This window comes from Pinus tabuliformis, chromosome 5_2, assembly GCF_031772625.1.
Source record: "Pinus tabuliformis cultivar Carrire ecotype Pingquan chromosome 5_2, CPIR1, whole genome shotgun sequence".
Lineage (NCBI taxonomy): Eukaryota > Viridiplantae > Streptophyta > Pinopsida > Pinales > Pinaceae > Pinus > Pinus tabuliformis.
The window spans coordinates 223,236,927-223,525,284 of record NC_142306.1 but is presented as its reverse complement, the minus strand read 5'-3'; positions in this window follow the sequence as shown (position 1 = coordinate 223,525,284).

Below are 288,358 nucleotides of genomic sequence, written 5' to 3'. Positions count from 1 at the left end.
GGATTGAAGTAGTTAATGAGGTAAATAACCTCCTAGAATCTCTCCATACCTTCTACTCCAAGATTTTGCATTGAAATTATCTCAAAATTATCCCAATTCCTACATTTAAACCATGTTAGGCCACATGACATAGCAACAAATCTTTTATCCTCCTCACTAAGCATAATATAACAAAAATTGTAAATAAATGTGAGAAAGAGATAATTATAAAGGTGGAGGATGGAGTTATGACCCTTTTGATATATCTGTTGATGAACCTCATCATAAGTATCATATAGATCGGTGATAAAAATAGGAATTAGTTAGATTGGTTGATAGTTATCAACATTTTCGTTTTATTTGGTATTGTATAAATGAACACACAAGTGAAACTTGAGGCGTTCAAGTAGAATTAAGTTTTAAATTTTGTTTAGTTGCTCATATTTTGAAGGATTTTTCATTAAATTTTTGTACTAGGTTTCCTTTTATCAATAAACGAAAAATCCTTGATTTTACTGAACTGACAAAGTTCTTTAGTGTACAAGTTGAGGCTTGCAAGGACCTAATTCCTTGACCTATGTATCATTCATTTTCCTATGAAGTTTTCCTAGAGGGTTTGGAGGTTAGTGATGTTGCAATAAAGTGATGACAAGCTGGATGAATGTTGTGGTGGGTGGATGGAAGGTGACCAACACCCTTAGCCAAGCTCAGCACTTCAAGAAGACCAGCTTTGGACTAAGAGGGCTGCTCACGGTGACATAAAAAATAAAGATCAAGGCAATGGTTGGGATTCATCAAAATGGAGTGGAGAATTCCTAGATGGAGATGGTGAAAACGTCCCTTGCCTGTAGGTCCAACCATCCTGCAACATCACATGAACCTGTTCTTCTTTTCATTTGCAAAATATTATAACCAATGGTGGAAAAGATGAGTTGAATTTGGAAACTATCTAACTGATGATAAAAACTATGATGTATGAAATGAATTAACTTCTAAGATACAATAATCATATGTGAAACAAGATAAATAATGTAGATGTCTTCCCAAGAAAGCATAAGCAAGAAATCTTCACATAATGTTTTTAGGTTGTGATTGTGGATTCTTCTAGTTAGGATCCCATGAGAGAGATGAGATAGGGGCACAGTCACGGGTTTCTTAAGGAATTATATTCTACTAAAATGCAACAACTAATAAAAATTATAAGTTAAATAGGAATATCAATAGCCCAAACCCAAGAGCCTCAGCACTATAAACTAACTTACTGATGGATTAATAAAAACCATCTCATTATCATTGCATAATTGTCGAATATATCACATAATAAGTCAAAAATAGAAATCACAAGTGCTTGAGCTCAATAGCTTCTTAGCTGCGAACAAAATTTGAATCATAATGAGGTCCTTTGCATGTTTATTTATACAAAAGAGTAAATACCAACAACTCCCTAGAAAATAGAGATGTTTGTCTCACAAAACTTGGTTGCCAATCACTTCGAGTTGGTGAGAGACAAAGTGGTGATCTTGGCTGATTGAAGGAATTAAGGAGGCAGACAACCTCCTAGAATCTCTCCTTATTGTCTATTCTGAGCTCCTGCATTGAAATTATCTCAAAATTGTCACAATTCCTGAATTTAAACCATGTTAGGCCACATGACATAGCAACACATCTTTTTTCCTCCTCACTAAGAATAATATAACAAAAATTGTAACTAAATGTGAGAAAGAGATAATTCTAAAGCTGGAGGATGGAATTATGACCCTTTTGATATACCTATTGATGAGCCTAATCACAAGTATCATATAGATGGGTGATAAAAATGGGAAACAGTTGGATGGGTTGATAGTCATCAACATTTTAGTTTTATTTTGTATTGTATAAATGCACATACAAGTGAAACTTGAAGGGTTCAAGTAGAAATAAGTTTTAATTTTTTTTTAGTTGCTCATATTCAGATGAAGTTTTCATTAAAGGTTTGTAATAGGTTTCCTTTTATAAATGAACGAAAGAACCTTCATTTTACTCAACTGATAGAGTTGTTTAGTGTACAAGTTGAGGCTTTCAGGGCCCTAATTCCTTGACCTATGCATCATTCTTTTTCCTATGAATATTGTGGATTATCTTATTTATATTTTCTCATAAATAATTCTATGGTTTTTATTTTATTTTTATATTTATATATGCAATATGATCATTGTTTAGATTCATTATTAATTTCTTTGTTTTTACTATATCTATTGCACTTTCCATTTGGTACTATGTTTATTATTTATCTGCAAGTTTAGTGTTTTTTCATGGTATTTTAATTGTTGTAGTGTTGATGAAACTTATATTCCTATAAATAGAAGTGATATTCCTTTCAAAATTTTAATGTTGCTTGATTAAGTTTCAGGTTGAGGAGCCTACATAGTATAGTTGCTAGTCTTTAAGCCACTTGAAGGAGTGAGATAGAGATTACACCTGCAACTCCTACTAGCAAGTACCATAATGTATGCCTTATAAACCAATTAAACATGACTAATTTATTTTTTTCATGTTGTAGAGTAGCTTTTCATTCCTTGCATGTGTGCTTAGAATTTGACTTACCTAAGTGAAAGGATCATTGTTTCTTAGGCATTTATGAAGGATTAGATTCTCAGACTATTATCTTTCTTTAAAATTACAATTTAAAGTTTGAATCATTCCAATACAGTGAATTAACTTTCATTTATTTTTTCATGTGATATTACTATATATCTCATTTTCAAATTGAATCTTTATTTAAATAATAATATCTACAACTTTGTATTTCTTTAGCATATAGTATAAACAATTTCATCCTTTAAACACTAATTCAAAGTGAAGTAAATCTAAGTTTAATTCTTTATATATACTATTATGCTCCTAAGTATATGGACTCTTGGGTTGATATTTTAATGTCCTAATTTATGAAAATTAATTTAACCAACATTTTGGTGCCATTATAGGAGATGTGAAACATGAGTTAGATTTAGATATAAAATATCTCTTGAATTTATACATTTAATATACACACTTAATATAATGAGTGAAGGAAATCAACAAGAAGTAAAAAGCCACATATTCACTTTAGTAAGTCTCAGACTCTTGGGTTGATATTTTAATGTCCTAATTTATGAAAATTAATTTAACCAACATTTTGGTGCCATTATAGGAGATGTGAAACATGAGTTAGATTTAGATATAAAATATTTCTTGAATTTATACATTTAATATACACACTTAATATAATGAGTGAAGGAAATACGACAAGAAGTAAAAAGCCGCATATTCACTTTAGTAAGTCTGCACAATCCTTTGCTATGTTTGTACCATCTACCTATGTTAATAAAAATGTAGGAGTAGGTTTATTAAAAGTATAAAATGAGTAGTTTCAACTTATCCAATTGTTTCAATTAGAGGTGTTGTAAGAACCCCGAACCAGTGATCCATTTGAAGGTAGTGACTCTTGATCAAAACAAAAAAAAATTGAAGATGCTAAAGAATGTATTTAATAAATTAGGGCATGCCACCATAAGGATATGCTCAAATCCTTGTCGACAATTAAAAAATGTCACCAAGGATGAGTCTATATTTTAAAAGATAGTATAGTAGCAAGGGATCCATGAAAATAATATACAAGAGGAGGATCTAGATATTTAAGAATTTTTTACTTGTTTATTATAAGATCTATTGTGCATTTAGGAATGTGATGGCCAACTTTCAAAATAAATTTATGGTATGACAATTAAAAAGAGCTAAGGAGACAACTATAACATTGATACTTGGTTCTAAATAATGATCTGGCCACAATAACACTACATTTTTTGACATTTCTCAACATCAATCTGTATGAGAAGTTAATTTCTCATGGATTAGCATTCATTGAGGTATATTTATCAAATTTGAATATGAGACTACTTATTATTTTGTTATGAAAATGGGTGAATTCCAATTTCTTCTATAGTTAACGTAATCGATTGTTTTATCAAATAGAGTAGGATAGTGTGAATAAATGAATAAATAAAATAGTAAAGAAAAATAAGTTTAACTATGAAAACTATTATTTAGTGCTCATTTGGGTGGATTTTTATGTTATCTAGATCACTAAACTTATCTTAAAATGTAGTTGAATGGTCCTATTTTGGGACCATATAAGCTCATTTTCAAAAATTGTTTTTTATACAAGGTATACCCTAAAATATAGTTTCTAACTATGACACCTCCTTTTCATTTACCCAAAATTTGTGATATAATTAAATACTTGTAATGTGGGTTCAACCTCATTTATATTATGCATTAAAATTTATTATTCAACTCATTACTCTATTTTATTAATAAAAGGTCTAGAGCTTAACGAAGGGAGCAACCAACATATCATGATGCCTTGAGGAGGGCGAAAATTTTGACTAGCAAGGACAAGATGCAAAGGGTTTGGGAGAAATCCTAGGCTTGCGTGAATAAATATTGTTTTTTGTTGATGTCATGGTTGGCATTCCAAAGAATCTTCTAGAAATATATTACAAAGATGAAATTTCAAGGTTTGATTATGAAAATAAGCAAGAGAAACCATCAAGAGGTTGTTGGTTCTTACTTTTCCCTTATCTTTTCTCTTATACTCTCTCCCTCAGACAATTGGTTTGGCAAGATAAATGGTGGTAGGACCCAAAGAGACTTAGACTTTTTAACTATTTAAGAGCTGTGAGTGGCATCCTATGTGATAGAGACTGATTTTTTCCTATGTAGGAAGGAGAGTAGCCTTCACTTTTTGTGTTAAAAATGGTTTGAATATTGTGTTAAATCCTGAGTTTAGTTTTCCATAAAGGGATGAATATCTAGCATGGGGTTGGACAATTGTAAGAAAAGTTCCAACATAACTGAGCCTAAGGTGGGGTGGAACATGGCTAACCCTACTTTAGTGTTATATTTTTTTTTTTACAATAGATATATGTTTATTTATATGTTATTGGTATTTCTTGTATGAATCATTTAGTGATATGCAAGAATAATCATTGTTGTTATATTGTTTTATTTATGATCATTTTGCTAGTTATGTTAGTAAAGTCTAAAGAAGTGGGTTAGAATTCACTTGGCTGTGGAATTTAAATGAATTGGGATGCATGGTAAATGCATGACGATTTTTGGTAATTGCAAGATTTTCATAGTAACTACATGCTTAATTTTCTTTGATTTATTCTATAGGATAAACATGATTTCATGGAATTTAATGGTGGAAGCCAAAATTGTTAATTATGGGTTAGGTAGGTCATTTGAGAAATTTCAATGTACTTTTTATTTTGGGAGGTTCTAGAGGTTGATTCTTGGATCATAGTGAGTTGAAATCCTGTCAATTATCTCATTCAATATTTAGATTTTGTTTCACTATGTTTTTGCATATATGATCTGAGTAAGTTAGACTTTTGAAATTCTCCTTGAAACAGATCATCTTGGAACTTTCATTATAACTTTTCTTCTAGGAGGTTGCAGATTATGAAAAATGGACCATAGTAAGGGGAAATCTAATTCAATTTTAGATATTTATTAGCTATATTTTGTAGTTAAGCTCTAAGGAATTCATGCTTCCTGAATTCACTTACTTTTTTCTGCATGGTGTCAGAGGCTAAAACTTGGACCATATTTGGTGGAAATCTTAATGAATAATTCGTAGATATTTTAGATCTCGGTTTGCTATATTTTTGGAGATATGTTGTGAGGAAATTTGTCTCTTGGATGCTCCGAAAATCATACCTCAAAACATTTCAGCTTGGAATTCTTAACATAACTTTCTTTCTAAGTTGTTCTCAACTTTTGAAACTTGGAGGAGATAGAGAAAATATATCAAAGTACCTATGGTAGAAATTTCATATTTTGGTCTTATACAATATTATATCTATATATATATATATATATATATATATATATATATATATATATATATATACATACTTTGTTGAAGATTAGATTTTGGAGAGAAATAAATACTACACAGAAACTGTTCGATGAATTTTCGTAATAAGATGTGGTTTTGTGTATAGTGATTAGACAATGTGTGTGAATTTTGCGATAAAACTATTTAGATATAATGTGATTCCTGACAACCATAATGAGGATTAGGGACTTAGGTGTGTTAAAAAGTGGTATAAGAGCTGATTGCTGAGTTCATGACGAAAAAAAAATTGATACCTCATATCCTTAATCAAGCACTAAGGAACCAGGTATGCTACAAGTGGTATCATTGCTTATTATTGAGCTCATGAGGAAGAATAAAAAATTACACCCCATATCCTTCATTGAGTATCAAGGCACCGAGTATTTTATATAGTGGTATCAGAGAATGGTTCAATGTTATACCTAGGTGAGCTCAAGAATAAATGAAATGGAACCTCTGATACTATGTTATGAGTGGCATAAAAGCTAAGGTTCATTGTTGAGTCTAGGTGGGATTGAGGATAAGAAATAATTTGTGTCTTAAATTAATATTTATGCATGCATATATACTTATGTGATTTCTTTTTTCATATATATGAATACATTGATGTTACTAGTTAAGTAATGTGATCTTGATTGATTAACATAATAACAACCCAAATTGTTTATATTTTAGCTCTTCCATAATAAATTAAGTTGTCTTTTATCTCTTCCACAATAAACTAAGTGATGTGAGGTTGATGGCTTAAATAAATTCCTTTAATTAGGTAGAAATTATAGTCATTTTCTATGAACTATAGTGATTGTCTGAAGTAACTTTGAAATTTCTACCAACACTACAATCAATGAGAATGATATAGAAATAAATATGAGAGGAGTTGAACCTTATATCTCATGATTTAATTAACACTACACATGACGACCACCAAATCCACTGCCCTCATGAATAATAAATATTCTTAAATTAATTAAATTTAACATAAATGTTTTTCCATACTCCTTAAATTTAATTAGAAAATTTATATCTTAGCACATGCCTTTATTTTTTAATAAAATTTTATCACAAATGTATTCAAGCACTCAAAATTGTATCATGACATTGCTATCTAGTGAATTTAATTTTTTATATGATGGTGGCATGTGAAAACTTAAATTTAACATAGGTATCTAGGTTATATAACATTTTCATAAATATGTGGACACTTAGATAGTAAAAATGTAGCAACTCTATATCATATTAAATTAATTAAATAAACAGTAAACAAAGAAATCTAATAACATCTCCTCTACGAAGATTTTTAAAAATGGATATGTAATATAAATGTGTCTTTATTTATTTTAATTTTGTGCCTTACATTGAAGATCTCATTAAGAGATTATTTGTTGGATTTATATTCAAACCTATGATTAAAATACTATTTATGAACTTGAGAGGAAACTCATGATTAAGAGATTATTTATCATCTTCTCACGAACTAGATCTATATAGATTGAGAAATAATTTGAAATATTTTATTTTTATCACATTAAAATTATATGGAAAATATTTAGATATTAAAGTTATGATAAATGAAAATATGACAAAATCTATATCACGGTGATCAATATAGTCAATTAAGTTTTTGGAAGTCATACACCACCTCGCTGCCTCCCAATGTTATTAATGGAGAGCGGGTGACATGGCGTTCCACCTAGGATGTTTACATGTAGATTCTTCATTCATATGAGTTTGTTGACTAGCATGTTCCAAATCCCTTGTATGTGGATTTAAATGGAGTATTTCATTTTTTAATTCTGAGTGTTAATATTGATCTAGTGACTTTGGAAATATTCATATCCTCAGCTAGATTTGCAACACAAGATGTTCAACTAGGAAAGGGGCGCATTTGGGTTGAGTATGGCGCTCTTCTGATACGATTTTTAAAGGGTCGTCTAGCTCTATTATCAGTTTCTCCATAGTTTCAAGTGGACACAACACCTCAGATCGACTCTCTAGCTACTGATTGTGATGGTTTAACACATTAGAGGTATTTCTCTAGTTCAAAATTTTTAGTTGCTATATAGGGAAGAACCATTTTGTGTGTATGGTGAGACTCAAAATCTCTTGTTTCGACTGTTCTGAGATATATTCATCTTTGTATTTGTATTCCTCAAATCAATATTTTTCATGTTATCAAAGGGTTTTTGCTACTAAATTTAGAATTTCTCGATGTTTTTGGTGTCACCTATCATATCATGTACATCCTTGGTAGTTTCTTTCTCTAAAGACTTGTTATATGTTTTTTGTCGACTCCCTTAGTGCGTTCTCCAGTTTTTAAGGGGTTATCTATTATTTCTTTAGAAATTGTGGTGTAATTGGTCCTTCTTGGAGGGGGATCTGTCTCAATCTCTTAAATATAATCCCATGGCTTCTCGCATTAAGAAAGGTACAATTTGAATATAGGTGTTGGCTCAAGTTATGGTGTTGATGTCCAGAAGTTGGTTATATAGAATGTGGTGGAGTCCCCCTTGTGGTGTTCTATCTAGAGGCCTGGCCATTCTCTCGTTGGTGTCTTGCCTCTTAGAATCTCTTTACCTTATTATGGTTTTGGTTTGCCAAAAGTCTATTGTTCTTTCCTGGGATTTTATCTCCCTTCTAGCTTTGGAATATGGGCCTTTGTTTCTCATTGCAGGGTGTAGGGTCGATGTGCTCTCTTTGGTTCAATGTACATCATGTACATATTAGGATTATGGTGGTGGTTTTGCAGTGTAGAGATATCGTTTGTCCCATTTGGTTGGGTTGATTCCTGGTGGTTCGATTACATTGTTGTAGGAAAAAGGGCCATTCGTGTTTCTTGTAGGAGTGTGGGGGGGCTAGTTTTAGACCACCTCAATTAATATGGCTAGAAAATGTCAGAGGTGTCATTGTGCCCTGATTGGGTGGAGTGGATGCCATTTTATGGGTAGGCTCCATGAAAAATCCCAGGCATGAGAAGAAACTTCTCGTTATCATGCTTCAACCTCCCCTGATAGTAGAGAAAACAATCATCAATTGGAGTCTCAAGTGGAACGCGAGAACTTGGCTTTCTCAAATTCAAAGCTCACTATAGATATTTCTAGTTGGCTTCATAACCCTAGGAAAACCAAGAGATAAAGGAACCAATAATTGCATTCAGCCATATTGCATGGGGAGATGAAGGCTCTTCGTGGATAAGTGTTGAAGGAAAAAAGAGAGGACATGAACGAAATAATTTCATTTCTCAATAATATTTGGAGAATCTAGAGCCACTAGAAATATTGTTTGGAATAGTTGGATTTTTGTATTGCCCGTTTAGAGAGTCATCTCTAATGTGAAGGAAAGCTTTATGGCCTAGTAGGTACCAGTGCTCAGGACTTGAAACTGGTGACTTCGTTAGGTTCTTTATATTTTTTTATGCTTCTTCTTTTTTCATGTTGTCAGTCTTTATAATGGTTTTGTAGGGGTGAATAATAGTCCATTTTGATCATTTTAATGGTTGTGTTATAGGCATTTTTGGGCATTACAACCCCAAGCATAAAATGTCCATAAATCAAGGGCTCCTAAGTCCCTAAAAGTGTTGTTCCAACCCCTAAAGGAACAAGGTCAACTGATTACAGCTTCTCCCAGAAGTTCTCCATGAAAAACTACTCAGAACTGGTCAAAACTGGATCATTTCACCTGCTCCATAGGCAAAGTGTGTTGCATCTCACCTAAGTACACATAGTAGGTGTGTTGCATTTCAAAAATCCCTTCTATGGGGTGCGATGGGTGAGAAGAGACAAATGGCAGTGTCAATCCGCGAGGTGGAGAAGCATGGAATCTTCTAGAAACTTCTCCTGTGACACTTGCCTCTCTGAATTCGACCAAGGATGAGTAAGAGATCATCAATCTCCAAGTGGAAGCAAGAACTATTAGAGGGAAGACACTAATCAAATTACAAGCTGACTCATCTCCCTTGCCGGCATCTATATATGGATCCCTCATCCCAGAGATCCAGAGGCTAGAATTTTGCATCTTGTAAGGAATTGTTGTTGGTTTCTTGAGGCAACATCATAGCGTTGGGTGATCTAAGCTTTTCATGAGGTGAAGAAGGGCTTGCTTGCTGAGAGGATGATGCTGGGTCAGAACAACTGGTTGTAACTCTCTTGGTTCTTTCTTGATTATCAATAAAGCTATTCATGTTTTCTTCCATACCCTTGTGTAATTTATGTTTTGTGCATTTGTATGGTCAATTTACATCTTATCCTAGATTGTTTATGATAATAGATCCATGTTCTCATATAGTGTTATGCTGCTTTGATTCTACAGGTACTCTGTGAAGTTGGGTATACAAGAAAGCAAGTAGCAAAGGACTATCACAAGAGAGAGGAATTGAGTAAGGAACCAAGCGCAAGACAGAGGTTGGTCTCCTTTATTCTTATCTCATCTATCTTTTATAAAGGAAAACGAAAGTAGTATTACTTTGTTTGTTTCTAAGGTAGCTACCCGCCTTAGTGGGATTAGCAGTTCTGCATAGACACTTTTCCCTGTAACAAAATGGCGACTCTGCTGGGGAGTGACTAGGTTGTTTGTTTATCTACATTTGTTTACTTTATAAACTTACAGACGGAGCCTGAAGTTGAGCCAGGTAGCTTTCGAACTGCATTTGCTATGCAAATGCAAAGTAGATAAATGCCACTTCAGTCAATATCTGGGTTTTGTTTATGAATTAAACAACTGATTTACAAACTCTCTAATTGCCCTTGTGGTGGCTCTAGTAACCTCCTTAGATCTACCCCTGTGATTGATTTACTGATTACCACTTGCTCGGCCAAAATCCCTGAACTGAACTGCAAACTGTGATCCGGAACCCAAGTAAGGTCTCGTCCCTGGCCCAGCGCACTGTCTGTTCTGTGAATCTAAAATTCAGCACACTTCCCGAGTGTAGTAGGTGTGCTGCATTTCAAATTCACTGTATTACAGGTGCGCTGATCAGACTAGGCATTGTTCCTAAATTTTGGTCTCTGTGTTCACTCTTTTCAGATCTATTCAAGAGTTTTGCTGCCTGTAGTCAGTACACCTCTATTTGAAACCCCTTTCCTTGCTGTTATTCCACCTCCATTGTGCAAAGAAATGTAAATGTTTTTATGTATTTGTTGAGTCATTTTCAGTTCTCCTTTACAAAAAAGTAACGTAATTGTACTGTCATTTCTTGATTTAAAAGTGTCGCAAGTGACGTTTTCAGTCATAGAAGAGAATCTGATTGTTCTCGATAGTCGATTAACCTGTTACTATTGTATTTGATCTGAATTAGTAGTTTTTCTAGTGTCGAAAGCAAGTCTTCATTTCCAAATTGCAAAGTGTTGTCATTGTCTTCATTTTGATTTTGAAAAGAAACTTGTTAGTAATTGTCTCTTTGAAAAATAATTCAGATTTGCGCATTAGCTTCCTTTTTATCATTCACATATTAAGAAGGCTCAAAACAAATACATGCATGTGCATTTGCATTTAGACTATTTGATTGGTTTGATTTAGGACAGTGCATATAGTGTGTGCTCTATGCTCTTTGTTGAAAGAATATTGTCTCTCTTTCCTTAGTAGCTAGGATTTTCATTGCACAAAGAAGATAAAACGACTGTTTATCTTCTTAGATTGCATTTTAGGAATTGTATATCTACATCACGCAGTGAACCTGAAAGGAAAATTTCTTAAGCAAGATCAACTATAAATTAAATTTAATGAATCTAACAACGCTTTGGAACCTAACGCACAACATCTAGAAGTCTAGGCTAGAGACGTATTCCGGCGTCGTAAAGCCTGGTAACTATTGCTCTCACTGTTGGTTGGGTGATTCCACCACTTTGAGATGATAAGTGCCAGTACTGACTTGTGCTCCCACGTACCGTCGAGTATATTTTGGGATACCACAATAGGCTTAATCCTTTATCCATAGGAAGTCGTGTCTGTCGCCCTATCGATCGCAATGCACTGAACACAGCATTCGGGAAGATTGACTGTCGTACCGTAAAAAGTATTCTACAATTTTGCGATTGGTTTGGTAATCCCTCTACCTAGATTTCCAAAGCAGCCCCTTTCATTCCTTTTCAGACTCCTTAACAGAAAAGGTCCATCTGAGCACTTGTCACTTCAGGCTCATTAAAAATCGAAGGAGACTAGAGTCATCTTTTGTTTTTTCTGGACTCTTAAAAATTGAAAAAACAAGTTGTGTCAAAGCGTCTAAAATTCATCTAATTCGGAAACATACTTCCCCTTGATTTTTAGTTGATCGAGTAATCCGCAATCGTGGAAGAAAGTCAATTGAAACCTCGTCATTCGCGGAGGCTTACGAGTCAACCGTCTTTGTCTCCGGAATCAAAACTATTACGGACAAAGCAAACTCGCTTAACCAGTTCCAAATCTCCTGGTAAAGTTAGAACAAGTATTCCAACAACATCAGAGACTCCGGTTACTCCAAACATTTCTGGTATCCCTGCCTTTACAGAAGAAGTTCATCAGCCACTGAGGGACAGTAGCTCTGATCCTAGTTTGAAGGTAAAGACTTGTGTTACTGAACCAGTTTCATCCACAACCGGTTCAGAGAGTGTTATTCCCCAAACATCTGTCGTTGCAGATTCCATATCTTCTTCGGCACCAAAAATATTTTACAGACCTGATGGTCTACCTCTTCCACCTGGTCTGATTGCTATAGAAGAGATTGTGGAGGATCCTCCATCTAGTACTTCATCGCAATTTGGAGTCGGGATCACTCTATATCCTTCTTCATCAGAAATTAGTCTACCGCCATCGGAATCTCCTGTAGAATCACTAGGTAATCTTTTGGATAGACTAGAAATGTCTGAACAACTGTCGACATCTAGGACTATGTCATCCGACACAACGACGACAGAACTTCCTGCTGTCACTCTGACAATGTTCGCCGGTATACCATTTGTCCCGACTAGCTCTCAATCGCTAGAAAGGGCCCACTGAGGGGTTATTTCGATAGTATGGTCCGCTCCTGTTTGTTCATCCAGATTAGTATCCAGAAACTCTTACGTTGGGGCTCAACAAATCGGTCCTTCAGGATGTCAATTTTGGCAGTCCGGTCCTCAAGGGAAAACCATTCCTTTAAGTACCAGATTACCACCATATGGGGGGCAGTATACCCTTTCATTGTCTCCTCTGGGAGGACTGCCATACGGGAGTTCACAACAAAATTCAGGTTATGCTGGAATTACATCTAGCGGTTGGGTGCCGATACTGCCTCAACAACCAAGAGTTGTATATTCAATGCAACAATGTTTACCTATGTCAAACATACTAACTACACCAGCTATTGTGACGGTGTCGCAAGTACAAGAGCTGCTTGTTGTATGCCAACCTCAGGTTTCTTAGGTTGTAATGCAACAACCTCTTGACCCTGCAACTCAACCACAATCGCCGACTGGTGGAATGACACAGGCCCAAATGGGTACAATTACCCCTCATCTTGGTCAAACAGTTAGTATCAGGCAACAACACATGGCTTCATAACCATGGCTGGTGCAATACCAACAACCACAATTCCAACAAGTATACCAAGGATCTGAGCAACAAATCTTTGCAAATAGTGCGCAGCCGTATATTCAAAACAGTCAAAATCAACCATTATACAATGGTTATGCCCACCAACCTTACCAAAATTACCAGCATCAAATGCATTATGCTGGTATGCAAAGACCAACTTCTCAGGCGATTCCATCTTATCCTGGTATGCTTCGCCTAACCTGAATCAATAGTTACCCTTCGTGGCGACTTTAGAGTTACCAGACCTAAATCAGTTAACAAACGATCCAATCGCTTACGCCCCTTAGTGGCCAGCGATTCTGCATAAACTTCCATAAGATATTCCTAAATTTAATGGAAATCCGGGTGAAGATCCGTCGAATCATGTGATGACCTTTCATTTGTGGTGTTCATCAAACGCCCTAAATGATGATTCGATTAGGCTTCGCTTTTTTCAGAGGACGTTAACTAGTCCGACAACAAAATGGTATATCGAATTGCCCAGAGCTTCATTTGACAACTTCAGTACCCTAGCCACAACCCTTTTAACCCATTTTCAGTTACCAGGTAAGAAACGGGAATGAAACTTCTTACCAATTTATAACAAACAACGCCACTCACATATCTAATCATATACATGAGTGGTGACGTCGTCGTAGAATGGTAAAAACGTATGTTCCTGATCAGCTTTTAGCTGAATGGTTTATTAAGTCTTTGTTACCTTCCATCACGGAAGATGTGGTAAAAGGGGGAGTCGTCACCGAAGAGAAAGTTATCGCTCGTGCATAATATTTAGACTTGATTTACACTCAGTCTGGCACGCTCTACGATAAAATACCTGATGCTCCTAGACTGGAATTCTCGGTCCCTCCTCCTCCTAAATCAAACAATGACTCTCATGCCGGCGATAGCGTGATTGGTGCAACAGACGCGAAATCGACAAAGGCTACATCTAAAAAGGCCTGTAATATTTCCGGTCAAAATGAAAAAGAAGAACTTCTTGCCTCGGAAGTAAATGTCTTCTCGACAGATAAAGGCAAAGAAACCAAGCAACGAAGAGGCAAGAAGAAAAACAAGGGGAAGAAGAAGAAACAGGAGGAATCATCACCTAAAAAATAATTTACAAACCCTCCTGGAAATAGGAAACAAAAAAATCCATGCTTTATATGCAATGAGGATCATTGGACAGCAGATTGTCCACATAGAGCTGAGCTTAGAAAATTCTTCAATAATTCAAAAACCTCGGCAGTATTAACTGATCCGTTTCCGAATCCAGGAACAAATCTGGTTGACAGTGGAAATGCTTCCTCGTCTCAAGTGTTGATGTTGTCGGTTTCCAAACAGCAAAATGATGCTTTGATATCGACAAGGAACAAAGATTACGGGAATGCACAGCTATCGAACAACAAGGATAAAGATCAACCTAGTAGTCCGACAACAACTTCGACAGAAGTTACGTCGCCCATCATTCCTGAACTGACAATAAAACTGCTGAAGGGAGTTGTACACAAGTCGACATTTAATCCTCCTACTAGAGCAGCAAAACATTATAATATAGTCGAAGATCTGGCCTAATCGCCATCGGCTATGTCGACACTTGAGGTACTGCAAAATTGCCCATCCCAAAAGCAAGCTTTATTATCAGCCATCGGTGGGATAGACCCAAAGGATTCTAATCTTGTGTCTTTTAATCATAAAGGATACGATCCTCAGTTACCAGCTCAACTAGCTTTCCTCGTTTAAGTGAAAGCCCTCAACAAAACCGTTCACAGAACAATTATTGATGAGGGGGAATATACATGTATTATGTCGATGAGTTGCTGGAAAACTTTAGGATCTCCAACCTTGTCGCGATCTTCGACGACATTAAAAGCATTCGACGGATGAACATATACCCCATATGGTATTCTAAGTAACTTGCAAGTTCAACTAGGGGGAAAAACAGTAGAAATAGATGTTGAAGTAATCGACGGAAACCTCGATTACAACATCCTACTAGGAAGACCATGGATATATGCTATGGCTGTTGTTGTGTGGACCTATTTTAGGAAGATTGCATTCCCCTTTCAAGGAGGGATTACAATCGTCAATCAACAAACTTTCCTCCCCAATGGTTCTCAAGTTACGGGAAGCATTCCAATGATCCATGGAAGCCCCATTCGCTTCAAAATATCATAGTAGGCCTACTAAAAGACCCTATATTAATTCGAACTTTTGCCCTTCCACCTCTAATAATTTGGCAGAAGTAGCATCTGTAGGAACCTGCAATATGATATCCTCGATTGAAAAGATCTCAGAAAACGATATAAATATGGATCATACGCAGGTATTGCCTCCAAGCCCAATGGAAATATTGTAGCAATCAATGTTCCTAGCATGGGAGGTAGACCCAAATCAACGCTCATCGAGCGTTTGGATAGATAGCTCTAAGGAATATGGCACCCCTTTAGATCCTTCGTCGCGAGTGCATTACACTGATGAAGGAATTGTTCAATCAATGGTAGTTCAAGGGGCGCCATGGGAAGATTACCACCATCGTTCCCTTCTTCCGGATTGTGAAGAAAATACGCCTGATGACCTTCATCATCCTTCAATTTTTGATTTCCTATCAAATACTGTAAACACGGTGGATTCCGAGCGAAACTTGTCCAACATTGAAGAGACTATTGCCATAAATATCTCGACCAAAACAGATGTTGTAGAGAATATTTATGTTGGCAAATGTTGTTCTCCTTTAGAACTGGAAATATATAATGAAATGTCAGGCATTGACTCGAGTATCGTTGAACACGAAATCAAGATGTATCCAGATGTGAAACCAGTACGACAACGGCTATGGCAGGTGCACCCCAAGAAAGCCGCTGCCATCAAGGCGGAAGTTGAAAAGCTCCTCCATGCTGGTTTCATTTACCCGGTTCCTCTAACTGATTGGGTATCGAACATTGTTCCTGTTATGAAAAAACAAGGAACGATTAGAGTGTGCGTCGATTATAGGGATGTGAATCAAGCTTGTCCAAAAGACAACTACCCTACACCCTTCATTGACCAGATAATTGATGAGTGCGCTGGATGAAAAATATTTTCATTTATGGATGGATTCTCCAGGTATAATCAAATAAATATCTGCCCACAGGACCAGTCAAAGACTACATTTATTTGTCCGTGGGGCACATTCGCATATCGAAAATTACCCTTTGGTTTAAAGAACGTAGGGGCAACATTTCAGAGGGAAATGAATTATGCCTTCCATGACATCAAAAACATCAGTCAACCATATCTCGACAACCTTCTGGCTCATTCGCGAAAGCAGAATGATCATCCGCAGCATTTAAGAGCGATATTTCTACGTTGACGACACTACAAGATACGACTCAATCCACACAAATGTGTGTTCTGTGTCAGTTCTGGTCATTTACTTGGCTTTGTAGTCTCAAAGGATGGGATTCATCTCGACCCATGTAAGGTTCAGGTAATCATAAATTTTCCTCCACCTTCGAATTTGCTTCAGATTCAGAAACTCCAAGGGAAAGCAAACTTTCTGAGGAGGTTCATTCCAAATTACGCTGAACTTGCTAAAGGTTATACACGTCTATTGAAAAAGGAAGTGCCCTTTGTCCGGGATCAGGTTGCGCAAGCTTCCTTTGATGCTTTAAAAGAATCCCTAATGAAAGCATCATTAATGTGTGCTCCCGATTATCAAAAAGACTTTAACCTGTATCTGGCTGCAGCGGATACAACCATCGTAATGGTTTTAGTTCAAGAAGAAAACGGAATTGAACATCCTATATGTTATTTGAGTAAGAACTTAAATGATACAGAAAGCAAATATTGTTATGTTGAAAAGCTAGCGCTCGCAGCTATTCAAGCGATACAGAGATTTCGACACTATGTCCTCTTTCGAAAAACTACCATTCTGTCAGATTGCAACCCCATGACTTATATATTGTCCTGACAGTTGCTGGGGGGAAAATATTCAAAATGGATAGCAATTCTACAAGAGTTTGATCTGGAATTTGTAAAATCCAAGTCAAAGAAAGCCCTGGTTTTCACAGAATTATTATGCGATCTCCCATCATCATCCAACGATGAAACATCCGAAGAAACTATCGTGGATGAATCTTTGTTTCTGATATCTTCAAGCAATCTGTGGTATGGAGATATAATCATCTATATCCAAACCTAAAAATATAGGCCTAATACCTCCCGCTCTGAACAAAAACGTGTTCGATACCAATCAAAAGACTACATGATCATCGGTGATACACTTTACCGTCGCAGGGTCGATACAGTTCTACGGAGGTGCCTCACCCATGAGGAGGCCGAAAAAGTCCTGACTGATTTCCATTCAGGCGTGTGTGGGGGGCATCAATCTAGTTATGCTATGGTGCAAAAAAATTTACGAGCAGGATACTTCTGGCCAACAATGTTCAAAGGTTGCATAACCGCAGTCAGAAGTTGCCATGCCTCTCAAATTTTCGATAGCAAAACTAGAAGACCACCTGCACCTCTGCAGCCAATAGTTGCTGTTGGGCCATTCACCAAATGGGGCATCGATTTCATGACATGTAACCCCACCTTGACTGGGGGGCATGGGTATATCATAGTCGCAGTTGACTATTTTACCAAATGGGCTGAGGCGATGCCTACATTAGATAACACTGGTGAAACAGCTGCACTCTTCTTTTTCAATCATGTAGTCACCAGATTCGGCCCACAGGCTATAGTCACAGAGCATGGATCGCATTTTCGCAATCACATGATGGTCAAATTAGCTGCCAAATTAGGGTTGTCGCATGACAGCTCTACTCCATATTACCCGCAAGCCAACGAACAAGTTGAAGCAATCAACAAGGTCCTGAAGCGCATGCTGCAAAGGATGATTGAAGTTCACAAAAAGAGTTGGCACCTGATCCTGTACTCAGCCTTGTGGGCATACCGAACATCGGTAAGGAATGCAACCAGGCTTACACCTTTCCAACTGGTGTATGGCCTAGAAGCAATTTTACCTGTTTAGTGTGAAATCTCGTCCCTCAAACTAGCAATCGACCTTCTCCCTGAAACTTCAGAAGAGGAGGCTCATTTCTTGGAACTAATCCAATTGGATGAAACCCGTTGTGATGCCGCTTGGGCTAATGAAGCCCATAAGAAACAAGTCAAGGAACCGTTCGACAAGAATGTCAAACCCCGTGTCTTCTCAGAAGGTGACTTGGTCTTGCTTTATGACCAAGAATCCGATAAATTGGGAGTAGGTAAATTCAAGTCTTTATGGATGGGCCCCTATATTGTTAAGCGAGTGTTAGCAAAAGGAGCCTATGAGTTAATGGATTATGACGGGATTCCACTGGCACAACCTTGTAATGGGTTGTACCTTAAGCATTACTATGCATGATTCAGTATGGTAACCTATATGCTTTTATTACATTTTTTTTTTTTGCTAAAGCATTTGTTTTGGTCAAGTAAATCCACTTTTTACATTTGTCACAGATGTCAAACCTATGGGAATCATTTGTTGGATATGCCGACAGAGAAAGTCGTAGTTCGCGAAACCTATCTTCTGCGGCCTGGGCCATTTTTGATCCAAGCGACGAGTTAGTAAGTTTCAAAGGGGTATGTATTGGTCAATCAACGAATAGCATCGCTGAATATAGCGCGTTGATAGAACTTCTCTCTGATGCCATCACACATGGCATACGCCGACTGGTCGTCAGGCTAGACTCACAGCTCGTCATACTACAGCTCACTGGTATCTACTCCGTCCGAAATCCAGCTATCTATCACATGTTCCTAAGGGTCAAAATTTTGGAAAGGCAATTTGATTTTATTCAATATCAGCATATTTCCAGAAGCTTAAACACATTAACTGACTCATTAGCAAATTATGTGTTAGATAGACATTTGCAACATTTATAAAAGGAAGCATCTCATCAATATTTGCATCAGGATCATGCAACTTAACCAAAATAAAACTTCGAAAATCAAAAATATATATATAACTGTTTATGGTTTACACATAATGTTATCTAACCAAGACAAAATTGGTCAAATGACCCGAAACTCAAAACGCTAGGGGGCACCCTAGTCTAATGATTCTGGTGATAACAAGTCATCACCTGTGCTATCATGTGTAAAATCCTAGTCCATCGACTTGGCACGCCAGTAGTATGTCGCTGCAACCTCAAAGGCAGCTCGTCAGTCCTCACATCTGGAATACCGAGAGTGAGGCCGTTGACCTGATCCTGTAATGCTGAAAGAGTCTCGGCCACATCAAGGTCGCGAAGGATAGCCCTTCCCACAGCCTCTCTTGCTGGAGCAGCAGCTGGCACTCGCAGGCGTACTACTGGCCGAACGGGACCAACATCTGCATGAGCACATGAGTTCTGATTAGTCTTGATAGAATAACACACAAGGACATTATAAAAGGAAAAACGATAAACAAAAATATGGTCAAGAATTTAGCAATGGCACCCCACTGTTCGCCAGCCTGCAGTACCAAATCCGGGTCACCCCGGAAGTCCATACCAGCATATGGATACTCGGAATAAACCATCTCCTGACGATCAAACCACCCGAAGAAGGTATCAGAAAAGGAAATCTGAGACTGACCAGCATGCCCTGACATATGGTCGACCCATCTCTACATACGTGGTTCACTCGGTGGAGGTAAACCAAGTGCAATATACTGCGGCTGCTTCAGTGGTATCTTCTCCAAGGCGAAGGCGGTCAAAATAGAACCATATCCAAAGTTCTTCAGTCTCTCACTTTTCACCTTGGTCAACTGTTCTTTCATAACAAGGAGTACTGCGTCACACCAGTTGAACACCTTTGGTTCGAGACATTCCAAGGCGTACTGCATATAAGATCGGTTGGCCACATGAAGGGCCGCACCACCAGCCATCCTACCAAAAGTGAACAGAATGGTCCTCAAATACCTTTCAGTGACATCTTGGATGATGATCTTTTTGTCTTTACTCGGTTGAGATCCCTCTCTGCAACACCTGCGAACATAATCTCTCACAGATTCACCTCCACGGGCCGAACCTGATAAAGAGATAGGGGCACCCCGCCTCGATAAGCCCGTCAAAAAATAGATGTCCACTATAGTCAAGGGGATGGATTTGCGCCTAATCTGGAACACCTGGCTGGTAGGATCCCAAGCATCAAGCAAATACTGCAACAAGTTGATTTGTTGTCTCATGCTAGATATGCGGAAAAACTTCAACAAGCCACAGTTCCGCAGTGCGTTTACTATAACCGGATCATGTAAAGCAAGCATGTCCTCTTATTCATGCTCACGTTCTCACCATGTAATAGTCATCTTACTCCAATAAATCTCTGAAAACAAACAAGAGAAGAGTTAGATCCTGATTTGGTGAGAAACAAGCAAAAATTTCCATTGAAAAACTGTGCATAAATTTCCTGCCTTGCCCTCATCGCACCTACAATAGTGTTCTGGGTGCGTTGCATGTCAATTGGCTAGTGGAAAGGCTAACATCCAACACACTTTTTGATGCATAGAGGGTGCAATGGAGCCAGGGTGAGCTTTTCAAACCCCAGAGGCTCAGAAAAACTAGAAATCAGGCTCAGAATACAAAATGGAAAGAATGAAATGAAAGAGCTCAGGTTTAGCTCCTACCTGGTCTAGATGGCATCGAAAATCGTCCACAAAATCTCTCGGAATCAGCTGGTAAAAAATCAAAGGGGGAAAGTACCTCCAAAGCTCCAACAAACCAAAGTTCAAATGAAATGGTAGAATGAGAGGTAAAAACAATTTTAAATTACTTTTACGTAATTCGAGTAAAATATTAGTGTCCTAACACATTTTTCAAGCATATATTGTTCATTTCTAACTAGTTTGATGAAGCAATTGAGCATGCAGTAAAATCTTTGAAGGAACAAAGCTATTTATGGTAAAGTCAAGAAATGACCATTATATCGAGCAGTTTTAACGCGGACTTCATGCTCGTTAAAAAATAAACATAAGCAATGAGCAAATGTTTCCCCCAGCGTTTAAGCTCAATAAAAAATGAACCAATTTCTAGTAAATAACTGTCGCGAATGTAATACTTCAGCCTTTAAAGCCTTGGTCGTGTTCTCATCATCACCTCCACTCTGTATTGGCCGATCATTCACCTCCATTTGATTGTTTACCCCTTTTGAAGAACAGCTGCGAAGAGTGATCATGTTAGCCATCCTTGTAACACTGCCGTGATTGGAAAATTCCAAACCTTACCTGGAATCAGCTGCTACCCAAATTTATCACTCGTTCCTCAAAGACGAGTCTCCTTTAAGCTATTTTCAATTGACTCATAAAAAATGAAAAGACTGCCGAGCTATTGGCCTCTCCAGCTTGTTAAAGGGACCGGAAGTGCTATCCCTCCTTTAGATTTTAATCTTTTTGGACCTGAGGGATTATTACACAAAAACGTCGAGCGCTTGTTTTGTTCAGCTCATTAAAAGTATCGAAAATTCATCCCTTCTGTATTGTTTTATACTTTTTCGGACTTAAGGGATTAGATGACGAAAAAGGATTTTTGGAGTTTCTTTGACATCCCTTTTCAGACTCTCTAAAATTGAAAAGGACCGAGTTATCTTTGTCGTTAAATTCGTTAAAACTTAATAACGACAAACTTGTCCATAGCAGACAAGAACGAGTTTCACTATCGCTAGGCTCGTTAAAACATAGCGATGGGTTTGCCCGAAGGGAAAATTTAGAACAAGCATATGTTATCCTCCTCAAGCTTGACAAAAATAAAGAGGTACTAGTCAGCAATGACTGGGGAAAAATTGGGAAGAAAACTTGAAGAAACTTTGTTGGTAGCAAGTCGCTCTTGAACATGATACTTTCACTCCGCATCCAAGTTGGGTTGGGTTGTTTCATTCACCGGTCACATCACCATGGTCACATCACACCATCCACATTTGGGGTTAATGCTACCAATCCATCATGTCAGTGTTGTCGATATGTTCAAGAGAAGTCACTCAGAGAATTCACCTGTGTCTCACCCGCTGCAATACATTTACGCTCCATTCTTTCATGACCGCCACCCTGAACCTTATATCAACAAATCGTTTTCACCTCCATTAAAATCATTTGCTCTGTTCTGTGTCATTGATGTGGGATTCATTAAGGCCCTTGTATGACGGATCGCTTCTTGTCGACATCAGCTCATTATCCAAGAAGTCGATCTAGGAACAACCATTTCAGTACTTTGAAGCTTGCATGCCTCAATGGCAAGTTTCTCACTTCCGGCGACAGGTTTACATCAATGACCTTCGATCGAAAGATTTTGCGTGGTGTTTGATGCCAAGTCCTTTATTCACACCACGTGAATTGTACTGTAGTACCTTGAGGATCATTATCATTATCGGTGATTCCTCTCGCGCCTGTTAACAGCTTACATCATTGGCTGGTAATCAAGCGATGTCTTTCCATGTTCGACTTCAGAACATCTCTCACATCGATCGACTTGTACTTTGAGTGAAGATCGAATGAGATTGAAGACCCCGGATCTAGTTTCATCCATCCGGGCTGCGATATATATTCATGAAAATAAAGACATCAAATGTACATCATTGCTGCACAGATAATCATCCAATCAAAGGGATGATGGCTCTACCAGAATCATCAGTCTACACTCAAACGATTGTCTGTCCTATGTACATGGAAATGAATTTATAAAGCTGAGCATGGGAATGCCCGCCTCAGCTAGATCATGAAAATATTAATAAGATAATGTATTGGATTGTATATTATTACAGGTCTCCTTCTAGCTTGAAAGAACTTCGGATCCCCATGACAAAGAATTTCACCCCGAAGGTTGTAGTCTAGAGGGGCATCAACCACCTCCACATCTAGACTAACGGTTTTTCCTTCAACCCCTATAGGCAAATCCTGTAGAATGCCAAATGGATGGAAGCCACAGCCATTAAAGGCCTTAATAATCATCGGGGATTGGTTCAGTGAAGGAGAACCAAGCGATCTCCAACACTGAATCGACATAATACACGTGGAAGCTCCCTCATTAATTACAGTGCGATGAATAGGCCTGTTTTTGACTATCACTGGAATCTTGAAAGCCATCTGATGAGGGAGACGCGGTGTACTATTTTCTAGATCAAATATTATTTCGGGTCTTGAACATCAACAACTCCTATAGCCGACAAAAGTAATTTTCTCTGTGCTGGGCATGATTGCAGCACTTCTAAAGCCGACATTGATGAGGGTGAAATAACTAAATCCTCAACAATGTTGTAATTCTGGGCCGCTCTCGCATGTGGATTGAAAGCAGACCTTCGAAGTACACCCTTGGCGGGCGGTTTTATTACTAAGTCAGGGTTAGGTTTCTCGATCTGTAGTGGATCGGAATCGGGAGCTGAGGTTGATGGATTTGAACGAGAAGATTCTGCTTCTTTCGATCCATCAACAAGACTTTTACTACCATAATCTTGTGATTGAGTCGCAATCCGTACATGAGACATCATCAATATGGGTTCTTCACTGGCACTCGAGGAAGAACCTATCATTTTACTCTCCTGCTTTGGAAATGGATCTTTCAAAACAGCAGGAGTTGGGGAACCTTTAACGATTTTCACAACCTCTGCCCGATGAGGGCAATCTCTTGTGAAATGATCTTCTTCACAAATTAAATAAGGATAGCGAGGCTTGTGCTTTTCGTCGTTAGATTCCAACTTCTCTTTTTCCTCCTTTGGAGCCTTTTCTCCTTTATCCTTCTTCTTGCCTTTCTTCTTACCACCGTTTTTTGATTTAGCCATAGATGACTCTACAGCGTGAATGTCGGCGGTAATTTCAGGAGAAGACTCTCCTGTCGGGGAGTCTGGTAAGGTTATTATTGGAGAAGAATTCTTTGAGGATTTCTTCTTACTTTTAGTATTCACCGTACCAATCATGCCATCAGCAGCATGAGACCCCGAAGGAGCAGCAGCAATTTGATTCGACTTAGCATGATCTGGGATCTTCTCGTGCAACGTACCCGACTGAGTGTAAACTGAGTCAAGGTACTGGGCTTGAGCAATGACTTGCTCCTCAGTAACTACTCTGGCCTTAGCTACGTCTTCAGTAATCTTCAGTAATAATGATTTTACAAACCATTCAGCTAAGATTTGGTCCAGGATAAAAACTTTCACTAAACGTCTTCGACGTCTCCATTCATGGATATGATCGGAAATATAAGTGGAGATCGACTGTTTTAATGAGGTTAATAGCTCCGTGCCGTTATCGTATCTGACCGGCAACTGAAAATGAGTTAGGAACGAGGTAGCCAACTGACTAAAATTGTAAAAAGAGGCCCGTGGTAACTCAATGTACCACTTGGCCGCGAGACCAATGAGCGTACGCTGAAAAAGACGTAAGTGGATTGAATCATCCGAGATGGAATTTAAAGCACACCAGCGGTGGTAAGTCATCATGTGATTGGACGGATCCTCTCCAGACTTACCTTCGAACTTGGGTATATCACTGGGCAACTTATTTGGCATTGGCGGCTAGAACGGAAGATATTGTATTGGATCGTTCGTTAGGCGCGTCAAGTCTGGTAAATCTAAAGTTGTGATAAACGGTAATTGCCGATTAGGATCCCTAAAACTTTGGGTCACAAGACCAGTCCCAGGAGGAGGATATCTAGGATAACTTGGAACAGGAATCGCATTTGGGATATTATATCCTCCTGGAAAACCAGGATTAACCGGACCGTACTGGGGTTGTTGAGGTTGTTGATAAGTGTACCCAGGATACGGTTGATACTGGTAAACCGGTTGTTGGACAGCAGGACCGAATTGGTAACGTCCCTGGTACTGTTGATAGGTAAATTGAGGTTGACTTGTTACAACAGTACTTAAACCAGGATGCCCTACAGGCATCTGGACCGTGGTTTGAATCGTAGATCCAGACAATGGTAAAGATGTCTGAGGAGTGGTTGCAGAGACAGTAGAAACCGGAGCTGTCGATACTCCAGAAGTAAGTGCGGCAGATGTTGTGGTAGTTGTAGCAGTTGTTTGAGATGGAGTACTAGGTGCAATTGGCGGCTGCGTAGCTACCGACGTTACAGAAGTTTGAATATTTGACTGGACAGGTTGCGGTTGCTGGGGTGAACCAGAAACTACGGGTTGTCCTGTTTGAGGTAACAACTGTATACTTGGCTGCAACACGTGTTGACCTTGTGAGGAATCCCACACTATCATTCCGGGGTATTGACCCGTAACAGGTTGAGGATACTGAGATCCATAACCAGATTGAGGATAGGATTGATAACTGAAAGGCACAGTTCCCATACCTTGAACATATGACTGACCTTGAGGTGGTTGATAACCTTGACTCGAGTATTGACCTTGAGGTTGATAACCTTGGGGTAAATACTGATAATGGGGTTGACCTTGACCTTGAGGTTGATAACCTTGAGGTAAATATTGATACTGAGGTTGACCCTGGGGTACATATTGAGGCTGGGGTTGACCTTGAGGCATGTATTGTACTATGGGTACATACTGTCCTTGAGGTTGCCCCCCAGACGCAATTTGTGTACCTTGAGGTTGCCCCCCAGGCGTTAATTGAGGCTGCCCCCCAGGCGGTAATTGGCCACCTTGAGGTGGGGAACCAGGAACTGAACCTGACATCATGTAAATGTCCCCTACACCCAACGGTTTATTACCATTGTTTCCAGCTAATAACTCATGATCAATGGGTTGAGGAGATGCCCCCGCAAAGGTACCAGAAAGTGACTGATACCCGGAGGGAACAGAAGGACCGCCGTACAAGAAAGATTTGGGAGATTGAGTGAACACGGATGACTGACCAGACATATTTACAGGAGTATAAATACCTCCAGGTGGAAAAGGAGTACGAGGTGGAGAAAAACTTATCCCTGAGTTGTCTAAATAATTGGTTAACGAAAGGTACCAAGTAGTACTTCTAGGAGGACTGTAAAAGATAGATTCACGCTCCCTTAGATCAATAGTAGGTTGATCTTCAAGGATAGATACGCCTAATTCTTCCTCTGGAGCAAGTTCTTCAATAGCTATCAAACCAGTAGGAAGATTTTCGGTGATGACTCTTTCTACCCTAGGTGAATCTGGTGCACTAGAAGTTGGAGTAACAGGTTCAGATACTTCAGGTTCTTCGCCTATATCACTAGTAGATGGAAAACTACCAGCAAGCTCAGAAACTGCAACATCCTCAAGATTATAACCTGTTTCTAGACCTTGGTAATCTGGATGGACTGCCAATGACGATTCTCCTTCTTCAGGTGAACCTACTTTACTGCCACTAGGAGTTACAAGGACCTTTAAACCTTCGTAATGACTTGGGACATCTTGAGGAGGTTCACCCCGAAGTCTACGGGATTTTCTCAACAATTCGGCCACAGAAACAACCTCAGGAGACTTGCCCCGCAATCGACGGGACTGTCTTGGTAATTCCGCCACAGTTAAAATCTTTTAACTACTGCACACGCAAACAAAGTAAAATATCAAAGCAAACCACCTAAAGTATCTAAAGAACCAAACAAATTTGAATCACACGCCTAAAGAATCTAGGGCGTCAAACCAAGCACAAACAGTAGCCTTCCGGACCGAAAGCGCTAGTTGGAGATGAAACCCAACATCGCCGGATTCAGTACAGAAGTGGCGGGTGGAATAGTTACCCCGGCAACCTACTTAATGAATAGACCGGCACAAGTTCCTCCACTTTAACCGTCTCGAGTGAAGTGAACCCCCCGGAAAATCCAAGTGAGTCTAGCCGACGTCTGCTCCAGGTACAGTGGGATCTTCCCTCCACCGTCACCTCGGTAGAATCCTAAAGATAATGGTCACTAAGGTTACCAACAGCAACAAATGCACCTGGGGGAACAGTCTACACTCCGACAGCACGCAAGGGCAGAGTATCAAGCTCAATCCGCTTGCCGGTTCCTTGACAATAATCCAAGGTTTACCGACAAGTGACCCCTGGCTCCTCGACAATGGTTAATCCGAGTTTTACTGTGTGTAATACGTGCATGTCTGGCGTTGTTCCCAACGAGGGAGGATTGATCCCCTCACTGGTTCGGACACGAGCTCGTGCTTCTCCTTTAAGAGGAGATTTCCCAGAGTACAAATGAAACAATTGGATTTATTCTATCACAAGATAAGCTACTTGTTTGGTTTTGTTGTCTTGGAGAGTTAATTACTCTCCTACTCCAAGACACTAGCCTGATCTAAATTGGTGTTTCAGAGCCCTAGTAAATAAAAGTTACTAAGTTGATTTTACTTTAAGCGTTAATTTTATGGTTTTTTTTAAAGACAAAAAGGTAGTGGAGATGAAACGGGTGGTGTGTAGACTCGACTCGCAACCACTACAAAGATGCACCTAAGATGATTTACACTACTTTTCTTTTTCAATGAATCTCCTAGCTAAGAGAGTTGGAAAATGCAAATTTTATAGAAAACAACTTTCTTGGCAAAGACAATCAAAGAAACAATTTCTTTATCTTTTCAAAACATATAACTCATGACAACTAATTACCTCACGAGATTTTCTTTTCTCTCCCAAAAGACTACAAATGCTACCAAAGCAAACTTTTTCCAAAAGAATTTTTGTGTTTTTTCTAAAACTATTTATCAAATCAAATTTAACAAATCTAAGACAATCAAATCAAATTCACTCAAAAGAAAATTAAAAGGAAATTTACCTAAAAGAAAAAAATAATGAGGACAAAAGCCTACAAGGATAATTCCCGGATGTTTTACTCAGTCAAAATGCAACTAAAGATCAGTTCATGTAGAATCATAAACTAATCAAAAAACAAAATCGAAATCTTTTTGTTCTTTTTTCTCAAGAATGAAATTCAAAGCTTTAACCAACAAACTTTTCGAGATTCGCAAAGAGAAGACACAATGGTAGGTCTCTCACAAGGGTGACTTCTATGACAGGCCCGACTCCTAAGAGGACTGATCAAAACCAGGGAGATCCAAAGTTTCACAACCTCTAACGCCAAAGTCACTACAGGACCAGTTAAAAATCAAACCCTAAGGCAAAATCCCTATGAATTCCACCAAAACCCTCGACACTAACGGGACAAGTTCAGGTGAAGATCTCTGACAGTAAACCAATGGATCTGGGCAGTAAAAACAATTTAAAAACAAAATCTAAAGAGCAAAAAGAGGAAAAATGAAATTTTCTCAAATTTGACAGGGGTACGCAGGTGATTTGTTGACACAGGCGCGGGGACGCCCCGTGCACAAAGACGCAGTGCGTACAAGTATGCACTGTGCCTAACGCAGAGACTATGTACTGCTGGAAAAGCTAAGAAAAATAAAAATCTAATTTGACTCTAAGCTAGCCCACCCAAATACACAGTTAGACAGCCAAAAATCAGAAAACAAGCGATTTTTCTCAGACCAAAATATCAAATCAAAAAGAACTCAAACACATTCATGGATTCCCCAGTGGAGTCACCATTTTGTCATATGGAAAGAGTCGTTAGTGCGGACACAACCGACCTCCCTATAAGCCTAAGACTTTCTAGTGACAAACAAGACAAATAAGAGCAATCCTTCACTAAATATGCCTTTACAATATGAGAAATCAAGTGTTTAGATCCTACCTGTAACCCAACGCTGTTGTAGTAGTCCAGCTTCGTTGATCCGGATGAGCTCCTCCTTCCCTTCGAAACCTGCATTCACTAACAATCAAATCATTAAATAGCACCTGAATATCACATAAAATAAAACATATTTAACATATAGACCAAGGAGTATATGAAACAACTCATAAATAACAAATTGTTGAGAAGAATGGACTTATTTGTATTAAAAAAAAACAAAAGGAACCATTACAACCTGAGCCTTGGTGTTGTGCAGGTCCTTCCCAGGGTCCACAAGAGTTCTCCTTTACTCTGATCAGCTCACCCACTTCCAAATGAAACAAGCAAAGATGGTAATCTCTCCTCACAAGCTTCTACAAGGAAGTCCTAATTCCAGCAGCATCTACCCTTAGGAATGTTCAGCTTTCAACCTCCCCTCCCTTTGGCACAATGCCTGTATTTATAGTGCTCTTAGAGGAAGTTATTCAGGTCCACCATCAATGGGATAAGCCCCTCTTTGGATGGGATAGCTCCCCTCTTGATGGGATAAGTTCCTCTTTGGTAGGGATACATGAACCATCTGGAGGCGCTTCATACACGTCAAACAAGCTTCTAGAAGACTCTAGAAATGACCACAAGTAACTGTTTTGGAGTGAAAATTGTGCCTTTTAACCTTTACAGGAGTACGCACCCACCCCTTTACATACAGAGCGTACAAGTACGCAGGTATTGTGAACTTGGGTTGCGTACACGCAGGTAAGGCTAAGAGAAACTGCGTACCCAGAGATATATAGATTTTTAATGACTTTCTCTCTTTCTTGAAGTTTGACATGGAGAGCAGAGGTATGAGGCTTGCCAAGGAGGATAGTATGACAGTTGATGGAGCCATACTAACTGCAAATAGTCATGGTGACAAATTTTAGTGTAACAAATAGACTGTGGGATCCCAAAGTGTACCCGCACTCATTCAAAGAAGAGTTTAGCAGTGGCTTCTGCTGTGATATTCTTCTTGCAGGTAGCCATAATGGCCATCTTTGAGAACCTGTCGACGACCACAAAAACACAATCATTTCCATGCTTAGTGGAAGGAAGGCCTGACATGTAATCCATGGAGATGGATTCCCAAGGTCGACTAGGGGTAGGCAGCAGGGTATAGAGACCTTGCTTCTTAATGGTCGGTTGGAAATGGCGTAGGTAGTGCATGATCTGATGTACTTCCCAACATCCTATCGAAGATTCGGCCAATAGAAATACTTCTGCAGTACTGCCACCATTTTCTTGACCCTGAAATGTCCAACAACCCAACTATAGTGTGCTTCCTAAATCATCTTGCCACGCTCGCTTGAAGGAAAAAAAAGGTGACCTAGGTGGCATAACAGGGCATCCTTGAGGTGAAAATCTGGAACATGCTGACGCTCCAAGAGTGTTTGGTATGTGTGGCTGAATTCTAGGTCGCTTTTGTAAAGAAGTCGCCAATCAGAAGTCTCGTGCCCACAAGAGTTGAGCACAATGGTTAATGCCATGATCGGTGGTCGACTGAGGCAATCTGCAACATTATTGGTGCTAGCCCTTATTATACTTGATATTCAAATGGAACTTTTACAGGTATGTGGACCACTTCTGATGGCGATCATTCTACAATTTATCTTGGGTCTATATGAACTGCAGGGGTCGGTGGTCTATGTGGATGATCGTTTCCTTCCCCAAAATGTAATGCTTCCATTGTCAGGAGGCCTGCATAATGGAATACCTCTCTTTGTCATAAGTGGGATACTTCGGGACTGTGTCTAAAAGTGTCTCACCGTGATATGCTACTAGATGGCCGTGTTGAGTAAGGACTGCCCCAATAGCATAGTCAGAGGCATGTGTCTCGACCTTAAATGGTTGTTGCAAGTCTAGCAGTGCGAGCACTGGTGCCATGCAGAGGCGATTTTTTAACTTTGTAAATGCCTTCTGTTGAGATTCAGACCAAAAGAATTTTGCTTTCACTCCTCCCTTGGTGACTTGACTCAAGGGCCAAGTGATATGAGAAAATCCCAACACGAACCTGCGGTAGAAGTTGACAAGACCTAGAAAGCTGCGGAGCTCTGTCAGAGTGGTTGGAGATGCCCAATATCGAATGACTTGGATCTTCGATGGATCCACATGCACCCCCTGTTCATCAATAATGTATCCTAGATACTGAACCTAGGTCATGCCAAAAGTGCATTTCTCCAAATTGGCACATAACTTGTGTTGCCGCAGTGTTTGGAGAACTTGTTGGATGTGGTGGAGGTTCTCTTCCCAAGTCTGGCTGAAGATCAGGATGTCATCCAATTATACCACTACAAGTGAGTTGGTGAATGGCCGCAAGATGTCATCCATTAGCCTCATGAAGGTTGCAGGAGCATTTGTCAATCCGAAAGGCATAACCAACCATTCGAAAAGGCCCTTCTTGGCTTTGAAGGTAGTCTTCCACACATCGGCCTGGTAATATCCTGACTTCAAATCGATCTTGTTGAAATATTTTGCCCCCTTCAGTTGGTCCAAGAGATCATCAATCCGTGGGATCGGGTACCTATTATGGACAATGATCTTGTTCAACTCCTCATAGTCAATACAGAGTCTCCAAGTCCCATCCTTCTTCTGTACCAACACAATCAGGCTTCCACAGGGTGATGAACTTGGACGAATGTGACCTTTCTGTAGCAGCTCTTGAATCTTCCTCTTGATTTCATCATTCTCCAGAATGGAGCGCCGATAGATTGGTGCATTGGGCAGAGGTGCACCTGGGGTGAGATCGATAGAGTGATTGACCTGACAGTGAAAAGGAACCCCTGCAGGGGAGGTGAAGATGTCCTCGTACTCCTCCACGACCTTTTCCATCTGTAGTTGTCATGCGGAGGGGCCCTCTCTGAAGGTCATGGCCACTGTCTTCTTCTTTCCTTGAGGGCGTATGATGAGGAAAACAAATTTCCCGGTTTTGGAAACGAGCTTACTACATTGTTTTGCAGTAATCAAAGAGATGGTGATAGGCAGTACTACCTCCGGTATCCTGTACAAATTATTTCCCAAAGTAACAATAACAGCACAGGGCCTTGATTCATACATAACATGTCGCTTCCACAAGTATGGTTGTCCTAATAATACATCACAAACTTCAAGGGGAGCAATGTCACACAATACCTCATCCGTGAAGGGCTTGATGTTGTATGGAAGGCAACACTGCTGGCTCACGCGAAGATCCCGTCCTTGGTGAAGCCACCTGATCGTGTATGATTGTGGATGTGCTATGGTTGGTAAGCCCAGCCGCTTCATGACCTCTGCCGAAATGAGATTCTTTTGGCTCCTGCTGTCAACAATGAACTGTAGCGGGGATCCCTTTACCTACATATGGGAGTGGAAGAGATGCTCCTCCTCCTCTAGATCTTCGGGTTCCTCCTTTTGGATCTTTGTGGTGACAACAGTGGCGTTGGGCTCCTCATCGATAATCTGCTTCCCTTTGTCATTCCCCTTGTTAGATTCTGATTCAGAGTCAGAACATGCATCTGATTCTGAAACCTTTAGCTCGGCCACCAGTGACTGCTTGGCCCGACACTCACTTGTGTTGTGAGTGGAGCTCTTATGGAACTCACACCACTTTCCTGTGTCCTTTTTCAACTTCACGACACTGTTCTTTGCTTGTAGCTTCAGCGGGTTGTCTTGGGTCACCCTGCCTTGGCATTGTCCTTTGTTCTACAGTTTGGGGGCACCTTTCCCTTGCTTCAGATTCACAGATCCAAAGTTTTGCTTCTTCTATTTAAACTTTTGCTCGACCTTGAAGGCATATCTTTATGCTATGCCGAGCGAGGGGATGTTCAAGAATTCTATTTCTTCCTGGATGTATTTGTGCAGGAAGCCACGGTATTTGAGTAACAAATGCTGCTCCAAATCCTTGATACCCAACTTTGTGCGAAGGGTATGGAAAATATTGGTAAACTCCGGCACATCTTGGTCCCTTCCCTGCCGCAACATGGTCCACTTTATGTATTTATCCTCATAGCTTCCGATAGGGTAGTACTAATCCTTGATGGTATCCCGGAATGAATCCCAAGTGGGCGCGGCTGAAAATAGTGAGCCTGTAGTTTCATCTTTCTGCTCCCAGTAGGTTTCCCACCAGTCCTTGACATGGGGGGCTTCTTTGAGAAGAGCGAAAATAATCTTTTCCCGACTGGAAAAATCATGAACAGAAAAATAACCCTCTAGCAAATTTAACCATTTATCGATGGCATTTGCGTCTATTTGATCCTTGAATATGGGGATTTCAAAATTAACATGTACCTTAAATGATGTGGCATTTCCAGAGTAGCTATTGGAAGCCGATGCATCGCCCTTGGGTAGCACTGAAGGATCTGGGCAAAGCTGTCCATCATCGCGTTCCTTTGTTGCTTCAGGGCTTCTTCAAGCAATATTTTGATAGGATCTCCTGCCCCCTCGTCTTTATTTTCATCTGCCATGGGAGGCCATTGAGATTTGCGAGGCTGGTCTTGCAAAGGTTCAACTAGTTCAAGCCCTAATTCCTTATATCCCGACCTTGTTGGGGACATGCAAAGAAAAACAAAGAAAAAAAAAATCAAACCGCTCTGATACCACGGATTTGGATTTAAACAGGAACACAACAAATTATAGTGATAACCATAAACACAAAGATGTGGTGGAAATAATACTTCATTTCATTAATGTAAAATACTGAAATATGCTTACAAACAACAATGGAAGTCAACCAACTAGGGCGATGGTAGCTTATCTCTGAGAAGAGATGTGGCAGCTACATGCCTCTGAATTGTGTTACAAAGAGGCTCGAAGGCCTATTTATTTGTTGAGAAAGAATGGTAAACCCTACACATCCAAAAACCTAACCGTAGTAGATGAAACACCAAACTGTGGGCCTTGTTTGGGTAAATTGGTACATCAACTTCGTGGGGTCGTAACTTTGGCATACGATCTCCGTTTGACGAGCACAATATCTCATTAGAAAGATTTATCCGAGAACTACAAATTTGGGAAGAGAAAAATTGGACCATGGACCCATGTTGCTCCCAATTTTCCCAAAAATCATCATTTAGGGCCTCAAAATGGCTTCGGAAGTTCAGGACCCGAAAAACTGCTAAAAATAGTAAACTATGCTACAATTAAGGAAACTGAAAAGCTGAAAGAAACAATGGTGGGGGTCCAAGTGGACTTGGCAGGTGGCCACCAATATCCACCTAGATAAGTTGTAGGCTTCTTTTCGGGGTTGGGGGTGTAATTTTTTCTCTAGTTCTATTTTTGGAGGTTCGGGGAGGAATGGAAAGTTCAGGCTAACTGAAAAGCTTGGGTGTTTTCTTAGGCTTGCACTCTGTGGTTTCCTACATGCCCTGATTTAGTGTTGATGTCATTGGAATGTTGTGATTCAATATTTCTTATTTGAAATTGTTAATATTGTTATGTTATTGCAATCTTAGTTTTATAATAGTCAACAGGTAAATAATATTTTTGATCAATTATTCTAGATCAAGGAGTCATGCATGCACATGTTGGTTAAAAGCAAGCTAGGAAAGAAGTAAGGAGTTTTGTGTCGATGCACATGTTAGTTAAAAGAAGGCTAGGAAAGAAGGATTGATGCCAACAATAAGGCTTAAGGATGCAAGGCAATAACAAAACCTATGATTAGAGAGTGCATAAAATATTTATTAAGAAATATAAAAATGATGGGAGCCCACCAAACATTGAGGATACTGGATTTGTCAAAACCATAAAAATTATCCAATTTAAGCTGGTATTTTTGTCAAACATTTAACACTATTTGCTTTCCATTGAAGAGCACATTTACAAATAGTTAGTAAAAGTGATATTTTTGAAAAATTAACTTGTGGTAGTGGAACTAGAAGCATGAATCTTCATCCAAAATGTTAGGATATTCCGACACATAGGAAATAGTTAAGTATAACTTGGTCTAGTATAGAGTTAGGTAAAGTGTGTTTCTTTACTATGTACATTTTGTAACTTACAATTCGACGGTCACGATATGTAGTGATCCGACGGTTCATTCTCTCCTTGGTATTACTGACACTTGATCCGTGGCTTAACACCCGATTGGTCCATGATCTCTATTTAAAGAGAATGGAGGGTCATTTGTAAGTTAACCGTTCATGAGAGAAGCTTATGTAAATTTTCATTCTTTTATTAATAAATTGCCTGAAGTGGCCGCATTGGCTCAGGCCGTGGACTGTTTCCCTCTTTGAGGGTTTTAACCACGTCAAAATACTGGTGTATTGATCTGTGATCTATGTGTGAGCGATGTCCTTTGGTGTTCTGTCTGAGGAACTTACCCTATAAATTCCTACATGGTATCAGAGATATTTGAGGGCCGCATCCATTGGTGATCCAAATCTGAAGCCGGTAGAACTGCATCTGACTACCGTTTCCTAGATCTACTATTTTTGACTGCTTTCGGGCCGATAGGACTGCTCTGTTGTGTTGGGAGAATCTGTTCCAGTGAGAAACCCCTTTCGTTTCACGCGAAAAGGTTTCCGGTAGCCCTAGCTGCGTCATTTTTAAGATCTGGAGGTATACAGTGTTTATTTGCAGTTTACAGTTATTTTCTCTCTGTTTATTTCGGTTTCGGTTTATTTAGCCTTTTTTATTACTGGATCTATACCTTTCATTTCTGCATATGTTCTTTGCCCCGCGACTCTGTGCGATCTGGGCAAATCAGAAATAGAAAGGAAAGGTTTTTCTCATGCGTATGCTCTTTTCCGCTACGCCTTAGTGTGATCTCGGAAAATCAGAAACATTGAGGAAAATATTTAGTTTCCGGCTAAAGCTAACTTCGAGCCACAACGTTCATTTTTTTTGTATGTCCATGTTGGGTTTTGTGTTTATTTGTTTTGTAGGGAAAAAGAGCCTTCTCAAAGCAAGCACGCAACCCAAAGCTTCAACCCCCCCTCTCTCTCTCTCTCTCAAACTTTTTGTATAGCTCACTTGGTCCAAAGCTAATTTATGAGAGTAGAGGTCTTGAGTTCAAGTCTCCTTTTTATGGGGCCAGATTTTTCATTTCCGCACATTCCCGCACTTCGTCGGCGACTTCATCAAATTTTCTTCAAAAAGCCATAACTTCTTCATCCAGAAGCCGTTTTCAGAACCGTTTTTTTTGAAACAGCCTAATTTTTCGAGATATTTCCATTGCAACACTTAGTTTCAGCATCTATAGCTTTAGTTTCTGTTAAAATGGAAATTCCATGCCAAGTTATTCTTGACAGCACCAACTACTTCCAATGGTGGTCCTACATTGTGGATTTACTTAGAAGTAAAGGTCTCTACAGAATAGCCTCAGGCCAAGAAACCAAACCGAAAGATGAAGATAAGGCAGCTAAATGGGAAAATAGGCACGATCAAGCACGTGGGTTGATAGGGATGTCTATTTCTCCAGATCTTAGATTCCATATTGCAGAACTTGATACTCCTGAGGAAGAAATGAAACAGATCACTAAAGTCTTTGGAATTAAAAATGAACTTAAATCCCATCAACTCGAAAATGAGTTGCTTACATTGGACCCCAATAATTTTTCTTGCATTGAAGATTTTTTGTCCAAGTTCAAGACCATTAGACTTCTCTTGGAAGGTGTTAAGGTTAAGAAAGAAGATAGTAGCCTTATCTATTCCGTTCTTACTAAGCTGGGACCAGCCTATTCTGTGTTTGTTTCCACCTTCCATTCTACAAGAGAAGCCTTCATTTCTCAAGGACAAGACTACAAGCCCCCTTCCTTTGATTCTTTTTGTGATTCTTTAACAAGAGAACAAGAAAAACTCTTACACCTTGGTCTTCTTAATCTTGGAAACTCTTCTAAGAAAGCGTTAGCCGCCCAACAGTAACCAAATCCAAAGAATCTTAAGAAGTTGTATCCTAAAAGGAATGGTCATAAACCAAACAAGGGTCCTAAGCAATTTCAGCCTCAAAATGAAAAATCATTTCAACAAAATGATAAGACAAATAAAAACAAAGGGAAGAAGACTGATAGACATTGCAACTTTTGTAATCGAGATGGCCACTTAGAATCCAAATGCTTTAAGAAGATGGAAGCCTTGGAAGCAGCAATGAAGAAGCATAACATCCATTTGGATCACTCTTCAACTTCAACTTCATCTTCTGGAATGGCACTTTCTTCATGTGGTTGTCAAGCATCTCGGTCTGGCTATGCACTAAATGTATCTTCTTCTTCTCATTCTCATGAGTGGCTCATTGATTCTGGAGCTTCTTATCACATGGCCAAAAACAAAGCCATGTTTTCTTCTTTAAATGATTGTAACACCAAAAATATATATGTTGGTGATGATAGATCTCTTAGTGTTGTAGGGACTGGAACTGTTCATATAGACAATGGTCAGTTTAATGATGTATTATGTGTTCCAACCTTATCTTGCAACCTTCTATCTATATATCAGATAACTCATTCAGGTGAAGGTAAAATCGTTGAATTTTCACCTCACAATGTTGTAATTAAGGACCTAAGAGATCCTAGACAGATTTTAGCTACTGGCATTGCTGATGATTCTACAAGGTTGTATAAGTTTCACAAATTTGGGTCATCAAATCTTCCCTCAGTATTTGTTGCTCATAATGATGAAGTGAGCAAACTTTGGCATGAGCGATTTGGTCACTTAAACTATCGCTTTCTTCAGAATCTATGTAAAGAAAATATGGTGACAGGTATTCCAATGGTATCTTGCAGAGATGGTGTTTGTTCCGGATGTGTACTCGGAAAACATCATCGCGACAGTTTTGAAAAACGTGCCTCTTGGCACGCCTCAGCCCCTTTACAACTCGTGCATAGTGATTTATGTGGTCCACTTCCAGTTGTTTCATTCTCTGGCTACAAGCATTTCTTAACTTTCATTGATGATTTCTCCAGACGCACTTGGGTATACTTCTTAAAACTCAAGAGTGAAGTATTTAACATGTTCTTGGCCTTTAAGGCCTTTGTTGAAAAACAATCTGGACATCAAATTCTTAAGCAAAGATCTGATAATGGCGGAGAATATGTTAACAACAAATTCATCAACTTTTGCACTAAGAATGGAATTCAAATGCAACATATTGTTCCATATACTCCACAACAAAATGGTGTAGCTGAAAGGAAGAATCACACCTTAAAGGAAATGGCTAATTGTATGCTTCAATCTAAAGGACTTAGTCTTAGTTATTGGGCAGAAGCAATTAACTGTGCAAATTACATAATAAATCACACTCCTATTAAGGTTTTAAAGAATATCACTCCAGAAGAAGCATGGAGCTCAATCAAACCAGATGTAAGTCACTTTCGTGTTTTTGGAAGTGAAGCATGGGCCCATATTCCAGATGAGAAACATAAAGCATTAGAACCTAAGAGTGAAAAATGTATTTTTGTTGGATATTCTGAAGATGTCAAAGGATATAGACTTACTCCACTTAAGTCCAAAAATGTTATCATTAGAAGAGATGTAAAGTTTGCTGAAAATATATCGGCCTGCGAGCCTAGTTCGGCGGATGTGCCACCTCTCCCTATCTCTTCTACTTTTGAAAATATTTCTTCTTCATATGATGAAAGTGAGGATGACAATCCTCCCCCACCTTCTCAGGATCCTCCTTCAGCTCCTCAGCTTCCAAAATGGGTCCGTGCTACTCGGGATGCAGCAGGTGATCTTGTCGGTGATCCTACAGATCAACGACGAACACATTCTCAGTTCGATAGAGCCTCTTCTTTACTAGCTCAAGCTTCAGTGAATTATGATCCTGACACCTTTGCAGAAGCTTCAGGCCATCCAGATTGGGAAGTAGCTATGAATGAAGAATATCATTCATTATTGGCAAATGATACATGGGATCTTGTTCCTCTACCAAAGGGATGAAAACTTGTTAGATGCAAATGGGTTTACAGAACCAAGTATGGACCAGATGGGAAAGTTGATAAACATAAAGCTCATCTTGTTGCTAAGGGTTTTTCACAAGTTGAAGGCATTGACTACACTGAAACCTTCTCCCCTGTTGCCAAAATGAACTCTATCCGCCTTGTTCTTTCCCTTGCTGCCTCTTTCAAATGGGAAGTCCATCAGATGGATGTTAAATCTGCCTTCTTGCATGGGGACTTGCGTGAAGAAATCTATATGGAACAACCTATTGGCTTTATACAAACAGACTCCAGCCTTGTATGTCGGCTTAAGAAATCCCTTTATGGTCTCAAGCAAGCTCCTCGGGCTTGGTATGCCAAAATGGATAGCTTTCTTTTAGAATCTAGCTTTTCTAGGTGTCATTCTGACAATACTGTCTACACCAAGAAAGTGGGCATGTCTCTTATCATTCTTGTTCTTTATGTTGATGATCTTATCCTCACTGGTAGTGATCCCAACCTTATCAACCATGTGAAGTCCAGCCTTAAAAAGAAGTTTGAAATGACAGACTTAGGACACTTACATTATTTTCTTGGTCTTCAAGTCTTGCAATCCAAGGAAGGTATTTCCCTTTCCCAGTCCAAGTATGCCTGTGATATTCTACGCCATTTTCACATGGACGAATGTAAGCCAGCCCCTTCTCCCTTTCAGTCTGGAGTCAAACTTTCAGTCACTTTTACTTCTCCTGAAGTTGATGCTACCTTATACCGTCAACTTGTAGGAAAACGTTTGTATCTAACCCATACTCGTCCTGACCTTTCCTTTGTCGTTGGCCTTGTTGCTCGGTTTATGCAAAACCCACATGAAAGTCATTGGAAAGCAGCTAAAAGAATACTTCGTTATGTTCGAGGTACAGTTCAGTTTGGGATTCATTACAGAGCCGAAGCAACTCCTCTATTGGTTGGTTTCACTGATTCCAATTGGGCTGGTGACCCTGATGATCGGAAGTCTACTGTAGGGTATGTGTTCACTCTTGGTTCAGGACCTATTACATGGGCTTGCAAGAAACAAGGTGCCATTTCTCTTTCTTCAGCAAAAGCAGAGTATCGTGGTGTTGTAGAAGCTAGTAAGGAAGCCTTGTGGCTTCGTCAGATCCTGTCAGAGTTTGGCTTTCAGCAGCAACATCCGACTACACTTTGGTGTGCTAATCAAAGTGCCATTCAACTATGCAAAGATCCAGTCCAACATCAGCGCAGCAAACACATTGAACTGCACATGCACTTCATCAGAAAGCTCATTCACGACCATGTTCTTGAAGTGCAATATTGTTCAACAGATGATCAAGTTGCAGACATCTTTACAAAGGCTCTCACAGAGGCGAAGTTCACTAAACTTCGATTTATGGTTGGAGTTCAGGAAGTTGTCACTAAGGGGGGATAGGCTCTAGTGCCTCCTTCCTTCTCCTATTGTGTCATATTTGTAAATCCTTCAATCCTATCCCAAGTTGTTCTAAGGGGGGATGTTAGGATATTTCGACACATAGGAAATAGTTAAGTATAACTTGGTCTAGTATAGAGTTAGGTAAAGTGTGTTTCTTTACTATGTACATTTTGTAACTTACAATCTGACGATCACAATATGTAGTGATCTGATGGTTCATTCTCTCCTCGGTATTACCGACACTTGATCTGTGGCTTAACACCCGATTGGTCCATGATCTCTATTTAAAGAGCATGGAGGGTCATTTGTAGGTTAACCTTTCATGAGAGAAGCTTATGTAAATTTTCATTCTTTTATTAATAAACTGCCTGAAGTGGCCACGTTGGCTCAGGCCGTGGACTGTTTCCCTCTTTGAGGGTTTTAACCACGTCAAAATACTGGTGTATTGATCTGTGATCTGTGTGTGAGCGGTGTTCTTTGGTGTTCTGTCTGAGGAACTTACCCTGTAAATTCCTACACAAAACATGTTCATGATTGTACTAGACCTTCATGTAACAAGGATCATATTTGATCTGAAGATTAGCAAGTGGGGTTCATCAATTTCTACATTTACTTGTGCAGAGTGAATTGACCATGAGATCCAAGCCTTCTAGTACATAGAAATTTTCTATGAGAATGTTTCATCAACTTTAATATGTAGCAAGCACCTAACTAACGAGTGAAACCTTAAGATTCCTTTCAATAGTTCATTTGTTCCTTCAAATTATCTACTATAATGAGTATGCATGTCACTAATGAGGTTTGTGAAGTCTATGTGAGTTGAAGAAAACTCGAATGCTAGGAACCAGGGTCTTGGGATTGATTTTTTTTCGTTGGATTGACCCAGGGGTTTTGAATGTTGAATTTTATTGTTTACATAATACTTCATAACATCTCAATGGCCAATATAGCTACCCCTATGAGTTGGGTCTTGTGATTAAATTTCCTTGAACAACAAGGATTGTTTTCTAGTTGCATGGCTTTGATTTCATGATTGTTCTGTGGTTAGATTAGACATTGTTTTAATATTTTTCATAATATTTTTTGGGTAAGTATGTATACCTTCATAAACTTTAATGATAAATTTTTTGTGGGGATGCTTTTCATGACTTGTGGAGGAACCATAGCCTCGTAGAGTTTTTGGAGGCAAAATGTTCACTTTGATGATGACATGGAGGTTGGAGCATACCTCTTGAAGCCCACTTGCCCACCTTGGATAGTACTTGTATGGTTGTGTGTGGTTGAAGAGGCTTTGGAAGCTCGACATTGCATGCTAAAGTTCCTTTATGCCCCTCATTTAATGAAAATGCATGGGGGCTTCACTCAATAAACCTTCGTCCTATCGCGTGCGTTCGTGGCATATTAAACAATAGCCTTAATTTGACTACATATTGGAAAATACCCCTAAAAATCACATTACCCCCTACCAATACGAACCCAATACACCTTCCCAATGTAAGATACCCCTATTTCCACTAGATATTGTAGGTATCCATATTTTCATTAACATTTTTTATACACCTTTATATTTTTTCATTAACTTTAAACTCCATTTTTAATCCATGCCAATATAAAAACCCTTTACCCCCTATATATCCCCCAATATATTATGTCATTTTTTCCTCAATATATATCCCCCAATATGAACCCACGTGGTATGGTATTCCTTGCCCAGTGAAGCCCCAGTGTGAAAACACTAATAAATATGGTAACAATATCATAATATTAGCCATATGACAAAGAAGAAAAAGTTTATATCCTGCCATCATACTTGACCATAATAAAAATATTAGATATTAGATTGAAATTGATATCGATTGGGAAGATTTTCTTGTATTTTTATTTAGAATTTCATTTCCCGATAATTAATACATTTTTTTAAGCTCTATTGTTGTGTACATAATGTACATTTTTCTTAAAATCATTATTGTTTAGCAATATTTTGTGTATTTATAAAAAAAAATTGATATTCACTCAATCTAGGCATATGATGATTACTGATATATAACCAATCTAGATCCATGTTAATTCTATTTATGTTGGAAGGATGTGTATAGATACCTTCGTTTAATGAGTGAAATGTGGACGTGTATAAATACCTCTGTTTAGTTAGTGAAATGAAACAATATGGAGTTGAAGTAGAAAGAGTTTAGAGATTATTTTAATTTTATTGACGTGGTTTGTGATAAAATTTATAGTTTATTGAAAGCTTATTAGATTTAAATTCTCTAAATGTTTTTTTTTTTGGTAAGTGTGTATTTTAAATGTTTTAAGTTTTATGTATTTTGGTAAGTTTTAAATTTGTTAAAATGATATTTATTAATTGTTTTAAGGGTTTTTCAAAGATTTAAATTCATTTATGTATTTAAAATACCTTTTCAAATAATTAAAAACAACAATATGGTAAAAATTTGTATTATCGAATTTTAGTGGAAAAGAAAAAAAACATAAGATTTCTCTCTAAATTTTATATTCTAAAATATAAATAACTTTAAATTTGTAATGAAAAAATTATATATAAAACATTTATATATAAAACATTTAATACTTTATAAATAAACAATTATTCGTCATATCTATTAGTACCTTTCAAATCATAAAATGTATTTTCATATGTGTGTGTGTGTAATTTAATCAAATAAATTTTACTGGATCTTAGACTTTTGTGATCCATAATGATAATGAGATTGTCTTTGGGATTAATCACATTATTAAGATTTGGTCAACGTTTCAAGCCATTTTAATGTGATTCATCCTCAAGGCAAAACGTGAACACATCAATCTATCCAAATGTTTGAGTAAATGTTTTTGTCAAGTTAATAATTAATATTATTAAATAAAAATATTTAAAATAATTATATAAATAATAATAATTATTTATAATATTATTATTAATAATATATATTAATAATAAAATTCTAAAAATTTATTAATAGTAATATTATTGATATTATTATTAATGATATATATTAATATTATTAATAAAATTATTATTAATACGATAATATTAATAATAATTAAATAAAAATTATATTATAATTATATATAGTAATTGTCAAGTCCCACTAGCACAACCAGTTGAGGATGAGCCTCGTTGGCAAGGTGACCTAGGATCAAACCTCATAGAGGTTGTGCTCATGCTAAGGGGAGGAGACATACTAAAATCTAGTTAGCTTAGGGATGGTGTGGCCAAGGCTCGGTGCGATCCCCAAGTGATTTTGATGGCTTAGATGTCCCTAGGTCACAGTTTCTCAAGCCACAAGTCAAGCCTAGATAAACACAGATCACTTGATAAACATATATATATATATATATATATATATATATATATATATATATATAATTAATTAAATTTATAATTTTCCAAAACATGAAATTTATTAAAAATTAAAAATAATATAATAATGGGATAAAATTAAAAGTGAAAAAAAAATCCACCCACCAAACTATACACTTTTCTCTCTCTTTTTAGATTAAAAAAACCATTGACATCTTATTAATTCAAGAAAAAACATTGATTTCTTATTAATCCGTTGAAATCATATTTTTTATTTATTTCTTATTTTTTTAGTAAATAAATGTGCCTAAAAGGGTCATACCTCACCTAACCAGTCCTCCAAGCATGGGCAATACCTCACTTTCCCAATGCTCGTAGCATGGGCATGTGTTGTCATTTGTAGAAGGAATGTTCATTGGTGCCTTCACATATAGTTAAATGTAAAACATAAACAACCACTTTGTACCTGCCCGCTACTTGTCATGGACATGTGTTGTCATTTAAAGAAGCATTGTTGTGCAGATAAATCTTGGTGAAGGGAACAACGACTCATGGATGTTGAAGAAAATTGTAGTTTAATTATTTTATATTTTGGAGTTTATAGGCATAATTTTCAAAAATTCCTATTGAAATTAATATATGTGTTAAAATTAAAAGTGTTATACAGTTGGAAGAATTTAGGTGCTCAAAAAGTTAAAAACCTCATTTTAAACAATCAAAAATCACAATTTCACTACACAAGATTGAGGGAAAATGTTGAAGCCCGCTGATATGGCATAGTCGCCCTGGGCATGATCTTGGAGTCGGGAAAGAAGGTGGCAACGTGTTGTAGATTCAATTTTTTGTCTAGCTCTTTGAAGTTGTCTCTGAGTTGTATTTACCCTATTGATAAAAGTGACCATGTGAAAACTGATCCATTTTGTCTTTGCAACTTCTTTGATTCTACCAAATATTATATTCCTTCTATGTACCTTTGCACCTTTAGAGGCAATTGCTAGTTAAAAATAGATTAACACAACAATCAACTGAATTTGTTCAATCTTAAAAATATATTAACACAACAATAAACTGAATTTGTTTGATCTTCTTCGCACTCGATGGATTCATGTTCTTTCTCAGTGGCTGGATTTGTGTGAGTTTTCAGTAGTTGGATTCGTGTAAGTGCTTAGTTTCAGCTCATGAAGTCAACTAACCATTGCATTTGCATAAGTATATGTCTTTTGTGGAAGGGTCACGTCCACCCAAGAGAGACATGGTTAATAATCCATGCCAGAGCATAAGATGAAGGTAAGTATCTTCTATTGGGTAAGGCAGGATTTCATTGGAACAAAATTGGCTACCATTAATTTATCCTCACACAAATCCATTAGAGTCAAATTTTATAAGATCTCTCGCATGTGTTAGGTCCCTATACTACTAGTGTAACCCCTTATTATTATTAGTACAACCCCGTTATTATATTTTTGTGCCCATGTAGTCCCCATATTGTTAATATTGTGCCCCATAGAAGCCCACTATTGTTATTATTATGCCCTTATATTATTATTGTTATGTCGGCTCTGATTATGTTATGACCCCTTAGACTCCTATATATAGAAAGGAGGTCTTGTCGTTTGTATTATCTAAGAATTGTTCATTTGTGTAATGTAAAGGAGGTTGCCCCCTTGAAGAGGCTTATTTTTTAGGTGTTGATCTATCTTTTCTATCTTTTTCTGAGCTGGTTTCATAACATTTGGTATCAAAGCTTTGGATTGTAGGGTTTCGTTGCTCCAACTAGGTCATCATGTAATTTTCGTTATAACTTGTTTTCGGTGACGTTTCAGAAGTGAAAAAAAACCCATTTGAGATGAACGCGTGCTAAACCTTGGGTTTGAATTTCAGAGATTGCCTTGCTATATTTTTGGAGATATGATCTGAGGAAGTTAGGGTTTTTGCAAGCTCCAAAATTTCAACTAAAATAGGTCATTGTGGGATTTTCGCTATAGCGGTTCAGGTATGAAGTTTTAGAAGCTAAACCAAAAATCAATTTGAGAAGCAATCGGTCTGAACCTCGGCTCCGAATTTTAGATCCTGTCTCACTATAGTTTGAGAGATATAGTCTGAGGAAGTTAGGGTTTTTGCAGACCCCCGAATTACATTCCAAATAGGTCACCTAGGGAAAATCATCATAGCTATCTCTCGGAGCATCATATTGAAATTTCATAAGAAGTTATAGAAAGAGGACGAACTGTAGTTTCTTGTGTATATTTTTTAGATCCAGAGGTCAAAAAGTGACACGTGGCACTTTATACAAGTTCACTCTTATGAAAAGGTATATAATCGAGTCATCTTGGGAGATTGTGCATAACTCTTTCTTGGAGAATCCAATTTTGATCAGACTGGAGGAATTGAAAAGAGGACGCATAGGGCTACTACAAGTCATGCTTTCAGAACTGGAAGATCCGCAATTATAGAGTTATAGACATTTCAAGATTGAGCTCCTAAAATCAAGAAAAGTCGATATCAGGAAGTTTGATGGCAAGGATCCGGTAAATTGGATACTACAGATGGAGCAATATTTTGATCTACATAAGGTGAAACTGTTACAAAAGGTATGTATTGCATCTTCTTATTTAGAACCAGATCAATTTTTATGGTATAAATGGCTTTGTTCTCGTAAACCACTTTTTACATGGTCAATTTTCACATAGGAAATGATAGCACATTATGAGGATACAAAGAGAAACACCTTCTTTAGCCAATTGATAAATCTCAAACAAAAGTGTTCAATGGTAGAGCACATTGAGGACTTTCAAAAATTGAATATAAGGGTAAATGATATTCAAGAGAAGCAAATGATTGGTTTCTTCATAGGTACTTTAAAGATAACATTCAACATGAGGTTCGTCTTTGGGAACCTGATCCATTGGAGAAGGCATTCAGCTGGGCCAGAAAAATTGAAAGCGAAGTTATGGAAACAAAGAATCCCACCACTCACGACTATAATTGTGGAAGTGTTTCTTCTCCTAGTCTTCCACAACCTACAAGGTTTACACCACAACAATTGGAAGAAAAAAGAGAAAAAGGGCTTTGTTACAATTGTGATAGCAAATGCACTAAAGGTCATAAGTGTGCTCAGAGGAAATGATTTTACATAGCGAATGAAGAGGAGGAAGAAAAGGATCAAGAAATATCAAAAGAAGAGGATATACAGCAGGACCCAACCCCAGAGAAAGAAGAAATGAATCTGACCATATCTTGTAAAGCATTGGCAAGAATTACCACACCTCAAACTCTCAAGATAGAAGGACATATCAAGAAGAAAAAGGGTCAAGAAGTGAATGATCACACCGAGAAAGAAGAAATGAATCTGACCATATCTTGTAATGCATTTGCTAGAATTACCGCCCCTCAAAATATCAAGATAGAAGAACATATCAAGAAGAAAAATATTCAAGAAGTGAAAGATCACATCGAGCATCAAGAAGTGAATCCGACCATATCTTGTAATGCATTGGCAGAAATTACCATTTCTCAAACTCTCAAGGTAGAAGGACGTATCAAGAAGAAAAAAGTTCAAAAAGTGAAAGATCACATTGAGCATCAAGAAATGTATTCGACCATATCTTGTAATGCATTGGAAGACATTACCACTCCTCAAACTCTCAAGATAGAAGGACATGTCAAGAAGAAAAATATTCAAGCAGCGAAATATCACATCGAGCATCAACAAAAAGTTCTCCAACTTCTAAAGGATAATGCCACTTTGGTTCGGAATCGAATGAAACAACACGTAGATCAATATCGCAATGAAAGAAGTTTTTATGTAGGCGATTGGGTATTTTTATGTTTACATCTCAAGCAAGCTATTTATGAGAAGGAAATGTTGGCAATACTACATGCACTTAAGAAATGGTGACCTTACCTAAGGGGAAGACACTTCAAGGTGAAAATGGATCATGATAGTCTTAAATACTTTTTAGAAAAAAGATTATCTTTATAAGAAGAGAAAATATGGGTCACAAATATGTTGGGTTATGACTTTGAAATCATCTACAAAAAAGGGAAGCAAAATGTGTTGCAGATGCACTCTCAAGAAAGGATGAGGATGTGGAAGCATTGTTTTGTGCTATTTCTATTATCCAACTAGATTGGATAAAAGAAGCAAGGGATGAATGGAAGAAGGACAAAGAAGTGTGGCCACTCATTCAAAAGTTGCAGAAGATCCCAGTTCAAACAATATTGCCAGAACTTGATGAGGAAGGAAAAATCATATTGGAACCTGGAGCAGTCATAGAAACAAGAACACGACAGCTACGAAATCGATCAATTCCAGAGTATCACATCAAGTGGAAGAACTTACCCGCTGAAGATTCCAGGTGGGAGGACAAGAATTTTATACAGAAACATCAAGAACTACTTAAGCGTTGAGGACAACACTTTTTTAAGGAGAGGGGCATGTTAGGTCCCTATACTACTAGTGTAATCGCTTATTATTATTAGTACAACCCCCTTATTATATTGTTGTGCCCATGTAGTGCCCATATTGTTAATATTATGCCCCATAGAAGCCCACTATTGTTATTATTGTGCCCTTACATTATTATTGTTATGTCGGCTCTGATTATGTTATGACCCCTTAGACTCCTATATATAGAAAGGAGGTCTTGTCATTTGTATAATATAAGAATTGTTCATTTGTGTAATGTAAAGGAGGTTGCGCCTTGAAGAGGCTTATTTCTAAGGCGTTGACCTATCTTTTCTATCTTTTTGTGAGATGGTTTCATAACAGTGTACCTCTCAAGTATTGCCCTAATACTTCACAACACACAACAATTCATGGACTTTGTTGGTGTACATGCACCTAGTTAGCCTTAAATAACTTCAGTTCAACTCTAGTTCTTGCATGTGATGTGCACTTGGCTTTAGTTAGTTAACTCGAGTGCTTACATGTGATGTGCACTTAGCTTTAGTTAGATAACTCGAGTGCTTACATGTGGTGTGCACTTGGCTTTAATTAGTTAGCTCTAGTGCTTGTATGTGGTGCATGTGCACATTAAGAACATAAAGCAAACTTATCTTTAGTTAGCTTTAATTATCCATAGTTATTGCATGTACAACTAAGTTTAACTTAGTTGCTTTATGTATTAATTCTCAAATTAATATTTAGTATTTGAATTCATTCTCAATCCTAATTTTCTTTTGAATTCTTGCAAGCTTGTGCCATTCTTCTTAAGCTAGATCCATATATATACTCTAATAATTTTATATGGTAGCAGAGCTATAAGGGTCTGGAGAAGGTGCATGAACAATATTTTCCAGGTTTGAAGATCAAGAATTGGAAATTCTTTAGAGATTTGATTTGGAGATTCGAATATTGGAGAACTGCCGCAATTATTGCTACAACTACAAGGTGAAAGAATGGAGTTCCCATATTCAGATATTATTACTCCGTATAACTATTTCCAATGGGAGCCAAATATTTTGCTTCACCTCAGAGGAAAAGGCTTGTATCAGACAATTATGAATATGGAATCTGAACCTAATTCTGTCATTGAAAAATCCAAGTACTTCAACAAGATGGACATGGCTTTTGGTCTTATATTGTTGACCATATCTCCAACATTGCATTTCCATATGGACACATGCACCACTCCCAATGAAGTTTGAAAAACCTTGGAGAACTTATTTGGAAAGCAGGATGAGATGCAGGCTCATATTCTCGAAAATGAGGTAAATTCCTTATATCTAAACAACTTTGAGAACATTCCGGATTTATTTATTAAATTCAAATCATTGCTTCTATAATTACGAGATTGCGAGATCGATAAATCCAAAAGGGAAGGTTAATTGATCCTTTCTATTTTGTCTAAATTAGGTCATGAATATGCTATTTTTGTTTCTACATTTCATACAGTTAGACTTGCAGATGGAGATAAATGGAAAATGTCGAAACTTGATGCATTTATTGAGCATCTCATTCACGAGCAACATAAGATCATCAAGATGGGTTCATCAAAGTCTTCAAATGCACATGCACTTTCCATGCATGAAAAAGGAAAGTCCAACTTGAAAGAAAATCAACAATCTAAAGGAAAATGAAAGGCAAGAGATCCAGTTCCAAGAAAGGGAGGAAATCCAAAACCTCTCGATGACGCTTACAACTCCAAGGGTAAGAAGGAAAAGAAAGGAAACTCCAAGTGTCGTTATTGTAATAGAGGCTATCATCATGAATCCTCTTGCATGCAGAAGACTATTGATCTGATGGAAAAGACTCTTCAGGAAAATAATCTTGGTCATCACATTCCAGAAAGTGCCAAGAAGAAGATAGAGGAAAAACCATCAAAAACAAGGGGTAATGGTCATCCTTTGATTTCCCTTTATTCTACACCACAATAATGGATCATCGATTTAGGAGCTTCACATCATATGGCTTCTTCATAGGAATCATTTTCTTCTCTGCAAGCATAATTGAGACCTCCTATTCTCATGGAGGACAATTCCTCACTTGAAGCAATTGGACAAGGAAGAGTGCAATCTGAAGATGGAATTTTTGAGAATGTATTGAATATTCTGAGGTTTTCTATGAATCTTATTTTAGTGTATCATATGACACACACTGGCACCAGAAGGAAAGTGGAATTTACCCTAGATTCTATGAGCATTTATGATATCCAAGCCAACATGAAGATTACATTTCCCAAGGTAAATGATCAATCTCATATGTATACATTTTTATTTATTTTGTTCCTAAATCAGATTGTACTTTAATACTTACGCATGAAAATGAAGAAAGTAGGATTTGGCACAAGAGCTTTGGGCACTTGAATTTCAGATATATGTAGCAAATTAGCAAGCAAGGGATGGTTAAAGGATTTTCGGCTATTGAATTTTCAAATGGTGTTTGTAATGGATGTGCTCCTTGAAAGCATACACAAGAGAAGTTTGAGAAGGGGCATGCATGGAGAGCCTCTTCACCTTTGGAGCTTATACACAGTGTTATCATGGATCCATTTCTAGTACCTTCAACGAGAAAATAAAGATATGTTTTTTCATTTATCGATGACTACATGAGTTTCACTTAGGTTTATTTCCTGAAACTCAAGTTTGAAGTTTTTCAACATCTAAATATTTTCAAAACGCATGTCAGTCTGGAAAACACATCAAGATCCTTAGCACATATCATGGGAAGGAATATGTCAACAAATATATCTAGAATCTATCCAGAATCTTTGTAATGAAGAAGGCATACAATTGGAGCACATAGTTCCTTACCTTCCGCAACAAAATGGGGTAGCCAAAAGGAAGAATAGATTTTTGAAAGGAATGTCCAATTTCATGTTGCATGCAAGATATATTCCATCAAAATTGTGGGTTGAAGCTATCAATTGTGCCTTGTACATCTAGAATATATCTCCTCGTAAATCTATTACTAGAAAAACAACTTTTGAGGTTTGGAATTGCATGCAAACTAAAGTTAGTCATTTATGCATTTTTGGATCTCAAGCATGGGTTCACATTTCTACAGAGAAGAGAAAGGCTTTGCAACATCAGAGAAATACTTGCGTGTTTGTTGGATATTCTGATGAAGTCAAAGGGTACATATTGCTTGATATCAATATTGAAGATCTCTTTATCGAAAGGAGCGTAAAGTTTGAAGAAGATGTTTTTCTTGCACCACCAGATGAACCTATTACAAATTTTCCCTCACCATTAATTGATGAGTATGCAAAGGATACTTCAGATCAGAATTATGATCTAGGTAAGCCTTTGCCTATGAAACTTGGGGGACCACTAGTTGTTGAGCATCGAGATAATACTTCCTCACACATTTAAGAACATTCTTAACCACCTTCAGTACATAAATGGCGTAGCATGAGTGATCTCCTAGATGATCCTGCCACTATACCTCAGTTTGAGGAAGATCCACAATCACTCTTAGCTATGGATCCATCCATGCCCTTGCACGCTTATATGATGCATTCATATGATCCAAAGACCTATGAAGAAGCAACTATGGATGAATAATACAACTTGTCATTAAGAACCAGACTTGCGATCTAGTTCCGCTACCTTCCAATCGTAAAAGTTTCAAGGGTAAGAGGGTTTACTGGACCAATAAAGTAGAAGATGTCCAAGTTCATTGATATAAGGCATGGTTGGTGGAAACCAGTTTTCAACAAGTACATGGTGTTGACTACGATGAGACTTTTTCTCCAGTGGAAAAAATGGATTCCATTCGGCTAGTTCTCTCCATTGCAACAACAAGAGGATGGGATGTGCATCATATGAATGTGAAGAATGCCTTTCTTCATGCTGATCTTGAGGAGGAAATCTACATGGAGCAACCATAGGTATACATCCAAAATTCATCTTTGGCATGTAAGGTAAAGAATTTTCTCTATGGCCTCAAGTAGGCACCTAGGGCATGGTATGCAAACATGGATACCTATTTGTTATGCAAAAAGTTTGTATGCTGCAAATATGATTCCAATGTTTATTTGTTGAAGAAAATTGACTCCTTTTTTATCATAGTACTCTACGTAGATGCTATTTTCAAAATGGGTTGTTCAACTTCTGCCATGGTTGAGATTAAAACTGCATTGCATAATCATTTTTCTATGATAGATATGGGCTTGCTAAATTTCTTCCTTGGACTAGAGATCAACCATAGTGGTTTTGGGATTACCATTCCTCAACCAAAGTATGCTAGAGGTCTTTTGGCATGATTTCACATGAGTTACTGTAAGCCAACAACCACACCTTTCTTATCATGGATAAAGCTTGACAATGGCAAAGACACACCATTAGTTGATTACATATTGTACCGTCAACTTGTGGGGAGTCTTATTTATCTCACTCAATCCCATCTTGATCTCTCATATGTCATAGGAGAAATTTCCAAATACATATAGGAGCCACATGAGTTATAGTGGAAATATGAAAAGCATATCCTTTGATATGTCCAGGGGAAAATCACTTATGGGATTCATTATGCAAAAAATTGTTCTTTGGATCTCATTGGGTTCACAAATTTAGATTGGGTTGGTGACAAACTTGATTTCAAGTCGAACTCAAGTTATGTACTTAGTTTAGGATCCAACCCAATTTGTTGGTCAAGAAAGGAGCAAGCTGCCATTGCTTTATCATCAACAGAGGCTGAGTATAGAGGAGAAATCAATGCCAATATTTAGGCCATTTGGCTACAACATTTTCTTTTTCATCTTGGTATTAGTGTCCATTGTCTACCTGTCATATGGTGTGATAATCAGAGTACGCTAAATTTTTGCAAAGATCCAGTGCAACGACAATGGACCAAACATATCAAGATCTGTATGCACTTCATTAGAGAACTGATTCATGATGGGATCATCAATCCACAATACTATCCTAGTTCTGAGAAGACTGCTAACATCTTCACTAAGAAATTCACTGAGAAGAAGTTTCAATTTCTATGAGATTGTCTCAGGGTGAAGGACACGATTTCCTAGTAGTTGTCTTTTCTCTACTTTTTTCATTATATTTCAAGGGGGGGGGGGGGGGGGGGGGGGTTCTTCCCATTGGGTTTTCCCTCTTTCCTCTTTTTCATGCATTGTACATGCTGTTATAGGCCATTTTGTCACATCTATTCAATAGGCCTACAAAATGGATCAATCAACATCCATGAACACCTTTTCATCATACCTACATGGATTCCTAAACATTACTGTCTCAAATCCCTAATTTTCTGAGCTTGAATGCTTCATTCTAGTTCTTTTCAAGCCCAGTGCACCATGAACATTTAGGTAGCTTCTTTGAGTGGAAGGTTGACCAGTTTTTCACTTGCTTTGATCAAAGCAGGTTCGCCCTTGCTAGGGGGTGCACAAATTCTAGAAATTCGAGAAAAATAAAAAGAATCCCTAAGCTTCCTGTTCTAGAAACTTCTATCAGTTGTTACAACCATTTACCTTGGATAAGAACTTTGAATCCTATCTCCCCTACCTTAAAGTTTTCACCTCTTATCCCTTGATCTCATCTTCCCATCAAGAGTGTATCTTAAACCTATATTGGTAAATGGATAAGAATTCCCAAACTACCATCCACAGGTTAGCGTTTGGATTTTGGAGACTAATCATACCCTTATACTGTTGCTTTGATCATAAGAGAGTTATCATTCCCGTGCATTAGGGTGGCTTTGAGGTGTACATTGTGGTAAGGAAGGATAAGTCAACTTGGGAGGATTTATACAAGAACAACTTCCACTTTTGGTTAACTCTCTCCCTTTCATATTAATATAAAGAGTATATCATTTTCATACATGTGTTATGTTATGCCTATATGCATGTGTTTCATTGCTTTGTCAATCCATTGAATAGAATGATTGGATAATGCTACATAGATGTTATAGATCTTTGGTTTGTGTTGTTTGTTTCTGGAGGTTATAATTATAGCAATCAGAGCTACAGTTGTAGCTGACAAGCCAAGAGGAGAGAAGAGCTTGCGACAGATCACAGGTAAGCATCTTTCCATTATCTAATTCTTCTAAGGAAAACCTTATAGTCTTTGATTTATGTTGTCTTAGACATGCCACTAGGTCTAGGGAAGACACTTTTGTCCGCACTCGTAGATTACGTAGAACAAATTGGTGATGATACCGATGATCGATTCATTCCCTTGGTGGTTTCCTTCACTTTTTCTATTGTTACACCTCTTGAAAAAACCTCCAATGTCTCAGTCAGCTTGAATTGACCCTAGGAAGACCTTTCATTGAGTTGCATTTGGTTTTTTGTGTCGGAAAATCCCTTTTCCCTGATCTGCACAACCACTGGTCTACTAACAGAGCATTTCAAAGCACCCTGGCCTCCTCTATACCCATGTTGCAAATCACTAATATCCTAATTGCACCAGCGTTGAACCCTGTTTCATGCAAAAAAATTCCTTTTGATGCATTTCTCTTTGATTGAGTTGATTCCAGTTTGTCCTCCTTGTGTCCCTGAGTGCGTTTAGCCCTTTGAGAAGACTTCATCTAGTTTTCTTTTGGTTTTGAGTGCCTTTGATAATAATTTTTTTAGGTTTTACTTTCTTCTTGTCATTAGGTCATTAGAAAATTGATTGGTTGATCATTGGATTGCTTGAAGGAATTGGTGTTTTAGTCATTGTTCTGAAATGTGTTTTTTATCAGTTATTGGGTGAATATCTTAATTTACATCTAAAAATTAAGTGGAATTGGAAAGAAAAATATTATGCATCATGCATTACATCTAGGGTTTTGTGAGTGAAAATTGTAATTAGAAAGAATTGCACTAGGAGAATTTCTTGACAATCTTGTTTTTTGCATCTTGTATGTTGCATATTCTTTGTTCTCTTCCCTTCCATATATAGATTTTCATTCAAATGAAAAGTTTCATTTTATCATGCTATTTTGAATTTTAGGATATTGAAGTGGAATTCATGGTGAGCCTTGAAAATTGAAGCTTAAATCAGTATAAACTCTAAATTTAATGAATCAACCTAAGGAGAATTTGTAACATTAATGCAAACATCTAGAGGTCTAGGCTAGAGACGTGTTTCAACATCTATAAACATAGGAGATGTCATTTTTTTCCAGCATTGCATTCCGGGGGTGATATCTCGTTCCACGTATGTAAGTGTATCAGACCATTCTCCACGTACCTCCGGGTATATTGGATGGTTCTCCACGCATGAAAAGTATATGGGAATGCTCGCATCATACGATTACACATTAGATAGCACTAACATAGAGTTCGCTTCCACGTACTATCAAGTATATTTTGGAAGTCCATGATAGGTTTCTATGCTCTCCATAGGTAACTGAGTCAGCCACCTTGGACATTGTGATACACCAATAACAACATTCAGGGAAATTGCCTTTCGATACGTAAAACATTAGTTCTCTAAGGTTGTATATTGTTGTTGATAGTTGCTTGGTAAAACTTTATGCCTAGTTTACCCTCTTTCATTTATTTTTTGTGTTAATTTTTAACATTTATTAATCCACCATGGAAGAAACAGATCCTTTACCCCATCATGCATGTAGAATGCAAAATAAGCCTCCTCTTCCACCAGAGGTAAATCCTGGATTTTGTTAGAAACATAAGAAAACACAGAATAATGAATCAAGTACTTCATAGGCTATTACTTTTAGTCCTCCATCTGAGATAGTTCTACCAGGATAATCATTTCCCATGAGTACGGAGCTCAATATTACCTCTCCATTGGCTGGTGACTTTGACACAGTTGAAACCAAGGCACCTGAAATCTCTTTACCTGAGGTTATTAAACCTGACTTTCCTTAGTCAGAGAAAACTCAAACTGAGGTTATACAGCCCGAGGTACCTCAACCATCTTCCTCTATTACTTAAGGAACTTCTCATTCTCTTCCACTATCTTAGACACAACCCCAAATTCTATATTTTAGACTTGACGATGAACACCTTCCACTTGGTCTTATGAGTATCAAAGATATTCCAAAGAAAGAGCCTCAACACTCCTCTCCCAGTTGAGAAGAGTCTCATTTTTATCAGGAACTTCCTTTTCCTTCTCCTCATACTCCATTTTAGGCTCCTTTATTTGATTCTTTTCCTTTCAGCTCACCTCTGAGTTTTCCTTGGAAATCATCTTCGAGATTGACCATGACTGAGTCTCCTTTCATTTCACATCTTGTATATGCTATTATGGTGGAGAAACAACAAGTTGAAACCTCATCCATCATTGTAATGACACTATAGACACATTTGTATGGTGGCCCCTCCATCCTGCCTAGTTACCAATCCTCATCTTGTATGTTCTCTAGTAAAACATCTAGTCCATGGACCTCTCCCATGACATCTACACTTGGAATTCCATCTAGAACTCTGCTAATGAGTGATACACAGTCTACTCCTATTCCTTCATCTACATGTATAGCTCAGCAACATACTAGCCCTTATGTTTGTGGACATGATTATTTACAACAACCCAATCCATCTCCTAGTGGGAACCCTCCTCTTGGGGGGAAGTTTCCTCCATATTACCCTCCTCTTCTGGCTAAAGGGAAAGTTGTTGTAGGTTCATTTCCATCTCCTCAAATTAGTGCTCAACCTCAAATGATTCCTCCTTATTCAGGAATGGTTGCTAGTGTTTGGAAAGCTACTTTACCTATTCAACTTGGTTCAATTGTGGTTTCATCTTTAGCCTCTCCACCTGCTCCATCTACCCCTCAATTTATGTTCAACAACCCATGTATCACCCTGTTCAAAATCAAATGAATGGGAGCCAAACTTTACAGGATGTACCTTTAACTCAACCCATTATGCCACCATTTGGTGCATCTCAATCCATGTATACCCAACATATTCATGGTAGCTTACAATGACAACTGTTTAGGTATGACATTCTTGAAACTCAAATGGGTCATAATGTGTATGGTATGGAATAGACACAACCAAAACTAAATCCACCTTATGTTGGGATGATGAAAAATCCCACAGGGAAACCATATCCACCGTGTCAGGCTATCCCTTAGATGCCTTATAGTCAAAAGGTCCAAACTCAGTCGTTTCATCCTTTGCAAGATCATCCTGGAGATGGAAAACATGGTTATGTATATACTAGCTATCAAAATCATTCTTATCCTAGGACAAAGATACCTATTGCTCAGGATGGCCCTTCTTATCTAGTATATCCTCCACTACACCTTAACAAGAAATTTCCATTCATTGCAACCCTCGAATTGATGGATTTGACCAGGCTCAGTGACAATCCCATCGCTTATTCTCCTTGGTGGTCAGTTATTCCTACCAAGTTTCGTTCTCATATTCCTGAATTCAGTGGAATCCTGGAGGAGACCCATCCATCCACATAATTAATTATCATTTGTGGTGTTCTTTGAACTCCCTCAATGATGATTTTTTTTTGTTCATGTCTTTTCCAACATACACTCACTCATACAAAAAATAAATGGTACATAGAATTACCTTGAGATTTTCTTGATAACTTTAGCGCCTTGGATACTACATTCCTAATAAATTTCTAGTTACCCATAAGATATGAGACTAGAGCATAATTCTTAGCCAATTTCAAACAGAATAAGGCCACTCACATCTTTGATCATATTCATGACTGATGACGCCATGGCCATTTGGTTAAAACTTTCCTTCCTGACCAATTGTGAGTTGAATGGTTCATTGTCTTTATTGCCATCTATCACAGAAGACATAGCTAAAGGCAGATTTGTAACTGAAGAACAGGTGATCGCTTATGAACAATACTTGGATCTTATTTATGCCCAATATGGCCTGATGTATGATAAAATACTAGATGCTCCGCGACCTACGAATACTATTTCTCAAACTCCAGGTAAATAATTACATGTTGTTGATGGAGTGATTGGTTCTACTAGCCAACAGTTGATGCATAAACCATCTGGTTCAAATCTTGTTGTCACTGCTCAATGCCCTCCTTACACCACTCCAACTTTTACTTATGAGATCAATGTCGTTCAATCATCTAAAGGAAAATATCCACAACGAGGAAGTAATAGAATGGTAAAGGCAAGAAGAAGAAAGACAATGATCCGTAGGATAAAGAAGACAATCACTTTCCTAAAGAGAGTAAGAAAAATCGTTACCCATGTTTGATCTATAATGAGGAGATTTTAACTCATTATTGTCCACATTGGGCTGAGGTGAATCGATTCCTTAAATCATATACTACACCCGCTGTGTTGACAGATCCGTTTCCAAATTAGGAGACCAATTTAGTTTCCTCGGACCCTACTTCCTCTAACTTGATTTTGATTCTTTCCTCTACTAAGCCTAAAAATGATATTTTGGTGGCTACCCGAAGTAAGGACTATGGTAATGTGAATCCTTTGAATGGCCAGGATACTGATCAACGTACCAGTTTGACCACATCTCCATCAGAGTCTACTCCAAATTTCATAATTACTGAATTAATGATGAAGCTGCCTAAGGGTGTTATTCATAGATGTAAATTCAATCCTCGTGGAAGAGCTTCCAAAAATTATAACATAGTTAAGGACTTGGCTCAGGCTCCATCAACTATTTCCACTATTGAGGTGTTGCAAAATTTCTCTGCCCAAAAGAAGGCTTTTCTCTCAGTAATTGTATGTATTGATCCTTCAGATTCCAACCTAATAGTCCTTAATCATGAGAACCATAAACCTCGACTTCTGGATCAGTTATATTGCATGATCCAGGTTTTTGTTCATGGTAAGAATATTCACTGTTCCATTGTGGATGAAGGTTGCCTCAACCTGTATTATGTATATGTCTTGCTAAAGTCTATTGGTTCTCCCCAATTAACCTAGTCATCAACCACTTTGAAAGATTTTGATGCAAAAAGTTATAAATTGTGTGGGATTTTTAATTCTATATAGGTAGAATTAGGTGGAGAGAATATATCAGTAGAATTCAAAGTTATCGACGGATCTCTCAATTATAATATTCTATTGGGCCATACATGGGTCTATGCCATGGCTTCGATCGTTTCCATATATTTTCGAATGATCACTTTTCCTCATAAAGGCGGTATCATAGCCATCGACCAACTCACTTTCTTTGTCACTGATTCTTTAGTTACTGGAAGTTTCCCTCTCATGGGAGAAACCCCTCACACATATCAACATGTTGGAGTTGGACTGCTTAAGGAGTACTCTCTTATGGGAACCTTTTCGCTTCCTGCTCGCCCACTACCAAAAAATCTACTTCAGTTTCCTATATTAATATGATATATTATTCTACTACTCCAGCTGATCCATGGGTAGTACCAGATCAATCTAATATCGATAGTTTTGGTGAACCTATGCTTCTCAGCCCCATTGAGTAAGATTATGAAGCCATCCATTTGGCTTGAATGACTTATTTTGATCCTTCCTCTTCAATCAATTAGGTTGATTGTTCTTTAGATTATGGTACATCGTCTAATCCTTTCTCTCTTGCATTTTCCACCGAAGAGAGCATCATGGAGATCATGATGCCAGATGATGCACCATGGGATTATCATCATCATCATTCCTACTTGCTAAATTCCTTGGACAAAAATCTTAATGAGCTTTATCGACCCAATATCATTGAGTTAAATATGAATTCCACACCTATTTACAATGTTGATTACGAGAAGAACTTGCCGAACATTCAAGAGACCATCCCTCTCGACATTTCAGTTAAACATGACATTGTCGAAAATCTACATATTCAAACGTCTTTCTCTCCTGATGATGTAACGACTTATAAAGCTCTATTCCGGGAATTTAGAGATGTTTTTTCTTGGTCTTATGAATAAATTCCTGGTTTCGATCCAAACATCGTTGTGCATAAAAATAAAACGTATCCTGATGCTAAACAAGTGTGGCAATGAATTCTCCCTATTCATCCTAAGAAGGTCGCTGCTATTAGAACAGAAGTTGAAAAAATTCTATCAGATAGTTTCATCTATCCCGTACCTTTAAATTAATTGGGTGTCTAATATTTTTCCTATTATGAAATAAAAGGGAACAATCCGCGTGTGCATCGATTATCAGAACATCAATCATTCTCATGTGGAGGACAACTATCTCACCCCATTCATCGACTAGATTGTTGATGATTGTGCTAGTTGTGAGATATTTTCATTTATGGACAATTTTTTCGGTTATAACCAAATCAACATTCTCACATAAGACAACATTCATTTTTCCCTTGGGGCACACTTGCGTATAAAAATATCCCTTTCATATTAAGTAATGCTGGGGCTACATTCTAGAGGGTGATGAATTACACCTTTCACAACATCAAACATATCACATAACCTTATTTGGACAATTTTCCTACTCATTATAAACATCGGGTTGATCACCTGATGCATCTTAGGACCATATTTTTATGATGTAGACATTATAACATTTGACTCAATCTGCAAAAATGTGTGTTTTGTCTTATCTCTGGTTGTCTTCTCAATTTTGTTGCATTGAAACAAGGAATTCACATTGATCCCCTAAAAGTTCAGGAAATCATTGATCTACCTACTCCTTCCCTCCTTCACATTCAATGACTCCAAGGGAATGATAACTTTCTTCATATATTTGTTTCCAATTATGCTAAACTAACCAAAATATTTACTCACTTGCTAAAGAAAGGCCCCCCTTCCATTGGAATGATGCTGCTCAAAATAAATTTGATGCCTTGAAAGATGTATTGATTACGGAATATTTGTTATACCCGCCCAATTACCAATGCGATTATTTCCTATAACTCACTGCTACAAGTACTTCCATTTCTATGGCATTGGTTCAGGAGGATTGTCATCCTACAAAGAGTTCAATTTGAAATTTGGCAAATCCAATTTGAAGAAAACCCTAGTTTTTGCTGAGTTAATTTTCGACCTTCCTAATTCTGAAACTAAAATGAAATCTAGTGATTCTATTCTAGATGAGTCATTGTTTCTAATCTTTTCATCTGACTCATGGTAAGGAGACATTATCATATATCTCCAAACCCATACTTTCTAGTCTGGTTCCTCTCACTCTTTCTAGCGATGTATCTGATATCAAGCCAAACATTATATTATAATCTATGAAATTATCTATTGTTGTGGTATCGATATAGTTTTACGAAGCTGCCACACCCATGAGGAGGCTAAGAAAGCATTAAATGAATTACATTCAGGGGCATGTGGCCATCATTTATTTGGATATGCCATCACACAGGAGATCTTACATGTTGGTTACTTCCGGTCCACCATATTTCGTGACTATATCCTCGCTGTCTAGATGTGCCATGCATGCCAAATTTATGATTGAAAGATTCATACTCCACCCACTCCTTTGCATCATGTTATCACCATTGGTCCTTTTGCAAAATGGGGCATTGATTTCATGATGTGTAACCCTCACTCGGTCGAGAGGCATGGCTATATCATCGTAACGGTTGATTATTTTACCAAATGGGCCGAGCCAGTGCCTACATATAATAATACCAGCGAAAAAATACATTTATTTTTCTTCAACTATGTCATTGTGTGGTTTTATGTTCCGCAAGCTATAGTTATGGACCATGGAAAACATTTTCACAATCACATGATGTCTGAAATGGATGTGAAGCTAAGACTTTCCCATCCATGGAAAATTTTAGGGGCTAATGTTCGCCCAGTGGGCTAATTTTCCATGATTTTTCCAAAAAACGATTCGCCAATTTCCAATTTTTATAAAAGATGATTCGCCCAAATTTTAGAATATAAAATTATTTTACCTTAAAAATCGCCAACATTATATAGAGACTATATATAAAATCATTATAAATTTGAATAATTTTGCAAATATATCATTAAAAAATTTATAGTTTGCATATTAGGGATTAGTGAGATTCGCCAATGTTTCTAAACTTCAAGAAAATTTTCCATCCTTAAAATTTTCCTCGTTCCCATCAAAGTTCCACATCCTACTACCCTCAAGCAAATGGGAAAGTTGAGGCAATTAATAAAGTTCTCAAAACATTGCTTCAACGTATGATAGGGCTCCGTAAATCAGACTGACATCTCATTCTTTATACGGCCTTGTGGGCTTACCAAATTTTTGTTAGGACTGCTACTAGATTTACACCATTCCAATTGGTCTATGGTATGGAAGAAATCCTTCCAATTGAATGTGAAATTCCATCCCTCAAACCCGTTGTCCAACTCATCCTTGTCACTTCCACGGAAAAGCAACGTCTCTTACATCTGACGCACTTAGATAAAACCCAGTGTGATGGCACCATGGATAACAAAGCTCGTAAGAAATGTATCAAGGTGCAATATGACTAGTGTTTCAAGTCTCATGTCTTCTCAGAAGGAGACCTTGTTTTGTTATACGATAAGGAGTCTGCTAAATTACGATCGGGGAAGCTTTAGCCAATGTGGCTGTAAGGACCAACATCCATACTATATATCTATATATATATATATATTTTAAATAAATCACAGCAAAATACAACCAAAAGAGAAACACATTGGGAATTCAAATTTATTCAGCACTGTCTAACACATTCCTAAAATTCATTTCAGGAAAAATATCATAACATTTACATACATTTAACTAAGACCATAAAGAAATCATACAAAATAATATTGCAACACATATCTACCGTTCACTAGAAGACGAGAATCCACTTGCTTTGCCGTTACTGGTATTCCCTTGCTGTCGGTCACTTCTGATAGTGAATGACGACATACTTGATCTGAATGTGATGACCCACCTGTTAACCTGCCAGCCTACTCCTTGGGTACTCTTCTTCCCTGCGAACCCCCGAGCTGCAATGGGGTTGTACAATGGAGGAATGCAATAGCTGGTAGAGGAGAGCACTCCTTGGCTCACAAGTCCCCTCTCTAAAATTCTCTACCTCACCAAGCTCACTATAGTTTCGTAATCACTGCTCTGACATAGTCTCATCCATCCAACAATAGGGTTCCCAAAAAGTCCCATCTTCCATGGCTTCCCCCTCCTTTTATAGGAGTCCTCATAGTTGACACTTGGCATGTCATGCATAATTAATTATTTTCTATAATTCAATAGCTTGATTATTCACCCACCCATGTGTCACTCTCTCATCAAGGGTCTCCCAAAATTATTTACTTAAATTTTAATTTAAAACTAATATTTTCCTCACCTCAACAAGATTCCTATTTCTTCTCCTAGTTGCCTCTTTATCACCCTTTTTATTCCTTAATTTGTGTTCATTACTAAAGTAAATTAATGAGTCAAGATTTGATCCCCTATCTACCCCCTAATTTAACTCAAGTTATATCTTAGATGGATATTCTTATGTTGGTTTTTGCCACATGGAGGTTCTCTACATTTCTCTAAATTTAATTTATTATTCTTATTTTAGTTCACCTTCCTCTTCTCTTAATTTGGTTTAATTAGTTTAGGATTAATCTTTATCCTTACAATTATGTCCCTCTTTCCCCTTTTACCTAATTAAACTACATAATCTACCTAATATTTTCCAACATGGGAAGGGTAGAGTTTTTAAGGTAATCTATTTTATTTCTTCCTATGATCCTCTTAACCCAAGTTTTATTTTTGATTTAATTACCTCGGTTTCTAACATCATTTACCCTTGATGTAAATTTACCTAGTTTTCATTTCTTGATTATATTTATCAATTAATTTATTTTTAATGATTCCAAGGGTGCCAAGTTTGGTCGTGCCCTTCAAGAATTTCCCTTGCAGTTCCAAGGGTGCCACACCTAATAGTTTTTTTGTGATGCCAAGGGTTCCAAGTTGGTCGTGCCCTACAAGAAATTCCCTTGAAGTTCCAATGGTGCCACACCACTTTCCCTTCAAGCATTTAGTGACTACAAGGGTAAAGTATAGGTGCAATGTTATAGACCACTATCATCTCTTATTTTTCCTACTATAGTGAGACTAATGGTGTTGTGCATCATGGAATCTGACTTGATGCGCGGCCCCTGGTAAAATCTTCATGAGCGACCCAACTTTGGGACCTGCCCTCATGGCATCGTGATATTCTAGGCGAAGGTGTTTCAACCTTTCCAGCCCAAGTCACAGCGGGAGTGCTAGTGGGTGAGATCAGCGACACTGTCCCACCCCTCCCATGTAGTTCCATCAACTTGTAAAACCCCATCACCCATATGTGAGTCATTCGTTCAAGAAACTAATATGTGCCTGCAACCATTAACATATCATCAGAAAATAGATAAACGTATATAGCAGGTTTCAAAATCGACTTAGAATTTCAAAGATAAAATAATATAAATTTTCATCAAACCAGGTGTCATCAACTCGTCATATGCGAGTGCCTCTAATGGTTTCTTGCCATACTCAATAATTATTAGTAACAAGGTTTCTCGGCATTAGTCATTGTCATGATAGCATCATTAACAACTCCTAGTCATTCACATCATTGTTCATTGTAAGCCTGAACTAATGAAAGTAGGTAACATAGGGGACATATCCATCATGGCTATCATCATCAAACATCAATGGAAACATACATATCCATTAAGCTATCAACATCGTAACATCAATAGAAATATACCTATCCATCAAATTTATCATCATCATGCTTTTAATAGAGAGCATACATATCCTTAACTGCCATCATCATCATAAATTCAAATAGAGACCAAACTTAACTATTTAATGTTACAATCATCATAATACTGATAGATAAGATACATAACCATTCATGCTATCATAATATCAATGGAAAGCATACATAAACATCACAACCATGAATATCTCAATCACTAATAATAGCATCATGTGGCTGGATCCTCAACCTGAGGTCCTCAAAGAATAATGTGTGAGCCTTAGGGTTAAATAAATGTTGGTGTCATATCACTATCAGTCATCTAGAGCGGGCACTACATACACCCCCTCTTAATAATAGACTTCATCTCGAAGTCCTTGGAATAGGTAAGGAAAACGATGACGCATCTCCTCGGCGTCCTCCCAAGTAGCTGAACTGGGACTATAATTGTCCCATTGGACCTTGACCTGGTCCACCAACCATCGTCTAGGCTGCAAAGTTCGCCGGTCCAGTATGCAAATTGGTTCAATCATCACTATTCCCTCGTTCGAAACCTGCAAATGACCAAAGTCAATAACATGCGAAGGATCTGAAATATAATGACGTAAAACAAAAACATGAAACACGTCATGCATATGTGCTAAAGATGGAGGTAAGGAAAACCTATATGCCACCGACCCTTTCTTTTCTAAGATTTGAAAAGGTCCCACAAATTGTGGAGACAATTTTTCTCCCTTTCCAAATTTTATAGAGTTTCTTTGGGGCCTTACTCTCAGGAACACCCTATCCCCCACTTCATAACTTCGGTCTACCTGATGAGCATCAACATAGCTCTTTTTTTGATCTTGTGCTTCTTTTAGCCTCCTCCTAATCATAGTCATTTTTTCTTCCATCTCTTGCACCACTTCTAGTCCTATTAATATTCGGTCCTCTAGTCGGTCCCAACTAAGAGGTGTTCTGCAAGGTCTTCCATATAAGAACTCAAACGGCACCATCTTGATGGAACTCTGATAACTATTATTGTAAGAAAAATCCACAAGTGGTCAAAAATCGTCCCATCTCTTTTGTTGGTCCATCACATACATCCGAAGCATGTCTTCAAGGATTTGATTAGTCCTCTCTGTCTGCCCATCTGTCTCTGGGTGATAAGCAGTGTTGAAGTTCAACTGGGTTCCTAAAGCTTCTTGGAAATTGGTCCAAAAATTCCTGCAAACACTGCTCCCCTATCAGATATGATCTTCCTAGGCACTCCATGCAATCTCATATTCTCATTAATAAAAACCCTGGCGATTTCTGGTGCCTTATATGTAGTCTTAACTGGTATGAAATGGGCACTCTTGGTCAAAGTGTCCACCACTACAAATATGGAATCATGTCTTCTTGAGGTCATTGGTAGTCCCACAATGAAGTCCATTGATATAACTTCCCATTTAGATTTTGGTATCTCATGGGGCTGCAATAAACCTACTGGATGCCTATGTTCAGCTTTTACTCGTTGACACTCTAAGCATCTTGCCACCAAGTTCACAATGTCGTTCTTCATCCCTTTCCAAAAGAAGAGTGGTTTCAGGTCCGCACTCATCTTCTTAACACCAGGGTGTGCCATGTATACTACGTGATGTGTTCATTTAATATTAATTGGCGTATATCTTCATTCGGTGGTACATATATCCTTCCCTGAAATCATAGTAGCCCATCATTATTAAGGTAGTATTCTTCATATTTTGGGACCCTCATTTCATCCTCCCTCAAACTTTTGCCAACCTCCTGATACCAGGTGTATTTAATTTGTAATTCAAGTAGTTTCTCCCTTAAATTTGTCCTTAAGGGAATCACTGAAAATATCCGCGGCCTCCCACTTAAAGCATCAGCCACCCTATTTACCGTTCCTTTGAGGTAAGTGATATCAAAATCATATTCACTAATTAGCTCAGACCATCATCTTTACCTTGCATTTAAGTGATCTTGAGTGAATATTTGTTGTAGCCCACAATGGTCAGTCCTAAGATCAAACTTCCTTGCTAGAAGGTAGTGTCTCCAAATCTTTAGTGCATAAACAATTGCTGCCATTTCTAGATCATGGGTTGTGTAGTTTTCTTCGCAGGTTCTGAGTATCCTTGATGCATAGGCTATTACTCTTCCTTATTGCATCAACACACAACCCAACCCTTCCTTGGAGGCATCAGTGCAAACCAAAAATTCTTGTTCCATATCCGGAACCTTCAAAATTGGTGTTGTCGTTAACAACACCTTTACCCTTTGGAATGCATCTTCACATTTTTCAGTCCAAATGAATTTCTTATTCTTTCTTTAGAGCTCGGTAATGGGGTTTGCTATTTTTGAAAACCCTTCGACAAATCTACGATAGTACCCTGCCATGCCCATGAAACTTCTTATTTCATGAACATTGGTTGGTGTTGGCCATTCCATGATGGCCTCGATATTTATTGGGTCTATTGCAATACCGTCACCAGAGATAATGTGTCCATGATAATGAATCTTGGTTTGGTAAAAAGAACACTTTGACAACTTTCCGTATAATTGGTTTTCTCTAAGACATTGTAGAACTATCCTCAAGTGTTCGTCATGCTCTTCTGGGGTCTTTGAGTAGATCAAAATGTCATCGATAAAGATTTGTACAAACTTGTCTAAGTAATCCCGAAATATTCCATTCATCAAACTCATGAAAACACCCGGGGCATTTGTCAATCCAAAGGGTAAAACTACAAATTCATAATGCCCAAATCTTGTTTTAAAGGTTGTCTTCGAGATATCTTCTTCTTTGATTCTCAACTGATGATATCCCGACCTTAGATCTATCTTTGAAACATAGTCACCCCCCTCATTTGATCAAATAAGTCATCTATCCTTGGCAAAGGGTATTGTTTTATTATCGTCACTTTATTCAACTGGCGGTAATTAATACATAGTTGCCAAGACCCATCCTTTTTCTTAACAAAAATCGCAGGGGCTCCCCATGGAGATATGCTAGGTCATATGAACCCCAAGTCCAATAATTCCTTTAATTGGATCTGTAATTCCTTTAGCTCTGGAGCTGACATACGATAGGGTGCCTTTGCAATAGGCTCAGTGCCCGGTTTAAGGTCGATGATGAAATCAATTTCCCTTTTTGGGAGTGGCCCGGGTAGTTCTTCAAGAAATACATCCTTAAATTCAATAAGGAATGGATGTTTATCAAGGTCTTCGGAGTCACTCTTATTGTTTAGAGCTACCACCGAGAATATTTGACATCCCTTTCACCTAAATTTCATTAGTTGTATGGAGGAGATGAACCTCAGGGACACCCCTTGGTTCTTTCCCCTTAATGATTTTCTTTGGCCGTCATCGCTGGTGAAATGTAGAATTTTGTCCTTGTAGTCTAGGAGTGCCTCATGTCGCTCCAACCAATCCATTCCTATAACTACATCATAAACTCCTAGAATTGTAGAGTACAAGGATACCTTGGTCTTACATACACCCAGGTCCACCTCACGATCCTTTACCATCCTTCCTACATTTCTTTTCATACCACATGCCATTTCTACATGTCTAAATTCATATTGTTCAGTTGTGTTATGTTTAATCTTTGATAATGCATTTATAGAAATAAATAAATCAGTAGCACCTGGATCTATTAAAATGACAAAACTCATACCATCAAAATTACCTGAGGTTTCCAACACAGTGGACTGGTGTTCGACCTGGTGATTGTTCACCACTGCATGGATGCGATGAGCCTTCCCCAGATCCCCCACTGTAGTTTCATTCTTAGTTGAGTTGGTATCACCTGTCTTTTGAGGGCAATCCCTCTCGTAGTGAGGACCTCCACAAGTCCACCACCCCCTCTTAGGGTCTTGGCTTCTACTACCAACTGAACCGGGAGTTGGTCTGGAATTCTACTAGAAAGAAGATCAGTGTTGAGGTGGTGTGACTTGGTGCTGTCGCATAGGCCGGTGCGGTTGTGGTTGACGAGTTTGTCGAGGTACCCTGGGTAGATGCTGAGTTGGATGCCTATATGGTGTTCTTTGATTTCTTCTTGACCACCTTTGATGATTGAGCGCAGAACCCCCTTGTAAATTTCTACGTTCCATATTGTTTCCACTTGGTACTCCTGATCCTGTGGACCTTGTTGACTTACTATGTTCACTGCTCATGATTTCCTCCTCTGCAATGATTTCCCGCTGAACTGCCTCATGCAAGGTGCGAGGCATTAAGATTCTAACCTTGGTCCGAATGTTAACATTTAATCCATACATAAATTTGTTCACCTTGAGCTTTTCTGTGTTTAATTGAGGGGCATAATGGAGTAATTCCATGAAACGTGCCTCATACTCTGGTAGTGAGCGACTCCCTTGCTTTAATGCATTGAATTCATTTAGTTGTCTCTCAAGGAACTCCTCTGACACGTAACGTTCTCTAAATTTTTCCTCAAATAGTTCCCAAGTTACTTCTGATATATCCATCCCCAATTGGGTTAATAATGTCTTCCACCAAAGTAGTGCATTTCCCTTTAGATGGAATATACCCATCTTGGCCTTCATGTTTGAGGTGTAATCTCTTAGAGTAAAACACGTAGACATGTTTTCTAACCATGCCTCTGCAGATTAACCATCTGTGGACCCCCAAAACTCTGGAAATTTTACCTTTTCCAAATCTTGACGTACATCATTTCTTGTAGTGTTTTGGGGTGCTTTGTTTTCTATGACAGGTTCTCCATGCTCCCGTTCCAAACGATTTATTACTGCCTCAGACATGTGTTGGAATGATCTCATTAAGTTCAACACTTTTCCAGTTGGTATCTGTTCTTGTGTTGAGATGTTTTCCCCATCATTAGGTGGGGTGGTAGGAGTTGGCTATTGTGGTGGCACCATGTTGTGCCCTTTAGTTTCCCCACTCCTTCTTGTACCTCTTCTAGCCATGGTTCACCTGCCACAATTTAATACGATTTCTTTTTTATAAGATAAAAATCACAACCAACGTGAGTGGTTCTATAACTTATTTGATGTACTTCCAAAGGAACAATTTATGCATTTATTAGTTCTTGACATTCCTATAAACTTTTATCAAAAGAGTACCAACCTCCATAAATTCTAAATTTTAAACACTTAACTTTCATGTTTAGCTTGTAGTATAAATATTATATTTTCTTTCATTTTTTTATTTTATTTTATTTATTTTATTTTTATTTTTTTTAAATAAATCACAACAAAATACAACCAGAAGAGAAACACATTGAACATCCATACTATATATATATATATATATATATATATATATATATATATATATATATATAAATCACAGCAAAATACAACCAGAAGAGAAACACATTGGGAATTCAAATTTATTCAGCACTATCTAACACATTCCTGAAATTCATTTCAGGAAACATATCATAACATTTACATACATTTAACTAAGACCATAAAACAATCATACAAAATATATTGCAACAAATATGCACCGTTCACCAGAAGACGAGACTCCACTTGCTTTCCTGTTACTGGTATTCCCTTGTTGTCGGACCCCTGCAAGAGTGAATGACGACGTAATTGATCTGAATGTGATGACCCACCGGTTAACCTCCCAGCCTACTCCTTGGGTACTCTTCTTCCCCGCGGACCCCCGAGCTGCAATGGGGTTGTACAATGGAGGAATGCAATAGCTGGTAGAGGAGAGCACTCCTTGGCTCAAGAGTCCCCTCTCTAAAATCCTCTACCTCACCAAACTCACTATAGTTTCATAATCACTACTCTGACATAGTCTCATCCATCCAACAATAGGGTTCCCAAAAAGTCCCTTCTCCCATGGTTTGCCCCTTCTTTTATAGGAGTCCTCATAGCTGACACTTTACATGTCATGCATAATTAATTATTTATTATAATTCAATAGCTTGATTATTCACCCACCCATGTGTCACTCTCTCATCAAGGGTCTCCCAAAATTATTTACTTAAATTTTAATTTAAAACTAATATTTTCCTCACGTCAACAAGATTCCTATTTCTTCTCCTAGTTGCTTCTTTATCCCCCTTTTTATTCCTTAATTTTTGTTCATTACTAAAGTCAATTAATGAGTCAAGATTTGATCCCCTATCTACCCCCTGATTTAACTCAAGTTATCTCTTAGATGGATATTCTTATGTTGGTTGTTGCCACATGGAGGTTCTCTACATTTCTCTAAATTTAATTTATTATTCTTATTTTAATTCACCTTCCTCTTCTCTTAATTAGGTTTAATTAGTTTAGGATTAATTTTTATCCTTACAATTACGTCCCTCTTTCCCATTTTACCTAATTAAACTACATAATCTACCTAATATTTTCCAACATGGGAAGGGTAGAGTTTTTAAGGTAATCTATTTTATTTCTTCCTATGATCCTCTTAACCCAAACATCATTTACCCTTGATGTAAATTTACCTAGTTTTCATTTCTTGATTATATTTATCAATTAATTTATTTTTAATGATTCCAAGGGTGCCACGCCTAATAGTTTATTTGTGATGCCAAGGGTGCCAAGTTGGTCGTTCCCTTCAAGAAATTCCCTTGAAGTTCCAATGGTGCCACACCACTTGCCCTTCAAGAATTCAGTGACTACGAGGGGAAAGTATAGGTGCAATTTTATAGACCACTATCATCTCTTATGTTGCCTGCTATAGTGAGACTAATGGTGTCGGGGATCAAGGAATCCACCTTGATGCGCGCCCCCCAGTAAAATCCTCATGAGCGACCAAACTTTGGGACCTGCCCTCATGGCATCGTGATCTTCAAGGCGAAGGTGTTTCAACCTTTCCAGCCCAAATCACAGCGGGAGTGCTAATGGGTGAGATCAGGGACACTGTCCTACCCCTCCCATGTATTTCCATCCACTTGTACAACCCCATCACCCACATGTGAGTCATTCGGTCAAGCAACTAATTTTTGCCTGTAGCCATTAACATATCATCAGAATATAGATAAACATATATAGCAAGTTTCAAAATCGGCTTAGAATTTCAAAGATAAAATAATATAAATTTTCATCAAACCAGGTGTCATCAACTCATCATATGAGAGTTCCTCTGATGGTTTCCTGCCATACTCCATAATTATCAGTAACAAGGTTTCTTAGTGTTAGTCATTATCATAATAGCATCATTAACAACTCGTAGTCATTCACATCATTGTTCATTGTAAGCCCGAACTAATGAAAGTAGATAACATAGGGGACACATCCATCATGGCTATCATCATCAAACATCAATGGAAACATACATATCCATTAAGCTATCAACATCATAACATCAATAGAAATATACCTATCCATCAAATTTATCATCATCATGCTTTTAATAGAGAGCATACATATCCTTTACTGCCATCATCATCATAAATTCAAATAGAGACCAAACTTAACTATTCAATGTTACAATCATCATAATACCGATAGATAAGATACATAACCATTCATGCTATCATAATATCAATGGAAAGCATACATAAACATCACAACCATGAATATCTCAATCACTAATAATAGCGTCATGTGGCCGGATCCTTAACCTGAGGTCCTCAAAGAATAATGTGTGAGCCTTAGGGCTAAATAAATGTTAGTCTCATATCACTGTCAGTCAACTAGAGCGGGCACTACAGTGGCCAAGTCCATATGTGTCAGGTCCCTATAATATTATTGATCCCCCCATTACTATTGTCGTTGTATCCCTTATTGTTATTATTATGCCCCTATTGTCCCCATATTGTTATTATTTTGCCCCATAAAATCCCTCTATTGTTATTTTTGTGCCTTTATATTATTATTGTTAGGTCGGCTTGGTTATATTGTGACCCCGTAGACTCCTATATATAGAAAGGAGCTTTTTTCATTTGAATAATCCAAGAATTGTTTATTTGTGTAATGTAAATGAGGTTTCCCCCTTGAAGAGGCTTATTTCTAAGGCATTGATCTATCTTTTCTATCTTTTTGTGAGATGTTTTCATAACATTTGGTATCAGAGCTGTGAATTCTAGGGTTTTGCTGCTCCAAACAGGTCATTGTGGAATTTTCGCTATAACTTTTTCGCTACCAAGTTTCAGAAGCTAAAAAAAACAAAATTGAGAAGAAATCAGTCTGAACCACACATCCAAATTTGAGATCTTGGCTTGCTATATTTGCAGAGATATGATCTGATGAAGTTAGGTTTTTTGCAAGCTTAAGAATTTCAACTAAAACAGGTCATCATGGGATTTTTGCTATAACGAATTCGCTACAAGGTTTCAGAAGCTAAAACAAAAACCCATTTGAGAAGGAATCAGTTTGAACCTTGGCTCCGAATTTTAGATCCTGTCTCACTATATTGTAGGAGATATAGTCTGAGGAATTTAGGGTTTTAGTAGACTCCCGAATTACATTCCAAACAGGCCACCTTGGAAAAATCATCATAACTATCTCTTTGTGCATTAGATTGCAATTTCATCAGAAGTTATAGAAAGAGGACGGACTGTAGTTTCCTGTGTACATCGTACAAGTTCTCTCTACTAAACTAGTCTATAATCAGGTCACCGTGGGAGATTTGGCATAACTCTTCCTTGGAGAATACAATTTCGATCAGACTAGTGGCATTGGAAATAGGACATAGAGGGCTACTACAGGTCACGATTTCAGAACTAGGAGATCCAAAATTATAGAGGTACATCAGATTCAATATCGAGCTCCTACAAAGTGAAAAAAGGTGTGTATTTTTTTTTAATTTTTGCATAAGCTTGGTTTGAAAAATTAGTTTGAAGGAATTCAAAGGGCATAGTGAAGCATTATTATCAGTAATTGATGCCCTGAAGAAAGAAAATGGAAACACCTAGTAAGCAACCTGAAAGTTATAGCATGACTCATGAAGAAGAGGAAGAAATGCAACATGATATATCATTATTACGAAACCAAGTGCAACAAATTTCACTTGCAAAAAAGGTAACAGAAAACAAGATGGATGGTTTAAAGAAAGACGTAGAAGCTAAGATGGATGGTTTAAAGAAAGGCGTAGAAGCCAAGATGGATGACTTGGAAGCTAATGTGGACGGTGTGGAGGCTAAGATGGATGGAATGGAAACTAAGATGGATGGCGTGGAAGCTAAGATGGATGGCATGGAAGTTCGTATGGATTTAAAGAAAGGCATGGAAGATTTGCAAACAAATTTGAAGACAGATTTGACAAAGTTTCTACAAGGAATGCTTACTAATGGCGAAAGGGCAGTAAAGGAAACTCATGATGAGAACAAAATAAATGTTAATCATGATTTCATAGACTCTAATGTTGGATCAAAGAACCACCATGTTCCAAAGATTGATATGAGGAAGTTTGATGGCAAGGATCCCGGAACATAGATACTACAGATGGAGCAATTTTTCGATCTCCATAATATGCAAAACACACTAAAGGTACGCATTGCAACTTTATATTTGGAACCAAATCAGTTTGTATGGTATCGATGTGTTTTCTCTCGTAAACAAATTGTCACTTCGGCTATTTTTACGGATGAAATGATAGCACATTATGAGGATACAAAAAGCAACACTTTTTTTAGCCAATTGATAAATCTCAAACAAAAGAGTTCAATGATGGAGCACATTGAGGACTTCCAAAAATTGAATATAAGGGTAAAAGATATTCCAGAGGAGCATAGGATTGATGTGTTCATAGGGACTTTAAAAGATAACATCCAACACGAGGTTCGCCTTTGGGAACTGGATTCATTGGAGAAGGCATTCAGGTTGGCAAGAAAAATGGAAAGCAAAATTATGGCAACAAGGAAGCCTACCACTCAAAATCATAAAGATGGAAGTGTTACTGCCCCTAGCCATCCACAGTCTACAAGGTTGACACCACAAAATTGGATGAAAAAAGAGAAAAAGGGCTTTGTTACAGTTGTGATAGCAAATACAATAAAGGACATAAGGGTGCCAAGAAGAAATTATTTTACATAGATTGTGAAGAGGAGGAAGAAAAGGAACAAGAAACGTCAAAAGAAGAGGATATACACTAGGAACAAACCCTAGAAAAAGAAGAAATTAATCTGACCATATCTTGTAATGCATTGGCTGGAATTACCACTCCTCAAACTATCAAGATAAAAGGGCATATCAAGAAGAAAAAGGTAATAGTGTTGATTGATTCGGGAAGTACCCATAATTTTATTCATTGTAAGATAGCCAAGGAATTAAATTGCTTCTTATATCCAGCACTAGAGTGTCAAGTGATGGTTGCAAGTGGAGGAACCATAAATTGCTCAGGAAAGTGCCATAATATAAAGCTATCCATTGGAGAATATGTATTGAATAGCCCAATGCTTTCTATTCCAATGGGTGGTGCTGAAGTTGTAATAGGAATCCAATGACTACAATCCTTGGGTACAATAGATTTTAATTTTCAATAAATTTTCATGAATTCTCTTCGGAAAGAAAGGAAGTTGAATTAAGGGGTATCGCAGGGAAACCAGGAAATATAATCAGCTCTAATGGAATGACAAAACATCTAAAGAAATAACAACAAGGCATAATTGCACAATTATGTTCACTATAGGTTACCACATCGAAATCATCCATTTCTCCAGATCTCCAAAAAGTCTTGGAAAATCATTCCAAGGTATTTGAGACTCTCAAGGGCCTTCCACCTATTCATGATCATGATCGTACTATTAATTTGATTCCATCAAGTGTTCCTCCAAACATTAGGCCTTACAGATATCCCTATGTCCAAAAGAGTGAAATTGAACGTATGGCTGCAGAAGTGCTAGAAGCTGGTATAATTCAACCTAGTCAAAGTTCTTTCTCTACTCCAGTAGCATCAGTTCACAAGAAGAATGGATCATGGCGCATGTGTCTAGATTATAGGGAGCTCAACAAGCTCACTATTAAAGATAAATTTCCCATTCCTGTCATTGATGAATTATTGGATGAATTGCATGGATCAATTTACTTCACCAAGTTGGATCTTCGTTCAGGATATCATCAAATCAGAATGAAGACTGGAGACATTCCAAAAACAACATTTAGAACTCATGAGGGTCATTATGAATTTTTGGTCATGCCTTTTGGCCTTACTAATGCACCTTCTACATTTCAAGGTTTGATGAATTCCATTTTCAAACCCTTCCTTAGAAAATTTGTGTTACTATTTTTTGATGATATACTAATCTACAAGAAGTCTTGGAAGGATCATGTCCAACATGTTGACATGGTGCTTAAACTATTGGAGGAGAAACAATTATATGCAAAAATCTCCAAATGTTTCTTTGTAGTACAAGAGGTGGAATATCAGGGTCATATTGTATCTCATGAAGGTGTTAAGGTAGACCCTAGAAAAATTAAAACCATTAAGGAATGGAAAATCCCCACATCCATAAAGCATCTACGAGGATTTCTCTGGTTGACAGGGTATTATCGCAAGTTTGTTAAGAATTATCGGAGAATAGCAGCACCTCGAACAACATTATTGAAGAAAGATGCATTTTCATGGAGTCCAGAAGCAACGAAGGCCTTTGAACATCTTAAAGAGGCAATGTGCCAAGCACCAATGTTAGCTACACCGGACTTCACAAAAACCTTTATTGTGGAATGTGATGCCTCAAGAAATGGAATTGGTGCTATTTTAATGCAAGAATAAAGACCCATTACTTTTTCAAGTCATCCAATCAAAGGAAAGTATTTACACAAAGCTATTTATGAGAAGGAAATGTTGGCAATACTACATGCACTTAAAAAATGGCGACCCTACCTAATGGGAAGACACTTCAAGGTAAAAAAAGATTAGGATAGTCTTAAATACTTTTTAGAACAAAGATTATCTTCAGAAGAGCAACAAAAATGGGTCACAAAGATGTTGGGTTATGACTTTGAAATCATCTACAAAAAAGGGAAGCAAAATGTTGTGGCAGATGCACTCTCAAGAAAGGATGAGGATGTGGAAGCATTTCTTTGCACCATTTCTATTATCAAACCAGATTGGATAAATGAAGCAAGGGATGAATGGAAAAATGATGAGGAAATGTGGGAACTCATTCAAAATATACAACAAGGTCCCAGTACATTTGGTACATTTATTTGGAAAAATGATTCGTTATGGTACAAGGATCGGTTATACCTATGTAAGAATTCCCAACACAAACAAAAGATTCTTAGGGAATTGCACACCTCTCCCTTAGGAGGGAACTCAGGATTTTTAAAAACTTACCACAGGGTTAAGAAGGAATTTTTGTGGGATGGACTTAAATCGGATATTCAAAAGTTTGTGGTGGAGTGTTTGGTTTGCCAACAAAATAAAGTTGAAACAATTAAGACTCCAGGACTATTACAACCTTTATCCATTCCAAGCCAAATTTGGGAGGAGGTTTCAATGGATTTTATCATAGGTTTACCCAAGTCCGAAGGAAAGAGTGAATTATCTCATCCATTTAAAGTGAGTACATTTTCTACTGCATTTATGGAAACAATTCAAAAGCTACATGGAAACCAAAAGATTATTGTAAGTGACAGAGATCCGATTTTCACAGGAAATATTTTGGACATAATTATTTTCTTGTCTTGGTACTCAGTTAGCTCATAGCTCATCTTATCATCCTCAATCTGATGGGAAAACTGAGATAGTAAACAAATGTTTGGGAGGATACCTTTGTTGCTTTGTATCTGGTAAACAGACACAGTGGGTCAAATGGTTGCCTCTCGCTAAATGGTGGTATAACACTTCCTTCCATACTGCAACAAAAATGACCCCATTTATGGCAGTTTATGGATATCATCCACCATCCATCACATCATATTTAAGAGAAAATTCTAAGGTTCAAGCAGTGGAAGATCACATCGAGCATCAGCAACAAGTTCTCCAACTCTTAAAGGATAACCTGACCTTGGCACAGAATAGAATGAAATAGCAGGCAGATCAACATCACAGCGAAAGAAGTTTTGATGTAGGTGGTTGGGTATTCCTACAACTACAACCATATAAACAAATTTCCCTCAAGAAAGCTAAGAAGGATAACAAATTATCACCAAAGCATTATGGTCCATACAAGGTGTTGCAAAATATAGGTACTATGGCATACAAATTGGAGCTTCGTGCAGCTTCTCGAGTGCACCTAGTTTTCCATGTTTCATGCTTAAAGAAGGTTATAGGTGACAAGCTTCCAGTTCAGACAATATTGCCAGAACTTGATTAGGAAGTAAAAATCATATTGGAACCTGAAGCAGTCAAAGAAACAAGAACTTGATAGCTACAAAATCCATCAATTTCAGATTATCTCATCAAGTGGAAGAACTTACCTGTTGAAGATTCCACATGGGAGGATGAGAATTTTATACAGAAGCATCTAGAACTACTCAAGCGTTGAGGACAACACTTTTTTGAAGGAGAGGGGCATGTTAGGTCCCTATAATATTAATGATCCCCCCATTACTATTGTCATTGTATCCCTTATTGTTATTATTGTGCCCCTATTGTCCCCATATTGTTATTATTGTGCTCCATAGAATCCCTCTATTGTTATTTTTGTGCCTTTATATTATTATTGTTAGGTCGACTTGGTTATATTGTGACCCTGTAGGCTCCTATATATAGAAAGGAGGTTTTGTCATTTGAATCATCCAAGAATTGTTCATTTGTGTAATGTAAAGGACGTTTCCCCCTCGAAGAGGCATATTTCTAAGGCCTTGATCTATCTTTTCTATCTTTTTGTGAGCTGGTTTCATAACAATATATTCCCAAACATGTTCTTGATAAAGGGGCCTATGGGCTAGTTGATTTTGATGGAGTTCCCTTGGTGCACCATAGAAATGGGTTGTACTTAAAGAAATAGTATGCTTTAGTTTTTGCGTAGTGCACTATGTACATACTATATATAGGCTTGATTGAGTGTATTCGTAGTGTGTTCCCTTCAGAGATTCCTAGGTTTCTATTAATCTTGTTTACATTTGGTTTGCATATGTCAGCATCCCTCGAACCACATGTTTGTTATGCTGATGGTTCTAGTCATAGTACTTGGAACCTCTCTTCCACATCTTGGGCTATATATGCTCCAAATGGCGAGTTAGTGAGTTTATAAGGCATTTGTATCAGTCACTCTACAAATAAAATCACTGAGTATGGCACAATGATTGAACTATTATACGATGACATTTCACATGGTATCTGCCATATAGTCATCAGAATGAACTCACAACTTGTAGTACTACAATTGAATAATGCATATTTGGTTGGAAGTCGAACTATGTTTCTCATGTTCATGAGGGTTTTCCTTCTAGAATTTTTTTTGATTTTATCCAGTATCAACATATTTCTAGAAATATAAATACAATGATAGATGCACTTGATAATCGTGTTTTAGATAGACATTTGTGACACATGTAAATTAATTTAATAACATATCACATCATATTTAAACACAATAATATAATCATAAACATTGAAGATATATATATATATAATATATATATATATATATATATATATATATATATATATATATATATATATATATATATATATATATACATATATCTATATATATAAATATATATATATATAACAAAGTTTTGGTTTTACAAAATTGGTTCCCGAGACACATGTGGCCACGTGACCTAAAATATATGTGCAATCAAAATATGGATATAAGCCTCCTAGTAGACTAATCATAGTGTTCATGATAGCACGCCACTGCGCGAGCCATCTTTCATAGTAGCGGATTGATACAACCAGGAACACCAATAGTATGTCACTGCAATCTCATAGGGAGCTTGTCGATTGTAGTCTTAGCTATGCCACGGGTCAACCCCTCCATATGATGCTCAAATTCTCCTAGGGTCTTAGCCACATTGAGATCCCGTAGTACCTCTCGTCCTATTGCAACAACTTGTACTACTACTATTGCCTATTGTGGGTCTCCTTCACGATGAAGATAAGAAGATCCCACTATTCAAATGGGTCCAATATCTACATGTGTACAATCCAGTAGTTTAGTCTCAGATAAACCAAAAATCACAAAAAATTGTAAAACTTTAAAATATAAAAATGGTGAAAATGTCTTACCTATGGCACCCCCTCACTCGTCATCAGGAAGTGTGAGCTTTAGGTCTCTACAAAAATCCATCCCTGCGTATGGATAGTCTTCTATTATAATGAGTTTCCTACACAACCAACTAAAGAATATAGGTGTGAAGCTCATCGACGAAGGGACTGCATGCCTAGACATGAGATCCACCCATATCCTCATTCGTGGGACTCTCAGATCAGCAGGCTTGAGCATGATATGTTCTGGCATGAGCATTGGAATCTACTCTAGAGCAAAAGAGATCAGAATTGAACCATAGCCAAAATGATTTAACTGTCCATCTTTTTCTTTAGTCAGGTACTTTTTCATCTTTTTGAATACCCCTTCACTCTAGTTGAATATTGTCAGCTCCAAACATTCTAGAGCGTACTGCATATGTGACTTATTCGTCACTTGGAGAGATGGAATGTTGACCAATCTGAAAATAATGAACAAGATCATTTTAAAAGGAAAACAGACTACATCCTTGATGTTGATTTTTCCATCCTTATTTGGTTTGGATAGTGGTTGACAATCTTCATTGACATAATCTTTGATTGTTTCTCCACCACTACTTGAACCGAAAAAAGACACTGGGGCACCTTTCCTTGGAAAATTAGTTAAGAAATATATGTCCTCTACCTATATTTCTAGTGTGTGTGAACCAAGTCCGAAATCTTGCACTTGAACATCCCATGCACAAACAGGATACCTAAATAAATCTATATGTTGCCTCATACCAAGAAGGCAGAACAATTTTAAGAGCCCACAATCTCTTAAAGTCTGGATTGTGATAGGATCATTACATACAGTCAAATATTTTTCTTCATGTTCTCTTTGCCTCCATATCTAGGACATTTTTTCCCAATAGACACCAACAACATCACAAGGAGAATAATTAGGATGAATTTTGATGCAAAAAACTAGTGAAATTTTGAGGAAAACAAGTAAAACCAAGTTGGGGATTGCGCCGAACACACCCTTCTAAGGGTAGAAAATGTGTTGCAGTGCTGGCCCTAGTGTAATTCCCTCTTGATCAAGACACCTTTTGAACTTGTAGGGGTGCGTTGGACCTAGGGTGAAGAATTAGACCCTAGCAGCCTCAAAACCTTGGGAAATGTGCATGAAATCACAAAATGGAACCATGAAAAGGAAGAGAATGGTTCTAGCTCCTACTTGAAAGTGAAAATTCTTGAAATGATCCACTGGATTGGCCACAATTAGGTGTAAATGATTGGGATAAAAAATACTCAAAACTCATTCTCCAAGAGGTAAATGAGAAATGGTAAAAACGAGTTACCTTTTGCCTATTTTATAGTCATTTTCATCATTAATTATTAGTGTTTTGACCTAAATATGACTCAATTTTATCATGAAACAGGTATTTTTAATCCTTTTGTGGTGTTTTGAGTAGGATGAAAACCATTTTAATGGATTTGATGATGTCGGGATTAAAACATGTCATTTGACCAAGGAGCATACTTTTATCACTTTTTTGGGCTCTGTAAACCTGTGAAAGAGGAACCCGTTGGACTCCTATTTCAACTCTTTTCAAACTCCCTAAACATGAAATTATTACCAAGCACTTGTCTTTTTGAACCCATTAAAGTAAATGAAAAGACATCCACTCAATATAATTTTAACCCTTTTCCAGACTGAGATAGACTAGATATGAAAAAGGAATATCTTAGTCGAACATGGCTAAGAGGTTGTCATGAGTATTGTTTTCTACTTTTTAGGACTCAAGTGACTATCTACGAAAAGGAACCTTTGGATTTTTCTTTTTTTCCTCTTTTTAAAATTCTGTAAACATGAAAAATATGTCGAGTTAGACCTTCATGAGACGTGTAAAAACATCAAACAATGATGGACTCGTCAAACATGATGGGATCGAGCCACTCCTTCTCAGGGTTCGTTAAACATAATCGGAGGGATTTGTTCAAAGGATGAACTTACAAGTCAAGCATATGTTATCATCCTCAAGCTTGTTAAAAAATAATGAGGTATTGACTAGCAATGGTTGGGGAAATTGGGAAAATGGGATATTCTACCAATTATGGCCACGAGTTGCTCTTGAAAACGGAACTCTTCCAATTCATCTCAATGGCTGTTGGGTTTGGAAATATTCTTTCCTTTTGGTTCACCATACCATTTCAAAGCCTTCATTTTTTATTTTGGGTCAATGCTGCAAACTCCATTGAATGTCGCCGATGTGTTCAAGAGAAGCCATTCAGTCAATATCTACTACGATACTCTTAAGCCTTCATTCCATGTCTAACGTTTTTGAACCAATTGCAAAACAAATTCATTTTGTCTTGAATCATAATACCAATTTTGTGTCATTGATGGGGAACACATCAATGCTCTCCTATTATGGGTCCCTTCCTATCGACATCAACTCATTATCCAGAAAGTTGACTTAGAAACTCTTCCTTCAGTGCCTTGGGGATTGCATATATCAATGGCAAGTTTCCTTGCTCTCAGCGACAGATTTTCTTCATTGCCCTTTGACCAACAGATTTTGTGTGGTGCTCGACTTTAATTCATTCATCCACACCATGTGGATTGTACTGCAGTACCTTGAGAGCCATTAACATCATCATTCATTTCTCTCATGCTTTTTAATGAATTACATTCTTGTTAGGTAATTAGATGTTGTCTGCCATGTTTGACTTCAGCTTCTTTATTCACATGGTTAGACTCATACGTTGGACGATCGAATAAATGAGATAGAAGATCCCAGATATAGTTCCAATCATCTAGGCCGTGATTTCAAGATTAATACAAGATCACAATGTATGATGGCTATGATAATACAGACAATCATTCAATCATGGGTCCACCCTTTGTCATGATTGGACGTCTCTTCTTGATCATTTCGCATGTAATGTTAGCTTATGTGCTGCACACGGATATGCCTCCCTTAGCAAAGATATCATCATGTATATGTATTATAACAGATGATGATCAGTCCAGTTGTTCTTGATCCGAACTTGTCACAAGGTAAAGCACTTCAGTAATCAACCACTGTTTCTAACTTTGAGCTTTATGAGGCAATCTGTTATAGGCCATTTTTTCACATCTATTCAATAGGCTGACAAACTAGATCAATCAACATCCATGAACACCTTGTCATCATCTCTACACAAATCCCTAAGCATGAGTCTCTCAAATCCCCGACTTTCTGACCTTGACTACTTCATTCTAATTCTTTTAAAGCCCAACGCACCTTGTCCCTTTAGGTACTTTTTTTGGATGGCAGGTTGCTCAATTCTCCACCTCCTTTTATTATAGAAGGTTTTTTTCTTGATATGGGTTCGTTGATTCTAGAAATTCAAGAAAAATAAAAATAATCTTGAAGCTTCTAGGAGTTGTTACAACCATTTAATTTGGATAAGAACTTCACATCCTATCTCCCCTACCTTCGATTTTTCACCTCTTATCCCTTGAGATCATCCTCCCATCAAGAGTGGATCTTAATCCTAGATTGGTAAATGGATAAGAATTCCCAAACTACCATCAACTCCTATATATTTATTGCCATCCATAAGATAGCGATTGGATTTTGGAGACTAATCAGACCGTTATGCTGCAACTTTGATCATAAGAGAGTTATCATTCCCATACATTATGGTGGCTTTGAGGTGTACATTGTGGCAAGGAAGGAAAAGTCAACTTGGGAGGATTTACACAAGATCAACTTCCAGTTTTGGTTGTAAAATCTCTCCCTTTTATATTAATATAAAGATTATATTTTTTTCCTACATGTCATATGTTATGTTTATATACATGTGTTTCATTTCTATTCTGATCCATTAAATAGAATGATTAGATAATGCCACATAGATATCATAGATCTTTGGGTTATGCTGTTTGTTTGTTCAGGTTCTAATTATAGTGATCGGAGCTACGGTTGGAGCTGACAAGCCAAGAGGAGAGAAGAGCTTGCGATGGACCACATGTCAACATCTTTCCATTTGCCAATTCTTCTAAGGAAAACCTTATAGTCTTTGATTTCTGTTGTTCTATACCATGCCACTGGGTGTAGGGAAGACACTTCTTTCCACAGTCACAGATTTTGTATAACACATGGGTACCTAAATTGGCCTTTTTGTTGGGACCCATTCATTTTACGTCACACTCACCTAAGTTATTCTTAAGGGGGGTGTTGGTATACATGCACCTAGTTAGCCTTACTTAGCATAAGTTGAACTCTAGTTATTGCCTGTGATGTGTACTTGTCTTTAGTGAGTTAACTCAAGTGCTTACATGTGGTGTGCACTTAGCTTTAGTTAATTAACTCGAGTGCTTACTTGTATTGTGCACTTGGCTTTAGTTAGTTAACTCTAGTGCTTGCATGTGGTGGATGTGCACATTAAAAACATAAAACACACTTAACTTTAGTTAGCTTTAATTATCCGTACAACTAAGATTAACTTAGTTTATTCTCAAACCAATATTAAGTAATCAAATTTATTCTTAATTCCAATTGTCTTTTCAATTCTTGCAAGTTTGTGCCATTATTATTTAACTAAATTTGTATCTGTGCTTTAATAATTTTATGGATTAACATTAAACCAAATTTTATTGACATCTTTTCATTAAGAAAACATAAGTAGTTTAATTTCGTGTGTTAAAGTTGTGCGTGCATGCCTTTCTACCTAATAAAAGCCATTAAATTCTTTGCACGTATTGATACGGGGCACTAATATTGACCAACACACTTACAAATCAAAATTTAAACTCGTCGTGCTAGCTCCACTTAAAATTAAAATAGTAGAAAACAAGTTGACTATGAATATAAAAACCAACGGGCAAGGTTTGAAATGCTCCAAAATTGTTTAATAAATTTGATTACTTATAAATCACTATTTTTTAGTTTTTCATTATTGATCAGTATTTTTCAAATATGAAAAAATATGAAAAAATAAATGGTACATAGAGTTACCTTGAGATTTTCGTGATAACTTTAGCACCTTGGATACTACATTCCTAACACATTTCTAGTTACCCATACGATATGAGACTGGAACGTAATTCTTAGCCAATTTCAAATAGAATAAGGCCACTCACATCTTTGATCATATTCATGAGTGACAACGCCATGGTTGTTTGGTTAAAACTTTCCTTCCTGACCAATTTTGAGTTGAATGGTTCATTATCTCTATTGCCATCTATCACAAAAGACATAGCTAAAGGCAGATTTGTAACTGAAGAACAGGTGATTTCTTATGACCAATACTTGGATCTCATTTATGCTCAATATGGCATGATGTATGATAAAATACCAGATGCTCTGTGACCTACGAATACTATTTCTTAAACTCCAGGTAAAGAATCACATGTTGTTGATGGAGTGATTGGTTCTACCAGCCAACAGTTGATGCGTAAACCATCTGGTCCAAATATTGTTGTCACTGCTCAATGCCCTCCTTACACTACTCCGACTTTTACTTCCGAGATCAATGTCGTTCAATCATCTAAAGGAAAATCTCCACAACGAGGAAGTAAGGGAATGGTAAAGGCAAGAAAAAGAAAGACATCTCACACAACCATAACCATATTTATCACTATTGTCTCTCCGGCTCACATACTTGACATCTCAAACAACCATAACCATATTTATCACTACTGTCTCTCTTCTTTGTAAATCAAGTCCTAATGATGAGTCTTGGTCTAGACTCGAAACGTTGGCAAAGTAAAGATGAAAACTGTGGAATATCTGAATTTAGATTCTAAAAAACCACACCACAGAAATCTACAATCCATTAAGAAGAAAGACAATGATCCGTAGGATAAAGAAGACAATCACTTTCCTGAAAAGAATAAGAAAAATAATTACCCATGTTTGATCTATTATGATGAGAATTTAACTCATTATTGTCCACACTGGGCTAAGGTGAATCGATTCCTTAAATCATCTACTACACCTGCTCTGTTGACAAATCCATTTCCAAATCAGGAGACCAATTTAGTTTCCTGGGACCCTACTTCCTCTAACTTGGTTTTCATTCTTTCCTCTACTAATCCTAAAAATGATATTTTGGTGGCTACCCGAAGTAAGGACTATGGTAATGTGAATCCTTTGAACGGCCAAGTTACTGATCAACCTACCAGTTTGACCACATCTCCATCAGAGTCTACTCCAAATGTCATAATTACTAAATTAATGATGAAGCTGCCTAAGGGTGTTATTCATAAATGTAAATTCAACCCTCGTGGAAGAGCTTCCAAAAATTATAACATAGTTAAGCACTTGGCTCAGGCTTCATCAACTATTTCCACTGTTGAGGTGTTGCAAAATTTCTTTGCCCAAAAGAAGGATTTTCTCTTGTTAATTGGATGTATTGATCCTTCAGATTCCAACCTAATATTCCTTAATCATGAGAACCATAAACCTCGGCTTCTGGATCAGTTATATTGCATGATCCAGATTGTTGTTCATGGTAAGAATATTCATTGTTCCATTGTGGATGAAGGTGCCTCAACCTGTATTATGTATATGTCTTGCTAGAAGTCTATTGGTTCTCCCCAATTAACCTAGTCATCAACCACTTTGAAAGATTTTGATGCAAGAACTTATAAATCGTGTGGGATTTTTAATTCTATATAGGTAGAATTAGGTGGAGAGAATATATAAATAGAATTCAAAGTTATCAACGGACCTCTCGATTATAATATTATATGGGTCGTACATGGGTCTATGCCATGGCTTCGATCATTTCCATATATTTTCGAATGATCACTTTTCCTCATAAAGGCGGTATCATAGCCATCGACCAACTCACTTTCTTTGTCACTGATTCTTTAGTTACTGGAAGTGTCCATCTCATGGGAGAAACCCCTCACACATATTAACATGTTGGAGTTGGACTGCTTAAGGAGTACTCTCTTATGAGAACCTTTCGCTTCCTGCTCCCCCACTACCGAAAAATCTACTTTAGTTTTGTATATTAACATGATATATTCTTCTACTACTCCAACTGATCCATGGGTAGTACCAGATCAATCTAATATCGATAGTTCTGGTGAGCATATGTCGCTCAGCCCCATTGAGTAAGATTATGAATCCATCCATTTGGCTTGAATGACTTATTCTGATCCTTCCTCTTCAATCAATTAGGTTGATTGTTCTTTAGATTATGGTACGTCGTCTGATCCTTTCTCTCTTACATTTTCCACCGAAGAGAGCATCATGGAGATCATGATGCCAGATGATGCACCATGGGATTATCATCATCATCATTCCTCCTTGCTAAATTCCTTGGAGGACAATATTAATGAGCTTTATCGACCCTATATTGTTGAGTTAAATATGAATTCCACACCTATTTACAATGTCGATTACGAGAAGAACTTGTCAAACATTCAAGAGACCATCCCTCTCGACATTTCAGTTAAACCTGACATTGTCGAAAATCTACATATTCGAACTTCTTGCTCTCCTGATGATGTAAAGACTTATAAAGCTCTATTCTAGGAATTTAGAGTGTTTTTTCGTGGTCTTATGAATAAATTCCTAGTATCGATCCAAACATCAGTGTGCATATAAATAAAACATATCCTAATGCTAAACAAGTGTGACAATGAATTCTCCCTATTCATCCCAAGAAGGTTGCTGCTATCAAAACAGAAGTTGAAAAAATTCTATCAAATAGTTTCATCTATCCCGTACCTTTAAATTGACTAGGTGTCTAATATTTTTCCTATTATGAAATAACAGGGAACAATCCGCGTGTGCATCGATTATCAGGACATCAATCATTCTCGTGTGGAGGACTACTACATGACCCCATTCATCGACCAGATCGTTGATGATTGTGCTAGTTGCGAGATATTTTCATTTATGGACAATTTCTTCGGCTATAACCAAATCAAAATTCTCGCATAAGACTGCATTCATTTTTCCCTTGGGGCACACTTGCATATAAAAATATCCCTTTCATATTAAGTAATGCTGGGGCTACATTCTAGAGGGTGATGAATTACACCTTTCACAACATCAAACATATCACGTAACATATTTGGACAATTTTCCTGCTCATTCTAGACATCGGGTTGATCACCTGATGCATCTTTGGACCATATTTTTATGATGTAGACATTATAACATTCGACTCAATCTGCAAAAATGTGTGTATTGTCTTAGCTCTAGTTGTCTTCTCAGTTTTGTTGTATCAAAACAAGGAATTCATATTGATCCCTTGAAAGTTCAGGAAATCATTGATCTACCTACTCCTTCTTCCCTCCTTCACATTCAATGACTCCAAGGGAAGGATAACTTTCTTCATATATTTGTTGCCAATTATGCTAAACTAAACAAAATATTTACTCACTTGCTAAAGAAAGGCCCCTCCTTCCATTGGAATGATGCTGCTCAAAAGAAATTTGATGCCTTGAAAGATGTATTGATTAGGGCATATTTGTTATACCCCCCTAATTACCAATGCGATTATTTCCTATACCTCACCGCTGCAAGTACTTCCATTTCTATGGTATTGGTTCAGGAGGATTGTCATCCTACAAAGAGTTCAATTTGAAATTTGGCAAATCCAATTTGAAGAAAACCCTAGTTTTTGCTGAGTTAATTTTCAACCTTCCTAATTCTAAACTAAAATGAAATATAGTGATTCTATTCTAGATGAGTCATTGTTTCTAATATTTTCATCTGACTCGTGGTAAGGAGACATTATCATATATCTCCAAACCCATACTTTCTAGTCTGGTTCCTCTCGCTCTTTTTAGCGATGTATCTGATATAAGGCCAAACATTATATTATAATTGGTGAAATTATCTATTGTATTGGTATCGATATAGTTTTACAAAGCTGCCACACCCATGATGAGGCTAAGAAAGTGTTAAATGAATTACATTTAGGGGCATGTGGCCATCATTTATTTGGATATGCCATCACACAGGGGATCTTACATGTTGGTTACTTCTGGTCCACCATATTTCATGACTATATCCTCGCTGTCTAGATGTGCCATGCATGCCAAATTTATGATTGAAAGATTCGTACTCCACCCACTCCTTTGCATCATGTTATCACCATTGGTCCTTTTGCGAAATGGGGTATTGATTTCATGATGTGTAACCCTCACTCGGTCAAGAGGCGTGGCTATATCATCATAAAGGTTGATTATTTTACCAAATGGGCCAAGCCAGTGCCTACATATAATAATACCAGTGAAAAAACACCTTTATTTTTCTTCAACTATGTCATTGTGTGGTTTTATGTTCTGCAAGCTATAGTTATGGACCATGGAAAACATTTTCACAATCACATGATGTCTGAACTGGATGTGAAGCTGGGACTTTCCCATCAAAGTTCCACATCCTACTACCCTCAAGCAAATGGGAAAGTTGAGGCAATTAATAAAGTTCTCAAGACATTGCTTCAAATTATGATAGGGCTCCATAAATTAGACTGACATCTCATTATTTATATGGCCTTGTGGGCTTACCAAATTTTTGTTAGGACTACTACTGGAATTACACCATTACAATTGGTCTATGGTATGGAAGAAATCCTTTCAATTAAATGTGAAATTCCATCCCTCAAACTCGTTGTCCAACTCCTCCTTGTCACTTCCACGGAAGAGCAACGTCTCTTACATCTGACGCACTTAGATAAAACCCAGTGTGATGCCACCATGGATAACAAAGCCCATAAGAAATGTATCAAGGTGCAATATGAATAGTGTGTCAAGCCTCATGTCTTCTCAGAAGGAGACCTTGTTTTGTTATACCATAAGGAGTCTGATAAATTACGATCGGGGAAGCTTCAGCCAATGTGGCTGTAAGGACCAACATCCATACTATATATATATATATATATATATATATATATATATATATATATATATATATATATATTTAAATAAATCACAGCAAAATACAACCAGAAGAGAAACACATTGAACATCCATACTATATATATATATATATATATATATATATATATATATATATCGATTTTAAATAAATCACAGCAAAATACAACTATAAGAGAAACACATTGGGAATTCAAATTTATTCAGCACTGTCTAACACATTCTTGAAATTCATTTCACAAAACATATCATAACATTTACATACATTTAACTAAGACCATAAAGAAATCATACAAAATAATATTGCAACACATATGTACCGTTCACCAAAAGACGAGAATCCACTTGCTTTGCTGTTACTGGTATTCCCTTGTTGTCGGTCACCTCCAAGAGTGAATGACGACGTACTTGATCCGAATGCGATGACCCACTGGTTAACCTCCCAGCCTACTCCTTGGGTAATCTTCTTCCCTGCGGACCCCCGAGCTGCAATGGAGTTGGAGGAATGCAATAGCTGGTAGAGGAGAACACTCCTTGGCCCAAGAGTCCCCTCTCTAAAATTCTCTACCTCACCAAACCCACTATAGTTTTGTAATCACTAATCTGACATAGTCTCATCCATCCAACAATAGGGTTCCCAAAAGTCCCTTCTCCCATGGCTTGCCCCTTCTTTTATAGGAGTGCTCATAGGTGACACTTGGCATGTCATACATAATTAATTATATTTATAATTCAATAGCTTGACTATTCACCCACCCATGTGTCACTCTCTCATCAAGGGTCTCCAAAAATTATTTACTTAAATTTTAATTTAAAAGTAATATTTTCCTCACCTCAACAAGATTCCTATTTCTTCTCCTAGTTGCCTCTTTATCCCCCTTTTTATTCCTTAATTTGTGTTCACTACTAAAGTCAATTAATGAGTCAAGATTTGATCCCCTATCTACCTCCTAATTTAACTCAAGTTATCTCTTAGATGGATATTCTTATGTTGGTTGTTGCCACATGGAGGTTCTCTACATTTCTCTAAATTTAATTTATTATTCTTATTTTAATTCAACTTCCTCTTCTCTTAATTAGGTTTAATTAGTTTAGGATTAATCTTTATCCTTACAATTATGTCCCTCTTTCACCTTTTACCTAATTAAACTACTTAATCTACCTAATATTTTCCAACGTGGGAAGGGTAGAGTTTTTAAGGTAATCTGTTTTATTTCTTCCTATGATCCTCTTAACTCAAGTTTTATTTTTGATTTAATTACCTTGGTTTCTAACATCATTTACCCTTGATGTAAATTTACCTAGTTTTCATTTCTTGATTATATTTATCAATTAATTTATTTTTAATGATTCGAAGGGTGCCAAGTTTGGTCGTGCCCTTTAAGAACTTCCCTTACAGTTCCAAGGGTGTCACACCTAATAGTTTATTTGTGATGCCAAGGATGCCAAGTTGGTCGTGCCCTTCAAGAAATTCCCTTGAAGTTCCAAGGGTGCCACACCACTTGCTCTTCAAGCATTCAGTGACTACGAGGGGAAAGTATAGGTGCAATGTTATAGACCACTATCATCTCTTATGTTGCCTACTATAGTGAGACTAATGGTGTCCGGGATCAAGGAATCTCCCTTGATGCGCACCCCCTGTAAAATCCTCATGAGCGACCCAACTTTGGGACCTGCCCTCATGGCATCATGATCTTCAAGGCGAAGGTGTTTCAACCTTTCCAGCCCAAGTCACGGCGGGAGTGCTAGTGGGTGAGATCAGGGACACTGTCCCACCCCTACCATGTAGTTCCATCCACTTGTACAACCCAATCACCCATGTGTGAGTCATTCGGTCAAGAAACTAATCTGTGCCTGCAACCATTAACATATCATCAGAATATAGATAAACATATATAACAGGTTTCAAAATTGACTTAGAATTTCAAAGATACAATAATATAAATTTTCATCAAACCAGGTGTCATCAACTCGTCATATGCGAGTGCCTCTTATGGTTTCTTGCCATACTCAATAATTATCAGTAACAAGGTTTCTCAGCATTAGTCATTGTCATAATAGCATCATTAACAACTCCTAGTCATTCACATCATTGTTCATTGTAAGCTCGAACTAATGAAAGTAGGTAACATAGGGGACACATCCATCATGGCTATCATCATCAAACATCAATGGAAACCTACATATCCATTAAGCTATCAACATTGTAACATCAATAGAAATATACCTATCCATCAAATTTATCATCATCATGCTTTTAATAGAGAGCATACATATCCTTTACTGCCATCATCATCATAAATTCAAATAGAGACCAAACTTAACTATTTAATGTTACAATAATCATAATACCGATAGATAAGATACATAACCATTCATGCTATCATAATATCAATGGAAAGCATACATAAACATCACAACCATGAATATCTCAATCACTAATAATAGCGTCATGTGCCTAGATCCTCAACCTGAGGTCCTCAAAGAATAATGTGTGAGCCTTAGGGCTAAATAAATGTTAGTGTCATATCATTGTCAGTCAACTAGAGCGAGCACTACATACACCCCCTCTTAATAATGGACTTCGTCTCGAAGTCCTTGGAATAGGTAAGGAAAACGATGATGCATCTCCTCGGCGTCCTCCCAAGTAGCTGAATTGGGACTATAATTGTCCCACTAGACCTTGACTTGGTCCACCAACCATCGTCTAAGCTGCAAAGTTCGCTAGTCTAGTATGAAAACTGGTTTGGTCATCACTGTTCCCTCATCCGAAAGCTGCAAATGACCAAAGTCAATAACATGCGAAGGATCTGAAATATAATGACGTAAAACAGAAACATGAAACATGTCATGCATATGTGCTAAAGGTGGAGGTAAGGAAAACCTATATGCCACCGACCCTTTCTTTTCTAAGATTTCAAAAGGTCCCACAAACCGTGGAGACAATTTTTTAAGTAATCCTGAAATATTCCGTTCATCAAACTCATGAAAACACCCGGGAATTTGTCAGTCCAAAGGGTAAAACTACAAATTCATAATGCCAAAATCTTGTTTTAAAGGTTGTCTTCGAGATATCTTCTTCTTTGATTCTCAATTGATGATATCTCGACCTCAAATCTATCTTTGAAAACATAGTCACCCCCCTCATTTGATTAAATAAGTCATATATCCTTGGCAAAGGGTATTGATTTTTTATCGTCACTTTATTCAACTGGCAGTAATCAATGCACAATTGCCAAGACCCATCCTTTTTCTTCACAAAAATCACAGGGGCTCCCCATGGAGATATGCTAGGTCGTATGAACCCCAAGTCCAATAATTCCTTTAATTGGATATGCAATTCCTTTAGATCTGGAGCTGACATATGATGGGGTGCCTTTGTAATAGGCTCAGTGCCTGGTTTAAGGTCGATGGTGAAATCAATTTCCCTTTTTGGGGGTAGCCCGGGTAGTTCTTTGGGAAATACATCCTTAAATTCAATAAGGAATGGATGTTTATCAAGGTCTTCGGAGTCACTCTTATCGTTTAGAGCTACCATTGAGAACATTTGACATCCCTTTTGCCTAAATTTCATTAGTTGCATGGAGGAGATGAACCTCAGGGACACCCCTTAGTTCTTTCCCCTTAATGATTTTCTTTGGTTGTCATCATCAGTGAAATGTAGAATTTTGTCCTTGCAGTCTAGGAGCACCTCATGTCGCTCCAACCAATCCATTCCTATAACTACGTCATAAACTCCTAGAATTCTAGCGTACAAGGATACCTTGGTCTTACATACACCCAGGTCCACCTCACAATCCTTTACCATCCTTCCCACATTTCTTTTCATACCACATGCCATTTATACATGTCTAAATTCATATTGTTTAGTTGCTTTATGTTTAATCTTTGATAATTCATTTAGAGAAATAAATTAATCAGTAGCTCCTTAATCTATTAAAATGACAAAACTCATACGATCAATGTTACCTGAAGTTTCCAACACAGTGGACTGGTGTTCGACCTGGTGATTGTTTACCGTTGCATGGATGCGATGAGCCTTCCCCAGATCCCCCACTGTAGTTGCATTCTTAGTTGAGTTGGTATTACCTGTCTTTTGAGGGCAATCCCTCTCGTAGTGAGGACATCCACAAGTCCAACACCCCCTCTTAGGGGCTCGGCTCCTACTACCAATGGAACCAGGAGTTGGTCTGGAATTCTGCTGGAAAGAAGATCAGTGTTTAGGTGGTGTGACTTGGTGCTATCACATATGCCAGTGCGGTTGTGGTTGACGAGTTTGTCGAGGTACCTTGGGCAGATGCTGAGCTAGATTCCTATATGGTGTTCTTTGATTTCTTCTTGACCACCTTTGATGATTGAGCATAGGAACCCCTTGTAAATTTCTACGTTCCATATTGTTTCCACTTGGTACTCCTGATCGTATGGACCTTGTTGACTTACTATGTTCACTACTCATGATTTCCTCCTCTGCAATGATTGCCTGTTGAACTGCCTCATGCAAGGTGCGAGGCATTAAGATTCTAACCTTAGTCCAAATGTTAACATTTAATCCATACACAAATTTGTTCACCTTGAGCTTTTCTGTGTTTAAGTGAGGGGCATAATGGAGTAATTCCATGAAACGTGCCTCATACTCTGGTAGTGAGCGACTCCCTTGCTTTAATGCATTGAATTCATTTAGCTGTCTCTCAAGGAACTCCTTTGACAGGTAACGTTCTCTAAATTTTTCTTCAAATAGTTCCCAAGTTACTTCTGATATATCCATCCCCAATTGGATTAATAATGTCTTCCACCAAAGTAGTACGTTTCCCTTTAGCTGGAATATACCCATCTTGGCCTTCATGTTTGAGGTGTAATCTCTTAGAGTAAAACACATAGCCATGTTTTCTAACCATGCCTCTATAGATTGACCATCTGTGGACCCCCAAAACTCTAGAAATTTTACCTTTTCCAAATCTCGAAGTACATCATTTCTTGTAGTGTTTCGGGGTGCTTCGTTTTGTATGATAGGTTCTCCATGCTCTCGTTCCAAACGGTTTATTAGTGCCTCAGACATGTGCTGGAATGATCTCATAAGTTCAACACTTCTCCAGCCGGTATCTGTTCTTGTGTTGAGATGTTTTCCCCATCATTAGGTGGGGCGGTAGGAGTTGGTTGTTTTGGTGGCACCATGTTGTGCCCTTTATTTGCCCCACTCCTTCTTGTACCTCTTCTAACCATGGTTCACGTGCCACAATTTAATACGATTTTTTTTTATAAGATAAAAATCACAACCAACGTGAGTGGTTCTATAACTTATTTGATGTACTTCCAAAGGAACAATTTATGCATTTATAAGTTCTTGAAATTCCTATAAACTTTTATCAAAAGAGCACCAACCTCCATAAATTCGAAATTTTAAACACTTAACTTTCATGTTTAACTTGTAGTTTAAATATTATATTTTTATATTTTTATTTATTTTTAAATAAATCACAACAAAATACAACCAGAAGAGAAACACATTGAACATCCATACTATATATATATATATATATATATATATATATATATATATATATATATATATATATATATATATATATATATATATATATATATATATATATATATCACAGCAAAATACAACCAGATGAGAAACACATTGGGAATTCAAATTTATTCAGCACTGTCTAACACATTCCTGAAATTCATTTCAGGAAACATATCATAACATTTACATACATTTAACTAAGACCATAAAAAAATCATACAAAATATATTTCAACACATATGTACCATTCACCAGAAGGCGAGACTCCGCTTGCTTTGCTGTTACTAGTATTCCCTTGTTGTCGGTCACCTCTGAGAGTGAATGACGACGAACTTGATTCGAATGCAATGACCCACTGGTTAACCTCCCAGCCTACTCCTTGGTTACTCTTCTTCCCAGCGGAACCCCGAGCTGCAATGGTTGTACAATGGAGGAATGCAATAGCTAGTAAAGGAGAGCACTCCTTGGCTCAAGAGTCCCCTCTCTAAAATCCTCTACCTCACCAAACTCACTATAGTTTCGTAATCACTAATCTGACATAGTCTCATCCATCCAACAATAGGGTTCCCAAAAATTCCCTTCTCCCATGTCTTGCCCCTTCTTTTATAGGAGTGCTCATAGGTGACACTTGGCATGTCATGTATAATTAATTATTTTTTATAATTCAATAGCTTGATTATTCACCCACCCATGTGTCACTCTCTCATCAAGGGTCTCCAAAAATTATTTACTTAAATTTTAATTTAAAAGTAATATTTTCCTCACCTCAACAAGATTCCTATTTCTTCTCCTAGTTGCCTCTTTATCCCCCTTTTTATTCCTTAATTTGTGTTCATTACTAAAGTCAATTAATGAGTCAAGATTTGATCCCCTATCTACCCCCTAATTTAACTCATGTTATCCCTTAGATGGATATTCTTATGTTGGTTGTTGCCACATGGAGGTTTTCTACATTTCTCTAAATTTAATTTATTAGTCTTATTTTAATTCACCTTCCTCTTCTCTTAATTAGGTTTAATTAGTTTAGGATTAATATTTATCCTTACAATTATGTCCCTCTTTCCCCTTTTACCTATTTAAACTACCTAATCTACCTAATATTTTCCAACATGGGAAGGGTAGAGTTTTTAAGGTAATCTATTTTATTTCTTCCTATGATCCTTTTAACCCAAGTTTTATTTTTGATTTAATTACCTCAGTTTCTAACATCATTTACCCTTGATGTAAATTTACCTAGTTTTCATTTCTTGATTATATTTAACAATTAATTTATTTTTAATGATTCCAAGGGTGCCAAGTTTGGTCGTCCCCTTCAAGAACTTCCCTTGCAGTTCCAAGGGTGCCACGCCTAATAGTTTATTTGTGATGCCAAGGGTGCCCAGTTGGTCGTGCCCTTCAAGAAATTCCCTTGAAGTTCCAAGGGTGCCACACCACTTGCCCTTCAAGCATTCAGTGACTACGAGGGGAAAGTATAGGTGCAATGTTATAGACCACTATCATCTCTTATGTTGCCTACTACAGTGAGACTAATGGTGTCGGGGATCAAGGAATCTGCCTTGATGCACGCCCCCCTGTAAAATCCTCATGAGCGACCCAACTTTGGGACCTGCCCTCATGGCATCGTGATCTTCAAGGCGAAGGTGTTTCAACCTTTCTAGCCCAAGTCACAGTGGGAGTGCTAGTGGATGAGATCAGGGACACTATCCCACCCGTCCCATGTAGTTCCATCGACTTGTACAAACCCATCACCCATATGTGAGTCATTCGGTCAAGCAACTAATCTATGCCTGCAACCATTAACATATCATCAGAATATAGATAAACATATATAGCAGGTTTCAAAATCAACTTAGAATTTCAAAGATAAATTAATATAAATTTTCATCAAACCAGGTGTCATCAACTCGTCATATGCGAGTGCCTCTGATGGTTTCCTGCCATACTCAATAATTATCAGTAACAAGGTTTCTCAGTGTTAGTCATTGTCATAATAGCATGATTAACAACTCCTAGGCATTCACATCATTGTTCATTGTAAGCCCAAACTAATGAAAGTAGGTAACATAGGGGACAAATCCATCATGGCTATCATCATCGAACATCAATGGAAAAATACATATCCATTAAGATATCAACATCGTAACATCAATAGAAATATACTTATCCATTAAATTTATCATCATCATGCTCTTAATAGAGAGCATACATATCCTTTCCTGCCATCATCATCATAAATTCAAATAGAGACCAAACTGAACTATTTAATGTTACAATCATCATAATACCAATAGATAAAATACATAACCATTCATGCTATCATAATATCAATGTAAAGCATACATGAACATCACAACCATGAATATCTCAATCACTAATAATAGCGTCATGTGCCCAGATCGTCAACCTGAGGTCCTCAAAGAATAATGTGTGAGCCTTAGGGCTAAATAAATGTTAGTGTCATATCACTGTCAGTCAACTAGAGCGGACACTACAGTGGCCGGGTCCATATATGTTAGGTCCCTATAATATTAGTGATCCCTCCATTACTATTGTTGTTGTATCCCTTATTTTTATTATTGTGCCCCTATTGTCCCAATATTGTTATTATTTTTCCCCATACAATCCCTCTATTGTTATTTTTGTGCCTTTATATTATTATTATTAGGTCAGCTTGGTTATATTGTGACCCCGTAGACTCCTATATATAGAAAGGATGTTTTGTCATTTGAATCATCCAAGAATTGTTCATTTGTGTAATGTAAATGAGGTTTCCCCCTTGAAGAGGCTTATTTCTAAGGAATTGATATATCTTTTCTATCTTTTTGTGAGCTGGTTTCATAACATTTGGTATTAGAGCTGTGGATTCTAGGGTTTCACTGCTCCAAACAGGTCATCGTGGAATTTTCGCTATAACTTTTTCACTACCAAGTTTCAGAAGCTAAAAAAAAATAATTTGAGAAGAAATTGGTCTGAACTATGCATCCAAATTTGAGATCTTGGCTTGCTATATTTGCAGAGATATGATCTGATGAAGTTAGGGTTTTTGCAAGCTTCATACTTTCAACTAAAAGAGGTCATTGTGGGATTTTTGCTACAACAAATTCGCTACAAAGTTTCAAAAGCTGAAAAAAAAACCCATTTGAGAAGGAATCAATCTGAACCTTGGCTCTGAAATTTAGATCCTGTCTCGCTATATTGTAGGAGATATAGTCTGAGGAAGTTAGGGTTTTAGTAGACTCCCGAATTACATTCCAAACAGGTCACCTTGGGAAAATCATCATAACTATTTCTCTGTGCATTATATTGCAATTTCATAAGAAGTTGTAGAAAGAGGACAGACTGTAGATTCCTATGTATATTTTTTAGATCCAAAGGTCAAAACAGTGACACGTGGCACATCGTACAAGTTCACTCTACTGAACTAGTCTATAATCAGGTCACCGTGGGAGATTTGACATAACGATTCCTTGGAGAATCCAATTTTGATCAGACTGGTGGCATTGGAAAGAGGACGCAGAGGGCTACTACAGGTCATGATTCCAAAACTAGGAGATCCAAAATTACAGAGTTACATTAGATTCAATATCGAGCTCCTACAAAGTGAAAAAAGGTGTGTATTTTTTTTTTAATTTTTGCATAAGCTTGGTTTGAAAAATTAGTTTGAAGGAATTCAAAGGGCATAGTCAAGCATTATTATCAGTAATTGATGCCCCAAAGAAAGAAAATGGAAACACCTAGTAAGAAACTTGAAAGCTCTAACATGACTCACGAAGAAGAGGAAGAAATGCAACATGATATATCAATATTACGAAACCAAGTGCAACAAATTTCACTCTCCCAAAAGGTAACAGAAAATAAGATGGATGGTTTAAAGAAAGATGTAGAAGCTAAGATGGATGGTTTAAAGAAAGGCGTAGAAGCTAAGATGGATGGCTTGGAAGATAAGATGGACGACGTGGAGGCTAAGATGGACGGCGTGGAAACTAAGATGGATGGTGTGGAAGCTAAGATGGATGGTGTGGAAGCTAGGATGGATGATTTAAAGAAAGGCATGGAAGATTTGTAGACAAATTTGAAGATAGATTTGACAAAGTTTCTACAAGGAATGCTTACTAATGGTGAAAGGGTATTAAAGGAACCTCATGATGAGAACAAAATAAATGTTAATCATGATTTCATAGACTCTAATGTTGGATCGAAGAACCACCATGTTCCAAAGATCGATATGAGGAAGTTTGATGGCAAGGATCCTGGAACATGGATACTACATATGGAGCAATTTTTCGATCTCCATAATATACAAAACACACAAAAGGTACACATTGCAACTTTATATTTGGAACCAAATCAGTTTGTATGGTATCGATGTGTTTGCTCTCGTAAACAAATTGTCACTTGGGCTATTTTTATGGATGAAATGATAGCACATTATGAGGATACAAAAAGCAACACTTTTTTTAGACAATTGATAAATCTCAAACAAAAGGGTTCAATGATGGAGCACATTGAGGACTTCCAAAAATTGAATATAACGGTAAAAGATATTCCAGAGGAGCATATGATTGATATGTTCATAGGGACTTTAAAAGATAACATCCAACACGAGGTTCGCCTTTGGGAACTGGATTCATTGGAGAAGGCATTCAGGTTGGCAAGAAAAATGGAAATCAAAATTATGGCAACAAGGAAGCCTACCACTCAAAATGATAAAGATGGAACTGTTACTGCCCCTAGCCATCCACAACCTACAAGGTTGACACCAAAAAATTGGAAGGAAAAAGAGCAAAAGGGCTTTGTTACAGTTGTGATAGCAAATACACTAAAGGTCATAAGTGTGCCGAGAAGAAATTATTTTACATATATTGTGAAGAGGAGGAAGAAAAGGAACAAGAAACATCAAAAGAAGAGGATATACACCAGGAACAAACCCTAGAAAAAGAAGAAATTAATTTGACCATATCTTGTAATGCATTGGCTAGAATTACCACTCCTCAAACTATCAAGATAGAAGGGCATACCAAGAAGAAAAAGGTAATAGTGTTGATTGATTCGGGTAATACCCATAATTTTATTCATTGTAAGATAGCCAAGGAATTAAATTTCTTCCTATATCCAACACTAGAGTGTCAAGTGATGGTTGCAAGTGGAGGAACCATAAATTTCTTAGGAAAGTGCCATAATATAAAGCTATCCATTGGAGAATATATATTGAATAGCCCAATGCTTTCCATTCCAATGGGTGGTGCTGATGTTGTAATAGGAGTCCAATGACTACAATCCTTGGGTACAATAGATTTTAGTTTTCAATAAATTTTCATGAAATTCTCTTCAGAAGGAAAGGAAGTTGAATTAAGGGGTATCACAGGGAAACCAGGAAAGATAATAAGCTCTAATGGAATGACAAAGCTTCTAAAGAAATAACAATGAGGCATAATTACACAATTATGTTCACTAGAGGTTCCCGTATCGAAATCATCCATTTCTCCAGATCTCCAAAAAGTCTTGGACAATCACTCCAAGGTATTTGAGACTCTAAAGGACCTTCCACCTATTCGTGATCACGATCATGCTATTAATTTGATTCCAGGAAGTGTTCCTCCAAACATCAGGCCTTACAGATATCCCTATGTCCAAAAGAGCGAAATTGAACATATGGCTGCAGAAATGCTAGAAGCTGGTATAATTCAACCTAGTCAAAGTTCTTTCTCTACTCTAGTAGCATTAGTTCACAAGAAGGATGGATCATGGCGCATGTGTCCAGATTATAGGGAACTCAACAAGATCACTATTAAAGATAAATTTCCCATTCCTGTCATTGATGAATTATTGGATGAATTGCATGGACCAATTTACTTCACCAAGTTGGATCTTCATTCAGGATATCATCAAATTAGAATGAAGACTGAAGATATTCCCAAAAGAACATTTAGAACTCATGAGGGTCATTATGAATTTTTGGTCATGCCTTTTGGCCTTACTAATGCACCTTCTACATTTCAAGTTTTGATGAATTCCATTTTCAAACCCTTCCTTAGAAAATTTGTGTTAGTATTTTTTGATGATATACTAATCTACAACAAGTCTTGGAAGGATCATGTCCACCATGTTGACATGGTGCTCAAACTATTGGAGGAGAAACAATTATATGCAAAAATATCCAAATGTTTCTTTCGAGTACAAGAGGTGGAATATCTGGGTCATATTGTATCTCATGAAGGTGTTAAGGTAGACCCTAGAAAAATTAAAACCATTAAGGAATGGAAAATCCCCACATCCATAAAGCATCTATGAGGATTTCTCTGGTTGACAAGGTATTATCGCAAGTTTGTTAAGAATTATGGGAGAATAGCAGCACCCATAACAACATTATTGAAGAAAGATGCATTTTCATGGAGTCCAGAAGCAACTAAGGCCTTTGAACATCTTAAAGAGGCAATGTGTCAAACACCAGTGTTAGCTACACCAGACTTCACAAAAACCTTTATTGTGGAATGTGATGCCTCAGGAAATGGAATTGGTGTTGTTTTAATCCAGAAAAAAGACCAATTGCTTTTGAAAGTCATCCAATTAAAGGAAAGTATTTACACAAAGCTATTTATGAGAAGGAAATGTTGGCAATACTACATGCACTTAAGAAATGGCGACCCTACCTAATGGGAGGACACTTCAAGGTAAAACAGATTAGGATAGTCTTAAATACTTTTTAGAACAAAGATTATCTTCAGAAGAGCAACAGAAACGGGTCACAAAGATGTTGGGTTATGACTTTCAAATCATCTACAAAAAAGGGAAGCAAAATGTTGTGGCAGATGCACTCTCAAGAAAGGATGAGGATGTGGAAGCATTCTTTGCGCCATTTCTATTATCCAATTTGATTGGATAAGCGAAGCAATGGATGAATAGAAGAATGATGAGGAAGTGTGGGAACTCATTCAAAAGATACAACAAGATCCCATTACATCTGATACATTTATCTGGAAAAATGATTTGTTATGGTATAAGGATCAGTTATACCTATGTAAGAATTCCCAACTCAAACAAAAGATTCTTAGGGAATTGCACACCTCTCCCTTAGGAGGGCACTCAGGATTTCTAAAAACCTACCATAGGGTTAAGAAGGATTTTTTTTTTGGATGGCCTAAAATCGAATATTCAAAAGTTTGTAGCGGAATGTTTGGTTTACCAACAAAATAAAGTTGAAACAATTAAGACTCCAAGACTATTACAACCTTTATCCATTCCAAGCCAATGTTGGGAGGCGGTTTCAATGGATTTTATCACAGGTTTACCCAAGTCTGAAGGAAAGAGTGTTATCATGGTGGTAGTGGACATACTTACCAAGTATGCAAACTTTTGTGCATTATCTCATCCATTTAAAGCGAGTACAGTTTCTACTGCATTTATGGAAACAATTCAAAAGCTACATGGAAACCCAAAGATTATTGTAAGTGACAGAGATCCCATTTTCACTAGAAATTTTTGGACATAATTATTTTATTGTCTTGGTACTCAGTTAGCTCATAGCTCATCTTATCATCCTCAATCTGATGGGAAAACTGAGATAGTAAGCAAATGTTTGGAAGGATACCTTCGTTGCTTTGTATATGATAAACAGACACAATGGGTCAAATGGTTGCCTTTGGCTGAATGGTGGTATAACACTTCCTTCCATACTGCAACAAAAATGACTCCATTTATGGCAGTTTATGGATATCATCCACCATACATCACATCATAATTAAGAGAAAATTATAAGGTTCAAGAAGTGGAAGATCACATCGAGCATCATCAACAACTTCTCCAACTCTTAAAGGATAACCTCACCTTGGCATAGAATAGAATGAAACAGCAGGCAGATCAACATCGCAGCGAAAGAAGTTTTGATGTAGGTGATTGGGTATTCCTACGGCTACAACCATATAAACAAATTTCCCTAAAGAAAGCTAAGAAGGATAACAAATTATCACCAAAGTATTATGGTCCATATAAGGTGTTGCAAAAGATAGGTACTATGGCATACAAATTGGAGCTTCCTGCAACTTCTCGAGTGCACCTAGTTTTCCATGTTTCATGCTTAAAGAAGGTTATAGGTGACAAGCTTCCAGTTCAGACAATATTGCCAGAACTTGATGAGGAAAGAAAAATCATATTGGAACCTGAAGCAGTCAAAGAAACAAGAACTTGACAGCTATGAAATCAATCAATTTCAGAGTATCTCATCAGGTGGAAGAACTTACCCGTTGAATTTTCCACATGGGAGGATGAGAATTTTATACAAAAGCATCCAGAACTACTCAAGCGTTGAGGACAACACTTTTCTGAAGGAGAGGGGCATGTTAGGTGCCTATAATATTAGTGATCCCACCATTACTATTGTCATTGTATCCCTTATTGTTATTATTGTGTCCCTATTGTCCCCATATTGTTATTATTGTGCCCCATAGAATCCCTCTATTGTTATTTTTGTGCCTTTATATTATTATTGTTAGGTCAGCTTGGTTATATTGTGACCCCGTAGACTCCTATATATAGAAATTAGGTTTTGTAATTTGAATCATCCAAGAATTGTTCATTTGTGTAATGTAAAGGAGGTTGCCCCCCCCGAAGAGGCTTATTTCTAAGGCATTGATTTATCTTTTCTATCATTTTGTGAGCTGGTTTCATAACAATATATTCCCAAACATGTTCTTGATAAGGGGCCTATGAGCTAGTTGATTTTGATGGAATTCCCTTGGCACACCATAGAAATGGGTTGTAATTAAAGAAACAGTATGCTTTAGTTTTTGCATAGTGCACTGTGTACATACTATATAGGCTCGATTGAGTGTATTCGCACTGTGTTCCCTTCAGAGTTTCCTAGGTTTCTATTAATCTTGTTTACATTTGGTTTGCATATGTCAGCATCCCTTGAACCGTATGTTTGTTATGCTGATGGTTCTAGTCATAGTACTTGGAACCTCTCTTCCACATCTTGGGCTATATATGCTCCAAATGGCGAGTTAGTGAGTTTATAAGGCATTTGTATCGGTCACTCTACAAATAAAATCACTGAGTGTGGCACAATGATTGAACTATTATATGATGCCATTTCACATGGTACCCACCATATAGTCATCAGAATCAACTCACAGCTTGTAGTACTACAATTGAATAATGCCTATTTGGTTAGAAGTTGAACTATGTTTCACATGTTCATGAGGGTTTTCCTTCTAGAATTTTTTTTGATTTTATCCAGTATCAACATATTTCTAGAAATATAAATACAATGATGGATGCACTTGATAATCATGTTTTAGATAGACATTTGTGACACATGTAAATTAATTTAATAACATATCACATCATATTTGAACACAAAATTGGTTCCCGAGACACATGTGGCCACATGACCTAAAATACATGTGCAGTCAAAATATGGATATAAACCTCCTAGTAGACCAATCATAGTGCTCATGATAGCACGCCACTGCGCGAGCCATCTTTCATAGTAGCGGATTAATACAACCAAGAACGCCAATAGTATGTCACTGTAGTCTCATAGGGAGCTCGTCGATCGTAGTCTCAGCTATGCCCTTGTCAACCCCTCCAGATGATGCTCAAATTCTCCTAGGGTCTCAGCCACATTGAGATCCCATAGTACCTCTCGTCCTATTGCAACAACTTGTACTACTACTATTGCCTGTTGTGGGTCTCCTTCGCGATGAAGATAAGAAGATCCCACTAGTCAAATGGGTCCAATATCTACATGTTTACAGGCCAGTAGTTTAGTCTCAGATAAATAAAGAATCACAAAAAATTGTAAAACTTTAAAATATAAAAATGGTAAAAATGTGTTACCTATGGCACCCCATCGCTCGTCATCAGGAAGCGTGAGCTTCAGGTCTCTACAAAAATCAATCCCTGCGTATGGATAGTCTTATATTATAATTAGTTTCCTGCACAACCAACTAAAGAATATAGGTGTGAAGCTCATCGACGAAGGGACTGCATGCCTAGACATGAGATCCACCCATATCCTCATTCGTGGGACTCTTAGATCAACGTGCTTGAGCATGATATGTTGTGGCATGAGCATTGGAATCTACTCTAGAGCAAAAGAGATCAGAATCAAACCATAGCAAAAATTATCTAACTGTCCATCATTTTCTTTAGTCAGCTACTCTTTCATGTTTACGAATACCCCTTCACTCCAGTTGAAATTGTCAGCTTCAAACATTCTAGAGCATACTGCATATGTGACTTATTCGTCACTTGGAGAGATGGAATGTCGACCAATCTGACAATAATGAATAAGATCATTTTTAAAGGAAAACAGACTACATCCTTGATGTTGATTTTTCCATCCTTAGTTGGTTTGGATAGCGGTTGACAATGTTCACTGACATAATCTTTGATTGTTTCTCCACCACTGTTTGAACCAGAAAAAGAGACTGGGGCACCTTGCCTTGGAAAATCAGTTAAGAAATATATGTCCTCTACCTGTATTTCCAGTGTGTGTGAACCAAGTCCGAAATCCTTCACTTGAACATCCCATGCATGAACAAGATACCTAAATAAATCTATATGTTGCCTCATACCAAGAAGGCAGAACAATTTTAAGAACCCACAATCTCTTAAAGTCTGGATTGTGATAGGATCATTACATATAGTCAAATATTTTTCTTCATGTTCTCTTTCCCTCCATATCTAGGACATTTTTTCCCAATAGACACCAACAACATCACAAGGAGAATAATTAGGATGAATTTTGATGCAAAAAACTAGTGAAATTTTGAGGAAAACAAGCAAAACCAAGTTGGGGATTGCACCGAACACACCCTTCTAAGGCTACAAAATGTGTTACAGTCCTAGCCCTAGTGTAATTCCCTCTTGGTCAAGACACCTTTTGAACTTGTAGGGGTGCGCTGGACCTAGGGTGAAGAATTAGAGCCCTAGGAGCCTCAAAACCTTGGAAAATGTGCATGAAATCACAAAATGGAACCATGAAAAGGAAGAGAATGGTTTTAGCTCCTACTTTAAAGTGACAATTCTTGAAATGATCCACTAGATTGGCCTCAATTAGGTGCAAAGGATTGGGGTCAAAAACACTCAAAACTCACTCTCCAAGAGGTAAATGAGAAATGGTAAAAATGAGTTACCTTTTGCCTATTTTATAGTCATTTTCATCATTAATTTATTAGTGTTTTGATCTAAATATGACTCAATTTTATCATGAAATAGGTATTTTTAATCCTTTTGTGGTGTTTTGAGTAGGATGTAAACCATTTTAATGGATTTGATGATGTCGAGATTAAAACATGTCATTTGACCAAGGAGCATACTTTTATCACTTTTTTGGGCTCTGTAAACCTACGAAAGAGGAACCCGTTGGAGTCCTCTTTCAACTCTTTTCAAACTCCCTAAACATGAAATTATTACCAAGCACTTGTCTTTTCGAACCCATTAAAGTAATTGAAAAGACATCCACTCAATATAAGTTTAACCCTTTTCCGAACTGAGATAGACTAGATATGAAAAAGGAATATCTTAGTCGAACATGGCTAACAGGTTGTCATGAGTATTGTTTTCTAAACATGAAAAATATGTCGAGTTAGACCTTCACGAGACGCGTAAAAACATCAAACAATGATGGGCTCGTCAAACATGATGGGATTGAGCCACTCCTTCTCAGGGTTCGTTAAACATAATCAGAAGGATTTGTTCAAAGGATGAACTTACAGGTCAAGCATATGTTATCATCTTCAAGCTTGTTAAAAAATAATGAGGTATTGACCATCAATGGTTGGGGAAATTGGGAAAATGGATATTCTACCTATTATGGCCATGATTTGCTCTTGAACACGAAGCTCTTCCAATTCATCTCAATGGCTATTGGGCTGGGAAATATTCTTTCCTTTTGGTTCACCATACCATTTCAAAGGCTTCATTTTCCATTTTGGGTCAATGCTGCCAACTCCATTGAATGTCGTCGATGTGTTCAAGAGAAGTCATTGAGTCAATATCTACTACGATACTCTTAAGCCTTCATTCCATGTCTAACATTTCTGAACCAATTGCACAAAAAATTCATTTTGTCTTGAATCATATTACCCATTTTGTGTCATTGATGGGGGACACATCAATGGTCTCCTATGATGGGTCCCTTCCTATTGACATCAACTCATTATCCAGAAAGTTGACTTAGAAACTCTTCCTTCAATGCCTTGGGGATTGCATATATCAATGGCAAGTTTCCTTGCTCTCAGCGACAGATTTTCTTCATTGGCCTTCGACCAACAGATTTTGTGTGGTGCTCGACTACAATTCATTCATCCACACCATGTGGACTATACTGGAGTACCTTGAGAGCCATTAACATCATCGTTCATTTCTCTCATCTTTTTTAATGACTTACATTCTTGGTAGGTAATCAGATGGTGTCTTCCATGTTCAACTTCAGCTCCTTTATTCACATGGTTAGACTCATACATTGGACAATCGAATAAATGAGATAGAAGACCCTAAATATAGTTCCAATCATCCAGGCTGTGATTTCAAGATTAATATAAGATCACAATGTATGATGGCTATGATCATACAGAAAATCATTCAATCATGGGTCCACCCTTTGTCATAAGTGGACGTCTCTTCTTGATCATTTTGCATGTAATGTTAGCTTATGTGCTAAGCATGGGTATGCCTCCCTCAGCAAAGATATCATCATGTAAATGTATTATAACAGATGATGATCAGTCCAGTTTTTCTTGATCCGAACTTGTCACAAGGTAAAGCACTTCAGTAATCAACCACTGTTTCTAACTTTGAGCTTTATGAGGCAATCTGTGATAGGCCATTTTTTCACATTTATTCAATAGGCTGACAATCTAGATCAATCAACATCCATGAACACCTTGTCATCATCCCTACACAAATCCCTAAGCATGAATCTCTCAAATCCCCGAGTTTCTGACCTTGACTACTTCATTCTAATGCTTTTAAAGCCCAATGCACCTTGTCCCTTTAGGGACTTTCTTTGGATGGCAGGTTGCTCAATTCTATACCTCCTTTGATTATAGAAGGTGTTCCCTTGATATGGGTTCGTTGATTCTAGAAATTCAAGAAAAATAAAAATAATCTTGAAGCTTCTAGGAGTTGTTACAACCATTTAATTTGGATTAGAACTTCACATCCTATCTCCCCTACCTTCGATTTTTCACCTCTTATCCCTTGAGATCGTCCTCCCATCAAGAGTGGATCTCAATCCTAGATTGGTAAATGGATAAGAATTCCCAAACTACCATCAGCTCCTATATATTTATTGTCATCCATAAGATAGGGGTTGGATTTTGTAGACTAATCAAACCCTTATGCTGCAACTTTGATCATAAGAGAGTTATCATTCCCATACATTATGGTGGCTTTGAGGTGTACATTGTGGCAAGGAAGGAAAAGTCAACTTGGGAGGATTTATACAAGATCAACTTCCAGTTTTGGTTGTAAAATCTCTCCCTTTTATATTAATATAAAGAGTATATTTTTTTCCTACATGTCTTATGTTATGTTTATATGCATGTGTTTCATTTCTATTCTAATCCATTAAATAGAATGATTAGATAATGCTACATAGATATCATAGATATTTGGGTTGTGTTGTTTGTTTGTGCAGGTTCTAATTATAGCGATCGGAGCTACGGTTGGAGCTGACAAGACAAGAGGAGAGAAGAGCTTGCGATGGATCACAAGTCAACATCTTTCCATTTTCCAATTCTTCTAAGGAAAACCTTATAGTCTTTGATTTCTATTGTTCTATACCATGCCACTGGGTCTAGGGAAGACACTTCTTTCCATAGTCGCAGATTTTGTATAACACATGGGTACCTAAACTGGCCTTTTTGTCAGGACCCATTCATTTTACATCACACTCACCTAAGTTATTCTTAAGGGGGGTGTTGGTATACATGCACCTAGTTAGCCTTAATTAGCATAAGTTAAACTCTAGTTATTGCCTGTGATGTGTACTTGTCTTTAGTTAGTTAACTCGAGTGCTTACATGTGGTGTGCACTTAGCTTTAGTTAGTTAACTCGAGTGCTTACTTGTATTGTGCACTTGGCTTTAGTTAGTTAACTCTAATGCTTGCATGTGGTGCATGTGCACATTAAGAACATAAAACACACTTAACTTTAGTTAGCTTTAATTATCTGTACAACTAAGGTTAGCTTAGTTTATTATCAAACCAATATAAAGTAATCAAATTTATTCTTAATTCTAAGTTTCTTTTCAATTCTTGCAAATTTGTGCCATTATTCTTTAACTAAATTTGTATGTATGCTTTAATAATTTTATGGATTCAACATTAAACCAAATGTATTTGACATCTTTTTCATTAAAAAACATAAGTAGTTTAATTTCGTGTTTGATTAGAAACTAGATCACATTGTTAAAGTTGTGCGTGTGTGCCTTTCTACCTAATAAAAGCCATTAAATTCTTTGCATGTATTGATACGGGGCACTAATATTGACCAACAGACTTACAAATCAAAATTTAAACTCGTCATGCTAGCTCCACTTAAAATTAAAATAGTATAAAACAAGTTGACTATGAATATAAAAACCAACTGGCAAGGTTTGAAATGCTACTAAATTGTTTAATAAATTTGATTAGATTTTACTTATAAATCACTATTTTTTAGTTTTTCATTATTGATCAGTATTTTTCAAATATGAAAACATATTTACCCTCACAACTCTTATATTATCAAACGATCTTCCTCATCAGTTCGTCAAATTTTGATATTTAAAAACTACTTGACAACCTTGTCAAATGGTATTCTCCCTAGTCCCTTCGTATGTGAATATATCCCTTAATAGTTATCTCAAATCATTTCCATTCTTTTTCTAATTTTAACGCTATTGCTTAGGTCCGGAAAAGTCAGTTATCAAACATTCCTAAACAAATCCAAATAATTTGACGTGAAAACTAGAACTCATTGAAAAGCATATCTTCAATATCAAAAGCTGATCCAGCATAAGAGACATCATTGAGGTGCAGTCTTAACCCAGATCAGATCATATTAAGACTGAACAAACAATAATTCATGATATATTGGTTCAAATTATTATAATATCCTAAAATTCATAATAAAAACAACTTAGATGATTTATTTAATAATCCATCTATTACCTAATGATCCATAGGTATATAGATATATCCAATTTATATAAATTACCCCTATTCATAGTAGATTATAACATGATGATCTGATTATCCCATTGAAGGATCCATCTTAGATAATTTTATAAGAAGACTCTATTATCATCTTAGATAATTGTACCAAACAACATATACACTATGCTCTGACATCCTTAATTTATACTCACAGATCCATATGATAAAAGAGATATACATAGTAGGTACGGTCCAAGTTATAGGTATACAACTGAGCTATGATTTTCTTTTTTTAATATTGGTATAAATACTGTGATTCCCATGAATAAAATGTACTCTGTCTCTCCATTAACATCCACGACTTAAGATTTTGGCACTCCTACCAGAGTTGGAAAATATTATTCTAATCTATCCCATAATCCTTTAACAATTCTATATTATTCTTTCAAGATCGAGTTTAACATGGCCCATAATATCATTCTAATATTACAAAGCTTTAAGGTTATTCAACCCACGTGTCTTTGGAATTCTCCATGAGGCAACTTATGTTATATAATGTTATATGCACAATTTAAGAGATCCATTTCAATCTCTAGTATCTATTAATATTAAGTATTATATTATTTATATTTATATTAATTATTAATTATTATAAGTTTAGTATTAAGTATTAGATTATATAATATGAATAATATGAATATGAATATGAATATGAATAGAGGAAGGGAGAGAGTAAGGGAAGAAGAAAAGCATAGAGAGAGAAATGTGGAGAGAGTGAGGGAGTGACAAGGGAGAGATTTAGAGAGTGGGAGGGAAGAGAGAGAATAAGGGAGTGAGGCAGAAATGAGAGTGGGAGATTAGAGGAAGAGAGAGGGAGGTAGACGAAGAGGGAGGGAGAGAGAGATAGAGTTGGAGGGGGTGAGAGAGGGAGGGAAGAAGAAAGAAACTAAGAGACAAAGGTGGAGAGATAGAAAAGGGGAGTGAAGAGAGAGAGAGAGAGAGAGAGAGAGAGAGAAGGAGAAGAGAGACTGGGGGATAGAAAGAGGGAGGGAAGGAGAGAGAGAAAGAGATAGATGGATATGGAGAGAGAGTGAGTATGTTTTATGGGTGAGATAGAGAGACAAAAGAGAGACAGAGGGAGATAGGGATATAGATAGAGGGGGGAGAAAGGGAAGACGAGAGAGGCACAAAGAGGGAGGGGGAGGAAGAGATAGAGAGGGGGGGGATGTTGAAAATAGCAACAAGAAATGCTAAAAATAACATTCAGAATATCCCAATTTTAATTTGTTCTTGAATTAAAATTCGAATTTAGTCTCACTAGCTATTTGAAAAATAATTAATTAATTCATCTTGAGTTAATTAGTTGGTAAAATTCAAACATGAAGTCTTTGTGAAGACATGCAACATTTATCCCTTTGATTGAGGAAGTTATCCTTAATTAAGGAGATAAGGATGAGTTGTGTTTGAGTTGTAATTAGTTAGCTCAGTTAACTAAGTTATGTCCAGTTAAATTAGTTCCAAACAGTTGGAGGAACTAATTGTGAGTTCAGTCAGTTAATGCATGCATGCATGCAACTAGTGTTCTCCAGATAACTGAATATTTTCTCATAAATAACTCATGCATGTCAGTTCAGATAAAGACCCAGTTGGGATTAAAGGCAGGGAGAATGTACTATCAGTTGCTAGAATATTCCCATGTGAATATCTCTTGAATGCAGAAGGAATTCATTCCTTGAGGATTGCGCAGTTTCTACAAAGGTCAGAGTAGTGTGTGAGGTGAGAATCACACAGAGTACAACTAGATCACCCAAGAGAAACAGCGCAAGGAAATAGGAGGCTTGGAGGAATGAAGGAAGGCATATGTGTTGTCTATTTTGTCTATGAGCAGTAGTGAGGGATTGTAATGAGAGCTGGATAGCTTGTGAGTTAAAGCTTTGTGTAATCCTGAGATATTTCCACTTGTATGATAATACAGATAGCGGGGTTTTTAGCGGAGGCTTTCCCCGGAGTATTCTTCTGTGTTTCATGTGTGATTGATTCTTCTTCTCTGTTATATGTGTTATGTTTGATCTTGCTCAAAATCGATTAATCTTCCGCAAGTTTGATAGTAAAAGCAGATCAAGTATTTTGCTTTACATTGCATTATCAGGTGATCTACAGTGAGAATTTCTACATGGGAGAGAGGTGGGGGGAGGCACATTTATTTCAATGTATATGTTGATTCCCAATCCTATGCGATTTATTGCATTGGATGCATTGATTTAAATATAGATATTAATTCCTAATCCTACATGATTGATTGCATTGGATTCATTGATTTTAGTGTAGTTATTGATTTCTAATCCTATTTGATTTTTTGCACTCGATGCATCGATTTCAATGTAGATGTTGATTTTTAATCTTATTTGATTTCTTGCACTAGAAGCATTAATTTCAATGTAGATGTCTATTTCTAATTCTATTTGAATGATTGTACTAGATGCATTGATTTCAATGTATATTTCTAATTCTATTTGAATGATTGCACTAGATTCATAGATTTTAGTGTAGTTGTTGATTTCTAATCCCATTTGATTTTATGCATTCGATGCATTAATTTTTAATGTAGATGTTGATTTCTAATCATATTTGATTACTTGCACTAGATGCATTGATTTCATTGTAGATGTTGATTTCTAATTTTATTTGAATGCTTGCACTAGGTGCATTGGTTTTAGTGTAGATGTTGATTCCTGGTTTGATATAACTAGATGTATGATGTACATTAATTTCAAAATAATTAGATTAATAGTGTGCAATGTTTTCAATGTAAGCATAATTTTTTTAATGACGATGTGCATTGATTTTTGTGTTATAGTAATTCAACCATAAATAAAATACTTGAATTTTCATCTTAATTAGAATGTTCACTTACCTAGAATGTTTGTTTCCTGAAACTGTAAACTATAATTGGCTACATTATTATTATTCTCATTTTTCACCATTCAACATTGTTAATCACTTTTCATTTAAATGCGGTAGTAAGAAACAAACTTACTTGGGGTTTAACACTCCATAAGTCACAATAATTTAATTTGGAGAAAGCTACTAATAGTAATGGAGAGAAAGAGAGACAAGGTATGACATTTACTACAATATATCTAGTTAACTATTTGAATGGTCTACGATTTAAACCACCCTTTTTATATGATCCACATGAAAAGACGAAAAAAATAATAGGTGTAACAATAAAAACAATAGAACGAAACAATTTAAGATTGATCACAATGAAGATTATTTGTAATTGAGTACATTCTTATTATTCATATTTTCTATCATTTAACACTATTATATTTCACTTTGCATTCAAAATTTCATTTCATCATTTTCCATTATTCAAGTTATCAATAGTCTTTATCATCTTAAGAAACTATGGTAATTAAGCAAAATTAAAATTAAAATGACTAGATTAATGTTAGACATATTTTGAAAAATTCAAATGTTAAGAGTAATTAAATGTCCAACCAATTCTCTATGGTCTTAAATGACTAAAACCAACTTAGATCCATCTTCACCATCGATCTATCAAGCGCTGAAAGGGATCAAATATCTAGAGGTGCAATCCTTTCTTCAAGTTTTGCACTCAAAGAGATTTGATTCCTCTGACACTTGATAGGTCTAAGTTTAAGATAGATCTAAGCCGATTATAACATATATATTGTAATTTTCACTTCCTTTTGTCTTTCCATAATAATTTTTAGTGAAATAGATTATTATTACTATAATTTGTAATGAGTTAGATTGTTATAATATCTATATTTTCAGAGGTTGGATTATTATAGCAATTTGGCATATTATTTATATTTATTTATTAATAAAAAATTATATTATATTTTTCAATTTTTTAATTTTAAAATTATTTTAAAATATATATATATATATATATATATATATATATATATATATATATATAATTTTTATTAATAAATGAAAGTTTATATTGAAGTCACATGTTTAGATTTTACAAAAAAATACTAGCTTAAGGGTGGCGATTTCTTTAGGACAAAAATAGACATAAGCATAATAGTCATCAAAAGAAAAATCTGGGCTCAAAAATTAATAGAGAAAACTTATGCCAAGAAGATAAATCTGAGCTATACCTTCTTTAACCATAAGGGAGAATGACATGTCATAGATTTAAAAAAATTTCAACCATTACAAATAAACATGAGATGACAATAACCACAATGCACCATCATTCTACTAACCCAACAATTAATCATTTTGTCGAGCCAAAAGATTTTATTTTTAATTATATAGTCATATATTCCACTTAATTAAATATTTTTGCTAATTATTTTGATGCAAATTGAAAAATATTAATATAATTTTTAAATATAAAAAATCTTTTTATAATATTGAAAGAAATAGATACCATCTTTAAATATAAAAAAAACATTTACAATATTGAAACGAATTTTTCCTAGCATAATATTTTTAGCTTTTTAGGAGGGGTTGTTACGGAATGGGCAAAACTATTTTAAGAATCCTTTGATTAAGAGAAATAAGGGTATTTGGCATATTTTTTAAATATAAAATAAATTATTTAATTAATTAATTAAATCTAATAAAGAAAACTGCGAAATTTAAATTTTGCAGAATTGAGTGACATCATGAATTACAAGTGGAAGATGGGTTTATTTCTAAAATTATGATAACAAAATCATAACAAAATCCATTTCCAAAACACTGAGAGGCTAGCCTGTGTAAAAACCAAACAAAATAATAATAAACGCATTCATGAAATGAAAATCAGAAAACAATATGTATTATTTTGAAGAAAAACATTACACTGATAAGAAAAGAAGAGATATATATAACTTTGATCATCAGTACTAAAAAAACTAACAACAATATTCTACATGATATCAAATGGCCTTGTTTGAAAGTTTACAGAGTGGATTAGTAGTTAACTGTAATAAGTGTTATATTTAAAAAGAAGAGTGTTTGAAAATCAAGATGCCTTGGTGTAAGTGTAAAGTTATAATGGTGTCTTAGGTATAACGGGAAGCAACTTTAAAAGGATGCAGAGTTTAAAAATATTTATATTGCACTATAAATTTTTACACAAAGCAACATTCCATACAACAAATCAATGTTTGAGTACTAAAAGGAATAATGTGATTTCACTTTATTTTCATGGATTGTTAAATGTCCAAGAGCTTCATGACACACAAGAAAATATCACCTCCAATGGTACCAGTTTGAAGAAAATATAATCAAATAAAAAATACCTATATAACACAATATTATCCATTAATATTTGTGAAGTAATAGGATTTTCAAAAAAATAAAATAAAATAAATGTTTGTGAAGTAACAGGAATTTCCAAAAAATAAAATAAAATTGGAAGTAAAGATTTTCTACCGGGCTGTGTGAGTAATAAATGCCTTCAAGTAAGACAAATATCAAGCCTCATGTAATATTTCAATAATTAGTTTACTTTTTTTCATTTAATTTATTGAATAAAATTAATATAATATTCTACAAATAAGATGAAAGATAATGATTGATTTACTACCTTGTCTTTGATATTTATAAAAAATTATCCACCATAAATGACTCCCTTTTGATTAACCTTGCCTTAGTAGATGGGTTGCACCTTTCTAACATATATTTAGAAGCCTACCTATTGGTTCCCACTACTAAATCTTAATAATATGTTAGCAACGTCATTATGAAGTACAGGGAGTGCTTAGAATTATAAGTATCAAATATTGTTCTGAATTATCACAATAACTATACATTTCCCTGTAATTTTTTTGCCTTCAATTTTTGTCCCTGCATCATAATTACTTTAAAATGTGCATACAATTTTCAGAGAGCAAAGCTTCTATATTGGTAATATATCAATGCCAAAATCAACAAAGATACAAAACCAATGATGGTAAGGTTTCATCCAAAATTTTAAATATTGTCTATTAAAAGCTTTAATGTAATAAGAGCATATTACAACTAAAATAATTCAAGGTACAGGTGAGTTTGAAATTAAAGGTATGAGAAAGAGGGATTGATCTTGTTTCATGACTTCATTTTTATTTTTCATATCTTTCGACCACTTCAAGCAAATTAAAAATGATGCTTATATTTGATCAATTTATAAAATGTATATTCATATTGACATTTATATTTGGTACTCAATGTTGTTCAAATGACTGTATTTATAATTTTATACTCAATAATAAACATGACTATTCAAAAATTTCAAAGAAGTCTTAGTTGCATCAGGATTCAAATAAAGAAAATGTAGAGACACTCTTTGACCAGAAAGTTGAGAAAGAAAGGAGTCTCATATGTCACAATGATATGAACTTGGAAGTTGAATAGAATGAGGAAAACAAAAAAAAAATGGACAAAAGATCTTTGAGAAATTCAAATAAATGGTCCTAGAAAGAAAACATTGTAGGAAAAGAATGAAAGATGTAATCCAATGCAGTATATTTTAGTTATTAATTCATTACAAAGTTCTATTAATGTTAGGTTGGCTTCTATAAGATCTACACTAGTTCTAAATGTTGAATATTGAGAAACTTCATTAATATTCTTTTGTAATCTGAAAATTATGGAAAATGAACTTGCATGTTACTCAACTCAGGTACAACATTTTGATTACAAATACAAAAGTTCACTAGATTCTATAAAAAAACTAGTTAGAAATAATATGCACTTTCCATTTACGAAAGTAGACCAAAAAATTAAAACAAATAGAGGACTATGGAACCCATAAACAAACTACCTATGGCCTACACAAAGGGAAGATGACACAAGAAGAAAGATAAATCTTATTTACAACTCAAAATAAGGAAAACAAAGAATCTTAGTAACATTAGCATCGTGTGCCACAAATTCTATCAGATAGGGAAGTAACGTGAATATGGTTGTACAAAAGATGAAGGGGCTTTTTCCCTTAAGCAACTTTTCCATAAGGTCGGAGATACTTAGCTCAAGTTTTAGATTTTAGGTCCAAACTTCTAGGTTTCTATTCACAAGTTCTATCTAAGCTTACCACATGTTAGAAATTCAAATTTTGTATGTGTGAGGTCAACATCAAATGCTACATGTACTAAATGGTTCTTAGGTTACATGTCACATTTCCACAGGTTCGACCATCAAAGGCCTCTAACAATCTCAAGTGTGAATTGGATCACAGGTTTGAATTACACTGAGACTTACTTTAGGATCTGAGCAACAAATATATGAGACTAGGTCCAGATCTAATCTATATGCAATGAGATGCTACAAGTGGTCTGTGATTCAAATCTAGGTTGAAAAGAGGTCACAAAATTAATATTATATCTCTGTCCGAATATATTTATAGAAGAAGAAATTCACTTCTAATGAGTACTCCTTTCTCAAAATATATGTACACCCAAACATCGAATCACAAAAAAAAATCAATCCAAGATTTTCCAAATAAAAGCTATACTGGATTTCATTCTTCTTAGATTTCTTCTTTTTATCTTCACCTCAGATCCAAATCGTATCTTCTGTGCTTGACCGAAAATTCTGAGCTGAAATAGACAAGTTCATATTATTTTTATAGTTGTTGGATTCTATTAAGAGACGTGATTGTTGGTTTAATGAGCCGACATGAGAGTCGACCTTTGCATTGAATACTGGATCCGACCCATGGCACTGTACATTTAAATTGATTAAAAAATTACAGAAACAAACACTTTTATCTTCTTTGTCCCTTCACTCATGTCAATAACATTTGTGGCATAACGATTGCTTTTAGTTTGTGTGTACTTTTCGACAAATGGCCTGCCAATTAAAGCATTGAGTAATGTTGACTTCAACATTGAAAATATATTCAAGGTGACTTAATTAACTTCTTAAGATTTATGAGTATATTTTCATGGTTTATCCTTAATGCAGTGTTTTTATTTGTGATGGGTTTTGGAGTCCAGTGAAGAAGCTTGCTTATAGCCTTTTGGAATTGTTGTTGATTGGTACCTTGTAGAAAGTTGTCCTTGATATACATCATAACACACATGGCTAAACTATAGTGACATATGACATCCAATTAACTAACTTTTTTTCTTTGTAAAACTCATTCTTTGGTTATGGAAAAACTTAGGTGTGAACAATATAGGATGCCATGTGTTAGCACCTAAATCTGCCTTAGGCTGAGGAAGGCAAAATCCAGGGTAACCACAAACCACGCTCAGCCTCGTAGCTAGCCCTACGAGGACAGGAGAGGGCTCTCTCCGGGTCAGTCTCAGCGAAAGGTATTTCAATGAGGCTTGAGATGACTTGAAATGGGAAACTGATTTTAGGCTAGTAAATAGATATGAGAGAGATAATTGATTGAATGACTGAATTTTTTGGGGTGTATGGGACAAATGACTGCCTGAGCTGAGAAATTAAAACAAAGACACAGAGTGTTTCATGAGGCAAGATAGGCAGGAAATTTAGCAATCAAATTTGAAATATTATGGACTGGAAAGACTGTTGAGAGGCTGAAAAGGGCATATGTAATGAATCCTTTTCAGACAGAAGAAAACACACAGAACATGAACGCTTTCACAAGGCAGAGCTAATAACTTGATTCTACCTCTCATACTTAAAAGCATTCAATCAGAAGTGATTATGAAGGAACGGTAAACATAACAAGGTACATATGAAACAGAGAAGAAACACATTGCTAAACCCATACCACAGGGATCTCCTAAATCAGAGCTGCATCATTTTATTAATTTTCTGGCCAAAGCTGTATAATGAAAGTGCTGGGTTTTTCCTCCATACTATTCCCAGAAATTCCAACCCTTACAAATGACTTTCAATACAATAAATAAACTCCACTATGAGAAATTCGATCGACCCAAAGTTGGGGGATTGTTTAATCATTACAAACCGGAGATGAAAAGCCAACCATCAGTAACAGGAGCAGCGTTACACTTTAATTTCTCTGATGACCAATTAAAAATGTAGCGTAGATCTTCTGAGTCATAACTGAAGGCAGTGACTGTTCGCCTTCCTTTTTTCCGTTTTGGATAGCAACTGTCTTTTAATAAAATGGCTTTTAAACTAAAATTCTGCCTTTCATAAAGGGAAGGCTGTATGGTTAATGAATGATCCCAGTGGTAATTTTTCTAAACTCAATAATATCTACTTCAATGCCAGCGAACACATATCTATTTTCCGAATATACCTGTCTTTTTGTAATAATGACAAGCTCCACGTGCTTTCAATTGAAGAAACGGTTTTGCCTTTATAATTAAAGCACTATTTCCCACACCATGTTTTCGCATCCTGGCAAACTCCTTTCTTGTTTAATGATTTATAAATTTCACTGACTGTATCAACTATCTTTACTAGTGCATTTATCATTTAAAGTAATTGGTCACTGATACGAGAAATTCAATGCCTCATCTTCAAAAATAGAACACGAGCTAACATCATTGGCAAGGACGCATAAACTTTTACTCGGAGCAAAAGAGTGAATCGACTTAGAAATTCGATGAAAAATTGATGAAATTTGGTCTTTTGGTTCTCTGCACCGCGCTCCAACCCAACGCGCTGTGCCTCCTGAATGCGCCTCGCCAAAGAAAAATTGCACAGTGGCAGGAGGCCCTATGCGCCGCGACCTCCCAATGCGTCGCGCCTTCTCCCAATGCGCCGCGCGCTCTGTTTCAACACAATTTCAGTTCTCCAAACTCTGTTTCACTTTCCCACAATCTCCTTCGCGGTTTCTTTGGCTTCTTGCAGTCTTTTGATGTGCAAATGAATCATAAAAATGTCTTTCATGCCATAGACTTTGATTTTGATTTGGCAAACCCATTTTTATGATGTGGTAGGTTTGCATTCCCATTGTATTGATATTAAAAGGGATGTAAGGTACCATGGATCGTTGTTCAGGAGTCAACTATGTCTCCTGAAGAAACGATGACAAAAGCAATAATTGCATGCATCGGAGTACGCATCTCATGGTTCATAACTGCTAGGAAATCATTGTGAGCGCGGATAGCTGTTTCTGCCTCCTGTCGAGCTATCTCAAGTGCAACATTCTGCTCCATGAGCAGGTCTCGTGTTCTCATTGATTCTTCCAAAATTGCCGCATGTGAGAGAGCCACCGCTACCTGATCATCTCTTTGAGGGTTCCAGCCAATCATTAATATGGAGTTTGAGAGATGCAGAAGGGGCACACGAACTGCAACCACATCTCCAGAATGACCAATCAATATTCCAGCACAAAAATGGATGAAACATCAAGATGTCGACCCTACCTGGCAAATCCACGCAAATAAATGGCAATTTGGAGAAATTGCGAATGTTTTCGGGTTTTGGACTGTATGAGCCACGCCACATACCCAACGCGCCGCGCTGTCCCAGTGCGCCGCGCCAGTGTTGTTTTACACTGCGAAATGCGACCCGATGCGCCGTGCCTGGTGGGTGTGCCGTGCCACCTGTCCAGTGCACTGCGCCGGCTAGGCTTCTTCTAAATTCACCTAAATTGCGCACTAACTCACCAAAATCGTTTTTTCTTGCTTCTCTTTGCTCTTGGAATATGAATGAACCTCAAACACTTGGATAGATGTTTTATACATGAAGCCTTTAAATTCATTTTGCCTAAACACACTTTGATAATGTTGTAGACTTTGGCACTTTCACATCACTCTGTTTGTTACTTCCACTTTGATTTCTAGTTGAATGATGAACCTTTTTCTATTTTTGCAGAGATAGCTAGCATTGGACTTGGCAAAGGCAACCATGGTTGTGCTTGAAGGACTTTACAACTGAAAAGACTTTTAAAAATTTACAAAACGAAATGTCGACTTTTCTTCAAAACAGAGTTTTGAAGAAGAGTCATAACCCATCCATATGATGATGAACATGTTTGCATGACAACTTTTTAAGAACCTCCCTCTAGCCTGCTGGCATTAAACCCTAGATCTAATAACTCTTTGCTGACCAAGAGATTAGAACAGAACTGTAAATGACCTTTAAAATGATTTGACAAACAGACCTAGACCAGCAAGATAAGGCATGAGGGGAAATGACTTACAAGACCCTTCTGTCATATTATGGCATGCCACTAGAGGAATGCAGCTGAGTGAATGGAGCGTGACTCCTAAAAATGAAATGCAGAAAGAGTTTTGATCTCTGACGGAGGACTGACAAGACCGACTCTAACATTGGCTCCAATAGGGATGGTAGCTCCAGCTCCTTGGAGGTGCCAAGAACTGTAGATCTTAGGGAGAGCAGACAGTGCCTTCGTCCATTGGGCTATGGAGTCAAAACTTGGAAACTGACATTATGCAGACAGACTCTGACTGAAGATTCAAATTGAAAACCATAATAAAACCAGACATGACTAAATCCTAACTAACAAACTGGAAAGATGCTCATATTTGAGCTTATTCATCAAACCTACCCTAATTACTCTTTCCACCACCCGATGAAGTGAAATGGAACAGCCAATGCAACCAGGTAAGAATCATGGCTGATATTTGATTTCTTCCCAAATGCTTTCTGATGCGTAGTAAAAGGGAAGAATCGAAAGGCAACTCCCATGGAAACTTGGAATCAGGTTCAATGCTGACAAACTAGAAAAGCATGAATTGGCTGGATGACTTCAAGAATACTGCAAAAGGATCTTCATAAGCATCGCCATTGATTTCCATTAACACATTACTGCTCTAGTCCAAGTAATCTTCATAGCTAGATATTAAAATTTTCCTCACATTTGTGCTATCTTTCTTTGGTGATAGTAGTATGCTGTCAAAAGGGAATTTCGTGAAGAACCAAACTCTGTTGCTGATTCCAAACAGAACCAAAGCCTCATTTATCAATCTCCTCATATGACCGCAAACTTTGGTATGGGCTATGAAATGAACAATCTGTTAAACAAGACAATGAAGGTGACCTTTGAAACATATGATTATCAACATTCTCTTTTGTCACATGGTTAGCTGATGAAGAAGAATTTTTACAGCAAACAGAATCTAACACATGAGCAAAAGGATCATCAAAAACTTGAGGAGACTGGTGCGATGTATCTATTGAAACTATATGACATCCTATTGGCTATTCATCTTTTTATTTAGAGATATTACGAAGATTCTGCCTTATAAACTGAAATTCATCGAAACAAAAGGGTACAAAATCCTCTTGCATCATTAAATCATGTATTTCGGTTGCCCCACCTTCATTTGTAATCTGACCTTGAATTGTGTTTGGTGGCTGCAAATCTGGTTCTGTATCCAAAATGATTTCATCAATCATTTCAGGGGAAGATTTCTTATTAACGACCTGCTCAAGAATTTCGCCATCTGTCTCATCCTCAATATTAAAACTGAGAGATTGTTGATTTCCTACAAGCTATTCATTTGAAGATTTACTATGCAATTTATCCCTCAAAAACTGAAATGATTCAAAACAGAAAGGTAAGGAATCTTCTTGTATCATTTGATCACATGTGCCAGCTTCCATGTCTTCATCTACAACTTGACAATTAATGGAATTTGGGGGCTGGAACTCTGAATATAAGAAGATTGGAACAAAGTTTTCATCGCCCTCAAGAGGATCCAAATCAAGACTTGTCGACAGCTGATGTCTGAGTGCATGGAAATTGTCTCTGATGAACTGACATGAATCAAAGCAAAAAGGTAAAGATCCTTCACTTACTTCAAAATCTACTGCACTTTCCTCATCATTTCCATAGCTGATATGCATCGGTTGATCACTATACTCGAGCTACTGTAAGTGAACTTCCTCCTCCCACAAACTAGCTGCTGACCTGTCTGCAAGATTAGCTTCTGTTTGGAGAACATAATCATCATCATCATACTAATCAAACTGAGGCAAATCGTCAATATAAAACACATCATCAAGCATACATGTCATATCAACAGGTCTTTCTTCCTCAAGATGATCTACAAAACAATTATAATGGCAACTGGGATAAGAAACAAAATTTTTTGGATCACCCACTTGTTCATGAACGTCATTTTCATTTTTTGCAGTCATTTCTTCTACTGCACTTACCAAAATGTCAAGATTTTCCTCTAAAGATGTCGATTCCTCCAAATCTATGTTTTTCATCTCTTCTTCCTTCAACCTTGCCTTTCTGATCAGCAAGTGAGCCTCTACATTTACTGCATTGTTCTGCATCTCCTCAAGTGTTGCGACATTCCTTTCTCTCAGCTGAAACTCCATTTCCAGATCAAAGGCGCCCGGGTAGTGCAAGAGAGCAGATCTAGGAGGAGGTCTTATATCAACCGGCATTGAATAATAAACTTGATTAAATCTGGCTGAAAACTATTGTACTGTCTCCCCTGGCAGTCTTTTCAGCTGGTTATACTCTTCTACAATAAGGAAAAGGTTTTGTCCGATCATCCACCTGTCGAGAAAAATTTTGACGAACTGCTGGAAATCTGAGATGGTTGCATCAGGCAGGGCTTTGAACCAATTCTTGACTTTTCCTTGCAAAGAAAGAGAAAAAAGCCTAATATTAACATCTTCATTATCAACTTCAAAAAGGTCTAGAAAAGTCTCAACATTCAGCACATGCTGCTCAGCATTGACATTATTACATTCACCGTAAAATCTTGGCAAGTATGGATCATAGTTTTTGGGGAAAGCATGAAGAACAAAAGGTAAAACAAGAGGTTTATACCTATCTGGGGTTATAACAACTGTAGGAATATATACAAGAGCGACGGGATTAGGTTTGTGTTCTTTAGGCTCCTCACTCTGAAGAGAGTCATCATAAGATGTGGGAAAAGAAAGGAGGCCAGGATCAAAGGGAAACTTTGTATTTACGCTTTTTGAATGGGTCAATTGAATATTTTGATCACCTTTATCACCAACAAGTTCTGAAAAAATTTCAGGACAGCTTCAAGAACAATAAAGAAGTAATTCACAAGAAAGCAGAGTAGGTCCTGAATACCATTCCACTTTTGATACCCGAACGTTGTGTAAGATCCTTCCATTTTCGCAAAGAAAGAGTTAGTCCTCCAGTGAAGTCACCATGAAGCACCGATTACTGGATACTTCAGTGAATGGAGTCGCTAGGTGAATGATTTAAGCCTTCTTATGTCTGATCATTGTTCACCATCAACAATTAGCTCTGAACTTGAGTTATGTATTGGGGCAAGACAATCTACAGGCAAACCATTTTCGCTTCCCTAGTGGAGTCGCCACTATGTTAGCGCCTAAATCTGCCGTAGGTGTGGAGCACCTGGAAGGTATGCTTTTTGATAAGTAATCTAGTGGTTTTTCAATACTATTTCTAATCTTTTCTGCATATTGAGCCTAAAAACATAAGGGTTTTGGTAAAATGTGTGAAAATGGGCAAACGAAGCTTAATTACTAATAATCGATGTTTTCTATGCAGAAGGATGCGGAAATAGGGGATTATCGAGCAAAAACGAGAAGCGCAAGGAAAGTAACTGCTGCCCCGTCGACAGGGAACCGGATGCGGACAAGATCAAGCAAAATTGGAGCCGAATAACCCAGGAAAAGGACGTAGGATATCGTGACGGAGAACGCAAGAGGGAAAGAGGAGACCCGAACGAATAGCGAAGCCCTCAGGATCTTCGATCCTGAGGGATCGCTGCTTTAAGTTTATCTTTTGTATCTAGACATCTCCGTCATTTCTGTTATATAAAGGTACCACGCCACCGAGCGTGGGGGACGACTGTTAATTAATTAAAAACTCAGAACGATTTTGATCACTGAGCTTTTGTAAGATCTGATTTTGTACACTTTTGTTAATGCAAGCAATATAAAGGATTTGGTGTTCACTTTGTTTCTACATCTGAAGTAACTCTAAGCAGTGTACCATCATAGCCAAGGGCCCAGCTCCGACGGTCACTCGCTGTTGTATCATACGGTGATTTGTGTGGTTTGCATATTTCTTTCATTACAGTAATTCGATATCTCTTTGTTCTGATAGACTATGTTTCTTAATTAATATTCGAAATCTGAATAAGTTCTTTAATTCGTGTCTCTATATTACACAAACTGAATCTATTCGAATTGCATTTCTACAGCAAGATATTGGGATGAATGTTATCATTGGATTCATATGAAATAAGTATTTGTGAGGCTCGAAGATAATATTATCTTGTTCAGAAACACAGTCACATCACACATTACTCTCGGATTGCTGCAGTAGTATAGACCGTGTACATACTTTTAGATCTGTTGTTCCTTTTAGGTTTGCTGTTCCATTTGGATTTGCTGTTCCATTTGGGTTGCTGTTCCAATTGGGTTTGCTGTTCCATTTTATATGATTGACGTTTCCGGTTTATGATAGTTTGTTGTTCCATTTCATTACTGTTGTTCCATTCTAAGAATTGTTGTTCCAGTTTACTTTCGCCAATTTGCCTTTATTGCTTTTGCGTGATAGCAGGCCTAAGGCTGTCGTGAGCCCAGCAAGACGCTGCCTGGCTCCCTGACCTATAAGCCCATGCTTTGGTTTTCTTTCTTTATCAGTTTCTAAAGGGAAGGGTTATTGGTTCCGTACCCTTGACTGATCATCTGCCTTGTGTGATTTCATTTCCTGAATTGGTTTAGTTACAGCTTAGTGTTTGTTTCCTTTCAAGTTATTAGAACGCTATACTGCCAAGCACTACTTGGACAGAACAGCCTCAGATTGAGTTACTCCTTGCAAGAAAAAAACGATCCCGGATTGACTTAATAATGTGGGATAATTGGTGGTGTGAGAGACCCTAGTTATAGCTCTACATTTTGGCGCCGTTGCCGGGGAAGGAGTAATAGCCATTTGTCCTTTGTAGAGTAGTGCGCAAATCTGCTAGGAGGGAGTTGGATTTTAAAAACGGAAGGTAAGAACCTGCGTACGGAGCATGTAAAAGCCCTGCTCCACCGTCCGCTCTCTTAGTAGAATTGCCAGTTAAATAGGATTTAGCAGTTTAATTGGAGTGCATGACTAAGCAGAAAAAGTTAGAAAAAGATCAAAAGCCTCCATCCAAAGCCAAGGGGTCAGTGACCCTTGGACGAACGACCTTTATAGACGAAATCTACAAGAAAGCCGACTCTCAGCCATCAGTAGGATATAAGAAAGCTAATTCTAGACAGCCTACTAGTTCCCTTCAGGCCTCGGGATCACCATCCGAAGCTTTTGCTGAGGTGCACAGTCGAACAGAGGAGCAGGATTTTCAAGATATTGAAAATTTGACTCCTGGACCATTGCACGAAGGGACCCAAAGTAACCTTTGTGAAGGAGAAGGAGAAACAGGGGAAATTGAGGAACCTAGATCTCCTATTGAATTAAACTAGCCTTTGAATAGCCCGGACAAGGGAAGCGCTGCGAAAACCTTGTTGAAGGAATTCATTCACCGCAGACAGTTGGGGCCATTATCATCCTTGATCAAGGGAGTGGTGTCAAGACAATCCCTGTTAAGACTACCCCTCCTCAACCAAGGAACACTCTCTTGGAAATTCCTGAAGATTACTGGCATATATTTGATCCCATGGCGCAGAATCAGCCAAACACCCAGACCTCCACATTGCAATATCCGATAGTAGATTCTGCAGCAAACGCACCCATGAAAGCCATCCCTCTCCAGCATATTCCCACATTTCATGGCCTCACATCAGAAGATCCGGACGCATTCTTGTTCGAATTTGATGTATTATGTAGAGGATACGACTACACCACCGATCCCCAGAAACTGAAACTGTTCCCCTCTACATTAAAAGGGGTTGCGTTGAGATGGTTTATGGGCTTAGGTGGTGGGGTTATTAACAATTGGGACCAAATGAAAGAAGCCTTTTTAAAGAAATACCAAGATTACTGTAGGTCAAGGGAACTAAAAGATGAAATCTTTCAAATGTCAGCCAGACCAAACGAAACCTTAGAAGAATATGTGGAACGTTTCCAATATAACTTGCAAAGATCCCCTTATGCATCACTACCTCTGCCTGACAACGTGTTGAAAACTGCATTAATTAGAGGTATGAGAGAGCAATGGATCGAAACGTTAAACATCATGGGGAAAGGAGACATTTATCAGGAAAATTTTGCTGATATCATTGATCTGTGTATCAGGAGCTCAAGAGGCAGCACGAGGATAAAACCAGCGGAATATGATCGCTTCCCCAGAGATAACAAAACATTAACAGAGGGAGTAACACGGCTGGAACTTGGAAATTTGCTAGAAAATTTTAAAACTGATATCCTGGGAACACTAACTACACAACTTGACATTGTGCAGGCCAAATAGAAGCAAGCCGAGGCAGAGCAGAATCTAGCCATCTTTTGCCCACGATGCAGGAAAAAGCACAGCCACAAAGAATGCCCGCTGGATACAGTCCAAATATGTGCTATCTGCACCAAGGACCACTTGACCGAAAGCTGCCCTTCACTTCCTGGTCTGAAGGCAGTATAGAAAGAAGCAGAAGAGGAGTCAGAACCAGCATATTTTGTTAACCAGCGACATCAATGGCAGCCTAGGCAACCAGGTATGTTTTCAGAACCCTCCTCTTCTTTTCAACCCCCGCAGTTCAACACTCAGCAACAGAACATGTGGCAAAATCAGTCCCAACCCCCGTTTTCAAATTGGTCACCTCAAACGTTTCCTACTCCGAATCCTTGGATGTCCCAATTTGGTTGGCCAAACTGCCCTTATCCTCCACCATATTGGCAGAATAGTTCCTATCCTCCACAGTGGACCCCTTCCACTTCGCAAGGCTCATCCTGGCAGACAAGCTGGCCAAGACCGACATATCAGCCAGCAGGATCAATCCCACTCCCTCAACCAACTCTGCCAGCCTTACCACAAAATTCCCAGTCTAATCTGAGACCGCAACTCCCAGCCCAACCCAACCCCAATCCTAATAATAGGCAAGTCCAATCCATTCAAATCATAGACACATCAGAGATTGAGTCTGACCTAAGGGAGTGCAACGATCTTGAGTTAAGATCGGGACGAATAGTAGAAACAGAGGGAGACAAAATGGTTCATATTGAAAATCAGTTACCTGTAGAACAACCCCCACAACGGAAGGATGAAAACAAAGAGCAAAACAATAAACAAGCAACCACATCCTCTCCTCCTTTCCGAGAACGATTAGTCATATCTCGACCTATACAACCTCCAGACTTTGACATTCTGGGAGAATTACAAAATTTGTATATAAAGATTCCATTCCTCCAAGCTATACAAGATATTCCTATATATGCGAAAACCATAAAGGAATTATGCATCAAAAAATCAAGGAGGAATACAAATACTAACCCTAGAGTCCAAGTAGTTGGTACTTTATCCGACCTATTATCAGGAAAGGAAACACCTATCAAATATGAAGATCCCGGGAACCCAATTGTAACCGTTCAAATCTATGGCCAAACCCTGACTAACGCTCTAGTCGACCTAGGAGCCGCAATCAACATTTTGACAACCTCCACCTGCCAAAAGCTTGGCATTACGTCAGTAGAACCTACCTCTACTCTGTTAGAATTGGCAGATCGATCTGTGGTTCGACCAGAAGGTACTCTGAATGATGTCATGGTTTCCGTAGATTCATGGGAGTATCCCACAAATTTCCTGGTAATTAATCCTAAAACCCGACTAGATGGACATCCGTTAATCTTAGGCAGACCCTGGCTTGCTACTGCCGATGCCTACATTGGCTGCCGGCAGGGAAACATGACTATAGCTAAAGGACCCGATGTCAAAAATTTAATTCTGTACCCTCCAGCTCAGCCAAGCCTGCCAATGATCAAAACTAACCCTTATCCTGTATCATATCTCGCTAACAACATCAGATCTCCATTAACCATACAGAAGGCGTTAGACTTCAAGGATCAAACAGAAGACGACGCCATTAACAATTTTATTAGTCAAACTGAAGCTAGAAAACATATGCAGTGTCTTATGATAGAGGCAGCATTTGACAACGAGCTAGAAGAAGATCCCTTAAAAGATCCGCATGATCAGACAATACCAGTAACTGCTGTTGCTAATACTAAAGTAGTGGAAATTGAACCTGGTAAAACTCTGAATATTAACGCCAATCTTACACCAGATCAAGAGATAAAACTTGTTAATCTGTTACAAAAATACAAAGATGCATTTGCATGGGATTACCCCGACATGAAGGGGATTGATCCTCAATTATGCACCCATCACATTTATATAGAGAAAGACGCAAGACCTGTCCGTCAGCCACAAAGGAGACTCAACCCGCACCTAAAAGAGATAGTGAAAGATGAACTTCAGAAGTTCTTAGATGTTAACTTTATTTACCCTATCTCTGATAGTAAATGGGTCTCTCCCCTCGTGGTGGTACCAAAGAAAAACGGAAAATGGAGAATCTGCGTCGATTACAGGGAGTTAAACAAGGCTACACAAAAGGATCACTTTCCCCTCCCATTTATAGATCAAGTATTGGACACGTTAGCAGGGAAGAAATTTTTCTCCTTTTTAGATGGCTTCAGTGGATATAACCAAATCCAAATTGCCCCTGAAGACCAGGATAAAACTACCTTTACGTGCCCTTGGGGAACGTTTGCCTATCGTGTATTACCCTTCGGCCTATGTAACGCCCCTGCTACATTTCAAAGGGCTATTCTCAGTATTTTTGCAGATCTAATAAACGATGGACTTGAGGTGTATATGGACGACTTCACACTGTATGGGGATGAATTTGATCCAGCTCTGGATACCCTGGAAAAAGTTTTACAACGCTGCATTGCTACCAGACTCTGCCTCAGCCACGAGAAGTGCTACATGATGATGATGGAAGGAATCATCCTAGGGCACTACATTTCAGCAGCTGGTATCCAGGTAGACCCTGCTAAAATTCAGATTCTTTTGCTCATCCCTACCCCCACTACTCAAACAGAGGTACGTAGTTTTCTTGGATTTTTCGGATATTACAGACGTTTTATAGAACATTATTCACGGATTGCAGCACCTTTGTATGCTCTGACAGGTAATGTCGATTTTTTGTGGACAGATAAATGCGACCAGGCTTTTAGAGAATTGAAAAAGTTGCTGTCAATTGCTCCAGTCCTTCGAGGACCAAACTGGAATCTGCCATTCCAGATCTCATCAGACGCCTCGGATACAGCAATCGGTGCAGTCTTAGGACAAGAAGAGGATAAGAAGCCATACGCTATTTACTATATTAGCAAGAATTTATCCTCTGCCGAACTCAATTATACTGTTACTGAAAAGGAATTTTTGGCCGTAATCCATGCTGTTAATAAATTTAGGCATTATATTACAGGTTACCCTGTTGTGTTATATACAGATCACTCTGCTATTAAATATCTAGCAAACAAACCTGTCACGAATGCTAGAGTAACTCGATGCTTGATCCTGTTGCAGAAGTTTGACATCACAATTAAGGATCGACCCGGCAAGGAGAACCCTGTACCCGACTTCCTCTCAAGAATACCCAAATCAAGCGAAGCAGCAGCCGTGGAAGATCAATTCCCTGACGAACATCTGTTTGCCATTGCCGTTCGCACACCCTGGTATGCTGACGTCGCCAATTACCTTGCAGTGGGTAAGTTACCCAAACACCTAACCCCTCAGGAACGAAAACAAATTGTTCAAAAAAGCACACAATTTTCGTGGATTGGAGACCATTTATTTCATACAGGGGCAGACATGCAAATCAGAAGGTGTATTCGAGAGGATGAGATCCTAGACATCTTAAAGGCTTGTCACAGTGGACCATGCGGGGGGCACTTTGCCGACAAGAGAACAGCACATAAGATACTACAGGCAGGGTACTATTGGCCCACAATCTTTAAGGACGCGAAAAAATTTGTGCAGGCCTGTGATAGCTGCCAGCGAGCAGGAAAACCTGGTCAAGCTGATGAAATGCCTCTGAGACCACAACTGGTTATTGAGCCATTTGAACGATGGGCTCTCGATTTCGTCGGACCCATTAATCCACCCTCAAACCAAAGGACATACATCTTGGTAGCAACAGACTATGTTACTAAATGGGTTGAGGCTGAATCATTAGCTAGGGCTACAGAAGATTCGGTAATACAATTTTTGTTCCATTTGTTTGTACGTTACGGACTTCCAAGAGAAGTGATTACAGATGGTGGACCACAATTTGTTGGAAACAAACTAGCTGCAACACTTAACAATTATCATATCCAACATAAGATTACTACCCCCTACCATCCGCAGGCAAATGGACAAGTAGAAAACAGTAACAAGATAATTGAGTCAATCTTAACAAAGACCATCGCATCACACAGGCGTGATTGGGCTGCTCGGCTCCCTGAAGCTCTGTGGGCTTATAGAACCACATGGAGAAGTACGACAGGCTATTCACCTTATCAATTGGTGTTTGGGAAACAACCAATTTTTCCTATCGAATTTGAGATCCAAAAACTACGAACTGCACAAGAGGTCGGCCTAGATCTGAATGAGGCACAGGTCAATCGACTACGACAAATCAACGAATTGGATGAGGTTAGGCTCTCTGCATTACAAAACACAGCATTAATCCAACAGCAGCGAGCTAAGTGGCACGATGCACTTATAAAGAATAAAGTCTTCCATGAAGGAGACTGGGCTCTGTTATACGATTTTCGGTTCCAGGACTTCCCGAGGAAACTCCAGACTCGCTGGCTAGGAACATATGAGATCCAGATGGTGCATGACAATGGGACCCTCACTCTGACCACGATTGACGGTTCTGGACATACGTTCAAAGTAAATGGCCACCGAGTTCGTCTCTATCGAAGACCCCTTACTCGGGAATCCTTTTGTCAACAGCTTCAACAAGATACTGATTTGGAGATCCTAGGAGAGGAAGTGAAATCTTCCTCACCCATAACTTAAGCAATTTGTTTTTCGTAATTTGTACATAACATCCTGTACATATGTTCTTTTCATCTTTTGTTTGCAGTGTTTTGGTTAAGCACTGGTTTGATTTTGTTGTTCCTTTTTTTTAAAAAAGGAACAGCACCCGTTTGATTTTGCTGTTCCTTTTTAAAAGGAACAACACTTTTGGTGTTTTGCTGTTCCTTTGTAAAAAAAGGAACAACACTTGTTGTTTTTGCTGTTCCTTTGCGAAAAGGAACAACACTTTTTGCTTTGCTGTTCCTTTGCGAAAAGGAACAACACTTTTTACTTTGCCGTTCCTTTGCGAAAAGGAACAGCACATTTGTGTTTTGGAATTTTTGCTGTTCCTTTGCAAAAAGGAACAGCGTTTTGGCATTTTGGAATTTTTGATGTTCCTTTGCGAAAAGGAACAGCACTTTTTCGTTCTGTTGTTCCTTTGCGAAAAGGAACAACACTTTTGGTTTTTGTTGTTCCTTTACGAAAAGGAACAACACTTTTTCGTTCTGCTGTTCCTTTGCGAAAAGGAACAACACTTTTGGTTTTTGATGTTCCTTTACGAAAAGGAACAGCACTTTTTGGGCTTTGTTGTTCCGTTGCAAAAGGGAACAGCCCGTGTGGATTTTTGTTGTTCCTTTGCAAAAAGGAACAGCCCGTGTGGATTTTTGCTGTTCCTTTGTGAAAAGGAACAGCCCGTGTGGATTTTTGCTATTCCTTTGCAAAAAGGAACAGCACTCTTTGTGCTTTGCTGTTCCTTTGCAAAAAGGAACAGCACTCACATATTCCTTTTTTTTTCTTTTTTTCAAAGATGCAGAGTGTCTTTAATTCCGCTATTTTTCGCAAGACGAATCATCCACATGCTCAGACACCATCTATTTGGATGTCTTGCGATTATGCTCTCCTAAATCCTTTAGATATAGCAATGACATTATGCAATGAACTTAAAAGCATGTTATACCGAAACCTGCATATCATAAATCGCTATTGTTTTAACAGTCAGCAGATATAAGAAGATAAGAGGAGCGACACTAACTTTCATCTTTACTGTCATTATCTTGTTCCTAAACCATGGTTTGGCAATTTTTATCATGTCGATTTCCCTAAAAACTTCCTTGATCATCATTGAGGAATATGAGCAAACATTTATATCTGTCTGTTGGAATTGTAAGACTTCTTCCACCATTCCCCGCTCTTAAGGAGTGCGGAGCCACCCTTATGTGTAATTGAACAAAGAAAAAGAAGTGTGCTGCAAAAGAAGAACAAAAGAAAAAATAAAAATAAAGATATGAAATCGTCAAATGCAGGATAGGGGGTCTCATTCAGAGCCAGCCTACCATGATCATAAGGATGGAAGTGAAGTGGCATTCCCATTACGGCCACCACACCAGGGATATGGTCCAAAGGAAAAATAACAAGCAAACCTTGGAACAGGAGGTCTCATCACGAGCGAGCCTGACCATGTTTCGTGCCTACCTTGTGAATGACATTATGGTTATCTGGTCACCAAGCCAACATAATGGCCTGCATTTTGACGAAGCACTCTTCAGTACATACACAAAGGATAATGGTTCCAGAGGGTGAGATAAACAACTTTGCCAAGGTTATGAACATCTGTTGGTAGCAGAGCTCTGTTAATGGCATTGGAGTCGTAATATTTACACCAACAGGTATGATATTAAGTCTGTTTGTCTTTTATTTCCTTTGCATGTATCATATGTCACACCCTGATATAATTATCGCATGAGTATTATCACCAATCATGGCAACGGAATTGATAATGACTACTGAAGACTTCGTACAGTTGACAGACATCCAACCCTCGGTTCCTCATTATATCACACTGGCTTATCTTAAAAGCGATCCATTTTTCTGCCTCGATTTCGGTACTTCACTGTCTTTTTGCAACATGGCATAATTTCCATCTGCTGTACTTTATGATTTGACTCCCGACTGGCTGCTGCTCCTCTCTTTGACGGCTGGGGGCAGCCTATCAGATCGCGGGGGGGGAGGTGACCTCATTACTCCAATGGTTACGTGGCTGCACATCATTCGGGCAAAATAACAACACGATTTAACGGTATGATGATCTCATTCTACAGACTGCCACCCACGATCTTTCTCTTTGATGCATGCTCTGCGAAAATCCTTCCTAAAATAGCATCGAGTATCCTCTCTGTTCAGTAAATACTGTGGACAGTTGCTGTTCCATTCCCAAGTTCATTTCTGAGAGTAAGCTATGGGCGGGAAAACAATCCGAAGAGAACCGCACAAGCTGATCGCGTCTGATGCTGCCCGCGAAATTCTGGAAAATGCAGGATGGTTGAATTACTTCAACCGCCTGCAAGAATCGAACGAGGCTGTAGCGTTGGAATTCCTGCAAAATCTGCAGGAAAACCACTCTATAGTCGGAGGAAAGAGGATAGAAGTCACGGAGGACATCATTGCAGAAACCTCAGGATTACCAGCTGTTGGACCCAGATGGGAGCTGAAGAAGGAAAGACTGCAGAAAGCAATGGAAATTTTCCAAAGCGAAGGCCAAAGTCTGACGGTCAAAGGGAAAGGAGTTCTGCCGACGACACTGGGGGAACCCTGGACCGAGCTGGCGAAAATAGTGCAGAGCTATATCACCTCCGAGGGGAGGAAGGATGTGGTAAGGGCTCGTCACTTAAAACTTCTAGCTGTTTTGAAGGGAAAATGCTCTGTAAATCTCCCTGCCTTCTTAAATTCATTATTACATGATGCGGCCCGAAGTTTGAAGAAAGCTCAGCACACAGAGACGGTTGTTAGCCACCACGGACTGATTCGGCTTATAATAAGCCACAGTCTTGCCCAACAACAAGACACTTTGGAGGAATTGGTTGAAATAGTCAAAATGGGACTGGCTTTACCTCGAACCTCCAGCACACTGGAACGTTCAGAAGAACACAAGGAGCCAACAGCAGAAAAGCAGGCTGTTTCAAAATGAAAGCAGTCCTCTAGCACGCCGGAACAATCAGAGAAACGTAAGAAGTCGACGGCAGAAAAACAGGCTGTGTCGAAACGGAAGCGATCCTCCGATACGCCGGAACGACCAGAGGAACCTAGAGAACCTGCTGGCACCCCCAACCTGCCTGAAAGACCCAGGAAGTCAGCTCGATTGGTTCGAATAAGGGGAAGGTTGGAAAAGATTCAGAAAACTGTGACCCAACCAATCGAAATTGAGGACAAACCTTCGGAAGAGGAAGGCGAATTACCCGAAGGAAATGCTGAGCAATTAGAGGCTGGAACTAACCAGCCAGGAGAAGGAATTGAGGAAGAAAATGCACAATCTATGGGTAGCCCGTTGCAAGACCATCCAGGAGAAGAGGAATTGGCAGCAGTTCTGGCCAACATGGGAGAATACGGCCAAGCCTCCAGTCCAGGAGGCATCCCTGACGGTCCTGCAGAAGAAGAATTACCTGAAGAAGGGCATGCAGAAGAAGCAGGGGAAGGAAACCTGCCCGGTAATGAAGCAGAAGACATCAATTCGGGACAATCTGTCCCCAGGGCACCGGAAGATGTTCCGGGAGAGGAAGAAGGAGTAAAATTAAAGGCCAAACCCTCTGCCGAGGCTAGGGAAATTGAAAAATTGAAGAGGAAGCACCAGAGGATGCTGGGCACGATAGCCAGACTTCGGCAACAAATCAGAATGTTGAAAGCCAGTCTGAGAATACAAAAAACTGCAAGGCAAAAGAAAAGGACCACGGCAGCAAGAACCCCGAGGGTTAGGGTTCGTTTTGAAGGACGAAACCCCATCAGGAGACCTACTGTTGAGGAACAGTCCGCTGTTCCAAATGTTAATGAGGAACAGGGTGTTGTTCCAATAGAAACTGTTGTTCCATCTGGCCCGGAGGAACGAATGGACATTCCAATGGAACAGCAAGAGGCTCCGGTGGTAGGAAGACCACACCAACCCTTTGTTCGCATCAAAAAGGAGACGGATAGCAAAGAGGTTCAAACGGAAACACCCCCCTCGGGTGTAATTCGGGTCCTAAATTCGAAACAACGCAATAGGAAAGTCTAGGTTAAACTTCCAGCTCCTACGGCTGCCTGGAAGAAAGACCCGAAAACCAGGACCTTGCATAAAATGATGAAGGAAGCCCAGCAGGAGGCCGAGCAGTTGCGAGAACAGACGGTCCCCAAGGAAAGATATGAGGAGCTCCAACAACAACTTCGAAATATCAGTCAGTCTGAAAGCCAGGCCTTTGAAGGATGGCATAAGGAGCAGGAAAAGGTTGCTAAGGTAACTCGTCGACTAGATAGTGTTGTTAAGCAGATGGACACCTTGTGTTCCTTGTATACTGATGTTTTGACTTGTAGAGCCCCTGCTAAAAATTATGCTTTATTTTTCTTGAACGTTATTTGAGATTAAAAATAAAAGCTGTTAGGGCAGGAGCACCCATCCATATCAACACTGTTAATGATTTTATAGATTGCTGCAAGCACTATGGAGTTAAAGTTCAAAGATTGTTATGTGAATTCTACTTGCACAACCTTGTCTTAGACCAGGAAAATGATTTGAATCCTGGCCCTTTCATTGGCGATATACAATTTCAAGCCTTTATCTCATTTGGGGTGAATCAGTTAAAATGGTTTAAAGCTTACAACATCTTTCAGAGGCAAGAAAATAGTTTAGACCTTTGGGTACGAGCTGAACCTAGGGACCCAACAGCATTATGGAGAGAGCATAGGAGTATGATGAGGATCCCAGGTGTCATGAAGATATCAGGTCCCATGCATGAAGACTTGATCCGAAATGGTCTGGAGTATTTCCTGACTATTAAAGACCAAGCCTTCCATGCTGCAAAGTTTCGATACCGAACCTCTAACCCAAACATCCAGCTCAGGGAACCCTTTATCTTTGAGAATTTTGAATTGGCTGCCAGTCGATTGAGTCTCTATGGGGAACAGATTCTGCGAGCAGGCCCATTTTGGTTGGGATATCGGTTTCGCAGTCCAATTGTCTGGCATCCTGCACCTGGATATCAGGCTCTATATGAGATGCCTGCAGATCAGTTAGACCAGTTCTTTGACCATCTAGTTGCTAATCATGGTTGTCGGCCTCTTCGAGAGATCCCTTCTCCGGCCTACTCTCTCACAGCCCTGCATGTCAATTACAACGTTTTCATGAGGACATGAAATAGGGTAAGCAGGGGGGTGTGTGGAGCACCTGGAAGGTATGCTTTTTGATAAGTAATCTAGTGGTTTTTCAATACTATTTCTAATCTTTTCTGCATATTGAGCCTAAAAACATAAGGGTTTTGGTAAAATGTGTGAAAATGGGCAAACGAAGCTTAATTACTAATAATCGATGTTTTCTATGCAGAAGGACACGGAAATAGGGGATTATCGAGCAAAAACGAGAAGCGTAAGGAAAGTAACTGCTGCCCCGTCGACAGGGAACCAGATGCGGACAAGATCAAGCAAAATTGGAGCCGAATAACCCAGGAAAAGGACGCAGGATATCGTGACAGAGAACGCAAGAAGGAAAGAGGAGACCCGAACGAATAGCGAATCCCTCGGGATCTTCGATCCTGAGGGATCGCTTCTTTAAGTTTATCTTTTGTATCTAGACATCTCCGTCATTTCTGTTATATAAAGGTACCACGCCACCGAGCGTGGGGGACGACTGTTAATTAATTAAAAAATCAGAACGATTTTGATCACTGAGCTTTTGTAAGATCTGATTTTGTACACTTTTGTTAATGCAAGCAATATAAAGGATTTGGTGTTCACTTTGTTTCTACATCTGAAGTAACTCTAAGCAGTGTACCATCGTAGCCAAGGGCCCAGCTCCGACGGTCACTCGTTGTTGTATCATACGGTGATTTGTGTGGTTTGCATATTTCTTTCATTACAGTAATTCGATATCTCTTTGTTCTGATAGACTATGTTTCTTAATTAATATTCGAAATCTGAATAAGTTCTTTAATTCGCGTCTCTGTATTACACAAACTGAATCTATTCGAATTGCATTTCTACAGCAAGATATTGGGATGAATGTTATCATTGGATTCATATGAAATAAGTATTTGTGAGGCTCGAAGATAATATTATCTTGTTCAGAAACACAGTCACATCACACATTACTCTCGGATTGCTGCAGTAGTATAGACCGTGTACATACTTTTAGATCTGTTGTTCCTTTTAGGTTTGCTGTTCCATTTGGATTTGCTGTTCCATTTGGGTTGCTATTCCAATTGGGTTTGTTGTTCCATTTTATATGATTGACGTTTCCGGTTTATGATAGTTTGTTGTTCCATTTCATTACTGCTGTTCCATTCTAAGAATTGTTGTTCCAGTTTCCTTTCACCAATTTGCCTTTATTGCTTTTGCGTGATAGCAGGCCTAAGGCTGTCGTGAGCCCAGCAAGACGCTGCCTAGCTCCCTGACCTATAAGCCCATGCTTTGGTTTTCTTTCTTTATCAGTTTCTAAAGGGAAGGGTTATTGGTTCCGTACCCTTGACTGATCATCTGCCTTGTGTGATTTCATTTCCTGAATTGGTTTAGTTACAGCTTAGTGTTTGTTTCCTTTCAAGTTATTATAACGCTATACTACCGAGCACTACTTGGACAGAACAGCCTCGGATTGAGTTACTCCTTGCAAGAACAAAACGATCCCGGATTGACTTAATAATGTGGGATAATTGGTGGTGTGAGAGACCCTAGTTATAGCTCTATAGTAGGCTGAGCAAGGAAAAATCCAGGGTAACCACAAACCACGCTCAGCCTCATAGCTAGCCCTACGAGGACAAGAGAGGGCTCTCTCCAGGTCAATCTTAGCGAAAGGTATTTCAATGAGGCTTGAGATGACTTGAAATGGGAAACTGATTTTAGGCTAGTAAATAGATATGAAAGAGATAATTGATTGAATGATTGAGTTTTCTGGGGTGTATGGGACAAATGACTGCCTGAGCTGAGAAATTAAAACAAAGACATAGAGTGTTTCATGAGGCAAGATAGGTAGGAAATTTAGCAATCAAATTTGAAATATTATGGAGTGGAAAGACTGTTGAGATGGTGAAAAGGGCATATGTAATGAATCCTTTTCAGATAGAAGAAAACACATAGAACATGAACGCTTTCACAAGGCAGAGCCAATAACTGGATTCTACCTCTCATATTTAAAAGCATTCAATCAGAAGTGATTATGAATGAACGGTAAACATAACAAGGTACATATGAAACAGAGAAGAAACACATTGCTAAACCCATACCACAGGGATCTCCTGAATTAGAGCTACATCATTTTATTAATCTCCTGGCCAAAGTTGTACAATGAAAGTGCTGGGTTTTTCCTCCACACTATTCCTAGAAATTCCAACCCTTACAAATGACTTTCAATACAATAAATAACCTCCACTATGAGAAATTCGATCGACCCAAAGTTGGGGGATTGTTTAATCATTACAAACCGGAGATGAAAAGCCAACCATTAGTAACAGGAGTAGCGTTACACTTTAATTTCTCTGATGACCAATTAAAAATGTAGCGTAGATCTTCTGAGTCATAACTGAAGACAGTAAGTGTTCGCCTTCCTTTTTTCCATTTTCGATAACAACTGTCTTTTAATAAAATGGATTTTAAACTAAAATTCTGCCTTTCATAAAGGGAAGGCTATATGGTTAATGAATGATCCCAATGGTAATTTTGCTAAACTCAATAATATCTGCTTCAATTCCAGCGAACACATATCTATTTGCCGAATATACCTGTCTTTTTGTAATAATGACAAGCTCCACGTGCTTTCAATTGAAGAAACGGTTTTTCCTTTATAATAAAAACGCTATTTCCCACACCATGTTTTCGCATCCTGGCAAACTCCTTTCTTGTTTAATGGTTTATATATTTCACTGACTGTATTGATCATCTTTACCAGTGCATTTATCATCTGAAGTAATTGGTCACTGATACGAGAAATTCAATGCCTCTTCTTCAAATCATAACATGAGCTAACATCATTGGCAAGGATGCATAAACTTTTACTCGGAGCAAAAGAGTGAATCGACTTAGAAATTCGATGAAAAATTGATGAAATTTGGTCTTTTGGTTCTGTGTGCCACGCTCCAGCCCAACGCGCCGTGCCTCCTGAATGCACCGCACCAAAGAAAAATTGCACAGTGGTAGGAGGCCCTGTGCGCCGCAACCTCCCAATGCGTCGCGCCTTCTCCCAATGTGCCACGCGCTCTGTTTCAACACAATGTCAGTTCTCCAAACTCTGTTTCACTTTCCCACAATCTCCTTCGCAGTTTCTTTGGCTTCTTGCAGTCTTTTGATGTGCAGATGAATCATAAAAATGTCTTTCATGCGATAGACTTTGATTTTGATTTGGCAAACCCATTTTTATGATGTGGTATGTTTGCATTCCCATTGTATTGATATTGAAAGGGATGTAAGGTACCATGGATTGTTGTTCAGGAGTCAACTATGTCTCCTGAAGAAACGATGACAAAAGCAATAATTGCATGCGTCGGAGTATGCATCTCATGGTTCATAACTGTTAGGAAATCATTGTGAGCGTGAATAGCTGTTTGTGCCTCCTATCGAGCTATCCCAAGTGCAACATTCTGCTCCATGAGCAGGTCTCATGTTCTCATTGATTCTTCCAAAATTGCTGCATGTGAGAGAGCCACCACTACTTGATCATCTCTTTGAGGGTTCTAGCCAATCACTAATATGGAGTTTGAGAGATGCAGAAGGGGCACACGAACTGCAACCACATCTCCAGAATGACCAGTCAATATTCCAGCACAAAAATGGATGAAACATCAAGATGTCGACCCTACCTGGAAAATCCACACAAATAAATGGCAATTTGTAGAAATTTCGAACGTTTTTGGGCTTTGGACTGTATGAGCCATGCCACATACCCAACGTGCCGCGCTGTCCCAGTGCGTTGCGCCAGTGTTGTTTTACACTGCGAAATGCGGCCCGATGCACCGCACCTGGTGGGTGTGCCGCGCCACCTTCCCAGTGCGCTGCGCCGGCCAGGCTTCTTCTAAATTCACCTAAATTGCGCAGTAACTCACCAAAATCGTTTTTTCTTGCTTCTCTTTGCTCTTGGAATATGAATGAACCTCAAACACTTGGATAGATGTTTTATACATGAAGCCTTTAAATTCATTTTGCCTAAACCCACTTTCATAATGTTGTAGACTTTGGCACTTTCACATCACTTTGTTTGTTACTTCCACTTTGATTTCTAGCTGAATGATGAACCTCTGTCTATTTTTGTAGGGATAGTTGGCATTGGACTTGGCAAAGGCGACCAGGGTTGTGCCTGAAGGACTTTACAACTGAAAAGACTTTTAAAAATTTACAAAACGAAATGTCTACTTTTCTTCAAAACAGAGTTTTGAAGAAGAGTCATAACCCATCCATATGATGATGAAAATCTTTGCATGACAACTTTTTAAGAACCTCCCTCTGGCCTGTTGGCATTAAACCCTAGACCTAATAACTCTTTGCTGACCAAGAGATTAGAATAGAACTGTAAATGAACTTTAAAATGATTTGACAAACAGACCTAAACCAGTAGGATAAGGCATGAGGGGAAATGACTGACAAGACACTTCTGTCAGATTATGGCATGCCCCTACCGAAATGCAGCTGAGTGAATGGAGCGAGACTCCTAAAAATGAAATGCAGAAAGAGTTTTGATCTCTGACAGAGGACTGACAAGACCGACTCTAACACCATGTACATAAAAAAATATTTAAGATCACAGCTCCCAAGGCATTTTTCTCTGTTGAATCCATGCAGATACCTCCTTTTTTTCTAATAGTTGTCATAACACATGAAATCTCAAAGCCAGTCCTTTTTGTATGTGTGGAAATAAAACATTTATCCTCTTTTCTGTATGTGTGACAAAAACAAATAGGTTATCTTCAACAGTTCCCTTGTCCCATACACTTAGGGTTTCTTCAACAAGACATACACTTCAACAATTTTAGGACTTTCCAATCAATATCTAGAGTTTTTCATCATATAAATTCTTCATCTAGGGCATGCCTAGGCTTTTATCCATCTTCAACAATGCCATATTGACATCAATGACAACTTTGACCAATAATTTCCCCCTTTCTCATTGATGGCAATATTTTGTCACTTTCAACATTCTCTCTCCCTTTGAAATCAATAACAAATGGGATACTTTTCTTGTGAATGTATTCTTAGCAAGTTCTCCCCCTATCATGCTGCTTCTTCTCATGCTTCGTCCCCTATCATGCTTACCATGCTACTCCTTTTTGTGATTTTCATTCAACTCCCTCTGTCATCATGCTTTCCTTCTTTTGACAATGTGGCTTAAGAGAGATGCCCATAGATTTCATCAACTAGCTCCCCCTTGCCTGCAAAAACTCTTCTTTCTCTCCTTTTTTATTATGGAAACGAGGACAAGAAATATTGTTTCCAACCTTATGATCAAGTGAAATGCATCTTCAATAATGGTCCATCGAATGTGTAGTAGGGATAAAGGATCACATTCTTCAATGGACTTTCTCCCCTTTTAAAAAATATGCGTGGTTTCCTTTCTTGGAAGAATCTCATCATCAAAAATTGAAATATCATATCTATCAAAGATGCACTGATTAGATCAACAACATGAATTTATGTTTTGAGTATTTAAGAAACATTCCATGTGATCTCATTGTCGTTCAACTTGCTTGCTTATCCAAACTTGTTTAACCTTCTTTTTATGCTTGGTTGTTATGTTTTTAACTTGTTTGTGAGCCCAATTCAAGTTAAAATCATGAGCCATATGACCAATATAATGAAATTAGTAGCATTAAATTTTGTGTATAAATGAGGAGGCATAATTTATTCCTGGAAAGTTTCTTTTGGGAGGCTCATGAGGACCATCATAGTTGTCCTTGTTTTATGCCCTACAATCATTTTTCATGTGCCCAAAATTTGTACAAGAGTAGAAACTACCAAAAAATATACTTTGATACCTCGAGGTTGGATCTTCCCCTGTTGAACTTCTAAAATCTTTCTTCGTTGAGATTATTTGATGATATCCATTGCCTCTTAAATCCTTGACACCTCCTGCATACCTTATTGCAGTAGGGTTTCCTTTAAGGTCATCTTGATTAATCTTTTTAATTTTTCTGGAATTGTGAGCATCAACATCTCTTTCACTCTTCTCCACATCCTTGTTGTTTAATGCATTAGGATTTGCATCATTTTTTCTTTAGGGTTCACCCACATAAACAAGACTTGATTTATCAAGGGGTGATCTTTGATGACTTAGGATGTCATCTAGGGTTTGAGAGATTTTTAGAATCTTATTCAGCAAGTCAACTTCTTTCCTTAGGATATCAATTTATTATTTCATCATCTTTCATTCTTCATCATTCTTTCCCAGATGGATCTCCAATTATTCCTTCTTCTTTGTTGCTTCACATGGTTGGGCCTTGAGAGAGGAGACATCTAATTTCAATCTTAATATTTCTTGATATTTTTCTTCTAGTTAGCATGCTATAGCATTTTTAACCCTTTTTTCTTCATCTACTTGTCCTTGTAGGAGGGCCAAAACTTCCGTCACCTTTTCATATCCTTATACTTGTTTCTTTGCTTCTTCCAACTGAGATTTAAGGGAGGATACCTCTTCCTTGTATTAACCAATTTTTGCTTCAAATTTTTTCAATTGCTCATGTCTTTGTTCAAGATGGTTTGACAAAATGTCTCCCCTTTTCTTTGCTTTATCCAATTGATTTGTCATGGATATGACTTCTTAATGATGCCTTTTCTTGTATTGATTCAATTCACCCTTAAGCTTGGCCAACTCCTTATCTCTTTCTTGTACTTGAAACTTGAAAACGTCAACTTACTTTCTTGTCTTGTTGAAGGCCATAGTCACCATCTTGTTCTTGAATTTTTTAGCTCCTAGTTTTCCATTTTCAACATTCTTATCTCCTCTAGGGCAGCTACAAGCTTTGTCATAGGATCTATCTCAACTTCTACTTCAAGAATTTATTCATCATCTTCCTTTATGAAACTAGTGCCCTCATCTTTATTTCCAATTATCTTATCTAGTTCATATTTATGTAATTTTTCATCATCTTCTTGATCAGAGGTTACAACCAACAATCCTTTTGAGTGAAGATTTTGAAGATTTTCCCAAATCTCTTTTGTTGATGAGCATTTCTCCACTTTGACCTTTATAGGATTTGGTAGCCCACTCAAGATTGATTTTATTACTATTGCATTATGTTCCTTGGACTCTTCTTCTTCCATTATGCTTCCATTATGTTCCTTGGACTAATCAATGGTTCCCAGACTTCAAAACCCCGAGCCATTAATATATTCTTCATTCTTTCCTTCCATATTTCAAAGTTTTCATTGAACAATGGAGCTTTTCCAATTTGATTATCCACTGAGGAGATGACACCATTGAAGGGTTTGCAAGACTTCTTCCTTAACTTCGCCATTTTTCTTCTAAGGATCTACCTTAAATATGTTAGGATGTGAGTGAAGGAACTAGCTCTGATACCAAGTGTTGGAAATACTCAAGGGGGAGGGGGTGAATTAGTATTTCTTTAAAATTGTTATTTTTTACTAGTTAAAATCGCTTATAATTAGAACAGAGAAAGAAAAATGATAGAATAATAATTTTATTAATCAATGATGAGGACTTGAATGATCCTTTTACAATAATCAAGTACAACAATAAATTAGCGCTTCTGTTACAGGAATAAGTACCCTAGGGCTTTGGGTTGCAACCCCAATAGAGCAAGAGCAAACTACAGTAAGAAACACTCATACAACTCAGGAAAAATGCTTATATAAACAAACTATGTGAGAGAAACCATACGCAGATGTCCTTCGTTTGGGTATATGCTGCAGGGTTCAGACCCTCTGCAACTCTTGATGTTCTCCAAACCTGAAAATCATTCAATTCGAACATACATAGCAGTATATAGACAAAGAATTTTAATGAAACTACCTTTATATCATGTAAGCAAATTATTAGCTATACATCAAAATAACATTCATATATGAATTACAACAGTATCTGATGCATAAACATAGTTAATCTCATAAACAAGACAACGCTTCTTTTTATTATAGAAAGCTATAACTAACAGGGAGAGAATTCACCTGAGTCTTCTTCTTCCGGATCCAAGCGGAACCATCCTTCGAATCCGTCCAATCCCAGTCTTCAACAACCTCCTTCCATAACCAATACCATGATATCTCAAGCAAGAGGGAGAATATCTATAATCAAGGAAACAAGGGTTTCCTGAAATTTGGGGAAGTGCATGAAGCACAAGGATACTTCAGACTCAGTTAGGGATAATCTCAATATAATAACTCTATCTCTTCTCCTCCTTAAGGCCTTCTCATAGAAGTCTATTTATACTTCTCCCAATTAGTTTTTTATTTGGGAAACAGTTGGTCCATGGGCAATAGGAGGTAATCAACAGGTAAAAATCGTGAACTCCACCCATAATTAAGGAAATTTAATTTTTTAAGTGTTTTAACACATATAGGCGGGTTGGGTATTGACTAACCTACATGTACACACTTTTATCTCTGGGCAATGTAGCATATAGGGAATAAAACACTGTTTTTAAAATATTTGGACCAAGTCTGGAAGGATGGGTCGCCCTAGGCCATAAACCAAGCATCAAAAATATCAAGGGTGATAAATGATGCTATAACATATGCCCCCTAATATATGAGGTTAGAAGGGGTACATGATGGCCGAAATGTATTAAGTGTATGGAAAGAATCTTGTCGAAACTCAGAAGGACTTCACCATCAACCTGCCAAGCCATCAAAAAGAGATCAGAAAGAAAATGTTGTCTGAGTCAGGCATACGCATGCTCAGAGGAAGTAAAGCATATCCACATATATAGTACAAGCGGATCCAATATGTATACAAGTACAAAGAACTGAAAGTACATAATGGATCATCTGATCGTGATTGGAAAAGTACATGTCTAAATATCACATATAAGAAGACGATCAATGAAGTTGAAGGATGAAGCTGATCACTGATGTCAAAAACTAATCCCAATAGTACCAAATGAACATGATGGAATAAAATGATACTACATTGCAACTCGGATGCCAGCATATAAGATGTCGTTGTGAAGAACTGTAACATATACGGTGGATGGTGTCAACTAGAAGCAACAGGAGCAACTGACAAGTGAACCAAGACATGCTGAAGCAACCTGAGGTCTTCACCGACCACCGTGGTACATTTCTACACAATGGGAATAAATGATCTGAGGTCGACCACGTGAGAAATCGTTTGATTACCAGTCATTGATGTATACCGTTAACAAACGCGAGACTACTCACCGATAATGAAAATGAGAGTCAAGGTACCCAGTACAATCTAACAAGTGTGAATAAATGAGCTGAAGTCAAACACTTGGAAGAATCTATCAATCAGGGGACAATGATGGTTTCCCACTGTTGATAGCGAAGGAATCTACCACTGATGACTGCAAACCCCAAGGTACTGCCAAATGGACTCTAGATCTTTGTCCCAGAGCAAAGGAGTTGTAGTCGATAGGAAAATATTCCCTAGAAGGAAGGCATTAAGGAATCCTTCATCAATCTAGCGCGAGTGTAACCCGTAGGCCAATAATGTGGAAGGAATCAGATGATAAAGATGTAGTAACCCAACAGAAGCATGTTTCCGGCATACACAAGATGTAGCTAGCGCACGATAGAAACCCTCTGAACCAACCAATAATAAAAGCTGATACAAAGGCAAGGAATCCACCAATAGGGTCAAATGGAAACCAAGGCACTGCACGAATCCCAATGTGTGATAATGAAAGCTGACGTCAAACAAAAGGGAAGCCACTCAGTCAAAGACCCATGATATTGATCGATGCTAAGCATAAGGTGAGCTATCAATAATGAAAATAGGGCTAGGGTACTACTCTAGGCCTACCCTCAGAGCAATATGTCATTGTCGATAAGGACAAGACCTTCTAGCAAGAAGTCAATGGGGCCCTTCTCAAACCGACAGGAGGAAAGGATCAATATAACTAATGTGATGACAAACATGACACTGACAACCAGGGATGACCAACTAAAAAATAGGACAAGAGACACCACAGAGTGGCCGACTCAGGCTTACTTCCCTTGAACAAAAGCACAACTCAATGATGACTATATGGCAGCATATGATAACTCTGTATAAGTTCATCATGCAGGAGGCATGAGAAAACTCTCCATATGATTGGAAGAGGTAACCAATCGGAGGAGTACTGACTCAATAACAAGGTTAAGGCATACCTAAGTCAAACTAAATCCCACCCAAAATGAAGGAGAGACTTTCTTTTGAGTGCTTTGTTCAAGGGTGACACGACTGACTCTAGCTGCTAAAAAAATATGGAAATGTTGTCCCGTTCCCGCTCTTTTTGGAATATATATATTTTTTTGTCTTTTTCTTTAAGCTGGAAAAATAATAAAATAATGCTATAGTACAGTGGAAAGAACGAGTGTCAGAGAAACAGATGATCTAGTTCGTGGGATGGGAACAATACTATGCTCAATGCAGGGAGGCAAAACGGGTCAAGGATACTCAAAGGGATGTTCTTTCCACGGGTCAAAGGATGTGTCAAGTTGCAGAAGCTAAGTGATTGCATGGTTTATTTTGCAGAAGACATGGTCAAATAAGTGGCTTAAACACGAGTCCAAGTGAGGCCGGCTGAAGGCTAAAAGGTGCAAATAGTCAAAATGCAATGCAACAATACAACTCAACAAAAAGGAGCCTCTAAGGTATAAGGCTAGAAATAAGTGTAGAAGAAAGGAGAATGTATCTTCAATGCACAATTCATCGCAAGACTAAAGAGGATTCCCGAGCCTACTCAGTATAGCAGCATGGGCAACCAATTTCAGCGAGGTTCTAACTAAGATTCCCATGTAAAGGATGGCTCTACCATCGCATCATGATTTAAAAATCAGCGAGTGAACATGGTTTGCTAACCAAGACACGATGGGGTCGACCCTATGGCTAATGTATCGCTGAATGGAGGCTAGTATGCAAGATGCAATGGAAAAAATGGTTTTCCCTAATCTATATGCTAGTGAGTGAATGATACCTGCCATGACGGGTTAGCGGTCATGGGACTGAAATAACATCTCGAAGAAGTCTCCAAAATATCCTAAAAAATAACCCATTCTTGACAATCTAAGCCCACAAGTCAAAAAATTCATGAGACAAAAATCAAGTTTTGAAACAATATTTTACAATTTCAAAGTTATATAATGACTTTTGGACTCACAGTTTTTTTATTTCTGTTTGGAGCAAAGAGTTGTGGATAAGAAAGGAGCAAACTTGCCTTTGAACAATTGGACTATTCAAATCGCACCAAATTTATCGAGTAACCCTCAAATCATGCTTGCAATGTTTTGTGATAGTTTTTAGAAGTTTTCATTAAGTTTAGAACGTGGGGATTTATGCCAAAAAATCCAACTCTGCGTACACGCAGGTTGGATGTGATCAACCCGCATATACGACGGCCCTACATGCGACTGTGTGTAAAGGGAACCCGCGTGTACGAGAGTTGAAGTTTAAACACAAAAACTAACGGTTGAAACTCAAATTTTTTTTAGGATGACCATCACATGGAGAGAGAAAGCATACCACAATTAAAAATGAGGTAATGAATGACCAAAATGCACTAGATGCATTGAGAGGGTGTGGCTTATTGAAATTCTTCAAAATTCCAGACATGAAAGCCAACACATGCTTGCTCAAATTGCTTATCCACTAATGGAGTGTAGAGGATGATGCCTTCATGATAGATCAGATGCCTCTACGGATTGAGGTTGAAGACATCTACTTTATTACAGGTCTCTCCGGAAGAGGGGAGGTTGTGCATTCGACTGGCAGGACAAGAAGTAGTCTTTCAGTAGAAGACTATGTAGATATATACTATCCTGGACACCCGAAGAAGATTGGAAGTCATATTCAAATCAAACACATGGATAGTTTATCTCTGAGGATTCTGCTATTTACCATTGCGAGGGTAAATGGATCAGCTTCACTGCACCAGGATTCATGAGTGTCCATGAGCCTGGCAGTAGAATGCCTTACCACAGTTTTCGACTGGTGCACGCCTCTTATGGCCAACATGAAGAGCCAATTGACCTCTATTTAGAAGGGTTAGACAAAGAATTTTGGATATGGGACTATCTTATGCTCATTCTTCTTCGAGAAGGTACCTGGGCTATGTCCCAAAGTATCTGTCTTCATCAGCTGCCCTCGAGATCCTCGGATGGGTAGATGGGCTGACTTGATGAAACACCTTGGGGGTGGGGACGTGCCTAGGACAGCTTTTGATGATAAGCTTTTCACCTGGTGGGACCAGTGGATCATCACAGTCGACGACTACTCGTATGCCGGTATGGATTTTCGAGGAGATCCAGACTTGGTGTTGCCACCAAACGCAACATGGGGAGACAAAGGTAACAATTTTTTAAGTTTTTGTAAATTTTTAAGATTTTTTTTTTCTTTGTTAAATTTGAAATGAAATTAGAAATATTTTTGATGGGACAAAATATTGACAAAATGACCATGTTCCAGATGTGGGTCTAGTGAGACCAGATGGATTTCTGAGGCACAGGCATTGAGGGAAGAGGTGCCGAAGAGGTAGCAGCTGAGACAGAGAGAGTCCTATATGCAGTTCAAAGAAACTTGGTGAGGCTAACTCACCAGGTGCCTATGATAGCCATAGAGGATCTACCTGAGGAGATCCAGTGCCGCGTGGTATGGGTACCACGGGACTCGGTCCGCATACTTCGGCGTGTAGCCAATGCAGTAGTTAACTTTTTAGCCGCTCATCCTGAGCAAGGTCGATAGACATACTGGACATGAGTATGGGCATTTCGTCGCAATTTTTTATATTATTTTTTGAACACTTTATCTATACACAAGCGATTTTATGATATATATACAGATTCAAATTTTTTGATGTTTGTTTAATTTGATGAATGATTAATATGCCAAACTAATGCTTGATGAGCAATAGAGTCTGCTAATGAATTCTCAGATTGTGGAATGTGAACATATGTAATATAAACAAATGATCGTTGCAACACTCTCACTCTAAAAAATTGGTGATATAAATAAGGATCATGAACCCGATAAATGTTATTTAATTGTGACACTACCAGTTGTGAATTGAAGTAAACTACCAACAGATGAATCCCATAAGAAATTACTTTGGAGAGTAAATTAATAACAACAGTATATTCGGCAATGTTATTCAAAGAAGGACCAATACATACTCCCTTTGACACCATCAACTGGCTAGATGGATAATAAATCACCCAAGCTACAGAAGCAAGATTCCGAGTGTGCCGACTAGCACCATCAGCGAATCCGAAATATATCAAATCATCCATCAACATCTACCAAAGCAGATCATAAAATGTTGATATCACAAAATGCCAGACAAATATGTAAAAAAATACAATATATACAAACAAGAAATTGCTCGGCCAGAACCTAAGAAAAATACTTTTTAAGGTAGAGACCATTTTGGGGCTCCACCAGCTTGTTCCCTTCAAAATCAATCAACTCATAGGCCCCTTTCCTCAAAACTCACTTGATTACAAAGGGACCATACCACATAGACTTGAATTTGCCTACCCCCAAGGCATCTTTGTCTTGGTCATAGACTAAGAAAAGGTCTCCTTCAGAAAAAACCCGAGGACGAACAACTTTATCATATTGATTTTTAATCCTCTTCTTATGGGCCTCGTTTATTATGGCTGCATCTCGACGCTACTTGTCGAGATGTTCCAAATGAACGAGGTGCTCTTCGATACTAGACGTCTCTGGAAGAAGTTCTATATCTAGCTTAAGGGAGGGAATTTCACATTCGATAGGAAAAATAGATTCCAACCTGTAAACTAATTGAAAAGGAGTAAAACCGATGGCAGTCTTTACCGATGTTCGATATGCCCAAAGTGTCAGGTACAACATGATGTGCCAATTGGAGTGATTTTTTTCAATTTTCCTTTGCAGGATAGTCTTGAGGGACTTATTCATGGCTTCGACTTGCCCATTGACCTAAGGATAATATAGAGACAAATGCTCTTGCCGGAAGCCCAACTTGAGATCCAATTCAGACATCAGTTGATTCTGGAAGTGACTGCCATGGTCAGTGACAATCTCTCTTGGGATACCAAATCGGGAAATAACTTGATTGAAGAGAAACAAGGTTGTTGTTTCACTATCGTTTTTGTAAGTAGGCATGGCCTTAGCCCACTTTGTAAAGTAGTCTACGGTCATAATGATGTACTTGTGATTCACCGCTGAAGGCAGATTACAAGTAGTAAAGTCAATGCCCCACTTCGTAAATGGACCGACAGTGATAACAAGAAAAAGTGGAGTTGGATGCGTGTGCATTTTTCGAGTATAGATTTGACAAGGGTGGCAACATTTGGCCGCTTCAACACAATCTTTGAAAATTGAAGGCCAAAAGTAGTCGGCACACAAAATTTTCTAGGCTGTTGCAAGCCCTGATAGGTGACCGCCAAAAGCTCCACTGTGGAATCATTAAGTACAGATTCTGCTTCTTCCAAAGTTATGCAACATCTAAGGATTAAATCAACCCCTCTGTGATATAATATATCACCAATGATAACATAGTTTTTGGAAAGGTCATATAACTTTCAACGCTCATCTTTGGAGGAAGAAGGTGGGAACTTCGAAGTCTGGAGATATATGATGATATCTCCATACCAGGGATCTTGTGAAGAAATGAGGAATAAATGTTCGTCGGGGAAATTTTCCTCATAAACAATGTCTTCCTCACAAGGCAGCTCGGAAATTAATTCCGCAAAAACCAATGAATTCTTAGAGTTGGCTGACAAGAACTTGAGACCAAATTCTTGTAAAATAACAATCCATCTATTGTATTTACCCCCAATCATTTGCCTACTGAGGACGAACTGAAAAGGATTGACAACCATTAAGATGAACGTTTTGCGTAGCGGAATATAATGACGAAGCCGTTGGACAACATGAACAACTGCCAAGGCCAATTTCTCGATAGGAGAATAGTGTAGCTCGGGACAGACTAAGCCTCGACTCAAGTAGTAGATTACATGCTCAGTGAGAGCATCATCCTCCTGAACCAGAACCATACCTATGGTTGATTTTGCCGCTACGAGATACAAAAGGAAATCTCTGCCATAATTTGGTGGACTCAACAATGGAGCAGAGATTAATGCCTACTTCAAGGCATCAAAATATCATTGTGCAAAGTCATCCCATAAAAATGGAACTCCTTTCTTGAGCAAATGCATAAATCATTTGGTAATCTCGATGTAATTTTTTATAAATCTTCTCAAGAAATTCGCCTTTCCTTGGAGACTTTGAAGTTGACGAATGGAAGACGGGGAGGAAACTGAATTATTGCCTCTACCTTGAAAGGATCTACTCGAATCCCTTCAGTCAATATGATGAATCCTAACAACCGACCAGATGTGATGGCAAAAACACACTTGGATTCAACCAGATTTTATAAAAACGACATCTCTCAAAAGCTAACCTAAGGTGGCTGGGATGATCGATTCTCTTTCGAGAACGAGCAACTAAGTCAACCAAGTATGCTTCGATAACATGTTTGATGTCGTGGAAATCATAAGACATGGCCCACTGAAGCATAGCTCCAACATTTTTAAGACCAAAAGGCATCTTCTTGTATGCAAACGTGCCCCAGGGACAAATAAAAGTTGTCTTATGATGGTCCTCTGGATGGATTTTTATTTGATTGTAACCATAGAATCTGTCCATGAATGAAAAAATTTCATTACCCGCACATTAATCAACAATTTGATCAATAAAAGGTGTGGGGTAATTGTCTTCTGGACAAGATTTACCCAAATCCCTAATGTCGATGCATACTCGGATCATTCCTTGCTTTTTATCTACTAGGACTAGATTGGAAACCCACTTCATTAGAGGAATGGGGTATATGAAACCCGCCTTAAGCAGCCTTTCAACTTCATCTTTAATAGTTGCTGATTTCCGAGGATTGACCAGTCAAAGATTTTGATGAATAGGCTTGGCGTTTTTGTACGTCTTGATCTCATGCTGGACTATAGATGGATCAATTCCAGGCATTTCCTCATAAGACCAAGTGAACACATCTTGAAACTATTTAAATAGGCTAGTGTAAAGTTGAATCTCTTCAGCGGAACAATCGGCTCTGATGAAGACATTTTCTATAACGTTAGGATTCCTAGAGATGTTTATAGGTATAGTTTTTCAGATAATCGACAAATTACCTTTGGCAAATAATTGTGCTGGAGCCAAACGGTTTGAAACTGTACAAACATCACTAGTAAGCAGATTGGAGAACCTGGATTCAACTTCATGCAATGTAGGAAGAAAATATGAACGATGATGTAAATCTTCCCACGGTCGATCTACACCCATCATTGCTTCTAAAATTGCTTCTTCAGATGGTAAAATTGTATCTAAGTAATCCAGAGCAGAAGTAGAGTCAAGGGTCCAAGATGGAGCCACATCACCATCTAACTCTTCCTGTGAAAAAGGAGTGGGATGGTTGTCTGTAGAGTTAATGATAAATTGATAGCTAAGTTCTGCTGCAGACATGGGAAATTCCATTCCACCAACCTGCCCTCCATCTAATGTGGTCATAGATGAAGGTAAGGTCCAAGGGTATGGAAAATAATGAGTTCTAAAGAACTCTTTCCGTGAAGGCCCCTTGGAGGATGAAATTGCATTGATTCTAGCTATAGGAGGAGGAAGGTCAAATATAACGAAGTGTACATCCCAACTCCTAAATTCTCAATAGGTTGACGGGGGTTATCCACCAATGGAATGGTAGAATCTGAAGTTGCACCAGAGTCACCTGGAAAATAATCTAACTGATCAATTTTAACAATTCTCCCCTCATGAGGAAAACAGAGGATGCAGAATAAAGATGAAATTATGGCATCCATCTCGTAAATCCAATTCCTTAGTAAGAGGAGGTTGTAATCCAGGTTGGCATCAATGATTTCTACCTCAATATTAACGACCTTTCCTCCAACACATATAAAAAAGGCTGGGATAATTCCGTGTGGCCTATGAGAATGTCCATCAAATGCTGTGAAGAGAGTCAGTGAAGGAATAGCTAAAGGTGATCCAATGGCCTTCCAACATGACATAGACATTACGCATGTGGAAGCTCCCTCATCTATAACTGTCCCAAAAATATTGTTTTTTCAGTAAGTGGACTTTATCTGGAAAGCCATATGGTGAGGAAGTCTCTTTTTGACATTCAGCATATCAAAAGTGAGCACTAAAGAATTCTTTGGATCCACTAGACTGATTGCCAAAAGAAAAGAACTTCCCTTAGTAGGACATGACTGGAGTACCTACAATGCAGACATAGCACAAGGACTTTGAGCCAAATCTTCTACAATCGAGTAGTTCTAGGCTGCCCTAGCATTAGGGTTAATAGTCGAGCACTTTGCGGAACCTTTCGATATCCGAGGTATAGACTCAGCAAAGGGTCGCTCAATATGAAGTGGGTATGTGGTTTCAGGAACATATTTAGCCTTAGATGTTTCTGTTTCACAATAATTGTGTGCTCGTGTAGCAACATCGACATGAGAGTTCATCATATAAACATTTCAGGAATTTTCCCCTTCTTGGTTGCCCCCTGTGGAGGTACCAGCGTTCGAGTTCACGCCAGCAAGTAATTGTTGCCCTTGGGGAAAAGGGTTAGTCAAGACAGCTTGGGAGCTAGAGGACCCTTGCTGCACTAACAAGCATTGAGCATCTTGAATCTTAGGGTAGAGGTGAGTCAAATGATCTCCATTGCATAACTTGCATGGAAATTTAACCTTTTCCTTGGACTCTTTTCTACCCTCACCAGCACCGTTGCCGGGCTTGTTCGCATTGCCCTTCCGTTTCTGGTTCTTCTTCTTACCTCGTCCCTTTCTCTTCCTATGAAATTGTTGATTTCATTTGGGGTTAAAGGCCTGGATGGCGTTTATATAGGTAGGATGGGAAGGCGAAGGTGTAGACGGTGTTGCCTGGTTAGAAGAAGTAGTTTGTAGAGACAACTACTGCAATTCGTTCAAAAGGTTCATCATATTTGCGTCAATTGATCCAACTATACTATCGGCGTGAGTGCTTGGCTTCGGTTTGGCTAAATCAACCTTAGATCTAGGAGCATCAGGTAGGATTTTCTGAAGAGTCCTAGACTAAGAATATATTATTTCTAATTGTTGGGCTCGAAAAATAGCCTGCTCTTCCGAATAAACATCAGAAAGAGAAACATCCTTTGAGATCTTAGGTTGTAATGATTTGAGAAACCATTCGAGAAGGAACTCTAGTGGAATTTCGGCTTTGGTAAGCCTTTTTATCCTTCTCCATTCCTAGATATGATCTGAAATGTGAGTTGTCATGTCTTGCTGAAAGTTGGCTAGAAGTTTAGTTTCGGCTTCATAGCAGACAGGAAATTGAAAATGGTTCAAGAAAATATTATCCAAATTAGCGAAAGAAGTATAGATGCCCCCTGGCAACTCTATATACCATTTGGACACATTTCCAGTTAGGGTGCGCTGAAATAACCTCAACCTGATCGAATCATCTATCAGGGAGTTGGATGAGCACCATAAGTGAAATGTGGTCACATGGTCTCCCGGGCCTTCACCAATCTTTCCTTCAAACTTTGGAATATCCAAAGGAAGTTTAGTTGGGACTGGAGGCCAAGCTGGATTGTACCTAATTTTATGATTCGTCAATTTAGTTAAGTCTGGCAAATTAAGCGTGGCCAGAAAAGGAAGTCATGGAGGACGTTGGGAATTCCATACAGAATGGGCGAGGTTCCCAAAGGCCTAAAAAGAATGACCTGGATTTTGAAAGGAACCAAGTTGCCTTAAGTAATTCGTAGAGCTTATTGAACCAAAAGGTGATCCTTGTGGTCCAAAAAAATTCAGAGTTTGACCAACTCCTATCGAAAATCCTCCGTAACTAGTGAAGTTACTCCCTAATGAAGTATTGAAAGGAGCTGACAGCCCCTGATAAGGGTTCCATGCATTATAAAAGGGTGGAAAACTTTGAAATGAATTAACCGAAGAATACGACATATTCCCTTGTTGGCCAAAAAATTGATTCCCAGCTCCTATCCCACTAACCACAGGGTTTTTCCAACTCTGGAAGGGGTTACTACCTTGACTTGTAATGGGAAAAGGCATTGACCCTACTGTCAGATTGGAAAGTGGTATATGACTACTTCCAAATGGGAAACCCTGAAAAGAAGCCGATCCATTCATCATGGATGTAGGCGGTCGATGGTATGTTCAAAGGAACTGAAGGAATACCTTGAGACAACATTCCAAAAGGGAAGAATCCAAAACTAGATGCAGTAGCTTGAGATCTTCCACTCGTTGACAGAATGGAAGTGGACCCAAATATAGTCGTGCTAGGAGTATTAGAAGGGATGGAAATAGTTCCTCCCCCTTATACAGATATGGGAGTTTGCATGCTCGCAACAGTCGTTGTAGATGCCATGCTTCTAGCAGTGGTCATCGAAGGGATAGATGTATGTAAACCTAGGCTCGAAGGCCTGTGAGTCAGAGTTCCTACATATAACAAAACGTCTGGATGATCAAGAGGGAGAGGAGAATTCAGAGCTGCAACCGACTCTGAAAGCTCTTCTACTTCAATACTATCTTCCAATTGAAAGAGTACTCGAGAAAGAACTGGTGTGTTCCTCTCTAACTCTGTATTGGTACCAAGTCTATCTTGTGAATTAATGCACCCAAGCGGAGGATCAATCTCTGATGCGCTTGTTGCCACTGGTTGGAAACCACTGGCATAATCGCTCCTATGCCTTTTAGGATAAGGCTTCAGACTCGTAGGTGAAAGCCCATGAAGTCTGTGAGACCGTCGAGATGGTTGGTCAGCCACTTTGAATTATTTAAAAGATCTACTTAGAGACTCAAAAAAATGATAAAGCTAAGCCGACTAGGAGCACAGAACACTCACTAAAATGTCCCTAAAGATATCAGCAATCAAACAATTCCTAAGTATTTCCACTCGAGGTGATTAGGACTGGACACCAAAATACAAGAAAGTTAATAATAAGGGCCTTCTGAAAATAGACTCGGGTAATTATGCCCCAAGCCTACTAGCGAAGGTATCAGAGGTAGTTACGCTAACCTCCAGACAACAACCTTTGCCAGTGCAAGCCCCCAAGCTTTGCAAGGGTTCCCTCCAGAAGTACTGCTGAACGTGATACAATGTCAACCTTAGGTGCCACGGGATTCCCCTCCATAGCCACCTGTGTGGTTCCTAGGATAGACAACTATGGTCACCAACTCGTATCAGAAGCTGAGCAGAGCAGTCGTGATGTAGGATTTGACAAGGAAGAGAGGGGGTATCTCTCGTCCTTATCTTCACTAACCCTCGTGCTTTACTCCCAGTCACGAAGATTTCCCGGTCTCCTAACGCTATTGGATTTCGCTCATTAATCAAACTTCTATGTTTTATAATTTAGAGCAGCCTTGGAGAGTTAACTCTCCTCTCGCCTAATCCAAGGCCCTAATAAACCTAAACTTGTTGGTGTATTCTGATGACAATACAAAAGTTCTAGTTTATTTTAATTAAGTGCTTGATTTTTAATGGCTGTTCTTTTATGTCAAGGGCATAGATGGAAGTGAAACCAATGGTGTTTGTATGACACAAAAGAAATCAATGAAAAACTAACTACATGAATGCAATCATTTGTTCTTCGATGAAAAGAGATCTCTATGTGGGTTCTACGAAACTTCTATAAAGCAAAATACTTTTTCTTTTCTTTTCTTAAAACACAATTCACACATGCAAAAACTAAAAAGACTATTGATTCTTGAATAATGAAAACCACCCTAATGCAAGGTGTAATGAAGATGCAAGATCCTAAATCACTCTAAAAAAATAAAATGAAAGCAATTGTTTATAACTAGTAATAAACCAACTTAAGTATTGAAGATAATATAAATTTTGAATACAAAAATCTCTCCAAACAAGAAGGATAGATCACAAAAGATCACAATTCAATTTCAAAAATCAAAAGAAACCAAAATCAAACTTGGCAAAAGAAAACAAAAACAATGTTTTTTGAGATCTTTTCTTTTTTAAGAAACAACCAAATCAACTCTTTGAAATCACTCTAAATGCCACTAAAATTAAAAAATCGAAAGAAGAGCACAAGGAGTCTTTGCAAGTTACAAACTCAAAAATGAACGAAAACTTGAACAAAAAGGCTTCAACCCGTACCAAACAACCCAAACAACAGCAAAGAGCTTGACAAACTGACCAAGAAGCCAGGAAAGAAATACTTTCAAATTCGTCAAAAAAGAATTTCAAAAAGAAAGAAAAGATATAAGGCCACAAAATTATGGAAAGCAAAGAAAGTAGATTAAAAACCAAGCTTGACACTGAGATTGAAAACAATTTCCCGTTCTGGAGGACCAGAACAATCAAGAACTTTTGAAGTCTTGTGTGTCAAAACACCAATTACAAACTTGCTCAAAAAGGAAAACCTAGGCCAAATATTTTCAATGAGGAAGAGACGTCAAAACAATAACTTTGCAGAATAATAAAATTCTTTAGACATAAATTCACCACTCAGAGACTAAACAGACCAGGCAACAAATCTTTCTGGGAAGAGAGATTTGAAAAAACAATGCAAAAAATGGTATACGTGACTATGTTCAAGCACAAAATCATGTACACGCGCTTCTGATAAAGGAAACTCGCATATATGCGGGTTCACTTCACTTCACAGGTGTGTGTAATCTACTGTAAATAGACCAAAGTGCGTATACAAATCTTTTCAAGAAAAATAAAAAACAAAGCCAGATCAAAAAGATCAGACTTAAGGTCTGAGACTCTACTAGACCAAGTAAGACTGCAATAGCAAGCAAACCAAAGACTGAGCCCTGATTGACACTGCGTTATAGACATTTTTGGGCACTACAACCCCAAGCATGAAATGTCCATAAACTAAGGGCTCCTAAGTCCCTAAAATTGTTGTTCTAACCCCTAAAGGAACAAGGTCAACTGATTACAGCTTCTCCCAGAAGTTCTCCATGAAAAACTGCTCAAAACTGGTCAAAACGGGATCATTTTAGCTGCTCCATAGGCAAAGTGCATTGCATCTCACCTAAATACACTGTGTGGGTGCATTTCATTTCAAAAATCCCTTCTATGGGGTGCGATGAACGAGAAGTGACAAATGGCAGTGTCAATCCGCGAGGTGGAAAAGCATGGAATCTTCGAGAAGCTTCTCCTGTGACACTTGCCTCTCTGAATTCGACCAAGGATGAGTAAGAGATCATCAGTCTCCAAGTGGAAGAAAGAACTATCAGAGGGAAGACACTAATCAAATCACAAGCTGACTCATCTCCCTTACAGATATCTATATATGGATCCCTCATCCCAGAGATTTAGAGGTTGGAATTTTGCATATTTTAATGAATTGCTGTTGGTTTCTTGAGACAACATCATAGTGTTGGGTGATCTAAGCTTTGTATGAGGTGAAGAAGGGCTTACTTGCTGAGAGGATGATGCTGGGTTAGAAAAACTGGTTGTAACTCCCTTGGCTCTTTCTTGTTTATCAATAAAAGCTATTCAAGTTTTCCTCCATACTCTTGTGTCATTTATGTTTTATGCATTTGTATGGTCAATTTACATCTGATCCTAGATTGTTTATGATTATAGATCCATGTTATTGTATAGTTTTATGCTACTGTGATCCTACAGGTACTCTGTGAAGCTGGGCGTACAAGGGAGCAAGTAGCGAAAGGCTATCAAGAGAGAGAGGAATCGAACTAGGAGATTAGCGCAAGACAGAGGTTGGTCTTCCTTGTTCTTCTGTCATCTATATTTCATCAAGGAAAAACAAAAGTAGCTTTACTTTGTTAGTTTCTAAGGCAGCTACCACGCCTTAGTGGGATAAGCAGTTCTATGTAGACACTTTTCCCTGTAACAAAATGGCGACTTTGCTGGGGACGAATTAGTTTGTTTGTTTATCTTCCTTGTTGTTTATTTTATAAGCTTACAAACGAAGCCTGAAGTCGAGTGAGGTAGCTTTCGAACTGCATTTGCTATGCAAATGCAAAGTAGATAAAAGTCGCTTCAGTCAATCTCTGGGATTTGTTTATGATTTAAACAACTGATTCACAAACTCTCTGATTTCCCTCGTGGTAGCTCTTAGAACCTCCTTAGATCTACCCCTGATTGCTGCTTTACTGATTACCATTTGCTCGGCCAAAACCCATGAACTGAACTAAAAACTGTGACCCAGAACCCAAGCAAAGTCTCGTCTCTGGCCCAACGCAGGTATTGTTCTGTGAATCTGAAATTCAACACACTTCCCGAGTGTAGTAGGTGCGCTGCATTTCAAATTCCCTGTGTTACAGGTGCGCTGATCAGACTAGGCATTGTTCAGTTTTGGTTTCTGTGATTCATTATTTTCAGTTCTATCCATGAATTTTGCTGCCTGTAATCAGTATATCTCTGTTTGAAACCCCTTTTCCTTGCTGTTATTCCGCCTCCAATGTGCAAAGATCTGTAAATGTTTTTGTGTATTTGTTGAGTCATTTTCAGTTCTCCTTTGCAAAAAGTAACGTAGTTGTACTGTCGATTCTCGATTTGAAAGTGTCGTAGGTGTCGTTTTCAGTCGTAGAAGAGAGTCTGATTACTCTTGATAGTCGATTATCTTGTTACTATTGTATTTGGTCTGAATTTATAGTTTTTCTAGTGTCTAAAGCAAGTATTCATTTCCAAATCGTAAAGTGTTGTGATTACCTCCATTTTTTATTTTGAAAAAGAACTTGTTAGTAATTGTCACTTGAAAAGCAATTCAGATTTGTACATTAGCTTTATTTTTATCATTCACATATTGAGAAAGTCGAAAACAAATGCATGCATGTGCATTTGCATTTGATTGTTTGATTGGTTTGATTTAGGACAATGCATTTAGTGTGTGCTCTTTGCTCTTTGTGAAAGAATTCTGTCTCTCTTTCCTTAGTAGCTAGGATTTTCATTGCACAAAGAAGATAAAAGATTGTTTATCGTCTTAGATTGCATTTTAGGAATTGTGTATATACATCACACGGTGAACCTGAAAGGCAAATTTCTTAAGCAAGATCAACTTAAAATAAATTTAATGAATCTAACAACACTTTGGAACCTAACGCACAACATCTAGAAGTCTAGGCTAGAGACGTATTCCGGCGTCGTAAAGCCTGGTAACTGTTGTTCTCACTGTTGGTTGCGTGATTCCTCCACGTTGAGACAATAAGTGCTAGTACGGACTTGTGCACCCACGTACCGTCGAGTATATTTTGGGAGACTACAATAGGCTTAATCCTTTATCCATAGGAAGTCGTGTCTGCCGCCCTATCGATCGCAATGCACTGAACACAGCATTCGGGAAGATTGACTGTCCTACCGTAAAAAGTATTCTATAGTTTTGCGATTGGTTTGGTAATCCCTCTACCTAGATTTCTAGAGCAGTCCCTTTCGTTCCTTTTCAGACTCCTTAATGGAAAAGGTCCATCTGAGCACTTGTCACTTCAGGCTCATTAAAAATCAAAGGCGACTAGACTCATCTTTTGTTTTTTCTCGACTCTTTAAAATTGAAAAAAAAAGTTGTGTCAAAGCGTCTAAAAATTTATTTTAAACGGAATAATCATCACCTTTCCTACGTTGGTCTTAGGTTGAAGAAAATGGAGTCCACCAACCAAGGAATTCCCCTTGGAGGAAATCCTAGTCCCTTCTCCTCTTGGGGAGATGTTGGTGCACCCCACATGGCCACATTGTCACTTCCAGGATTGACGATTGGTTTTCCCGTATGGATTTTCTCAACCTCCGTCGTTCAGAACACCGTAATTCCTGAACAATCGAGTCAGCAACTAGACAACTCCAGAGTTACCCCCCAACCCTCTACTTCATCTAATTCTTCCTCTCCTCCTTCCTCTTCGCTTGATGAAGCTGTTAAAGCCAAAAATCAAGTACATGAGAAGAAGAAAGAAAAGAAGAAGAAAGAGAAGAAGAAGAAGGAGCCAAAGGCAAAAAGGGGCAACCAAGTTTCGTCTAGTGAAAATCCACACACTGCACTGACCAGGCCTAAACTGCCATGTGTCATTTGCAAAGGAGACCACTTTCATCGAGATTGTCCTTGCATCCCACGGATACTAAGGGGCTGGTCTCCTCGTTTGCACAACCTGGTGTCGTCAACCTCTGATGATCATGTTGAAAACACACCGTCGACTAGTGAAAGTGAAGCCCATGTACAAAAAGGAAAATACAAATTTCCTTGTAAACTGCGCGAAGTCGATCATGCCGTCCACCATTGTCCCTTCTTAGATGAGGCTAAAAGGGTTTTGGACGATCGTCCGGTTTCACCGTTACGACTTCCTCCTGGATATAAAAAAACTCTTGCCAAGTCCGTCACTAGTCGAAAATCCGGCTGACCCGCTCAGGTGGTCGGCTGAAGTTTCTATCATCGAAGAGAAACCATCTGAACCCATACCAGATGAAAGTCAAAAGGTCGAGGCGGCAGCTGACCTGGTCTTGCCTTCAGAGGTTCCATCTTCAGATGATACAGTCACCGAAGAGAACAAGGATGACACCGTCCAAATTCTTTTCGTAAGCACAGACTCCGATGAACATGGGGGCAATTTTCCCATTCCTTTACCATAGGAAGGAAGTTCGTCAGAGTCGTACCCGGCTGTCTATTCGGTCCCACCTCCAAGAAACCTAGTTGTTTCCTTCGATTGGAATCAACTAGGCAGACCCCATCTACCGGCTAGTATAGCATTTCAAATCATTGTTCAAATATATAGAATGGTTATGGCGGGTACCATCATTGATGAAGGGGCTTCTGTGAGTATCCTTTCCTCCACTGCTTGGAAAGCGCTTGGTTCGCCATAGCTTTTGCCTGAAATGAGAAATCTAACAGGCTTTGATAAAGGAACCAGTCGACCGTTAGGGATCCTTCCCAATGTGCCCATAACATTGAGAGGGAAAACTGTTAAAATGAATGTAATGGTAGTCCAAGGACCCCTGGATTATAATCTACTCCTTGGACGAGACTATATTTATTGCATGGGAGCGATTGTCTCCTCACTCTTTAGAGTAATGTGTTTTCCGCACGAAGGAAGAGTGGTCAAGTTCGTAGACCAGCTTTCATTCCCCGGTTCACGCATAGCAAATAGTCATGTACCATCCCTGAATAGTATTTTCACGCAAGAAATGTCTCAATCCCCAGTCCGTCCGCCCGATGAGCGCGAGTGATTCGGGGGACATGACTGAAACCCAGGGGGCATGCACCCTGTTCTGCTTCGGTAGGAAAACTTCGGGTATAGGGTAGGTTTCCGTGAGAGTATATGACCTCCGTACTCCCATCCGTGATTGGAAGAGGGGGTTGGACTGGAATAAGATTCTCTTGTCAAAGTTATGTGAGTTGGCAGGCATTGCCACTCACATTTGTCTATTTCGGTAGACATCACCGAAGAAGTGTTTTGTTTGCGAGGTGAATAGAACAATCTTTGGTAACCTGTAAGAGGTAGACCTCTCTCGTTAAAACAAATGTTTTAATGGAAAGAAGAAGGGGTAACCTTGAAACTCTGTTTTATAGTTGGGGGCATGCAAACCTTTTGGCGTGCAAGCGAAGAGCGATCATTTATCTATTTTTTGGATTGGTCGTTTCCTAACTTACATAAAGAAAGGATGTGGGGCAAAGATATAAAAAATTGTCGTTTTTATATATGATACATTCTAATTATATGACTGGATTAATCGAGCAGTTTTAGGAGATAGTTCAAGCTCGTTAAAAAATAAACATAAGTCATGAGCACATGTTCCCCCAGAGTTTAAGCTCAATAAAAAATGAACCAATTTCCGGTAAATAACCATCGTGAATGTAATACTTTAGCCTTTAAAGCCTTGGTCGTGTTCTGATCCATCACCTCCACCTCTGTATTGGCCGATCATTCACCTTCATTTGATTGTTTACCCCTTTTGAGGAATAGCTGCGAAGAGTGATCCTGTTAGCCATCCTTGTGACACTGTCGTGATTGGAAAATTCCAAACCTTACCTGGAATCAGCTGCTACCCGAATTTATCACTCCTTCCTCAAAAAACGAGTCTCCTTTAAGCTCTTTTCAATTGACTCGTAAAATATGAAAAGATTGCCGAGCCATTGGCCTCTCCAGCTCGTTAAAGGGACAGGAAGTGCTATCCCTCCTCTAGATTTTAATCTTTTTTGGACCTGAGGGATTATTACACAAAAAAATCGAGGGCTTGTTTTGTTCGGCTCGTTAAAAGTATCGAAAATTCATCCCTTCTGGATTGTTTTATACTTTTTCGGACTTAAGGGATTAGATGACGAAAAAGAATTTTTTTGGAGTTTTCTTTACGTTCCTTTTTAGACTCTCTAAAATTGAAAAGGGACCGAGTAATCTTTGTCGTTAAACTCGTTAAAAAACCTAATAGCGACAAACTTGTCTATAGACGAGAACGAGTTTCACTATCGCTAGGCTCGTTAAAACATAGTGATGGGTTTGCCCGAAGGGAAAATTATAGAACACGCATATGTTATCCTCCTCAAGCTTGACAAAAATAAAGAGGTACTGGTCAGCAATGACTGGGGAAAAATTAGGAAGAAAACTTGAAGAAACTTTGTTGGTAGCAAGTCACTCTTGAACATGACACTTTCACTCCGCATCCAAGTTGGGTTGGGTTGTTCCATTCACCGGTCACATCACCGTGGTCCCATCACACCATCCACATTTGGGGTTAATGCTAACAATCCATCATTTCAGTGTCGCTGATATGTTCAAGAGAAGTCATTCAGAGAATTCACCTGTGTCTCACTCGCTACAATACATTTACACTCCATTCTTTCATGACCGCCACCCTGAACCTTATATCACCAGATCGTTTTCACCTCCATTAAAATCATTTGCTCCATTCCGTGTCATCGATGTGGGATTCATTAAGGCCCTCCTATGACGGATCGCTTCTTGTTGACATCAGCTCATTATCCAAGAAGTTGATCTAGGAACACCCCTTTTAGTACTTTGAAGCTTGCATGCCTCAATGGCAAGTTTCTCACTTACGGCGACAGGTTTACATCATTGGCCTTCGACCGAAAGATTTTGCGTGGTGTTCGACGCCAAATCCTTTATTCACACCACGTGAATTGTACTGCAGTACCTTGAGGGTCATTATCATTATCGGTGATTCCTCTCGCGCCTGTTAACAACTTACATCATTGGCTGGTAATCAGGCGATGTCTTTCCATGTTCGACTCCAGAACATCTCTCACATCGATCGACTTGTACTTTGAGTGAAGATCGAATGAGATTGAAGACCTCGGATCTAGTTTCATCCATCCGGGTTGTGATATATATTCAGGGAAATAAAGACATCAAATGTACATCATTGCTGCACAGATAATCATCCAATCAAAGGGATGATGGCTCTACCAGAATCATCAATCTACACTCAGACAATTGTCTGTCCTATGTACATAAAAATGAATTTGTAAAGCTGAGCATGGGAATGCCCGCCTCAGCTAGATCATGAAAATTTATGAAGATAATGTATTGTATTGTATCTTATTACAGGTCTCCTCCTAGCTTGAAAGAACTTCGAATCCTCATAATAAAGCATTTCACCCAACATCAAAAGATTAACGACCTCATGCTTTAGGGGGAAACTGTTATAGACATTTTTCGGCACTACAACCCCAAGCATGAAATGTCCATAAACTAAGGGCTCCTAAGTCCCTAAAAGTGTTGTTCTAACCCCTAAAGGAACAAGGTCAACTGATTACAGCTTCTCCCAGAAGTTCTCCATGAAAAACTGCTCAAAACAGTATCATTTCAGCTGCTCCATAGGCAAAGTGCATTGCATCTCACCTAAATACACTGTGTGGGTGCATTGCATTTAAAAAAGCCCTTCTATGGGGTGTGATGAGCGAGAAGTGACAAATGGCAGTGTCAATCCACGAGGTGGAAAAGCATGGAATCTTCTAGAAGCTTCTCCTGTGACACTTGCCTCTCTGAATTCGACCAAGGATGAGTAAGAGATCATCAGTCTCCAAGTGGAAGCAAGAACTATCAGAGGGAAGACACTAATCAAATCACAAGCTGACTCATCTCCCTTACAGATATCTACATATGGATCCCTCATCCCAGAGATCCAGAGGCTGGAATTTTGCATATTGTAAGGAATTGATGTTGGTTTCTTAAGACAACATCATAGTGTTGGGTGATCTAAGCTTTGTATGAGGTGAAGAAGGGCTTACTTGCTGAGAGGATGATGCTGGGTCAGAACAACTGGTTGTAACTCCCTTGGCTCTTTCTTGTTTATCAATAAAAGCTATTCAAGTTTTCCGCCATACTCTTGTGTCATTTATGTTTTATGCATTTGTATGGTCAATTTACATCTGATCCTAGATTGTTTATGATTATAGATCCATGTTCTTGTATAGTTTTATGCTGTTGTGATCCTACAGGTACTCTGTGAAGCTGGGCGTACAAGGGAGCAAGTAGCGAAAGGCTATCAAGAGAGAGAGGAATCGAACTAGGAGATTAGCACAAGACAGAGGTTGGTCTTCCTTGTTCTTCTCTCATCTATATTTCATAAAGGAAAAGCAAAAGTAGCTTTACTTTGTTTGTTTCTAAGGCAGCTACCACGCCTTAGTGGGATAAGCAGTTCTATGTAGACACTTTTCCCTGTAACACACTGAACATCCCAAACTAGGAATAACAAGATTGTTATCCCCAATGGAGTCGTCAATTCTGTTACGAGAATAAGTTCCCTAGGGCTTTGGGTTGGAACCCCAACAAAGCAAGAGAAAACTACAGTAAGAAACACTCATTCAACTCAAGAAAAATGCTTATATAAACAAACTATGTGAGAACGACCATACTCGGATGTCCTTTGTTTGGGTAGATCCCGCAGGGTTCAGACCCTCTGTAACTCATGATGTTCTCCAAACTTGAAAATCATTCAATTCGAACATACATAATAGTATATAGATAAATCATTTTAATGAAACTAAATTTATATCATATAATCAAATGATTAGTTATACATCAAAATAACATTCATATATGAATTACAACAGTATCTGATGCATAAACATAGTTAATCTCGGAAACAAGACAATGCTTCTTCTTATTGTAGAAAGCTATAACTAACACAAAGAGAATTCACCTGAGTCTGGTTCTTCCGGCTCCAAGCGGAACTGTCCTCTGGATCCATCTAGTCCCAGTCTTCAATATCCTCCTTCCATAACCAATACCATGATATCTCAAGCAAGAGGGAGAATATCTATAATCAAGGAAACAAGGGTTTCCTGAAATTTGGGGAAGTGCATGAAGCACAGGGATACTTCAGACTCATTTAGGGATAATCTCAGTATAATAACTCTATCTCTTCTCCTCCTTAAGGCCTTCCCATAGAAGTCTATTTATACTTCTCCCAATTAGTTTTTTAGTTGGGAAATAGTTGGGCCACAGGAAATAAGAGGTAATCAACAAGTAAAAACCGTGAACTCCACCCATAATTGAGGAAATTTAATTTTTTTAAGTGTTTTAACACATATACGCAAGTTGGGTATTGACTAACTGATGCAAGAGCATGAGACTTGGAGGGAAAAAAACTTCAAACTTATTCCAAAAATACAAAAAAATCTACAAGCAAAGGAGTGGGATCCTTTAGCCATCAATTTCCATGTTTTTCTAGTTAAGCATAGAGATAGAATCTAGGAATAAATCATGATGTAATAAATGTTAAGTAGTTAAGTTGTAGTGGAGGTTCTCAAGGAGAATACCTCGCTGACTAGATAGAATTAGCTAGCATGGTGGAGGTTCTCGACGAGGATGTCTCGCAGAACTAATAGTTGCAATAAATTTAAGCCTCTGTTTTAGGATTTCGTTGTTAACATGAACCAGTATATATGTAATTTGGATGCTATTGTAATGGGATTTTGACTGAGTGGTTTTATCTCATATTTCTTAAGGAAAAGTTGATATCTCTGTGTATTGGTCGATCCTGGAGGCTTTGTGACCTTCGAAACCCTTTCTATGCACCTGAACACCTGTTGTCTATTAAATCTGGTATTTATGCGTATCTTTGACTTTCACGCAACGTTTTCTTTTAAAGTCCTTATAACAGTGATTAGGCCTAGGTTCTCCAGTTAATACTCTGATAAGAGTCAGTTTGAGTGTTTTTCCTTCATATCGGCATGCCCCATTTCCTTTAAATGCATTGTTTAGTTCTGCAGGCAAAACTCTGGTTTACACTAAAAAACCGTGAAAACCTTAGTCGAAATTGAGTTCCGGACTCGAAATATTCTTAAGTGTGGCTGATACCCATATCGGGTCCACGAAAACTATCACATCGCAACACTTGAGGGGAGAAGGACTGGCCTTTTGAACTGCCAAAGTCCGAAGTTCCGATACATTCGGATCCGAAACACTATAGGAGGGGATTTATAACCTATCGGGTCCGCGATAGTTATCGCATCACAAGTTTGATAGAACCCATGGTGGATTTCGAGCGGATGAAAGACCATAAGCGGTTTTGAAGCCCTCAACTCCGATTCCATACAGAGCATGCCACATAGAAGAAAGGGAGTGAGTTAAACCGCTTATCAGGTGGGTTTAGGGTGCGCAGTTTAGCCGCCTGATATATGTTTAGACCGTTAGATCTGGAGCTACAAGATCAATGGTTGATAGTGGTGGAGCTGGTTCGGAAATCGGGAAGCATGTTGTCTATTGGATTTTGGACAAAATCGACGGTATAGAAGCGGAGCCGACGACAATTATAAGCGCGATTATATAACATTTGGAATCCGGCCTTTTGGGTTAGCGCATTGTTTCCCATGTGACTTTATGTAGTTCCTAAAAAGGTTATGGACCGAGTTATAAAGCAAAATCGGTTAAGTTGTATGGTCGGGGTTCTTAAAGACTAAGACATGGTTAAACCTGCCGATAGTGTATTATGTGATTCCTTCGGAATTACACCTCCGATAGTGAGAAAAGGGCCTCTGTCGTGAAAATTGCTCCCGATAACAAGGGTTGGGGCGATTAATGGAAAAGGACTGGTGATAGTGACCAAAAAAGAGGGAAACTTATAAACAGTCAGTCTAGAAATAGATGATTGATACTTCAGTGGAGGAAGAAGAAGGAACTCTGTCAGATTTAGAAGAAATTGTAATAGGATTTGCGCGTTTGTCCATATCGCCTGCACCCAGGCCACCACTAACCCATGTGTACACACTTTTATCTCATGGCAAAGTAGCGTATAGGGAATAAAACACTGTTTTTAAAATATTTGGACCAAGTCTGGAAGGAGGGGTTGCCCTAGGCCATAAACCAAGCATCACAAATATCAAGGGTGATAAATGGTGCTATAACAGCTCCAACACAGAAAACTCCAATTTTCAAATGATAAGGCTTCAATCTGCAAGGTGCCAATCTCCAAATTGGAATTCACGAGGCTCCAACCCTATCTTCCATAAGGATCGAACCTTGTCTTTATGAGGCTCCAACCCTCTTCACTAGATCAAGATCCAACCTAATCTTCTTCAGGACTCCTATCATCTAGGGCTCCAACCCTCTCCTTCAACTCTTCAAGACAAATATAATGGTTTTTCAAGGCTTTCCTCAATACCTTCTACAACAAGCCTTGAAAATCTTCAATAATCCTTCTTGTATCAATGAAAACTTCAAAAAACATAAAATGTGTCGCCAATACTCTTCATGATACCAAGAAATTTCTTGTAGGTTACTTCATGAGGATCTTCAATCAAGTATCTTCTTTAATAATACTAATTCTACATCAGTTTCTTTGGTCATCTCAACAACTTTAATAAGTATTCAGGATAAACTTAAAATGGTCGTCAAAATACTCTCACAATGTTGCTTCAAGCTTCAAATGTAATCTTCAATAATATCTCTTCAGGTGAAATATACCTTCAAAAATGATGCTCAAATACCGCTACAACTTGGTCCAACAATGCTACAGGTTTTCTACTCCAGAAGTCCAATATCTTCATTGTCTGAAAATCGAATCTCTTTGATATGTTTTCACACCAAACTACAATGGATCTTCAACAATGCATAGAGATGGTTCAATGAGGTATTCAATAAATTCTTCAAACTTCTTCTAAAAATTCTTCTTTCAAACGATGTCAATAACTGTCAAAGATTCCTTCAACTCTGTTACTAGGTTCCTCCAACCAATGCCCAAAAAGTAGGCTTTCAAATGATGCCAAAAACTACCAACGATGTGCATGAGGTCTGAGATAGTTTCCTTAGGTTTGAGATATTAGGTGCAAACTTCTAAGTTTATGTTCACAATTTCGATCTAAGCTTACCACGGATTTGAAATTCAAATTCATTGGGTGTGAGCTCAGCATCATAGGTCTCTACCTGTCTTAGGTGTGAATTAGATCACAGGTCTGAATTTCACTGAGACTTACTTCAGGATCTAAGACACAAATATATGAGACTAGGCCGAGATCTAATCTATATGCTACGAGCTACTACAAGTGGTTTGCAGGGAAAATTTTAAGGATGGAAAATTATCTTGAAGTTTAAAAACATTGGCGAATCTCACTAGTCCCTAATATGCAAACTATAAAATGTTTAATGATGTATTTGTAAAATTATTCAAATTTATAATGATTTTATATATACTCTCTATATAATGTTGGCAATTTTTAAGGTGAAATAATTTTATATTGTAAAATATGGGCGAATCATTTAAAAAAACATGGAAATTGGCGAATATATTATGGAAAAATAGCCCACCTGCTAATATTAGCCCTTAAAATTTTCCATGGTGGTTTGTGATTCAAATATAGGTTGAAAAGAGGTCACAAAATTAAGATTATATCTTTGTCTGAATATATCTATAGAAGAAGAAATTCACTTATGTTGAGTACTCCTTTCTCAAAACAAATGTATACCCAAACATCAAATTACAAAAACAAATCGATGCAAGATTTTCCCAACAAAACCTTTACTAAATTTCGCTCTTCTTATCTTTCTTATTTTCTACTCTTCTTATTTTTATCTTCACCTCATATCCAAATTATATCTTCTGTGCTTAACTGAAAATTCTGAGCTGAAATGGATGAGTTCAGGTTATATTTATAGTCGTTAGAGTCTATGAAGATATGTGACTGTTGGTTCAATGAGATGACATGAGAGTCAACCTATGCATTGAATACTGTAGCCAACCCATGGCACAATATATTTAAATTGATTAAAAAACTACAGAAACAAACTCTTTTATCTTCTCTATCCCTTCGCTCATGTCAATAATATTTGTGGCATAATGATTGCTTTTAGTTTGTGTGTACTTTTGAACAAATGGCGTGCCAATTAAAGCATCGAGTAATGCAGACTTCAACATTGAAAATCTATTTAAGGTCACTCAATTAACTTCTTAAGATTTATGAGTATATTTTCATTTTCTATCCTTAATGCATATTTTTTATTTGTGATGGGTTTGAGAGTCTAGTGAATGAGCTTTCTTACGAACTTTTGGAATTGTTGCTAATTTCTACGTTGCAAAAAGTTGTCCTTGATATACATCATAATGCACATGGCTAAAAATATAGTGGCATATGCTATCCAATTAACTGAAATGTCTGCTTTTTAAACATCATTCTTTGGTTATGGAAAAACATAGATGTGAACAATATAGGATTCCATGCAGATAAAAAAATATTTAAGATCATAGCTCCCAAAGCATTTTTCTACATTGAATCCATGTAGATACCTCCTTTTTTTGCAGCTGTCATAACACATGGAACCTCAAAGCCAGTATTTTTGTATGTGTGGAAACAAAACATTTAGGCTCTTTTCTATATGTGTGGAAACATAAAATTTAGGTTATCTTCAACAGTGCCCTTGTCCCATACACCTAGGCCTGCTTCAACAAGACGTACACTTCAACATTGTTAGGACTTTCCAACCAATCTTCTAGGGTTTGTCATCATATACATTCTTCGTCTAGGGAATGTCTAGGGTTTTATCCATCTTCAGCAATGCTATATTGACATAAATGATAACCTTGGCCAACAACCTCGAAATGTGGGCACTGATCAATTAGCTAACGAAGCTGCAAGGGAAAAAATATGGGGAGTTAAACATAATGGATCATATAAATTTGGTCCACTTTCCATTTTCATATTGTCCTATGGAATCCCAGGTGCATCATGAAATAATATCAATATCAAAGGCTACCTTCATCACTAAAAAATCTAAGGCCCATTTGAACTTGCAATTTTGGCATATTATTAGAGGTCAAAATGTAACATCACCCAATGCAAAGGAGTTAAAGAATTTCAACAGGAAATTCCAAAAAATATGGAGGAGATCTTATATTGAAGTTACTAAGGTGAAATCGTTTCATTTTCATGTTCAAGCAGAGGATTCAAGTTCAATCCATCTTATACTGTATTTTCTCAATTTATTATCAAGTTATGTGCAACTTTGTTACAGCTTGAGCTTCCTTAGAAAACTAGTGACCCTCTTCTCTGTTTCACTGGTCTTTTATTTCACTTATTTCACTTTTCTCCAAGCCTATTTCAATATTGAATAATAAACATGATTATTCAAAATGTCAAAAAGAAGTATTAGTTGCATTAGGATTCAAATAAAGAAAACAAAGACACTCTTCATACCACAAAGCTAAGAAAGAAAGGAATCTCAGATGTCACAATGATATGAACTTGGAAGCTGCATAGAATGACGAAAACACACTGAAAATTTTTTATACAAATTTTGCTTGAAAATTTAAAATAAGTGGGCCTAGAAAGAAAAAATTGTAGGAAAGGAATGGAAGAGGCAATGTGATGAAGGATATTTTATTTATTAATTCATTACAAAGTTCTATTAATATTAGGTTAGCTTTTGCAAGATCTACGCTAGTTCTAAATGTTGAATATTGAGAAACATCATTAATAGGTTTTTGTAATATGAAAATTCTCGAAAATGAACTGGCATGATGTTCAACTCAGGTACAAAATTTTGATTACTAATACAAAATTTCACTAGATTCTATTAAAAAAATGCTATTTAGTAATAATTTGGACTTTACCTTTTCCAAAATTGATCAATAAATTAAAAGAAATGGAAGACTATGGTTCCCATAAAAAACTTACCTATGACCTACACAAAGGGTAGGTGACACAAGAAGATAGATAAATCTTATTGGAAACACAAAAATAAGTAAAAAAAGAATCTTAGTAATGTTAACATCATGTGCCATAAATTCTTATCAGATAGGGAAGTAACCTTTAATATGGTTGTTCAAAATATGAAGAGGTTTTTTCACATAAGAAGTTTTTCTATAAGGTAATCAAGACAATCAACATGGTACAATTTCTATTTTCCTATCTTCTTAGACATAAATTTAGTGATGGCACTCTTAAATAACACATCCAAGGAAGGAATGGAATAGAAAGTCGATGCAATATCTTTTAGTTATTCCATTTTCCAATGGATATGATGGTTTAGATTGATGCATAAATTCAAGAAAAATCTTGACATATAAAATATAATTGAAGATAAAAATTAGTAAACAAAATGTCATCAAAAGCTAGAATATAAAGATAAATCACTTACATTATGCCAAGTTTATAGATTCTATAACCTTTCCAAAATAGATTTCCTCTTGATTTACAAAGGTTCTCTTTCAAGTTCCAATAGCAAATATTTGATAGATTTTGAAGAAATAAAGGTAGTAGATGACAACAGATAAGATAAATAAAATAATATTAATTCATGAGCAACATGATGGTTATCTTTACAAATTTAAATTTTCATCACAACCTTACAAATTTTAGACATCATCAGCACTATTAGATGAAAATGAGCCAGACATCAACTCCCAATTATTCATACTTTTGGTGTAAAATCTGCAACTTTGATGTAAGATTAGTGTAGTGCACTTGATAATTTTCAATATCTCTAGTGTTTCCTCTCATAACATGATATGGCCATATCAATTTTGAAGAAATATCAAACTTTGGAACGAATAAATAACTTTTGTAGGGGAATATGGAGATCTAAGAATGACAAGACGAATACTGAATATTTAACAACACTATTATGTTAGAGGAACAAGCCATTTCCCTCCTTTTTTATGAAGCATTAAACGCCTACAAATTTAGTTATGATTCTTTACTGTTATGGGATTGAAAAGGCATGTTAGAGATGATATAATATGGAAATCAATAAGGATAAGTATTGATTGTCATTCAAGAAATCTAACATCGTATATACCACTTTAAATTAAATTATGATAAAAATAAATAAGATAGAGTTAAATATCTAGTATTTGTTTTTAATAAAAGATTTTAAATATATATTACGAAAATTTTTCAATTGAATTTAGCTGGAGTTCTTGAAAGGAGTAACTGTGATTACTTCTACTTTAATCTGATTTTTGTAAGTGATATGCCAATTATTTTGTAGTTTTCTCTGAGGAAATTCAATTCCAATAAGTGATACATTGAATTCTTAATGACTCTATTGTTGTAATGGATTCTAATTTTCTATTATATTTAATACATAAAATAAGACCTATAATTTATTTACGTAAGGTTTAAATTATCTAAAGAGTCCAAACTCAACGGGAGGACTGACATCGGCCTAAATTCAACTTAGTCACCCCAAAAGAATACCAAAACATTGATTAAATCAAAGTTTCAAGTAAGGAAATAAACATATGTTGATTATATTATTGTTAAATACATGATGGTACAAGTTCACTCACACTTCCAAATCTATTGTTCAACATTGGAATTCTATGCTCATAATTATTCCATTTTGGGAATTGCCCCAGTCACCTTTACCCTTTATTTAGCATTACTTTTAATCTTGATAATTGCGAAACTCATCGAATGATATTTAACCAAAAGACCAAATTGGCTAAGTTGGACAAGGTATCCATTCCATTAATTATTTCAAACAACTTGATTAGTGGGCTTGCTTTGGCACAACAAGGAAAAATCAACATTTCACACATGCATATGGATCATTAATTATAGGTTTAATTTTATGATTATCATGTTTAATGGACTAATAGTCTAATTCGGGTTAGCGACAATAAATCAATCTAAATAAGTTTTTCATTTTACTTTGAATAATTGGGTATAAGTTGTTCTCTTTCATCTAGGTTCTATTCTTGTAAAAGTAGTTAATTATTGGCGAATAAGACTAAAAGAGTAGAGAACCAACTCAGTTATAAGTTACTGACTAGATCTATACCTCATCCAAGTAAAAGGAAAAAAATATCTAGATAAATTTTGTGATGGATGATAAGGCTCAAAGAATAGAGGCCAACTCAATGATAAGTTACATGCTAGATCTATAACTTGCCCAAGTAAAAGAAGGGAATCTAGATAATTTTTGTGATCAAGTTTTTTTCTTAATAAACTAAGTCAAAATAATTGTCACAAATCAATATAGATACAATAGGAATCTAGATAAGTTTTGTGATTAAGTTATCCCGCTTAATAAGCTAACTCAATATACTAGTCATAGATGAATCTAGCTACAATAGTGGGATCCCAAATCATTTTCTCTATTAAGATAACTTACATGGTAAACTAACTCATTTTCATTCAAACAAATGACTTTAACTATGAGATCCATTTGAGTGTCAGAGAAGTGTTGAACATCACGATGGCATGGATAATTATCACCTACACTTGCTAATTATTTATTCAATATTTACAAATCTACCTCATGAGTTTATTAAATATATAAATTTATCATGCAATTCCAATTGTAGGTCTGATATTGTGGATATTGTTGTTTTATTGTGGGATTCTTGGTGAGCTTATGTTTTCTTGTGACAATAGGATTCTCGATGTTGCCAATTTGTAGAAATTCCTTGTAGATTCAAACTGCTAATAGTAATTTACTTAAACAAAGACTTGAATCCACTCTACTCATAAGTAGAAACAATTCAACAATTGTGAAATCACAAAGCATACAAGAGAAAGAATTCAATCAACACATTACACAATGATTTCTTGGGGAAAGCCACAGCTAGAAACCCATGCTATCTATATATTGCATTAGTAAAAAGTTATGAGAAGATTACAATCTTTTTCTCAAGCTCAAGCAACCTCTGCACTATCTTTATCTGTCTCACTGCTTCCAAGACAAGCCTAGGCCAATACTTAAGCACTTTTATGCTTGCTCAAGTCCCTATTTCCTTGGGAATTAGGCCACTATTAATTAGGGAAATTCATCAATTGGAATTGTGCAATCCTCATATGCCTTCCTCTCACTACATGCACCACCTATACAATTCATATGATTATACAACTGATAGTACACTTCCTTGAACTCCAATCTCAACTAGGTAACTCTCATATTTGACATGCATGAGTAATTTATGAGTGAATCATTAGTTAACTGGTTGATCACTGCAGGAAGCACCACACTACTAGACCTCCCACTAGTTCCTCCAACAATTGGAACTAGTTTAATTGACTTTAACTCAGTTAAACCGAATTAATTAATTGCAACTCAAAATAAACTCAACCAGGGCTCCTATAAAGTAAGAGACACTCTACATGACTCAAGTTAGACCCTCAAATTGAATCAATTGATCCAACTAAGTCAAATTAACATAGTTAACAAATACAAGTTCTCATGTGATGTGGAATTACAATTTTATTCTTAATTTAATTCAAGGACAAAATGAAATTAGGATTTTCTTCTTGCATTTTTAAGAGTCGCTCTCAACAAGAAAGGGATTATATTCTACCTCAATCCTACCTCTATGAAAATCGAATTTTCCCCTTGATAATGCCTTATCTACATCATATTCCTATATAGGAATGTACTCCAACAATATAATTCTCCTCTACACACAATCTTGTAGATGGTGATACTAGATGTTGATATGCTTGGACCGATCATGAAAAATTAGATTCTCAGAGAGTTTGATACAACTCTGATTTTCACAGTAAATTACTGTAGGATCCATATACTAACCAAATAACCCAACAAGGATATTCCTCATCCAGATAGCTTCACAAGCTTCTCAACTAGCACCCATGTACTTTGCTTTTTCCGAACTGAGTGCAACTGATATTTGCTTCCTGATGTACCAATACATTGTTGCTGACCCAATATTGAAGATTCCCCCTAATGTTCTCTTCCTATCGGATGGACTCCCTTCCCAATCTACATTTGTGAGGCCTTGCAGATTCACTCCTTCAATCCGTTTGTACCAAATATGAAACTGAGTTGTGCCTCTGAGGTATCTCAACACATGTTTAACTTCCTTCCAATAATGTTTGGTTAGCTTAACCATAACTTGACTAAGCTAGTTAATAACAAAATATATGTTTCGTCGTGTGTTCACCAAATACATAAGTGAACCCACAAGTTTCCTGTAAATAGTAGCCTCAACTACATTACCTAAAGTATGATCTTCCTTCCTCCAATTTCCATGCTAGCAGAGTCTCCGTGGGTTTGTTGCTTTCCATGTGGAACTTCTTTAGTATCTCGTTGGCATACTTGCCCTGAGAGACAAACCATTCCTCATCTCCTTGCCATACTTCCATATCAAGGAAATAATGCATGAGCCCCATGTCCTTCATCTCCAATTCTCTTGCAAGATCCTCTTTGCAATATTTTACCAGCTTCTCATCACCTGTTAGAATTAAATAATCAAAATATAATACTATAATCAACAATTTACCTTCAACCACAATATGGTAAAAGTTTACATCTGCTTAACTTTTGGTGAAGCCCAAACTCATGAAATAGTTGTCAATCCTAGTGTACCAAGGACGAGGTGCTTGTTTCAATCCATACAATGCTCACTTGAGTCTGCACACATGCAACTCTCTGTTGACGGTCTCAAATCCTTCTGGCTACTCAATGTACACCTCTTCATCAATCACTCCATTGAGAAAGTTTGTCTTCAGATCCATATGATATATCTTCCATCCCATCTTCAATAAGAGTACTAGAATAGATTTGATTGAAGAGTACCTTGCTATTGGAGAAAAGGTATCCTCGCAATCAGTTCCCTCCACGTGAGATAACTCTCTAGCCACAAATTTGGCCTTTTGTTTCTCCACACTTCCATATGCTACTTGGTTTACCTTGTAAAGCCATCTAGAAATCACCATTGTCTTGTATGTTGGTCTTGGGACCACTTCCTAAACACCATTTCTAATAATGGAGTCATACTCCTCAACCATGGCATCAACCCATACTCGGTGTTGCATTGCTTCCTTGAAAGAGGATGACTTAATATCTACACTCTAACTCATGAGATCCACGTAACTAGTGTACCGATCCGGTGAACTCATTTGCATATGATGTGATGTGGGTGCTCCTGCATTCTCTCTACCATCATGCATCAAATTTTCATACTCTTTGGTGCACTTCCTTCCATCTTTGGAAGTCTCCGCATGAGTGCTCACTCCCACTCTCTACTCCTTTGCATGTGGCTACTCCACATCATCTTGAGGTTCTTCCTTTGGAGTTAAAATATCCTCATCTCCATGAAATTGAAGCTCCATCCCAAGGGAACATCTAATGGCATTCCATTCATCAAAATTTACATCTCTACAAACCATTATCATCCAATGAGATGACAGGCACACCCAATAGTTGTGAGGTGTATCAGTGTTCCCCACAAATATACCCGACTCAGTTGTTGGTTTTGGCTTTTTCTTAGCATCCTTAGTAACATGACAGTAAATTGATGAACCAAAGATCGTGAAGTGTTCCACATAAGGTTTATTACCTGAAATATCCCCTTTTAGTGTACTCATCCCGAGAATCTAATGAGGACTTCTGTTCTGCACATATATAGTTGTGTTGCCTGATTTAGCCCACAAGTGCAATGGTAGGCCCTGATCATGTAACATCACCCATGCACCTCCCACAATAACTAAGTTCTTCATTTCAGCCACCCCATTCTATTGTGGTTTATGGGATGTTATTGAATATCGTCGAATTCCTTATGATGCACAAAAGTTATTGAATTCATTCGACACCTATTCTCCACCGTTATTTCTCATGGGAGCCTTCACTTTCCTGCTAGTGTCTTTCTCAAAAAGTGCTTTAAATTCACAAAATTTAGAGAATGTATGATATTTCTTTTGAATGAATAAAATCCAGCACTTATGTGAGAAATCATCTATACATATTACATGATACCTATGCTTGGCCATGGAGGCTGTCGAGAACGGTCCACACAAATTAGAGTGAACTCTTTCAAGGATCACTTACACTCGGTTGTCCTTATCATGAAAGGTGTCTTTGGTGTACTTCCCCAATGTACACCCTTTCCAGGTATCTCTCTACTCTAATGTACTCTTGGGAAGTCCTATAAAAATATGTTTCATGATATTCAATGCTCCATGGTGCAAGTGATCCAATCTTCTATGCCACAACTCACCGATGTCTCAGCTCTACAGCTTCTATACTTTTGTGCGCAAAGAAACATAATATTATACATCCAATTTGTAGAGGTTCTTCACCCGAACCTCGATCTGCTTCACTTGTACTAAGGCTATGTGATGAAGGAAAGCCTTTCCTTTGCTAAATATCACATCGTAGAGACGATCCTCCAACATAGCAACTAAAACCAAATTCTTCTTGAGAACCAGAACATACATGACATCTTCTAATGTGAGACGAGAACCAGAATCCCTTTAAAAAGTAACAATATTGATGCTATTCACATTATACCTTCCATAATACTCCTTTTTGATGTGCATCTGGAGGTCCTTCTCCTCTAGGTCAATGAATAATTCTTTGTTTTCGGTCATATGGAATGAGGATCCACTATCCTGATACCACACACTACCAATCATCGATGTCACCATCCAACTTGAATTGTAAAGCAAGTACTTCACCTGCCACTCCTCTTGAGGGCTTCTTGCTGACCTTCTTGTGTAAACAATTCATAATATAGTGTCCCAACTCATGACAATAAACACATTTAATATTCGAAAAGTCCTTCTTCTTGTCGCCTTAACTAGAATTTTATTTGGAATGGGATGAATTCCCTTTCCCTTTCTTTGTATTTCCAGATAAGGCATGATTCTCCTCATCATCATGCTTGGATGATGGTCCATCTCTCATGTACTGTTGAATATCTTCTTGCACCAATTCAGACCACAAACGCTTCCACTCTATTAGCTTCTCCCTCCCATTTGCTGAATTTTGGTATATTTTCCAACTCTTGGGAAGGCCTAGAAGTGCTAGACTAACTAAATCATCTTAAGAAATTGTAACACCAACACTTCGAAGCTCATCCCGATATTGGGTGAACTTGGTCAAGTACCTTGGTATTATGTCGCCCTTCTCCATCTTAATTTTTCTGAGCATGTCCTTCAGTGCCAACTTCTTACAGGTATGTCAAGGCCTTCCACATTACATATGGAGTCTCCTTACCATGGAGTTCCAGAAAATATGATCTTGAACTCCTTCTAGGATAATCCTTCTATCCTTTGCAATACATTTTCTCCACTCTGCCAGATCTTGAGCATCAGTTTTTGGAGGCTTAGGAATATCTTTGGTCATGAATTCCTTAGGCTTGTTGTCTTCCAGCACTACCTCCATCCTGCCCTTCTAAAGAATATATTTCAAAGTACCCTCAAGGGAAATATAGTTCGAGTCTCAATCCATAGAACGACATCCTGCTAGCTTTGAAGTATGATATTGCAAATTCGATTTCACCTGCAAAATACAAACTCATATTCTCCTCTTCTAGAGTGATTTCTTCTCTGATACCATGTAGAAGTTCCTTGTAGATTAAAAATTCTAATTGTAATTTACTAAAACAATATACTTGAGTCTACTCTACTCATCAATGGAAACAATTAAATGATCGTGAAATCATGAAGCATACAAGAGAAATAATTTGATCAACACATTACAGAATGATTTCCTAGGGAAAGCCACAACTAAAACCCCCTACGATATATATATTACATTATTCAGAGAATATCAGAAGATTAGAATGCTTTTCTCAAGCCTAAGAAACCTCTGTACTATCTCTATCTGTCTCACTGCTTCCTATACAAGCCTAGGCCAATAGTTGACCAATTTTCTGCTAACCGAAGTCCCTATTTCCTTGCATTATTTCCTTGCGAACTAGCCCCCTATTAATTAGGGAAATTCCTCAAATGGAGTTACATAATCCTCGTAGGACTTTCTCTGATTGCATGCACCACCTATACAATTTGGATGATTATACAACTGATAGTACGTTTTCCCTGAACTCACATCTCAACTGGGTAACTTTTAGATCAGACATGCATCAGTTACTTATGAGTGGATCATTAGTTAACTGGTTGATCACTGTAGGAAACACCACACTACTAGACCACCCACTAGTTCCTCCAACAGTTGGAACTAGTTTAACTGACTTTAACTCAGTTAAACTGAATTAATTAATTACAAGTCAAAATAAACTCAATCACGGCTCCTATAAAGTAGGACACACTCTACATGACTCAAGTCAGACCCTCAATTTGAATTAACTAATCCAACTATGTCAAGTTAACTTAGTTAAATAATACAAGTTGTCATGTGATGTGGAATTACAATTTTATTCCTAATTTAATTCATGGACAAAATTAAATTAGGATTTTCTTGTAGAATTTTCAACACAATTATCCATTATCTAGCACTACCTTTCCCTATCTTGTAGATAGAGCTAATAACCTCATTAGGCACCTTATATTGGAGGATAAGATTCAACAGTTGGTGAGAAAAGAAGTTGGAGTTCCCAACCTGGGAACTCTAGGCTATGAATGTTGGTCAAAAGCCTTCCACGGGGTTTCAAATGTTGGCCCTAGAACTTAGTTTGCGGTTGGGTATGTTCCTCCTTCTACAAAGCTACATGGATGAAAAATATTTCAACCAAATGGTATTCAGGTTTAATAAAGGTCACACAACCTTTGAATTTCCATGTTATCTTTCGAAGTGGGATTATATTTTGTCGGTTCATCTTTAACCAAAAATGATCAAGCATTTGAAGAAGATGAAATAATTCAGAATATGGTTTTGGTTTAATTTTGTATTTTCTTAGTTGCCAACGTATGCATCCCAACACAGTATTTCTCACCACATATGTCGTTTCCCTCTAGTACCCTGCAACTCTTCAGAAGACTCCAAATTTTCTTAGCTTTGTCATGTGAGTTTTTAATTTTATGATGATAAATTTGTCCACACATACTCCACAGATCTATTCCATTTGATCATTAAAGCTGTGATATCAGGTTGAAAACCATAGAAACATCATAACATACAAATTTCAATGCATATTAAATTTTATACAACATATAGAAATATAAATGTAATGAGGCTTTATACAAATGTGTTTAGATTAGGATACTCTCACTCCACGTATCTACTCTATTTTTATCTCTATAAGAAATAAACATAACAAAAGAGTATTAAAACATCTCTACAATCTTAACACCATATTGGAAAGCTGTGATATCAGGTTGAAAATTATATAAACATCATAACATACAACTTTCAACCCATATTATAACTTTATACAATATATAGAAATACAAATGTAATTGAGGCTTTATACAGATGTGTTTAGATCATTCCACTCTCATTCCACATATCTACTATGTTTTTTTACTATAAGAAAGAAACATAAGCAAAGAGTATTGCAACATCTCTGCAATCTTAACACCATATTGGAAGGCTTCTATCCGCTCTTGTCTTTCACAAGGCCTTCTATGGAGCCAACTGCGGTTACCATTGATACAAGAAGTGACATGAAGCTCATGGTTTGCACAAAGTTCCACTTGAGTGTCCATTGTTGGACCTTTTTCTGTACAATGTACATCTCCATTGGAAAGTACACCACTAATGGCTAAAATTTCACAACGCCTATAACTCCCAGCATATCATTAAATAATGGAAATATGATGGGAATGATTGTAGTTGGCACCACAAATGTAGTTCTCCAACATATTTTTAGGAGAATGACTCTATACAACCCACATAACATAATTCTTATGAGAATTATGAACTTACTTGTTGACTTAGTGTTTGACCATTTATCAGAAATCCAACCTTCAATGAAAGTGAAAATTTGTTGACAAAAAACTTGCACGAGAATGAGATTTTATGCCAATATAGGTAAATATGGAGATTATTTTTTCTTCAATCAAGTAGTAGAAAGAGGGGATAATTAGGAAGGTTTGAGGGATAGCTCAACTGGTCAAGGTCTCATTGCTAAAGAACCTCATCATTGGGAGGTCATAGGGTCAATTTTCCTCGATGCCCTAGGGTTGGGTTTTGATTAGACTGGCCGGTAGGATGTGATCCCTTTGGGTAGATATGCTGGTATTTTCCTTTGAAAAATTCCCCGACGGTTAGCTCAATTGGTCGAGTTCCCCTCAATAAAAGCACCTCGGTAGTGGGAGGTCCCGAGGTTAATTATCCTTGACGTCATTTGGTTTATTCTCTGCAAATAAATTGGTGGGATGTGATTCATTTTGGTGGAACTCCTTGGATATTTCATTTAAATCATTAGAAAAGAAGAGAAAGGATAAAGGGTGGATCTACCTAGATATTTCCCTTATATGCTCAGAAAAAAAGGGAAAGGATAATTAGGTGTTTAGATAGATATTATTTTTCCAAGTTTTGGAAACGATTTTTTTTCATTACCTTGGAATTTATATCTGGAATTGATAAATTTGGACACAGTATCAAAAAAATATTACTTGATATGCTCCAACCGAGTGAGCCATAATGCATGCATTGGAAAAGTTAATGAGCTAGTAAGGTTCGTAGAATCTAAATCCCACCAATAGGGTTACAGGTTTATTTTCTCTGAAGGCTACATAGCCCAGATAACCACACAAGATAAATAAGGTAGTTGATATCACCGTAGGAAACAATTTTTCTTTCTTGACAGCTCTATTTTCAAGGGGTGGAGACTTCAAAGTATCTTACATAGTTAGTCATTGGTGAGAGTCACATAGTTAACAATGCACCTTTCTACCTTTCTGAAGGCTTCATATATACAAAGGAATATTAGGATTTCAGCCATACCTGGATTTCAAGAATAAGCAGAGAATATGGAAACTCTAATGAAATTCCAGCAAGAGCCTATAAGATCCTCTAAACTTTATGGCCTTGTGTAACAGAGGTGGATGTTGTGTTTCTACCCACAATTCCATGAATCACTCCATTTTCTGGAGTTTTCTCAAGGTTTGATCCTCATAAGTTTCAAGAGACCAGGGAAGACATAAAACATGCATATAATATTCACATTTAAATATAAATTTCAATAGAATCTGGCCTATGGGGAATCAAATTAGATATTGAAATTCCATAGCCTACCAATGATTGAAAATAATGGAAGAGAGTCAGATAAAACAATAGCAATTACTTTGGTGATGCTAAGACCAAATCCTAATGTTGTGTAAGTAAAGGCCATTATTGCTTGTAACTTCATAAAGGATCATGTACGCGGGCTCTAGAAAATGGCAAGGAGACCCATAACCCTGCTTGTGGTAACACTCTAATCATTGGATTGCTCTACAATATTTATGTGGTTTATAAGTTTTTCAATCCTTTTTATATATTGAGATCAGTGCCATTAAAAATTACAATTTTATGTAAAATTACATGCCAGGGAAAGTATAAAATTATAAATACAGTCATCTGAACAACAAACATTGAGTATGAAATATAAATGTCAATATAAATATGCATTTTAAATATTGATCAAATATAACCATCCTTTTGATTTTTCATAAATTGATAAAAAACTATGAAAAATAAGAATGAAATCAATCCCTCTTTCTCGTACCTTTAATTTTAAACTCACTTGTACATTGAATTCTTTTAGCTATCATATGCTCTTATTACATTAAAGTTTTCAATAGACATTATTTGGATTTTTGGATGAAGCCTTACTGCCACTGGTTTTGTATCTTTGTTGATTTTTGCAGTTGAAAGCATTTAAGTTGTGAAAGGTACATGATAGGTCAAGGCCTCAGAATGAAGGAAGAAAAATTAGGATTGGAACCAACCACCCATTTTTCTAACCATCTCCTTTATCTCCCTACTTCAATAGAAAATGATATAATATAGAGGGCTCCATATGATCTTGAAATAAGTTTTCATTAATGACCCATAGCTAATTCGGTTTGATCGAACTACAACCATACACATCATCATGTATGATGAAATCCCCCTCAGAAGAAGCCAAATATATCATATCGATATTCCAATAATTATTTGAGCAAAAAAACCCTCATAAAATTAGCGCTAAAAGAAAATAAAGTAGCCTGCTTGTAAAGAGAACGACATCGAAATCCTAACAAACCAAAAGTTGGTAGAATTAGGGGAAAAATATTTAAACAGAAAAGTGGAGGAAAATTGATTAATAATCCCTAAATCATAAAGCCATGATTAAAGCCTAAACATTTCTCATGAAACAAAAATTAATCTACAAAACCCCCTTGAAGCACCATCATGAATGTAGGAATTCAAAGTACCTCAACAACCATATATTCAAGAACAACATCAAGGTGATTGGTGCAACAACCCCCACATTCTCTGCATACTTTTTGGCCTTAAGGAACCTAGTGATTCTTCCTACTAGGAAATGCAAGCCGAACTTCTGTGAACTGGACACAGACTTTATAGACTTTGCCTTCCCACGACCACCTTTTGCACCACACAATCTCATGTCTGTATAGATTCAAACTCTATAGCCAAACCTTGCGTAATGTTTAGATCTCATAAGTGGATTGCTACAGATAGAATTCAAACCCTTGAGTGTGCCTGAAACCCTCATGAATCTTAAAAATACGATTGAAAATTGCAGGAGTGGCCCACTTATTTATAGGTCAAGGAAAGGGACTTAGTGACCTATTATAAATATGAACAAGTTGAACGGTTGCAAAATTAATATTTGTTTCATAGTTACCATTTGCACCAGAGAAACTCATGTTTGTAGAGATTTAGAGTCTGGAACCAAATGTTGCGTAATGCTTAGATCTCACAAGTGGATTGCTGCAGATTGAATTCAAACCCTCGAGTGTGCGTAAAACCCTCCTCACTCTTGAAAATACGAATGAAAATTGCAGAAAAAACCCACCTATTTAGAGGGAAGGAAAGGGACTTAATGACCTATTATAAATATTAACAAGTTGAACAGTTTCACAAATCGAGATTCGGTTGAAAGTTAAAGCATTGTGATCTAATTGTGGAAGAACTCTCAATCATGTAAATCTGATGGTGTAGAGGGGTACAAAGTGGCAGCTGGGGGAGTTCTTATTAAAGAGGAATTCCTTACATAATAATGAATCATTAAATAATAATAATAATAATAATAATAATAATAATAATATCACCCAATTAAAAAGTAATAAAAATATATATATATATATATATATATATATATATATATATATATATATATATATATAGATATATATATATAATTACAAAATTCATAATATGCATTTCACATTAAAATACATCTAAATGATAATAATTCAAAATTCATGATATTTCAAAATATATAATTAAAAAAACATATAAAAATTTAATAAATTTAATTGATAAACATATAATTAGAAATGACAATATTTATATATGTATATGGATATGAAAATCATATATCAATATAAATAATAATTATATATGGTAATATATATATATATATATATATATATATATATATATATATATATATATGATGAGAGTTGTATTAAATTAAAATATGGTTTTGGATCCGGACTTGTACAACAAGTGGGTACAAAGAAAATCCTTCAAGGCTAGCTATACCTATAACCTCACAATAATATTTATTTTTAATATCTATTAGCTATTTTACTATTCTCAAGGACAAAGGGTCTTTGGAGGTGTATATTCACCAAAATACCTATTGATACTGAGAAAAATTACATTGAATATTAGACCCACTATTAAGGAATTGTTGCGAGAGAAGGAATACCATTTCTATTTAGGACTCGTGCATCAAAGTTTTCACCTTTATTGGTAAGATAATATGTAGCATAATTGTTAATTCTAAACACATAAAAGAATCTAATAGCAGATAAGGTTAGTTTCATATTCCAAATTCGATAAATAATGCTTCACAACTTGCAATCCTTAGGAAAAGATCCATGATAAAGGTGATGAATAACCAACTATGAATATCCCAATGCCACCAAATCTTTAATGTTTTCTTCTTTGGATAAAAGGATCCCTTACAATAATCCATATGCCTCTGTTGCATTATTTGTACAATTTCCTAAGTCCCAATTGTACTCAATTTCAATTTTTCCAATGGGGTTGAGAAGAACCCCATCGACTTCCATGACCCTAGGATTATGTTTTTAAGAACCATCAAAACTTGGCAAAAAGGATGTTTGGATTTCCTCCATTTATTCATTTCATCTTCATCAAGGCTCAACTTCCACCATTTTGCAGGTCTTGAATGAGTTTTCTTTCTCCTTTGAAAACTAGGAAGGATGTTCAGAAGCCATTCCTTTTCTTTGGAAACTACATCTGCCATATCAGCAGGGAGGGAAAAATTATTCCAATATTGAACACATGCCACTTGAGATCTTAACGCTACAGAGTGAGGTTGATACTCCTTGTTGAAAATATTGCCATTCCAAGCTATCCAAACCTTCCAACATACCAATTTCAAGAATGCCAACCAAATTTTCTTAAAAGATCGCTTTCTTTTGAATTTTCCAAGGTAGAAACCTTTCCAAGAAGAGAAGAGGATGGTGGTATAGTCAAGACATCAAATTCTAGAGAAGAGAGGAGAAAGGGAGAATTCTGAGACTTCACAAACAAATTAACAACAACTAAATAGATGAGAAATTGTGTCCTCCTATCTTAGGCATAAAGGATAGTGTGAGGGGCTAGCCATTCCTCTTTATTGAAGATTTCACATTGTCAAGAATTTACCATGTGTTAACAACAAAAAAAAGGAGTTGAGTTTTAATGGAGAGTTGGGATTCTAAACTCATGACAAAATGCAAGAATTTGGAGGAAGTTTTGCTTGAAACAATAAAATAGAGTAGGCTTCTCAAACCATAAATTTTGAGTTCTTCCATACCAAGTGATCCCTAAGGGCATAACAACCAACAATGACATCAATAGACTAACTCGAGTTGAGAGTTGGTGTGGAACACAACCTAGGTCCCAAAAAATAAAAAAACAAAGCTATCCCATTTTGAAATATATAATAGCGGAACTTTTATTTCATATAGCAATCAATATCTTAGGGGGATTAGCTCCTCATGACATTCCAAAGCATGTTTATTAATTATTCAACACGACTGTAGATGTACTGACTTCCCATTCTCTAGATATCTGGAAGGATGCTCTTTAATCAAGTCTGTAGTTGAATAGAAGAGCTTCCAGATGCGTAAGCCTCCTTTTCGAGCTAGGGGAGATTTGAGGTTGAAATCACAACTTTGTTGAAAGTATTTGCACCACATAACTTATTTCCACTAAGAAAAATCATTTGAAATGTATGTCCACACCAACATGGGACCTAATGTAATATTCATAAGGGATGGATCCCACATCCCGAGACCATCATGAGGCTTTGGGGATTTTACCACAACTCATTTGGTGAGATGAAGTTTTTTATGGGTTTGATTACTGTCCTCCCATAAAAAATTCCTCATAAATTTTGGTAGTTTTCAAATAGTCCCAACTGACACTAGGAAAATTGTGAACTAGTAAAGAGGAAAAGCTAATAATACCACTTTAATAAGAACATGGTACCCAACTATTTTCAACCAAATTGCTCCCTACTATGGTAGCCTGGACTTGAATTTCGCCATAATTCCTGACCAAGTTTGGGTAGAATGGGATTTTAAATGGATTGGAATCCCAAAAAATTTAAAATATTTTTCCAAGAGACTATAGGATGAAACTCAAGAAGGAGATCCAACTATTTATGAAGAAGATGACTAATATTCCAAGAATAGATCTATGTTTTTTTATGATTGATAAGACCTCAGAAGCCAATATGTATTGATTTAGAACCTAATTAAAACAGTCCATAATAATTAATGGGGATCCTTGCAAGAAGAGGGTATCATTTCCAAATTAGGAGTCATTTATACTCTTGATGCCTGAGACATACCTTATACCAGAAGGATGCCATTTCTTTGTTCATATTCAAAACATATGCTTAATTATTATACCATCAAGATGCAGAGGAAAGGTGAGAAGGGGCACCCTTGAAGAAACCATCTTAAGGATTTGAAAAAGCCCGAGGAGTGGCCATTCACTAAGGGGGAGATCCAAGGGTAGGAGATATAAACCTCCAACCATTTTATAATTTTTCCATCAAAGTCAAATTGAGATAGCACTTCTAATATAAAGTCCCGATTGACACAGTTGAATGAATTTTCCATATAAAGTTTGATGAGCATAAATTTATCCTTACCTACACTTACCGAATGTACTACTTCTTGGACCAAGAAAATATTATCTATATGTGCTCTAGCCCATGAATCCCCCCCTGATTCTCAAAGATGAGCTTGGGAAAGGAAAAGCTTTATGTGTTGTACTAAAACTTCAGAAATTGCAATATATGAAACATTACATAAAGATATTGGTCTATACTTGGAAAAGGAGGCCATATTGACTTCTTTTGGAATCAAGGAAATGAAGGATGAGTTAAACCCTCCTCCCATATAGGCATGCTTGAAGGAGTAATCCACTAGATAAATCAGATCAAACTTAATGACCTCCCAATAAGGTTGATAGAAGTGGGATGAAAACCCATCTAGACTCATATATTTGTCTATGATTAATTAAATTACCTTATTTTATATATCCTCTTCTAGAACGTTTCATAGCAACTCCAAATTGTCATCTTCAAACACAAATTTTGGGATTTTATCTAACATATATTGGATATCCTATGAATTAAGTGTAGGATGGGAAGAATTTATTGAATTGAAGTAATCAACAAACTCCCTTTGAATCCCCTTTAAGTCCTTGATATACATTCCATCCATGCTAATATATTTAGTATTAGTCCTCCAAAATTGCACCTTAGACTGATTATGGAAGAAATTGGTATTTTGATCACTAGCTAGTAGCCATACGCTATGGGATTTCAAGTGCCATTCATCCTCTTCTAATCTCATCACATGATGGAAGGCCTCAATTTTTTCTTTCTCATAGTGTATAAGCTCTTTTTTCATGGTTCCTTACTCTATTTTTCTTTGGGTTTCTTCCAGATTTGATTTATGCAAGTTTATTTTGGCCCTCGTGTCCTCATTATTCATTTTTTATCCACTTCTTAAGGGATAACTTCATATTTTTTATTTTTTTCCCAGATGGTAATTGAGAACCAATTCCCTCGTACTCCATGTTTCCTTTACCAAATTCTCTTAAAGTATCATAGACATCATACTAAGGGAAATGATTACGCATTTTCCATATTATGTAGTGATGATGATAATGAACCAATTGATATTTCCCTCTAGGGTAAAAGTGAAGATAGTCATTATGGGGGAAAATAAGATTAAAAAATAATGGCCCTAGAAGCAGAGATTAAAAGGCTCACAGATGAGAATACAGATCATCAAAAGCTACTACAACTATTTGAGGAAAGGGACTGTACCTACAAAGAAGAGATTATCAGGTTAAAGAATCAACTAGAAGAAGGAAGAAAAATTGAAGAAAGAGTGAGGAAGTAGTATAAGGAAAAGGACAATCAATTTCAAAGATTGGAGGATGAATTAGTGTCATTAAGAAATAAACCTGGAAAGAAAGTGAATGAAGAGGACACTACAACCAAGTAACTTAAAGAAAGAACGAATTACTATGAAGGACTTGAAGTAGAAATCATCTCTCTCAAATCTAATCTTGGAAAGTCAAACAAGTGATATGAGGAGATTCTTCAAATATTTGAAGAATAAGAAAATATGATTAAGAAGGAGATCATTAAGTTTAAAACCCAATTTTAAAAGAGTAGAGGTGAAGAAGAGGTTGCAGTAAGTATTCTAGAAGGTAAGCTAGTAAAAGAGGATAAGCACATGAGATTTCAAGATAGCACTATGATTTTGGATAAAATTCTTAGTAGTCAAATATTTCCCTCCATTAAATCTGGTTTTGGATTTCATGAAACTATTAAATGACAATCTAGTTCATAGGCTTGTGCAACGAACTTGAAGGATAACAATGAAATTATTGATAAAGAGATAAGAATTCAAATAGACCAACAACCGAGGAAAGTGAATTTTCAAAGGAAACCATTTGCTCCTAACTGTATAAGTATCAATCGATCTCCTCTTGACAATGATGTTGAATTTTTTTATTTTTCATAACTCTAAATAATTTACATCCAATTGTGGAAGAAGATTCACAAGAAGATCATCAACACCTAGGTACTCATGTTTCTTTAAGGGATATTGTTTTGCTTGAAACATATTTGGTTACAAAGCTACTGATTGCAATAGGAGGAATATGAAACATAAATATTATAATTCCTCTACACCCCTTTCTAGTTAGGTAAGATGTTATACTTGTAAAAAGTTTTGTCATATAGAAAAAAAATGTAGGAACAAGTCAATGGATTCAGACATAAAGCAAGTTGATTTCCTCCAAGGAAAGCAACCAGACTAGATTATTGTTACCAAAAGACTTGAGAAAGATGGATCCACTAGCACTACTCCACAAAAGGAAGAAGAACAAGTTCAACGTGGCCTTTCTCTGTGTTCATTTGAAGATGAATATGAATGGTACATAGAAAATGTATGATCTCATCAAATGTCTGGAGATAAGAACAAGTTTGAGTCTCTCAAGAAAAATAAAGATGGTAAATTCATTGTTCGAATTTACGCTCCAACAAATGTTCTAGGAAAACGTAGAGCCAAAATTAATAAGTATACAAAAGAATCAAATGCATTATTACTTAGAGGGCAAAAGAAAACTATTATAAATGTAGGTCAAATAGTTGATAAAGGACATACAATTTTTTTTACATCAATTAAATGCAAAGTTATAAAATAAGACACTAGAAAGGTTATAACAAGAGGATTAAACAATGTAGACAAATTATATGTGCCAGTAAAGAATAATTAAGGTAGAAATAAGAGGTGCAGTTCCTCCTCTTATTCAAATTCAAAGTAAAGGAAGATGGTCTCCATTGCAGTCTATTTTTCTTAATGTGTTAGTCTAATAGTGACTGCAAAAGTAAATATGAGGTACATAACCTCATAGAGAAAAGTTAATGATTATCAGGTCCACATGATCAAAGGTATATGATATCAGAAGGAGTTATGCATATCTATCTTGATTATTCCCTATGTTGTTTTGATATTCTTTTGGTGATGTTCATACTACTGACGTTGCATTGATGAAAATAATGTAAATAAGGAACATACATGCCATCTTTAGAGGGAGATATGGTTATGAAAAATCAACATTTTACACTATGTACACGTTTCTCATGAAGGACAATCATGTGTATATGTGGTTTTTTATCTAGAAAATCATGTATGCTTGTCTGTGATGAAAAAGAAGTGGAACAGACTTAGGGAAGCGTAACATATGCTTCCATCAGTTCATTCTCGACGTTCTACTTCTGATGTTGATTTGTTGCAGACTATTAATTATATCCATATTATTCTTAGGAATTATGTTCATGATGAGTTTATGAATTGTCGCAAAATATTCTATTTCTATTGTTGAAATGGTTCTTTGGTACAGTTTCTGATTGTTGATATTGATGGTGAAGAGTTGTTCACAGGTTCAGGGGGAGCATATTATATGCCTCTAATAGTTCATTGTTAGCATTATGGTATTTTTTTAGGAACTTCTTATCTGACATTGGTTGATGATGATGAGTTTATGATTTACTCACTGTTGTTGGCATCTCTCATTGATGAGAAGATATATATGTTGTTGTCATTATGTCATGGGTTATCAATGATGCATGGATTGTAATTGGTGATGAATGGTGCCTATATGTTGCTTGAGTTGAATTTGATAAAGAAGTTGATGGTACCTTATTCTTCTTGTTGTTAAAAATTGAATATATATTCATTAAATATGTTGGTCAATGATGTTGATCAATTCTATGCTTGTGATGTTGGAGATACTCTTGGTTTTTACATGTATATGCTACTTATGAAACAAAATATTCATATATATTTTCTACTTGGGGATTGTGGAGAGCGTATGATGACCTTGATGACATGATGTCAAGGGGATGAGTTTAAGGCATAGCTTTATTGCACTATCTTATTCTTCTGTTATATTTTCTTAATGATGTTTCGAAGCACTACAGATTTTGTCACATGTTAATGATCTTGGAAAGATTGATGCTACACTATCTTATCTTACATATGGAGGATGATCATGTTGTTGTCTATGTTTCTTATATCTTACATATGCACATTTGGAGAATCATGATTGCTTATGATTCTTATGGTTTTTCTACAAAGGATACTTCATAGATAAGATCCTTGTTTTGGTTATAAGTGTCATATATGTCTCCTGATGTAAAGGTGATGAAAATACACATGCTGTAAATCATTGTAAAACTCAATCATGTATGCGATAATGGGGTCAAGTCATGTCATGTATGTACTACCATTATTTTAGGACATTGATGTAAATTTGGGTCCAATATGTAAATCCAATATGTTGGATGATTTATGTAATCATGGGAGCGTAGAGGAATTGGTGATAGGAAAGGTCATATTCTTTTTAGTCATATAGTCTTGTACTTTTATTATATATCTCTAGAAGGTCCAACATATCCTCAGGGGGAGCATGGTCAAAATGTTGATTTGTTGATTCATATCAACAGATCAAACTTACAGCATTGAGCACTACAAGGGAAGTATTTCATTCAACATGGTTGAGTCCTTTGCCCTTGTTGTCAAAGGGGGAGAAAAGACTTGGTGTTTGGAGAGATGTTTGAAGAGAAGACTTGGTGTTTGTAGGTGTGTTTACAAATGTTTGTAGGTGGTGTCCAAACACCAAAGTGGTTGCCATCAAGTCCAAAGGGGGAGGTTGTTGGAATTATGGATAATGTGTTGTCCTTGATGGAAACCTGGTTGATAAAGATGTACTTGATGTCTACATTGTGATAATATGATTATTGTGGAACTCATGTAGATTGGTATAGATGCTATAGAGGATATGGACAAAGAAATGTTAGTTTAGTGAAATTTGAGAAAGTATGCATGGTTCCTATGAATAAGGGTCACATACATACACATGTCTTGTGAGTAAAAGTCGCATACAGAATCTGAACCATGAAAATATAGATACCAGGGGTCATTACCATGGTATTGGCCGATAGAAATTTGAGTGAAAATGTTAATTTGATCCTGTCAACAAATACTAACAACATTACCAAATGATTTACCTAAAGTGTTAACTAAGGAAAAAATTGTATAAGGATATGGAGATCAAGGTGTTAGGTGTGCAAGTAATGGATTGTTTATGTGTGACCTTATCTGAAATAAGTTTGCACAATGGATCAAGGAGATGGCTCAAATATGATAGATTCTTTTCTAGATCCACTACTATTCCTTCCTCAAAGACCACATTTCCCATGTAATTTGACTTTTTCTAAAAGAAGCTATATTTACTAAGCTTGCTGTATAACTGATTTTCACTCAACATTTTCAATGTTGCTACCAAATGTTCTACATTATATTCCTAATTCTTAGAATATATCAATATTTCATAAATGAATACAATCAAAAACTTCTCTAGATAGAGACGCAACACACTATGCATCAAACACATGAAAGTAGTTGGAGCATTAGTCAAACCAAACGTAACCAAAACAAACTTGTGATTCCCATACCTGGTCTATAAAGTCGTCTTGTAGATATCCTCTTCTTTGATGCATACCTGATGATAACCTAATCTCAAATCAATTTTTGAGAACACCGTTGCTCCCTTCAACTAGTCAAACAAGTCATCAACCCTTGGCAATAGATACTTTTTCTTGATGGTTACCTTTTTCAACTTCCTATAGTCAATGCATAACCAGAGAGTACCATCTTACTTCTTCACAAACAATACTAGTGCACCCTAAGGAGACAGAATTGGCCTAATGTATCCCTTGTCCAACATTTTCTTCAACTTCCACTTCATTTCCACTACCTCCAGAGTGCTCATCCTGTAAGGTTCCTTTGATGCTCATATTGCCCCTGGTACCAACTCAATAGAAAATTCCACTTCGTTGTGAGGTGGAAACTCTGAAATATCTACTGGGAACACATCCTCAAACTAATATAAAACCTGGTACCTCCTGAAGACTTCTGCATCCTCAACGTCCTTACCTTTATCATTGGAAATATGTACTACAAATAATACACACCCTTTCCTGTGATTACACTGCAAGATTTTCTATTCTCCATTGTCATCCAAGCCCTCAATAGTATTTTCATAAATATCCACCTTATTCGTATGAAGATACAAGAAATACATACCCAACAACATACTTTATGATCTCAATAGAAGCACATCTAGATGCACTGATGTATACATACCATTCAAATCAAATGCACAAGCTCTTACCCAATAATGAGCTCTTTCCTTAGTGCCTGTAGCCAACTGTACTAACCAAGACTCTGCATGCACTTCTTTATTCAAATCAAACTTATCCACAAAATTAGGATGAACATAACTATAATTAGATCAAGGGTCAATCAAAATAGAAACAACTTGATCACAAAGCTTACTATCCATCTTGATAGTTTATGCCTAGTTTTCCGCCTGACTATTATCCAACATTGCATAAATCTGAGGATTACTCTATCCAACATCCCCCACTATTTGTTCCTCTTGAGCACTATAGATCTATGGTATTACACCTTGATGTTCTGGACAATCTCTCCCATGATGATGATTTCCACAAGTCCAACGCTATAAAGGGTTGTTGCCACCCCCTTGTTATGCTCCTCAGATTGAAGTCACTATCCTCTTTCATATGCATTGAACTTCTTGTGCGGTGTTTCATTCTCTTTTTTACCTATACCCTATAGTCTTCCTCACTTCTTATTCAATTTTCCCTTAGTCCTGTCATTACCTTTTCAATAATTTTTAGATTCAGACTCGCACTTTGATTGCTCATAGAAATTATCCATTTTTTTATGGCTTCCTCTAGCGATCTAGTATCATAAAACTCAATCCTATTCTTGAATGATACCAACAACTGACTGATGAATCTCTGAATCTTTGCTTTATCCTCTTAAGATAAGTCACATATCTCAACAACTCCAAGAATCTGCTAGTATACTACTCAGGTCATAGATCCCATCTTCAACTCATAGAACTCTTTTTCCCTATCATCATAGTACCTTTTAGATAGACACTTCTTCTTGAATTTCCCTCAAACTCACTCCAAGTCTACTCCTCTTCCCAAATGCCTCTAACATTCTTCACATCTTCCCTCCAAATGCATGCTTTAACGTTAAGACTGAACATAGCTATTTTTGTCTTCATGTTCTTTGAGTAATAATGAACTGGAAGAAATTATTCATTCCAAGCAACCATTCTTCTTCATCCTATGACTCCTTCATTTCTCCATCAAATGGAAGTGGCTTGGTTTTCTTGAACTCATCCTAAAAATATCCCATGTCACTCCTCCAGTAAGGATGATAGATACGATGACCATGATACTTGTCTGAACCAGAACTAGAGCAAATCCCAGACCACTGCCTCATATATTAGGTGTATCCAGGAACCTACCATCTCTGATGGTGTCATCTCTATCTAACTTTTTCCCACCATGAGAGCTGCTACCGTATGGTCCATTATTCATGTCCTCTTATCCATGATTCATCCTAAGAAGTCCCTGTCTCTACAAGTATGACAAACTCTGAAGAATCATTGCAGTGACCTCTGCTTGTTTCTCTTGTGCCCTGGAAAGTATCTCTTTTGACTGAATGATCCTATCATTATCTTCTTTGCAACTTCTTATATATGCCTTCAAACTTCTTAAAGTGTCTACTATGTGAGGGGAGTAGTCGTCACCATGTTGCTCATCTGATATATAAGGAGAATCACCTGAATTATATTCCGCTATTTTTATTTTCATCTTTGATCCTCTTCTTCCTAGAAGTATACCATGTGAGATAAACCAAAATATAAACATAATCAACATACCTTAGTGAATTTCAAGGGAGGCTATCTCATTTGCAAGATGAATTTATATTAGCATAACTTATATATATACAATGAAATCATCATATTCGTCATCTCAACATCAACCTATGCATGACGATACAACTGCAACAATGAGCATCACCATGCATACCTAACAAACACATATACCAGAAGAATAATGAACACATAAGCAACTGACATGAATTCATGACAAACACATCCCAACAATAACATCATCAACTTCTACATGACAACAAAACTACAACAATGACCGCCACCATGCATACACATCAAGCACATATACAACCTTCATGCATGCATGACAAACACATTCTCCCCATCTAGTCTAAGTGTTGAACCTGGGAGCTCTAATACCACTACGTGACCACCCCAGCCCATATTTACTCACTTTAACCTACTCACTAGGGTAAACATGAAGATGAGAGTTACTCTGAGAGACCTAATTACCAAGATGCACTTATGGAAAATTGGGTCCATATGTCCAGAACTGACTGTAACGACCCAATGACACATGATCCCAATGTTATCAGCCCAAATTGACCCAATGCTATTTCTTTTCAGTTTCGTCTCCTTAAATTTAACAAAACTTTCTATTTTTGGTAGTTCTCTCAGGTTCTAAACTTTCGAGGCCATTTTGAGGGCCTAAAATACATTTTTAGGGAAAATAGAGAGACTAGAAAAAGGCTAGATTAATGCATTTGGCTATTTTGAGCATCCTCATGAATATCTTCGAAACGAGGTATTATGATAGTCAAATGGAGATGGTATGCCAAAGTTATGACCGCAGGAAATTGGAGGTCTGAATTACTCTTTTATACAAATACTTTGTGTACATAGTACTTGTAGGTTATAAATACCTATATGTTAATTCATTCAATAAGCTCACCAGGGAACCATAATTGACACAATGACAAAGCTAAACATTCAATCTCAACTCAAAACTACACCTAGAGTAACCAAAACCTACTAGGTATTTCGTCAAACACATTGTGAACATGTAAACTACAGGTCATAAACACATATCTAAACATAGGGGTTTGATACTTATCAAAGAATCATCAATAAGGTCTATTTCCCTCTCACAATGGCTGCAATCACATCTATTATATCATGCATGCAATAACCATCCATTTACCAATAAAAACATGTTAAGATCCATAACTAGAATCTGTCATGAAACCAGACTTATAACTAACATATAACCAAAATAACAAGTATAAATACTCATGAGATACAAGAAGAAAATAGATCTTATTAACATATGCAAGTCCAACTAAGTCACAGACTTCCATGTACCACCCAACCATAGATTGGGTTGAACCAAATCTCTCTTTCATACAATCATCCCCGTGCCATATTCCAAGCATGAATGTGATATCTCATGGAATATACCAACCAAAACCAATTCAGGGCTTCCAAAGGAAAAACCACCTCTACCCTCAACCAATGATTCAACCTCATGGTCTGGCATCACTAACCATCACCAGATCGGTCTCTAACAAAGCTATCGAGGGCTTTGAAGAGTTTGTTCCAACCCGACTCTAGGACTAGTAACTTAACCCACAGCGACCTTAGGGCTCCAGAGCATTTATCCAACCAATGCTCCAAGACTAGTAATGAAACCCACTAAGGGCTCCAAAGCATTTCTCCAACCAAGGCTCTAAGAAGTAGGAACTCAAATTATAGCCATAAGGTACATGAGCACCGACCAGAAAACAAATGGGAAAACCCACAACAGCATGGCTATCGGGGAAATGGAAAGGCTAGGGAAAACCACTGACAATCCAAGCAATCCTCTATGCCAATGACAGATCATAACCAATTAATCGCATGCATATATTATGCATGCCAAAGAGAACAAGGAAATCATACATCCAACTCAACACCTGCAAATAAAACCCATTGTGGTTGTTGATCCTACTATCGCATTGCACTTTCCTACTTTTCCTTTTCCTTCTTTCTCGAAATCCAAAGTATGCCACAATGCTCCAAGAAACTCTAAGTGTGAAAGAGTGTGTGAGAGAGAGAATAGAAGAGAGCTCCAAGATAAAGCTAACAAAATGTCGTGAACTGATCCTCATAAGCCTTTTTATCATTGAGGCCTCTATTTTCTTCATTTTCCTCTATTTTTCGTTCAATTTTTCTCACATGTAATTCTGTCACCTTTCTCCTTACTTTTTGCCTATTTTCCTTTATTTCATAAATAAAATGTCAATAAATGCCTCTTTTCCTTTGCCAACCTCAATAGCCATAAATTAATCACTAGTGATACCCATCACTATGTTTTTTCCCAACATTCATCTTGGAATATGTGTCCCATGACCTTGGTCTTATTTTTCCTTTATTAACTTTATTACATGGATTCATAATCAGGGCTATTACAAAGCACTCCCCCTTAGGGGAAGTCTTAAATGACACTTATAAACCAACAAACACATGTTTCCCATATATCTTTGTAAAACAACTCGATGCAACATTTAAATCAATATCCATCTGCTGAAAACACAACCAACATATAATGAACACTATACCACTTATTGGAGCTTTATAACACAACTTGATGTGGTATTTACAACATACATATGCATATAAACATAACCAGAACACAACATCAAAACATATATCAAAATACATCTCCTCAAACAATGAATATAGAAGGATACATAACACATATCTGATCAGCTATCTCCCGTGTAGTTTCATCGAGCCCAAAGTGCTTCCACTGCACTTTAACTTGATCGATTTCTCGATTCTGGAGCATGAGCATATTTCGATGCAAGATTAACTAAGGTTATGGCTGGAATTATCCTTTTGGTTCCACCTACAATACATACCAATTAATCACACGATCAACATATTTCACATACTTCTTAAGTAATGACACATGGAAAACATCATGGAGTTTCACTGTCGAAGGCAGTGCAAGTCGGTAGGCTACTAGTCCAATCCTCTCAAGAATATTGAAAGTTCCACAATAACGAGGTGCCAACTTGGTACATGATCCAATCCTTAAGGATATCTTCTTTGGCTTGATGCTCAAGTACACCTATTCCCCAACCTGAAAATCCTTAAACACCTTGTGATGATATGCATAACTCTTTTGTATATCTTTTGTTGCCTATAGATTCTTCTTGATAATATACATTTGTTGTTCCATCTCTACAAACATGTCCTGTCCAATCAAAGTCCTGTTCATTGGATCACTCCAACTAAAGGGAGTATTACAACACCCCCCATAAAGTGCCTTAAACAGACTCATCGTCAAATATTCCTCATACCCATTATTATACGCAAACTCCACCAATGGAAGATAATCTTTGTACTTTCATTGTTCATGCATGAAACACATTCTCAACATGTCCTCCAAAATCTCGTTGACCATCTTTGTCTATCCATCTTTCTGGGAATGAAAAGTTGTATTGAAGGTGAACTCTATCCAAAAACATGAAAATAACTCTTTCCAAAACCTAGAAGTGAACATGGCATCTCTGTCTAACACAATATTCCTAGGAATACCATGTAACGTCACTATATCTCTGATGAAGACACGTGCTACCTCACTAGAGGAATATATAGATTTCATTGGAATGAAAAGAGCTACCTTTGTCAACCTGTCTACCACAACCATAATAGAATCATGCTCTCTATATGTCCCGAGAAAATGTGTAATGAAGTCCATGGAAATGACCTCCCATTTCCACTCTGGAATCAGAATTGGTTGTAGTAATATACCTGGATGCTTACACTCTGCTTTTAATTGTTGACCATCTAAGCATCTCGTAACAAACTATGCCACCTCTTTCATCAAATTCAGCCAATAGTAGAACTTCTTAACCACTGTCAATGTCTTTTGATATCTCGGGTGACATGAATAAGGTTTAACATAGAATTCCATCAAGATAATCTTATTGAGATCACTGTTGTCTGGCACATAGGTCCTGACCCTAAATATGACAAAACCATATTCTGTGACATGATAGTCTACATCATGTTCACCTATACCCTAATACTGTAACTTGTTCTTAAGGTGCTAGTACCTATCATCCTTCTATCCTACCTTCAAGATTTGATGATGTAAATTTATCCCATATGAAATCATCGATGCTATGTAATATACATGCACTCTTCTGCTAAGATCATCTGCAACCCTCTTCTCTTTTCCCTTAATGTACCCGATCTCGAAGTCAAACTCACTAATCATGGCCAACCACCTAGCTTGCCTGGAATTCAGAGTAGGTTGGTCAAACAAATATCTCAATCCACTCTGATCACTCATCAAGATGAACCTCCTTCCAAGGATACTGTGTTTCCACATCCTCAAGGCATGGATGATAGCTGCTAACTCATGATCATGCATCACATAATTCTACTCATGGTCATTCAATTTCCTTGATTCGTAGCATACTACCTATCATTTCCACACCAAAACCCCACCAAGTCCTCTCTTGCAAGAATCTATACATACCATGAACTCTTTGTATGTATCTATGTTAGGATAGGGTCCCTAGGGTCAGTTTTGGGGTTAGTTAACCCATTTTTTGTGGGGGTTTAGCTTTTCTTAGGCAAATTGTGTTTAACCTTAGGAAAAGGGGTTTTCTTATGGTAATGAGGGAAATGTATTTTATGAAGGGGAAATGATTTTATGAAGGGGATTCTAGTACTTGCATCGATAAGTCATTAAGCCGAGAGTTCGGTCCCACCAAAAGTCAGAGAAATGCTCCGAGCCTCTTTGACATGTAGGATTTAAAAGTACTAGAACATACTTGTGGATAGGAAATTAATAAGTAAAGGGGAAAAATGAATGTGGGGGTGTTAATCATATGAACTTGTAAATATTTGTCTTTGCTTCCATAGTTGACCATACATGTATGTGTTTGATCCAAGTAACTTTGTGGTTCAACAACCTTTCTTCTACTTACCCATTTCTTACTTCTAACATGTTTTCTTCATTTATTTGGGTGCATTTAGGCTAGAAAACCCTTATTCATATTTTTTTCTTTTGAAAAGTAATCTATCTAATTCTAACCTTATATCATCCAAGGGCTCAGATTAAGCTTATGAGCTCCTTTTATTTTCTCTACCTAACTATGATCTGCCAAGATTAAACTGTTTGGTCATATTTTATTCTCTAATCTATAAACATGAAAGTCAAAGTATGGAATAAACAAGATTAAACTATTTGATTACCATGGATTGTGGCTTGAATAACAAGTTTCACACAATCATTATTATGCGCAAAAGTAAATACTAGTGGCATTTTGACTTGCACACTTTCATGGTCTTTTTTTTTTGGGGTTCATATACTTTCATTTTTTTGTGACCTTATCTTATTCTTTTTGTCCTTTGATTTTTCTTTTAGGACATACGCTCTTTACATTTTTTTAATTTTAAAATATGGAAAACATTTGCAGAAAGAAAAGGTATGTACAATATTACAAGGCTTAACCTTAGTCATTCAAAATTATAACTCCTATTGGTATAGGAACCTAACAGAACCCATGAAGCTTGGTCTAGGTACCAGCAAAGGTGCAAAGAGCTCTGCTGCGTTGTCGACCGCTGCGGAGAAGTGAAAAGAGGAAGCTCAGAAGGCAGTGTGAGCTTTCACTGAGAAAAAGAAGAAGGAAGTTGCTACTAAGGTAGTTGTGGAGAAAGAACAGGTAGAGAAGGAGCGCATTGCAAAAGAAAAAGATGAGAAAGAACTACCAAAAATAGAGGAAGTCGAAGGATGAACTTTGCAACACACAAATTAGCAGGAAATTTCAGGACAAGAAGGAGGTGGTGGAGAGAAGCAGAGCACTCCGTTCACCTTGAAGGGGTGCGGACAAGAGAAGCCTATTGGGCAACAAAAAAAGCATAAGTTTGATAAGCAGACACATATTGACCCAATGGTCTTGAAAGAAAGGGATCTTGATGAGATCAGTGACAAGGTTAGAGACACGACCACAGAGTTAATGTAGCAGTTCGAGAAATAGTGTATGTAAATGCTGGGGAGCGTCCAAAAGCATCTCTGTGAGCTGTAGATATAGACTGGGAGGATTCAGGTGAGCGTCGGGCAAGTGAGGAGGGTGCAAGCGAGCCTAGCACAAGGGAGCAAGATAGTAGCATAATTGGAACGGACTCTGGACCTCAGAGTCATACCTTTACCAGAAGGTTCCTTTCGCCAAGATTCAGATCAAGATCACGCTGTGCTCAGAACAATGAAGGACATGGGAGTGAATTTGGCCGTGCTTCCACTTTAGACTCTCCATGCATTACATAAGGGGGCTTCAGATGAGATGAGGATCAGAGAGAAGCGTTACCTCACAGTCATAAGTGAGTTTAAGGTCAACAATGAACAAATGTTCATGGATAAAGTGTAGGTGTTGAGGGCAAAGGAGGAGATTCAGACACGAAGTTAGAGCCTGGAGACAGCGATAGAGCAAGCCTGCAAGACAAAGTGCTAGAATTGAACATCTCGGAGGATGTTGAAGCTTCAACAAAAGTAAGGAAATTAGTTGTTGTGGTACGGGCATCAAAGGATGAATTCAGAAGGTGTACTTTTGATTTCCAAATGAAGATATCAGAGTTGCAGTTGAAGCTGTAGCTAATGACTTCACCAGAGGTTCGAGAGCAACACAGAGCAACAATAAATGAGAATATGAACACATTGGATATCGCAGTCACAGACTGTGCAATGATTTTTAACCAAGCAATGGAATTACGGAAACATTTGCAGGAGGATCCGAATTTGTAGAGGTTGAACACCAATGTTAGAGAGACACAATGGAAGTATGATGAGGTCTGATTGACTGGGCACACTTTGGCGCCAGTGCAATGCCTCATGAAGTTACAGGAAGGAAAGCAACTGCAAGCACATACAGAAGAATTATAGAGGAAATAGGCCCTTCTAAAGGCCAGATTATAGATGTGGCTAGAGGAAGTCTACTAGCTTACTTTGTCACTCCAGGAAAATCTAAAGGTGCTATAGCAGACACAAAGGAAAATGTTCCTAACAGTGGAAGGTTTGACAATGAAGAAGTTAGTCGAAGAAGTGGAGAAAGTTGCGGTGCAGAGCACTTCTAAAGTTGCAGTATTGGAGGTCGAGCTAGGTGGTCTCTGCAACAAGATTGAGGCGCCAACTGAGTGACTCGAGGGAGAGTCACAATATTCGTGTTGGGGGCTTGTTGGGATAGGGTCCCTAGGGTCCCTAGGGTTAAATTTGGTGTTAGTTAACCCAATTTTTGTATAATTTTTGTAAAATATGTAAAATCTTTGAAAAATATGGATGCAGGTACATAGAAGTGAAATGGGTCTTAGGCCCTTGTTTGGGTAAGTAAATAGGTCAGTTTTGAGACTCACCCATGGTCCGTGGACCATGGTATTGTACTGAAGAAAGCTATATATAGTTGATTCATAGCGAGTCTAAGAGGTAACTAATGGTGGTGAAGGCAAGATAGAGTCTGTTTTGGGCAAGTGCTAAGGCAGGAAGGCTCTACTTCCTGTACTTAGGTGAAAGGGGAATGCTCCTACAGCTGAGTATGAAAGAGGCCTTGGTAAGTCCAGAAATGAGTGCACGGACCCCTGTAGCAGAGTGCAAAGGGCGGAAGAGTCTGTAATCTGAATGTTGAAGATGAATAAATATTGATTTTGAAGAAGTACCTTGCAATCTGAGCATTATTGTTGATTTTGTTTATGTTATGATCTGTCGCTTTATAATATGTTTTCTATAAAACAATGAATAAATTTTGCACGGAACTACTGAATATATCTTATTTATGCATGACTTAAGTAATTATCCATTTTCGTGAAGATAAGGGTTATTTCTGTTATGATTTCTGATGAATTAGATAGATCTACGCGAAGGCAGATCTAGGGTTACTGATTAATGCACAAAAGTGGATAATTGGCATGTTTAGGGTCTGCAAGACTAATCGTAGACCTTCACGAAGGTCTAGAAACCTGTTTACTCGAGTTGATATATTAGACAATAGAAGACTACTGATCTACATGAAGGCTGATCTGAGGTATAAGAGCAAAGCCCACTTATCACACTGTTATGAAAACAATTCATAAAAAGATAGAAAAGATAGATTAGTGCCTTAGAAATTAGCCTCTTCGAGGGGGTAACCTCCTTTACATTACACAAATGAGCAATTCTTGGATGATACAAATGACAAAACCTCATTTCTATATATAGGAGTCTAAAGGGTCACAATACAACCAAAGTTTACCTAACAATAATAATATAAGGGCATACAAATAACAATAGTGGGCTTCTATGGGGCATAATAATAACAATATGGGAACAATAGGGGCAGAACAATAACAATAAGGGATACCATGACAATAGTAATGGGGGAATCACTAGTATTACAGGGGTCGAACATGCTCCTCTCCTTCCAAAAAGTGTTGTCCTCAACGCTTGAGTAGTTCTCGATGCTTCTGTATAAAATTCTCATCCTCCAATGTGGAATCTTCAATGGGTAAGTTCTTCCACTTGATGAGATACTCTGAAATTGATCAATTTCATAGCTGTCAAGTTCTTGTTTCTTTGACTACTTCAGGTTCCAATACGATTTTTCCTTCCTCATCAAGTTTTGGCAATATTGTTTGAACTGGGAGCTTGTCACCTATAACCTTGTTTAAGCATGAAACATGGAAAACTGGGTGCACTTGGGAAGCTGCAGGAAACTCCAATTTGTATGCCATAGTACCTATCTTTTGCAACACCTTGTACGGACCATAATGATTTAGTGATAATTTATTATCCTTCTTAGATTTCTTGATGGATATTTGTTTATATGGCTGTAGCCGTAGGAATACCCAATCACCTACATCAAAACTTCTTTTGATGCGATGTTGATATGCCTACTATTTCATTCTATTTTGCGCCAATGTGAGGTTATCCTTTAAGAGTTGGAAAACTTGTTGTTGATGCTCGATGTGATCTTCCATTGCTTGAACCTTAGAATTTTCTCTTAAATATGATGTGATGGATGGTGGATGATATCCATAAAGTTCCATAAATGGGGTCATTTTTGTTGCAGTATGGAAGGAAGTGTTATACCACCATTTAGCCAAAGGCAACCATTTGACCCATTGTGTTTGTTTATCAGATACAAAGCAACAAAGATATCCTTCCAAACATTTGTTATTATCTTAGTTTGCCCATCAGAATGAGGATGATAAGATGAGCTATGAGCTAACTGAGTATCAAGACAAGAAAATAATTTCGTCCAAAAATTTCTAGTGAAAATGGGATCTCTGTCGCTTACAATAATCTGTGGGTTTCCATGTAGCTTTTTAATTGTTTCCATAAATTCAGTAGAAACTGTACTCACTTTAAATGGATAGATAATGCACAAAAGTGTGCATACTTGGTAAGTCTGTCAACTACCACCATGATAATACTCTTTCCTTCAAAATGGGGTAAACCTATGATAAAATCCATTGAAACCTCCTCCCAACATTGGCTTGGAATGGATAAAGGTTATAATAGACCTAGGGTCTTAATTGTTTCAAATTTATTTTGTTGGGAAACCAAACATTCCGCCACAAACTTTTGAATATCCGATTTAATTCCATCGCAAAAAAATTCCTTCTTAACCCTATGGTAAGTTTTTAGAAATCCTGAGTGCCCTCCAAAGGGAGAGGTGTGCAATTCCATAAGAATATTTTGTTCGAGTTGGGAATTATTACATAGGTATAACCGATCTTTGTACCATAATGAATCATTTTTCCATCTAAATCTATAAGATGTACTGGGATCTTGTTGTAACTTTTGAATGAGTTCCCACACTTCTTCGTCATTCTTCCATTCATCCCTTGCTTCGTTTATCCAATCTGGTTAGATAATAGAAATGGTGCAAAGAAATGCTTCCACATCCTCATCCTTTCTTGAGAGTGCATCTGCCACAACATTTTGCTTCCCTTTTTTGTAGATGATTTCAAAGTCATAACCCAACATCTTTGTGACCCATTTTTGCTTCTCTTCTTAGGATAATCTTTGTTCTAAAAAGTATTTAAGACTATCATGATATATTTTTACCTTGAAGTGTCTTCCCATTAGGTAGGGTCGGCATTGCTTAAGTGCATGCAGTATTTCCAATATTTCCTTCTCATAAATAGCTTTGTGTAAATACTTTCCTTTGATTGGACTATTGAAATAAATGGGTCTTTCTTCTTGCATTAAAACAACACCAGTTCCATTTCTTGAGGCATCACATTCCACAATAAAGTTTTTTGTGAAGTCCAGTGTAGCTAAGACAGATGCTTGGCACATTGCCTATTTAAGATGTTCAAAGGCCTTTGTTTCTTCTGGAGTCCATGAAAATGCATCTTTATTCAATAATGTTGTTATAGGTGCTACTATTCTCCCATAATTCTTAACAAACTTGTGATAATACCCTGTCAACCCAAGAAATCCTCGCAGATGCTCTATGGATGTGGGGATTTTCCATTCCATAATGGTTTTAATTTTGCTAGGGTCTACCTTAACACCTTCATGAGAAACAATATGACCCAGATATTCCACCTCTTGTACTCCAAAGAAACATTTGGAGGTTTTTGCATATAATTGTTTCTCCTCCAATAGTTTGAGCACCCTATCAACATGTTGAACATGATCCTTCCAATACTTATTGTAGATTAGTATATCATCAAAAAATACTAACACAAATTTTCTAAGGAAGGGTTTGAAAACGAAATTCATCAAGCATTGAAATGTAGAAGGTGCATTGGTAAGGCCAAAAGGCATGACCAAAAATTCATAATGACCCTCATGAGTTCTAAATGTTGTTTTCGGAATGTCTTCAGTCTTCATTCTGATTTGATGATATCCTGAACGAAGATCCAACCTAGTGAAGTAAATGGATCCATACAATTCATCTAATAATTCATGAATGGGAAATTTATCTTTAATAGTGAGCTTGTTGAGATCCCTATAATTTGGACACATGCACCATGATCCATGCTCCTTGTGGACCAATACTACTTGAGCAGAGAAAGAACTTTGACTAGGTTGAATTATACCAGCCTCTAGCATTTCTACAACCATACATTCAATTTCACTCTTTTGGGCATAAGGATATCTGTAGGGCCTGATGTTTGGAGGAACACTTTCTGGAATCAAATGAATAACATGATCATGATCACGAATAGGTGGGAGGCCTTTGGGAGTCTCAAATACCTTGGAATGATTGTCCAAGACTTTTTGGAGATCTCGAGAAATAGATAGTTTCGATGTGGGAACCTCTAGTGAACATAATTGTGAAATTATGCCTCATTTTTCTTTGTTTAGAAGCTTTCTCATTCCATTAGAGCTGATTATCTTTCCTGGTTTCCCTGTGATACCCCTTAATTCAACTTCCTTTCCTTCTGAAGAAAATTTCATGAAAATTAAAAGCTATTGTACCCAAGGATTGTAGCCATTGGACTCCTAATACAACATCAACACCACCCATTGGAATGGAAACCATTGGGCTATTCAATACATATTATGCCATGGATAGCTTGATATTATGGCACTTTCGTGAGAAATTTATTGTTCCTCCACTTGCAACCATCACTTGACACTATGGTGCTAGATATAGGAAGCAATTCAATTCCTTGGCTATCTTACAATGCATAAAATTATGGTTATTGCCCAAATCAATCAACACTATTACCTTTTTATTCTTGATATACCCTTCTATATTGATAGTTTGAAGAGTGGTAATTCCAACCAATGCATTACAATATATGGTCGGATTCATTTCTTCTTTCTCTAGGGTTTTTTCCTGGTGTACATCCTCTTCTTTTGACATTTCTTGTTCCTTTTCTTCCTCCTCTTCACAATCTATATAAAATAATTTCTTCTCAACACACTTATGACCTTTAGTGTATTTGCTATCACAATTGTAACAAAGCCCTTTTTCTCTTTTACCCTTAAATTCAATTTTTGGAATTCCTCAATGTGCTCCATCATTGTACCCTTTTGTTTGAGATTTATCAATTGGCTAAAAAAAGTGTTTTTTTTTGTATCGTCATAATGTGCTATCATTTCATCCGTAAAAATATCCCAAGTGAAAATTTGTTTACGAGAGCAAAGCCATCAATACCATACAAATTGATTTGGTTCCAAATTTAAAGTTGCAATGCGTTCCTTTTTTGTGTTTTGCACATTATGGAGATCGAACAATGGCTCCATCTGTAGTATCCATGTTACGCGATCCTTGCCATCAAACTTCCTCATATCAATCATTGGAACATGGTGGGTCTTCAATCCAATGTTAGAGTCTATGAAATCATGATTAACATTTATTTTCTTCTCATCATGAGTTTCCTTTACTACCCATTTTCCATTAGTAAGCATTTATTGTAGAAACTTTGTCAAATCTATCTTCAAGTCTTCCATCTTAGTTTCTACACCTTTCTTTAAATGATCCATATTAGCTTCCATGCCATCCATCTTAGCTTCCATGCCATCCATATTAGCTTCCACATCATTCATCTGAGCTTCTACGCCTTTCTTTAAACCATCCATCTTAGCTTCTGTTACTTTTTGTGCGAGTGAATTTTGTTGCACTTGGTCTCGTAATTTTGATATGTCATGTTGCATTTCTTCCTCTTCTTCATGAGTCATGCTAGAGCTTTCAAGCTTCTTACTAGGTGTTTCCATTTTCTTTCTTCGTGGCATAAATTAATGATAATAATTCCTCACTATGCCCTTTGAATTCCCTCAAACTATTTTTTCAAGAAAAAATTTAAAAAAACTACACAACTTTTTTCACTTTTTAGGAGCTCGATATTGAATCTGTTGTATCTATGTGATTTCAGATCTCCAAGATCTGACATTTCTTCCTGTGGTAATCATCATATTCCTCTTTATAACCCCGCAAGTATGATGAATATTGGATTCTCCAATGGAGAGTTATGATAGATCTCCCACGATGACCTCATTATAGATTGGTTCAGTAGAGCGAACTTGTACGACGTGTCACATGTCACGGTTTCAACCTTAGTTTTTTAAAATCATATCCAACAAAATACAGTTTCTCTTATTTCTGTCACTTCTTACGAAATTTGAATCATATGCTCCGAGAGAGAGTTATGACGATTTTTCCAAGGTCACCTATTTGGGATGTAATTTGGGGGCCTGCAGAAACCCTAAATGTCTTGGACCGTATCTCCAAAAATATAGCGAAGAAAAATATAAAATTCAAGCCCGAGATTCACCACGATTTCGGCTCAAATGGGTTTTAATTTCAGAATCTAAAACTTCATAGAAAACAAATTATAGCGAAAATTCCATGATGACCTGTTTGAGATGGAATTCTGGAGCTTGCAAAAACCCTAACTTCCTCAGGTCATATATCCGAAAATATAGAGAGACAAGATCTAAAATTCGGACCGACGGTTCAGAATGATTTCATATCAAATGGTTTTTTTTTTTATCTTCTAAAACGTCACAGAAAAAAAGTTATAGTGAAACTGCCACACAAACCTGTTTGGAGCAGCGAAACCCTAGAATCCAAAGCTTCGATACCAAATGTTATGAAACCAGCTCACAAAAAGATAGAAAATATAGATCATTGCCTTAAAAATCAGCCTCTTAGAGGGGACAACCTCTTTTACATTACACAAATGAAAAATTCTAGGATGATACAAATGAAAAAACCTCATTTCTATATATAGGAGTCTAAGGGGCCAAAATATAACCAAAGCCGACCTAACAATAATAATATAAGGGCATGAAAATAACAATAGTGGGCTTCTATGGGGCACAATAATAATAGTATGGGAACAATAGGGGCACAACAATAACAATAAGGGATACCATGACAATAGTAATGGGGGAATCACTAGTATTATAGTGACCTAACACACACTGTCTCTAGATGTAGAAAACTGGTTCTAGCATCCCCCATCCACATTCCTAGGAGTTGCCCATTCCATGATAGATCTTATCTTTTCTGGATTCACTGTTATTACTTCCTTGGAGACAACATGGCCCAAGTAATGTACCTCTATCTGAAAGAAGCTTCATTTACTAATATTGGCATACAATTGATATTCTCCCAACATTTTAAACTTTGTTTCCAAATATTCTGCATGTTCTTCCTCATTCTTAGAATATATCAATATATCATCAATGAATACAATAAAAAAACTTTCTAGATAGGGATGCAATACACTATGCATTAAACACATGAAAGTAGATAGAGAATTAGTCAAACCAAATGGAACCACACTAAACTCATAATGCCCATACTTGGTTTAGAAAGTACTCATGTAGATATCCTCTTCTTTGATGCATACCTGATGGTAATATGATCTCAAATCGATTTTCAAGAACACTGCTACTCCTTTCAACTAGTCAAAAAGGTCATCAATCATTGGAAACAAATGCCTGTTCTTGATGGTTACCTTTTTCAATTTCCTATAGTCAATGAATAACCTGAGAGTACCATCCTTATTCTTCACAAACAACACTAGTGCAACCCAAGGTGACAAACGTGGCCTAATGTATCCCTTGTCCAACATTTCCTTCAACTACAACTTCAGTTCCACTAACTCTGGAGTGTTGATCCTATAAGGTGCCTTTGATGTTGGTGCTTCCCTTGGTACCAACTCAATAGAAAATTCCACTTCCCTATGAGGCAACAACTCTGAAATATCTATTGGGAACACATCTTGAAACTACTGTAAATTGTGTACCTCTTGAAGACTTCCACATCCTCAACACCCTTACCTTTATCATTGGAAATATGCACTGCAAATAATACACACCCTTTCCTGTGACTACGCTTTACCTTCATAGCTGTAACCATCCTAACTGATGTCACATTCTTCTTACCCTACAATATTCTATGTTCTCCACTGTCATCCAACCATCAATATCCTTTTCATAACAATCCACCTTAGTCATGTGAAGATACGTCCAATCTATACCCAAAAACATATTGTATGATCCCAATGGAAGAAAATTTAGATATGGTAATGTATACATACCATTACACTCAAATGCATAAGCTCTTACTCAATGATGAACTCTTTTCTTAGTACCTATAGCCAATTGTACTAACCAAGAATTTGCATGCACTTCTTTATTCAAACCACATATATCCACCAGGTGAGAATTCACATGACTATAATTAGATCCAGGGTCAATCAAAATGGAAACAAGTTGATCACAAATATTACCATCCATCTTGATAATAGATTCCTGGTGATCTACCTACCTATTTTCCAACACTGCATAAATCTGAAGAATACTCTATCCAACATCCCCCACTGTTTGTGCCTCTTGAGCAATATAGATATGTGGTCTGCCACCTTGATGTTGTTGAAAATCTCTCCTGCGATGATCCTTTCCATAAGTAAAACACTATAAAGGCTTCCTACCATCACCATTGTTCTTCTCCTTAGATTGAAGTCCTTGTCCTCTATCATATGCATTTAAATTCTTGTGCGGATCTACAATCTCTTTGTTACATATACCCTCTAGTCCTCCTCAATTCTTATCCAATTTTCCCTTAGTATTTTCATTACCTTTCCAATCCTATTTAAATTCATATCTGTGCTTCAATTTCTCAAAGAAATGATTCAAATTTACGATGGCTTCCTCCAATGATCTAGGCTCATCAAACTCAATTCTATCCTTGAATGCTACCGACAACCCATTGATGAATCTCAGAATCTTCAATTTCTCCTCCTTATGATAAGGCACATATCTCAATAGCTCAAAGAATCTGCTTGTATACTCCTCATCAGTCATAGATCCCATCTTCAACTCATAGAAATCCTTTTCCCTGTCACCATAGTACCTTTCAGATAGATACTTTTTCCTGAAAATTCTTTCAAACTCACTCCAAGTCAGCTCCTCTTCCCAAATGCCTTTGGAATTATTCACATATTCCAACCAAATGTTTGTTTACCTTTAATATTGAACATAACTATTTTGGCCTTAATTTTCTTTGAGTAGTAATGAAACTGGAAGAACTTATTCATTCAAAGCAACCACGCTTCTACATCATGTGACTACTTCATTTCTCCATCAAATGTAGGTGGCTTCGATTTCTTGAACTCATTTGGTAAATATCCCCTATCATTCCTCCTGTAACGATGATAGTGATAATGACCATGATACTTGTATGAACTATAACTAGAGTAAATCCCATGTCCACTACCTCTTCTATTAGGTGTATCGAAGAACCTACCATCTCTGAAGCTGTCATCTTAATCCGACCTGTGCCCACCATGAGACTTGCTACCATATGCTCCATTAGTCCTATCCTCCTATCCATGAATGATCCTAAGTGGTTCATGTCTATGCAAGTTTGAAAACTATGAAGAATCAGTGCATTGACCTCTATTTATTTCTCCTATTCCCTAGAAAGTCTCTCTTGTGATTGAATGATCCTATCATTATCTTCTTTGCAACTTCTTACCTCTTCCTTCAAACTTTTCTCAGTGTCTTCTATGTGAGGCGTTGTAGCACAATATGACATCTAAAATATCAATGATTCTTAGATAAGTTCCATTAAAGGACCTCATTGTCAGTATCGTCATGATTTTAATCATCGTTGTCCACCTTGTGTTTGGGATCAGGGATGATTATAAAAAAAATTATTTCATGGTGGTTCTTCCAACATTTTAAATAAAATTGGGTGATCCTTTAAATGTTAACTTGCTCAGAATAATTATACTTTGTAGCTGGGATTTTTCTACAATTAAGCCTTTTTTCCTTAGTAGGACATGTCAAGTCTCGAGCCTTTTCAAGCTGGACTTGTCATAGACCCAACTTTCCATGGCTTTCAATTAATAATTTTGGAGGCCTTTCAATTGTTGTTTCATCTTTTGTGGTCTTTACTGAAAAACCAGTCTATATTTCTAAAAGGAAATTGGAAGGAAATATTTCAGAGCGTTCATATGGAACTCCAATTAGTGGCAAAGTAAAGGCAGAGTAATAAAAATGAATAGTTTCCTTCTTATCATCTTCAACAGAAATGTACATCCACATTTCATTTTCATTTAGTTCATATATATCCTACACTACACAAAGTGGTGTTTCTAGATGAATGACTACACCATTTTTCTTAGTAGACTTGCATGGAAATATGAATAGAGTAGTTGAAACTTGTCTTTAGACATTTCATTAATACCATAAATATCTCAACTTAGATCCATTCTCACTTTGATCCTGAAGCTTGTGGATGGGACTTTGGGATAAATGTGTTTGATCTTGTAGCATGGAAGAATTTCAATGTAACTGGCTGATATCATTACTAGCAGGAGAAAAAATCTGGATCAAACACTCTAGAAGCTAGCTACATTGATTTCTGGTTTATTTTCATGCTATAGATTCATTGAACCACTGGATCATTGATAGCATGAGTTATGATCCAAATGTTGATGAAAAACTTATTGACAGCGGGAGAATGTTATATTTTAATGGTAACATGAATCCTTGGTTGAAGATAGCTAATGGGATAATGAGTACCTCATCTTTCACCGATTACTCAACCTGGATATGCCAGTTTGGATGATTGAGAGTTATAATGCCGAAACATAGTGATGATGAATTCAAATGTAATAAAGGTTGTTGTTGTATCATTTTAATGTCCATCAAATTAATCCAGCGCATATACAAGGTGTCAAATCAAGATGAGGAGCCCACAAAGGGTGTGAAATTATCACTTAATATGTCAACACAATATGAAGCCCTCTCAGGTCGAAATGGATTATATATTTCTTCCATGATTGCAATAAAATAATTTCAGTATGTCAGACGCACTTGGAAAAAAATGACTTTTGTTATTGTTTTTGACTTTGGTTAGATTTAAAGATCGAGATAAGGGAATTGCAACGATGAGAAGGTGGAAAATGCACTCCTACCATTTTTTCGGTCTCATATATATTTAAAATTCACCTTGGCTAAATATTTCAAAATATAAAATAAATATTGTCCTTTCCTACAATGCTTTGTTTTGTGAAAAGGCTAAAATACATTATGTCTTTAATCATAATTATCTTTTATTATTAATTATGTAGTTTTGGAACCTTTTGTTGTCGTGTTTCTTTGGGTATTTCTAAAAATAGAAGAGCATAACAATGATGAACTCAAAGTTGATGAGGCAGAATTAGTAAAAAAATAAAAAAAGGTTCTTGGTATAGATGACTTTGATGTGGCATCTTTTCATATAGAAGTTAAAAGACGTATTTTCAGGCAAAGGATTGAAACAAGATATCATGATGCTGTAATACAAAAACTCTTGGAAATAATACTGAGAGGTGGGTGAATCAGTATTATCAAATCAATAATTTTATTTCCAAAACTAATTTATATACGGTACTTCTGTGAACTGAACTGGCATGTACACACAACTGTGATTAGAGAAACTAGCGTATGCCTAGAGAACTAATGAGTTAGACAATTTATCATGTGTTGATATTTAACCAGTGCATCGGTAACTTATTAAATAGTGAAGTAAAACAGAATAAATAATCACACATGAACACCAAGATTTAAGGTGGAAACCCAATGTGGGTGAAAACCACCTACTGCTATCGTCTCTGTCTTCTTTTAATAATAAGAAAATCAGTTTACAATCTTGTACTAGTGCAAACTCATACCAATACACAGGCACCCACCTGCAGAAGGTTACAACCTTCTCTCGTTTTCCAGATTCTACTGGAAGGGAGCTGCAACCCCCTAGCTCTTGTACTAGCCAATGTGATTACTAGTACGTAGGTGTCGGCCTACAGAAGGCTATGACCTTCTCTCTTCCTCCAGGGACCACGTTTCATAAATTTTCAGAATGGATGCTCCTGGTACACAACAATACACATGAAGGCCTCGTTTCATCAAATTTTGATACTGCACCCATCAGAAAATTTGAAACTAAAACTACATCAACGAATAATCAGTTAATCTGAACAATTAGATCACTGTCACCAGAACACTGTGCTGAACCCAAGAATCAGCTGCAACATCAAAAATCATGCATCAGAATGTACACGCTACTTTACTGAACCCAACCTGCGTGTATACGCTACTTCCTATAATCAAACTTGCGTATACCTTCAAAACTATTGAAACATTAAACTTCTGAATCAAGTTTGTACCAACCAGCAATATACTAACCATCTACTGTCTATTTACAGAGATTTACATAAGCAGCAACAGAGATCACCCTTCTCACTTATACAATCAGTCAATCAGATATCAAACTCCTTATTCATTCAGTTTTACATTTAGATCTAAGAAGACTTCATTGATAGACAACAGTAAAACAACAACATTGATTTGATAGATCAGTCATCCTTGAACATCAAGCTTTTCTTTTACATACAGTACTTGGAAGAGCCGAACCAGTGTGTATACGCACCTTCACCAAAGCGAACTAGTGTACAAATATGCAAATACTTACTTCATAACTTCACTGCACTTTTGAAATTCAAACAAACCCAGATCAAGATATTTAAGGAATAAAATAGGTGTACATAATCATATCTAGCCCAACCAATATCAAATCATTCAATAATAAGTCATTTCAGGTCTCATGATCCTGATCCAATATTGAATTCAAGGTGCACAAAGTATTTCAGATCAAATCACAAACATAGCCCCAGCAACATAAAATATACTTCAGATAGAAGTATTCCTTAGTAACCCATACACTTGCACACTTGCTTTTTATTTAACACTTCATAAGATATTTATTCCTTATGTGCTTAGCCCTTTGATCTTCTCCTCCTTATATACTTAGGTCCTTTACCAATATCTCGGACCAAAACCATTTAGGATCAATACCTTGGATCAAATACCTACGGTCAATACCTTGAACCAAATACCTTGGACCAAATACCTTGGACAAAATACCTTGGAACAAAACCTTGGTTTTGCATCATGTACGTGCTTTTCCTCCTATGGGAGTGCGTGTATACGTATATTCTCCTTTTGTTCTGTGGACTAGTGTGTATACGCTGTTTTGACTAAGTGGACCTGTGTATACTTCTTAAACTACTTTACATCAACCTTTTCCTTTACCTTATTTATTCTGATCAGTAGACCTTAGTTCCATCTTCCTATTCTTATGTACCACTGCCTTGTTACCTCTAAATATACCTGTTGTAATGTGAGTTTCCTTTTACAAAACTTGAATTGACCTGTGAGTGAGTTGCCATCAAGAACAACACTTGTATCATAATGCCAACAATCTCCCCCTTTGGACTTGATGGCTGTTGGAAATAATACTGAGAGGGGGGGGGGGGGTGAATCAGTATTAGCAAATCAGATACTTTTTCATTTTCATACTCAGATTCATATACGCTACTTCAGTTAAGGATATCTGCGTATATACACAACTGTGTTAAATGCAACTAGCGTTTATCCAGTAAACTTATGATTCAGTTAGTTCATCTTCAGTGGATGCATCAGAACATTATTAACCATATGAACAGTAAACAGGTGCAGTAAAACAGAATAGATCATCACACATAAGAAGCACACATGAACACCAGCATATAAGGTGGAAACCCAATGTGGGTGAAAACCACCTACTGCAATTCGTCTCTATCTTCCTTTAATAAGAAAGTTCATTTTACAATAGTACTGGTGCAGTCTTATACCAGTACACAGGCTTCTACCTACAGAAGACTACAACCTTCTTAGCTCTTGTACTAGCCGATCCATTTACTAGTACGTAGGCGCTGGCCTACTGAAGGCTCCAACCTTCACTCATTTTCCAGCTACTCCTGGAAGGGAGCTACAACCGCCTGGCTCTTGTACTAGCTGATATGTTTACCAGTACGTAGGCACCGGCCTATGATCTTCTTTCTTCCTCCAGGGACCATGTTTCATAAAATTTCACACTGGATACTCTTGAAGCACAACACCATAATCTAAATCACCAATCTCTGAATCACCCAATATTGAAACACTGAAACCCTGTCAACAACACAATCACCAGAACACAGAATAGACAACAGAACTTTGCAACAATAACCAGATCATATCTCATAATGTATACGTTACTATGATGAACCAAACCGGCGTACATACGCGCTTTTACCAAAGCCAACCCGCGTACAGATCTGCAAATATTTACTCATAACATTGCAGCTGTTCCAAACATCAGTCATACCCAGATCATAACATTCATACAATAAACATGCGTCAATAGATCTAGTCTATCCATAATCAAACCATATAATGATAATCATTCCAAGCCTTAAGATCCCGATCCATCATTCATCATCCTCCACATGAGTGCATCCTTGGTTCAGATCAAGCAAGGCATCACCAACCCATAACCAGCATCTGGATCTCACACTTCAACAGATATCCATCACTTGCACACTTGCCCCACTTCGCCTAATGATCTTCTCCTTATATAGGTTTAGGCTTTTCTCAATACCATGGTCCAAAACCATGTAGAACCAATACCTTGGACCCAATATCTGGGGTCGACACTTCGGACCAAATACCATGGACTAATACCAAAATACCATGGACCAAATACCACAGACCAAAACCATGGTTTCCAACATGTATGCGCCTTTAATTCTATGAACCTGCGTGTGTACGTGTACACGCCTTTTGTTCCGCTAACCCTCGTGTATATGCACTTTCATCAAGATTAACCTGCGTATACCTCTCTTTACCTGCTGCACTATGATCTGTCATCTGAGTGAGTTGCCATCAAGGACAACACCTGTATCATAATGCCAAAAATCTCCCCCTTTGGACTTGATGGCAACAACCACACCAAGTCACTCTCCCCCTTTGACATCAAGGGCAAAGGGCAGACCAAGTTGTTCTCTTCCTTGGTATACCTTTTGCTATCCATACTCCCCCTGAGTACCTGCTGAAATCTCTGATTGAGCTCCCCCTTTGTTCATGCCAAGATGTACCAATCCGTCCATGCTCCCCCTAAGCACATGTAAGGTCTACAAAAGCATAACATGACTCTATACATACATCAATATCCCAACCAAGTGGGAATACACCATTTTAAACTCATCCACCAAACTAAGTGGGGATATACCAATTGTTTACACATGACAACCAAGTACATATACATGACTCAACAACAAGAACCATTACATCATCCATCCCATGCATAGTGGGGTAACACAATATATCATATGACTCTCAAGGACCTAAACACAATCATGATAGTTATCAGCAACTATCATACACCATATGATTTGCACTATAAGCATCTATCATTATTTAAGTATATGCTCCCCCTGAGCCTGTGCCATGCCATCATCAAACACTGACTGAACCATATCAGACTTCTGTATTGCTGCTTTTCTTCAGAACATCATATACGTGACTGTGCAGCGTCTAACTCGCGTATATACGCGTATTGTCTTCATGAAACAGGAGTATGAGATTTAGAACATAGAGGTTCCACATTTTCAGCTTCCTCCGAGTCTGTCATGTCTGTGTACTCTGCTATGCCACATCTTTGTGGCTGTACTTCATTTTTCTTCCATATCTTCAACTGTGATGATGTTTTCTCCTTTTGGTATGGTGTCCAAAATCTTCTCCTGCATTCCTTTGCTATATGTCCAAGCTTGTTACATGCATAACATCTTATATGTTTCACATTATTCCTCTAGCAGTCAATAGCTTTGTGACCAAACATATTGCAAGCAAAACAATATCCCTTGAAGTACCTGGAACGTGATGATCTTTCTATGTGATGGTCTTGAACCATTCTACTTCTGCATCTGGCTGCAACATGTCCATGATTATGACATACATAACATTCAACATTGTTCATTGGAGGAAATAATCGTCTATCACTTCCACAATTAGGAGCAAAAGATTTTCTTTGAGGAATTTCTTTCCTTGGCTGTTGATGGGGTTGTCTTCTCATCTCCTTGTTGAGCATTTCAGATTTCTCATTAGAGTTCCTTGCCTCACCTTCAATAGTTTCATAAAAACCAAGACGAGTTTTGATAGCATGCGACCTTTGACTACTAAGAATATCATCCAAAATCTTAGTGTTGTCTTGAAATCGTAATAGTTTATCCTTTTCTTCAAATTTACCTTTCAAGATATTTACCTCAACCTAATGCTTTTCTTCCTCTTCCTGACATTGCTTCTTCAAAATTTCTTCAGACTTTCTTCCTTCTTCCACTTGTTGCCTTAGTTTTAGAATATCTTTTTCTTGTTCTTCATTAAGCTCTTGCAGCATTTGACGAACTCTGAAGGTACATTCCAGCTGAGCTTTTAAGCTGATAATTTCTTCTTTGAGGGCACTCTCCCTTTTGCTAAATAGATCTTGTTGATCTATGATTTTATCTAATGCTTCATTTTCTTGTTCATCTTCTATCTGAGGTGATTCAGAATCTGAATACTTACTTTCACCTAATGGCAGGTTGTCACTGTTCCTTTGAGTTGTCTTCCTCTTCTGATGCGCTTTCTTTCCCATTGTTCTGCGGATCTCCTTCAAGCGATCAAGCTTTTACCAAAGGACCTGCTCTGATACCAATTGTTGGAAATAATACTGAGAGAGGGGGTGAATCAGTATTAGCAAATCAGATACTTTTTCATTTTCATACTCAGATTCATATCCTCTACTTCAGTTAAGGATATCCGTGTATATACGCAACTGTGTTAAATGAAACTACCGTATATCCAGTAAACTTATCATTCAGTTAGTTCATCTTCAATTAATGCATCAAAACATTATTAACCATATGAACAGTAAACAGGTGAAGTAAAATAGAACAGATCATCACACATAAGAAGCACACATGAACAACATGATATAAGGTGGAAACCCAATGTGGGTGAAAACCACCTACTGCAATTCGTCTCTATCTTCCTTTAATAAGAAACTTCTTTTTACAATAGTACTGGTGCAATCTTATACCAGTACGGAGGCTTCTACCTGCAGAAGGCTACAACCTTCTTAGCTCTTGTACTAGCCGATCCATTTACTAGTACGTAAGCGTTGGCCTACTGAAGGCTCCAACCTTCACCCATTTTCCAACTGATCCTGGAAGGGAGCTACAACCCCCCGGCTCTTGTACTTGCCGATATGTTTACCAGTATGTAGGCATCGGCCTACGATCTTCTTTCTTCCTTCAGGGACCACGTTTCATAACTTTTCATACTGGATACTCCTGAAGCACAACACCATAATCTAAATCACCAATCTCTAAATCACCCAATACTGAAACACTAAAACCCTGTCAACAACACAGTCACCAGAACATAGAAAAGACAACAGAACTCTGCAACAATAACCAGATCATATCTCATAATGTATAAGCTACTATGATGAACCAAACCGGCATACATATGCGCTTTTACCAAAGCCAACCCACGTACAGATCTGCAAATATTTACTCATAACATTGCAGCTGTTCCAAACATCAGTCATACCCAGATCACAACATTCATACAATAAACATGCGTCAATAGATCTAGTCTATCCATAATCAAACCATATAATGATAATCATTCCAAGCCTTAAGATCCCGATCCATCCTTCATCATCCTCCACATGAGTGCATCCTTGGTTCAGCTCAAGCAAGGCATCACCAACCCATAACCAACATCTGGATTTCGCACTTCATTAGATATCCATCACTTGCACACTTGCCCCACTTGGCCTAATGATCTTCTCCTTATATAGTTTTAGGCTTCTCTCAATACCATGGTCCAAAACTAGGTAGAACCAATACCTTGGACCCAATACCTGGGGTCGACACTTCGGACCAAATACCACGGACTAATACCAAAATACCATGGACCAAATACCACGGACCAAAACCATGGTTTCCAACATGTACGCGCCTTTAATTCTGTGAACCTGCGTGTGTACGTGCACGCGCCTTTTGTTCCGCTAACCCGCGTGTATACACACTTTCATCAAGATTAACCTGTGTATACCTCTCTCTTTACCTGCTGCACTATGATCTGTCATCTGAGTGAGTTGCCATAAAGGACAACACCTGTATCATACCTGTGAGTGAGTTGCCATCAAGGACAACACCTGTATCATAATGCCAGCAATGGCAACCATGATGGTGTTGATTACTGCAAGCTGTAGAAACTATTAGAGATAACATGCAACACCAAAATACTCTCCCACTTTGACATCAACGGAAAAGGGCAGACCAAACAACTTTCCTCCTTTGGTATACATTATGATTTCCATTCTCCCCCTAAGTACATGTCGAGTCTATAGAGATATAATTCAAAAGAATAACATGACTCCATAACTCAACTAAGTGAGTATGACCTCCTTATGGCCAATGACTCATACATACATCAATCACCCAACCAAGTGGGGATAAACCACATTTTACTCATCCACCCAACCAATTGGGGATATACCAATTGCTTATACATGACATAAATACAATAAACATTACATCATCCATCCCATGCAAAGTGGGGATACAAATTACATCATTTGTCCAATAGGACTCATTCAAATATATGAGAAGTCATATCACACCCTAGACCTTTACATGAATTAAACAACAAATGGTATAAACATCTGAAGCCATAGCTAGACTCAGCAACAATAATGCCAATAATGCAGAATGCTTATGAAGGCTAATGCTCCCCCTAAATTTGTGCTACCTGTGCATTGTCAACAAGTCATTCATCAAGGCATATTTGTTAGTCAGATAAAAATCAATGAAAAAAGAATATCCTCAGACTGTAATCATCAACATCAAACAGACCACCCATATCAGAGTTTGACCCAATGTTTTTCTATCAGAAAAAAATATACGCTCCTTCACCCACAGAAACCCGCATTTATACACGACTATACTTCATGAAACCCGCATATAATAACCTTCCTCTAACAAACTAGATTTAACAGAAGGATGATGCAATAACTACTCCCAGATTCTGTCTGAGATATTCAAATGTTCTCTGGGCAGTGGTTTAGTGAATATATTAGCAACCTGTTCTTTGGAAGGAACATACTCCAATTTGACCTTTTTTTCAAGCACTTGTTCTCATAAAAAATGGTACTTGATGGGTATGTGCTTGGTCTTGGAGTGCATGACTGGATTTTTTGAAATACTGATGGCACTTGTATTATCACATAGAATGGAGATGAGTGGAGTACATGTGATCTGAATGTCTTGCAAAGTTTTCAACATCCAAAGTAGTTATGTGCAACAAGATGCAGCAGCCACATATTCTGCTTCAGCTGTAGATAAAGCAATCGAAATTTGTTTCTTGTTGAACCAAGACACTAACCAAGAACCCATATAGAATGCACCTCCACTAGTTCTCTTTCGATCATCAACACTTTCTGCCCAATCTTCATCTTTATATGCATGAAGAGTAAGGTCTATATCTTTAGGATACCATAGTCCAAAGTCCTGAGTTCCTTGAAGATATTTGAAAATTCTTTTGACTGCCTGTAGATGTGATTCCTTTGGATTTGCTTGGAACCTTCCAACAATTCCTACTGCATGCATGATGTCAGGTCTGGCACCTGTCAGATAAAGCAGACTTCCAATCGTAGATTTGTAAGTTGGTTGGTTTACTGCTGGTGATTCATCATTAGAGATGAGACTGCATCCTGTTACCATTGGAGTACATATTGGTTTAGAATCTTCCATTCCGTACTTCTTCAAGATCTGCTTGAGATATTTGGTTTGTGAAAGAAAGATACCATCTTTTGTTTGCTTAACTTGTAGACCAAGAAAATAAGTAAGTTCACCAAGTAAGGACATTTCAAATTCTTGCTACATTACTGAAGCAAAATTCTGACTCATGGATTCTTCATTGCTACCAAAAATGATATCATCAACATAAACAACAATAATTAGCAATTTATCATTTTCAATCTTTGTGTATAAATTGCTATCTGCAGAACCTTTTGTAAAGCCTTGTTGTTGTAGATATTTGTCAAGGTGGTAATACCAAGCCCTTGGAACTCGTTTTAGATCGTAGACAACCTTTTTGAGCTTCAATACGAATTTTGCATCATTTCCAAGAATGAATCCTTCTAGTTGTTCAATATAAACTTCTTCTTCTAAATCTCCATTGGGGAAGGTTGATTTTACATCCATTTGCTATACTTTGAATTACCGAAAACTAGAAAGAGCAATAAACATCCTTATGGCTTCAAGTCTGGCAACAGGTGCAAAAGTTCTTCAAAATCTATACCTTCTTATTGAGCATACCCTTTACAAACAAGTCTGGTGTTAGGAGGTCCCTATACTACTAGTGTAACCCATTATTGTTATTAGTGCAACCTCCTTATTATATTATTTTTCCCCATAGAAGCCCAATATTGTTATTGTTGTGCCCTTAAATTATTATTGTTATGTCGGCTCTGATTACATTATGACCCCTTAGACTCCTATATGTAGAAAGGAGGTCTTGTCATTTGTATCATCCAAGAATTATTCATTTGTGTAATGTAAAGGAGGTTTCCCCCTCGAAGAGGCTTATTTATAAGGCATTGATCTATCTTTTCTATCTTTTTGTGAGTTGGTTTCATAACATTTGGTATCAAAGCTTTGGATTCTAGGGTTTCGCTGCTCCAAATAGGTCATCGTGGAATTTTCGCTATAACATTTTTTCTATGACATTTCAGAAGCTAAAAGAAACCCATTTGAGATGAAATCTCACTGAACCTTGGACCCGAATTTCAGATATTTTCTCACTATATTTTCGGATATATGATCTAAGGAAGTTGGGGTTTGTGCAAGCTCCATAATTCCATCTCAAACATGCTCCCGAATTACATCCCAAATAGACGACCATGGGAAGAGAATAATAACTTTCTCTTTGAGCATTAGATTGAAATTTCGTCAGAAGTTACAGAAAGAGGACAGTCTATAGTTTTCTGTGTATTGGTTTCAGGTCCTAAGGTTGAAACAATGACACATGGAACTTCGTACAAGTTCACTCTACTGAACCAGTCTAGAATCAGGCAATCGTGGGAGATTTGACATAACTCTTCCTTGCAGAATCCAATCTTGACCAGACTTGTGAGGTTAGAAAGAGGACTAAGAGGGATACTGTACGATGCAATTTTATAACTTGGAGATCTGAAATTACAGAGTACCACCATTTCAAGATCGAGCTCCTAAAATCAAGAAAAGGCGATATGAGGAAGTTTGATGGAAAGGATCCGTTAAATTGGATACTACAGATGGAGCAATATTTTGATCTACATGAGGTGCAACTATTACAAAAGGTACGTATTGCATCTTTATATTTAGAACCGAATCAATTTTTATTGTATGAAGGGATTTGTTCTCGTAAACCACTTGTCACATGGTCAATTTTCACAGAGAAAATGATATCACATTATGAGGGTACAAAGAGAAACACCTTCTTTAGCGAATTGATAAATCTCAAACAAAAGGGTTTAATGGTAGAGCACATTGAGGACTTTCAAAAATTGAATATAAGGGTAAATGATATTCCAGAGAAGAAAAGGATTGATGTCTTCATAGGGACTTTAAAGGATAACATTCAACATGAAGTTCATCTTTGGGAACCTGATTCATTGGAGAAGGCATTCAGGTTGGAAAGAAAAATTGAAAGAGAAATTATGGAAATAAGGAATCCCACCACTCACAACTATAATTATGGAAGTGTTTTTTCTCCTAGCCTTCCACAACCTACAAGGTTTACACCACAACAATTGGAAGAAAAAAGAGAAAAAGGGCTTTGTTACAATTGTGATAGGAAATACACTAAAGGGCATAAGTGTGCTGAGAAGAAATTATTTTACATAGATTGTGAAGAAGAGGAAGAAAAGGATCAAGAAACATCAAAAGAAGAGGATATACAGCAGGAACCAACCCTAGATAAAGAAGAAATGAATCCGACCATATCTTGTAAAGAATTGGCAAGAATTACCACTCCTCAAACTCTCAAGATAAAAGGACATATAAAGAAGAAAAAGGTTCAAGAAGTGAAAGATCACATCGAGAAAGAAGAAATGAATCTAACATATCTTGTAATGCATTGGATGGAATTACCACTCTTGAAACTATCAAGATAGAAGGACATATCAAGAAGAAAAATGTTCAAGAAGTGAAAGATCACATCGAGCATCAAGAAATGAATCCGACCATATCTTGTAATGCATTGGAAGAAATTACCACTCCTCAAACTCTCAAGCTAGAAGGACATATCAAGAAGAAAAGGATTCAAGCAGTGAAATATCACATCGAGCATCAACAAAAAGTTCTCCAACTTTTAAAGGATAACGCCACTTTGGTGCAGAATCGAATGAAACAACAGGCAGATCAACATTGCAATGAAAGAAGTTTTTATGTAGGCGATTGGGTATTTTTATGGCTACATCTCAAGCAAGATAATTATGAGGCGGAAATGTTAGAAATACTACATGCACTTAAGAAATGGTGACCTTACCTAATGGGAAGACACTTCAAGGTAAAAATGGATCATGATAGTCTTAAATATTTTTTAGAAAAAATATTATCTTTAGAAGAACAGAAAAAATGGGTCACAAATATGTTGGGTTATGACTTTGAAATCATCTACAAAAAAGGGAAGAAAAATGTTGTTGCAGATGCAATCCCATGAAAGGATGAGGATGTGGAAGCATTGTTTTGTGCTATTTCTATTATCCAACCAGACTGGATAAACGAAGCAAGGGATGAATGGAAGAAGGACGAAGAAGTGAGGCCACTCATATAAAAGTTGCAGAAGATCCCAGTTCAAACAATATTGTAAGAACTTGACGAGGAAGGAAAAATTATATTGGAACCTGGAGAAATCACAGAAACAAGAACATGACAACTACGAAATCGATCAATTTCAGAGTATCTCGTCAAGTGGAAGAACTTACCCACTGAAGGTTCCACATGGGAGGACAATAATTTTATACAGAAGCATCAAGAACTACTCAAGCATTGAGGACAACACTTTTTGAAGGAGAGGGGCATGTTAGGTCCCTATACTACTAGTGTAACCCTTATTGTTATTAGTACAACCCCCTTATTATATTTTCGTGCCCATGTAGTCCCCATATTGTTATAATTGTGCCCCACAAAAGCCCACTATTGTTATTATTGTGCCCTTACATTATTATTGTTAGGTCGGCCCTGATTATATTATGACCCCTTAGACTCCTATATATAGAAAGGAGGTCTTTTCATTTGAATCATCCAAGAATTGTTCATTTGTGTAATGTAAAGGAGGTTTCCCCCTCGAAGAGGCTGAATTCTAAGGTGTTTATCTTTCTTTTCTATCTTTTTGTGAGCTAGTTTCATAGCACTAGCCTTGTTTCTAATAACTTCTCCATTTTCATTAATCTTGTTCTTAAATATCCATTTTGTTCCTATAATATTTTTATCATGAGCTCTAGGAACTAATTCCCAAGTATAATTCTTTTCAATTTTCTCAAGTTCTTCATCCATGGCCTTGACCCAACATTCATCTTTGTAGGCTTCATTTACATTTTGAGGTTTGGTGGAGGATAGTAATGCTAGATAGCTTGAGGTCCCTATAAGAGTTTTTCTTGTCTATACACCAGCCCCCTTTTCTCGTAGAATTTAAGATTCTGGATGATTCTTCTGAACATACCTGGATGGAGTCTTTTCCCTGTCTGTTGTATCTTTTTCTGGTGCTTTATTGGTTTCTTCTTCAATATCATTTTGATTTGATGCGGCAAAGCAATCCCCATCCTCCTCATTGTCGTATTCCTCTGTTGATTTCACCTCGTCCATATTTCTGCATGTTTCATCAACTACAACATCAATGATTTCAACAATTTTCTAAAGTCTTTTATTATAACATTTGTATCCTTTACTTCTGGAAGAATAACCAAGAAGAATAACTTCATCTTCTCTAGGTTCTAACTTACCAAGTTTTTCATTAGTCCTTTTGATAAAACATTTGCTTCAAAAAACTCTAAAGTGTTTTATAGTAGGAGGCTTACCATACCAAAGTTCATGTGGAGTTTGATTGTTATATACCCGAACATTCGTTTTGTTGAGAATAGTCACCGCAGCAAATGCAACTTCTCCCTGGAAGGTTGTAGGAGTTCCATATTCATCTAGCATAGCTCGAGCCATTTGTTGAACTTTTCTATTCATCCTTTCTACCACACCATTTTGCTAAGGAGTTCTTGCAGTGGATAATTTCCTTTTTATTCCATGTTGTTCACAAAAGTCAAAGTATTCATCTGATATGAATTCTCCCCCTCGATTAGATATGAGACATTTGATTTTTCGATCTGATTCATTTTCAACTAAAGCTTCGAAGGCTTTAAACTTTTCAAAAGCTTCATCTTTATGATTTAGAAGACCTATCCAACACATCCTGGAAAAATCATCAATAAACAAAATAAATTATTCTTCTCCACGAGGTGACTTTTTCCTTGTTGGTCCACATAAATTAGTATGGATGAGTTCAAGAGGCTTACTTACTGACCCTTCCTTTTCAATGAAGTGAACTCTGGTTTGCTTACCGATTTGACATGGTTTGCATATGGTATTTTTTGGGATGTTGATATCTGGAAGATTACGAACTACCTTGAGCCTGCATGCTTTTATTATTTGAGAAAAGCTTAGATGTCCCAATCTTCTATGCCATAGCCAGATTTCATCTATTTTTCTTAGATAGAATTGTTGTTGTCCTCCTTTGAGTATGTATAAGTTGTTTGGATTTCTTATACCTTTGATCACGGTCTTTCCTATATCAAGTTCACAAATGACACATCTGTTTGATCAAAACACCACTTCATTTCCTTGATCACACATTTGACTGACACTCAACAGGTTATGCTTTAAACCATCTACATAATTTAACATTTTCTTTCAAGAAAACAGAACCTTTACCTTTAATGACAGCTGGGGTGTCATTTCCAAATGAGACATTCTTTTCCTTTTCTAAAGCATTATATGAATGAAGTTTCTCTTTATCACCTATCATGTGTTTGGAGCATCCACTATCGATGTACCACTGATTTTCTTGTCCTTATGCATACAAAGCTATACCACATCTTTCTGATTGAGATTCCTTCCTTCTCCATATCTTGGGATTTAATGGCATTTGCTCCTTTTGAAGTATTGGCCGAAATTTTCTCCTGCATTCAAATTCTTCACGACCAAAGTTGTTACAAATCGAGCATTCTATTTCATTTTCAAGAGGAGAAAAGTTATTATAGGAACTTTTCTTGATTCTTGTTGCACTTCTTTGATTTCGTGCTTCTCTAGTCATGATGGTTTTGTAAGCAACACATTGAGCAACCTTGTGTCCAAAGTTATGACATGAAAAACATTGCCCATTAAAGAAGTTTCTGCGATCATAGAATATTTTGTCATTGTTTACCTATTGGTTGTGGCTTCTACTGATATTCATCCTTGGAGTAAATTGAGTATGATTTACCTGATGAGTATTTTTAGGCCTTTGCTGACGATTAACATACTATTCACTGGTTTTTGTTGCATCAAGATAGCTTCTGGTGGAGGTTGATGGCTTCTGTGATTGATATGATTCTTTAGTATATCCAAGCCTTGTCTTTATCAGAGGAGAACGCTGAACTTTGATATTTTCATTTAAAGTTTATGATCCTTTAGCAAAACTAAGATTGATAGATTTTTTCTTCTCAAGATCTTTTCTTAGACCCATAATTTCACATTCTAGATTTTCATTGTGTTTTTCTCTTTTAACAAGCTGGTGTGTCAAAGTATCTATGATCATATTCTTTTCTTCTAAGCAGATTTTGAGTTTAGTGATTTCTTCAATAAAACCTTCCTCTTCTAATGCATCCAAAAAATCATCATTGTCATAGGCCATGAGAATTCTATAATCTTGTTCAGATTCATCTATATCACTATTAGATAAACCATCAATATATTCATGCGTATAGTAACTCCTTCTATTCACAACTTGTTTTCTATTTCCTTTTGCATATTCCTTCCCTTTTTCATATTTATCTTTATGAGGACATTTGATAGCATAGTGACCAACTCTACCACAAGCAAAGCATTTTAAGGGTAGCTTACCTCTGAATCTTCTGGAACCCCATTGAAGCTTCTTGACAAAATTTACCTCATATTCTTCTTCTTCTTAAATGTGTCTCGATTCATGGTGCTCTTCCTTCTCTTTTCCCTTTGCTGATGCTTTAAATGCGTCTTCTCTCATATACGATGGACCTCCTTTTCTCATTTCAAAGGTAGTTAGGATTCCATGAAGTTGAGTCACAGTGATAGTCTGAAGATCCTATTTTTCTTCTATGGAAGACACTTTTGACTCAAATTTAGAAGACAAGGATCTCCAAATTTTCTCAAATAAAATAACTTCCTCTATCTCTTCACCCACATTCTTCATAAAATTAAAAATCTCATCTATGCGTAAAAAGTAACTAGCAATACTCTCATCACTATGCATCTTAAGAGTTTCATACTAAATTCTAAGAGTTTTAATCTTAGCACGTTTTACTTGAGAGTCTCCTTTGTGGCTCTAAATGATTTTATCCCATAACTCTTTGGTTGTCTTGAGCTGCATGAATTTGACAAATTCTGATTTTGATAGACTTCCCAATAATGTGTTGACTACTTTGGCATTGGTTTCGTATAACTTCTTACCTGCAGAGTCTATAGGAATTGCTGTTGGGAATTGATATCCTCCTTCCACAATTTCCCAAACATCTGCTCCAAGCGATTGTAGATAGGATTGGTTCTTATTTTCCAATATACTAATTTGCTCCCATTGAAGATTAGTGGTCTGATGGATCCCATGCCTTTGTGATTATTCATCTTGAAAGATATCCCTTCAAGTGATCAAAGCTTCTTCTTAAGGACCTCCTCTAATACCAATTTTTGGAAATAATACTGAGAGGGGGGGTGAATCAGTATTATCAAATCAATAATTTTATTTCCAAAACTGATTTATATACGCTACTTCTATGAAGTGAACTAGCGTGTACACACAACTGTGATTGGAGAAACTAGCGTATACCCAGAGAACTAGTGATTTAGACAATTTATCATGTGTTGATCTTTAACCAGTGCATCAATAAATTATTAAACAGTGTAGTAAAACAGAATAAAGCATCACACATAATCCACACACATGAACTCCAAGATTAAGGTGGAAACCCAATGTGGGTGAAAACCATCTGTTGTTGTCATCTCTACCTTCTTTTAATAATAAGAAAATATGTTTACAATCTTGTACTAGTGCAAACTCATACCAGTACACAGGCACCCACCTGCAGAAGGCTACAACCTTCTCTCGTTTTCCATCTTCTACTGGAAGGGAGCTGCAACCCCCTAGCTCTTGTATTAGCCAATGTGATTACTATTACGTAGGCGCCGACCTACAAAAGGCTATGGACTTCTCTCTTCCTCCAGGGACCACGTTCCATAAATTTTCAGACTGGATGCTCCTAGTACACAACAATACACATGAAGGCCTCGTTTCATCAAATTTTCATACTGGACCCATCAAAAACTTTGAAACTCAAACTGCATCAACTAATAATCAGTTAATCTGAACAATTAGATCACTGTCACCAGAACACTGTGCTGAACCAAGGAATCAGCTGCAAAATCAAAAATCATGCATCAGAATGTACACACTACTTTACTGAACCCAACCTGAGTGTATACGCTACTTCCTGTAATCAAGCCTGCGTATACCTTCAAAAATACTAAAACATTAAACTTCCGAATCAAGTCTGTACCAACCAGCGATATACTGACCATCTACTGTCTATTTACAGAGCTTTACATAGGCAGCTGAGATCACCCTTCTCACTTATACAATCAGTCAATTAGATATCAAAATCCTTATTCATTCAGTTTTACATTCAAATCTACAAAGACTTCAGTGACAGATGACAGTAAAACAACAGCACTAATATGATAGATCAGTCATCCTTGAACATCAAGCTTTTCTTTTGCATACGCTACTTGGAAGAGCCGAACCAGCATGTATACGCACCTTCACCAAAGTGAACCAGCGTACAGATTTGCAAATACTTACTTCATAACTTTGTTGCGCTTCTAGACTTTAGACAAACCCAGATCATGATATTTAAGCAATAAAACAGGTGTACATAATCAAATCTAGCCCAACCAATATCAGATCATTCGATAATAATTCATTTCAAGTCTCATGATCCTGATCCAATATTGAATTCAAGGTGCACAAAGTATTTTAGATCAAATCACAAACATAGCCCCTGCAACATAAAATATACTTCAGATAGAAGTATTCCTTAGAAACCCATACACTTGCACACTTGCTTTTTATTTAACACTTCATAAGATATTCATTCCTTATGTGCTTAGCCCTTTGATCTTCTCCTCATATACTTAGATCCTTTATCAATATCGCGGACCAAAACCACTTAGGATCAATAGCTTCGACCAAAAACTTGGTTTTCCATCATGTACGTGCTTTTCCTCCTGTGGGAGTGCGTGTATATGTATACGCTCTTTTTGTTCTATGGACAAGCGTGTATACGTTGTTTTGACTAAGTGGACCTACGTATACTTCTTAAACTACTTTACATCAACCTTTTCCTTTACCTTTTTTATTTTGATCAGTGGACCTTAGTGCTATCTTCTTGTTGGTCTGTACCACTGCCCTGTTACCTCTGAATATACCTGTTGTACTGTGAGTTGCCTTTTACCAAAACTGAATTGACCTGTGAGTGAGGTTCCATCAAGAACAACACTTGTATCATAATGCCAACATAAACACATGGCACTTCAAAGGTTGGTTTGTGTTTCAAAACTTGTTCTTGGAGATGAATCAACATTTCTTCTACCTTGGAAGCATGTTTTAAAGTAACTGATGCTTAGGTTTAGGCATTTCAATATCTGAGCTACATAGAATAGGCAACAATAGTTTGAAGTGGAGAAAAGTGATGATGAGGAGGTGAAGTGTAAGAAAAATTGTAGAAGATCTCTCTGTTATTTTTGAGCAGTCTCTACCTTTTCATATTTACTTTACATAGATAAATTCTTGCATTTACGTAACTAGGCTTGATTGGAATGTCAACTTGGAGAGGCACTATAGGTAAAAACGAAATCAATGACTCACATAACCACTCATCTAAAGAAATGGACTCACGGGAGCATAAATTGCATGAAGTTTAAGGAGATAGGTGATCCCATTAGGTGGTTTAATGAAATGTGAGATATTTAAAATCAATGGCGAATATTGACCTCGAGACCACTCATCCCTTGTTCTAGAAACCACCAAAGGTGGTCCCCGGGCAGAAAATTGTTTTCCAAAACCGTTATTAGGGACCACATCCACCTTTTGATTTTAAAATGCATTATTTATGAGGATCTTTTGTCTAAAATCAAAAGAGAGAGATAAGGAAAGAAATAGTTTTAATAACCATATGAAGAATCAATTTTTGAAACGGATTGAGATAGTTAGGTTAGGGAAAGGGAATAAAAATGAAAATAAATGATTATAAAGAGTTCGGAGGTTTGGAGTTCATTTTTCATGACTGGTATCGTAATCATAAATTCTCTCTGAAATCTGAAAAATATATTGCAGTTTGATTCCAGCTTTGGGTAATTGCAGCCATGCTTCCTTTCTTTTGTTTTACTTTGTTCATGAAAGTTTTTCCTCTATCGGCGTGAGTATAATGAATTTGTTGGCTTCTTTTTATCAACAAATTTACTAGTGTTTTTTTCTCAGCTGAAAGTACTTTCAAATATTATTTAAAGAAGCCTTAAAAGGCACTCCACCACGCTAGAAATTCATCCACATCTTCCCAAACTTTCAGTATTCTTTATACAATAGTTATATTCAGATTCTTAATTGCCTGGGTATGAAGCCTATCATCTTTCTTTTCTTCAAATCGCTTCTTCAGTCCAAGACCCTGCAACTCTCAAAGTTTTCTGGCCATTCTGTATTGGAGAGCTAGGGTTTTAGAATTATAAGTTTTGGTTGCAAGCCCTCATGGCCTATCCCTCCAGCCACTGATTTTAACTATTTCTATTTAATTTTAAGATGTCTCGAGCACTATTTCCACCATAGATAGGAATTGTCTCCGAGAGTAACAACATGAGGGGATTACTCTTCACCATGTTGTTCATCTGATTAATAGGGAGAATCACGTGAACTGTGTTCGACTATTTTATTTTTTATATTCGATCCTCTTTTTCCTACAAGTATACCATGTCAGCTAAACAAAAATATGAACATAATCAGCATAGCCCAGTGAAGTTCAGGTGAGGCTATCTCATTTGCAATATCAATCCATATTAGCATAACACACACACACACACACACACACACACACACACACATAGATATATATATATATATATATATATATATATATATATATATATATATACAACGGAATCACCATATTAATCATCTCAGCATCAACCTATGAATGAAGACACAACTACAATAATGAGCACCATCATACATACACATCGAGCACATATACAACCTTCATGCATGCATGACAAACAAATTATGCCCATCCAGTCCAAGTGTTGAACCTAGGAGCTTTGATACCACTTTGTGACCACCCAACCCATATTTAATCACTTTAACTTGCACACTAGGGAAAACATGAAGATGAGAGTTACTATGTGAGACCTGATTACCAAGATGAACTTATGGAAAATTGGGTCCATATATTCAGAACTAACTGTAACCACCCAGTGACACATGATCATAGTGTTATCAACCCAACTTGACCCAATATTATTTCTTTTTAGTTTCATCTCCTTAAATTTAGCAGAACTTTCCATGTTTGGTAGTTTTCTCGGATTCTAAACTTTTGAGGCTACTTTGAGGGCCTAAATGACATTTTGAGGGAAAACAGAGAGTCTAGTAAAGATTGATATCAATTTACTCAATTATTGTTAGCCTCCTGTTGATGCCCCGAAAATCGTTGTATCAACATTGGGGGACAACCACCCGGTCCGGACCTTAATACAGCTCCTTTTCTGTTTGGAATGGTGGCTCCGACTGGGGATAATGGGACCAGTTTCCCAGTAATGAATAAAAGGGGTGAATGAATGATTGTTTGTCTGATCTAATGATAGGCGAATCACTTAATCTATCGGTGAAATAAAAGAACTACTACTAATCCCGGGAACTATTTGTACTTTGAAGTGTAGCGCTTGATGATCTATGCTTATTCACAGGCATATAGATGACTCTATTTAATAAACATGGACTTTTATTCATTCAAGGATTACTTTGCTTAAATAGTTAAACAAAGTGATTAGCGCAATATTGCTACACTTATATATCATCGATAAACATATGATCAAACGAAAAGCATCCCATAAACATCCAATAGTGGAGGAAATAAAAAAATGTTGTTAAAACACATACATATATTCGATAATAGCAAAGGTGATCAAATAACAATTCATATGAAAAGAATGAATTCAGACATAGATAATAATACCATATGAGCTGCTAGTCACTCCCAATATCAATCGCTATTTGAGATTCTTCTTCCAACGCAGAAATACTTTCAAACAAAGACAGTAGTGCACATTTGCATAAAAGCTTCCTTGTCAAAATTAGAATAACTGGTCCAGTTTTATAAAAGAATATGGCTGAAGTACAGTAGTGCAACTTCAGTCTTTAAGTCCAGTACAAAACTTTACGACCCTTTCCAAAACAATGAAAGGGTCTATAAATACTAAATTAAACTAACTATCTATGAAACTGAAATCCTACTTAATTGGTATCAAATGATCTTGAACATATTATTCTCAGCAACCTGACAGTCGGTGGCATGAATCATCAAGTAGGCTGTTTGCCTTTAAACCTGAGCTGACTTATCGCAAGCATTGGCTCCACTTCGGGCGGTCTGTTGAGGCGAGAGTTAAGCTCGGTGGCATAGGTGGCATCCTGAATATCAGGGATAATATACCCGATTTCATCTGTAAGGCATTTGAGGGCGGCTCTTTGACTGTGTGGTTTTACCAAGAAGAACCAATAGGTATCCCATTTTAAGCTATTAATTCCAGCAATTAATCTCCCCTTTTCCTCTAGATCTGGGTAGCATGACTGCTCCAACGTTTTGACCGCTGTCAATTTACTTGGAGTGCATTTGGAAATCATGTTTGACAAGTAGAGAGTATTATTAACCAATTCAACCAAATTAATTATAGTTGATTTGCACCTTGAAATTTGCCCTCTCTGCTTTCATTAACTGGGACTGCCAATCTGTAAAGGGAACTCAGTGGGTTCAATATCGAGCTTTCCAATCTGAAGTCTGGTGAGAGGGTGAGGTAAATTGAACTGCGAAGTCACACTGCTTTGAGATACCTCGGATTTCTGTGGTGAAATCGAGAAGCTCTGAAGTTTGTGGATAAGAGACTGGACTTCAGGGGATTCAAGACTTAATTGTTCTGGAGTATGATGGGTTTGAGCAGTGGTAGTTGATTCCTCTTCTTTTTGTTTGGATACTGGAGAACTAGCATTCAATTGGGAAGTACGAGGTGATGCAAAGGGAGAATTGCTCTTAGAATGGCCTGCAGATTTGGGTTTGCTTGCCATTCACAGTTGATGCCCTCCTTCTAGCACCAAAAATGTTGTTGCCCCGAAAATAATTATATCAACATTGGGGGATAACCACCCGGTCCAGACCTTAATACAGCTCCTTTTCCGTTTGGAACGGTGGCTCCGACTGGGGATAATGGGACCAGTTTCCCAGTAATGAATAAAAGGGGTTAATGAATGATTGATTGTCTGATCTAGTGATAGGCGAATCACTTAATCTATCGGCGAAATAAAAGAACTACTACTAATCCCGGGAACTATTTGTACTTTGAAGTGTAGCGCTTGATGATCTATGCTTATTAACAGGCATATAGATGACTCTATTTAATAAACATGGACCTTTATTCATTCAAGGATTACTTTGCTTAAATAGTTAAACAAAGTGATTAGCGCAATATTGCTACACTTATATATCATCGATACATATATGATCAAAAGAAAAGCATCCCATAAACATCCAATAGTGGAGGAAATAAAAAATGTTGTTAAAACACATACATATATTCGATAATAGCAAAGGCGATCAAATAACAATTCATATGAAAAGAATGAATTCAGACATAGATAATAATACCATATGAGCTGCTAGTCACTCCCAATATCAATCGCTATTTGAGATTCTTCTTCCAACGCAGAAATACTTTCAAACAAAGACAGTAGTGCACATTTGCATAAAAGCTTCCTTGTCAAAATTAGAATAACTGGTCCAGTTTTATAAAAGAATATGGCTGAAGTACAGTAGTGCAACTTCAGTCTTTAAGTCCAGTACAAAACTTTACGACCCTTTCCAAAACAATGAAAGGGTCTATAAATACTAAATTAAACTAACTATCTATGAAACTGAAATCCTACTTAATTGGTATCAAATGATCTTGAACATATTATTCTCAGCAACCTAACAGTCGGTGGCATGAATCATCAAGTAGGCTGTTTGCCTTTAAACCTGAGCTGACTTATCGCAAGCATTGGCTCCACTTCGGAAGGTCTGTTGAGGCGAGAGTTAAGCTCGGTGGCATAGGTGGCATCCTGAATATCAGGGATAATATACCCGATTTCATCTGTAAGGCATTTGAGGGCGGCTCTTTGACTGTGTGGTTTTACCAAGAAGAACCAATAGGTATCCCATTTTAAGCTATTAATTCCAGCAATTAATCTCCCCTTTTCCTCTAGATCTGGGTAGCATGACTGCTCCAACGTTTTGACCACTGTCAATTTACTTGGAGTGCATTTGGAAATCATGTTTGACAAGTAGAGAGTATTATTAACCAATTTAACCAAATTAATTATAGTTGATTTGCACCTTGAAATTTGCCCTCTCTACTTTCATTAACTGGGACTGCCAATCTGTAAACAATATATCTTTATGCGACTCTAAAATTCTTGGTAAATTTGCCGCTCGTCCCTGATCGGTATCTTGCCAGTCAAGAAATTCAGTGAATGTTTCTTCAGCTTGATCCAATTTTGTTCTAGCCTTTTCTGTTTTTTCACTTATTGATGCCGTCAATTCACATAGTGGTTCCGCCTGGGCGATTTTTTGACATAGAAGGTTGATTTGGGCTATTAATGCCTTATTTACCTGTAATGCTTCTAATTTGAATTCAGTTATTTGTGGGACGCCCTTTTTCTTCTCAAGGTGTGCTGATAGTTGAGCAATCTGCTCATCTTTTGTCTTCAGCATTTGTTCATTTGTTGCCCTCAGTTGTGCCAAGGCTTCAGACAACTCTTTCTGCTTCGGGATTGTGTTGTGATCAATCCTTTGTTTCTCTGCCTGCAATTGTTGAGTTAATTGATTATTTATTTCCTGTTCTGTTAACAATTGCTATTCTGCCTGCTCCGCTTTCTGCTGTGCTTCTGTTAGCTATGCCTGCAATAAAAAGATTTCCTGGTCTTTTGTTTTCAATAAAAGACTCACCTCTGATGCTTCGTCTATTGTTGCTGCCGAATAGGCTCCAACATATTGTGATAGTTTTGTTAGGTCATCAGAGGGGTCAAATTCGTCCTTCCAAACCACATTGCCCGTGACCGTCTGTTATGGTAAAAGGGAAGGTTGATCAATCCTTCTTCTCTTCCTCTGTCGTTCTACCACAGCTTTGTGCTCTGGGCTATAGAAGACATCCAAGGGAGGAATTTCTTCTATCTGCAAAATAATTTGATCAGAGGGGTCCTTTGGTATTATTTCTACTTCCTTTGAACTGGGTAGGGCGCTGGGTCCACTTGGAACCTGTTGTGAAGTGGTTTCCTGTGTATCTACTGCTTTCGAAGTTTCGGTGTCCTTTGAACATTCCAGACTACTGATAATATAATCAAATTGCTGCCATTCCTGGAGCAATTTTGGATCAATATGGGTATCCACATTTACTTCTATGTTGCTCTGTTTCTGCTCTTTAGTCTGGGTCTCCTCCAGCACTTTCTCCTGCTCTTTAGTCTGGGTTTCCTCCTGCGCTTTCTCTTGTTCTTTTGTTGTAACTGGAGGTTCCTTTGAATGTTGTTGTTCAGGCTCGCTTGGTTTTGTTGCTGGGGTTGTTGCTAACAGATCTAGAGGTAGATTTTGCAACCTCTGTTCTCTAAGTCTGTTGAATTCAATTAACCCTTCATATTTGTATTGCATTATGGCCAGCGATCTAACCTGATACATTGATTCAGCTGAAGAGAACAGGTCGTCAAACTGGTCTTCTACATGATCAAACTTTGTTAATTTGGCCTGTTCAAGTGCATTATAGGCGACTTTGTTGGGATCAAATCGCCTACTTGGGAGAGTTGCTAGAGTTAATGATTTGATTTTTGCAGCTTCTTTTTCTGCATGTTTGAAATCATGCAAAGTGTAGACACCACATCTCAGAGGAAAGGAGGGCCAGACCTGCTTCTTATTTTTCTTGAGAGTCTGTGTAACTCCTTCGGCAATGATCTGATAGGCTATCTCCCTTGCCAGCAGTTTGTCAGGTATGTACAAAGGAAGGACATGAGGTTCGGCTTGGCTACCGAAAATTCTTACATAAGTAAATTTCTCCTCTCCGAACCATCTTCCTATTGATGTTAAATCAATCCCTGCTTGGTAAGAAATTTTGGGAGCAGGTTTATTAAAAATAGAATAATGAATGGGTAACATGAAGCCATTACAGACTTGGTACAAATGGTGCTTGTAGGAAGTCTTCCACAATTTCTGGTGGTATATTTGAATAGGCGTGGGGTCTTGTGGAGTCCACCTCTAGCCGAGTACATGAAACTCAGAATTAAAACACATGGTATCTAGAATATAGGCACTGTAGTAGAATGGGGGAATAATCCTTTCTGAGACGGAAGTTTTAGTTCTAAAACTAAGAACTGATTTCGCTAACTTATCAGACAGTATGGTTTCCCAATCCATTATCTCACTATTACATGCCGCTTCCATCAAGGGAACCATTTCTATAGTGAAATTAGCAGAATCATGCAACCCCCACAATCTACACATCATTATCCCAGCATAACAATATGGAGAACAAAGAGAATCCACAGAGTACTTACCGGAAGTTTCATGCTTGTGTTTCGCCGGTTTTTTCCTCCATTCCCGAATGGGTTCAGATTCAGTTTCGTTCTCATTTCGGAATTTCTCCAGAAATGCCTTGTTGTATTTCTTCTCTGGCTCAGGAAAATGATACATTTGCCTTAAATCATCAGCCTTGAATGAACCGAAGATTCTCCCATCATTGGTGCAGAAAGTTCTATCTGTAATTGGGATTTCCTCAATTGCCCACTTTACTACATCCGTATATGGGAGAATTTGCTCCCGAGCCACTATCTGATGAAGGAAAGAGTCGGCCAAGTCTTTCAAAGTACCATCAGATTTTCTACTGGAACCCGCTGTAGCTTGTACTCCCGTCACCTTTGGTTCTTCAACTTCAATCAAATTATAGGTACTTTCCCAAGTGGTCTTGGTGAGTCCTAAGCATGTAGTATCAGATATTAATCCTTTCTTTTTATTTACTGGATCAATGACGGCTTGTCCTGTGGCTGGTGCAGTGGAAGCGACTGTGGTTTTCTTAGACTTCTTCCCCATTCTGCTTGAATCTATTACTTCAGAAGAATTCTGCACAGAAGTGGAAATAAGCGTAACACAGAGAATTGGTAGCGAAAACCAAATATGAGTGAGATATATTGATCAATGCGTGATGAGGGATTAACTTTAAAGTGGCCGCGGATACAATCTATGAGAAGATTTTAAGACTTACTATTACATTAAATGGCCGTTAAAACCTGCCAATCCTTTAAATGCCCATCATATCATTAATCGGCCGAATGATTTGTTTAAGCGTGCCTTGGATGTTTTGGCGGTTGAGCGCAGGTAAATCACTGTTCGGAAGATAAGGCCTTTAATATGAATTAATAGTAATATCCCTCTGCTTTAACGACTTTTTTGAAGTTTGTGCTTTTGGCTTTATCGCAATCGGGCGTCGGGGAAAACCTTAAATCATTATATTGACACCTTTTGAAATCCCCGATCGTCGATAGCGATATCGCATCGCATCGCATTGGGAGTGTGGGCACATTAAAAAGCATGCATGGTATATCACCGATCGCCGATAGCGATATCGCATCGCATCAGATCGAATGGGAGTTTATCGCATCTCATCGGATCGAAAGGCACTTTAAAAGCGTACATGGTATATTGCCGATCGCCGATAGCGATATCGCATCGCATCGGAGCGCAATGCACTTTAATTATGGGAACTTATGATTGCCGATGTCCGATAGGCTATTTCACGGTATCGCGTCGGAGCAAACCAATGTTTTTAAAAGTTATGCCTCCTTTGCCATTGCGATATCCGATCTTGCGATCGCTTTATCGCAATGATAAAATATTGATTGAAGACCAAAATTGGTTTGTCAAAAAGGTTTTTTATAATGTTTTCATTTTGTTTTCGAACCTATTTGAATAATACAAGGTTGATACCAATCAAAACTAAAAGGGACCCATTTCATATGATAGTTTTGTGAATAAAAATGATATGAAATGGGGGGTTGTTGTAGAGCACAACAACTGGCGATTCGCTGGAAGAAATAATTATATCTGAAAAGCATTGAAATACTTAATCTTTTTCAAAATAGAGTTCTAATCAAAGGGGAAAATTCTAATATAACTAGGTATATATGCATTCCGAGTAAAATGAAACTTTCTTTTCTAATCTCCTCTCTTATTTAAAATTAGATAGATTCTAAGTTTTAAATAGGCCTCCATTGGTTTATAATGATAAAACAGAAAACCTTTCCAATTCAGCTTTTAGAATTGACTCCTTTGTCATAGGTAGAGCCTCTGCTGCCAGCAAACGTTCATAGTTTCGACAGGGATACCCTTTTAACCATATTATTGTCCATTGTCCCATTCATTTAAGAGTGTGATTAACAGAATGAATTCAAAACATGTTTTCATATTTTGTATTTCCTTTCTTTTTTCTGTTATTGCTAAGATAAAAAGCCATTGTCCTGGTTTGGTGGCCAACTATTGACAATGCCATTCACTGGTAGTAATCTAACTGAACAAGCTGGCTCGTGATGAGACCCCTTGTCTTATAATTTTAAGCCATTACACTGTTTTGGTATGCAGTATTGGTAATGTTGGTTAAACTATTTCCCAATGAACATGGTAAGCAGGCTTGTAATAAGACCTCTTATCTTTTATATCAAATATTTTAGAATTACACTCTGAGTAACTATAAACTTTGGTGAATGGGATGGACAATTTTCTCCTTAAGAGTAAATGGATGACAAGGTAAGAGTTAAACATGTTGAAGTTGGATTAGTTTCTATTTTGATATTGATAACCTTTTTGTGACCAATCTGAAAACATAAAATGATTTACAATAGTTATAAACTTTTGAGAAGGGTTCACAAAAATTGAAATATGGTTTTGGAATGCAATTATACCTAGTTTCCTAGAAATTATCCCTTTTGTCTAAGAATTCTATTATTTTAAAAGTAAATATCATCACTACTTCTATTGAGCAACTTTTAAGTACAGCAATGGTCAATGGAAGATACCTTACAACTTTATTTTCTAATGGCCCTACAAACTACAAAATTCTATTAAACTAAAAAGGAGAAGGGGTTACCTCCTCAATTAAAGAATTTCTTTAAGATAAGGCCATTAACAGGGAGATAATATCTCAAACCTGATAAATCTTGTAATATGAAGGTCGAATGGCCTATCTTCTCACAGATCTGAAATGGCCCAAGCCACATCTTCTAGAACTTGGTGTGTTTTCCCTTGTCCTCATGGGCTTTGTCCCATTTCAGAACTAAATCACCGACTTGAAATTGTTTTGAACCGGATGAGACTGAATCAAAGGATGACTTGATGATTTTCCGATGTTTTGCATCAATAACCTTGGATTTTTCCCTTTCCTCTTCTAATTTTAGAATTTGGTCATGTCTAAGTTGAATAGAAGAAGAAGGGTTTTCCTCAATAAACTGAACTAGGGGTAGGGAAAGAAGAACAAGATTTGTAGGTAGTACTGCTTCTTTTCCATATACAAGGTTGAACGGAGAAGATCCCGTGGAGGCCTTCTGCGTTATCCTATCAGCCCATAGTGCGAATATTAAGGATTTGTGCCATGTTTTATGGTTCTGTTCGATAGTTCGCTTAATAATTTTAATGAGATTTTTATTTGTAGATTCTACTAAACCATTACCCTGGGGATAGTAATTAGCAGAATATTTTAATTTAAATCCTCTTTTAATGGCGAAATCAAACATAGCATTTCCTGAGAAGTAAGATGCATTATCAAAAACAAGAGCATTTGGGACACCAAACCTGGTAATGATGAATTGATCTATGAATTCAATGATTGCCTCAGAATTCGTCGTCTTCAAAGGAATTGCTTCAACCCACTTAGTAAAATAATCAGTGGCAGTAAGGATATACTTATGCTGTTTGGAAGAATGAGGAGTAATTTCCCCAATGATATCCAATCCCCATTGCTAAAATGGTTGTTCAATGTTGACCGGTTGCAAAGGGAAAGCTGGTTTTCTTTGCCTTCCACTAGAAGTTTGACAATTTTGGCATTTCCTTACATATTCATGAGCATCTCTAAACAGAGTGGGCCAATAATATCCAGCATGAATGATTTTGTGGGTTGTTGTGTCAGCTCCAAAATGTCCTCCTGCTGGTCCATCATGTAATTCCTGCAAAACCTTTTGTGCTTCAGGTTTTTCTAGGCATCTTAATAAGATTGAATCATAATTTTTCCTAAAAAGCACATCATCAATAATTGTGAAATTTTTTGCTTTTAATCTAATGGCCCTTTTGTTTCTATAAGACAGGTTAGGAGGTGCATATCCATTTTTCAAATAAAAGATTAACTTAGCATATTATGATTCAGAATTAGTAATACTTATCTGGTTGATTTCTTCGGTTTGATCTGTATCTCCTGATTCTGGAATATTGGACGCTCCTGCCAATAACCTACAAAAACCTTGGCCTCTAACAATATTTGCTGGTTTAATTTCTAAGTCATATTCTTGAAGTGTTGTAACCAAATTTTCCCTTTTTTCACCTAGTTCTCTTTGGATTAATAGTTGCCTTAATGCAGGGAAAGGAACTATAACTTTTGTATGGGCTTTTATAAGGAAGGGTCTGTAATGTTTGACAGCTTTATAAACAGCAAAGGCTTGTTTTTCTACTTCGGAGTAATTCAATTCAACACCCTGAAGATTTGAACTATAGAATGAAATGGGTGCTTCCGAATTGTGATCATTAATCTGTGTGAGTACTGCTGCATAACACAAGTTGGATGCGATAGTATACAGTATGAAATGATTAGAAAAATTAGGAGTATTTAAGGATGGGGCATTGATTATTGATTGTTTGATTAAATCAAACGCTTCCTTTTCTGTTGATCCCCACTTAAAGACTGATTTTTTCTTAATCATAGTTTGAAGTGGCAAAATGATTTGAGAAAAGTCTGGAACAAATCTTTTGACAAAATTGATTTGGCCTAAAAATAACTGCATGGATTTTTTATTATGAGGGAAAGGGATTTCAGAGATTTCTTTGATCCTGTCAGGATCAATATAAATGCCATCTTTAGACACAATAAAGCCTAAGAGCTTTCTTTGGTCAAGAGCGAAGAAAGATTTTTTAGGGTTAAGAGAAATACCATATCTTTTGCAGCGTTGAAAGATTTGATTCAAATCATGCAAATGATTGGACTTCTCCTTAGAAAATACAGTAATATCATCTAGGTAGACGACTACTGTTTTGTTAATCAACCCTTTAAAAGCTATATCCATCGCTCTTTGGAATGTTGCTCCTGCATTAATAAGTCCGAAAGGCATTTTCTGATACGCATATGTTCCCCATTTTGTTCTAAATGTGGTTTTGAGCTCGTCATCAGGATGGACCAAAACTTGGTTATATCCTGAGAAACCGTCCAGAAAGGACATTAACTCAGAGCCTGCTACTGATTGGAGTATCTGCTCCATGGTAGGTAATGGGAAATTATCTTTTAAGCTCGCCTTGTTCAAATTTCTGAAATCTATACAAATCCTAATGTCGCCATTTTTCTTTCTGACTGGCACCATATTGGAGACCCAGTTTGAGTGCCGAACGGGAAAAATAATCTTAGCTTTCAAGAGTTTATTAAGTTCAAATTTTATTTGACTCTCTAAGTTCAGATGTATTTTTCTCAATTTTTGCTGAATTGGTTTCTGTTCGGGAAGCATTGGAATGGTATGCTGGATGATGGACGTATCATATGTCTTTAAATCATCATATTTCCAAGCAAAAACCTGTTTATTTTTCCTTAACAGTCTAATGAATGCTTCCTTTTCTTCCAAGGAAAGTCCTAATCCTAAATTAATGTTTTGAGGAGTTTGCTCAGTGCCAAGGTTTATCAACTCAAACCTTAGGGTAGAACTTTGGAGCTTTGCATTAGTCACAGGTTTAAACCTGTCTTTAATATCATAAAGATCCTCAAGCTTCACCACAGGCTTAGGGATTGAATTTTCCTCGGGTTTACCTCTCATTTGAAGGTCATGCTCATTTTCCTCGATGATTTGATCATCATAGGACTTTTTGGAAGTTAAGAACTGTAAAATGTCTTCATCATGGTTAAATACTCTCCAATTAGTGACATTGTCAGGGATTGATGGCCTAAAACGTAATTCTACTGAAAATCTATCTGGGCTGTAGTCTTCGGAAGGTAGGAGCTTGGAAGCAACATTGGCTAGCAGGTCAGCTGCCGAATTTTGGGACCTAGGAATAGAAGAAATATTGAATGCCAAAAAGTGGGAGGTGAGTTCCTGTATCAGCGATTGATAATGTTTGAGATGGGTGGAAAGACAATGAATTGTATTCCTTACCTGTTTCATAATAATTTCAGAATCTCCAAACACTTTCATATATTGGACCTTGAGGCCAATAGCTTCATATAGTCCTTGGACTAAGGCTTCATACTCTGTTGTGTTATTTCTGCATTCAAATTCTAACCTATAGGATAGCATTGTTTTTTCCCCTTGTGGGCTAACCAAAATACATCCTGCTCCTGAGCCCTCGCTAGACTTGGAGCCATCAAAATATAAAGACCAAAATATAAAATTATTAACAATTTTATTTACAGTTTCCCTAGTATCATTAAAACATCTTGACTTATCTGTTTGTGAATAATTTTCGATCTGAGATGTAGAATGGTTTACTGAGAAAGGAGATGGTTGGGCAGCGAAGTTGCCAAAGAATGACTCTGATGAATAATTCCCCAAAATGTTGTTATTGAATGCTATTGGTTGGTTTTCTTGTTCAAATTCCGTAACTGTATGGGTCATATGTTTTTCCCGATCGATTCTTATTTGATTTGGCTTACCCTTATAGGGAAGCCACATATGTGACCAATCAGTAGAAATATGCCCATGTAGTTTCTCAGACCAATCCCTACTCAAGATCAAACCATAAAATTCAGGTATATCGGCGATTAGGATATCAATCCTTTGTACTATTCTGGGGTCAATGGATAACCTGATAGTTACAGAATTGATCTCTCCCAAAACCTGTACTTTAGTCCTGTCCAACTGTACAATATGAATAGCAGACTTCTGGGGTTCAATGTTCAGTTTGGAACAAACTGAAGATGGCATTATGTTAGAAGATGCCCCTGAGTCAATCAAGTAGTTGTGCAAGTTTCTATTGTAGATCTCATAGGTTAGAAGGAAAGGTGGAGTATGAGAGTTTGATCTATCTCCTATTAGGACTGCATCAGTAGCTTCGACCATACCAGAAGGTGGTTGACCTGTATCGTTTGCAGCTTTAGCACTGGAAGAGGTGAAGTAGGAACAACATTTAATTCTTTGAGAAGCAATTTTTGCTGATCTTTCAATTTACTAAGTTCAAACATGGTAATGTTTGCCTTGGTCTTTTTCATGTCATCAACAATATTGTAATCCATTGAATCAGACACTACCAGTGTCTTAGATGTTGATGGGATTGTTGAGGTTGAAGGTTGTTTTTGTGGAATTGTTACAGGTGACTTCTTCGGGGGTACCTTTTCCTTTATTGTAGCAGCATCTGCACTTCTTTTCTTCGAAGTTGTCTGAACAGGTTCGGAAGTACCTTTACTCCTAGTAGTGACAGGAAACGCTTCTTCTTCATTTTCTGTATCGGAGTTAGGCAATTTACAATCCCACATTCCATGACATTCAACAACTTCCTCTTCTTCATCAGTTGGTGTAGCTGTTTCTTCTTCTCCTTCCTCAAGATCTGAATCTGCATTTGATATAACATTTGGTGGTTTTGATTCAGTTTTCTTATAATTTCTAAAGGGTCTTTTGGTTGAGGTTTCGGCTACTTGTTTTTTGATTTCAACCATTTCATTTGACATAGTCTTGAGGACCTTTTGAAGGCCTTCCATGTCATATGGATCTTTAGGGGTTTTCTTCTTTGAATCATCTTTAAAAGAATTTTTTTTGGCTTTTCTGTCTTCCAAAGCAGCTTTCTTTTCTAGAGCATTGATACGTTTCTCCACGGCAAGTGCTTCTTTCATGTTTTCAGCTAAAGTAGGTTTTCCAGCCCTGTCTACAAAAATAGCTATATTGGCAGGTAGGGCAGTTATATACCATTCGCTTCGGATTTGCTCACTTGGTTTGGAGGCCGTTGGGATTTTATTCAAGATTTTATTGAATCGGGCATTAAATTCCTTAATTGGTTCCCTATGCTCTATCCTAAGCTTGGATAGATCGTTTATTAGTGTAGCCAAAGACCTATCATCTCCATACTTAGTAAGAAACTGTTCTTGGCAAGTCGTCCAACTGGTAATGGAACCAGAAGGTAAAGAAAAATACCAGGATCCTGCTGATCTTTGCAAAGTATAAGGGAAAAGCCTAACAAAAACATCTTGCTCTGTTACTCCCTTCAAGTTGACTGCCAGCATGAAGTTATTAATATGTTCCTCAGCTTACGTTCCATCATATGGGTTAAACTTGGGTAGCCATTTTTTAGGAGCATCAGGTAATGCATGCAATGGTGCAGGCATGTTGACTACACCAGGCCTGGTCCATGGATCTGCCATTATAACAACAGTAGTAGATGATACTTCTTTTGAAATTCCAAATGTCTGGGAAGGAAATGATGTTGCAGAGTGAGCGGGTTGGGATGTTAAAGTTCCTAATCCCTGATGAACAACAATATGTAATGGGGGAGTGGATGGTTGACTTCGCACGGGGGAAGGTGAGATGGAGGATGTGGATGAAAGCTCTTCACTGTCAGATCCTTCAGTATATTTATTCGCCTTTTTCCTTTTTGGTAAAGGGAACTCAGTGGGTTCAATATCGACCTTTCCACTCTGAAGTCTGGTGAGAGGGTGAGGTAAATTGAACTGCGAAGTCACACTGCTTTGAGATACCTCAGATTTCTGTGGTGAAATCGAGAAGCTCTGAAGTTTGTGGATAAGAGACTGGACTTCAAGGGATTCAAGACTTAATTGTTCTGGAGTATGATGGGTTTGAGCAGTGGTAGTTGATTCCTCTTCTTTTTGTTTGGATACTGGAGAACTAGCATTTAATTGGGAAGTACGAGGTGATGCAGAGGGAGAATTGCTCTTAGAATGGCCTGCAGATTTGGGTTTGCTTGCCATTCACAGTTGATGCCCTCCTTCTAGCACCAAAAATGTTGTTGCCCCGAAAATCATTATATCAACATTGGGGGATAACCACCCGGTCCAGACCTTAATACAGCTCCTTTTCCGTTTGGAACGGTGGCTCCGACTGGGGATAATGGGACCAGTTTCCCAGTAATGAATAAAAGGGGTTAATGAATGATTGATTGTCTGATCTAGTGATAGGCGAATCACTTAATCTATCGGCGAAATAAAAGAACTACTACTAATCCCGGGAACTATTTGTACTTTGAAGTGTAGCGCTTGATGATCTATGCTTATTAACAGGCATATAGATGACTCTATTTAATAAACATGGACTTTTATTCATTCAAGGATTACTTTGCTTAAATAGTTAAACAAAGTGATTAGCGCAATATTGCTACACTTATATATCATCGATACATATATGATCAAAAGAAAAGCATCCCATAAACATCCAATAGTGGAGGAAATAAAAAATGTTGTTAAAACACATACATATATTCGATAATAGCAAAGGCGATCAAATAACAATTCATATGAAAAGAATGAATTCAGACATAGATAATAATACCATATGAGCTGCTAGTCACTCCCAATATCAATCGCTATTTGAGATTCTTCTTCCAACGCAGAAATACTTTCAAACAAAGACAGTAGTGCACATTTGCATAAAAGCTTCCTTGTCAAAATTAGAATAACTGGTCCAGTTTTATAAAAGAATATGGCTGAAGTACAGTAGTGCAACTTCAGTCTTTAAGTCCAGTACAAAACTTTACGACCCTTTCCAAAACAATGAAAGGGTCTATAAATACAAAATTAAACTAACTATCTATGAAACTGAAATCCTACTTAATTCGTATCAAATGATCTTGAACATATTCTTCTCAGCAACCTGGCAGTCGGCGGCATGAATCATCAAGTAGGCTGTTTGCCTTTAAACGTGAGCTGACTTATCGCAAGCATCGACTCCACTTCGGGCGGTCTGTTGAGGCGAGAGTTAAGCTGGGTGGCATAGGTGGCATCCTGAATATCGGGGATAATACACCCGATTGCATCTGTAAGGCATTTGAGGGCGGCTCTTTGACTGTGTGGTTTTACCAAGAAGAACCAATAGGTATCCCATGTTAAGCTGTTAATTCCAGCAATTAATCTCCCCTTTTCCTCTAGATCTGGGTAGCATGACTGCTCCAACATTTTGACCGCTGTCAATTTACCTGGAGTGCATTGGGAAATCATGTTTGACAAGTAGAGAGTATTATTAACCAATTCAACCAAATTACTTGTAGTTGATTTGCATCTTGAAATTGCCCTCTCTGCTTTCATTAACTGGGACTGCCAATCGGTAAAAAATATATCTTTATGCGACTCTAAAATTCTTGGTAAATTTGCCTCATGTCCCTGATCAGTATCTTGCCAGTCAAGAAATTCAGTTAATGTTTCTTCAGCTTGATCCAATTCTGTTCTAGCCTTTTCTGTTTTTTCACTTATTGATGCCGTCAATTCACATAGTGGTTCCGCCTCGGTGATTTGTTGACATAGAAGCTTGATTTGGGCTATTAATGCCTTATTTACCTGTAATGCTTCTAATTTGAATTCGGTTATTTGTGGGACGCCCTTTGTCTTCTCAAGCTGTGCTGATAGTTGAGCAATCTGCTCGTCTTTTGTCTTCAGCATTTGTTCATTTGCCGCCCTCAGATGTGCCAAGGCTTCAGACAACTCTTTCTGCTTCTGGATTGCGCTGTGATCAATCCTTTGTTTCTCTGCCTGCAATTGTTGAGTTAATTGATTATTTATTTGTTGTTGTGTTAACAATTACTATTATGCCAGCTCCGCTTTCTACTATGCTTCTTTTAGCTGTGCCTGCAATAAAAAGATTTCCTGGTCTTTTGTTTTCAATAAAAGACTCACCTCTGATGCTTTGTCTATTGTTGTTGCCGAATAGGCTCCAACATATTGTGATAGTTTTGTTAGGTCATTAGAGGGGTCAAATTCCTCCTTCCAAACCACATTGCCCATGACCGTCTGTTCTGGGAAAAGGGAAGGTTGATCAGTCCTTCTTCTCTTCCTTTGTTGTTTTACCACAGCTTTGTGCTTTGGGCTATAGAAGACATCCAAGGGAGGAATTTCTTCTATCTGCAAAATAATTTGATCGGAGGGGTCCTTTGGTATTATTTCTACTTCCTTTGAACTGGGTAGGCCGCTGGTTCCACTTGGAACCTGTTGTGAAGTGGTTTCCTGTGTATCTGCTACTTTCAAAGTTTCGGTGTCCTTTGAACATTCCAGACTACTGATAATAGAATCAAATTGCTGCCATTCCTAGAGCAATTTTGGATCAATATGAGTATCCACATTTACTTCTATGTTGCTCTGTTTCTACTCTTTAGTCAGGGTCTCCTCCCGCACTTTCTCCTGCTCTTTAGTCTGGGTTTCCTCCTGTGCTTTTTCTTGTTCTTTTGTTGTAACCAGAGGTTCCTTTGAATTTTGTTGTTCAGGCTCGCTTGGTTTTGTTGCTGGGGTTGTTGCTAACAAATCTAGAGGCAGAGTTTGCAACCTTTGTTCTCTAAGTCTGTTGAATTCAGTCAACCCTTCATCTTTGTATTGCATTATGGCCAGCGATCTAACCCGATACATTGATTCAGCTGAAGAGAACAGGTCGTCAAATTGGTCTTCTACATGATCAAACTTTGTTAATTTGGCCTGTTCAAGTGCATTATAGGCGACTTTGTTGGGATCAAATCGCCTACTTGGGAGAGTTGCCAGAGTTAATGATTTGATTTTTCTACCTTCTTTTTCTGCATGTTTGAAATCATGCAAAGTGTAGACACCACATCTCAGGGGAAAGGAGGGCCAGACCTGCTTCTTATTTTTCTTGAGAGTCTGTGTAACTCCCTCAGCAATGATCAGATAGGCTATCTCCCTTGCCAGCAGTTTGTTAGGTATGTACAAAGGAAGGACATGAGGTTTGGCTTGGCTACCGAAAATTCTTACATAAGTAAATTTCTCCTCTCCGAACCATCTTCCTATTGATGTTAAATCAATCCCTGCTTGGTAAAAAATTTTGGGAGCAGGTTTATTAAAAATAGAATAATGAATGGGTAATATGAAGCCGTTACAGACTTGGTACAAATGGTGCTTGTAGGAAGTCTTCCACAATTTTTGGTGGTATATGTGAATATGCATGGGGTCTTGTGGAGTCCACCTCCAGCCGAGTACAGGAAACTCAGAATTAAAACTCAGGGTATCTAGAATATAGGCACTGTAGTAGAATGGGGGAATAATCCTTTTTGAGACGGAAGTTTTAGTTCTAAAACTAAGAACTGATTTCGCTAACTTATCAGACAGTATGGTTGCCCAATCCATTATCTCACTATTACATGCCGCTTCCATCAAGGGAACCATTTCTATAGTGAAATTAGCATAATCATGCAACCCCCACAATCTACACATCCTTATCCCAGCATAACAATACAGAGAACAAAGAGAATCCACAGAGTACTTATCGGAAGTTTCATGCTTGTGTTTCGCCGGATTTTGCCTCCATTCCCGAAAGGGTTCGGATTCAGTTTTGTTCTCTTTTCGGAATTTCTCCAGAAATGCCTTGCTGTATTTCTTCTCTGGCTCAGGCAAATGATACATTTGCCTTAAATCATCAGCCTTGAATGAACCGAAGATTCTCCCATCTTTGGTGCAGAAAGTTCTATCTGTAATTGAGATTTTCTCAATTGCCCACTTTACTACATCCGTATATGGGAGAATTTGCTCCCGAGCCACTATCCGATGAAGGAAAGAGTCGGCACAGTCTTTCAAAGTACCATCATATTTTCTGCTAGAACCCGCTGTAGCTTGTACTCCCGTCACCTTTGGTTCTTCGGCTTTGATCAAATTATAGGTACTTTGCCAAGTGGTCTTGGCGAGTCCTAAGCATGTAGTATCAGATATTAATCCTTTCTTTTTATTTGTTGGATCAGCGATGGCTTGTCCTGTGGCTGGTGGAGTGGAAGCGACTGTGGTTTTCTTAGACTTCTTCCCCATTCTGCTTGAATCTATTACTTCGGAAGAATTCTGCACAGAAGTGGAAATAAGTGTAACACAGAGAATTGGTAGCGAAAACCAAATACGAGTGAGATATATTGATCAATGCATGATGAGGGATTAACTTTAAAGTGGCCGCGGATACAATCTATGAGAAGATTTTAAGACTTACTATTACATTAAATGGCCGTTAAAACCTTCCAATCCTTTAAATGCCCATCATATCATTAATCGGCCGAATGATTTGTTTAAGCATGCCTTGGATGTTTTGGCGGTTGAGCGCAAGTAAATCACTGTTCGGAAGATAGGGCCTTTAATATGAATTAATCGTAATATCCCTCTGCTTTAACGACTTTTTTGAAGTTTGCGCTTTTGGCTTTATCGCAATCGGGCGTCGGGGAAAACCTTAAATCATTATATTGACACCTTTTGAAATCCCTATCGCTGATAGCGATATCGCATCGCATCGCATTGGGAGTGTGGGCACTTTAAAAAGCATGCATGGTATATCACCGATCGCCGATAGCGATATCGCATCGCATCGGATCGAACGGGAGTTTATCGCATCGCATCGGATCGAAAGGCACTTTAAAAGCATACATGGTATATTGCCGATCACCGATAGCGATATCGCATCGCATCGGAGCGAAATGCACTTTAATTATGGGAACTTATGATTGTCGATGTCCGATAGGCTATTGCGCGGTATCGCGTCGGAGCAAACCAATGTTTTTTAAAGTTATGCCTCCTTTTCCATTGTGATACGCGATCTTGCGATCGCTTTATCGCAATGATAAAAGATTGATTAAAGACCAAAATTGGTTTTTCAAAAAGGTTTTTTATAATGTTTTCATTTTGTTTTCGAACCTATTTGAATAATACAAGGTTGATACCAATCAAAACTAAAAGGGACCCATTTCATATGATAGTTTTGTGAATAAAAATGATATGAAATGGGGGGTTTTTGTAGAGGACAACACCTCGTCGTGGAGATCTTTGAAACGAGGTATTATGATAGTCAAACAAAGATCGTATGCCAAGGCTATGACCCCTAGAAGTTGGAGATTCGAATTACTCTTTTATACAAACAATTTGTGTACATAGTGCTTGTAGTTATAGATACCTATTTGTCCATTAATTCAATAATCCTACCAGAGAACCATAATTGACACAACGACAAAGCTAAACATTCAATCTCAACTCAGAACTTGACCTATATTGACCAGACCATACTAGGCATTTCATCAAACACATTGTGAACATGTAATATATAGCTCATAGATTTATAACATGGATTCTTAACCAAGGCTATTATAGGTTAGAAGAAGAAAACCATTCTTCTCATGTTTATATTGAAACCCTAGGCTGCCCAGAAATTGATAATTGATCGAAAATCCTTTGAAAGAAACTTAGAGAAGCCACAATAGAGAACATGGGAGGAGGCTTCAATAGAAGGGAACCCACAGACTAAAAAATAATCCACCAACATCCTCCTATCATGTAAATATTCCCAAGTCACCAATGGATGGGGTTCTTTGAGAGAATTAAAGGATATGATGATCAAATAACCCATAAAATTTCCATGGCCCTTCAATCTCAAGGGGAAGATAGTACCACCACCATTATAAGAGGGCTTGTCATACATTTCAATGCATAAATCATTAGCAGGATTACCACATTGGCTTTAGGATTTAGGTGGGGCAAGGAGGATAGGGAAAAATCCATCACAACTACAAATAATTTATTCCTCCCTAAAGAAAAACTAGTTAAGGATAATAATGGAGTTATAATGGAAATCTTGCCTTACCCATGGGATGAAGTGGCCTATAACATCTTAAAATACATATCCTATAAGGGGAGGCAAAGTTTTATATATGCCTATCAATTAAAGATACTTTATGAGCTGAGGTTCTAGATATAATCTCCTATCCTAAGTAGGCTCAATATTCCCCACTTTCTTCTTCAATCCATAGTAGAAATAAGCCAGAGGGCATGAGAAGGGAAACAGGAGTACATTTCTCATCATGGGTTCACAAGTCTCATTGTCATGGATTCCTTGAGTCATCTCAAGAACCCTGTACCATGGGTAAACTTTTTAGACATGGACGGGGAGGCCTTCAATGAGACTCAACCCCAACCTTTGCTAGGACATGAGTTGATCACAAAACATAGTTTTGTTGAAAAAGAGGTTGAAGAAGGGATGGAGGAAGGAAACGGAGAATAAGTTGAAGATGAAGAAAAAAATAAAAACCATAGGCATCAAAAGAGACCCTTGGGGAGCCTTCTAGGCCTCAAAAGAAGAAGAAACAACAGCAGAAATTAAGCCTCTCAGAAGGAAACAATGAAAAAAAGGTGGTTTCCACCTTGATAGCCCTTAGCACACCTATAAAAATTAAAAGAGGGCAGCCCAAGAAAGTTCCATTATTCTTTAGAATAAGGAGTACTAGAATGAAATAGGGGAAGACTCATCCTCCCACAACTACTCCAATCACCATTGAAGTATCAACCAATCACCAAGAGGGAGAGCTAGATAGGAGTAAAGGGAAAATTGAAGAGGTGACCTCCCTCACAGATAAAGGGAAGCATCCCCATACTTCACCAAGAATTCCATACACCATGGTAGCTAAGATAAGTAAATTGCGAGAAGAAACTTCCCTGCTACATGTAGCAACCTCTTGTTAAAAGTTCTTGTAATAAAGGTTAATAAAGGAGAAATAAGACCAAAGTCATGGGACATTCATTCCAAGTTGAAAGTTGGGAAAACACTATAGTGGGCATGACTTTTGGTTTATTGATGGCTATGGAAGTTTGAAAAGGCATTGGCAAAGAAAAGAAGGCATTAATTGGCATTTATTTATGATAAAAAAGGAAAATAGGAGAAAAGAAAGGTGAATAGACACATATTTGCATGCTAAGGAAATTAAGGAAAATGAAGAAAAAGGAGGCATCAATAATAAAAAGGCATTAGAGGATCATCACACAAACTTTAGTCATTTTTGGCTTGGATAAGTTTGAGAGAGAGAGAAAGCTCCAAGAGGAGAAAGTAAGGAAGCAAGAAAATACAAGTAAATGAAAGTAAAGGAAAGAAACGAGAAGGTTGGATCAACAACTTCATTAGAAAGATTTTTCAGGTAACATGTTGCATGTGTGATTTCCTAGCTGGGGTGTGAATGCATGGTACATGCATTTGTTTATTTGGTTCATTTGTTGTCATTGGCATAGTTTTTTTCGGGTTTGACAATTGTTTCAGACTTGCCTTTCTATTTCTTTGATAGCCATGGTGTGATGAAACACATTTCTTTGTTGAGATTTGGATTGTTGGAAGGTTTTGGGACTGGGTTAGGTGGTATCAGGAAAATTCCCAAGGATTTGAGGGTGGATATGGTTTTCTCCAATAACCCTTGATAGGTGGGTGGAGATAGGAAAATTCCTTAAGGTATGGTGAAGAAATTCTGACGCATCCAAGATTGGTTTGGTTTTGTGATCTTGGGACTGATTTAGGTGAGATCATGGTAGTTTAAGAGTGGAGGTACTTTAACCTATGGATTCCATTGGTTGTTTATGTCTTAGTTTATCTCATGAGATCCCACATTCACGCTTGGAATATGGCACGAAGGTGATTGGCTAAAAGAAGATTTGGTTCAACCCAATCTATGGCCAAGTGTTACGTGGAAGTCCCTAACTTGGTTGGATTTTACATAAGTTAATAAGAGTTATTTTCCTATTGTGATTCATGAGTACTATTACTTGTTATTATGATGATTTGATGGTTTCTCTTCCATGGTTAATACTCTAGTCATATGTTGGTTATAAGCATGATTTATGATGTGCTCTAGCTATATCTCTTATTATGCTTTGATAAGTTATCAAATGGTTGAAGAATGCATGGACTAACTAGTGTTGTTATAGCTACTTGAGAGGCCATTAAATATTCTCGGTGATTTTCAGCTAAAGTACAAATATTTACACTCATATATATATTCATGACCTATAGCTTAAATGTTTACCATATGTTTGATGAAATATATAGTGTGTTCTAGGAAGTCTAGGTCAATTTTTTGATTCAAGTTTGAAGGTTTAACATTTTTTCTATGTCAAATGTGATTCTAGAAATTTATAGAAATTTATGTGTAGTGGTATGGAGGCATACCAAGAAAAGTGGATCAAATTCCAAGACAGTAGGCATTGAATTGAGGAATTTAGGTCATATTTGCATGGAGGCAAGCATGTGTGTGTAGTTGGAGGCCTATAACCACGCCATTTCCTTGTTGTGCATGTAGTTAGGGTGTTAAGTTAGTGAAAATGGGCCTAGCTCATGCATTGGAAATCTGGGTTTGTTTGTAGCCTTCTACGTGGTTTGAGGTCTTTAAGGGGTGTCAGTAAAGTTGTTGGTTTATTGGCCCCACTTCCATAATTGGAACATGGAGGTCGGATCATGTCATAATGGCACTCTACTTCACATTTACCAGGAGAGCTTGTAAAATTAGGTAAATGTGGGGGTGATGGGTTATAGATTGGTTTCAGAGCTTCCAGGTTCAAACACTTGGACTGGACGAGCGAGATATAATATTTATGCATGCATGTCAGTAATATGCATGCATTTTAGTGGTTATAATTATCATGTATATATTCGGTGTTACAGTTTATTACATTATTCCTGATGATTGAGATGATGTCAATAGGATTATATGATGGTGTCATTATGTGTATATACATGTATATCATACTAGTCTAGACTGATTTGTGTAGACGAGATAGCCTCCCTTGAAACACACTAAGGTATGTTTAATTATGTTTATATTTGGTTTCTCTGACATGGTATGTTTGCAAGAAGAAGAAGATCAAAGATGACGAGAAAAATAGTGGATTATAGTTCATGTGACTCTCCTTATAGATTAGCTAAGTAGAAAAGAAAAGAGTACTCTCCTGGAATATCAGATACCTTGAGAAGTCTAAAGGCAAAAATTAGGAGTTGGAAGGCAAATAATGATAGGATAATTCAGTCACATGAAAGGCTTTCCAAAGCTTAGGAAAAGCAACCCAAGGTCAATGAAGTGATTCTTTATAGTTTATCAGATTTGCAGAGATAGGGATAACCAACAATCAATTATGGATAGGGGAAATGACTAATGGGGCATATGGTAGCAGGTTTTGATTAGGGCATAGGCTGGAAAGGTATGACATGATCAGAAGTGGAAGATGGTTGGATACATCTAACAGGAGAGGTAATGGTTATGGGTTCTATAATAGTTGTGGATTAAATAGATATCATGTTCATCATCACTATCATCCTTATAGGAGGATTGAGAGTGGGTACTTATCCGATGATTTCAAGAAAGCCAAGCCTCCTACCTTTGATGGAGAATTGAAGAAATCGGAAGATATAGAAGCATGTTTTCTTGGGTTGAAGTTCTTCGAGTTTCATGGTTATACAAAGAATATGAAATACATTATAGTTATTTTCTATCTTAAAGGGAAAAAAGAGATCTCATCGGAAGATGTGAAGTGTGTTAGAGGCATCAACACAAAGGGGTTGAGTTGGAATGAGTTTAAGATACTTTTCTGAAAGAAGTGTTTGCTTGAGAGATATTATGATGGAAAGGATAAGGAGTTCTATGAGTTGAATATGGGTTCCTTGATAGATGAAGAGTATACAACTAAATTTATGGAGCTATTGAGGTATGTGTGTTACATCAAGTATGAGAAGACAAAGGTTCAAAGATTCATCAGTGGACTGCCATTAACATTTAAGGATCAGATTTAGCATGATGACCCTTGGTCATTGGAGGAGGTAATCTAGAAGTTTAAGAACTGTTGTGAGTAGTCAAAGTGTAAGTATGAGCCTGTAGGTTTTAACCCCGTACAAAAATTACCTGCATACGAATTCTAAAACACAGAAAATAAACAATGCGAGAGACTAACACATAAAACACATATACACAGAGATTTTCCCCTAGATCCCAAAACCGAGACTACCAACTTGATTTTTCATTCTATTCCTTTCAATGTTACAATACATATTTATACATGCCAGAGCATCCAATACCATGGACTGAAAACCATCGCGTCCAACAAAAACCATTGCATCCAAAACCATGTGTGAAAACCATGCACAAAACCATAGGTAGGTCTGCCCAACCTAATATAGGGTCTAAAAAAATTTTCCCCGGGGCACCGCCACCCTCAAACCCCCTTATGACCCCCCCATTGTGAAATCAGTGCAATGAAGGGGGGCTCTGCACCCCTCCCCCCCGTAAACTATGTGGACTAGTCGTGGAAAGAATATAACACAACCCAACATTCTCCCACTTGTTATTTTCTTTCCACAGGAAGCCACAAGAGAGCTTAGTCATTTATCCAGCCCTAAAACGCCCATTGTTTCTCTACACCAAGAGAACTTCTTAGAGCTCACAAATTGTGTCAATGCATCTGCAATATTCTTCAAAGTGTCCACCTTTACCAGCAACACCTTTTTGTCTTCTATCATATCCCTCACAAAGTGATACTGAACATCAATGTGCTTTGTCTTTGAATGATAAGCAAGGTTCTTTGCCAAGAAAATTGCACTTTGGCTATCACAGTTTATCCTTATAGCTCCTTGTACTAACCCCATACTTGAACACAATCTCTACAACCAAATTGCTTCCTTACTTACATGAGTGGCTGCCATGTATTCTGCCTCTGTAGTTGAAAATGCCGCTACAGATTGTTTCTTACTCATCCAGCTGACTACACCTCCAAATAGGTTAAACACATACCCACTTGTAGATCTTATTTGATCCAGATCTCTAGCCCAATCTGCATCAACAAAGCCACAAATATCCAAAACTATGTCCAATCTTGGTCTTCCCTGGTAGCACAAACCATAATCACTAGTGCCACGCAAATACCTGAAAACCCGCTTCATTGCTGTCCAATGCTCCTTTCCCAGTTTTGACATAAACCTGCTCAATACTCCCACTACAGGTGCAATGTATATTCTAGTATAGACCATCGCATACATCACGCTACCAACTGCACTTGCATATGGAACACGAGACATGTACTCTTTCTCTTCTTGTATCTTCGGACACTGTTTGGTAGATAACTTTACACCTACAGGAATAGGAACCTTCATTGCTTTACTATCCTGCATATTAAACCTTTGTAGTATTATCTCGACATACTTCCTCTGCTTTAACCAGAGCTTCCTCTTTTCCCGATCTCTTTTAATTTCCATGCCCAAAATATAGTTTGCAGCACCAAGATCTTTCATGTTGAATTTGGAGGACAATTGGGTCTTCAAATCCTAGATAATTTCTTTGTCATTTCCAACCAACTACATATCATCCACATACAAGAATAGATAAATAACATTATCACCAATTAATTTAAAATACACATAGTGATCTGCTTTGCTTCTGGTGAAGCGAAGTCCCCATATAAATGTATCAAATTTCTGATACCACATCCTTGGTGACTGTTTTAACCCATATAGAGACTTTTTTAACTTGCATACTAGTTCTTTCTTACCCTTCACCACAAAGCCTTCAAGTTGCTTCATGTAGATCTCTTCTTCCAGATCCCCGTGAAGAAATGTTGTCTTCACATCCATCTGTTCTACCTCAAAATCAAAAGCAGCAGCAACAAATAAAAGTAATCTAATAGAAGCTACCTTGGCAACAGAAGAAAAAATATCACCAAAATCAACTCCCGGCACCTAGGAATAACCTTTTGCTACAAACCAAGCTTTGTATTTCTCCACCTTTCCTTCTGCATTTATTTTCTTTTGAGCACCCATTTGCTGCCAATGGGTTTCCTTCCTGCCGACAACTCCACCATATCCCAAACCTCATTTTTGTGGAAAGATGCCATTTCATCAACCATGGCCTCTTTATAGAGTTTTCCATCCTCTAAATCTACTACTTCCTTCATAGTTCTGGGATTGTCATCAATAATAGATAAATCAAAATTTGAACAGAAAGCAGATGGACTATACCTTTCTGTCTTCCTTCTTTCTCGAAACCAATCTTCTTACAACTGAAGTTGGTGGCTCTTTATCTTCTGATTCCTCTTCTACTATAGAGTCTGCTTCTTCCTTCTTTAGCTCAAACTCTATCTTCTCAGGTTCCTTTGGTGGGACTTCATGTTTAATAACATCTTTCACCTCTCTGAACACCACATCTTAGTTGTACACAACCTTCCTTTTTACTGGGTTCCAAAGCTTAGAACCCTTTAAACCATCCTTATACCAAATAAAGATGCACTTTTCACATTTACTATCAAACTTGGTTATTTTCTCCTTTGGAACATGTACATATGCATCACATCCAAATACCCTCAGATGTGAAAGAGATGGTTTCTTACCAGTCCATACCTCTTGTGGAGTTTTATCCTCAAACACTGATGAAGGTGATCCGTTGACCAGTTAACATGCTTTCTCCACCGCCTCTGCCCATAATTCCTGTCCTAACTCGGCACCACTGAGCATGCTTCTTGCCCTTTCCATCAATGTCTTGTTCATTCTTTCTACAACTCCATTTTGCTCAGGTGTATATGGAGTAGTCTTCTGCCGTGCTATACCACACTTCTTACAGAATTCTTCAAATTCCTTACTGCAAAACTTTCCACCGTTATTTGTCCTCAACATCTTTATCTTCTTCTCTATCTGGTTTTCGACTAGAGCCTTAGATTCTTTAAACTTGTAAAAGACTTCAGATTTATTCTTAAGGAAATATATCCATGTATTCCTTGAGAAGTCATCTATAAATCATACATAGTACACAAACTTACCCATTGATAGAACCTTCACAGGTCCAAACACATCATTGTGCACAAGCTCTAATATCTATTTCGCCCTCTTACCACCAGAGGGGAAACTCACCTGATTCTGCTTCCCATATACACAATTTTCACAGAAATCAAAATCCAAAGAGATATTACTCATACCTTCTACCATACCTTTACCATGAAGTATTCGAAGACCCTTCTCTCCAATATGTCCAAGCCTTTGATGCCACAACATGTTCTTCTCTCCAGAGACCACTATATTTTTTGCTCCACTTTCAGGAACCACAGAACTGTTGTACCAATCAACAACAGTGCTACCTTGCAGCTTGTATAGAGTTCCAATCCAAACTCCCCACATCAATACTATTGTTCCCTGAACCATATTTCAGGTATACTTCTCGAACATTGTTTTTACACCAGCATCATTCAGCTTGCTTATAGAAATTAGATTTCTGGCCAATGCAGGAATATGCAGAACACCCGGAAGTGTTCTAACCCTTCCACCTTGCAACTTCAACTTTACTTTTCCACGACCAAAAATTTTAGCCTTCCTATCATCCCCTAAGAATACATCACCACCATCGTATCTCTCATACTCGCATAACCACTCCCTATGGGGAGTGAAATGAAAGGATGCACCTGAGTCAATCAACCATGCCTCATGATCTACACATGTACTTGAAGAAGCCAAGTACACATCCCCACCTTCATTTGAGGTGGTTTTTGTTGGCTTGTTGGGGCCTAACCTAGGTTCAGAGGTGATTTAGCCAAAAAAATCCCAGTACTACTGGCCCTTTCGGCAACATTCTGTGGAGCGCAGACTAAGGTCTCACTCGAAGTAGTATGGGAGGGTGATAGAACTAGGTTTTTGCACCCTGGACCACGCGGTCCACGGTTCGACCCTGCGCATACGTTGCTATGCGCACTTACCCATTCCTCGCAGCCTGAGGTGCTGCCTTCGCGCAACCCTACTCGGGGGCCGAACAGTGTTATTACCCAAGTCCTTACTAGTAATCCGATATTAGTTGATTAATTTAGCTTATTTTTATGCTTTTAGTTATACTTAACAATATTCACAATTCATACAAGTGCGTGCAGTAAAGAAATAGTATATTTGCAAATGATATCAAACATATAATAACTCGAAATAGATACACAGAATTGGTAACAAAATCTTTCTTTATTAATCTCTTCTCTGATTACAGACTCGACTACACCTTGCACACTCATCTGCAAGGGTCCATGCACTCAGCTGCAGACTCTACTAGGCCTCTGCGCACTCAGCTGCATAGCCTTTTCCTACTCTATGACCCAAGACACACTTCGCACTTCGACTTAATCTCTATGACCTTTCATGCCCATCCTCTATTAGATTTCATCCCCCTTTACAACTTAGAGCCTCGCTCTATTTATACACTCCCATGATTCTAACATACATTTCGCACCCATAATTCATGGAGCTTTACAGCAATATCAACTCAAAACTTGGGCTTTGAGCCCCAAAACATGCCGTGGGGGCATTCCATGCCCAACAGGCCCCCAGCACAAACATCATGAATTGCCCTCAAGTCACTTTGTCAGTGTGATGATCTTGGCGCGAAGTCCCTCCAACTATTCTCAAATGGTACTGATGTCTGCAGCGCACTGGGCTGCTGCTTGCTGAACCTGCTGCATCCGTTGTTCTGAGACCTCTGTGTCTGAATTGTTTCCCTACATGTGTACCGGCATCTGCTGCGTATGTTTATAGTCCCGCGCCTTTTTTAGCTCCTCGGATTGCGAAGACTTTGCTTCGGCCGGCTAGTCAGATAGTCGGCCCACTCATGTAGGGCTTCAGGCAGTTGCCATTTACTTTGCCTGGGAAGGGTTCTCCATTTAGTTTGACTAGCTGGACCGCGCCTCCGTCTGTGACCTCCTTAACCATGTATGGTCCCAACCAATGCATTCTGAATTTTCCCGGAAATTTTTCAAACTTACTGTCATATAGCAGTACTAAGTCATTTACCTTGAAGGTGCGCAACTTGATATGGTGGTCGTGCCAGGTGTTTTCACGCTGCTTTTGTACCTACTAATGAAACCCAGCCAAGAACCATTCTTCCTCAAGTTCTTCCAATTGTGCGAGCCTTTCTTCCAGAGCTTCGTGGTCCGTCATCCCTGTGAGCATGGCTATGCGCAAACTAGGTACGATATATTCCATTGGCATGATAGCTTCCACGCCATAAACTAACCAGAAAGGTGCTTGTCCCGTCAGTTTCTTGCACGTTGTTCTGTAAGCCCATAGCGCTACAGGTACACGGAGGTCCCAATCACTTTGTTGCGTGTTGCACACTTTGGTCAGCGTATTCTCCAGTATTTTGTTGAAGGCTTCTACAGTCCCATTGGCTTGTGGGTGTTACAGTGAACTTTTTTGATGATACACCTAGAATTCTTCTGTGAGCAGGCTGATGGTTTCATTGAGGAAATGTATTCCACAATCACTCATTAAGGTTTTCGGATAGCCAAATCAGGTCAACATGTTTTTGAACAAAAAATTCGCAGCTGTAGCAGCCATGCAGTCTTTGACCGGCTACTCTTCCGCCCATTGTGTCAAATACTCCATTGCGGTGATGATGTAGCGTGCGCCCTTCTTTCCCTGAGGTTTGATCGGTCGTACAAAGTTGATTGCCAATTTTTCAAACGACTGCAGTGTCATTTGTGGATTTAATGGCATCTTGTCCCTCCATGATGGTTTTCCAGTCCTTTGACATATATCGCAGGCCTTACAGTGCGCTTTCGAATCCTAGTGTAGGGTTGGCCACCACAACCCTCCGCAGAAAATCTTTTATGCAGTTGCTCATCCTACATAGTGTCCTCCTGCAGTGCCCCCATGTGCTTCCATGAGGATCTAACTTCATTCAAATTCAGTTACATATCTTCGCAATATCTCATCATTGCACATTTTGTATAGGTGCCCCGCAATGACAGAAAAAGCTGCCACGCGCACCACCAATTCCTTCTTCTGTTGGATGGAGTATTCCTTCGGCGAAGTCCCTATTGTTAGAAAATGGATTATATCTTTGAAGTGTCCATCCACGACACGCACCGCACAAAGTTGTGCATTAGGTAATCCTTCCTCCAAAATAGTAGGTTCCTCGCCCATCTCAATACGCGACAAGTGATCTGGTCCTGCATTCAGGTGTCTAGGTTTGATCATGACCTCAAAGTCATATTCTTGAAATAATAAGAGCCACCTACATATGTTCCCCCCCAACACAGGCTTATTGACCAAGTATTTCAGTGCGGAATGGTCTGTATACATATTGAAATGTCCTCCTAGAAAATAGTGTCGGTATTTTTGGAGCACATACACCATCGCTAACCCCTCATGTTCGGTTGTGGAATAGTTCTTCTTGGCTTTAGAAAATCTACAACTTGCAAATGCGATAGGGTGGTCCAAGCGCTCGTCACCCTCTTGTGTGAGCACTACTCCTAGCACGATACATGACGCATCAACATGGACATGAAACTCCACATCCCATTTTGGGAAGACCAGGATTGGAGTGGAAGCCAATTTCCCTTTTAGGACATCCAAGCTCTTCATGCAATCATCATTCCAGCAGAATGTGACATCTTTTTTCAATAGTTTCTCCATTGGCGCGATGATTTGGGCATAGCTTTTGATGAACTTCCTGTAGTATCCTGTGTGTCCCAAGGTAGCGCACAACTGTTTAACACTTCGCGGTGCTTCCAAATTTAGAATTACTACAATCTTTGTAGGGTCCACCATCAGTCCCTGTTTGCAGACCATGTGTCCCAACAGGTTCCCAAAGGGAACCAGGAATGTGCACTTCTTAAGGTTCAGCACAATCTGGTGTCGTCGACAAGTATCCAGCATCAAGCGTAAGCTTGCTACGTGGTGCTTAACCAATTCGAAGACCATCCAATCATCCAGATAGACCTCCAGGAACTTGTGGATGTATTCTTTGAATGTGGCAACAACGATGCACGAAAAGATGGCTGGTGCATTCTTCAATCCAAACGGCATAACAGTGTATTGAAAGCAGCCCCATTCCATTGCGAAGGTCATTTTGCTCCTATCTTTCGGCGCGATCTTGATCTGGTGGTACCCCGAGAACCCATCCGTGAACAAGTATGCTTCTTGTCCACCAACATTTTCCAATACTTCATCTGTGAATGGTGTCGGGAATGGGTCATGTACACAGGCGTTGTTCATCTTCTTGAGGTCAACGCACATTCTTATTTCGCCCTTCTGCTTTTTCTCCTATACTACCATAGGACTCACCCAGTCAGATTCTTCCACTGGCTCAATAATTTCGACTGCGAGCATTTTGTCTAGTTCTACGCAGACCTTTTCCTTATATTTTAGATTCAAGCAGTAAGGCCTCTGCTTAACCGACTTTGCATCGAGTTTCAGGGTGATCTTCATCATCCCTAAGTCGCCAATGATCCCTTTTAAATACGTAATTTTGGTTAGGAATAAGTCTTGGTATTCGCAGAGTAACTCAGCGACCTTATCCACTGTGGCATCATCCCAATATTATTCAAGCATTGCATACTTTGGTTCCGCCTCCATTCCAATGTTTACCTGCTTCATTTTTAGTGGCGCAGTGATGTCGAGATCCTCAATCAATGGTCCTCAAACCTTGTGATAGCCTTCCATTTATGGAATGTTAATATTTCATGGATCCTCATCATCCTCCTCAGCATTTACATTGTAACACTCTAGTGCGCAGCTCAGCTGTGTTGCCCATTCTGGATGAAGCACAGTATCCCACCAACGATCTTCAAACGTGAAGGTTAGCAGGAATCATTCACGCAAGATATCCCATTTTCTTATGCCATGGCGGAGCTCTGTCTCAGTATACTAGTTCATGGGTATGACATCTAGAGTATGATAGAACAAATGCACCCATTCAGGTTGTGGCTCTTCCCCATAGACCTTGGTCCATTTCGCGAGGTACGTACGCGGATCATCCCGTCCGTCATACTTGTCTGCTAGCCGCATCTGTGGTTTCCCAAATTGTAGGCACATCATCCTTCTGCATCCACACCAGTCCTCAAAGCTTATCTGATGTGTACCCCACCACCTTGCGGGCATAGCGCATAGTGCCCATTTCAGAGCGTCAAAACGGTGCTATTCTAGCACCTCTTTCAAATTTGTTCAGGAATTCATCCACCACTATCAACCCATCATACATAGGTAGATCCCTTACCTCTATTGTCACGCAGTACAGTGATCTTACCATCATGTTGCAATTGAGTGTGGTTACCTCATGTAATCAGTTCTGCCATCGTTCTATTTCCTCATTCGAATCCGATGTGCAGGAGCTTTCGTGCTCCCACAAAATCCTACCTTCCGTTGTAGGATTTACCCAATCCTGTTCTCAAGTGGTTATCTTATAGATACAGTCTAGATCGTTGGTGCTCTCGTTGTCGCACACTAGCTCTGTGTAGCGTGATCCTTCCGCAGGGTCAAAAGGTACCACTACGCGCAGTGACGTTTTCCCAAAAATCATTTTGCACTTCTTTAGCTTTATCACTCTGTTCATGTCAGTGGCCCAATCTATTCCCAGTAGCACAGGATAGGGATTGTTGTCATAGACAATCTCTATCACTTCAAAATCTGGAAGCGCGCTTGCACCTTCAATATCCACTGTTGCTCCCTGCAATCTTCCCATGGGTAGGATCTTTTGTTGGTTTGCCATTCGCAATTGAATAGGGGACCACTGCAGCGTGGGCTTGCCCATGTGCTCCCATGTCTTATTTTGTAGTACATTCGCATCTAATCCTAGATCCAGAATTACTTGACCCATTTCATACTCCCCGATTTGCACAGTCAATCTCATTTCCGTTCCTATTCACGATCTGTTCTTTTCGAGCTTCCGGACTATGCGCGGTTCCCCTGATCCATCACCTCTAGTGATGAGTTCTTACAATCCTTTCACTACTTTGCTATTGCGTAGTAACTTCATGCATGTCTCCAGAAAGGTAATGAGCATTGAAGGATCCATCTCTGGTGCTAGTTGATCCTTACTACCTGAAGTGGAGGCCTCTATGAAGCTCTTCTTAGCTTCCATGAATGTCTCCTTCGCGTGCTCCAAATCGAACTCTAGTTCCTTTGTTGGAGCCTTGCTAACCCACGCGCTCTCTTTTGGTTGCTTACCTTTGTCATCTCCTATTGTGATACCACTTCGGAGCACGATGTTTACATTCGGGCCCTCTTTGCATGGCTCAGACCTCATCATTTGTAGGTTCTGAGTCAGTGGAGGCTAGAGTATTCCTTTATTGTGCAACCTCACTATCAGTGTGGGGCAATCCTCAATCTCATGATCAAGCTGGGTACAATATAAACATGATGCTCATGTTAGATTTGCAAAATCGCGGACATAATGCCTTGGCCCTCCACAATTGTAACAAATCAGCTGTCTGCGACCCCTTCCTGGTCCCATTCCGCCTCGACCTCGTTCACGACCATGGAATCCAGTGCACGCCATTCCTACATTTTGATTGAGAGCTCACGTTTCAGTCTGAACTTAGAAGGCAGGAGTCTGATCCATCATCAGTTCATAACTTCTACAGGTGCGTTCGTCATGGCCTACTGATCTGTATAAATTATAGAACAACTGTTGGGACGTCTACATATACTTTTGTAATAGATGACAATTATCCGTAGCATTTTTTCCTCCTATTTAAAAAATCACACACCATAATGTAGGCACCGCGCTCGGTCCTTATTTTGCTTCTGGTCTTAATGGCATCGGCCCTCCTCCCGCCAAGTAGTTTGCGAAGACTAGACAATGGTCCTTGTCGTGTCCCTATCCCTTGCACTTTATGCACCATACCTCCTCGCGCGCCTTTGGCCGAGTTGTCCTCTCTTGTTTCAAAGTTTGCATTTCCAAACACAAATTTTTTAGTTGCGCGTGGATTTGTTGGACTCCCAGGCCATGATCTTGTATCGAGGTCTCATGCAATCTCATTGCAATCTCCAAAGCTTCGGCCTGGGTGGATAACTTCTGCTACGACAACGTGATCCTTAGATACGGCATTAGTGATGCTACAAACCATGCACAATGCTATCCATCTATCAAGGTCATGTTGGCTTCGTGAATCATACTCTTCAGTCTTTGATCCAGCTCCCAGGGGGTCTCACCTGGAAGCATCATGATTTCCTTAATCCTGACAATCGACTGTGTCTCCGATTTTGGCCTACTAAATTCGTTGTTCAGCGCAGCCTGGATATCTGCGATCCCTGTGTTTGGATGGTCATTAGAATGATTAATGTACCATGTCAGTGCGCGATCCTGCAACGCGCTTACCAGTGTTACCTTATTTATATTGTCATCTACGACTCCTTGTGCTTCCCATAAATCTTTTACTATGAACCAAAATTGGTCTGGATCTTTGTTCCCTACTGCTTTGAACACTGGAAATTTTATCGCACTCACCATATTGAACTATGGTTTTGGAAGAGGTGGTGTGGGTGGAGATGGGGGTGAATATGGTGAGACTGGTGGTGGTGTAGGTGGAGGTGGTATGCACGAAATTCGCTGCCTTATCATATTGATCACACTTCTTAGTGAAACTTTCATGAGCTCTTCCTCGCTTTCTCGCCGAGGCGAAATCAAGGGGATATTCTCTATCTCTGTGCTACCTTCGTTTCTATATATCCTCCATCTCTGTGTAGCCCCAAACATCAATTTATTGGCATAACCCACTTTTCGCGCAATAGCATTTTAATCCAAGTGTTCAAAGATTTAATGTACCTACCTGGCGGTCCTTTGAGGAAGCATCATTCTACCTCGCTGTAGCTGACTGACATGTCTACTGCGAATTCATTGATAAACCCTCCTATAATTTGATCAAGCCAACGGTCCACAATGCGCGCGATCTTATCTTCTGATGTTTCTAGTCTGCGCACAAATTCTAGAGTCCACACAATCTGTTTGTCGAGCCTACACCTTCTCTGACTGTCTTCTAGCTTCACGATCCACTCATACAACTCAGAGGGGAAGGATGCAAAGAAAATTTCATGGATTTCCATATATAAGTAGCGCTCTAACCACTGTTCCTTTGATACTCGCGGATTCCTATTTTCCTGCACTGCAAACTCGTGAATATTTCTGTCCAACCACCCTTCAATTTCTTTCTTCGTCGGATTCTAGTGACACGACATCAGACATCCCTCATGCAGATCCCAATCCCAACAACGGAACAATTTGTTGCCTTGTTGGGGCCTGACCCAAGTTCAGAGGTGGTTTAACCAAACAAATCCTGGAACTATTGGCCCTTTCGGCAACAGTCTGTGGAGCGCGGACTGAGGTCTCACCCGAAGTAGTATGGGAGGGTGCTAGAACCAGGTTTCCGCACCCTGGAGATGTCTGATGGTTTCAAGCGGTCTGTGGTTCGACCCTGCGCGTACATTGCTACGCACACTTACCCGTTTCTCACAGCCTGAGGTGCTGCGTTCACACAGCCCTACTCGAGGGCCAAACAGTGTTATTACCCAAGTCCTTACTAGTAATCCAATATTAGTTGATTAACATAGCTTATTTGTATGCTTTTAGTTATACTTAACAATATTCACAATCCATACAAGTGCACGCAGTAAAGAAATAGTATATTTGCAAATGATATCAAACATATAATAACTCAGAACAGATACACAGAATTGGTAACAAAACCTTTCTTTATTAATCTCTTCTCTGATTACAGACTCGACTCCACCCTGCGCACTCAGCTGCAGGGATCAGTGCAATTAGCTGCGGACTCTACTAGGCCTCTGTGCACTCAGCTGCAGAGGCTTTTCCTACTCTATGACCCAAGACACAATTCGTACTTCGACTTAATCTCTAGGACCTTTCATGCCCATCCTCTATTAGATTGCATCCCCCTTTACAACTTAAAGCCTCGCTCTATTTATACAATCCCATGGTCCACGGACCATGGGTAGGCTGACCTTACATACAAGACTAGAGTGAACAACCCTATGATTCTAACATACATTTCGCGCCCGCAATTCGCGGATCTTTACAACAATATCAAGTGGAAACTTGGGCTTTGAGCCCCAAAACATGCAGTGGGGGGATTCTATGCCCAACATTTTTCGCCTTTGTAGAAGGAGCATCATTAGATCCCTTTCCTTTGTTAGGAGATTTAGATTTACAATCCCTTTTATAGTGCCCTTCCTTTCCACATTTCCAGCACACCACCTTTACAGGTTTTCCTAGAGATTTAGATCTCCCACTCGATGACTTATTTTTGTTTCTGTTCTGGGACCATCCTCGTAGAGACAAGGCATCACCATTCTGGCTCTCCATATTTTTCCGTCTCATCTCCTTCGTCAGCAAGGATGAGACTATTTCATCAAACTGCAAGGCTATTGCATTGCTACCTATTGCAATAACTAGACTATCCCACGAATCTTGTAGAGAACACAACAAACGGATGCACTTATCTTCATCTGAAATTTTAATATCAACAGATAATAACTGACTTACCACAGAATTAAATGCGTTCAGATGTTCTGTCACCAAGTTTCCATCTTTCATCCTCAAGTTATACAGCTTTTTCCGTAGGAACAGTTTATTCACCAGAGACTTAGATTGGTACAAATTCCCTAACTTGTCCCACAAAGCCTTCACCGTAGCTTCCCCTGATACATTCAACAATACTGAATCTGAGATGCACAATCGTATTGCGCTCTTAGCCTTCCGATACAACTTCTTCCATTCTTCATCGGACACTCCCGTTGGTTTAGTACCCAGGTCTACCACGAACCACTGATCTTTATCCACCAACAGATCCTCCATCTTGAGTTTCCATAACTCAAAACTCTGACCATTAATTTCTCGATCTCTATATTTCCACCACTCGCCATCTTCTTTCACCACCAGAATCGATCCCGCAGATCTCCCACTAAACAGGGTCTACCATAGGCCCGAGAAAAACCCCTCAGCAACAAAGGCATCCCCTTGAAGCCAAAATAGCTCTGATAACAAATGTAGGTTTTAACCTCGTACATAAATTACCTTCATGAGAATTCTAAAACCCAGAAAATAAATAATGCGAGAGCATAATACATAAAACAAATATACATAGAGAGTTTCTCCTGGATCCCAAAACCGGGACTACCAACTTGATTTTTCATTCTATTCCTTTCAATGTTACAATACATATTTATACATGCCGAAGCATCCAATACCATGGACCGAAAACGATTGCGTCCAAAACCATGTGCGAAAACCATGCACAAAACCATAGGTAGGTACACCCAACCTAATATAGGGTCAAAAAGAAATTTCCCTGGCGCACTGCCCCAGACCCCATAGGGGGGGGCTAACCGCCCCCCTCAAACCCCCTGTGACCCCCCCGCTGCGTAGTCAGCGCAACGAAGGGGGGTCTCCGCCCCCCCCCCCCTCTAACCCCCCGTAAACTATGTGGGCTAGTCATGGAAAGAATATAACACAACCCAACAGAGCCTAAGCATGATTGGAAGGGGAATAAGAAGGCTAAGTGAACATGACCTCTGAAGCGGGAAAGACCTTAAGATGTAGGTGAGAAGGAAAATGTGGCTCCTTACAAGAAGTTTAGTGCAGCTCAGAAGGGATATGGACCTTAACATAGAGAAAAGCATAATAGGGGTAGTCGAAAAGAACTATTGTAGTGTTGGATTTGTGGCAAGGATCATCACAAGAAGGATTGTGTGTTGTACCAAGGTGGAATACCTCAGTTTTATTGTGCTCAAGAGGTGCAAACAGTTGGAGATGTTCGATTAAACATTCCTTTGATCTATGGAATATTTGATAACAAGAACGTGAATCACCAGGCATCCATTATTGAGATGGAAGAGTCTTGGTTGGTGGAGTTGGCTATAGGGACCATGGAAAGAGTTCGTCATTGGGTGAGAGCCTGTGCATTTGAGTTAAATGGTATGTGTACATAAACACATCTAAATGTTCTTCCTTTCAGTTCATACAATATGCTTTTAGGCATGGATTGGTTGTATCTTCACAAGACTAAGGTAGATTGTTACCAGCAGGCTATTGAGTGCTTGGATGATGATTGAGAGAATGGAATATTGCTGGGAAAGAAGAATCCTACATTAGTAAGAATGGTTAAAACTATGTAAGAAAAACGTAGTTGCAGGAAAGGGTGTGTATTATTTTCAGTGGATGTTTCCAGTGAAAAAGGTAAGGATGTTTAAGATGTTGAAGTCTTAAAGAGGTATCTAGTTTTGCAACAGTTTCGAGATGTATTTCCAAGAAATATTTCATATTTTCCTCCTCATAGCGAAGTGGAATCTTTTATCAAGTTGGTACTAAGAGAAACACCAACGTCAAAGGCGTCGTACATGATGAGCACTCCAGAGTCAGTGGAATTGAAGTTGCAACTTAAGGAAATTATTGATAAAGGATACATAAGGCCAAGTGTGTCTCCTTCGGGTGAACCAATGTTGTTTCTTAAGAATAAGGATGGTACTCTCAAGTTGTGCATTGATTACAGGAATTTTAACAAGGTGACGATCAAGAACAAGCATCCTTTGCCATGGATTGATGACTTGTTTTATCAGTTGAAGGGAGAAACAATGTTTCCAAAGATTGACTTCAGACAAAAATATCATCAGATATGCATCAAAGAAGAAGATATCTACAATACAACATTTTGTACTAGGTATGGGCATTATGTGTTTGTAGTGGTTTTGTTTGGTCTTACTAATCCTCCAACTACTTTCATGTTTTTGATGAATAATGTGTTGCGTCCTTATCTAAACAAGTTTTTTATAGTGTTCATTGGTGAAATATTGATATATTCTAAGAATGGGGAAGAACATGCAAAGCACCTAGAAGCAATGTTAAGATTGGTAAGAGAGCATCAGTTGTATGACAAGCTTAGTAAGTGTTGTTTCTTTCAGAGTGAAGTTCATTACTTGGTACATTTTGTTTCCAAGGAAGGTATAATAGTGGACCCTAAAAATATTAAAGCTATCATGGAATGACCAACTCCTAATAATATGGAGGAGGTCATATCATTCATGGGAATAGCAAGTTATTATAGGATGTTCATCAAGAACTTCTCACAAATTTCCTATCCTATTACATCATTACAAAGAAAAGGAAAGAAGTTTGAATGGATTGGGGAGTGTGAAACTAGTTTTGAGTAGTTGAAGCATTTGCTTACAAATGATCTAGTCTTGAAGATTGCAGATCCTAATAAAGAGTTCGTGGTATTAGAAAATTCTCACAATAAAGGAATTGGTGGAGTCCTGATGTAGGAAGGACGGATGGTATGCTATGAGTCAAGAAAGTTGAATGAGCACGAGAAGAACTATGTGACTCATGATCTTGAGTTGGCAGCTATCATTCATGCCTTGAATATGTGGAGACATTATATTCTTGGAAGGAGGTTCATTCTGATGAGTGATCATGGTGGGATGAGGTACTTCTTTGACCAACCTAATTTGAATTCCAGGCAAGCTAGATGGTTAGCTACTCTAAGTGAGTTTGACTTTGAGATTAGGTACATTAAGGGAAAGGAAAATAGGGTTGCAGATGCTCTTAGTAGGAGAGTGAAAGTGAATCACATTGCAATAGTGAGTTCTTATGGGACATATTTGCAGGAGAAAATATTGCAAGTAGGACAACATGATGACAGGTATCAATAGTTGAGGCACATGTTACAACAACAAGGTGAAGGTGATAGGGATGAGGAGTATCATTTCATAGTAGATGGCTTGGTCAGATTTAGGAACAAGATTTATGTGTCAAATGATAGTGAGCTCAAGATTCTTATCTTGAGGGAATTTCATGTCAAGCCGTATTTAGGTCACCCAGGATATCATAAGTCAATGAAAACACTTAAGAAGTTCTATCATTCTACAAACTTAAAGAAAGATGTGGCCGAGTTTGATGCTAGATGTTTGGACTATCAATAGGTAAAAGCAGAGTGGAACCATCGAGGTGGTTTGTTGCAGCCGATTCTGATTCCAGAGTGGAAATGGGAGGTCATTTCCATGGAATTCATTACAGGTTTGCTGAGGAAATCAAAGCAACATGATTCTATCATGGTCGTGTTTGACAGGTTAAGTAAGGTAAGTCACTTCATTGCAATTAAATATACGAATTCATCTAGTGAGGTAGCTCATATTTTCATCAGGGAGATAGTAAGATTGCATGGTATTCCAAAGAAGATCATATCAGACAAGGATGGCAAGTTCACTTCTAGGTTTTGGAAATAGTTATTTGCACGTTTGGGGACAAAGTTGGATTTCAGTACAAATTATCATCCACAGACAGATGGAAAGACATGGAGGGTTAACATGATTCTTAAGGATATGTTGAGGATGTTTTTCATGAATCAATAGAGGAAGTGAGAGGAGTATCTTCCACTGGTAGAGTTTACATATAATAATGGGTATTAGGATTCCTTGAAGATGAGTCCATTTGAGGTTCTTTATAGGCAGAGTTGTAACACTTCTATCAGCTAGAGTGATCTAGTGAACAATGCTAGAAAATTATATACTAAAAAGCAATGGAACACATAAAATATTGCGGAAAAAAAATACATAAGCACATAAAACAAGAGAGACAAAGATATACGTGATTCACCCAATTTGGGTTACGTCCATGGAGAAACAAACAATCCTTCCTTTCATATTATCCAGTAAAATGAATATATACAAGCTATAAAAGATCCCCTGTAATTTCCTCTTCACTCTTGTTAGGTTCCTATAATAATAGGGTTCATAATTTTGAATTGACCATGTATATCTTGTAATATTGTACATACCTTTGCTTTCTGAAAATGTTTTCCCATATTTAAAAAATGAAAAGAGGGTATGTCCTAAAAGAAAAATCAAAGGACAAAAAGAAACAAAGATCAAAAAAGAATATTAAATATGAACCCCACCAAAAAGAGATTAAAAAAATCATGAAAGTGTGCACATTCAAATGCCACTACTCTTATTTTACTTTTCGCAAATAAGATTGTGTGCAGCTTGTCAAAATGCCACAATCCATGATGATCAAACAATTTAATCTTGATTCATTCATGTTTTAAATTTCATGTTGATAGATAGTGAATAAAGATCTGACTAAACCATCTAATCTTAGTAGATCATTAGTTAGGTAGAGAATAAATGTGCTCATCAGTTTAATCTGGGCCATTGGACGTTATAAGATTAGAATTAGATAGTTTTCTTATCAAAGAAAAATAAGAGGGTCAACAAGCTCAAATGCACCCAATAAATGAAGAAAAAATGTTAGGGTAAATGATGGGTAGGCAGAAGCAGTTTTCACAAAGCATGGAGAGCATCAATTGGCTCATTTCATATCACTAAATTCCTTCCAAACTCATTTTTCCTTGAAAAATCACCCCTACCCCTTCATTTTACTATTCCCCCCTTCTTAGTTTCCATTTTCCCTTAAAACCCACTAAAACCCCTTATCCTAAGTTTGAATAATGTATCGGGCCCCATTCAAAAAACCCTCCCTGATACCCTTTTTAACTTAACCCTTACATTATTCATACAATAATTCTGCTTTATATATTTAAACCCCCCCTCTCTATAAATCCTGACCCTCACTAAACCTTTGAAATATATTTAAACCATCGCATTATTTATCCACGAGCCCTGCCAACGACACCCCGAATCAGCCCTTGTAACTCCGCCACACAATAACGCTCCAATCTCCCACCTCCAGATCCAATGGCCCATATCCATATCGCACGCTCCCATTGCCCGACAGTTAAAATCCCAAAAGCACACGAGATTCGTGGTTTTGCCCGAGTGCCCTTTTGCTACATGGCAGCCCCACGTTATATCGCGTGCTCTCAAAAAATACCACCCTCCACTCAAAAGCGGTGCGATATGCCACAAAACCACCTCCCGTTCCACAACAACCCCCTCAGAAGACCAACCTCCAACTGTCTCCTGCTGCCCGAAAGCCTCCTCTGAATCCTTCACTGTGTATCCCTGAAAACCCTATCATCCATTTCTATGCGGTAAACCATCTAACCACACCTGCACAATGTGAAAGATCACAAAGTTTTTACAATATGAAATTCTTCCATTCCCTTATTTCTCTTTAAAATGAATAAATGAAAAGCCTTTTCCAAATGGAATTGAGCCATCCACAGTCCGGACTTCGTCCATAGACATCTCAGTTCAGTAAAGCCATTTATTTCCTTCCTTGTAGACCTATGCTTTATTAATGATTGTTTTATTTTGCAGGTGATTAGCAGAACATGAACTTGGACAAACATTTTTGATACTAGTTCCAAAACCTGTTTACTCTAAGATTCGCAAGGAAATGTATTCAAAGGCTTTATTCAGAAGGAAAAGACAATTATCACGAACCAAGAAGAAATAATTTATAGAGAGGCGGTAATGGTTAAAACAATGATGAATCCCATAAAGTAAAAAAGAAAAATATATATGTAGAATCCATCTTTTTACCCCTTACTTCACAAAACCCTATTAATATAAAGTTTTGGACTTTATATTAATTTCTCCCTGCAAGCCTATACTACCTCTTCCCCCTACAAAGACAACAAACGGCCCACCCCATACCGATAATTAAACCCCCTTCATTTTTATTTTCCTCGCGATTCGTGAAAGCAAATGAATGGTTAAAATTCCATATCGCGCACTCATCTCATCCAACACTTAACACTCAAAAAGCATTCGAGATTAGTGGTTTTCCCAGCCCATCTTTTTACTACATGGCAACCCCACGTTATATCGCGTCCTCTAAAAAAATACCACCTACCACTCAAAAGCAATGCAATAAACCATTAACTGTTTTGGTTTTAAATCTTATAAATGTTATGGGAATATAGGGTGGATTAAGTTCAAGTGAAATATAGAGATATGAGAATGCGGTAATATTTCAGAGCTAGGGGTGAAACCATGCTTGAGGTAAAATTATATAGCTACAAGACTAAGGTTGTGGAATTAGATTCAAAGGTAAAATGGTTCTACAGCGACACATGAAATAAAATTCATGGATGCCATGAATTTATCAGAGAAAATAAAAGGGAAAATTTCACATGAAATTAATGAACAGGAGAGCAAAGATAGCATTCATGTAAATGCATTTCACGATAAAAGATTAAGGTGAAATCAATTTACAGGCATGGTGAAATCAATTTACAGACATGGTGAAATCAAATTATAGACATGGTGAAATAAATTTACAAGCATGGTGAAATCAATTTACAGGGGTAAAATCATGTTGCAGGTGAAAGTAAAAGGTTAAAGTGAGAATACTCTTCCAACCATACAAATCAACACATGGTTTTGTAAAACCATGTAAGTATTCTACAAGGGTAAAAGGAATTTTCATACAGATAAAATGAATTTATAGAGGAAGGAGTAATAGAAACAAAATTACACATGGTTTTGTAGAAATTTAATTATAAATTTCATTTAAAATATTGTGGAAATATTATTCAAATATATATATTATTATATATTTTCCAAAATATTTTGTGACGCTAATGGATGATAAAATAGCAGGGCAGTCACAGGATCAACCATCAGTGAGGGAAGTCTCAAATTATCAAGTCAGAGGATCAGCAAGTAGTTGAGTGAATTACTAAGAAAAAGAGAGATACATCTGCATCTCCTAGTTCATCTGCCATCACAGCAACAAATTTGGGTCCTGTTGAAGCCCCGAAAATCGAGTCAACAACAAGGGGGATACCCGCCCGGTCCGGACCTTGGTTGGCAGCTCCTTATCCGTTTGGTATAGTGGGTCCGACTGGGGATAATGGGACCAGTTTCCCAATCTATGAGTGTGTGTGTGTAGAATTCGATGTTGTTGATCTAACAGTTCCTATCTAAGATATTCTAATTCAAACTTTAATCTAATTCTATGCTATTGTAATCTAATAAACAGTAACATCTAAGTCTATACTAACCCGGGGTGAGATTCTTCTATTATGCGATCTAAAGAGATTTCAAATAACAACTGGTAATAAAGATCATTCACTGATTATAAGAAAGGAAATCAGTAAAGATGAACCACTTTGCATAAAAAGTTATACAAAACGGTTATGAAAAACATATCGCATAATGAGCTATTCATACACTAAGCATAAATAAATAGTTACCACCGTACAAAAGTGCCAAATGATAACTCAGGCATTCATGCAGTAATACATAAACAACTAAAAACTGTATATCACTTTAACATATAAGCAGAAATGGTCAAGAGATAAAAGTACCATTTATGACTAGTCCTACTCATAAGCTTCAAGCAACAATGATTTATCTCTCCTTGCTCTAACATCCACTAAGAGTATAGAAGTGCAGCATCAGTAGCAGATATCAAATGCAAACATCAATAAATCTTGATCCATTCATTCACCAAAACCTCCTCTGAGGGTGCAAAAGTGCACGTTCTGAGGACAAGTTTTTGATAAATTTCTGGACCCTTCTCTAAATGCATGAGAAGGGTTTAAATACTACTAACTAAATAACTTAATTACACAGATTCAGGATACGGTTTAAATGACCGCCCTTTTTCTAAGCAAAACTATTTATAAAAATTAAATCTAATATCTAACTATCTCTGCATTTGCTCCTTAATGCTGCGAGCATTCAGTATTTTCCTGGGCAGAGTCGGCTGACTGTCTGCCGCTTTTGGTTGAGTTAAGCAAACAGAATTGGTAAGAGCTGGCACCATTTTTTTAGCAAAATTGATGATAGACTCGAGAGTCATCTTCTGACCCTTTGATTTTACTGCGTAGGCCCATTAATAATCCAAGTGCAACTTTGGTTAACCTTTGAATCAGTTCTGCCTTTTCATTTAGCTTTCTGTTTCCAGCTTGTTCTTTACCATTGCTTTTTTGCACTTTCCGGGCTCATAGCTGACTGTGCAGTTAAAGGCTTTGCTTCTCGAATAATTTTCTCAGCGATGCGCGATCAGAGGCTTTGCTTCTCGAATAATTTTCTTGGAAATGCCTCCGTTCTCTGATCCGGGCTTCTCTGATGCGTTTTTTTGCCTTTAGCATCTTTTCCTTACTGGTTATAAGCTTCAAAATTTTGTAAAAGTACTGCTTTTGTGAGCTTTTGACCTTGAGCGTCAAACCACCTGTTGGTATTAGCATTGTTCAACTACTCATTCAACCATGGCTGTGAATGAAAGATCTGTAATGGATAGCTCAGTAGTGTTCTGTGAATCTGTGGCTCCGTTGCATGCGGGAGTCTTTTCTCTGTCTTTGAACATTGGAGTTCTACCCCTTTTCCTCATAGCTCCTTCCACATTGCTTTGTGCAGCTTCTGTTTTTCGTTCCTACAGTTCACAGATGAGGAAAGAGTAATGACAATAGAAGTCGACAGGAAAGCTTTAAACTCTACGGATGTACAAAAACATGCCACCTGACGTGAACTAACTCTTCGAACAACACAAAACCATATTTCCTAACAACTGGCATATAATTCATTAATTATCATTAAAGCGCGTACCCAGTTCTTGGTTTATGGAAAACTTTTCTTGAATATTGAGCCAGGAAATTTGCGATGAGATGTTTCTGCAATCTGTATCGTAGCATCGCGTTTCGCTGTATCACATTATCGCAAGGTCGTATTGTCCTATTGCAAGGTTGCTTTATCGTGATGTTGCAAGATCGTGGATCACAAAGATTGTAGTATCGCAATGTCGCGAGATCGCAAATTCGCAGATTGTTGTGATCGTTAAATCATTATGTGTCTTTCATGCAATTATGCGATGTGCCATATCGCATATTGCATATCGGTGATTTTTTTAAGGTTTTCCATTGTGATCATTTGTTAATGTATGTGATGCGATGGAGTTCGCGTCGCAGTCTCATAGTTTATCAATTTTACTCATAAGGAAATGTCCTATCATTGTTTACGCGATGCGATGCTTCTTAAGGAGTAAAATACATGAGCCTTAATTGATTTTTTGAATTTTTTCTAAGGGTCCCCTCTCATTTAGTGTTATTGCTACCACTAAAGTAAGAGGGGGGTTGTTGGTGGCCACAACAATTGGCGATTCACTTGGAAGAACCAGTTATCTCTGTTTTTCTATTGAATTTTCTAAACTTCCAAAACAGAAAAATTTTCAGAAAATTAAACCTTATTATGGAAAGATAAAGTACATTATACTCTAAATTGTCAATGATATTTTGTTTCAACTATTTTCTACTTTGATTATTTGCTTCCTCTGGTTAGTCCTTGTATTTACATCAGCCATTACTTGGTTTTGTAAAGATAAAACAAAGTCTTCTCTGTAAATCAGTTTTAAATATGCTCATTTGTCGTAGGTAGAGCCTCTGCTACCATTAGGCATTTATAGCCTCGACAGGGTGACCTGTTACCCAGCAATGATCCTGTATCCTACTTAAGGCAGCCTACAACCTTCAAATAAAAATCCATATCCACACTTATTGCTTTGATTTTCTTTTTATTCTTAAATAACAATGTCTTGGTTTGGTAGCCAAATTATGACACAGTCATTCACTTGATTTATAACCTTGCTGAACAAGCTGCCTCGTGATGAGACACCTCATATTTTGATTGCAACAATCTTGAGTCATTTCCCTGTTGTGGTGTACAATATTGGCAAAGTCAGCAAGTTATAATATCTGTGATAATGATAAGCCGACTCGTGATGAGACCTCTCATTCTTCAAGATAAAGTGTATCCTTGGGTTATTCCTCTGAAAGTTGCGATTTCCTTAGCAGGGAGGAAGTCATTGTTTCCTTAAGATAGCTCTGGACAACAATAATAGAGTTTTTGGAAACAACTGTTCTACAGAGAATCTTTATTTTGTTATTGATACCTTTCATTGTACTGAGATAAAACAATTTCTTCACTAAAGGTTGCTTTTATCAAATTTTTTAAAGTTGAAACTAGTATCATATCTAGGCTAGAGCCTTTAACTGTATCTATCAATAATAAAGATCAATTTTCCAAAATATTTGCTATTTATACAAGCGAAAAGTTCAAAATCTGAAAGAGAATTGGTGTCTTTTTCGTAAATTCCTAATGTAACCACTCACAACTGGTTTTATTATGAGAAAGAAAAACAACTACTCTACAAAAATAGAAGAATAATCTTCTATGGAAAATACTTCTTGAGAATTTGTCCATTAACAGGCAAAGGATCCTTCCTTCCTGCTAAATCATGTAACACAAATGTTGATGGGCCTATGACTTCTACGATTTGAAAAGGACCAAGCCACATTTTTTGAAATTTTGTATGTTTGCCCTTTTCTTCATGAGCCTTGTCCCACTTTAAAACTAAATCTCCCATCTGAAAATCTTTTCTGGTCATTACGTTTGAAACAAAAGAGGATTTTATGAGTGCTTGATGATGAGCATGCATTTTCCTAGCTTGCTCTCGTTGTTCTTCTAATTTAATTATCTCCATTTGTCTCAGCTGTAAGGAGGAAGTGAGTACTTCATCAATGTATTGAACTAAAGACAAAGAAGGAATCGCTAAATGGGTCAGAAGAACCACTTCTTTCCCATAAACTAAATTAAAGGGAGAAGTGCTGATAGAAGCTTTCTTCATTATTCGGTCTGCCCATAAAGCATATGTCAGAGCCTTGTGCCAATTCTTATGATTTTGGTCAACTGTTCTATTAATAATCCTGATTAGGTTTTTATTTGTTGACTCAGCTAACCCATTGCCTTGTGGGTAGTAATTGGCTGAATATTTAAGTTTGAATCCTCTTTTAAGTGCAAATTTAGTCATTGCATTTCTAGAAAAGTATGATGCATTATCAAACATTAAAGCGGATGGCAATCCCAACCTGGTAATTATAATTTGATCTATGAACTCAATGATATTTTCAGAATTAGCCGCCTTGATCGGAACTGCTTCTACCCACTTAGTAAAATAATCTGTTGCTGTGAGGATGTATCTATTAAGGAATTTAGACTTCTGTGATCCATAACATTGTCTAGATAATCTTCGGCAAAATCACATAATCAATCTTTTTTCGACGCGTTTCGAACCAACCAGCGTGGTTCATCGTCAGGACAAGTTGAAGAACTGATCTGGTTTAGCTTGATTAAATAGAGTGTGCAGAGACTCCAACGGCTATATTGCAACGGCTAATTTTGACCTGAGGATCAAAGTCAAACCCCTGATTTTATTATTAATAGAAGCATATAATTTATTATTAATAGTTAATTGAATAATAAATACTTTTATTGTTTAAATATAATGGTCATTATTCTTCATATTTATTAAATAACCTATATTTATTATCATCCCTAAATTATTTAAATACAAATAAATAGTATTAAATTATTATTATTCTTAGAATTTAGTTACAATAGGTAACTGAGTATTTATTTAATAATAATTGTTTAAATCAAAGGGTCCAATGGTAAACTAGATATAATGGTCATTAATAAATTATGGTAAATTAAATAATGGTAAACTAAATATAATGGTCCTCAATAAATTAAATCTCCATATAACCTATATTTATTATTATTCCCAAAATTATTTAAATACAATAAATAGTATTAAATTACTATTATTCTTATAATATAGTTACAATAGGTCAATGTGAATTTATTTAATAATAATTATTTAAAATTAAGGGTCCAATGGTGAACTAGATCTTCTCCAAAATAAATCATTTTTATTAATTATTTTAATGTAATGGCCCATTCGAAATTAAACTAATAAGTTCATACAATAATTTATGTTTATTAAATAACCTATATTTACCTAATAATATATAATTCTAATATTAAAATCATATTCTAGTTAAATCATTATTATGTAAATACCATAATCAAAGTACATGTTTATCTAATTTAGTAATTTATATCCATATTTTTTACTAATTTTTTTTTTTTTTTTTATTAAAATTAACTATGTTATTACTTATCAATATATAGGAAAGCAGTTAAAGGAAATAACTAGGTTAAAAATCCATGCAAAGAATCTAATCCAATTTTAAAATTACCCCCTGGGATAAGGTTAATACCATAATTAGCTCGAAAAAACTTAATAACCTATTACTAACTCCTGCACTCCATGACAAACCCACCAAAAACAGAACTGGAGGAGGGGGAAGACAGACACCCTAAGACCTAACAAAAGGAGAAAGAGGAGGCTAGGAAGACAAGGCTGGGACCCAACAACTACTAATCTTCCAGCCATCATCCCTATTAAGGTTGTTCAGCCTTTTCTCAATCTCCAGGGCCTCTCTAAATTTGGGATGGTGAAACTGCGCAACTTTGGCAATGACTTGAGCATCTTCTATACAGACATGATGCATAGTCTTCCCCGCATGTTCAGCCAGGGCTGAGGACTTAGTCCTACCATGTCTTAAGTCAGCCGAATGCTCGCTAATCCGTTGATTGATAGAGCGACCAGTCTCACCAATATAAGGGGTCCCACAGGAACAGGGAATGACATAGACGCCCTTCATGTCCTTAGGGTCAATAGGGTCTTTCACAGACCTGAGGGAGCTACGGATAGTGCGGAGAGGTCTAAAAGTCGCGGGCACATCGTACTTCCTCAGAGCCCTCGCAATCCTATCTGTGGTCCCTTGGATGTAAGGAAGGTTCACACCCATGATATGGTCTTTAGGGACTCTTCGGATTGAAGGCTCCTTCTTGGCCCTGAGGAAGGCTTTTCGACCTAGGTGCCTATTGTAACCATTCTTCTCAAAGACATCTAGGAGATGAGCCTTCTCCGTTTCCAGGCTCTCATCATCCGAAATTTTTACAGCACGTGTGGCAAGCGTGCTAAGAACCCCTATCTTCTGAGTGGGGAAATGATGCGAAGACGCATGCAAGTATTGTTCAGTATGCGTCTACTTTCTAAACACCTGATGAGAAAAGGAACCATCCATCTTCTTAGTGATGAGAACATCCAAGAACGGAAGACAACCATTATCTTCTTTTTCCATTATCCGAGGGGTGATTTTAATAAAGCATTTAATAATATTAGTGGTCAATTTAATAAAGTGTTAGATGGTATTGATAGCCTTAATCGTAAAGGTGATTTTAAGGGTGTTTCGATGGGTAGTTCGAGTTCCTTCCATCAAGTCAATAGGGTGGTGAATCTGTCGAGTTTTTCTTTTCCGCCCGCGGTTTTTAGCCTCTTAAGGAAGGGTCTTAATTTTGCCTTAGCTCCCAGAAAAATCCCGGTTGAAGACATCATTTGTGATGTGGAATATGGCATTAAGAACCTTCCTGATAAGATTAAAGACACAATTAGGCAAGATTGCACCGTTTCCCTGAGGAGGGCTAAGCCTCCCCGTAGCAATATTAGCAAGGCTGAGTTTGAGGCTCTGAAGAGCTTGAATGAAAATCGGGACATTGTGGTCTTGAAAGCGGATAAAGGTGGGGCTGCCATTATCCTCGATAGAAAGGATTACAGAACTAAGATGCTTGACCATCTCTGTAATAGTGGGAATTATAAGAAGCTTTCGAAAAATCCCCTCAAAAAGGTCTCCAGAGTGGTCGCTCTTGCGATCAAGTCTTGCAATTCCACGATTCCTCTAGCCCAGAAACTTATTGTGGGTAACCCCATCACTCCTAGGATTTATGGTCTTCCTAAAATCCATAAGGATGGGGTCCCCCTGAGACCCATTGTCAATACCATTGGTGGTCCGACTTACCTCTTGGCCAAGTTCCTCGCTGCAAAGTTGAGACCCTTGGTTGGGCAGACTGAGTCCTTTGTCAAGGACTCAACTTCTTTTATTGAGGATCTTAAGAGAATTAAACTTGAGCCCGAGGAAATTCTGGTAAGTTTTGACATGGTCTCTCTTTATACTTGTATTCCTATCAATGAGGCCATGAAGGTAATTAATAAGTTAACTGACCCTGATACGGCTCAGTTAGTTGAGCTTTGCCTTTCCTCCACCTTTTTCAGCTTCGAGGGAGAATTCTATGAGCAGACTTGTGGAGTTGCCATGGGCTCCCCCTTGTCCCCTGTCGTCGCTAATCTCTTCATGGAGGTGTTTGAGTCTAAGGCTTTGGCCTCCTCTCGTCTCTTACCGAAGCTTTGGAAAAGATTCGTTGATGACACTGGTGTTGTCTGGTCTCATGGTCCTAATGAGCTGGATCGTTTCTTCAGTCACCTCAATAACCAGTCCGCCGCCACTAAATTCACGATGGAAAAAGAAGATAATGGTTGTCTTCTGTTCTTGGATGTTCTCATCACTAAGAAGATGGATGGTTCCTTTTCTCATCAGGTGTTTAGAAAGAAGACGCATACTGAACAATACTTGCATGCGTCTTCGCATCATTTCCCCGCTCAGAAGATAGGGGTTCTTAGCACGCTTGCCACACGTGCTGTAAGAATTTCGGATCAGGAGAGCCTGGAAACGGAGAAGGCTCATCTCCTAGATGTCTTTGAGAAGAATGGTTACAATAGGCACCTAGGTCGAAAAGCCTTCCTCAGGGCCAAGAAGGAGCCTTCAATCCGAAGAGTCCCTAAAGACCATATCATGGGTGTGAACCTTCCTTACATCCAAGGGACCACAGATAGGATTGCGAGGGCTCTGAGGAAGTACGATGTGCCCGCAACTTTTAGACCTCTCCGCACTATCCGTAGCTCCCTCAGGTCTGTGAAAGACCCTATTGACCCTAAGGACATGAAGGGCGTCTATGTCATTCCCTGTTCCTGTGGGACACCTTATATTGGTGAGACTTGTCGCTCTATCAATCAACGGATTAGCGAGCATTCGGCTGACTTAAGACATGGTAGGACTAAGTCCTCAGCCCTGGCTGAACATGCGGGGAAGACTATGCATCATGTCTGTATAGAAGGTGCTCAAGTCATTGCCAAAGTTGCGCAGTTTCACCATCGCAAATTTAGAGAGGCCCTGGAGATTGAGAAAAGGCCGAACAACCTTAATAGGGATGATGGCTGGAAGATTAGCAGTTGCTGGGTCCCAGCCTTGTCTTCCTAGCCTCCTCTTTCTCCTTTTGTTAGGTCTTAGGGTGTCTGTCTTCCCCCTCCTCCAGTTCTGTTTTTGGTGGGTTTGTCATGGAGTGCAGGAGTTAGTAATAGGTTATTAAGTTTTTTCGAGCTAATTATGGTATTAACCTTATCCCAGTGGGTAATTTTAAAATTGGATTAGATTCTTTGCATGGATTTTTAACCTAGTTATTTCCTTTAACTGTTTTCCTATATATTGATAAGTAATAACATAGTTAATTTAAAAAATAAAAATAAAAATATTTTAGTAAAAAATATGGATATAAATTACTAAATTAGATAAACATGTACTTTGATTATGGTATTTACATAATAATGATTTAACTAGAATATGATTTTAATATCAGAATTATATATTATTAGGTAAATATAGCTTATTTAATAAACATAAATTATTGTATGAACTTATTAGTTTAATTTCGAATGGGCCATTACATTAAAATAATTAATAAAAATGATTTATTTTGGAGAAGATCTAGTTCACCATTGGACCCTTAATTTTAAATAATTATTATTAAATAAATTCACATTGACCTATTGTAACTATATTATAAGAATAATAGTAATTTAATACTATTTATTGTATTTAAATAATTTTGGGAATAATAATAAATATAGGTTATATGGAGATTTAATTTATTGAGGACCATTATATTTAGTTTACCATTATTTAATTTACCATAATTTATTAATGACCATTATATCTAGTTTACCATTGGACCCTTTGATTTAAACAATTATTATTAAATAAATACTCAGTTACCTATTGTAACTAAATTCTAAGAATAATAATAATTTAATACTATTTATTTGTATTTAAATAATTTAGGGATGATAATAAATATAGGTTATTTAATAAATATGAAGAATAATGACCATTATATTTAAACAATAAAAATATTTATTATTCAATTAACTATTAATAATAAATTATATGCTTCTATTAATAATAAAATCAGGGGTTTGACTTTGATCCTCAGGTCAAAATTAGCCGTTGCAATATAGCCGTTGGAGCCTCTGCACACTCTATTTAATCAAGCTAAACCAGATCAGTTCTTCAACTTGTCCTGACGATGAACCACACTGGTTGGTTCGAAACGCGTCGACAAAAGATTGATTATGTGATTTTGCCGAAGATTATCTAGACAGGATGTATCTATGCTGCTTAGAAGAGTGAGGAACGATCTCACCTATTATGTCCAATCCCCACTAACTGAAAGGTTGCTCGATGTTTACCGCCTGTAGTGGCAAGGATGGCTTCTTTTGTCTTCCAGTAGTAGTTTGGCAAACTTGACATCTCCTCACGTAACTATGGGAGTCTTTAAATAACGTAGGCCAGTAATATCCTGCACGCAAGATTTTATGTGCAGTAGCATCTCCAGCATAGTGTCCGCCTGCTGGCCCATTGTGGAGTTCCTGCAAAACTTTTTCAGCTTCAGATTTCTCAAGACACCTAAGAAGAACAGAATCATAATTTATTCTGAAAAGAATATCATTTATGAGTTGATATTGTTTGGCTTTCAACCTTAGAGCTCTTTTCTTAGTATGATCGAGGTGTGAGGGAGCATATCCATTCTTAAGATAATAAATGATATCAGCATATAATGACTCTGCATCGTTTAGGCTTACGTCGCACATTTGTACCTCTTCAGATGGAATTTCAGAAATTTGCGATGCTCCAGCTAGCATTTTGCAGAAGCCTCGGCCTCTCACAATGTTTGCTGGTTTAATCTCAATGTCATATTCTTGCAAGGCGGTAACCCAATTGGCCCTTTTCTCACCCACATCCTTCTGTATTAGAAGAT